The sequence below is a fragment of the Fundulus heteroclitus genome, chromosome 1 (assembly GCF_011125445.2).
Source record: "Fundulus heteroclitus isolate FHET01 chromosome 1, MU-UCD_Fhet_4.1, whole genome shotgun sequence".
NCBI lineage: Eukaryota > Metazoa > Chordata > Actinopteri > Cyprinodontiformes > Fundulidae > Fundulus > Fundulus heteroclitus.
Genome location: NC_046361.1, coordinates 37,108,490 through 37,389,624, shown reverse-complemented (window position 1 = coordinate 37,389,624; position 281,135 = coordinate 37,108,490). Strand labels below are relative to the sequence as shown.

The window sequence follows — 281,135 nt, the reverse complement described above, 5'->3', positions numbered from 1 at the left end:
GAGATTTGATAGCTGTGCCCATATATGAGGCTGAAAACTAAAGGTTCTCATCTGGAGTCTGGAACGATCTCCCCTTTAGTTTTAACAACTTATTATAATTGGTTTTAATTAAGTAGTTTGATGGACTGATGTTTAATGTTTAGTTTTCTTCTCCACAGCACTTTGTGATACACTTCTTTGAAGATGCAAAATAAATACAGCTTCATTTACTTCATGCTTTTAGTTTAGTTCCAGTTAAAGTTTTGTGATCTCTGTTGCTGAACTCCGATTGCACATTTTGTGCAAATATATCCTTCCTGCCAACCCTTTCGTACTACATCAAGTGTTCATGCATCAAAACGTCCAGATTTCTGTCTGCTTTCTCACATATTTGCTAATGCTGTAAGATGAACGGTGCAAAGAAGCCACATCATGCCTCTGCTTCGTATAATCAATCACAGCTACCACAAAAACACAAATAAAGTTCCCATTAGTGGCCATTAGCTGCTTCAGGTTTACGGCCCTGTAGCCTTAATGTCTGGTTATGAAATCCCTTGAGTGAGTTGAAGCATCTCAAGGACATCACAGGCTTCCTGCTGTAATCCCTGCAGCTTACTTGCTGGGCAAAAAGGTCGGCAGATGACACAGTCAGCCTGGATACACCTCATTTTGCACCAACTCGACCAGTCAGGAATGTACGTCCGGATCCTGTTTTTGCAAACTTTATGTCCGCCTTCAACACCATCACTTCTGGATCACTTCTGGTCCCTGGAACCACCTTTTCTCTGTGCTGGTGAAGATTCTCAGTCATCCAGGTCATGGTCATTCCAAAAAAAGGTAAAAAAACAAAGCAACTGGACTTGTTTTCTGTAGTTGAAGACGTTTTGCTTCTTCTCCAGGAAGCTTTCTCAATGACCTTTCTTTAACAACTGCCCATTACTAAGGAGGTGGACCTGTTTCTGTTGAATTTGCATGTTATCTAAGCCATTACAAGGCCTTTGCTTGCCAATTGTATAAAGCTTGTTACTCCACATTACTCCAGAATTTTTGAATTGAGAAAGCTTCCTGGAGAGGAAGCGAAACGTCTTCAACTACGGAAAACAAGTCCAGTTGCTTTGTTTTTTACCTTTTTTTGAAACACCTTTTCTCTGGATCTGAGTTGGTCCTCATGTAGAGAGACTGTTCTGAAGAAGAACCAGCAGAGAATGGACTTCCTGCTGCAACGCAAGAATCACAATCTTCCCCAGGAGCTGCTGGTCATCGTCTCCACCGTCATCATTCAGTCTCTCCTGTGTTTTTCCATCTCTGTGTGGTTTGGCTCATCCACAAAGCAGGACCGGTCCAAACTGCAACAAACAAACTGGTCTGTAGAGAGGATCCTCGGGGCTGAGCTTCCCTCCATCCAGGACCTGTACAGGTCTAGGCTCAGGAAAAGGGCAGCTAATATCTCTAGACACATCCTGGACACAAACTGTATATGCTTCCTATCACAGAGTGCTGTTTGCTAAAATTGGTTGCCACAGGCTGCCAATCTGATGAAACACAATGGACATCTTTCAGTCTAATTACTTCAGTACAATTACATTTTATTTATATAGCAACAATATACAACACGTCATCTCAAAGCTCTTTACAAAATCTAATTTAATCAGATTATACAGGTTGGTCAGAAAGTTTCCTCTCTAAGGAAACCTAGCAGGTTGCATCAAGTCTCTCCAAGCAGCATTCACTCCTCCTGAAAGAGCGTAGAGCCACAGTGGACAGTCGTCTGCATTGTTGATGGCTTTGCAGCAATCCCTCATACTGAGCATGCATGAAGCGACAGTGGAGAGGAAAACTCCCCTTTAACAGGGAGGAGAACCTCCAGCAGAACCAGAACCAGGCTCAATGTGAACGCTCATCTGCTCCCATTTTTATTTTCCATGCTTACTTAGGCCTGAAAATACATGCATAGGAACTGTGTCTGGATATCTGCTTTATGCTTTCAGTCTTACTGTAGTTGGACCTTTATTCAAAATGCTTTAACCCCGAGTCAGACATTACAGTAAAATAAACATTTTCTTCAGTTCTAATCCAAAAACCCTGGTGTTAGTTTTTACATTCAATCCCAAATTAAACAGGATTGTTAAACACTGCAACTAGTCCAAGCATTTGTTATTCCTAGACTCTCCAATCAGGAGCCCAAATAATATCAGGAAAAAGCTTTACCCAAAATTTTCCAGCGAGACTGATGCATGGACATTAAAAAATCTATTTTCAGCGGTGCCACTGCTGATTTTAACTAACAGCAATGAAATAATGAGTTGTCAAGCTTCTCATTTCCTGTCTGCTGTTCGCTGCTGTGGAAAGATAATAGAGTTAAACCATTTGAAGAGCCTATACTGAGACTCTTGAAAGCCTTTTACAGTTTGCACTATGATGAAGAGAAGAGAAAATCAATTTGGGACTTTCGAAATTTACGAACCAAAGAAATGAAAAAATTTCTAAACAAGTTTCTTCCTCTCTTTTCTGTCAGGTGGAGTTGGTTAAATGCATGGCAGCCTATGCAGAGGACATGAGTATATAAACTAAATCTAATTTAGTAACAGGAGTTATACAGAAATGGCCCATGCGACATCCGTCCTTTTGTTTTACATATCAGGACGTAGGAGTTTGATCTTCACCAGGTTTTACAGTCAGTTAAATCCCTAAAGGTACACAAACATATAGATTCCAGGGCCATTATTTATTACTCATAAATAAATAAAGAATGGAAACGCAGTAGGCATAAAAGTAAAATCTGCTACTTTTACAGCACCTCCTAGTACAGCTTTTCTGTATGAATTTACTCATCTCTCCAAAATCATTGTTGACAAATTTGAGCTCATCGGTTCATTGAAGTCTGCAGACATTTGTTTTTGTGCAGCTCAGTTTAAGTTCCACCGAGGCATTTCTGTCAGGTTGGATCTGGGCTTGGACTGGGCCATCGCAACAGTTTGGGTGCATTTTCACCTGCACCTGTAAACTGCTGCAAACAAATGAGGCAAAATTATGAATTGTCATTTATTTAGGATATTTGGGGGAGTTGCTGCAATGCATCATAAATCTGAGGAAACATCATGGGCTGGACAGAGTTTTTCCACACACAGCATATTCATTTTGACTTAATTTTTGTTTAGCAATGGCGGTATGGAATCGGATGTAATTTTTTTAGTGTGCTTGAGATCAAATTTATATCATTTTAGAACTCAGAAAACTGAAAAAGCATGCTTGCTGTTTTATCAAGCTTGGTATTAACCAGCATCTTTTTCATAAACAAAGCCCCATTCTGTATATTTTTAAAGGAAATGAACAAAAGTCGTTCAGATTTTAAAGATTTAGCAGAACAAAACCCGGGTTCTTCTGGGAAGAAAAACAGGAAGAGAAAAAAATATCAGGCCCTTATAAATGTTCTACAAGTAATACTGAAAGAATTAATTGGAGATATTCCGTTTGAAAAGATTCTGAAGCAAAACACGGACATCATTGCATCCTTCAGCTTTGGGAACAACAACACCAATATTGAACTTCTTGGCCTTGAACATACCCCCCCTAGTTTAACTTGGTGGTGGCAGCATTATGCTGTGGGGATGCTTAGGTTGAGCAGTGACAGGGAAGCTAGTCAGAGTTGATGGGGAGATGGTTACTAGATAAAGACTAAATGGAGGGCAATCAATCTGGATGATGTGGGTTCACATCCCAGAAGGACCTTAAACATGGAGTCAGAGCCATAATAGAATGATTTAGATCAAAGCATATCCATAATCCACTCATTCAAAGTCCAGATGGAAATCCAGGTAAGAATCTGGACTTGAAAACGGATCCTCTCCATCAATGACCTCCTGTTATTAATCCATAGCGTTCAACCCTTTGCAGATATAACAGCTTCAACTCTTCTGGGAAGGCCATCCACAGGGTTATGGAGGGTATTTTGGGAAATTTTTGACAATTCATTTGTGAGGTCTTATACTGATGCTGGACAAGAAGACTTGTTTCTAAGTCTGTGCTCTAATTCATCCTACAGCTGTTCATTCAGAAGAGGCCAGGACTCTGCAGGAAGAGAAAGGGGCCATCTCATAACTGTTCCCATTAAGTTGCGAGCATGGAGTTGTCCAAACATCTCTTGGTCTGCTGGAGCATTCAGAGTTATTTTCTCTGGAGCTCATGAAAATCAACTCCACAGCAGAATCCACCCAGTAAACTTCGCACTTGGCACAATACACTCAGACAAGCACCGTTCTCATGGCAACCCCCAAACCCAGACTTGCATCAGATTGTTGGACAGAGAACAACTAGGCAAGGCAAGGCAAATTTATTTATATAGCACAATTCAGTACAAAGACAATGCAAAGTGCTTTACATGATTAAAATATAGCAAAATAAAACAGAATAAAAGCAAGTTGGAATAAAATGTAGATAGAAAAAAGAACAAAAAAGTGGTGATTCAGTTAACTAGAACAGTTGAAGGCAATCCTAAACAAATGTGTTTTTAATCTTGATGTAAAGGAACTCAAGCTTTCCGCACCTTTACAATTTTCTGGAAGTTTGTTCCAGATAAGTGGAGCATAGGAACTAAATGCTGCTTCTCCTTGTTTAGTTCTGGTTCTAGGTATGCATAGTACTACTCCTCACGCCAAAGGACACACCTTTCTAGGGCTCCGTCCAAATACCTCTACCATATCTTTTGGACTATAAGTTGCTCCTGAGTATAAGTCGCATGAGTCAAAAAATGCATCATAAAATGGAAAAGAACATATATAAGTTGCACTGGACTATAAGTCGCATTTATTTAGAAATTTATTTCACACAATCCAAGACTAAAAACTGACATTTAATCTGGTAAGACTGAAAAATATTAAACATACCTGGGAGGTTGAGTGGAGTAAATTAGTATAATAAGCCAGTAACTCCAACCGGGAAGGGTTTTTGCCAGCGCAATGGGCCGTTACGCTGAAAGTTGTCAGGATTACTCCTAAATTAGACCAACAAAAAGCTCAGGTGAAGTTGTAAACCGCCCGGACAACAGACCTGTTAGCTAGCGCTAGCTGTTGTTAGCTTCACAGACAGCCCAATACGAGAGTTCTGTCACGGTCTGGTTCCTTAGAGCTGCAACGCGCAATCCTCTGCTGCGTGAATGCAGACTGAAACAGCGAAACAACAAACAAACATGTGTTCAGTCTTTATTGTCTATAAGTTAATGTTTCAATTCAATTTTAAGTGGTACAAGAGCAGCATATAGTTTGCATAAGCCTAGAGAACCCTTTTTGCGACTATAGATGGTAATGTTTACTTCTTGGTTCATGTTGGTCAGTATGATTTACCATTTAATTGATATATAAGATGCTGATTTCAGACAGCCTTTAACTCAGACGTCATTATGACGAAAACACACATGAACAATGGGAGTGGTCCGAGTGAGAGCCTTCTGAAGATGAACTACAAAGTGAGTGCTCTCTGAGTATTTTCTTTTTTTTTATTTCTGTGAGGGTGCTGTGCTTATACATCCCGTCACACAAAGGATTATGGGATACCTTAAGGCTTCTTAGCGCTGGTAAGGGACCTTGCAGGGTTCCTAGGCAAAACTAGTCGTGAAGGGCAGCATACAGACTCCTTTTCCTACCTCCTTCCTTACTGTCCGCACTATTCAGACAGAACTTATCATGGAAACCACTGACGCAATGATGAATTTTTTTACCCAAAAGAGGTATTCGGATGTAGCCTAGGCACATGAAGTTTGGAGGTCTGTAGCGATTGACTGCAGAAAATTGGTGACCTCTGAGGACTGAGCTGTATTATACACTGGAGTGCTAATCGCCCGCTGTTAGAATGAGTCGCTTTGAAGCCACCAGCCGCCATATTGGTACTCCCTATTTCCCCCCAGTAACTAGGGAATATGTGCGCTACAGCATCGAATAACGAGGATTTTCTTATGTTCAGGGGGGGCTTAAAACTTTTAAAATGTCAAATGCCATATACTTTTATGTTATGTTCTAAAACTATCAAGTACCGAGAAAGTCATGTGCTGAAATATTTTGCATTTTATTCATCTAAATATATATATATATATATATATATATATATAACATTTATAAATATATAAATAACAATATACAAAAACATATATATATATATATATATATATATATATATATATATATATATATATATATATATATATATATATATATATATACATATAACATTTATAAATATATAAATAACAATATACAAAAACATATATTTACATATATATATATATATATATATTTTTTTTTTTTTTTTATATGAATAACATGTAAAATATTTCAACACCTAATTTCCTAGTAGTTAGTGTTAGTACATCAACTGACTGTAAAATTACCTATGAAATGTTTTCACACAGCCAGAAAACTGGTTGTTGTTGCAATCAAATCCTATGGGATTCTGTGAGAGTAGGGAGTAGCAAGATGGCGGCCAGTGACTTCAGTTTTTCGGCAAAATTAGCACTCTAGCGTATTATATAGCTCAGTGCCTCTGAGCACTATGTATGCTATATTTGTACACTATATTTGCTCTCTCGTCTTCGTCAATTTACAGTCTACGTGGCTGAGCTGCTGTTGCTCCCAATCTCTTTCACTTTGTTACACTACCACTGACAGTTGACTGTAGATAGAGGAAATTAGGACTCATTGCACAGGGGGCATCCTATCATTATCACAGTATCATGCTGGAGTTCTGTGAACTTCTGAGAGTGAGCCTTTCTTTCTTAATTGTTTGTAGAAACAGCCTGCAGTTCAAGCTGCTTGAACATGTTTTTTTATCATTTGGATAGGTGAGTGAATACTTTTAGCAATATAGAGTGTATACCATCGGGGAGATCGAATACAAATGCATACAACGATTTTCAGATTTGGACTAAAAAAAAAAAAAAGTATCCACTTCCTTCCGTGTCAGTTAGGGACTACTTTTTGTTACCTTACATGAATCCATCTACAAAATACAGTTGGGTTTGTGGGTGAAACACGACAAAAATTGAAAAGGCTAAAAATTAGGTTATAAAAAATGTTTTAATTGTATCTTCTGAGACAGTCTTTGTAAAAATGTGCTTTTTTTTGTGGACTTCGCGTCGAGTTTACGCTAGACATCTATCACTCCATTCGCTGTTAGCTCGGTGCTAACCAAAAATGGCGTCTCGATGGGAAAAATCTAGAAAGACTCGCTCGTGTTTTACGCAGGTAGTGTTATTTCGAAAGGCGGACAATTATTTAAAACATAACTTTAATGGACAATTTTATCAGTTGTTAGACAATGAACGTTTGTAAGGTACTGTGCAGTAATTTAGTTAGCGGGAGAATCAGGCGGAAACCTTGCTGTGGGAGAGCGGCACGCTAACGGCAGCGGAAGGATACACTTTGGTGTTTTGGGGCTTGGGGGGGTCGGGCCGGCGTGAGGAGGCAGCGAGGAAGAACGGCTCGGCGTGGGTAAGTTTGTTGTGTTGTTTAAAACGTTGTGTTGTTCACCAAATATTCAATTACTGGATGTTTGATAACATCTGAACTCCTTGCCAAACAACCTAGCTTGGTAATTGAGGCTCATTAAGCCCGCTCCATCGAAAGCGATGATATTTTGGGGCACTTTTAGTTGCTGAACGTCCAGTCTTTACGTAACAAACGACGCAGAAGTTAGCGTCCGATTGGCACTAAAGGGGTTAATTCGTTGTTTTGGACGATTTTTTGATATACTCTTAAAAATAAATACTTGGAATGACCAAACTTGGACAACGCTATGCACCATTGAGTGCAGGCAGACCCTTCCACACCCACCTTGGAGTTTATTTATTTATTTTTACTTTTACTCAAGTTTTATAAATACAAGCAGGGATGTTTTGGTTGTTGGTTGGCATCTTAACGGGAAATACTGTATAACTGAGTCATCGGAGACTTTTTAAAACACAGTATGTGAGCTAACTGATTCATTTATTTGAAAGTGAACCAGTTAGATTGAGTCTAGTCTCCGTTTGTTTGTTTTTTTAAATCATCTTAAGCTGGTATTTATAAATTACCCAATCCACTTTTAAATTGTGGTTCTCAGCGTCCGTATCCTGCGCCTTCTCTTTACTCCTCGTGAGACGGCCATTTAAATGTTGGCAGTTCGTAACTTTACTGTTTGAATAAATGATTTAAACCAAGTAAACGCAGCATAGGGTTTGGCTGACTCTTCATTGTTCAGCTCGGTGGTGTCGAATCCCCCAACCCGGTGCCATGTTTGCTTCGCTTTTATCCACTTCTTGTAAAGTCGTTTCACTTCATCGTATTGGCTGAAAAGCCGTGCACTCCAATCTGATTGGTAGAACTGATGTGACGTCATCGAGTGTCTACCAATCGGAGACAGGTAGGCGTGGCCTCACTAATGGTTGAATCTGCCGTTGCAGTCCGAAGTCGGAAATCCCGGCTTCCGGTCGGGAAAAAAAAAACTTTAACGGCCGCTATAGTCGGAATTTCTCCCTCGGAAAGTCGGAGAAATGGTTTAAGGCCGATTGTTGTATCCAATATGGCTGCTCCTCGTTTCAACAACAGTAAGCTGTGATGAAACGTGTTTGTTTCACAAGACGTAGCTGTAAGAGTGCGTCTAAAATCAATGCTACATGTAGCATGTGGAAAATACAGCTTTAAAGGACGTTTAAAAGAACTACTATGAACAAAACAGCAGCTTTCCTTTCCATATTGGAATCCTAACCATTTGTTTTAATTTTGACAGTCAACTTCTCCGACTGTGTTAACTGAAACGCTTTTTACTCGGGTTTACCGCATTCCCAGCTCCCGTTTTTGTTTTTCCTGAGGCAAATGGAATGCATCATCACTTAAAAGGCATTTCCAAATGACTTGAATGAATGCTTATTGTGGGGAATATCAGTGTTATAGTAAGCGGTGTAGGATTTTTACTATCCGAATCTTATAAATTCTGATTAAAGCTAATTCCAAATGATCCAATTGATGATTCAAAATGGTCTCAAATATTACAGACAGCTGATTTCAGTGTTTATCATCTAACCAGAATAAGCTGTCCATCACGTTTAAAGATATGCATACCTGCGCAACGTAAAAATCTGCGACTTTAATTGCAGCTAGAGATCTTTTTGTGAACTGTGTTTCTTATTTGGAGATATGACATTTTGTCATTGTACTTTAAACACAAAATCACAGTAATTAAATGTGAGCACTTTGGGATGGGGGGAGGCAAATCTTTACAAGTTGCACACAGAGTTAGCAGAGTTTGTGTGGTGGCTGTTCTTCCAGCATACAAACTCTACATGATAACTGGGAATCAAACCCAGGTCCCCTATACCAAAGATGCAGACTTGGCCTGCTACACGACAGTAAGATAAGTTTCACTTTAACCGAGACGTCTGAACTTATCTAGCTTCTTCCTCTCAGCTGTACCTTTAACAAACTGCACTATAGATCAGGGCTGATGACCACAGAGTCACAGAAGGTCTTCAGTAGCGCTCCCTGCAGTCCCAAAGACCTCAGCCTCCTCAGCAGGTAGAGTCTGATCTGACCCGTCCTGTAAAGAGCATCGGTGTTGTGGGTTTTATCAACGCGTTTCAGCGTAACGTTATGTTGAATGTTGTCAAAATGACATCTAAATTAGACTGTGAGCATCGCGCTGCTACATGCTAAGCTAACAGTACGACATGGATGTTTCAGACCAACATAAAGCTGAAGTGCATCAGTGAAGGTGTAACCCACCTGGAAAACAGACCTGTTAGCTAGCGCTAGCTGTTAGCTTTACAGAAAGCCTAACAACAGATTGTGTCACGGTCTGTTTCCTTAGAGCTGCACCACACAACGCTCTGCTGCCTGAATGATGCTGAAACAGTGAAACAACAAACGTGTTCAGTTTGTTGTCTATAAGTTAATGTTTCAAGTCATTTTTAAGTGGTTCAGGAGCAGGATAGTTTTCACACACCTAGAGCGCCCTCCTGTGGATATAGACGGTAATGTTTACTCCTTGGTTCATGTTGGTCCGTATGATTTACCATTTAAAATTCATAAATAAGTCACAGGATCGGCCAAACTATGAAAAAAGTATGAATTATTTATAGTCCAAAAAATATGGTAATTCTGATCCTGAAAATGGACTCAGGTTGTTCTACAGGAAAAGTGTAGAATTGTAGAAACATTGGTTTCCCCACATGGTCCGTACACATTTCTGACTTATGGGTGTATGTGTTGCATTTGTAGTTCAGTGCTCTAATGCTGTTTGGGAATAAATGGGCATTACAAACTTTTACTTTGGAATTGAATGTAAAAAAGTAGTGATGCACGATATTAAAAATTTCAACCGATATCGATAACCGATAATTTTTCTGATTTTCATGGCCGTTGCCGATTCCGATAAGTTCATATTCAATATATTTTTTGCATAATCTGCAGCTTGGGCTATGAAAAACTAATTATTTAGTAGCTCTGGCTTATCTATAACAGCAAACAAAAGGTTTTGGCTCTTCAAATGTTTATTTTTATATATATATAAAAGTTGTAATTTGCTTTCAATAACAAAAGACACAAATCAATTTAGAATACAAAGAGCATCCCTTAAAAAATCCTGATAGTAAGGAACGCAAAATCCATAGGTCTTGTCCCACTTTGGGGCTACTCTGGCTGAATAAAATTCCACCACATATAATTAATTTATCGGCTATTTTTAATCGAAAGAATTTACTTATCGGGCCGATATAAAATTCCACCATATCGGCCGATATTTTATCGGTCCGATATATATCGTGCATCCCTATAAAAAAGAACTAAAACGTTTGCGAGTTTTCACTGTGGTTCCGGTTCTTTCACTTTTTAAAAGCAACTCTTTCCGTGTTTTCTCTTTATTCAGATCCAGGTCAGCGTTCGTCCCGCCTTCTTCTCACTATAAAAATGGAAGCACGGCGGAGTTCAGATGTGATCTTCCTGATCTCGGAAGACGAGGAGGACGTGTTTTACGTGTCGACGGAGCAGCGACCCAGACAGTGGAAGATTTTGGCACAGGAGCAGGACGTCCAGCGCGTGGTGCCGGCAGAGCCTCCTGTGGACAAGCAGAGTTCTGGGAACGATTTAGTCAACTTCATCAGGACGTACTTCTACGATGCTGTGTACTCAGCGGAGCCGAAGGACATCATCCAGGCGGTGACAGACCGGCCGTACTGCGTCTACCTGTACGTCGGGGTGGAGCTGGGCCCCGGACGCAGCGCCAGCGTCCTGCTGATCGGCTACTTTGACGAGCGCTCGTGTGAGCAGGCGGTGACGCTGCTGCACACGCTGCAGATGAGCACCGACAGCGCCGATCCGCACGGCGGCGCGGACACAGACAGCATGGCGCGCGTCGCCGACTCCGACGCGTGGCTCCTGGTGGAGGCCCTGAGGAAGTACGAGCTGCCGCTGTCCAACCTGGCCGCGTTCTACTGCAGCGCGCCGGAGCCGGGCCTCAGCCGCGTGTTCGTGTCCCGGCTCCAGGCTTTCCGGCCCAAGCTGCTGTCGCTCTGCAGCGTCCCCGGCATCGGGGAGCGGGCCTGCCAGGCCGGCTTCACGGCCTCCTTCAGCCACGCGGTCGACCTGGTCAGAGACGTCCATCGCCACTACTCCACCTGCCTGTCCGTCAACGACAGCCTGAAGGAGGTCTTTGCTGACGCCGGCCGCCGCGGCCCGCCTCCTCCGGTCTCGCCGCAGTGTTCCTTCATCGTCCGCAGCGTGCAGAAGATGGCCGCCCGCTGGCAGGACTTGCAGGAGTATTTTAAATCCCTGGAGGAGACGGACGCTGTGAATCGGATCAGGAAGCGGCTGACGGACGACGTGGTCAGGCTGCAGTTCGTCTTCCTGTCCTACGCGCTGGAGCCCCTCAGGGTCCTCCTGGAGCAGCAGGAGTCGGACTCGGCCGACCTGAGCACCGAGCTCCACCTGACCTCCGTTCTGCTGCAGCTGTACACCGACAGCGTCTACCAGCCGGCCGCCGTCCACCGCTTCCTCCTGAACCGGGAGGTGGACCTGCTGCACGGCGAGGACCTGCTCCCCGTGGACGAGGTCAACGTGGGCGCAGACGCCTCCAGCTTCATGTGGGCCCACGGCCCCAAGCTGGGGGAGCAGAACACAAGACGTCTGCGAAGGGACGCGCAGTCTTTCTACAGAGCGGCGCTTCAGAGTTTGGTGGAGAGCCTTCCAGGTCCGCTCGGAGACGTCACGCTGAGGAATATCGGGCGGAAGCTGAAAAGTCCAGAAAGTATCACCGTAAGAGCTTTTTGTTCTGATCCGTCGCTCCTTTCCTGCCCAGCTGATGAACGTCTTTGTTGAAAAAATGTGGAGAAAAAGTCAGGAAGCGTCTAAAACATTAACGTTCCGCAGCGTTTAGAAACACCCAGAACAAGATGTAAGTCTTAGGGATGTAACGCAGGACTCTCACCAGCGTGTTTCAGCGTAATGGATTGCTACCTGAAAGGTTGTCACAGTTACGCTGAAATTAGACATCAGTACGACACGGACGTTAGAGAGCAACGTAGAAAAGTCAGTACAGCTCTTGAACATGCATCAGCGCAGCTATTAACCTCCAAAAACCACATTAGCTAACGCTAGCTTTTATTAGCCTAACGAACAACCGCTTCAAGCTGCGTTACGCATCGCTCCGCTGTGGGAACCACCAGCCGTCCATCGTTACGCTGAAAAAAAAAATCCTGGTGAGGACACTGACGTACATCCGGTACAGTCCGGTTGGTTCTGTAAGCATAGAGTTGTTTCAATGAAATTTTATTTATATAGCACCAATTCAAGGAACTTTACAAAGTCAAATTCAATCAGATCCTCCAGGTTGGTGAGAAAGTTTCCTCTCTAAGGAAACCCAGCAGGTTGCATCAAGTCTCTCCAAGCAGCATTCACTCCTCCTGAAAGAGCGTAGAGCCACAGTGGACAGTCGTCTGCATTGTTGATGGCTTTGCAGCAATCCCTCATACTGAGCATGCATGAAGCGACAGGGGAGAGGAAAACTCCCCTTTAACAGGGAGGAGAACCTCCAGCAGAACCAGAACCAGGCTCAGTGTGAACGCTCATCTGCCTCGACCCACTGGGGCTTAGAGAAGACAGAGCAGAGACACAGAAAGCACAGAAGCTCACATTGACCCAGGAGTACTTTCTATGTTAGATGGTAATAGAGGATTATCTGTCTCCCCTGGATGATGTCACAGCTAACAGAACGCCAGACCAGGTGTACCTTCTATGATGAGAAAAATGATAGAGAACAGAAAGTTAAACGCTGAAATGACAACAAACAATGCAAAATTGGAGAGCAGTAGGAGAACTCAGCAGAGAGAGAGAAATAGACCCTGATGTCCTCCAGTAGCCTAAGCCTATAGCAGCATAACTATAGAGATAGCTCAGGGTAACATGAGCCACTCTAACTATAAGCTTTGTCAAAAAGGAAAGTTTTAAGATTAGTCTTAAAAGTAGACAGGGTGTCTGCCTCACGGACCAAAACTGGGAGTTGGTTCCACAGGAGAGGAGCCTGATAGCTAAAGGATCTGCCTACCATTCTACTTTTAGAGACTCTAGGAACCACCAGCAGACCTGCAGTCTGAGAGTGAAGTGCTCTGTTAGGAACATACGGGGTAATCAGAGCTCTGATATATGATGGAGTTTGATTATTAAGGGCTTTATACGTTAGAAGAAGAATTATAAATTCTATTCTTGATTTAACAGGAAGCCAATGAAGGGAAGCTAAAATTGGAGAAATATGATCCCATTTGTTGATTTTCATCAGAACTCTTGCTGCAGCATTTTGGATCAGCTGAAGACTTCGAACTGCATTTTGTGGACTTCCTGATAGTAAAGAATTACAATAGTCCAGCCTTGAAGTAACAAATGCATGGACTAGTTTTTCAGCATCACCCCTGGACAGAATATTTCGAATTTTGGTGATATTCCTGAGATGAAAAAAAGGAAACTCTGGAAACCTGTTTAATATGGGATTTAAATGACATGTCTTGGTCAAAAACAACACCAAGATTTTTTACTTCAGTACCAGAGGCCAAGTTAATGTCCAGATATCCACGAGGACCAAATCAGACCATTCCTTCTGGCTCATTTACTGTTTCTCTCTTAGGGCTGAAGCAGGTGAAGGTTCTGTGATAAATATTGACGCCACGCTCTCTGTCTCTCCTCCAGGCCCAAACCTTTCCCTGGAAAGTGTTGCCAGGGATCGCCGTCAAGCTGGGCCTCTGCACCGCTGGTTTTCCAGAGAATGATCTGGCGAGCAGCTGGTGCGCGTTCATGAATGTGCTGAAGGAGGAGAGCAGCGCCGACGAATGCAGTAGCTGGGCAGAGGTAAGCTGTCCCAGCTGGGATGTGGGTTTGTGGAAAAGAGGACCGAAGCGTCTTTCTCTGTAGTTGTGCTCCACGGTGAGCATCTGTGTGTCTGGGAGATTTTCAACAGATTTACCACCCGAGCTATAAGCTTTCTGCAGCTCCTCCAGAGCTGCCCTGGACCTCTCTGGTCCTGGCCTGTCAGTTTAGACGGTGGTCTGACTAAATGTATGCTTTAACTAAAACTTAACGGAGTTTCTTTACGTTATAAAGAAGTTTAAAAGCACAAACCTTCCATCAGAAACGGTGAAAGGAAACGTTGTGGACGTCTTGGTGGGTCTGCAGGTGGTCCGTCCTCTCTCCAGGTCCAGATCATTTTCAAGATGGCGCTGCAAAGACAGCTGCCAGTCACATCGGCCGCGTCGCTTATTTCTCTATTTTCTCTTCTTTATGATGATTTTTTACTTGACTCCTCCTTCCTGTGACTACTGATTACTGAGCCGATGTGAGATGTGAATTTCATCAATAAAGCCTATCTTATCTTAACTCAGCAGAGTGAGAGAAATAGACCCTGATGTCCTCCAGCAGCCTAAGCCTATAGCAGCATAACTATAGAGGTAGCTCAGGGTAACATGAGCCACTCTGACTAGAAGCTTTGTCAAAAAGGAAAGTTTTAATATTAGTCTTAAAAGTAGACGGGGTGTCTGCCTCACGGACCAAAACTGGGAGTTGGTTCCACAGGAGAGGAGCCTGATAGCTAAAGGATCTGCCTCCCATTCTACTTTTAGAGACTCTAGGAACCACCAGCAGACCTGCAGTCTGAGAGTGAAGTGCTCTGTTAGGAACATACGGGGTAATCAGAGCTCTGATATATGATGGAGCTTGATTATTAAGGGCTTTATACGTTAGAAGAAGAATTTTAAATTCTATTCTTGATTTAACAGGAAGCCAATGAAGGGAAGCTAAAATTGGAGAAATATGATCCCTCTTGTTGATTTTCATCAGAACTCTTGCCGCAGCATTTTGGATCAACTGAAGACTTCGAACTGCATTTTGTGGACTTCCTGATAGTAAAGAATTACAGTAGTCCAGTCTTGAAGTAACAAATGCATGGACTAGTTTTTCAGCATCACTCCTGTACAGAATGTTTCTAATTTTGGCGATATTCCTGAGGTGAAAAAAGGAAACTCTGGAAACCTGTTTAATATGGGATTTAAATGACATGTCTGGGTCAAAAATAACACCAAGATTTTTTACTTTATTACCACTTTAACTAGAAGCTTTGTCACAAAGGAAAGTTTTAAGATTAGTCTTAAAAATAAACACCTTTAAAGATGTTAGTAATGCAGTTAATTCAAGTCTGACGTAGGGCCGGACCATAATTCAACAACGCTATATGTCGATCGATAGATTCCATTAATTGGATTAGTTCACCAGAAACGCTCCTGGACCCGTTGGGCTCATCTTCAGGTAAAATGTGTCGGAGCTGCTGGTGAGGATCGAGCCAACAAGGTCTTTTCTGTTGTCTGCAGATTTTAAACCGAATGAGACCGTGGCCGACGTTGCACAAGCTGTTCCTGACCCTCCTGGCCCTGCCCAGCTCTCTGCAGAGGAATCAGGTGTTTGCTAAGGTGAGTTTTAAACAGCTGCTATGTAAACCACACCAGATCCACATGTGATCACAGAGTGGGTTGCAGGGTGAACACCGTGGCGTGATCCGACTAACCGTTGTCTGCAGTGGGAGATGCAGTGGGAGACAGTTTTCTGCTCAGTCTGCCTCTATTGTCCTTAAAAGCATACATCTCGTCCTCTGGCGGAGCGCTGGGTTTACTCTGTAGCCTGGAAACGATAGACCGCGTCGGATGAAAGGTGAATTTCTGTGCCCGGTGTCCGAAATTAACTCCCTGATTCACCGGCCAAGTTGTCCAAAATATTAATTCTGACTGACTCCTTCGGTCAAGTCGCACCAGTCAAAAAATGCGTCATAAGGAAGAAAAAAAACGTATATATACGTCGAACCGGACTTTACACATCAGTGAAGTTGTAACCCGCCCAGACAACAGACCTGTAAGCTAGCGCTAGCTGCTGTTAGCTTCACAGACAGCCCAGTAACAGCCGTCTGTCGTGGTCTGGGTCCTTTAAGCTGCACCACGCAACGCTCTGCTGTGTGAATTATACTGAAAGAGAGAAACAACAAACATGTGTTCTGTCTTTGTTGTCTATAAGTTAATGTTTTAATACATTCTTAAGTTAAGGTGACCAGATTTCTCTGATGAATACTGATGTCTCTGATTTTGTTGAGTCTCTGTTGGTTTGTTTTGCGTGATTGTAACACTGACAGGGCGGGGAAGGCGCGTTAAAACTCAGCAGGATAGGTAAATATCTCTCGTTACGCTAAGCTTTTTTCCTCCATCATGACACAATGAACAGATATACTATAGACGGTAATGTTTACTCCTTTATTCATGCGGGTCAAGATGAATTACCATTTAAATTTGATATAAAGTCACACCTGAATATAAGTCGCAGGATGGGCAAAACTATGAAAAAAAGTGTGGCTTATAGTTCGAAAAATACGGTAAATATCTCCACATAGTTACGCTACGTAGTTAGCTTGAGCTAAACGCTAGCTGTTAGCAAACGGACGTGATGCAGCTGCTTTCGCGTCACATGCGTGTTTGTTGTGATATGAGCTGACAGCAGAGGAACATAAAGAAACATCCACCCAGATGATGACTGAAAAACGAAATTTATGTGGTGCAAACATTTACTCGCCATGTGGCAGCTAGCCCTCTGACATTTAGTCGCCAAAAGGAAAACTTACTTTCATGTTTTTACGTCCAGTTAGTGTTAATTTCGGACCCTGTTTGTGTCCCGTGTTTCACTTTTTGAATGAATCAACCTTTTCTTTTTGACCCGTTGACAGCGATGAGCTCCAGGAAGTTTCACTTTGTTGGTTTTAACCAGATCACAGCTTGGTGACCTTTCAGGAAGCACCTCTGGCTGCACAACGATGACCTTTGTGGTTGTTTAGCAGCGCAGTCAAGAAGACCCGACTTGTGTCTTTTCTCCTCCTCAGGCGTACAAGAACATCATAATGTCCCCCAACAGGGAGAAAACTCCCACAGCCTCACCACAAGTGGGAAAGTGGGGGCGGGGGTCCCCCGTCGGCTGGAGGAAGCTCTCTTCGCTGGAAGGTTTCAGCCGGCTGAAAGTAAAAGCCATGAACAGAGATGATGAGAGCTCATCAGCGGATGACAACAGTCCTGCGGCGAAGCCTTTAACGCAGAAGAAGAAGGGGAAACGTCACCAGAGTGTGGCGGAAACCGACTACACTGACAACTCCTCAGGTACGCTTACCTGGAAACTCACTTCCAGAGCCGCTGACGGCGTGTTGTAGAGCCACGGCGCGTGGATCTGACTGTCCTGTCTCATCAGACGTGATCGACGTCACGGAAGAGTCCGCGATTTGTCAGACCTCCAAGATGCTGGCGAAGAACGGTGAGATAAGTCCTGCGTTTCACCCTCCTCAGGGGGCAGGGCTACAGCAACGCTCAGTCTCCACGACCCAGGAGACGCTCACTCATTCCTTGTTTTGCAGCTGACGGACTTCAACGGGGAGAGTTTATCTTCATCGTGGCGAGTGATGAAGAGGATCAGAGCCTGGATTCAACAACCAGAAATCGACCAGCTTCTGCCGAGTTTCCAGAAAACCTTATTGTAAGTCTATTTCTGAGGAACGTGGCACCTGCGCCGTGTTGCTTCACAGCTTAAGGTAACAGGCAGACCGGGTTGTCCACAAGGAACTCTGGAGGAGCTGCAGGGATGGGCAGCTCAGGTAGGAGAGTCTGTGGACAGGAAAACTCATAGTTGTCCTCTCACAAGCCAGACGGCGACCCTAAACACAGACGGAGCTGCGATGGGATGGAGACAGTCTGAGAACATCAGGGCCCGTATCCACAAAGATTCCTCAGAGTAAAAGTGGCCCGTAGTGACGTCATTTCAGGAAAAATGTTCCTGAATTCTAAGATTTTTCTTAGAATTTTACTTCTGTAAGATAAAAAATTATTCATAAAAGGAACTTCAGGCCTCCAGAGAGCTCCTGAAGAGGAAACATGTTAGGAGTAGCATGAGTAGGATGACTTTTAGTGAGCCTCAGTGTCTGAAGCAGGAAGATGGTGAAACAGAGAGAGCTGATTGGCTGATCCACCACCTGAACAGTGGAGGAAATTAACAAAAACTTTCATAACAATCATATAATTATTAATGTGTAGATAAGATTACCTTTATCATCCCCACTGGGGGATATTACCATATTTTTCGGACTACAAGGTTGTTAGGTTTAAACACCAAACATCTTATTCAGCAACCTGCACAAAGAAGACACAGAGAATCAGTTATGTTTGTCTTGCAAGGAGAGGGCTCGGAGACTGCTTAGTTACAATCCTCCAAACCACTCTGAAGCAGTCTCCGCTCGCCAGGCTTTTTATTGAAAATTGGAACGCCCTAGTTACACAGGATTCCAACTGCTGGGGGTAGGGAACAAACCAGTTGAAATCCGTTAGGCAGAAAAACAATACACAACAACATCATTCAGGGTCATGGAGTAACTTCTTCTTTATCTTCCACAGGCAGCTGTAAGATGCAATTGGGTGCAATTGCAACTGTTTGCATGCCTGTGATCTGAATCATCAGTATACAAGGAGAAATAACACTTCAGTAATAAGTATAATATAATGTTGTATAGGCAATGAGATATTATAAGTGAAACATAATAATACTAGAATGTAGATTAAAAGTAGAATAACTATAATAAATCCAACAAAGGTATGACTTTGGTTAGCAACAAAGCCGCTCCGCTCAATGGATATTAGGAGCATTACGGTACTCTGTGTCACTACCTGATAGGACCCCTGAGCTGTCTACAAGACTGCCTGACTGTAAGGTCTAAACTAGAAGTGTATTCATGTAAGGCAGCCTGGAGTACGCGCTAGCAACAATAAACCTAGTAAGTTAATTCAATATAAAAGTTCTGTTTATTTTGTCCTTATGTTAGAAACAGGGCAGCGTAGTCCAGCTACTCTGTCCTCCTGATAGAGACGGAGAGAGAGCTGTGGACGTGGAGGAGTGATATTACACACTAGGGAAGATTATTTAATGCACCTTATAATCTGGTGCACCTTATGGCCTGAAAAATTCAGTAATTACTGTAGTTTCAGCGTTACCTGACTCCGCCAGATAGATTTGCTCCGCATATCCATCTGGAAACCTTCCGTTGAAGTAATTTTGGGAAGGGGCGAAAATACTGGTTAGCTGATTGGCCTATGTTGGTGATAGACGGGCCAAATGAACCAATCGGATCAACGAAGCATATGACGTACTCGTCAACATGAAATCACAAGCCAAGCTACTCTTGCTGCTGCAGGTAAAGGCTCGTTAGCTCAGCAAAGAAATACTCGGTAATTCCGATAAAACTTGCTCGATAGCCACGCTAACGCTAGTTTCATCGGCTGAAGCCGCCATGTTGTTTAGACTGAACTGTCGCGCTTCTCGTTGCGTCACACCTCAACCCGCCTCAAAGCCAACGCTGATTGGACGTTCGTTTGGTGAACGGCTCCAAATTTTCTTTAACGGAGAGTAGCCAGACTGATCTGCGAGTGAAACCTTGAAAGCTCGCGAGATCAGGATGGTCTCACGAGGCTAATTTCAGCGGCCAGAGAGGTTAAAGGTGATTTATAGTCAGAAAATCCGGTAATCATATCTTCCAGCTCTGAGTCTTCTTTCTGTTCAGCCCGTGTTGGATGGTTTATGCCTATATGATGCGTCCGCAGGGGGAGCTGGTCTGGGGTCAGATAGAGGGCTTCTCCCCGTGGCCCGGCATCATTGTGTCCAACAAAGGACACGTCCAGCTTCCACAGAAGACGATGGTGGAGTGGTACGGACAGAGAATGTGCTCTCTGGTGAGTCCGCACAGGATCCCCGCTTCATTCCCTAACCTCTAAGCTTCCGCATTTTAATCCGCTCCATGGTTCCAGTTGGTTTTGCATTTTATAAAGATGCTCCCAGCGTAGCTCAGTTCCTGCACCGATCTCTGTCTCTGATTGCAGGTCGGAGTGGAGTCCCTGAAGCCGTTCACCGCGTTCAGCCAGTACTTCTGTGCCAACTCCTTTGCCACCCTCATCACCTACCGAGAGGCCGTCGTGTCATCCCTGCAGGTCGGTGTGTCAGCCCGTCTCCTGCAGCGTTCTAGGTGTCCCTAAAGACTACATGGGGCGCGGAGAGGAGTCAAAGACGAGCGGAGAGGGAAACCGCTGTAGTGAATACATGTTGTTTTTACTGCTCTGCTTTTCACCCCCATCAGACGGATCTGTTCTCAAAGGGAAATGTTGACCTCTTTTCCTTATGGAAGCATAAAAAGTCTGTCGTTTACAGTTTTTTCCATCATTGCTCCTTTTAAGTACAAGTCAGGTTCAAAGTTGTCAGGAAATATGAACCCTGAGTTGTGCTTTTTGTTGAAGCATTTCTGTTTCTGTCCTTCAGGAGGCAGCTCGGCGCGCCGAGAAGCAGTTTTCTCCTCTGCTTCAGGACAGCGAGGAGCTCCTGAAGCAGATGCTGGACTGGGCGTTCGGAGGCTTCCAGCCGTCTGGCCCAGATGGACTCAAACCCAAAAAAGGTGCAAACGTGTGACGAAAGCTGCTGCTTTCGTTAAAATCTCAAAACGGGCTGCTGGATCTTTGTGGATCTTGTGTCAGTCACACAGCTTCACTTTTACATCCTCCTTCATTATCCAAAGCACACCCTCCTCTGATCTGAGGGGTGTTTACCAGGTCCTAAAATCGGGAACCAGGACACTGATCTAGGGTAGTTTTACGTTTCGACTGCAGGAACCGGAGCCGACTCAGACAAAAGCGGGTTACCGTACATTTCGGACTATAAGGTGCACTAAAAATCCTTAGATTTTCTTAAAAATTGATGGTTTTTTGGATTTATGTGGTACAGTGCTCAGAAAAATCTGGCAAAATCTGTACGTATGACTTTGGTTAACAACGAACCCGCTCCGCTCAATGGATATTCAGAGCATTACGGTACACTGTCACTACCTGATAGGACCCCTAAGCTGTCTACCAGACTGCCTGACTGTAATGTAGAAACTATAAGTGCATTCATATAAAGGCCCCTGTAGGTACCAGATCGACTCGGGTCCTGCGCCTTCTGATGACGTCACTATGCATGGTTGGCTTAACGTTTGCACAATTGCGCAAAACATTGTGATTGGTCTGGACAACTTACTAAAGTAATTATAGCGGGGTGTACGTTTTATTTGAGAGCGGTATTGCGGTTTGTAAACGGATAATTTTACAAAGAAATTCTCCATGGTCCCTGCGCCTCCTGATGACGTCACCTTATGGCAACACCACTCAAACAAACTACATTGACCCCGCGGTCTGCATTTGTAACAAATCAATTTTATTAAGTTAATTTAGCGGTGTCTTTTTTTTCTCAAAAGCTTCAGGCTTAAAGATGAACATAGAAAAAAATGGGAAATCTTAGCAATTCAAAATAATCAAACCAACTTTTGATAAAAATGAGGTGAAATATTTAGCTATAATGATTAACAAGGACCGCACTGGAAATGATGTAACAAATATTCAAGCCATTTTACCAAAAAAAAAAAAAAATCAACAAATATTTGACAGTTGGCTAAATTTTTGGAAGAATATTGTTAACAAAAACGGGAGGGATAGCCAGATTAATTTATCCAGCATATATCTTAAATATACCAAATACTACAATGGAAAATTAATAAAATTCATCACAATTTCATCTGGAATAATAAAAAACATGTGATCAGAAAGAACGACATAGTAATATCAGTAGAAAAAGGAGGAATAAACGTAGGAATTTGCCACAAGAAATGTAGGCGACAGTACGCCCGACTCTGTACTATCAATTAGGGACAGACTGTGGATCTATCCATGTCTGTTCTTTACTGTCAAAAATGTATCAATTATGTGATTTTTCTCTGTCTCTGTGTCTCAGGGGTCGTTAAAGCCTACTCTAAGCCAAAGGTGAAGAAGAAACTTTTTGAAAAACCCACCCTGGCTTCTACCCCCGCCCACCCAGTCAAGAAGAACAGTGACATGAGCATCGAGATGAAAGACGTGACCGTCTCACTCAACAAACTGTCGTGCGCTCCCAGAGCCCGGTCCTCCAGCTCCAAATCCCGCAGGGGACCAGGACCGGAGAAAAGAAGGTCCAAACCTCTGAATCCAGCGATCGGCAAGCAGGGGAAGGGAGGCTTCCTGAAGGAGGAAGACAAGTCGGACGAAGAGTGGGCGAAGGTGACCAGCGGCTGGCACAGGAAAAGAGGAGGGGGGGGCTTTAAAGCGAGGAAGAGTCTGAAGAAGAGCTACAGCTTGTTGCATGGGTTGGACGACGACATGTCCCCGGACTTTGTGCCACACAAGAAGAAGGTCTACACCAAAGTTTACAATAAAGTCAACCAGCCGAGCAGCGTGTACAGACAGCCGGACCAGAAGCTCAGAGGTAAGACGCCTGGTCCACTCCGTCCTCTGTTACGCTATGAAAGAGCTCCTCAGTTTAGAACAAGACCCCAACACTCACTGGCAGATCATGGGGAACAACGGGAGTTATTTGGTACAACGTAGGAGGTCGAAGCCGCCTGTCCTAAAGCTTCCTAACACTGAAGCAATGAACCGTAAAGTTTGCAGGAACCATCAGGATCAACGTTCTGGCTGTGGCACAAATCCTGCAAACGGCAGAAGATAAACAGGCAACCAGTGAAGGGAGGCCAGGATGGGCTACACTGCAAAAATAGACCTAAAAATAAGACATTTTTTCTTGAAATTAAACTATTTGACCTTGATTTGAGCAGGTAAATAAGATGATTTGCCAATGGAATAAGATTTTTGCACTTAAAATAGGAACAATTCATCTCCCTCATCTTATTTCAAGTGCAGGATGTCTAATTATCTTATTTTAGGGGTAAAAATACTGACTCCATTGGCAGATCATCTTATTTACCTGCTCAAATCAAGGGCAAATGCATTCATTTCAAGAAAATTTTACTTATTTTTAGTTCTTTTTTTGCAGTGTAATGTGCGCTTTTTATGGTATTCCATTAAAAGGTGTGCAGCAGCGTTTAAACCAGCTGCAGATATTGAGTGAGGACAGACCGATTCATAGATAAAGAGAATTACACTAATCCAGCCATGATGAAATGAAGGCTTGGAGTGGGGTTTCCATATTTTTACCTTGAAAGAATGGGTTTTACCTTTGCTTTGTTCCTTAAATGATAAAAATGACTTCACTGAGGTCCTTTATTGACTCTCAAAAAGAGCATTAAAAGAGCATTAAGAAGCATTAAATTAGAGTTACTCATTCATGTAAACCCTGATACTGCTCCTCTCCCTTCTCTCAGACCCAGGTGCTTTTATCAACGATAACCATTCAAAACGTGAATCGCTACCTTTTAATTTCCTCACACCCGTTAAAGTCAATTAGTAGCTGTGTTTCATGCTCTCTTGTTTTTAATGACACAGAACCAGTGGTGCTTCGGTGGGCGTGCTGCCTTGTGCTTTATTTCAGTGGGTCAAAACGAGATATAATTTTACTATTTACAAACCATAAACCACACCTGAAGGAGACAAAAGAAAGGGAAGAAGGACACTTCAGCTATTTATTGAGGCATTTTCTCATTTTAATCACACTGAAAGCTACTAAGTTTTGTCTTTAAAGAGAGTGTGGTTAAAAAATTTGTTCTCAGCCCCTGATCTAACCCAAATATCCACTTTCCAGCTTTAAAAAAAGGATTTCACTTAGTCAAAAGTCCACAGTTTCACACTTTAAAGTCTTTATTGTTGTTCTCGCCATGGCTGAGGCAAAAACCTCCTCGTAAACCTTCTGCGAGGCAAACTTTGGAGCAGATCCGACCGCATCGTCTCCCCTCTCCGCTTCGTTCCTCCCCTTCTGTCAGTAGAGTAAAGCTGGGCGGGGCGATTAGAGTTATGCAGGGGCTGAAAATAACTTTGGGAATGGGGCAAAAGGAAAGCAGCCGTCCAAACGAGCTCCTTTTACTTCTTGTAGATTGATGCTAACAGAAAAGAGGACGAGTTGTTGCTGTCATTCATTTCTGACCAAATTGACTCTTTACAGAGAAGACAATCAACAGGATCATGGATTTACAACTCAACATTGAAGGTGAGTCTGCTAAATACACAAAGAAGTGTTATTGTTTAACTCGTTTTAACCTCCCACAATGCTTTCAGTTTAATGTCTGTTAAACATGTAGTTAATTGAAGTCTATCTTCCTTCAACCACCTATCTGGCTTCCCCCCCCCTGCAGACTTCTGTCTGTGTTGTGGCACCGAGGACATCATGATATCCCATCCCCTGTTCAAAGGCAGCCTCTGCTTCAAGTGTAAAGTAAGAAATGGTCCGGCACTCTTCATGTTGCAGCTGGAAATGGCTTAAACCAAAGCTACAAAAACAGATTTTACATGTAGTACAACTAGCAAGGCACTATGCAATGGAGAAATCAGTAGAACTGCAAACCCCAGAATGCATTGGGTGAACACTTTTACCCCTCATACCCGTCTTGCATTTTCTAGCCCTTTGGGATTTACCTTGTTGCTTCTGTGTCATACTGTGATGTCTTAAACATTGGTGTGTATTTTCAGGCTGTCGCATATAGCCATTTTTTTAGCAGATATATTTTTCAGATCTTATGACCTCACCTACAGAAACAAAACAAAACGGCAGCCAAAGTTCATAAAAAAACTGAGCTTGACCCGCAGAAAGCCTGGAGGTCTTAATCAACACAGATTACAACAGTAGTTCTATGTTTTCTGATCCCATTTCAACAAAATGGGTCTAAAATTTTTGTTGTTTTCTGATCACCCAGAATCCCTTTTAAATTGTATAACATATATATGGTTTCATTTATAACATTTAACAATGCTTTGTACCTGCTAGAACGTTTCAAAAGGTGCCACACTTTTTTAACTACCGTATTTTTCGAACTATAAGTCGCATTTCGAAATTTATTTCACACAATCCAAGACTAAAAACAGGCTGAATAATATTAAACATGCCTTGGAGGATGAATGGGGTAAATTCACATAACAAGGCAGCAACTTCAGCACTAGCGCCCCCTGCAGTCTGAGGGCTTTAAAACTGACACTAAACTTTCACAAAGGCTCTGAATGTAGACACACTCTTTACTTTTGGAAAGCTCTGATGATTTAGCTTGATTATAAATTAATGTGGTTTGCAGCAAAGAATCACCTGATGGTCAGTAGTTCCTTATTTAGTGTGTTTTTTTTTTTTTAAGAAATAGATATTTGTCAACAAGACAGTGCTCTTCAGTGTAAGTTTAACCTGTTGGTTTAAAATTCCTAACCGGTTAAATGGCCTCTGCTTGTGGTAACCTCTCCCTCTCTTTCTCTGAAGAATAACTTCACAGAGACCCTGTATCGCTATGACGACGACGGATACCAGTCCTACTGCACCATCTGTTGCTATGGGATGGAGGTCATACTGTGTGGACATGATGGCTGCCACAGGTCGGTTGGTTTCATCCCTTCTTTTCAGACCTGTAACCCAGCGGTCCCCAACCTTTTTCTTTTAACCTCAGACAATATTTTCACAGTCCAGCCTATGGACTATGGACTGACCGTCAGTTTAACACTGATGGTCAGTGTTTTGACTTTTAATCAAAGGAACACTGTTAGAAATTTAGGGGTAATTATATGATGAGGGTTTTACATTTAAAGATCAAATTGCCTCTGTGGTCCGGACAAGCTTTTTTCAGCTGCGTCTTTTTACCTTTATTAAATCGTCCTGACCTGCAACAGGCCATTTATATTTTTATTAGCTCCAGACTCGACTATTTCAAAGCGCTCTATGTCGTCGCCTCCTACTCGAGCCTAAACCGCCTCCGGCTTGTCCAGAAAGCCGCCGCCCGTCTTTTAATCAACACCTCCCAATGTGCACACATTTTTTTTCTGTTCTTCACACTGGCTTCCTGTCAGTTTTAAACTTTTACTCCTCATTTAAAATACTTTAGTGACCTCGCACCTCCTTATTTATCTGAACTTTTAAGTGTCTCTGTGCGTAGTTGAACTACAGGGGTGACCAGGCCTTCTGGGTGGTAGCACCAATGTTCTGAAATGCGCTTCCTTTGGACCTCCTTCATTCATTTACCAATTAAAGAAGCATTTGTTCAGAAATGCTGTTCATTTTCCTTGTTTTTTTTTAACTGAATGATATTGTTGCACGCTTTATTTAGATGTTTTAACGTGTATTTATAGATCAATAAATCAGTTTTTGTGACTGAGACGTGCGTTAAGAGTGAGTCAGAAACGGATGTAACAAACAGAACCGCGGCATCTTTCAAACTAAAACGTTCAGACTCCGATAATCAATGAAACTGAAAAAATTTTTGTTTTTATTTTTATTTTGTCTGTCTGGCCCAGTACCAAATTCAGAGCATCCTGTTCTCCTGCTGTATGATCTTAGGTCTTACTGTGAGGACTGCCTGAACATCCTGGCCGGCCCGGGGACGTTTAACGAGCTGAAGGTCCTGGACCCGTGGATCTGTTACCTCTGTCAGCCTCACCAGCTGCACGGTGCTCTGGTTCCCAGGGAGGACTGGAGATTTCGCGTTCAGGAGTTATTTGCCAACACCAGTGCCATGGAGTTTGTAAGTATTCAGTCCATCTTAAAACTATTCAAGTGCCCTCTGTATTTATTTCTTCCCCCTGGTAAAAATGTGAAAAAATGATCTGTCAGGCTTAGTTTTAAACATTTATTAGGTCTATTGGCTGTGCAAAACACGTTAATAACATTTTTAGCACAAAATCCTTCTGAGTTAATGAGACCTCGTTAAGCCTTGTTTGTTTTAACTGACTAATCCACACACCTCCGTCTTCCAGGATTCAGATGTTCTTTTGTTTTTTTCCCCTTTGAGGGGTTGCCTGAAGGAAAAGGGCCTTTGCCTCACAACATAATTGAACCCCAGGCAAACAAAGTGATGGATTATTAGTTAGAAGTTCCTGTTCAGTCTGATCATCGTGTAAAAAAGTACAAGTAAAAAAAAAAAAGCTTCTGTTTTATTAGAGTAGGTAGCTCTGCTGCTAAATACATTTTAGCAAACTATTTGGGGCTTTCTGCTCATATTTCCTTTATTTTTCACTTTGAGATCAAGCTGCTTGCTTAACTTTTTCTCTACTCATTGAGTAGTTAAAGTTTTACTAGGCTGTTATAATGTTAAACATCTAACAATGACAAATTACATTTTCTGTTCTTTAATTTTTAGTTTCTTTTGTCAGCCTGAGAGATAAAAGCTGGATCAAAGGCTCACAAACAGCGTTTTTACGTCCAGGCATCCGTGGGGGACGAGGAGGAGGAATTTCTTTTAGCTCAAACATTTCATCGTATGTCAGATTAAATGGTAAATTAAGCCGTTATTGCATGATTAACAGCATGTGTTGTTGCTGTAGGAGCCGCATCGTGTCTACCCATCTATCCCCACCAAACTGCGCAGACCTCTGCGGGTTCTGTCGCTGTTCGACGGCATCGGAACAGGTGAGAGTCCTCCTCGGCCTGACCAGTATATTACCTGTGCGTTAGGGCTGGTGGTGTGTTTCCTGGGAGGAATTAAGCTGAATTCTTTCTGATTTATGGAGTCACAGTTTAGTACGGCCTTATTTAACCGAGTCAGAGCCGAGGCGGTTCAGTCAGGAAGGTTTCAGGGAGCCTGGCAGAAATCAGAATAAAAAGCCAGACTTTACCGGCGTTCCTCTGCGCCTCTTCTCAGGCTACTTGGTGCTGAAGGATCTCGGCTTCAAGGTGGAGAAATACGTCGCCTCGGAGGTTTGTGAGGATTCGGTCGCGGTGGCAGCCATCAACCACGACGGGAAGATCGTTCACATCGGAGACGTCCGACTCATCTCTGACGAGCTGGTACGTCCGAGCTCTCCCTGCTTTCTCTTCCCTTTCTGAGGAACAAACGGAGATCAGAACGAAACCCGTTTCACCTGTTTGGTAAATTCAGATCGAGAAGTGGGGTCCGTTCGACTTGCTGATTGGTGGGAGCCCCTGTAATGACCTCTCCATTGTGAACCCCCTCAGGAAAGGCCTCTACGGTACGTACCTGTTGGCATCAGCTACACCTTTCTGCATCATTCCTCCTCTATCGCCGTTTCAAACGAAAAGGTTTAATAAATGAAACCGCAGCAGAAATAGACTTCTCTCTCTGGTCCAGCCCAGGTTGTTTCCTTTGGTTACAAAAATGTGGATGAGGCTGAAGTGTTTGTCTTTCTGTCGTCCTCCCGAGCAGAAGGCACCGGCAGACTCTTCTTTGAGTACTACCGCATCCTGCAGCTGCTGAAGCCCAAAGAGCACGACCCCCGGCCGTTCTTCTGGCTCTTCGAGAACGTCGTCTTCATGAACACCCACGACAAAGTCAACATCTGCCGTTTCCTCGAGGTACGAGCCTCTGAGATCATACAGGGCAGCCTACTTTTCCCCAATTATAGATCCCAAAAATCAGCTTAGCATCTGTCTCCACTGAGAGCAACATCAACGAGTGATTGGGTTCCTTGTTCCAACCGAGATGCTACTTTTCCGATCAAAACACAGACCGGTGTTATGCCGAAAAGTGCAATAAAACCGTGAGAGCCGACGTGAGTTTTGAAACTGCAAAGCTTTTTAAGCGGAAGATCAAACGTGCACAGCACCGCGTTCATAGACCAGTGTGATGCATTCATGAGCGTCAGAAAGCTATGGTGCATTCAGAAGCATGGGACATTTCAAACTTACAAGGAAAGAGGCATAAAACGGAATAGAACTTAACTCATACAGTAATGTATTTATCCAGAAACAGCGTGGGCTTTCTTACAATACTGAATGCTCTATAATTGTATTTCTGATATTTTTTGATTATGCACATCTGTTAGCTTTTTATTCTGAAAAATCTATAATATTACATATAATATAATCTTACAGCAGCAAATTATCAAAGTTTTTCAGGGGATGCATTTTGCGTTCGTCTCTAGAATCCTCGTAGATGATATGATATCATGTGTGTGTGATAAGTGCAAGTGAAATTAAACTGAGATAAGAAATATCGAAAGAGCAATATGACTGAAATAAATTCAACATGTAAATTCAATTTCAAATTCCAACCCTGTATTTTTATCATAAAAATTCGACTTGGTTCGTGAAGAAATGTTACGATCGTTTTTAGAACAGAACTGTGAATAATAATAATAAGATGAATAGACCTCACCTAATCTGATCTGTTTTATGTGGTGCTAGTAATTCAAATTAAACTAATTTTATGCAAATGGAGATTACCTTACCTTGTTAAAACATGATGATAACATCATGTGAAAAAATAATGTTTTAAGAATAATAAAAAAACAAAGGTTGTTTTTGAAGAATTGATCATTCACTTCTTTTTTTGCCTTTTATTGAATTTGAAACATGCACTCTGACTCTATTCCTTAAATAATCACCTGTCTTGAAAGCTTCCAAAATACATCAGGGAGAGTCTATTTTTCAAAATTCTCCCCTCCGGGGCTCGGGGACCGGTATAAGTGCACCCTGCTACCTGATAGTGTGCGGCCTGCTACTGTAAAACAGTTTGACTGCCCTGATCGTAGCGTTCTCGCTGCGGCCCGCAGACCGTCCACGCCGCTGATTGTGATTCTGTGTAACAGTGCAACCCCGTGCTGGTGGATGCCGTCAAAGTGAGTCCTGCAAACAGAGCCCGATACTTCTGGGGGAACATTCCTGGAATGAGCAGGTGAGACGTGGGTCCTGCACTCGTGCGTTTTTATTGGTTTGTATTTTTATGTTTTGCTGTTTGTCTTCATTGTTTTTTTTTTTCCGTACGTTTTGAGGCGCTAAACTACTACGACCCTGCGTGGATAAGCGGATATAGATGATGGAGAGATGAAATCGATGCAGAATTCTTCTCTTAACATTTGTCATTGCAATTTTATATTCTAAATATGCTGCACAACTACAGGTTCACTGTGTTTATATTATATACAATCGTGGTTTGAGTATGAAGATTTCACACTTAAGTATGAATCCCTCAGTGTTCAGCGTTGAAGGTGAAACTCCAAATTTTGACTCTAAAATATTCAGAATTTTTTATTTTTTTATTTAGCTGTTTTCATGTTCATAGTTTAAGCCCCTCCTCAAATATACGTCCTTCCAAGAATTTCCTTTTTTCTATAAATCCCATAAACAATTTTAAACTTCACTTTTCTTTAAGTCGTCTAAATGTTGGTTGAACTTATTTCAGTATTTTCATTATTAGCAAAAGAAACCCATAAAAGTTGATTAGATTCTGTAAATACATAGGAAGGTTGATGGGGCTTACTTTTTAGTTCTGGATATTTTACTGTAGTCCTTTATACTCCCTCTGCACGCCTCTGTGGCCCAAAAGCTCCTTTAAGCATAATTAATTAATTAATGTTAATTAATGTTAGTTCATTAATACCCCTTTCTTTTAATCTCTCTGCTACTGATGCTCACACGCCTGTTTTTTCACCGTGTCCTTAAAGAGTCATGATATGTAAAGCAGTGAAATTTACTTTTTACAGTTTTTCCACTCATAGTTTGATGCTTGAAATTATTTTATTACAGCATTCTTTGTAGACAGTTTTTTCTTATAACTTTGAGCCACTAGTGTCCTTTGGTTGGCAATAATGGTGTTGAGAGAGCCCCCATGGGATATTCAACTCAACTCAATCTTTATTTATAAAGCACATTTAAAACAACCGAGGTTGACCAAAGTGCTGTACAGAAATCACTGTTGCAGAGTATAAGATAAAAACTGAATGCTAAGATACATAAACACAATGCAAAAAGAAAAATTGAATGCAGATAAAATATAATAGGATAAATGTTTCAATTTAAATAAAATACATGTTAAAATTGTATTGATAAAGCGAACTTCATAACCTTAATTTTCTGTGTTTTCTGGGTGGTTTGCCGCCTCGTCAGGCCCATCATCGCCTCCCAGAAGGATAAGCTGGACCTGCAGGACTGTTTGGAGCTCGGCAGAGAAGCCAGGGTGGGTGAACGAACCTGCTGCTCATATTTTTTGTGTGGTTTCACCTGTGCTCGTGTTTTTATACAGAGCAAACTTCATTTGATTTCCAGGTGACCAAAGTGAGAACGATCACCACAAACCCAAACTCCCTGAAGCAGGGGAAGAATGTGTCTTTGCTGCCCGTCATGCAGAACGGGAAAGAGGACATCCTCTGGATCACCGAGCTGGAGAAGTACGTGTCCTCGTGGTTCTTCTGTAGCCGATTATCCTGCATTAGCTTCTCTTTCTTCCCTTTTCAGGGGTGTGAAAAGGGAAGAAAGATGTTTTTTTTTTCTTCTAAATCACAGTCATGCATGACGTTTGCGGGTTATCACGTTAAAGCTATAGCTGGTAATCCTGTTCAGGAAGACCTTTTGTTGTACTGGGACCATTATGTACTCAGAAAAAGGATCTCTGTGGGAGCTGCAGGCCTATAAATACTCTGACCAATCACTGTCATTCGGTCCGAATAGAAAGAACCAATCGGATGCCTTCATGTCTCATTTTGCTCTCATCCCCTCTGTCCTTCAAGTTCTGCGCTATCACCTTATCTACTGATTGTCCCACATGCCAATCATTGTGACGCGCTCACCTAACGCCAGTGTCCGTACTCGTTCCTTGTTAGTTTCTGCTTGCTGGCTGTCGACTTCTAGTGTTTATGTATCTAGTTAGCTTAGCGGTTAGCCGTTCATTGTAGCTCTGCTGCTCTCACTGTAGACTTTGAACATGGCTGAGAGTCACAAGAAGTGAACCTTGTTCATGTTTATAAGGAGAAGAGGAAGACCTCAGTAGAAAGAAATAAGACCAGAGAGGATTTGGGCAGCGGAAGAGAAGGGAAGACGGTTTTGCACGTGCGCAGTTATTCAAAAAGGGATGAAACGCCGACTCTTACCTTTTTTAAATCACTATAAAATTCACCAAAGTTGTTTTTTATGACAAAATCTGTAAAGACTTGAGGGTTGTGAAGACCTTTTTTCATCGTACTGTAAAAACAAAGCTCGTTTCTCATTAGTTTCCTATTTGACAAAGAAAGTGGCGGTGAAGATGTGAATAGGAGCTTTTCAGCTCCAGCATCCTCGTGGCTGAAAACCAAAAACAAAAGCTTTGTCATGTGGGTCAGAAAACAGCCAACAGGCTCGTAGGTTAATTAAAACAGTAAACAAACATAGACGGCCGATTTTCTGTCTTCTCTCCAGGATCTTCGGTTTCCCCAAACATTACACCGACGTGAGGAACATGAACCGACAGCAGAGGCAGAAGCTGCTGGGCAAGGCGTGGAGCGTGCCGGTCATTCGTCACCTCTTCGCCCCTCTGAAGGAGTACTTCGCCTGCGAGGAGCTGCCTCCCTCAGCCACGCCCGGCGGGTCCACCTCCAGCCCCTACGCCACCTCCTCTCCTAACTCCCCGGACCTGCAGCAGCTGAGATAAGGGAGGCGCCGGCGTTGAACCGGGGATCGCGCCGCGGTCCGCCTGGAACAGCATTTTGCTTAAACTGCCCAGTTTTATTATTGTTAGAATAAGTGTGCATGCCGTCTAAACTGCTGGTAGCTCGTTTGGGGGCTTTTTTTTAACTTTTAACAACCTCAACTGTTTACTTTGTGCAATTAATTGTCTAATTATGCAGCCTGAGATGTGCAGCTCTTCTTCCTCAGGAAATGTGTGCGAATGCATCTGCATACAGCAAAACCAGTGGGAACTTTCATTATATTTTAAATAGATGAAATAATTCTAGGATGGAAATAGAGTAGAAATGTCCTTTATTTTCCCACAGAGGGGAAATTCAGGAGAACCAGCAGCAAGGAGCAAAGAAGAAAGCGCTCCTTTACTGTGATATTTTTAAAATCTTTCTTTTTAATGTTTTTTTTATTAGTCTGTAGTTGTAGAAAATGCTGTCGCTGAACACTGCATTATTTTAAAAGGTTAATTTTAAGTGAATTGTTGTTGTTTTTTAGCTTTCCTGATCATGCTGTAATATCTAAAAATAATAATCAGGGACTGAAGGACGTCTGCTGCGTCATGTTTAACCTGCTGCTGAGTCGTCTAAACCTGCAGCGCCTTAAACTCTCTGCGTTCTGGTGTTTTATTACATTTCATCAACACTCGTTAAATCGTTGGCAGATTATTTCTAATCCAGCCACACATTTGGATGAACCTTTTTTATCTTTATTTTTTTTAACCTGATGCTTTTCCTGTGCAGATTCTCAGTCATCCGGATCCTGGCAGCTAAATCTAGAAACGAGAATAAAAAGACAGAATGCAGTTTGTGCCTAGCGATTAGCAGCCTTAGTGATCTCTGCTGAAACGCAGAAGAAAATGGTTTCAAATATTTGCCTCCTCACGTACAGGCCCGATGTTTAGGGTTCTGGTAGATGTATTAATTAGCCTTCCTTTTATTCTGTTTGAACCAACTAGGATAGAAAGGTTCTTTTTAGCATAAACTGGGCTTTTTTTAAACTCCATATTGGACCAAACATGCATTATAACCAATAATCACTCCTGTTTGATTCTTAAGCTAAAATGAATGATCCTATGTATTAAACCAAAGAGTCATTTCTGAAACTAGCCGTTTCAGTTCTAGTTGGAATCGTACCCACAACCTAATGTTTGCAAGGCGACAGCGCCACCCACAGAGCCCCTGATCAGATCATGTGATTGAAATTTCGGTACTGATGTTTACATTTTTCTGCTCATATCCACTTACGGTCCTTTCATGTTTCCTGTTAAACGTCTTAGTGGGGCTGCGAGCTTTCTGATTGGTCGAACACTTTTGCACATGACCTCAAAGGGATTAAATGCTTGTTGGTCCACAATTGTCTGTGAAGGTTTTAAATGGGCACGAACACAGAATAATGTCCTGTGTTCTGCTGTCATTATTTTATCAATAATGTCAAAAGTGGAATAAACGTGCAAAACAATTTTATAAAAACTAATTTGTCCTCGTTTCTTTTTTAACTCTTTTTTTAATTGGCAGATAAAGAGTTTGATTACACAATACCGACTTTGGTTTATGTTAGTGTCGACACCTGTGGCGTCTCTGCATTTAGGGCCAGGCCCCACCAGATGTCACTTTGAAACTCTTTGTTCACAATACTCAGTACAGGATCGTTATTTAAAGAGTAATATTGTTAAAAAAAAAAGACAGATTCTCTTACCAATAAAATTTTGTTAGAAACATTTGTGTCTAAATATCTAAGTCTACCAGAAAACTATCAAGCTCAGCCGCTAAATCCTCCTGAGACGTCTTGACATTGGGGCCGGCCCACCAGCGCTTTTTTAAATAATGAACATCTGAAATCACACTGAGCATGCTCAGTACGCTCTCAGTAGACAGCTGTGGGGCACAAATCCTACGGCCCCAAGCTCGGATCATCCAATCAGAATGCTGGAAATGCAGACGTTACGTTTACGTTCTGCTGGATGGAGTGGGACAATCTAGGCACAGCATATTTATTTGTATAGCACATTTTAGTACAAGGACAATGGAAAGTGCTTTACGTGATTAAATCATGGGAAAATAAAAACAGAATTAAAGCAAATACAAAAACAGTTGGAATAACATGTAGGAAAATTTTAAAATAAAACATCGGAAAATGGAAACTGAGAGCAAATCTTAATCTAGCATTGGTTGTCCTTGCTGGCTCATTGAAGGATTGATGTGAATCTTTTCTGTTCAATAAATTAACATTATTAGTGAGCCTTTATTTGTAATTTTATGTATAAAAATGGAATTACCGTAGTGGCCGGAGGGCCGTCCTAATAACGCCAAGGTCATGGGTTCAAGCCCCCTACTGGCCAATTTAATGTATATTGTTTCCAAGTTATCGACAAAAATAGAACTACATTTAGATTATATAAAATTAATTTTCTAGAGCATTAGTTTATGGTAATTTATCTGTTAAATTTACCATTCATCAAAATCAAGTTGTATGCATCACAAAAAAATGAGTTGCTGCTAACAGGTGTTGAGTTTTTGTGCCCCACTTTAACTCATCATGCCAGAGACGCCACTGGTGGTCACATCTCAGCAGGTGAAGCTGGAAATTAATCCATCTATAAAGTTTTTAGCAGACTGCTGTGGAAAGGAGGCAGATGTGCAGAGTTTACTGTCTCCTGCTAGCCATGGGTACTTTCCAGAGAAAACCGTACAGCCGTCATGGCTTACCTCCCCAGTCACTATGGTCCGGTCTCAATTCAAGAATAACAAGTTAGGTCATAACGAGCCGGTTTCGAAGGGGTAATGATGCGAATCAGTACATTTACTGTTTTGCGAGATAAGACTTTTACTTTAATGAGAGCATCAAGTCATTAGTGTTTACGCCTTTCTAATATAACTCAGGTCCAGTCTCATTAAATTTGTGACTCGAGTCAAGTCTCAAGTCAGAGTCCACGCCTCTGCTGGACGATGACCTTCAAGATGAGGGAATTATGTGCACCTTAAGGTCCACAATAGCCGTCCACCTGAAGAAGGTACCACCGGATCATGTGCCACCAGCGCAGAGCTTCCTTAACAAGGCAGCAAGTCAGTGTCTGCGCTGCATGCGTGCTGAGGTGAGGATTTCTGAACAAGCAAAGAGCAACACACGAAGGAATGACTGAAGCGGACCAGGAAATGGTGGTTCCCAGGAGACTGGTGCAAAGACACATACCTGGTTGGTATGGAGAGTCGGTCCTCCATAGATTGAGACATCTGAAGCAGAAAGGGAGAGCTTTACGTTACCATACATCCTGCTTGGTGCCAAAAATTAAGCTTGAAGGTTCTGGCAACTGAAAACATCACCGCTCCACTCATGATGCCAGCACTTGCACCATCTGGTTGGCCTTCAAGGCGTAGCCGAAGTTTGTAAACTGAAAGGCAAAAAAAGTACCTCCACAGTTCGCCGCTGTCCCCAAGATTATTACAAAACATAATGCTTCTAATGTTTGTTTTTCTTGCCATGATGTCTCAGATCAGTTACTTCCTCACCAACAGACCCCAGGTGGTGAGGATAGGAAACATCTGCTTCACTGACCCTCAACACAGGAACACCACATGGTCGTGTCCTCAGCTCTGCTCTCTTCACCTTCTTCACCCAGGACTGTTCTGCTGTCCACCCCACAGACACAGCGGTGAGACTTTTGATGGACAGGCTGAAGTGCGATTCAGAGCTGAATTTGGTTGGCTTGAAGGATGAAACAGTATAAATTATGTTTTGGAATCATTCCAGCAGAGAAAGTTTAGTGACAACCATGTTTTGATATAATGATGTATTTGAGACACGCTGCTATGGACAAATTATGATCATCTGTCACAGAGCCGAACGGTGTCATGTATAAAGAAAGAAGTGCAATGGAACCATTGAGGCACACCGGAAGTCAGGTCACTGAGACCAATTGATTCTTCAGTTGATACTTCCTGTACTCATTTTCCATTTTGTAATTTCCCCAATGAGTTGTATCAGAAATTATTCTACTTTAACAGGTTCGAACTGTGTGGGTTGAGTATATAAGGTCGGGGAAAATGTCTCAAATGCTTTAAGTATTCCATCTTATTTATATCTGAATGCCTCAGATTTTCCTCTAATTTTAGTCTGATTTATGTCCAATGCAATGTACCTTCTTCTGTAATGATTTATTTTCTTTGATCTGTTCATGCAACAGGATTTTGTTACTGAAATGTGCGATACAAATAAACTCGCCTTGCCTCTAATTCATCACATTTTCTTTAAGCCGTGGTGTTTTTAAGATAAAATTCAAAACTGTAATTCTGTCTTTTTTTATGTCTTTTTTACGGTAAAAAAAAAATACGTATTTTCCTTGCTTTCATACTGCTCCCTTGCGGTGCGTTTTATTGGAGCCGTAAAAAAAGTGACGTTTTCTTACGTCGTGACGTCATCGGCGGCGTGGTTCCGCTATGTTCTTCCGCTGCCGGTAGATTGAACGTGAAACGGGAGGAAAAGCAGAAGCGGCAACAGCGATCCAAGAAAGAGAGATTTTGCTTTTGTTGGGATTCAGAACCACAACAAAGGAAACCGAGAACCACATTGTCCACAGAAGTGCAGATTCTGACCCATTTATAGGTGAGTTTAAATGTTTTTTTTTTTTTTTATTCGGGATGACTTGCGGTAGCGGCCGCTGGGTTAGCCACCAGTTAGCTGAGATGCTAAGCGGCGGTTTGCCGTACCGGGGCATGGCTGGTGCTGGTAAATGCCAAGCTAATTGGTTAAACTGGATCAGGGTTGTAACTTTCATTTGTCACATTCTTTTTTTTTTTTAAATCTAAAAAAAGGAGTTTGGTTTCGGTCTCTTAATGGAGGCTCGGCGGTGGCTCCAGGATGACCGACGCTAACTAGGCGGTGCTCCGTCTGGGAGGCTCGGGTTCGGGGCGGGGAAACGGCTTTCACGCTGGGAGAACCGGGCTAAAGACAACGAACCGGTGCTGGAAACGCCTCAGAGACGCACCCAGAGTTTTTTCCAGCCGACCCAGGGAGAGTAGATGGCGATTTATTCCGAGTGTAACCCGTGCATGAAAATGTCTGTTTGGAAGCTAACTTATAACGGTCGCTAACGTTAGCTTCCAAGTTTCTGATGGCGTCTGGCTAAGAGTCCCCCCCCCCTCCCGAACCGAGGACGGTTCCTATCAGGACAACAATATGGACCCAAACTTCCACCGTTTAGCTAAACTAGCATTAATAAAACGCGCAGCAGCTGTTTATCCGGCTGTAAAACACAGGGCCTGTTCACAGCTGGGTTAGCATCCCGCTGACTCACATACCAGTGGGCAGTGTTTAGCGAAAAATAGGGAAAAACAGAGATTTTTAGAAATAATTTACAGGTACAAACAAGAGATTTGATTTAAATACGCGTTAAATGATGATGCCAAGATCTAGGGGTGGTCTGTGTGGACCTGAAATGTTTCATATTGATCTATTTATTGTAATATCAATAGAAGCGACGATTAAAAACTTATTTCACAGCAGTCAAAGCTCCACACACACAAATGCTGCTGTTAAAAAAACAACCCGTGTTTAAAAAGACAAATAAGAGGGATTTTTGTCATCAAACTTCAAATAGTAATTCAATTTAATCATATTTTCATATGTATTGATGCTCTGATGTTACCAACAGTGAAGATGATCATAGTAGAAAAAATCTGGCATTGCTGTCAGCTTTTTGGATTTTCAAACATCATTAACTGGATTTTTTTTTCCTAACATGTTCAGAAATATTTCACCACTGTGATCACTGCCCAGCCGTACCAAGAGGTTAGAAATGAAATTTTAAAGTCATTCTGTTTGAATTATTTTTAAAGGAGACGTGCTTAAATTCTGATTTTAACTGGAGAGGCTAGAAACCGCCTGTTTACTAATTAGTTAATTTTTGCTTTAAATGTATTTGTAAAAAAATAACTAACCAAATATTTGCTTTCTAACTAAAATTCTGATCCTCTCGAGCTTTTTGGCATCAAAGTGGAATATTCTCAACAAGGAAGAATAGAAAAATCCCAAACAAAACTAAGGATATTCTACGTTCTCCAAAAAAGAGTATTATAGAATAAAAAATATCCTGCATCACAGCGACGGGCAAATAGAAGCATCCAGATACACATAAAGATATTAAAAGTAGGTAAAACTGTGGACATTAAGGTCAGATTAACTAAATAAGTTCCATTTCTGAAACTTTAACCAGCAATAGCAAGCAGACATGTTTGAGGGCTAGCTCATCTGATTGTGTAATCACAAACCAAAGTGATTGGATCAGTAATGGCAGCTGCTCCTGCTCTGATACCATCATACGGACGGTTGTTCGCCCCGGTAGGAAAATCTGCCCTGAATGATCAGACCCGACGGTCGCTCTTCATGCAAATTCACACAATGGGCCACCAACTGGTCCACCGATGTTTTAGGGAAATCACGCGACTATACCTGGGTCACAGGTAATCTACCGACCAATCAACGGGACATTTTAATTTAATCAGTAGCCGTGTTTCCTTCCAATTCTCACGGGAACTTATAACATGTCACGAAAAAGAAAATGTGCATCTGACGTGTTTCCATCTGCTGGTTTATAGGGAATTAACGCAGAGCGTAGTGTCATATGTCGACGTAAACAGGAAGTAGTCGCTGCTAACCAGCACCACAGATCATAAATGGAGCAAAGCTTTAATAAATGTGCAGATTTTCTATATTTCATGGGTGAGGAATGCTCGCGTCTCTTCATCGCTCCACACGTACCTGTTGTTGCATCCAGACGTGTTTTTAAGCGTTACGGGAATATCTGAGAAGTAGGCGGCAGCAGAAACAGCTGATAAGTCATGTGACGTAAACGTTCGCGACATCAAAACTGAGTCGACAAACGTGTGTAATTCGAATTTTGCTGTTTCCATCAACCTTTTCTAACGCGATATTTCAAAAAACTCGACTAGTGATAAAATCATCAATGTGGTGTTCATTAAAGCACCCTCAGAAAATTGTTTATTTTACTTTACAACAATATTTTAGACTTAGACAAACTTTATTGTCATTTTGTATGTACAGAGTGTATACAAAATAAAATTTTGTTGCATACAGCTTATGACAATGTTATGACTACAATTGACACAACACGCTACAGGCTGGGGTTGGGGGCTTTAACTGATATTATTACAGATTTCACCTGTAAGGGCGTGGCTCATGTTGCTTCTCATCCTTGCGCCGACTTGAACGTTTAGCATTTTTATGTCTTTTGGCTCCCAGCGGTTTTGGAACAGAACCTTCTCCCTCGGGTCAGGCAGCAGTTTACACAGCTGATGTGCAGAACGTAAGTTAAAAACCGTCTCCCTGGATGGAAATAAGATTAAATCACTGCCAGTAGACGATGTCCATCAGCAGGAGACGTCCCTTATGGTTTAAACCGGGTTCCTCGGTTCTTAACAGCCGACTGGCTCTGATTACAGACACTCGTGTCGAGCTGAACGCCATGAATGTGTGAGGATCTAGCCCGTCTGACAGCTGCACTCACGCCACGCCTTCCTCTCCAGCGTTGCCGCAGTACGAAGCCGCTCTAAGCTGAAGCGTTGAGCGATCTGAGCGGGACTCCTTGTCAAACGTCTCCTTCTGTCTGCAGGTGAGCCACCATGGCGGTGAATGTGTACGCGACGTCGGTGACCAGCGACAACCTGAGTCGGCATGACATGCTGGTGTGGATCAACGAATCTCTCCAGATGAACCTCACCAAGATAGAAATGCTATGTACAGGTAAGGAGGCGGAGCCTGGGCCGGTGGGCCGGCTGCATCGTCCATCCACAGGGTCCTCGGTCTGGCCCTCTGCTTAGTTAAAGATGAGTTTTAATCAAATCAGCTGCTTTACGTAGTCCATACACCTCTAATTCTTCAGTAAAGTCTAGAAAAGTAAAACCGCAGACAAAGCGGACCCACCTGTAAAAATCCAGGTTTTCTGGTGTCGCTGGAGTTCCCTGAACAGGTCGTCTCACCTTATGAGCGAAGGGAAACCGCCGCGCGTCCAGATGCCTGAGCATCGTAACGGCTGCTTAGGAGAGACTTCATGTTAATGATTTCTAAAAGAAACCATGAGGACCATGTGGAAAAAAGGTGTTTTTAACAGGATGAAATGAAATTGATCTTATAGTAATGAAATAATCTGTTGGGATAGACATGGTAATAACTGCGGAGCTTTTTCCTAATTAAAAATGTTATTGTAGCGTTTCACCATGGAGGACATCCTCCGCCTAATGTTCTTCATGGAGCTCTCACTGCATTTTTATTTCCTTTCGTCTTAGAATCCATTTATTACCAAGGTCCACTTCAGCCTTTATGTCCATTCATGTCTCACCAGGATGTGGAAATAGGTCCTGCTGTTAATGTTGCAGCACTCATCACAGCTCATTTAGAAAACTTTGCATAGAACCCGCACTTAAAGTTACGTTTGCCAATAAATATTCAGATTTATTAAACCCTGAGCACCAGCACTCAGTTTTCCTTGATAGGTCACAGTCGTACCTGAACGGTTGGTACCAGGTTCTGGCCTCTGCACGCCCGGATTCAACCATAAATGGTTGATGAAAAGCAGCTCATGAATGTTACTGAGAGTTAAAATGGGTCAGCTGGTCGTTTTTGTCATCATGGCGCCACGGAGAAAAAGCTAAGAAACTTTGTTAAAATGTCTCTTTGTTGTCCTCCCAGTAGATAACTATGTGACACTAGACAGGCAGCCAACAATAGGAAGAAAGTTCTCCACACAAGACTCGCTTTCCTTGACTTCTCTGAAGAACCTTTATTCATAAATATACAGAAGAAAATAACTAATTACTGACATATATTCCCATGTCTGAATATAACCAGTGCATTCCACGCTCAGCTAGCTTAGCTTCAACACAAAGATATCAGTGACACCTTTTTCTATTCTTTACCCAAAATAGTTTTAAAACATATTAAATGCTTTCTGAATAAAGTAATAAGCACATGATTATTAGCGTTTCAGTCCGATTTTCTAGCTTACGGACTGAAACGCTGCTTTTCCTGGAGAAACTACATCAAAGATAGGTTAAGGTGAGAGCACTAAGTACCTTACGTAATTCACGTATAAATCTGACAAACATGGGATGTCTCATTTTGATTAAATAACCGTTTTTAGCCTGGATTTACTTGGCCTCATTTTAAACTATAACCTTGTTTATTATCTTATTTATGTAATTTATTCACGTCATGAATTTATTCAGTCTTTTAACAAAAGGCAGGACAGTCACAGAGAGGCGTTTATTAAACGTATAAATCTGAGGTAAAAGCAGAGACATCCACATTAAAGGAACCCGTTAAGAATGAAACCTGATTGGCGTTTTAAACCTCTGATGACAGCCGTGCTGTTTTTTAAATTTAAATTCCTCTGAGGCGGTGCGGAGGAATCAGACGTTTCCTGGAGAGCCGCCTCTCTGCGCCGCGCTGCCCTGCAGGCTACAGCACAACGCCACGAGTCCCGCCATCTTGGCCAGGAAACATTTGGTCCCTGAAACCGCGGTTCCTCCTCATTCATCCAGCAGCGCAGCTTTAAGCACGAGTGTTAAAGTGATTTCCTCTCACCGTGTGACAATAATCTGCTGATCTGAGGAACCCGTCACCCGGGCTGGGTTTCATCTAAGATGATCCGATAAGATCCGATTCTCGATATATAGTTCAGCTTGATTTGATTTGACTCCAGTGTTGTTATTTATTACTTTAAAATTAATGCTCAAAGTCATTCAATCAACAAAACCAGTCAAATATTTATGTTGAATTTATTGAACACTGATTTATAATAAAGTGCATTTGGTTCAATGTATTTAACGTTTCACAGAAACCAAAAATTTGCGCAAACGTCTGGTTTGGACAGACGTTTCTAAAATCCTGTCGGCCGTTCCGCAAATTCCTCTCCCTTGCTCTTCCTCGCTGTGAACAGTAACGGCGCGCTGTGATATCGCCCCCTAGTGGCTGGGGGGTATATCGATATTGAAAGCCAGAATATCAATATTAAATAGTTTTTGAAAAACATCGATATTAATTTTTGTATCAATTTTTATGCACAGCCCTACCCGTCCCCCTGGTGATCATCAGGAGAGGAACATGATGGTAGAAAACCCCGACAAAATGTTGTGTTTTTTATTTATTCATGATTGAAGATGGCTTATGGGATTTTTATTTTATTTTATTGAAAGGTCCTTATTTATACTTATGTGTCACCAAGCATGAATGACACAGCGGTTTTGGACGCTTTTGATGAAGTTTATCTATGATTAAAGTCTTATGGACTGAAATTGGACGTCTGGGAGGAATCATGATGCAGTCTGGGTGTAATTCTCCAGTTTTCCTTTTGAGCGTTTATGTGATCAACACTTCATTTCCAACCCAGGGACTCTGTCACTTTCTCTGCCAGCTTCACTTTTATCGGTGGTGAAATTATCTGACAAATCAGAATAAAGGATCAGAGGATGAGAGGTTAAGATGTTTGCGTTGACAGCAAGTCTGCCCTGATGGCCGTTTTCTTCGCGGTTGGCGCTCGGTTGCTAGAGATGAGGTCGGGAAATGAAACCAGAACCTTTTCAGAACTAAAGCCCAGCAGCTGTCCAGCAACTGTTGGCGGTCAGGAGATGCTGAGCGGTCACGTGTCGCAGCGCGGGCGTTTAAGGCCACAGGAGGCGGCTTTATTCTTCCACAGAAACTAAATGCTGGAGCCTTTGCTTCGTTCTGCTTGTGGGAACATTGAGTGACCCGGGTTCTGGTGACTTCTGGGTTCTGGATGGTTCGTACCAGATGAATCTGTGGCGTCCAAACTTTTTACCACGAGGGCCAAAAGTCAGAAGTGACCGCAGGGAGGAGAGGCTTCAGCTCGACAGCTGACAATCTGGGCAGTAATTTAGTGAAGCACGGTCGATATGGAGACAAAGGATCTGCACAAAATGTTTTATCTTCGCCTCGTTTAACGAAACGTAGAGTTTGTCTAGTTTTTAACAAAAAAAATAAATTCTTGATAAGAGCAGATTTGCGTGTTTAGCCAGGTTTAATTAATCCGTGGAGGGAAACCCAATCACTTCATCAAAAGATGTGTTCTAACATTTCCTGTTAAGTGGTCCAGTTCTCCCTAGTATAACTGGCTTTGTCTGGTTAAAGATTTCTCAGTTTCATGTGTTGTGATCTTTAGTGGTAAATCTGTTTATTTTAATCCCCCTTAGTTTAAATAAAAGCGGCATACTTTATTTTATTTTTTAGGCAGGCTTTTGATACCTAAAACCGTGGCGGCTCTTCAGGCTGCGTTGCCAAGTCTGCTGATTATAAGCGACTTTTTAAATTTTTTTTGGAAAACCATTTTAAGACCAGGATTTTATCTTTGGTGTTTACGTGAATGTTTTTTTGTGTTTGTTAATTTTACATCTGATGCTTTCTGAACACGTTGGCACTTAAAACTAGAAACCTCTAGATCCTTTAGGCCTGGAATAATCTCATCTGCACCGTAACCTGATAAAGCTGTTGAAGTTTTTATTGGTTTTGTGTTTTTTAGTTTTTCTTGTTATTCTATGTGGTTCCTTTTTTCTGTGCATTGTTAATATTTTTTATAGTTGAGTAAAGGCTGTAAAACATCAGGATAGGTGTCCTGGTGACTAAATGTGCTGATCATAGAGTATTGGTGTGCTGTGTTGTAGAAAAAGGTCTTTCAAAACCAAAGTGTTGCTAAATGTGGAAGTTGAGAAACAATTAGTTCGTCTACTTTAAAGCTGAGTTGTCCAAAGTTTTGCTCTGGGGCCATTTTCGGCTCCTGGCACGATTTTTATGGGGCCCCCAACTGCGATTCAGGCATAATTTGGCCCCCCCAGCACTGGTGATTGTTGCAGATGCAGACTTTTTTTTATTTTTAATTGGGACAAAATTATTATTAGACGAGTTAAAATCTTCTTCCACTTAAAATGCTTGGTACAACACAAAGAATTCGTCTTTTAATAACCACACTTTTCACGTTCTCTTTAATTTCATAGTTTTATCGGACCACATTTATGCAATTTTTGAGACACTAAAATAGTCTTTGACGTTGATTTATTAAATACAGCAGCAAACCTTTTTAAAGAGACAGGGACCCCGATACCTGTTCTTATTGCTGAGAATTAAATAGAATATTCTATTTGTTTAATACGGTAAACTTGAAACACTGATCAAGTTTTAGATCTACAATGATTGATGCCTCTCTTTCCTACAGGAAATCAGACTAATTTGCTGAATTAGAATATTGCTCGTTCATAAACTGTCTGGCCAAAATAAATAAAGTCACTCTAATGTTTCATTGGACCACCTTTAGCTTTGATCACAGCACATATTCTCTGTGGCGTTGTGTCGATAAGTTTCTGCAACGTCACGTGATCGCCGGTCACCATCCTTCAGTTTTTAATAATAATTTAATAATAATTCTTCACCCAATTCTGGTCGTTTTTGCCACCTCCTAAGATGTTTCCTCTGTTTGATGCGTGCCAATGATGTGACCCTTCTGAAACAGACATACATGGTTGTTTCAGAAATGACAAGCAGCTCATTGCACCAGTTGGGCTTAAATAACTTGTTGCTGAAACATAATTGCAGTAATTATCCAATAGGAGGCTCGTATCAATTTACTTCTCCAGGTGGAAAGTTTTTATTTTTTGGCCAGGCAGTTTATTTATGGAGCAGATAAAAAAAATAGGTTAACAATATGATTTTTGTGTCTTTTATAGATGTTTAAGCTTTCTGTGTTGTTTCCTGGACAGGTGCCGTCTACTGCCAGTTCATGGACATGCTGTTCCCCGGCTGCATTCCTCTGAAGAAAGTCAAATTTGGTGCCAAGCTGGAGCACGAATACATCCATAACTTCAAGCTTCTGCAAGTTGGTTTCAAAAAGATGGGTGTTGACAAAGTAAGTTTCTACTTAGGGGGGCGTGGCGTAGCGTGTTCTCTCTGAGCCGCCGTGGCTAACCGTGCGTCGCGTGTGTCCACGGCTGTATTTACCGTCTGTCAGCAGTCGGCCTGACTGGGATGTCTGTCTTGGTTCAGATCATTCCAGTTGACAAACTGGTTAAGGGGAAGTTTCAGGACAACTTTGAGTTCATCCAGTGGTTCAAGAAGTTCTTTGACGCCAACTACGACGGGAAGGAGTACGACCCGGTGGCAATGAGGCAGGGGCAGGATGCCATGCCCAGTCCGGCCCCCTCAGCTCTCAACAAACTCCCCAAGAAGACCCTCAATCAAGGTGCGGGGGCCTCGTTAGGCTTAGAGCTCTGAGTTTGGATCGAGCAATTAATTCATGCGTAGATTCAAACACAGTCAGTCATTTTCCTGATTCGTCTCTCAACAGCTCCCCAGAAACCTCCAGTTGCAAAAGTGGCTCCAAAGTTGGCTCCTGCCGGCACCAAGAAACCCGGGATGGGAGGAACAGACGAGGAGAGGGCAGAGCTCATCAATGAGGTCAGAGAATACCTCAGCTTTTCATTTTACTTTGGTTCCTATAGTTTTATATTTACATCTAAATATTTAAGTGTATTGTTCGGACTATTAGTCGCTGCGGGATATAAGTCGCATCAGTCAAAACATGCATCATAAAGAGGAAAAACGCATATATACATCGCACCGAACTATCAGCATCAGCGAACTAGTAGCCCACCCGGGCAGCAGACCTGTAAGCTAGCGCTAGCTGCTATTAGCTTCACTGACAGACCCTTCACGGACGCAACGCTTCGCTGCATGAATGCAGCCTGAAACCGTGAAACAACAAACAAACGTGTGTTCAGTCTTTGTTTATAAGTTAATGTTGTAATTAATATTTCAGTTGTACAAGAGCAGCTTATAGTTTTCACAGGTCTAGAGAACCCTCTAGCGGCTATAAACGGTAATGTTTACTACTTGGTTCATGTTGGTCAATATGATTTATCATTTAAATTGGATATATAAGTCACACCTGAATATAGGATCGGCCAAACTATAAAAAAAAGTGTGACCTATAGTGACAAAAATACGGTACCTTATGCTGCAGCCAGCTAATGTTTCTTCAGTGAGCCCATAAAATGCTCTAATTTTAAAATGGCCATCAAAGTAACCAAATCTTTTCCCCAACAGATAGAGATTCTGAAATCTACCATTCAGGACATGGAGAAGGAAAGAGACTTTTATTTTGGTAAGTTGAGGAACATCGAGCTGATCTGCCAGGAGAAGGAAGGAGAGGGCGACCCAACGCTGCAGAGGATCGTGGACATCCTCTATGCCACAGACGTGAGTTTTATTTTAAACTTAACTTTTACCTTTTTTTTTAAATGGATTAAAGTCTGTTTTACCTTAAAGCTTCTTATTCTCACAAATGAATCCCGGTTGTTGTGCCCTTAATCCAGAGAGGCAGGTTGGGGGCAGAGTAAGCAGGTAGTTGTACCGTAGAGCTAAGGCTGTGAAACTGGCTGAGAGCGTCAGTGTTTGTCAGAACTCACAGATTGGACTATTTCTACTCTGATGTTCAGAATCTGGAAAACTAAGTGATTAAAATCACGTAGAAACCCTCGATTATTCTGTATAAAGTCAGAACAGCATTCAAAGTATAATTTAAAGCTTCCTGCCGTTTGTATCAGGAGAGACTTTACACAGGAGATGCTGGTTAACGGTTCTGCTGTTCTAGATGAGGTCCAAATGATCACAGTTTTATGTTTTTGAGCCATCTTAAACAATTCTCCTTTAGCCTTTAGCATGATTAGCTTCACACTGCAAACAATCTTCTCCTGTTGAGGATGTAGATCGACTCTGAGGTGTTTTGTGACTGAGGCCAAAACACTTGGTTCAGCTCTCCTGGTACCTTCTGAAGTCCGCGCTCCATCAGAAACCAGGTTCTGTTTTACTTTTTCCTCCGGCTTCACCCGTACGACGTGTGTGCTGCGTTCACTGACTGGAATAAGATTGGATTCCTGATTTCAAGCTTCTGGTCGTCAGCTGGTTTCCTGGTGCATCTCTGCTTCTAGTGAAGGAACTAGGGTTTTAAAACGAATTGCGTTATTTAATCATTTAAAGATGCTAAATCAACACATTTTCCCATATTGTGCCGTTCTTCTGACGGCGGCGCTGCAGCAGCAGAGACTCTAACATGTCGAGTTCAGCCAGAAAAAACATCTGAGGCCGCCTTTATCGACAAGACAAACGCTGAACTGTTGTTCTGAGCATCTTGTCCTGTCATAAGATGAGAAGACAACAGAAAATATATGCTAATGCTACAAGCTAACGTCACGACACTGACGTTTGAGAGCAACACAGAAAGGCAGCAAACCTCCTGATTCAGCAACAGCGGAGCAGTAAAGCTCCAGGATGACATCAGTGTTTAAATATCAGACCCAATGAGCGGGTTCTGTCGGTCCGGGCGCCTCCATTCAGATTCCGCTCTGTTCGCTGGACGGATCCATGCAGGAAAATGTTAATCTGCTGACGGCTCAAAGGGTGAAGCAGCAGAACAAACCGGAGCCAGGAGCGGGTAGAAGAGACGACCACAGAGAAGGTGTGTGGATGTAGCGCTGGAGGCTCTGCAGACGGCAGGGCTGGAACAGACGATCTCCTCCTGAATGGAGAGGAAGTAAAGTTCCTCCTCCAGACCGGAGCACATGTGACCCGTTAGCTGCTTCGTATCCAGGCTGGAGGGCGCGGCGTTGTGTACGTTGATATCAGCTGCTGGCGTCTCCGTATCTAACCGATCCTCTTTCTCTCTCTGTCTCTGCAGGAGGGCTTCGTAATTCCAGACGCCGAAGAGCAGGAGGAGTTTTAATTCAAGACTGCGAGCAGATTCTCACGCCGATGTCCTGGTATACAACCCACCTCAGAGTCCTTTATCAAGCCAAGGCGGGTCGGTTTCACCTCCGACGCCAAGCCCTCTCTCTGTAATCAACAAAGCCTCTGTCCCCGTCTCCAGAACCCAACCCAGCTCTGCCCTGTAGTCCAGTCCTTCCCAAAAACCACAGCAGCGTGGCTCACATCCCGCTCTTGTTGTGGACTCCAGTGTAAAAAAGCCTAAGCAATGTTGTGGCTGTCCTTATGTGTGTATGTGTGTGTGTGTGTGTGTGTGTTTAAAAACCTGTTTGATGCAAATGAAGAAACTGACCCGGCCGGCCCGCCGCTGCTCTGTCCCAAACTAACCCTGAACGCGCCGCAGCGCTGCAGCCTGTGCTGGCAGAACCAGTCCGGACCGGAGGCGTCTGCAGCAGAACCGGGTGTTAAGGCCAGCAGACACGGACGAGTTGATGGAGTCTGAAACGGGTCCGATCCGACCGCGGGTCCAACGCCACCGGTTCAGACTCTTTCAGCTGCATCCTGCGTCTGCTGAGCTTTACGCTGCCTCTAAAACCATCCCTCCAACCTTTCTGGCTCATTTCCGGACGTCAATGTCCAAATGCGAGTACCGCCCCTGGTTTCCTAACAGAACCGGCGGACTGGACCGGAACATCTTCAGCTTTAGTCTGGGACAGGGCGGCCGTCTGGACCTTTGGGCCTTTTGTCACCCGTCACCCTCGGTTCAGCTATTACTGTCCCATTTTTTTTTTTTTTACCTTTTATTCTCCGCCTCTCGGTTCTGTTCAGATTTCCTCGTATTCCTGTGTGTTCTTTTGTTTTCACGACCCGCCGACTCTCACAAAACCGTCGGGTTTCAAGCTTTTTAAAACGTGCAATTCCCAAAAACCCAGGAAAAAAAGCGTCTTCACGCTGAGCTCGGTGCTGGGAGGGGCGGCCGCTCCCGCCAGCTTCATGAATGAATGGTAGGAAGTGCTGATGAGCAGCACAGCCCGTAGCCTTTAAGCTGGACCCGACCTTTACGTGCAGAACATCCCGGACAAACGGAGCAGCTGCACGACGAACACTGTGAGCCGGGGGACGCCGTCTCCTCACGTCCTCCTCAGTCGGCTTAGGGTTCAGAAAAAATCCTCCGCTTGTCCCGTCGTCTGGGATCATTCAGCGGGAGCAGAACCCATTTTAATCAGATTTATTGGGCTTTCTGGGTTCGGTCGGAGACCCGGTTTTTTTTCAGACTAAATGTAATTTTTTGTCACATTTTTGTTTCTAGTTGAACTAAAACACTGGTGTTTAGTCCTGTTAGTGGAAGCTTTTTTCAAAGGCCTTATTCATAAAAAATGTTTGTCAAAAAACTGTTTTGGTTTTATTTCCTCATTAGTGGCACGTCTCTTTATTTTTTTTTATCTCCATGTACCCGACGAGCTGAATAATGACGCTTGGCCTGTTTTAGTCAGCGCTGTGCAAAACGGTTTAGGCAGGTCTAAAGAAATGCTGTAAGAGATTCGGACCCCGTTTTCCTCCAGGTTCTGAGGCCCCTGGCCCGTAGGTTGTTCCAGACGTCTTGGGGAACCAAGCCTCAGATCGTCCTCTGTTCATGTGATCTCAGACTCCATGATGAGATCAGGGCTCTGCGGGCGCCGTACTCTCACCTCCACCGTTTAAATCGTGTGTTTGGGGGTCTCAGTCCTGCTGCAGAATAACTTTGGGCCAATCGGACGCCTCCCTGATGATCCTGCATGGTGGGATTTGTCTTTAGTAAATGAATCTTTTTAAAACATTCTTAGTTTACAGCATTTTCTTAAACCTGCCTAAAAGTTTCACAAAGTACTGCTTCAGTGTAGATGCACAAAACCTTCAACCAAACCGAATGATGAGTTTTTAGGAATGTTTCTCTGAATAATTTGTGCCGAAGAAGCTCCAAACACTGCCAGGAGAACCAGTGGTTGCTGCCAGGGGCCTTGTGTGTGTTTTTGTTTGTATTTATTGGTACTTTACTAAGATCAAAGCTCGGTTTTCACCTTTCACAACATTTCGGGGGACTGAGGATGTGTAATTGTTTTTTATTCTGGCTAAAGTGGGATTTTTAAGCCCAGTCAGTCTTCTCGTCTTATAATTTGAGTTTTGCTTGTTTATCTGCTGACGTTATTCAAGCTGTAGTTTACGAGCGTTCATCTCCCTGGAAAATAAAAATAAAAAAATCTTTTTAACGATTTAAGTTTTTGAAGGACCAAACACGCAGCCTGAAGGGAGATAATTTAAAAACAAGGTGTGAAACAGCGAAAGCTGCAGTTAAAACCTACCACAAAATGACTTCATTTAGTTAGATTCACCCAATAAAAGGTTCAGAAACCGATTTCATGTAGACGTTTCCACACTGTGAGGCTGCCGTGTCCAGAACGGACAGTAGGGGGCGTCACACGGGGAAACGCATGAGGAGCAAAATGCTATTTGCTTCATGCAAATACTGGCCACCATAACCCGTTTCCACAATGTGACGTCTGTTAGCCTCCATGTGCTTCTAATCGCTGCCTAAGAGGCTCTTTCTCACGTTGTTGACTGACAACGGGACGGTCCTGCAGGAAAACAAGCGATCCGCCCGCCTCTCTGTGGCCCTCGCCTCTTGAGACCCAGAACCGTCTCCATCTCCGTCACCAGGTCTGCATGTGCACCAAATTCCCTTCAGGTTGTTCTTAGCAGCGGCTGCCCACTTCAGGTCTGATCTTCCGTAGTTCGGGAAGGAAAGCACAAACTGTAATAATCCTAAATGTGCAGCATTTTTTTTTAAATTCTTCCCCGTTGTTGGGATTTGCGTGACAGTTTCTATCGTTCTGCTGCTTTTATATCCTCCTCTTGTCCTCTTTAGGGATGTGCATGACTGCAGGTTAACCAACTTCTTCAGCAACAGCCACGACATTAAAACGTTTTTAACTGAAACCGCGACGATCGCTGGTCTTTTTAGGCCGCTCCTAAACAGTTTTTTAGTTATTACGGTAATTTTTTATTTTTTTTGTAATGCACAAATGTGGACGTAACGCCAGAGGCGGCAGGACTTTCTGGTCTCCGTGACTTTCCAAAGTCCCTGAAAACCTGAAAGCGGAGACTTTGCCCATCAGAAGTGCTCTTTGTGATGCAACGTTTTCCACTGTGGCCTTTGAACCAAACCGACCAAGTGCTAATGTGACCTCCTCTCTCTGCTGGAGACATCTGACTGTTCTCTGCTTCACGCCGTTAAGTTTCTCTACCGAGCAGCGTGCCGAGGCGGGTTCTCCTTCAGACAAACCTGAAAGCGCTCCTGCTTGTCCAGACTTCCTCTGCTGATGCTCCTGCCGGCGAGGACAGGTCCGCAGTTCTTCCAGATGCCTGCTGTAGCGTGCCGGGTGCTTTTTTTTTTTTGCTTTCAATGAAATACTCCTGAGCAGAATGAAGAAGGGGGCTTTAAAGGTTCTGTTTGGTTCTGAACAATCAGTGCTGATTAGTGTGTTACACTGTGACCCCCCCTCCATCCCTCCTCTGTCAGGCCTCTCTCTCTCATGTGTGTGCTGTACTCCGCTGAAGTTGATCTTTTTAAAAATCACGTTTTGTACAAACAATAAAACAGTATTTCATTGTCAAAAGGTTGCCTTTTGGTTCTGTTCTGTTCAAAGGAAGAGATGGAAATGTGGCTTTTCTCTGCTGGGAAACACCGAACACTTTCTCTCTAATCTCCTGAAGGACCCTCGTTGTGATAAAGAGGCCGTTTCCTCATGTTAACACCTGGAAAGTTTGTTCAATCATTAATCGGTCTGGAGGCAATACGTTAGCGTTCATGTTCAGATGACAAAACATCCACAGTAGGTAAAAGGTTCACACAGTTGCATTTTATTTCATATTGTCCTCAGTTTTCAGTTTTGTCCTGTAGGAGGCGCCATATAGTCAAAGGGCTTTTTGGACATGAGCTGGTCCAAGAAAGACTGGAATTTGTTCTTATTATTAATTATTCACTAAGACTGGATGGAGAGGCACAGATCCCGTGTTCATGTAGTCCGGCTCTGATCGGAGTTTTAGCAGCTTTCCACATCCTGCACAGCTTTTTTTACTGCACCGATTAAACGCTTTAGATCTACAAACAATTTTTTAATTTCAGACATAAATTACTTTTAAAGCCTTTTAAACCAACCTGGTCCTATGAGGGAAAAGTAGCTGTTGCCTAACTGGGTTCACCCTTGGAGCAACAGTTGCTCGATAGCTGTTTTTAAATCATCTATTTAAACTAGTTTTCTTGTTCTGGTGTTTTATTAGTTTCTCATAGTTTTGTTGTTTTCCTGCTTGCCAGAGCTGGCAACAGTATTTCTGCATTTTGTAAGTTTTTATTGGTGTACAGCCCTTTGGTTAACGGCGTTGTTTTCAAAGTGCTTTATCAATAAAGTTTTATGTTTTTCATAACTGGATAAACTTCTTTCCACATAGTTTTTAGCCCCGTTTAAGGTCTTTTGCTTGTGAGACGACGTCCTGCTGAAGAAACCAAGAGCGTTTAAACTTTTTCATGATTCCATCAATCAGACCAAAAGCCTGAAGCAGGATAGCAGGCCCACACCATCAAACTACCACCACCGTGTTTGAGGGTCAGACTTATTTACTTACATGTAACGAGACATGCACAGTGCCTTGCAAAAGTAATCACCCTCCCCTTGACTTTACCCAGGTTGTTACATTCCTGTTATTTAAATGTTTTACATTCTTGTTTCATGTGAAGAATTTGAACAAAAATAGGATTGAGTTGATGGAGTGAAATGAGAAAAATATATATAAAAAAGGATAAAAAATAATTGGTATGTGCATGTGTCTTAACCCCCTTTGCCATTAAGCCCCTAAAAAGTTCTGGTACAACCAATTACCTTGAAAAGTCCCATAATTGGTGAAAATAAAGACCGCCTGTGTGCAACCTAAGGGTCGTATTATCTGTCAGGATCAACACGCCTTTCCTGAAAGGCCCCAGAAGTTTCAGCACCACTAGCCTGGAGGCAGAAACACCACGAAACCCGAGGAACTCTCCAGAAAAGTTGCTGAGAAGAATAGCTGAAACCTGGATGTTTCCCCAGCGCACATCAATCAACTTACAATAGAACAAGAGCTGGGTTTTATGGAAGAGTGGCCAGAAAAAAAGAAGCAATTACTTGGTGTGTAAGAATTAGGAAGGCATGTTATGAGTTTGGCACGTGGGTGACTCTACAAATGTCTGGAGGAAGGTGCTCTGGTCAGATGAGACTAAAACTGAACTTTTCTGCCACCAAGGAAAACGCTGTCGGGCCCCAACACAAAGCCCCCAGAATGCCTCCCCACAGTGAAACATGGTGTCGGCAGCATCATGCTGCAGGGATTTTTTATTTCCTCTGCAGGGGGAAGGCCGGTCAGTGGTAATGGCTTCTACAGAAGTACTGAAAAATGATCAACACTGAAAATATTCCATGTGTTTTGATGTATTTCCTGGTGAAAGACTTGGAAACGTATAACATGTTTTAATGTTTTAAAACTACTGATGCAGAACTTTTAAATAAAGTTTTTAGTTTATTTTTTTCTTATTCCATTGTGGTTAACCAGACTGCACTGGTTTACCACACTGGTTTTGCGACTCGAAACTGGGTGTGACGCCAAAACCTGATATGCTTCCACTTTTGTGTTGACCTTAACGCATCGTTAGCCCCTTTCACAGATATGACGCCGTTAGGAATATTAACATCGATATTATTATTATTTTTACAAAACGACACACGGTAATGAGGATTAAATGCTACCGAAAACTTTGGAATGTGTATAATTAAGCCTCGCGTTAACTGGTTTCGAATTTAACGAGTTAAAATGTTAAGCTTTGTAAATTCCGAGCTTTCAGATGGGGCACGTGAACGCGTCCTGCGCTCTGATTGGCTCTGACCCGTGGGCCAAACCGACCAGCCCAACACGCTCCTGCAACAAACAGCGAAGAAGAGACAACACAAAGAGTTAGCGCTGCGGCTAAAACGTTGTTTTTCCGTCGCACAACACCGTGCTGAGTGAAAGCATGCTTTTAATCCGCTAACCAAACATAACCAGGCTCGTTTAACTCAGAGAAGGCTTTTTGGTGGATGAACTGAACCTTGACGTTTTTCTCCTTAGCTTAGCTTGTTAGCTTAGCTGGTGTCAAACGTTTTTTTACGTCCGGGAGCGAGAAGACGCCACCGCTGACCGGGACTTTATTTTACAGACATAACAGCACGTTTTGGGTCGGTGTCCGTGGATTCTGCGCATCAGGTTTGAATAAACAAACAAACAAGCAAAAAAAAAAAAAAAAGTCACCCTGCGAAATAAGGAAGTCTGAATGAAATCTGCAGACAGCTTGTTCGAATAGCCGCGAATTCGCGCGAGATTTGACAGTTCGTCGGAGGGCGAGTTGAGAGACGGCAGGGACGCGAGTTTAGTTGGCTTCTATGAAAGTGCAGCAGAGCAGGCTGCTTGGATCCGGGTCCGCACCTGCCGTGGAGGTTTTTCCCCCCGTGGAAGTATCAGGCCGAACGGTCCACACTTTGACCTGTGCTGGCCTGGAGTAACCCTGGAGCGGACATGATTCCCGACAAAGCCCCCAAGGAGGACGTCTTCCACTGCCCAGAGAACCTGAAGAAGGAGTCCCACATCCCCAGCTTTGAGAAATACAAGGAGGAATACATCAGATCTATAGAGAACCCAGATGGTGAGGTTTTTTTTTTTTTTTTATAAAAAAAAAAAAAAAGCAGAACATGGCGATAAATCTCTTCCTGCCTGAGGAGGTGTTAAAGATAACACGTTGACAGGAGTGTCGCAACTCCACACCCAGCGCTACATCCGCATTGCTCTGTTGCTGCACAGGATCTCTCTCTGTGTTGGGAAAGGTTGGAGTTTCTGCAGGAATTTCCCAATTTTCTGGAGCCTGAGACATCCAAGGCGGAGCTAGAAGTGACAACATGAGCAAAATAATGATTAAATTCAGCTTCCATTTCAATGCAAACAGCTTTTGCTCTGATTCACAGACTGTTGGGTTATGATCCATTCCCAGCTGTAAACTTTTTTTATTGAGCTGCAACTACTGAATTTTGTTTTTCAATCTCCTGAAACCTAAAGCATGCTGCAGTTTTTTTTTCTGCTTTGTTTCACCTGGAATACCTTTATTTATTGCATTTATAGACACAATACTCCAGAGGAGCTATAGACCACCATTCATAGCTCCTCTGGAGTCTGGGGAAAGGAATTGGATCCAAATATTTATCCAAGTATTGTTAAGCACGGAAAACTAAACAATTCATTGGAAAATGGTCGTATATACAGACTTTACTCCCTGTGCTATTTTATGTCCCTACATCTGTCCAACATTTAGTCTTTTCGTCCTGTTCCATGTAGTCTGTAGCTGCTGTGGGGTCCACTGTAGAAGCACGGTAGAAATATTTGCCATAAAGTTACAGGGAAGCTTAGTATTTATCTTTAAATGAACAAAAAAAAAGGAAATAGAACATCATTTTTTTTTGTTTTTGGCCAGTAATAGTGACTCGTATCTTATTGGCAATAAACTGAAGGGAACTTAGATGATGTGTTTTTTGGAGAACCACCGGATTCTTCATTTTGCTGTTACAGTTTTTCCACCGTTCTTCTTGCAAACCCGTAATGTTACCCTGTAGTCCAGGGGTTTCAGATTAATTTCAACATTAGGCCACTTTGGCATCATGAAGTCCTTAAAAGGCCGGTTGCTCGTGTATAGATGACACTTTTGATCTCATAATTTCATTTCAGCTCACATAGAAATATAAAAACTTAAGTACAATAAAAGTAGCACCCTTAGGCCCAGTTTATCTGCAAAAAAGTTGATATTGGGGTCAGTTACACTTTACACTCATCTTTCTGCATCACTTCTCTCTTTTTGGACATTTCTGGGTTGTTTTAAGGTGTTCTAGTGGCAGGATGCTGTTACTACACAGTTTAAAAATATCAACATTTGCTGTAGGAAGCACTGTTTTAGCTACTTTATACAATTTAAAAGTATATATGCTTCTACTTTAAGGAATTATATGCACTTTTTTGGCTCCTGAGGGCCAAATAAATTGAGTTTGTTGGGATCCATCTGAAGCATCTGTGAGGCTGCATCTGTCTGCTGACCGTCACTTTTCATTTCCTACTTGCTTTTACATTTTCTCATGATGAAATACTTTTTTTTTCTAAATTCAAAAACATCTAATGACGAAGTTTGTTTCTACCCACTGTCTTAGCTTAATTGTCTTGTTTGAAAGTCTCCCATCAGGTCTGAAGTGTTGCTCGTAAGCAGTTTGTCTCATGTGAGTTTTATTTCATTTCCTGGTCAGCTGGAGCTTCAAGGTTCAGCGTGTCGTTATTATCTCCACAGAAGGCAGTTTGGTTTACAGTCGGCAGTAACGCATAAACATAAGTTACGATATGGCGTGTAGACTTTTACGAAGCAGATAACTGCAGGAGATTAAATTCTGACCCAGTTTATTGTCCAGTTGGCTGTTGGCCACAAACTTCCTTCTTCAGTGGATCATTCCAGCAGACCAGACACATTTTCTTTACTTCCACGCTCTGTTCTTATGCAGCTCAGTCATTACAAACCTTTCAGCTATGTTTGTTGATTGGTGCCATATCCAAAAAAACGTTCATGTATATTTAAGGAATACTAGCATTAAACTTTAGTAATATAATAAAAGGTGAAAAGACTTTCTAAAGAACTCTGCCCTGCTTCCTTTGTTTTTATCTTTTCTATCGACCTTATGCCCACAGTGTTGTTTTTAAGTGGCATCTAGTTGCTTCCAAATGGTATAAAACGCTTGTTTGCACTAATGATGGTGAATGTCAGCTGTATCGTTGCTCGGCAAGGTGTGCTGCACGTCTTACTCTTCTCTCCTCTTCCTCTTCCCTGTGAAATTACTGTTCAGTAAACGTCACAAGTACAGAAAAAATATCTATGGAAGAAGATGTTCTCACACGATGCATGAAACTGACCCCTGAAGCATTAGAGGAGTCTGGTAAAATATTTTTTTACCTCTAAATATGTATATGTTATGTATCTTAGTCCCATCACTGGGCAAAAAGAAAGCCATATATACAAATATTTTTATTTTTAGTACTTGACATGTTAAAATGACCTTTAAAAAAACAGTATTAGCACATTTGCATGATAATTAAATGAAAGGAGATAAATAAATCTGCTTCCAATACTCAGGAAACATGGGATCTCCTTTCATTTCTATCCTGACGACAGTCAGATTTACGTGCCACTAATAAAAGGAGCCTCTTCGATCAACCCCCTAATATTGTGTCTTGAAGACATTAAAGCGTGGATGGCTTTAAATGTTCTAACCTTAAATGACAAGAAAACTGGTGATGTTTTGTCTCAGCAGCTCTTATGAACCATCTTCTGTTGATTTGGGCGCCTCACTTAAGGCAGAACCGATTTAAAATAGATAATGATCTGGTCAAGTCCAGTTTTTATCACCTTAGGCAGCTGGCAAAGATGAAGCCGATTCTCTTGAATCAACAATCACGTTTTTCTAACGTGCTTAATAAATAAAGTAATAGTGGTAGTATTAGGTCCTCGTATCAAATGTCCAGACGTGGCCCGCTAAATCACTGAGGTACTTTTTTGAAATATAAATTTAAAAACGACCTTTAACGACATCGTGTTTCAGTTATCCAGGAAACTGACCTGTTTCACCTCTTGTGTCACCATGAAAGTTCAGGTTGAGCATCTTTGCAAAAGATAAAAACACAATTATTGATGTCTTTACGAGCAATATTGGACTTTTCAAACAGGTTGTTTAGCTAACATGTTAAAAATGGAAACCAGAGCAGTAAGTCCATCTGTCCTGTGGTTCTGTACCGAGTAATTATCATGTTTTCTTGCTTTAATGTCGATTTATGCAGAATCACAGACGAGCCTTTCTCTAATCACCCTGTTTCCGTCCGCCAGAGTTCTGGGGCGCCATCGCTAAAGACTTCTTCTGGAAGACCAAACACACCGGCCGCTTCCTGGAGTACAACTTCGATGTCACCAAAGGAGAAATCTTCATCAAGTGCATGGAAGGAGCCACAACAAACATCTGCTACAACCTGCTCGACCGCAACGTCCACGACAAGAAACTTGGTGATAGAATCGCCTTCTTCTGGTTAGTGGAAAGCTCTGAGTCTGCGCTTTAATTGGCTCCTGTCGAAGCTTTAAAGCTATACGACACGGTGGTTTCCTTTTATTTAGGATCTCAACGTTGAAACCTCTGATGTTGTTTTTTTAATCGGAGTACAAAAAAAATAGATTTAATAATCATCTAGGAAGTCATTTTATTTCTAAAAATCATTTTCAGATCAGAGAGTCTCACCAGTTTATGGCCGAGGCTCATTTTATCTCCTTGGATCTGGTTCTTTTGGGACCTCAGCTGAGGATGAGAATGCAGTAAAACCAGTAAATAAAGAGTTTTTGCCTTTGACCTACCGTACTTTTCAGACTATAAGGCGCACTTAAAATCTATAAATCTTTTCAAAAACTGATGGTGCATCTTATCTATGATCACCGTTGAGCTCACTGACTGATTTTATGTGGTACAATGCGCTCAAAAATCTGTTAAAAAGTACGACTTCGGTTAGCAACGAAGCCGCCCCGCTTAATGGATATTAGGAGCATTACGGTACACTGTGTCAATACCTGATAGGACCCCTGAGCTGTCTACAAGACTGCCTGACTGTAATGTCTAAACTAGAAGTGCATTCATGTAAGGCACCCTGGAGTACACGCTAGCAACAATAAACCTAGTAAGTTAATTCAATATAAAAGTTACGTTTATTTTAACCTTATGTTAGAAACAGGGCAGTGTAGTCCAGCTATTCTGTCCTCCTGACAGAGACGGATAGAGAGCTGAGGACGTGGAGGGAAGGAGTACAGAAAGGGAACTAAAAGTAAGTAAAATTTTCTTGAAATCAGTATAGTTTTCCTTGATTTGAGCAACTAAATACTTTGCCAGTGGAATTAGTATTTTTACCTTGAAAAAAGACAAAGATGAATTGTTCTTATTTTAAGTGCAAAAATCTTATTCCATTGGCAAATGGTCTTATTTAGCTGCTCGAATCAAGGAAAAATACACTAATTTCAACAAGATTTTATTTACTTTTAGTTCCCTTCTTTGCAGTGTGGATAGATACTGCATACTTCGGATAAATACTTAATGTGCCTTTTTATAATAAACCGCTCCCTCGGTGCTGCAGACCAAGCTACGGTCTGTCTAGCCAACCTGGATTTATCCCACCGTCCCTCCAGAACCAGCCACCGAGACACTGGAACTGCTTTTTACCGTACAGAGATCACCTCAGCATCTGTTGCCACGGTGACGGACCAGTCCGGTGTTCTGGAGGGAACCTGTAGTCTGATCCTGTTTGTTCCCCATTTAATATTTGCTGTTTGTAAAGTTCCCCCTTTTTTAAGTCTAATCTGCTGTATGGACCAACATAGAGCTGTATTAAATGGAAAAGGTGATTTTTTTTTTTTTTTTGATTTTTTTTTTTTGTTTGTTTTTGTTTCGATCAAGCACAAAATGTTACGTGTTTCTAATTTTCAAGTTTGTTGCTTTTTCTAAACTAAATAGCAGAAAATCAAACATCAAGACCAGGTTTTAGTTTGTTGATGTTTTTGTTGTTAGACCAAATATGCCTAAACCTCGCTTTAAATAGCTGGAGATGAGAATTAATTTAAAAGTAAGGGACGGTAAGGCTGGGCAATATATCGAGATTTTAAGAATATGGAGATGTTTTTAAAAGAGATATGAGGAGAATATATTGTTCATATCAACATGGTCTATCTTTCGTTAGGATTATACTTTTATGTGTTTCAGTAGGTAATTTTTCAGCCTTTTCTCATATTTAACTACATCTACTTGTTAAAAAAAAAAACGTACATTTGGGTGAAGCTTTGATTCGGAAATATCTTTACGAAAAGAAAAAGATATGGAGATAATTAACGCTTATCGGCATTCGGCCTAAAAACATTGAGATATTATATGTGGTCCATATCGCCCAGGCCTGACGGACACTACATTTGTTGGTTTTGTAGGTTGCTTGTAAAGAAAACTGACAGCAATTTCCCTTTAGGAAAAAGCTACATCAAGACTAATATTCTCAGTGATTCTAATTTTCATGATTCTTTGTTGATCCTTTATTTTTGTAAGAAACAGGAAAAGTAACCAGTCGGATATTTGACGACAGATTGTGCCTTATTCCAGGGAAGGCAACGAACCGGGTGATGAGTTGACAGTGACCTACGGAGAGCTGCTGCAGAGGGTCTGCCAGTTCGCTAATGTCCTAAAATCCCTGGGTAAGTCCCGTTTACTCTGTAATCCATGAAGATTCATCCAGGGTTTATTTTTTTAAACCGTGGTGGTGTTTTTGTTCAAGCATATTTGTCATACATTTATGACCCAGGCTGTGCCAAAAAGACAGATATGAAGTGAACGAGATTAATAAGTGAAGCTGTGTGTGAATGTAATTCAGGGAATTGTTTCAGAGACAAAAAAAGATGCATTAAAAACTACATTTACGTGACGAGGTGACTGTGGTGTGCCTGTGAGACAGCGCTGAGGGAAGTAGGAACACTCATTGCAGCTCTGGCTGCTGCCTCAATACAGCGACTCCAGAACGACTGGTGCTTTCGCTAAAGTTGCCATTAAAACAAAAAAAAGTTGCTTCCTGCTTGTCGGGTTTAAAAGAAAATTGCTATAAGAGATTAAAAAAAAGTCACTAAATATAGAAACAAAGACACTAAAAGGGCAACGCCGGACTGCGGTAGCCACTAGCTGCTTCACGGGAAAGAGCAGGCGGTGTTTGTTTTTCAAAATAAAGTACATTTTAATGTTTCAGGATATTTAAATTTAAACTGGGATTGTGGTTAGTATAAGTGTGTTAATATACACTATACATAATATAAGGTAAATATATATCATGCTTTACATTGTTTTACCATATGTTTTAAAAAGAAACATAATTCTGAAGGTGCGGTGGCTTTTATTTTGGCGGGGCGGTGCACCACGATCAGTTACATGTGGCAGCAACTCTGTCATCTATTTGGCAAAATCAAACTCCAGACAGTTAATCCAGAAGATCTAATAAAACATTAAACATTCCTGAGAGTACTTTAACGAGAAGACTAAACATAAACCCTGTAACTCTGTATTACATGGATTATTAAATCGTTTGCATTTCAGATATGCAGCATAGTCCGATCCATACTCGCTCCCAGCTTCCTGGTAAAACATATAAAATTTTGCCTTGTGGGGTTTAATTCAACGCTGATTTCTAACATATTTGCAATAAAAATCAATGGCTTTTATATTTTCTGCACTGAGCTGCAGACGATGCTGGTCCTCACCGGCTTTATCGACACTCACTAAGTGACTTTGTGTCATCAGCATACATGAGGTAAGAGACGTAATCCTCTTTTATCTGAGCTACATGATGTCTGTAGATGTTGAATAAAAGCGTCCCGAGACGTTAGCCCTGAGGAACCCCTGTTTTAATTTATTTTGTTTTGTTTTTTTTTGCTCCATTCTAGTCTCCAAACGACACAAAGTAGCTATTTGTGTTGATCTGTTTGCAGTAGTTAACTTTTTTGGCCTCCATTATAAACATTTGTTGAGTTTTTTTTTTCCCCCCTTTCCAATAAATTTCCAATAAATTATTTATAAACACGTGATCATAGTGTTGGCAGAAACTTACTTCTTCAAACCGACTCTCTTATAATTTCTGCTCCTTTTTTAACGGCTGTTGCTCATGCGGTGGAGTTGCCACATTAGTTTAGACATCCGCACAGAGCCTCATATACACCCACAGGTGATGAAATGTACTAAAACCATTTGCATGCTCACAGATTATGAAAGTGCCTCGTTTCATCAGCGTAACTGTTTCTTTAGCCTCTGTACACTGCAAAAAGGGAACTAAAAATTAGTAAAAGTTTCTTGAAATTAGTGGATTATTTGCCAATGGAATGAATATTTTGATGCCTAAAATAAGATAATTAGATATCCGGCACTTGAAATAAGATGGTGGAGATCAATTGTTCCTATTTTAAGTGCAAATATCTTATTCCATTGGCAAATAGTATTATTTACATGCCCAAATCAAGGAAAAATACACTAATTTCAAGAAAATTTTACAAACTTTTAGTTTCCTCTTTGCAGTGTAACAAATGTTCAAAGTGGTTCCTCAACAAAAACAGACCATTTTTGTATGAACTGGCATCTTGAATTACCAAAATCCTGCAGTAAACTCTAAAATCTTTGAGTTTCCCTAAGCGGTAGAGACCGGTGCGCCCCTTATAATGAAAAGTCTGATTCTGCTCTGTTTATATAGGAAGCTGCAACTGGAAAGACTTTTCAGGTCTGGGTTTATTGCAAAGAATATGGATAATATTTGTATTTCCACACTTTTCTCTGTCCGTCCGTCCAACTTGTGTTTTAAATCCTCGGTGAACGTTGATGTTTGTACTTTTAAAATAAGCTAAAATAGCTGAATGCTCCAAGTTTTTCCTCTGGGGGAAAGTCTAGAGTTGTGTCAGAATAAGCGAATAATCACCACTCCTGGCCTGCGTGTCTGTTCTTGTGTGCAGGCGTGAAAAAGGGCGACCGCGTGTCCATCTACATGCCCATGGTGGTGGAGCTGGTGGTCGCCATGTTGGCCTGTGTCCGTATCGGAGCCGTTCACTCCATAGTGGTGAGTTGGAGAACGTAACGTGTGAAGTTCTGCCTCGTGTGTTGCCGTAGTAGAACGTGCTCGTAAACGCGCCATCTTCCAGTTTGCAGGTTTCTCTTCTGAGTCTCTGTGTGAGAGGATCATCGACTCTCAGTGCTCGCTGCTCGTCACTGCAGGTCAGTTTCACCTTTTTAAAGAGAACGGTTCAAAGCTTCCTCGGTTTGGGCCAGAACATGCAGAGGTTCTGGTCGGCTGCCGCAGAGCGCTGAGACCTGGAGGAGCTGAGCAGCAGCCGGCTGAAGTGCTGATTCTGAGCCAGTAGTCAAAGTCTTATTAGTCAGATTAGTGAAGCCTAATCCAGCAGGTTACTGGGCTGACTTTGAATCATACGTACTGTATTTTTCAGACTATAAGTCACACTTTTTTAATAGTTTGGCCAATCCTGCGACTTATAGTCAGGTGTGACATATAAAATGTTTTTTTTTTTTAACAATATGTTTATTAAGCGTTTTCCAAGTGGTTTAGTACAATGGAACATAAATTAGGAGTAACACATGTCTATATAATAAGAAAAGAAAAGGGGAGAAAAACAAATAGATAAACAGACACAAAACAACAAAGAAGTACAGGGCGTATTACTCAAGATAATGACATGTACTGTTGCATCACTGGTACTTTAAATCAAAACAGAATTTATCAAGGAAGAGGTGAATGGCTCATTATGAGTCTCAAAATTGTTCAAGATCCCAATAAAATTGAGCAAGATGGTCCAAGAATGGCTGCCGAATCTTGTAAATTTTTTTTAAGACTGTCTGTCCTGGCAGTATAAAACGTTTTTAATGGTAATTCATACGGACCACCATGAATACAAGGAGTAAACATTACCGTCTATAACCACAAGAGGGCGCTCTAGGCTTGTGAAAACTATATGCTGCTCCTGTACCGCTTGAAAATTTATTGAAACAACAAAGATGTGGTACAGCTTGAAAGGGGAACCCACACCGCGTCAGAACCCTGCATTGGGCTGGTCTGACGCTAATAAGAGCTAGCGTTAGCTTATTTTGTCCGTTAGGTTTACAGCTTTGCTGACGCACGTTCAATAGCTATAACGCCCTTTCTATGTTACTGTCAAAAACGTGTCACACTGTTAGCTTAGCATGTAGCAACGCTATGCTAACGGTCTGATTTCAGCGTAAGTTTAACAATTTTCAGCGTAACCTTCCCGATTGCAGTTGCTGGCTTGTTATGCTGATTTACTCCATTTTATCTCCCAGGTATGTTTCATGTTATTCAGCCTGTTGAATAAATTGCCTTAACATATTAAACATTGGTTTTTAGCCTTGGATTTAAAAAAAAAAAATCTAAATAAATCCGATTTATAGTGCAAAAAATAGGGTTCTCATATCTTCGTGCATAAGCTGGTCTGTGAGGACTCAACAGAGCCGCTCGGGCTTCTTTCTATGGCATAGAAAGCTGAGTTGGTGCCTGGCTGAGTTTAGCCGGGCACCGTAGGGGAGGAAAAAAACAACATTGAGTGTATCCAAAAATCTATTTACCAGGATACAGAAAAGTTAAACCTTTTAAACGGGCATCACATGAGATCAAAGCATCATTCAGGCTATTTATAACAACCCAGTTAACCCCACCAGTACCTGGCATTACACACAATATGGCATGTTTGCCTTTCTGCTTACAAGCTGGTTAGAAACGCTTCGTTGTGGCAGAACTCAGCCTGGTTCTGGTTCTGCTGGAGGTTCTCCTCCCTGTTTAAGGGGAGTTTTCCTCTCCACTGTCGCCTCATGCATGCTCAGTATGAGGGATTGCTGCAAAGCGAATGACTCAATGCAACTTGCTGGGTTTCCTTAGAGTGGAACATTTTTATCTAATCGCTCTGGGTAATTCGACAGAACTGACTGTAAAAGTGCCTTGAAATGACGGGAAATTTGCAGCTGGAGTTTAAAGTTTCTCGTCTTCTGGTCTGAACAATAATCCAACCTTTGTGTCTCCTCTCCTCAGACGGTTTCTATCGAGGCGATAAGCTGATCAACCTGAAGCTCTTAGCTGATGAAGCTCTGCAGAAATGTAGAGACAAGTAAGCTGTTAATACCCTTCATTACCACCCCCCCCCCCCCCCCAACACACACACACACACAGGCACAAAGAGCTGAAATGCATTAACCCATCACAACATTTCTAAGCTTATTTTTGTCAGTACCATTAAAAACATGATCATCACATTACGTGGAAAAATAACCTTGTTGCATAAACTTTCATACTCCTTAAGCCAATCGTCTGCAGCCTGAGGCTTTTTGTACCTTCCACAGTGGCTCTTAATAACTTTGGCTACAAATTATATTTTTATTATGGTATTTAAATTTGATAATAATAATAATAAATGCAGGTTTTAGCAGTTTTTTTGTTGGACTAATTGCTTTTAATTTTCACAACAGAATGTTGCTGAAAGTACCAGTAATTTTTTATTTTAAATCAAAAAAATTTCATTATGTTGGAAACTATGATATTTTTTTTTTTACATCAACAAATCTCAACATCGCATCCATCCTCTTTTTTTAAACCTCAAAATAGACAAAAAGGGGCATTTCTTTAACGATGACAACATATTTCCTGCACTAGATCTTTATTAAAAATGATAACTTGTCTTTTTTAAAGAGGCCAGGCAACATTTGCGGCTCTGAACAAGTTTAATTCAAGTGGACTCTTTAGACTGTAAAGGTTGCAGGCCCCTGGCTTAAGGATTTCATATTTTCCAAAACCTGCATTGTGCTTGTTTGGGATTTTTATGTAAAAGACAAAAACAACGTTGTGCAAAAATGTAAAGTGGAAGGAAAATGATGCAGAATCAATTTGCATGCAACCCTTTTTTTTAACTCTGATGCTGTTAAATAATCTCCAGTGCAGCTACCGATCTAAATAGTAAATGAATTGCCTGTCTGCAGGCGAGGTTGGACCGCCTGCAGACAGATGATAAGATAAGGTCTAACTCTGGAGCAGCTGCACAGAGTCATAGCTCAGGTGGGAAACGGTAGTGGCAGGAAAGGAAGTGTTTCAAGCTCCACACAGATTTGCTCTTTAGACTAAAAGAACAAGTTAGAGGTGTTCATGTTTTTCTTATTAGCTGTGTTGGGCTCTTCAGTGAGACGAGACCAACTGGCCGAAATGTAAAATGTTTGATGATGCTAGACCACTAAGCATGAGATTAAAAACTGTTTAAAACAGGAAGGTTAATAACAATATTAACAACATTATTTGTTAATATGGTGGATTAAAGCACAAAGCTTGTTTCCATCTGCTTGTCCCTCGGCAGGTTGGTACTGGTGAGCTAGTTTTTTTTGTAATGAACATAATATAAAGTCCCCCTAAAATGATGTAAAACACAAGAGAAACTCAGCTGCCCGGCCTTCAAGCACAGAGCGACTGTAAAAGAAACCGTATAGTTCATGATTAACGAATAAACGTCAGCACTTATTGCCCGTTTTATGCACGATTGACGGACTTTTGACCAAAGAGCTCCAGGTCAAAATAGTTAATTCTAGTAGTTAACTAGTATTTTATGACTTTTATTTTTTTTATACAAGAACTTCTATGTTCGTATGATTTGTGATTGCTGTGTTTAGCCTCTCCTCTTACTGTTTATTGCACTTTTCTAACGATCTGAGCTGATTTTTGTGTGGTTAATCAGTAGCTAAGCTGAGATAAGCTCACAGGAAGTTAAAACACCGTCATGTGTCGGGTTATATTAAATTGGAGTCAAGTTGAAACTCCCAGATATTTAAACTAACTAATTATTCACTCCTCAGAAGGACATTAGTGTACTTAAATAATGATCTAAAGGTTTTTTAGTTTATTTTTTTATTTTGGGAGGAAAAACATTAAATTATATCTACGATCTTTTACAAATTTAACACAAGAACATTGTTCGCCTGCAGGGAAACATGGCAGCAGCCACACGATGCTGTGGGATCGCTTTTATCCAGCAGCTGGTCAAAAAATTATTCATTTCCACAGAAGTGAGATATTAATTCTTAATGTTTTATTGCGACTGGAAAAAGCACTTTTTAGTGTCTTTATTCTGTAAATACGTAGTGGCTAGAATCTGGCCAGGGGGGCATGTTCAGGCACTTTGGTTTAGTGTTTCATGACTGGAGTTTTTCTTTTCGGTTTTATTACAAATTATAAAATAGGGCTTAGCAACATATCGAGATTTTAAAAATATCAAGATTTTTTTAAAAGAGATATAAGATGAGATATAAGATGTATCAAGATGCTCTATGTTGCGTTAGGATTATACTTCTATGTATTCCAGTAGGTTATTTTTCAGTTGTTTCTCTTATTTATCTGCAGCCATTTGTTAAAAATGAGACACATGTGGGGATAAGGCTTTGATTCCCTAATGAAATTATCAAGATAAATATCATATATCGGCATTTAGCCTAAAAACATCGGGATATTATTTTTGGTCCATGACGCCCCTCCCTCTGTGATGGAAATCAGATTTCACAGTCAGCAGGACCACATCTGTAAAATGACGTTTACTCAAATGCTAAATTTGGTTGCACCACAATTTTAGTTTTGCTTTAAAATCTATATATTTTTTGGCCCTCGACAGTTTTAGTTAAATGACGAAAAGTTTAGACACCCCGGGGTTAGAAGGTTCAGCTTCCAGCAGGACGACAACCTCAAATATGCGGTCAGATAGCTGGTTTATTACATGAAAGCTGATTCGTGCGTTAGAATGGCCTAGTCAAAGTCCAGACCTAAATCTAATTGAGAAACTTTGACAAGGCTTTAAGGCTTGAATTTTAATGCAGACCACAGATCCAAAACATTTTTTTTGCTTATTGAGAATGAAGGTAAAATAGAATTTGATCTGATTTACTACAGAAAAGAAGAAATACAAGAAATTGTTTAAGTTTTAAAGGATTTGGCACTTTAATCTTTGTTTGTTGTTACCATAATTACAATCCGATGCTGCGGGTTTAATCTCATCTTTTGTGTTTCAGTTTAGCAAATAATAACCAAGCATCCCTCATTGATTATAAGCTCAGCCAATTAAATCTGTGTCGAATCACAATTGGTGATCTGGGTTGAATATGTGATTTTTTTTTTTTTTAATTTTTTAGATTCTTACTTTATAAAAATGTAACTTTTGTTCCACTTCAAAGTTCTGCACCATTTTGTTTTGTTCTATCAAATAAAATCCCAATAAAACTCACTGTTTGTGGTTATACGCTGCAAAAAGGGAACTAAAAGTAAGTTACATTTTCTTGAAATGAGTTTATTTGTCCTCTATTTGAGCAGGCAAGTTTAAATAGTCTGACAATGGGATGAGATGTTTGCACTTAAATAAGATGATGGAGATGAGTTGCTGCTATTTCAAGTGCAGTATATCTAATTATCTTATTTTAGGGGTCAAAATACTCATTCCATTGGCAGATAATCTTATTTACCTGCTCAGATCAGGGACAAATACACAAATTTCACTTATTTTTAGTTCTCCTTTTTCAGTGTGTAACATGAAAACGTGTGTAAAATATCAATGCTGGTGCTGGAGCCTGTCTTTCTGTTTTTGCAGAGGTTTCCCAGTCAAGAAGTCGATCGTTCTGAAGCACTTATCAAAAGAGCCGGAGGAGGTTGTGGGCTCCCAGTCTCCTCCTGCCAAGCGATCGTGTCCAGATCTGGAGGTAAAGTCTGGCTTAAGGCTGAGCGCGACACGACGGCGCCGCCGCTGCCGGTTCAGTTTAGAACCGGAGCGTTTCTCTGGTACCTGAGAGAGAAACGGCAGGAAAGTAGCTTTTCAGGCCAAATGTGGGGATTATGTCTGTGGACATCTAATAAAAATGTAGCTGGACTTTAGTTTTCAGAACATTTTATCAATCTTTAGGCGGCCAAGCCGAGGCCTTTGCTTTGTCCTTCTGCGTATTTTTTTTATTCTACGTCCTGCAAGCTTCTCAGTCTTCATCTATCATGATTTGATTTCACGTTGGTGTCCCCGGTTTTTGATTTTTTTTTTCATGTTGATTTTTCTTTTCCAACAACTTCCTTCCCTCATTAATCTGTCCTTCCTCCTGTTTTGCCTTCCCCTCCCTCCCTCGCTCCCATCCAGCAGGAGAAAAGGACAGGGAAAGTAAAGAAAACGCGTCCCGTTCCAAAGGTATTTCCATAACCAGCCTTCCTCTATTAAAACCGTCATGTCATCTTTGCTTTTGCTTTTAAACAGCGCAGCCCTGACATACTAACAGGTATATTATTTAATGTTTCTCTGGTTTTGATCATGGAGGTGTTGCTTCAGTGTTTTTTCTCTGTTTTTAGCTCCATTTTTAGAGCTAGTGATGGATTTTAAAGGCGTTTAGCTGCCTCTCAGTAAATTAAAATATCCAAGTTCATTTATTTGCAGAGATTTGTGTCCTTTAATTTTTTAGTATAGGGGCGTACAGCTAATAAAACGCAGAAAATATGTTTCTCCTTAATTGATTTTGGTACTATGGACTGTTTTTGGTTATTTTATTTTTTATTTTAAGTACCTCCCACCAGAGGGTAGCTGCTCCTAATCACTAAGATAATAAATTATCTAAACTAAACCTTGCTCCAGTCACCATTTTCCTCAGTTTTATTTACTTATTTTTTATTGTGCCTCCATTATGGCACCAAACCAGCGTGTAATACGAGGTAAAACGCTCTGAACAAAATCCCTTTTTACAGTTAACGTCAAATAAAAGCAGCTTTTTCAGGAAGGAAAGCCTTTGCTGTCACTTTTTCTGGATGATTTCTCTGTGTTTGTCCCCTTCAGTCTGTTGTCTTGAAAATATTTGGACTCGTTAATAATCTGCATTTGTCGTCCTCTGATGTCAGACTGGAGGTTGGGACAATCTGATTATATCTAAAAATCAATCATCATCTCTTTTTGTTTTTCTGGTGGAGGAGGAAACCCATATCTGGTCAAATTAGTCCTTCTGGTTCTTTTCTTTTAATCTTTTATTTACATTTTCCTAATGATATTTAAATGGGAAAAAAAAAACAGCGTACCCAAGGGATGTCGGGACATTACCCAGTTTGCACTGCAAAAACAGAACTAAAATAAGTAATATTCTCTTAAAATAAGTGTATCTGTCCTTGATCTGAGCAGGTAAATAAGATTATCTGCCATTGGAATAAGATTTTTGCACTTAAAATAGGAACAACTCATCTCCATCATTTTATTTCAAGTGCAGGATGTCTAATTATCTTATTTTAGGGGTCAAAATACTCATTCCATTGGCAGATAATCTTATTTACCTGCTCAAATGAAGGATAAAAACACACATTTTAAGAACATTCTACCTATTTTTAGATCAGTTTTTGCAGTGTACTTGTACTTTATTTATTTCCTATAAATGATTCCAGCCGCTATGGTACAGAAAAAAGCCAAATTATGGAAAACAAGAAAAGCGAGTTAATCATAAATAATAAGAATAAATGACTTGACACATACAACGCAGAAATGCTTTTAAAGTCCTCGGTCTGAGCTGTGCTGCTGACCTTTTATTCAGAAATAATTACCCGGTCTGTTCAGTCCTCCTGTTTCCTCTGCAGAGCAGCTCTACAGTCTGAGACAGAAAAGCTTTTCTTGAGTTATTAGGTTAAAGGAAATGGAATGGGGCCCCGGAGCCAGTAATTTAATTTCTTCGCCAGCATTCGACCTTTTAGCGTGATTGGAATAAAACGCGTCGCCCCGTCTGGGAGGAGCGACGCGGCCGAACCATCAGCAGATTGAGGAGGAAGCTGACGTTCCCATGGAGGGCGGGGGGGGCAGCAGGACGGCGCGTCCTGGCATCAGCGTCACTGAACGCGCTGATTTACTCCCAGAAGGAAACGGGCTTTCTGCTCCTGATTGATCGAGTTTGGCTCATTATGCTAAACGAGGCGACGCCATAAACCCTGAAGCCATCGACGGTTCCTTCGTCTGAAGGCAAAACGGAGCACTTAGAGTAATTGGAGGCACAGCCTAAATCATCGGTGTCACGTTTGTTTTATTCCCGGCTTTCTGTCTTGTTGTAAATCCCAGCGGCCAGGCTCTGATGTTCCCCTACAGAACACTAACCAGGTGTTTTTTAACCTGTAGACTCCTGCTTGCCCAGTTTAAGCGGATGTTTAGTATCTTGTGACCGATTGATGCAGAATTTCTCTGTTTTTTTATCACCATCTGTGAATGTTTTAATGTGTTTCTTTCTCCTGCACCAGTTGTCTTGGAACCTAGACGTGGACCTGTGTTGGGACGCTCTGATGAAAGGAGCTTCAGACCAGTGTGAACCCGAGTGGTGCGAGTCTGAAGATCCTCTCTTCATCCTCTACACCAGCGGCTCCACCGGCAAACCCAAAGTAACGCCAGCTCCCCCCGACAGACGCCTTGCTCACGTTATCACAGACAGAGATGCACCGATCCGAAAAATCAGCCCGATATTATTATTATTATTATTATTATTATTATTATTATTATTATTATTATTATTATTATTGTTATTTACTGACATTACAAATAGTAAATGGCTTATTCCTATATAGGGCTTTAACTAGTCCGCTGATCCCAAAGCAATACGAATAAACTGCCTGGCCAAAAAAAATAAACGAAAACTCTCCACCTGGATTTAATTAAGTAAATTGGTACGAGCCTCCCATTGGATAATTATGTTTCAGCAACAAGTTATTTAAGCCCAACCGGTGCAATGAGCTGCTTCTCATTTCTGAAACAACAGCTCCCGCCGACAGACGCTTCGCTCACGTTATCACAGACAGAGACGCACCGATCCGAAAAATCAGCCCGATATTATTATTATTATTGCAGTTATGGCCGATTTTTTTATTTATTTATTTATTTTTACTGATGTTACAAATAGTAAATGGCTTATTCCTATATAGGGCTTTAACTAGTCCGCTGATCCCAAAGCAATATGAATAAACTGCCTGGCCAAAAAAAAAAAACGAAAACTCTCCACCTGGATTTAATTAAGTAAATTGGTACGAGCCTCCCATTGGATAATTATGTTTCAGCAACAAGTTATTTAAGCCCAACTGGTGCAATGAGCTGCTTCTCATTTCTGAAACAACAGCTCCTGCCGACAGACGCTTCGCTCACGTTATCACAGACAGAGACGCACCGATCCGAAAAATCAGCCTGATATTATTATTATTATTATTATTATTATTATTATTATTGCAGTTATGGCCGATTTTTTTACTGATGTTACAAATAGTAAATGGCTTATTCCTATATAGGGCTTTAACTAGTCCGCTGATCCCAAAGCAATATAAATAAACTGCCTGGCCAAAAAAAAAAAGAAAACTCTCCACCTGTATTAAATTAAGTAAATTGGTACGAGCCTCCTATTGGATAATTCCTGCAGGGCGATTATGTTTCAGCAGCAATTTATTTAAGCCCAACTGGTGCAATGAGCTGCTTCTCATTTCTGAAACAACCATGTGGAACGACACGTCCTGTGGTCGTGGAGGAGATGTCTCTCTGTTTCAGAAGGATCACATCATTACACGCATCAAGCAGAGGAAACATCTAAGGAGGAGGCAGAAACGACCAGAACTGAGTGAAGAAGTGTTCAACGTATTGTTAAAAACTGAAGGATAGTGGGGAACCATCGTCTACGAGGCAAAAATGTGGAAAAAAAACCTGAATGATCGTTATCGGCGATCAAGAAAAACAACAGCAGAACTCCTGGTTGTGTTTAATAGTGAAATTAAAAGCATTTCCACGCTCAATGTGAAGGAACTCAAGGGATGGAGACTGAACAGCTGTGTAGCCTGAAGAAAACCACTAATCAGTGAAGCTAACCAGATAAAAAAGCTTCAGTTTGCTGGGGAGCATAAAGATTGGACTCTGGAGTAATGGAAGAAGGTCATCTGGTCTGATGAGTCCAGATTTACCTGTTCCAGAGTGATGGAGCATCAGGGTGAGAAGAGAGGCAGGTGAAGTGATTTACCCATCATGCCTAGCGCCTGCAGTACCAGCCTGTGGGGGCAGCGCTATGATCCGGGGTTGCTGCAGCTGGTCAGGTCTGGTTCAGCAACAGTTATGAGCTCAGAGAACATCAGCTGACTACCTGAATGTACTGAATGACCAGGTCGTTCCATCCATGGATGTTTTCTTTCCCTGACGCTACGGGAATATTCCAAGATGGCAATGCCAGGATTAATCGGGCTGGAATGGTGAAAGCGAGGTTCAGGGAGCAGGAGACGTCATTTTCACACATGGATCAGCACCACAGAGTCCAGACCTTAACCCACTGAGGATCTGTGGGATGTGCTGGAGAAGCTCTGTGTAGCAGACAGACTCTACCATCATCAGTGCAGGATTCTGGTGAAAAATTAATGCAACACTGGGTGGAGATAAATCACGTGACGTAGCAGAAGCTTATCGACACAACACATAGAATATATGCGCCGTAATAAAAGCTAAAGGTGGTCCATTGAGATATATGAGTGACTTTTTTTTATTTTGGCCTGGCAGTTTATGGACGAGCAATATTCTAATTAAGCAAATTAGTCTGAATTCCTGTAGGAAAGAGAGGCATCAATCATTGTTGATCTAAAACTTGATCAGTATTTCAAGTTTACCGTATTAAACAAATAGAATATTTTATTTTATTCTCAGCAATAATCCAACGAAGTATTGGAGCACCTCTGGTGTTGCTTCTCTGCTCCAGTTAAACTCCCACAATCCTGCACAGCAGTATGGCAAGCCTAATGGGCCAATTATCATCGCATGAAATACGTGCGGTGGCGTTAATAACATTTGGTGGAGTTTTTTGCATATTATATTATCAGGAGGTTGTCTTTTATGTGCTCAGCCACTAGATTTAAAGGTGTTTTACCCAATAAGAACACTGCAGCACCAGACACAACCAGGAGGTCCCTGATCGTTGGGGAAAGGCAGAAAGAAGATGCACCTTCCTTTCTGATCCTGTCTAAAACTCCTGCTTAGTTCAATAATAAAGTCTGATATTACACAAAACTTATGACCTTGGTGCAGAAGATAAATTCAATTCAATTCAATTTTATTTATATAGCGCCAAATCATGAAACATGTCATCTCAAGGCACTTTACAAAGTCAAGTTCAATCATATTATACAGATTGGGTCAGATTATACAGATTGGTCAAAAATGTCCTATATAAGGAAACCAGTTGATTGCATCAAAGTCCCGACAAGCAGCATTCACTCATGGGGAACCGTAGAGCCACAGGGAGAGTCGTCTGCATTGTACATGGCTTTGCTGCAATCCCTCATACTGAGCAAGCATGAAGCGACAGTGGGAAGAAAAACCACCCATTAACGGGAAGGAAAAACCTCCGGCAGAACCGGGCTCAGTATGAACGGTCATCTGCCTCGACCGACTGGGGTTACAGAAGACAGAACAGAGACACAACAAGAGAAACAAAAAAGCACAGAAGCACACATTGATCCAGTAATCTGTTCTACATTAGATGGTAGTAGCGGGTGAGCCGTCTTCCCTGGATGATGTCACAGTTAACAGAACGCCAGACCAGGTGTACCTACTATGAAGAGAAAATGAAATCTTTAACAGAAATGTTATTAATTCTGAAAATATTATCACATGAATATAAATACCAAGCATACAGAAAATGCAGCTTTATTAAGTGACCTGGTTTATTTTATTTAGCTTTTAATTTCTTTTCAACATTTAGTTCTACTGCTTGGCTTGTGCTTTGGTAGTTTCATGTTTAAAAACGACAAAAGAAAAAAGCTTATGGTCGTCAAGTTGTAGTTACTCTCGTATGACAGCAGATGGCAGTGAAAGCCCAAATTCATGAGATTAAATGTTTGAAGTAAATAATTGGCCCCTTCGGCTTGCCATACAGCAGCACCACCATCACATGAAACATAAACGAGATGAAAATAGACGTTGGTTATTAAGGTCGGCCTAGTTTTACTCGTGATGCCGATGATGTTCGGTGCATTCAGGGCTTTCTGATCGGTTTCTCCTCCCTGCAGGGCGTTCTTCACACCGTCAGCGGATACCTGCTCTTCGTTGCCACCACCTTCAAGCTGGTGTTCGACCATCAGCCCGATGACGTCTACTGGTGCACGGCCGACATCGGCTGGATCACCGGCCACTCCTACATCACCTACGGGCCCCTGGCCAACGGGGCCAGCAGTGTCCTGGTGAGCGCCGATCACCGCAGCTGATTTACGCCGACGGTCTGCAGTAAACATCTAAAAAAAAAGGCGGAAAGTTGAGCTTTTCTGTTCTTTTGGATCCAGACTCATGAATCTTCCTCTCTGGTTTCTGTGTCCCAGTTCGAGGGTCTGCCCACGTACCCCGACATGAGCCGCATGTGGGCGATCGTGGACAAATACCGGGTCACCAAGTTCTACACGGCTCCGACGGCCATCAGGATGCTGATGAAGTACGGCAGCGAGCCGGTGCAGAGGTAACGCCGACCGCCCGATCTGTTTCCACGCCGCGTTTCTCCGCTCAGATCTGAGCCGCGCCGCTTCTCCGTTCCAAGGTACACGCGCAAATCCCTGAAGGTCCTGGGCACCGTGGGGGAGCCCATCAACCCCGAGGCGTGGCAGTGGTACTACAGCGTGGTGGGAGAGGGCCGCTGTCCGGTCGTCGACACCTTCTGGCAGACGGAAACGGTTAGTTCCTAATAAATAACTCGCAAAAGGCGATTGAGACGGTTCTCCCTGCTGCCCTCTCAGCTGCTGCAGGTCCATCAGGCTCTGCTGCAGCTTCTTCCCCCGCTGCCATCAGACTGTTGCACCGCCAACGTTGCTGAACTTTTGTAATCTGTTTAAATTTAAAAGTACACAACTGGAAAAGGGGGAAAAAAAAGAGTAAAAAAAGAGAAAAAAAAGGAAAAAAAGAAGAAAAAAAAAGAAGTAAAAAGAAGTAAAAAAAGAGTGAAAAAAGAGAAAAAAAGAAGAAAGAAAAAAAAGAAGTAAAAAGAAAAAAAGAGAAAAAAGGAAAAAAGAGGGAAAAAAGAAAAAAAAGAAGGAAAAAAGAGTGAAAAAAGAGGAAAAAAAAGAAAAAAAAGAAGAAAAAAAAGAAGTAAAAAGAAAAAAAGAAGGAAAAAAAAGAGTGAAAAAAGAGGGGAAAAAAGAAAAAAGAAAAAAAAAGAAGTAAAAAGAAAAAAGAGGAAAAAAAGAGAAAAAAAAGAGGAACAAAAAAGAAAAAAAAGAAGTAAAAAGAGAAAAAAAGAAAAGAAAAAAGAAAAAGTACACAACTGAATGTTTACGGCATTTTTTGCACCATTGTCTTTGCACTATAAACATGGTTTCTGCACACTTTTTAAAAAAAAAAAAAAAAAACGTTTTTCTCCTGCACTGTTATATTCTTATCACCGCTGCACTTTATATTGTAATGTTATTTTATCTCAATTGCAATCTCATTAGGCAAGGCAAGGAAAATTTATTTGTATAGCACATTTCAGTACAGAGACAATGCAAAGTGCTTTACATGATTAAAATACAGGAAAAAACGCAGAATAAAAGCAAGTAGGAATAAAATGTAGAAAGAAAATAGGAAAGCAAACATTAAAAATAGTTGGACTACAAAGTTAAACTAGTGATGTTTCAGTAAAACAGTTTAACTAGAACATTCAAAGGTAATCCTAAACAAATGTGTTTTTAATCTCGATTTAAAGGAATTCAGGCTTTCCGCACTTTTCCAGTTTTCTGGGAGTTTGTTCCAAATAAGCGGAGCATAGGAACTAAATGCTGATTCTCCATGTCTGGTTCTGGTTCTGGTTCTGGTTCTGCAGAGCAGGCTGGAGCCAGAAGACCTGAGTGGTCTGGAGGGTTGATGCCCTGATAACAAGTCTGTGATGTATTTAGGTGCTAATTCAGGGATTTATAGACTAACAGAAGGATTTTAAAGTCTATTCTCTGAGTTACAGGGAGCCATGGAAGGACTTCAGAACCGGGTCCATGTTCTCTACGTTCTTAGTCTTAGTGAGGACTTCAGAACCGGGTCCATGTTCTCTACGTTCTTAGTCTTAGTGGAAGGACTTCAGAACCGGGTCCATGTTCTCTACGTTCTTAGTCTTAGTGAGGACTTCAGAACCGGGTCCATGTTCTCTACGTTCTTAGTCTTAGTGGAAGGACTTCAGAACCGGGTCCATGTTCTCTACGTTCTTAGTCTTAGTGGAAGGACTTCAGAACCGGGTCCATGTTCTCTACGTTCTTAGTCTTAGTGAGGACTTCAGAACCGGGTCCATGTTCTCTACGTTCTTAGTCTTAGTGGAAGGACTTCAGAACCGGGTCCATGTTCTCTACGTTCTTAGTCTTAGTGAGGACTTCAGAACCGGGTCCATGTTCTCTACTTTCTTAGTCTTAGTGGAAGGGCTTTAGAACCGGGTCCATGTTCTCTATGTTCTTAGTCATAGTGAAGACTTCAGAACCGGGTCCATGTTCTCTACGTTCTTAGTCATAGTGAGGACTTCAGAACCGGGTCCATGTTCTCTACGTTTAGCTGAACCCAACTCCTCCTCCTCTCCTTGCTTTCAGGGAGGACACGTGTTGACGCCTCTACCAGCAGCCACGCCCATGAAGCCTGGATCTGCTGTGAGTAAACGATGAAACGGCTAAAAAAAAAAATAAAGCTGATCCTAGCATAAAACCAGAGAACGATGGTTTCTCGTCTCTGCAGACGTTCCCGTTCTTCGGCGTGGTGCCGGCCATCCTGAACGACTCTGGGGAAGAGCTGGAGGGGCCGAGCGAAGGATACCTGGTCAGGATGAGATGCCTGTTGCTTTCTGTCGTCCTCGGTCTCCTCTCGTGTTAAAACCCACCGCTCACTCCCCCCCCCCCCCCCCCCCCCCCCCCCCCTCCAGGTGTTCAAGCAGCCGTGGCCGGGCGTGATGAGAACCGTCTACGGGAACCACGAGAGATTTGAAACCACCTACTTCAGGAAGTTCCCGGGATACTACGTGACGGGGGACGGTGAGAGCCGATCTTTAGTCAGAGATCGCTGCAGACCAGAGGCAGAGACGCTCTTATCAGCCGATTGCTCCTCTAGGTTGCCGTAGAGACGAGGACGGATACTACTGGATAACCGGAAGGATAGACGACATGTTGAACGTCTCCGGTAAGCTTCGTCAGCTAGGGATGGTTAAGGGTTTATCACACTACTACTCTTAGCGATGCTCCTAATCGATGCCTTTTTTGGGGTTTTTAGTCAAGCAAAAGGGTGAAAAAAAAATAATGACAGACAAGACTTTGAAAATTAACTTAAATATAAAGTATGTTGTATAATTGTATGTATATTACTAAGGTTCAGAATAGAAGATGTTGCTCTTTTGGACCGTCTAGGTCAGTCAGGGTTCAGCAACCTTTAAAACCCGCAGAGCCATTTCTGTCCTTGGTCCAGATAAATAAATTTAGTTTAGAGCCACAAAAGTTACATCTCTTTGAAACAAGAGCTTGTTTTTATAGTATACTATAGGAAATTTGTTGATTTTTTTTTTTATATTTTATTTATTTATTTTTTTTATTAAAGATTAACAGTTATTATTTAACCAACAGTAATTTTGTGTTTAGGTTTAATACATTTTCTTCAATTGGACATTTAATTTTATAGCATATGGCATCAAAGTGATGAAAAGCAAGTCGTTTTCAACCCATTGACAAATAGTTACTTCATTTATTTATAGTAAAATGTTCTATACACCATTAGTTTCTTCCTTTCTGGAAATATTATGCGTATGTTGCAGAACTAAATGCATCCTAAAGCCTTTACATTTAGAAACCTTGACCAATTTACCCCACCCACACACACACACACATTTTTGGTCTAAGTTTTTAAGAACCAAAGCTGAAGGTGTAAAGAGCCACAGGCTGCAGACCCCTGGTCTAGAACATGTGTCAAAGTTAAGGCCCGTGGGCCGAATCCGGCCCGTCAAGGCAATTTATTCAACCCTCAAGAGCAAAAAAGGCACATAATGTCATAAAGTAGAGACATATATCCTTTGCGCCTGCGCCTTTTGTAGCTGATGTTTTTTTTTTTTTTTTTTTACTATGCAGTAACAGCATCCTGCCACTAGATGTCAGCGTTCCCACAACACATTTAAACAACCCAGAAATGTCCAAAAAGAGAAAAAGTGATGCAGAATGAGGAGTTTAAAGTGTAACTCACCCCAATATTATTTAGCAGATAAACTGAGCCTAAGGGGCTAATTTTAACTTGCTGTGAATTTTTTTACATTTGTTGTAAACTGAAATAAAATTCTAAAATCAAGAGTCATCTATACAGGTGCAACCGGCCCTTTAAATGACTTCAAGATGCCAAAGTGGAACAATATAGAAATGAGTTTGACAGCCCTGCTCTAGAAGCCCCGTGTTAAACGTGAAAATAATTTATAGCCCACACACACATTTCTTGTTTGTTTCAAACAATCATATTAACAGCAGGAATATTAACTAGTAACGGGTTGCAAGCAGTGTCCGAAATTAACTTTGTTATTCACCGGCCAAGTTGGCCGGTAGATGTAAAAATCAACCGGCCAGGCATATTTTTTACCGGCCAAAATATTAATTTTGACCAGACCTCAACTTTTATAAAAATTAAGAGTGAAATTATGTTAATTATGGGGGGCGTGGTTGGGGGCGTGGCTGACTGGAACCTGGAAGAGAAATCTTTGTTTCCTGAATTAAAAAAATATATATTGTAGTTGATTATAAAAGACACAATATGAATTATGAGATTCACATCCAGGCGATAAAAAACACTACAGATTATCATTATTCTATCCATGTTGGCCTTATTTGTGAATGAGGCAGAGTTTCATCAAGCCAGTACGGTCAGTGGGGGTTCTAGACCAAATGTAGCAGGGGGGGTCAGTGTGGGGCCAGTGTTTTTTCACAGGGGCACAGAACAAAAGATTGGGGGGGGGGGGGGGGGGGAACTTAACAGGTCAACATTTCATCGTTTAAAATATTAAGTAAGCCAAAGAGCCAATTGTGGCTCTGGAACTGCAGGTTGCAGACCATGATCTTTTCTCAATACAGCGGGAGCTTAACGTGAAACAGCTTGATTTTAATTATTGTTATTTTTTTTATATATATTTTTTTAATTATTTTGTTATTTTATTATTGGGTAAAACCATAAACGAAAAAAATGCAACTGATCCAAATGACCAGTCAGTCACGTTATCTTTGTCAGCATTTATCATCCTAAGAAATTTAACATCATGTTTTTAGTACAGGGGCCATAACAGGGGCCAGGAAAAGTTCTACATGGGCATAGGCCCCTGTTGGCCCCTGTCCAGAACCGCCCCTGTGTATGGTTCAAAATTTTCCCCTCAGCTGCAACACTTAAAGCACTCAGGGTTCACGCTGCGTCTTTACGCTGATCTCGCTGCTGGATTTTACCCTCGTGCGCTGCGCCCCCGATGTTACAGGTTACATGTAACGTAATTTTGCGCACCTGAATTCAAGCGCAACGCACCACGCCCACTGAAGCACCGCTGGTTCTGTGTCGTTAAAAACAAAAGAGCATGAAAAACAGTTACCGACTCTCCTACTGACTTTAATTGGGACATTTTGTTACGAGTGGAAGGACATTAAACGTAGCGATTCACGTTTTGAAGGCTGGCCGCTGATAAAAGCACCTTGCTCCGAGAGGGGGGGGCGGGGGAGGCGCAGTAAGAGCGGTGAAGCACAGAGCCGCAGCGCAGGTAGTTAAAAAAAATCCGAATAAATAAGAACGAAACTTATAAACAGACTAATTGGCGTTTTAGACTGTATCTGGTTAGCAGATCTGTTTTCTGATCCAGCGTGCAGCCATGACTGGTTCTGAATGTGAAAGAAGCTGAACCAGCACCGCAGAAGGCGGGTCTAGACTGAGCTCTGGATGGACAGAGCTGTGAACGGATCATATGGGTTTTGTTATTTTTATGTTACTTTTATTTTATTTGGTAGAAACATTTACTCGCCATGTGGCAGCTAGCCCTCTGAAATTCACTCGCCAAACGGGAAATTTACTCGCATTTGGCGACTGGCGAGTGTTAATTTCGGACCCTGGTCGCAAGGCTTTCTCTGCGGCTTCATGTTGGCTGCCGTCTCCCCTCCAGGTCACCTGCTGAGCACCGCGGAGGTGGAGTCGGCTCTGGTGGAGCACAAAGCCGTCGCCGAAGCCGCCGTGGTGAGCAGACCGCATCCCGTCAAAGGAGAGAGCCTCTACTGCTTCGTCACGCTCACCGACGGTGCGACGTATAACGCCACCCTGGAGGCGGAGCTCAGGAAGCAAGGTGAGTCGGGCCCCAAAGGCTCCAAGCCCTCCAGATAGCCGAACCGAGCCGTAACCCCCACCCTCCGTTCTTTGTTCTCTGCAGTGAGGGAGAAGATCGGCGCCATCGCTACGCCAGACTACATCCAGAACGCTCCAGGACTTCCCAAAACCAGATCTGGTAAACGAGCTGAAGCGATTCTGCCTGAGCTGATGTTCACGGAGGGACGAAAGCTGCACAGTGGAGGGAAAACGCTCATTTAGCAAAAAGAAATGGACGGATGGTTCAGATAAGAGCGCAGAAACGGCGTTAAATACACCAAAATAATATCAGGAATTATAGAAGTTTGTTAATTTATAAAATTACCAAATGAATCTCTAAAAGCAGGACGGCCACCTGGTCTGGATTAGATGAATAAACAGTTGTTTTAATGGTTTAATGGGACATTAATCCATTTATAACGTCATTACTGGATGTATTCTATGGTAAATTAATGATGAAACGATAAATAGATTTAACAGTTTCTCATGAGAGAAGCGACTGAGACTCTCAGAGATTTCTGGGTCTCGCTCCGGTCTGAAACATCCCACACCGCTGGACATGGGGGACAAAAACACATCTAGATCATTTATTCAGGTTTAGAGAAGATGATATTCAGGTTTATTCAAGTTTAAAGCTTCTGTGTTTTAGAAAACATTTCAATTATACATTTATTACATTACTAGTAAAAATTATTTACAATTTCTAAATAATATACCATTTAACAGAGAGGATATTTCCTTTTTTACCTGAATCGGCTGTTCCTCAGCTATTTATCTGCATACTTCATGTTTTCCTTGCTCCACCGTCTCCGCAGGAAAAATCATGCGGCGGGTCCTGCGTAAAATCGCCTGCGGCGAGAAAGACATGGGCGACATCTCCACGCTGGCCGACAGCGGCGTCGTCGATGAGCTCTACAGGAACAGGTGCTGCACCACGGCGTGACCGCGTTTCCCAGGAGGCTCGGCGAGGCGCGCCGCCAGCCAGACGTGGACGGCGGAGTCAGCGCGGGAGCAGCGGGCGTTTCCACCTGAGAGCCGCCGACGGGGAGTTGCTCTGCCCTCCGACGCGGCTGCAGAACGCTGCCGGCTTCCCAGGCGCGGACGCAAGCCTCGGCCTTCAGGGTTAAAAACGTTTGATTCTCCAGAGACGGACGGAGGAGGCGCTGCTTTGGTGAAGCTGGTAGAAAAACAGTTCAATCCAAGCCATAAAATACCCCGATCATCTAAGACTGATTGACCGTTTTACCAGGTTTTATCCGTTGTCCTGTTTTTATTTTATTTTTTAAAAACAAAACATCTGTAATCCTTTTTTTTTTTTTTTTTCTCCGTGTGTTTTTATTTGGACTAAATGTAATCGTAGTTTGTCGGGTCTCTGTGTGAGCATGCTTTGTCTGATTCGTTGTTGTCTGGCAGAAACCAGGGAAGGAGTTAAGCATAAAAAAAAAAAAAGCTTCTGTGTCGTTTATTCATCCTGAAACAAACGTTAACGATTGAAAATAAACCTTCAGAAAGTTTAATCTCTCACCCTGAAATCTAACTGATTGTTGTTCTTTAATCTACGGTAGAAAAATCGGCAGCTGTAGTCGGGAATATTTGCCTGAATCTTGTGGAGGGAAATAAAACCAGATTTTGACCGTTGAATGAGAAAGTGTTTGTTATAAACCGTCATAAAGTACAAAAATTATACCTCACACAAGGAATCACAGGTTTTAGAGGATTTATTTTATCTTTGTATTCATTTATTTATTTATTTATTTTTAAACTTTATTTTTAATTTTTTAACAGGGCCAAACCAGTGAGAGCTAATGTGTACATATAATATACAGAGCAAACGTGATTTACACTGGATTACTGGTCTGAATCAGAAGAATAAAAATAAATAACACATAAAACCAACACCAGGAGCAGGGTGCACACCACACTGACAGAGGAGGCAGATATATTTAAAATTCACAATGAGAGATTGTTGTAAGTCTTTGAGTAACTTTCCATTTTTCTCAGAGTCTCTCTTCTCCTTCTGGAGACACAATGGAAAAAGTCAATGTCTGCTTTTTGTGGATCAAGTTTATTATGTTAATGAAGAGCCTCCAGGTGGAGCCAATCAAAAAAAGTCTTCAGAAAGTATTTGTCACTTGATCTGAGTCCTTCAAGGAGTTTTCTGAGGTACAAGGACGTGAAAGAAAAGTCCAGGATTTCAGATTATTTGCTTAACATGATGCCAAAACATCTTCAATTTAGGACAGGAACAGAAGATATGAAGGTAATCTGCCTGATTGGGTTCTTCCAGCCAAAGTCTCGCCTTACTAAAGAGTTAGTGGTAGAAAACGTGTTGATCCAGAGCTGTGACCAAACTTCCTCTGAGATGTTGGCTTCTTTCTCCCACCGCTGTCTGATATAACCTTATTCATAGATGTGAAACTTCTGTAAAGCTAAATGATGGCTTTTTATTACTGGCTGCCTATGCATCCATAAAAACCTGCATTATCCCCGGATTTAAAAAAAGGAAAAAAAAAAAGAAACTGCAACTGCAGATAACAATAAAATTCTCCTCTTCCAATCTCACAAATCTGGAACAAATCTTTGAAATGTATTAAATGCCTGTTTTTTTTTTTTTTTTTTTGTTATTTTACAGAAAAAGTGATTCCTAGTTTGGTCTACAGCCTGTATTTATGGTCTAGAAATGAGACTCAACACTCTGTTTTTGAAGATATTTTCAACCACCTTAGCCTACTTTTTCACGTTTTGTGCTTATATACTTGAAGCCCGTCGAAGCAACCAAGCAACAGACAGCTTGTATTCATTTAATTCAATTCAGCTTTATTTATATAGCACCAATTAACAAAACACGTCATCTCAAGGCTCTTTCCAAAGTCAGACTCCATCAGATCTTCCAGGTTGGTCAGAAAGTTTCCTCTCTAAGGAAACCCAGCAGGTTGCATCAAGTCTCTCCAAGCGGCATTCACTCCTCCTGAAAGAGCGTAGAGCCACAGTGGACAGTCGTCTGCATTGTTGATGGCTTTGCAGCAATCCCTCATACTGAGCATGCATGAAGCGACAGTGGAGAGGAAAACTCCCCTTTAACAGGGAGGAGAACCTCCAGCAGAACCAGGCTCAGTGTGAACGCTCATCTGCCTCCACCCACTGGGGCTTAGAGAAGACAGAGCAGAGACACAGAAAGCACAGAAGCTCACATTGACCCAGGAGTACTTTCTATGTTAGATGGTAATAGCGGATGATCTGCCTCCCCTGATGATGTCACAGCTAACAGAACGCTAGACCAGGTGTTAGGGGGTAATAGGATAGAGGCTGGTTCTTTTCAGGTTTTAACAGCCAACAAGATGGTGTATCGGTCAGGATACAGGTAATAGGGTAATGAGGCTCGCACTCCTTTAACTGTTGCCGTCAGCAGGTTTATTCCACTTCAAATACTCAGTGTTGCCAACAGTCTGCAATAACATATGAATTGCCATTAGGCCAGATATGTATTGCAACAGTAGAAGTTTAAACCAAATAAACTTAAACATATCCAAAAAAGGCAAACTTAAACATCAATCTGTGGAAATACATTTCCCCAGCATATTAGATATAATTCTAATTATGTAAATATAGCATCACTTGGCTTAAATACTGCAGGAACTCAAAGTGAGCACAGTTTCAATGAAACATAATAAAAAAAGACGTTTTCTAGCTCAAATTATAATGAGTAGCTTTTGGCGCCATCATGTGGTCAAATAAATAAACTACGCCATGGCGTCAGCCGGCAGCACGCCCGATCACAACATGCACACATGACGCACAACCCCGACGCAGCGCACACGCAGCGAAAATCCAAACCGTAAGTAAACAGTTTTAACATAAACTTATGAAGACCAACGAAACTGTTAGGTGTAAAATACTTCTGTGTGCAATCAACAAACCAAGCACCGAATGTGATAACTTACGTTCATTCATTAACTTAACACTCGGAGCATCGATAGTTCTAACTGCAAACAGCCGACATGCTATGGAGTTAACCGGAAGTAGCAGATAGCGCCCTGAACTTACACCTACGTCACTTCCTGATAGCAGCCGAACCAACATCATAAACAAAGAATGTCTGAGCCTTTTATACAGCCGCCCCCAAATGTGATGCCACATTTGCTTAACAATAAAAGGCTTCTCAATTAGTTTCAGGGGATGACCGGCTGTTGGTGTCAGCGTCCTGTTCTTCAGATGGTACAGCTGGTAACACAACCAACCGAGCAACCGGTCTAGTGTAGACATGTCCCTTAATGTTCACATCAGCAGATCTGATAAATCCATCATCACTGCGATGAATCTCAGTCACTTGACCTATAGGCCATAGAGCTCGGGGCAGCTGTGGATCTACAACCATAACCACGGCCTTCTGCAGAAGGTCAGGAGGGGTTGAGTGCCATTTCTGTCTTGCCTGTAGGCTAGGAAGGTATTCTCTGATGAACCTTGCCCAGAACTGATCAGCAAGAACCTGTGAGTGCCGCCAGCGCCTTCGACTGAGGACATCCACCTTTGGGTAGACCACTTGGGGCAGCGATCCATCAGGCCGCCCCATGAGAAGGCTATTAGGAGTCACAGGGTCCAAATCTGCCACATCAGTTGAAACATAGCCCAAGGGCTTTGAGTTGAGGATTGACTCCACCTCCATCAGAACCGTAAGAAGTACTTCCTCTTGAAGGGGTTGGGATCCTACACAAGTGTGGAGAGCTGACTTGACAGAACGGATCTCCCTCTCCCACACTCCACCAAAATGTGGGGCTGCTGGCGGGTTAAACCGAAATGTGATCCTTTTCTGGGCAAGCTGTCCCTGCAACGTCTCTGACATGTTGGCAAAGGCTTCTCTGAGTTCTCGATCTCCTCCCTTAAAATTGGTTCCACAGTCTGACCATAGCTCTGCGGGTGTTCCTCTTCTGGCGATAAATCGTCTAAGGGCCATGAGGAATGCATCTGTATCCAGACTACTTAGAAGATCCAGGTGTACTGCCCTGGTTGTCAGACACTTGAAAATTATCCCCCAGCGTTTCTCATGCCGTCTTCCCATCTTCACAATCATAGGCCCAAAACAGTCAACGCCAGTTGAGTAAAATGCTGGCTTATACAATCTAAGCCTAGCAGCAGGAAGATCAGCCATCTTGGGAATAGAGGGTTGGGCCCTCCAACGCTGGCACTCAGGACAAGTTCTCTGGAATTTACGTATTGCCTCCCTTCCTCGCAATATCCAGTAAGATCTCCGCAGCTCTGCGAACACCCGTTCAGGGCCTGGATGATGAAGTTCGATGTCATATTTCTGAATGAGAAGGCGTGTGAAAGGATGTGAAGGATCCAGAACAATGGGATGCAATGTAGAGCCATCGAGACCTTCTAGATGTCGTAAACGACCTCCTACTCTAATGAGGCCTGTTGTAGTATCCAGTTCAGGTGCCAGGGTGAGTAATCGACTTCGGGATGTAACAGGTTTTGCTTCTGCAAGCAATCTACATTCCTCTGGAAATGACTCCTGTTGAGCACGCCGAAGAATGGCCAGTTCAGCTGCCTGATACTCTTCAGTGCTAGGTGATGATGTTGAGAACGCCTGCCCTCGAAGTTCTTTAATAGTAGCATCCAAGAGCTCCTGCCAATTCTTGTGCACTGTTCCATCCTGAAAGGTCGGCATGGAGGTGGTAGCTGTTCCACAGAAGACAGTCTTTCTGAGCTCAGCTTCATCAACACAGGGCCCAGAACTCGGCTCCTCTGGCCATTTGTCAGGACTGTCGTGCAGAAAGCTAGGCCCGTTAGACCACCGATTTGGTACCTTCAGTTCGGTCAGGGTCTTTCCCCTGGTCAAGTCATCTGCTGGATTACTCTCAGAGTTTACATAGCGCCAAGTACAGTTTTCTGTTAACTCCTGTATCTCAGCTATCCTAGCTCCTACAAAAACTTTATAGCGGCAGGACTGTGAGCTCAACCAGGTGAGGACAGTTGTCGAGTCAGACCATAAAACTATCCTTCTGATAGATGATGTAAGTTCTTTCTTCAGGATGCTGGCCAGCTGGGCTGCCACCAAAGCTCCACACAGCTCTAGGCGGGGAATAGAGAGGGTACGTTTTGGGGCTACACGGGAGCGAGCTAGGATGAACGTGAGGTGAACCTGACCGGTGCAGTCTTCAGTCCTCAGATATGCAACGGCTCCATAAGCTTTCTCCGAGGCATCTGCGAAGATGTGTACTTCGCGAGTAGCCTCCTTTAAGCTGGCATCAGCAGGTACATAAGCGCGTGGAAGAGTAAGGTGAGGTAGAAACTGGAGCTCCGCCTCCCAATCCAACCAAGCTTGAAGGAGTGTAGATGGGAGGTTTGAGTCATCCCAACCGTGCTTCTTATCCCACAGCTGTCTGAGTAGGAGCTTCGCTCGAGTGGTAAAGGGTAACAGATAGCCTAAAGGGTCATACTGTGAGGCTAGAACCCTATAGATATTTCGAAGAGTTGGCATCTCATAAGACACAGGCCTGTGCTTATAGCCTAGGGAGTCTGTATTCCAATTCCAGCTGAGTCCAAGTGTTGTCTCTAAAGGGTTGGATTTGTCTTCTGCCAACCACAGATCCAGGCTTTGTGATCTAGCTTCAGGAGGCAAATGACTCAGAACGCTTGGGTCATTGGAAGCCCACTGTCGTAACTCAAAGCCGGCAGATTTTAGTAAGTCTCTCAGGCGATCCACCAGGGCTTTGGCTTCCTCTGGTGAGGCAACACTCTGTAGGCAGTTATCCACGTAGAAACACTTCTCAATGGAAAATCTAAGGCTGTCATCAGGCTGGGTATTTTCCATCACGTGGCGCTGCAAAGCGAATGTTGCACAGCAGGGACTTGAGGTGGTCCCAAACGGCAGGACCTGCCACTCATAGGTTTTGGGAGGCTCGTCCACCTTGAGATCCCTCCATAGGAACCTCAGTATGGGGCGATCTTCTGGGAGGAGAAGAACTTGATGGAACATCCCCTTTATGTCTCCACTCACAGCGATGGGATACTCACGAAATCTGACTAGCACTCCTAGTAGGGGGGCCCCAAGGGTAGGGCCAGGCAGAAGAAACTGATTCAGGGACTGTCCAAGGTATTTGTGGGAGCAGTTAAAGACTAAACGATTCTTCCCATTATGACTAACAAGATGATGAGGGATGTACCAGCTCTCCTTTGACAAAGGGTCGTTTTCAACCTCCTTTACAGCTCCTGATTGAATCAGCTTCTGCATTTCAGCTCTGTAGGCATCAGCCTGATTGGGATCCTTCAAAAGGCGTCTCTCTATGCTTCGAAGCATAGGCATAACAGATTCCCTGGGTGCTTTCAATGGTGACATATGTGTATGGCGGAGGAGAGGTGTAGCATACCTTAGGACTCCATCTACCATTATGCGATCTGTTTTAGCCTCAAGCAAAGCCACAGCCTGCTGATCCTGCTTTGATCGTGTCACTTCCTTTTCAGATCTGTAAGGTATGGCATCCACCTGCCAGAGCCGCTCTACGTGCTTAAATAACTCATCTGCTTGAGAGGATGTATACAGGCATAAGGCAGGCTGAGTTGGCCGCCCCATGAACAGACTTGGCCCCTGAAGGGTCCACCCCATCCGAGTGTGGACAGCTGCTGGGCTACCAGGCGGGCCCAGCCGAACTGGTTCTATAGGAGTTATCAGATGTGGCTGGTCTGATCCGATAAGGAGCAGTGGCTTTGCTTGCTTTAAGGCAGGCACTGGTATCCCTTGCAGGTGCTTATACTTCCTTTGTAGCTGATCAACAGGATATGTATGGTGAGCTAGGTTAAGAGGATCAGCTGTGAATGCTCCATCGATCTTGTAGAGGGACCCAGGATTGGTAGCGGCAGCGACACTGAAGGATACTGTATGGCCGTGAAGCATCTGAATGTCTTGGCGGACGGTACGTAGGGGAAGGTCTTCAGGGATGCCTGTCAGACCAAGGGTTTTAGCAGCAGCCGGGAGCAACATGGTTCTCTCCGAACCATCGTCAAGTATCGCAAAGGTGTCTAGAGTTCGTTTCCCATGCCTCAGAAGCACGGGTACTATCTTTAGCAGAACACGATTGCTGGCCCCATGGCGATCCAGGTAAAGGGAACCTGACGCTGAATTGGTAAGGCAACTTTCTTCCCTTCCAGCCACGACAGTATTGCTTCCCTCAGTTCGTGCATTTATCTCGTGAAGGGCCAGTAGGTGTTTTCCCTGGCAGAGACTGCAGGGTTTTTTCAGTGTACACTGAGCTGCTAGATGCTTTCGGGCGCAACGCCAGCATCGTTTGTTGACTTGGATCCAGTCCTTTATTTCTTCCTTGGAGAGCTTAGCTACATCATTACACTGACTGAAATAATGTTCTGTGCTCTCACAGTAGGCACAATAAGCTTTGCCTTTCACCTGCCCTCCAGCTTGACTCTCCTTTGGTGGCAGGAAAGTGTGTTTTGAGGGTCCCTTTGCATTATGTAGGACAGTTACAGCCTGTTTGGTGGAACGGGCATCAGCTCTCACACTGGTTCTTTCTCTAATACCCTTTCCACCAACTTGGCTATCAAACCCCTGACACCATGACTCATGACGAAGCCATTCAGATAAGTCATACAGGGTGTAGATCCCCCCAGGCTGCTTGAACTGGTGTCGACGAAAGTCAGCTCTTTGTTCTGGAGGGAGCTTGCTTATTAGCCGGGCAACATGGGAGCCGCAGTTCAGTTCCACTTCTCCTTCAATCCCCAATGTCTGTAGCAGCCCAACGAGTGATTGCACCTGGAGAGAGAACCTTTGGAAGGCTCCTGTATCACCTCGTCTTATTTCTGGACCATCTAGGACACTTGCAATTTTCTTTAGAGCAAGCTGATGAGGTTGTCCAAATTTATCATGGAGGGCTGCCATAGTCTCAGTATACGGTCGGGGTGAGTTCAGGTACGCATCAGCAATAAGCCTAGCCTCATCAAGCTTAAGATGGTCGACAAGTATCTGATACTTGAAGAGCTCAGTTGTATTAGGAGGGAGCAGGTTCTCCAGAGCCATTCGGAGCCTGGCAAATTCAGAAGGATCTGAATGAATGAACTTTGGAATTGTTGGTTTGGGCCCCCTATATATTAACTCAGGGGAAAAGGGCATGTTTGGGTTATTTTGGTCTGACATCTCACCCACCGTCCCTTTAACTGGAGAGGAGGGGTTGGCTGGAACTGGTTTCCTTTGTAACAACCCTCTATCGTTTGGTTCCCAACCCGTGTTTCGCCCAGGATGTTGTGGTGGGGAACGAAACATGTCTGCTTTAGGATCCTGATACTGCGGAAGGCATGAAGGATTAGAAAGCTTACCAGGGAGAGTTTCTGCATTAAAGGGAGGGCGGTATTGTAAGCCTTCATCGGAATATTGTTCTTCAAGCTTTAAGTTGGAGAATCCTGCTGGCAGGTCTTCTTCTGGTTCAGGCCACGGTGGTGGGTCAGGCCACCCTTCCTCATCTTCCTTTAACGGCTCTGTATCAGTTGTGGGTCTGTATGCCCCTTCCGAACTGCTTGTAGGGGGCTGATGAGTATTATGTTGTGAGGCAGTAAGCTGAGCCATATCCTTCCTCAGTGAGTAGGCAGCCTCAATCAATGCTTTAATATCACTCCGTGCTTCACTTAGTTCTCTAAGACCCTCCTGTAATCCTTGCTGTGCTTGCTGAAGCTTCTCTCTTTCTGCCTGCAGAGCCCTAAAGTCTGTATGAAGTGGTGGGATGGAGGGTCCCAGATGATTGGAGAAGGGGGTGTACTCATGTGATAAATCGCTGAAGTTCCAATCCTGCCGACTTCTCTCCAGCAGAGGACTGTTATAGTAGGCCACATTTCTATCACTATAAAAGGGAAATGTGCTGCTGTACTGAGGCTGAACTCCCATACTTCTCGGGAGAGGCTGTGGGCTGTCCCGGTGATACGTTTCCATAAAGGGATGACCTGTATAGTCAACTTCATAGTCATCAAACCGGCTCGGTCGGCGCGTTTGCCGTTTAGGTCTGACATCAGGAGGCGTCATTCCATCTGGTTCCATCTTGAGAACTGTATCCGGCTCGAAGGACCAAATGTTAGGGGGTAATAGGATAGAGGCTGGTTCTTTTCAGGTTTTAACAGCCAACAAGATGGTGTATCGGTCAGGATACAGGTAATAGGGTAATGAGGCTCGCACTCCTTTAACTGTTGCCGTCAGCAGGTTTATTCCACTTCAAATACTCAGTGTTGCCAACAGTCTGCAATAACATATGAATTGCCATTAGGCCAGATATGTATTGCAACAGTAGAAGTTTAAACCAAATAAACTTAAACATATCCAAAAAAGGCAAACTTAAACATCAATCTGTGGAAATACATTTCCCCAGCATATTAGATATAATTCTAATTATGTAAATATAGCATCACTTGGCTTAAATACTGCAGGAACTCAAAGTGAGCACAGTTTCAATGAAACATAATAAAAAAAGACGTTTTCTAGCTCAAATTATAATGAGTAGCTTTTGGCGCCATCATGTGGTCAAATAAATAAACTACGCCATGGCGTCAGCCGGCAGCACGCCCGATCACAACATGCACACATGACGCACAACCCCGACGCAGCGCACACGCAGCGAAAATCCAAACCGTAAGTAAACAGTTTTAACATAAACTTATGAAGACCAACGAAACTGTTAGGTGTAAAATACTTCTGTGTGCAATCAACAAACCAAGCACCGAATGTGATAACTTACGTTCATTCATTAACTTAACACTCGGAGCATCGATAGTTCTAACTGCAAACAGCCGACATGCTATGGAGTTAACCGGAAGTAGCAGATAGCGCCCTGAACTTACACCTACGTCACTTCCTGATAGCAGCCGAACCAACATCATAAACAAAGAATGTCTGAGCCTTTTATACACCAGGTGTACCTTCTATGAAGAGAGAAACAACAGAGAACAAAAAATAACAAGCAATGCAGACTGGAGAGCAGTAGGAGAACTCAGCAGAGTGAGAGAAATAGACCCTGATGTCCTCCAGCAGCCTAAGCCTATAGCAGCATAACTATAGAGATAGCTCAGGGTAACATGAGCCACTGTAACTAGAAGCTTTGTCACAAAGGAAAGTTTTAAGATTAGTCTTAAAAGTAGACGGGGTGTCTGTCTCACGGACCAAAACTGGGAGTTGGTTCCACAGGAGAGGAGCCTGATAGCTGAAGGATCTGCCTCCCAGATCTCAGACAGCGAATATGAGGTAAACGAAACCTGAACACAAACAAGACCGTTATCTTAATAATAACAGTCTTAATAATAATAATAATAATAATAATAATCTTGAATTCGTTTTTAGTGCTGTGACTGTTCTAAATCCTCACTGAAACTCCTTAGTTGGTTATTGACCATATAATACCTAAATTGATTGTAAATTGCTTCTCCATCAAGCCACAGAGTTCAGTTTGTATTCAATAAGCCCAACGATTAAATTAATTTAAATGCAGGTACTCTTGCTGCAGCATTTTGGATCAGCTGAAGACTTTGGTCTGCATTTTGTGGACTTCCTGATAGTAAAAAAAAAAAAATTAATAATGAAGAACAGAAATAAATTTGCTTCAATGGCAGCAGAGTGAAGTTCCAAAGTGATTTTCAAAACCATAGTCCTGTCATTATTTCCACCTTCTGTCCATCAGGTGCACAGAGAGCCCTGCAGAGCTGCAGCCATGTTGTTTTTACTAATCCCATGTACTCCACACCTGTAACAGGTAATGAAAGCACATGTACGGCTGTGATAATGGTACACAAAGCGACACCAAACTAAACACGAATTCTGCTATAACTCAAATCAGCCAAGAAGTTTGTTTTAGTGCAAAAAGTGACAAAGGATTATGGGATGGACTCACCCCTTCAGCCCGGGCCATTTTCCCACAGATCCCAGGTTGGGAATGTGGACAAACAATTAAAAAAGCAAACACATAAATATCAGCCGCCAGTTTCTTCCTGCATCTGTTCTGCTCCTCATCATGCTCGGCTCCACGCTCTGTGAGTACTCTGCCTTTTCAGACTCTGTGATCCTCTTTCATGCCTTAAAGTATTTTTTAAGTTCTTACCTTGTGAGAATATAATACTTTAAACAATTCAAGGTGCATGCAAGAGGGAGAATAAGCTAGATTCGCTGGTAAAATATAAAACACCCGACAAAAAATAAGGAGGTAAAAAGTAAACCTTTTAAAATACTTGGACATAATTATTTTAAAACTGCAGTTCATTCCTGATGCGCTGCCGGTGGTCTGGAGCTCCACCACAGCTGTAGGATGCTCAGGTATCTGGACACCTGTAGGAGAGTCACTGGTGGCTGGGATGGATGGATCTTCATTTAGAACGTAGTAAATAAAAAAAATAAAAAAAAATGCTTTAAAGCATATTTGGACCCGCCTCTCAGCTTGTAAAACTAGCATAGATTAACTTATTTTAAAAAAAGAAACTTGAGAAAAATACACTACAAACTTAAAACATCTATTATTTATACACTAACCTTGATTAAAAAGTTAAATAAGAAATCTGGATTTTCTGCATTTATTTGACAGCCTTTGTTCATGAATCAGAAGCAGTTAAAACTGACCGAGGTTTGAGCATCAATGCTTTCCAGGTGATTTCCCAAAGAAAGGCAAGCAAAAAATTTGCAAAACAAATGTTCTGACTAAAAATTAAAGCTGTGATGGGGCGTCGAGCGGCTCGGTTGGTAGAAGCGTAGATGGTGTCCAGAGGCTGTGGTTGTCCTGGGTTTGATTCCTAGTCTCAGGTCATCTGTCTTCCCCTTCTCTCTTCACCCTTTTTTCTGTTGAATTACAGTCCAATAAATGCCAATAATGCCAAATAAATGATCTAAAATAAAAGCTTTGATTAAAGATAGTGCTGAGGTTTGTCGCTGTTGCTGTAGAGTCCAAGGTAATTTTGTCAAGAATAACAACAAAACCTTAATCTCCGAGGATTGTAGGGTCAAATTCTGTATAAGTACATATAATGATGATGGTTCAGATCTTAGTGTCTTCTAAACAAGCTTTAAAATCTAGCATCTAATTAGCTTTCTTCATCTTCATAGAGAATTAGAGCAAGGCGTCATCGGCATATGGGTTTATTTAGAAGAAAATGTAGCTATATATTATGTCAATCTCTAAATTGGAAAATATTATTTTGGTAATCTAATCATGTTTACTCTGATTTGATGTTATGCTTAAAAAGGAAATGTGCAGTCGTACCAACCCTGTGAAGCGCCACACATTATTACTGACTAAAGTTATTAAATACCTTTATAGTAAACGTTTTTACCCATTCTGGACTATGGTGACCTAATCTATATTAATGCCCCAGATCAAGTTTTAAAAATGTTAGACTCAATTTACCATGCCTCTCTACGATTTATCACAAATTGTAAGCCTCGCACACACCACTGTGAACTTTATATACGTGTGGGCTGGCCAGCATTAGAGACACGTAGACTCACTCACTGGTATATGATCATTTATAAGGGTATTCTGCGTCTGCTCCCCTCATACCTCTGTGAGTTCATTCAACCAAGAGCGGCTGGACTGTATTCTCTACGTTCTCAAGAGTCTCTGCTTCTGTCTGTGCCTAGTATCTGCACTGAAGCTGGAAAGACAGCTTTTCAGTACTCTGCCCCCACAGCATGGAACAATCTTCAGAAAGACTGGAAGTTGAAGGATTTGATTCCGATTGGACATTTTAAACGATTGCTCAAAGGTTTGGAAATGAGATCTATGGTTTGTAACTGTTTTATGAAATTCTAATTTAGATAGATGTTATTGTAAACTGTAATGTAATTTGTAATGTAATCTTTTGCCGCTATCTTGGCCAGGACTCCCTTGAAAAAGAGATTGTTAATCTCAATGGGACTTTTCCTGGTTAAATAAAGGAATAATAATAATAGTAGGAGTTAGTCCTCAGTGTGGACAGCGAATGTGAGCCGTTATCTTAATAATAACAGTCTTGATAATAATAATAATAATAATAATAATAATAATAATAATAATAATAATAATAATCTTGAATTAGTCTTAGATTTAGTCCTGTGAGTGTGTTCTAAATCCTGACTGAAACTCTTTGGTTTGTTATTGAACATATAATACCTAAATTGTATCTCCATCAAGCCACAGAGTTTACTTTGTAATCAATAAACCTAACGATAAAATTAATTTAAATGCAGGTTTTCTGTGCTGGGTGTAATTGAGAGCAATGCTTCACAACAAACAATTCTTACTATTAGTTTCAAATGTACATGAAAAAGACATAAAAAATGTATTTTAAAAATCTTCATTAAGTATATCTTCCCTGGAACAAAATGACAGCCTAAATGCAGATTAAAGAGGGTCAATCATTTAACAAATAACTTCCCCTAAATGCCTCCCATTCTACTTTTAGAGACTCTAGGAACCACCAGCAGACCTGCAGTCTGAGAGCGAAGTGCTCTGTTAGGAACATACGGGGTAATCAGAGCTCTGATATATGATGGAGCTTGATTATTAAGGGCTTTATACGTTAGAAGGAGAATTTTAAATTCTATTCTTGATTTAACAGGAAGCCAATAGAGTTTAGCTAAAATTGGAGAGATATGATCCCTCTTGTTGATTTTTATCAGAACTCTTGCTGCAGCATTTTGGATCAGCTGAAGGCTTTGAACTGCGTTTTGTGGACTTCCTGATAGTAAAGAGATTAGATAATGGATGTTCTGGGCCTCGCTGGTGATGTTCTGGGCCTCGCTGGTGGAACGTTTAATATTTTTCTGGTCCTGTCGTTATTTCCACCTCCCGTCCATCAGGTGCACAGAGAGCCCTGCAGAGCTGCAGCCATGTTTGTTTTTTCTAATTCCATGTACTCCACACCTGTAACAGGTGATGAAAGCAGATGTATAGCTGCTATAATGGTACACAAGGTGACACCAAACTAAACACGGATTTTACTACATCTTTTATCAGCCAATAAGTTTGTTTTGGTGGAGAAAGTGGCAAAGGATTATGGGATGGACTCACCCCTTCAGCCCCAGCCATTTTCCCATAGATCCCAGGTTGGGAATGTGGACAAACAGTTAAAAAAGCATATAGAAATGCTAAAAAGTTTTTTGTCTTTCAGTGCTGGCAGTGACCTGTTTGCTGATAACTTCAGGTAAAAAGACGCCTAAAACCATCGCTTAATATAACAGGGAAATTCCTGCATGACCTGTCATCGCTGTGATCTGATTGGAACAAACATAAGACGTTACCAGCCAGGTTGCTCACTAGTAATTGGGCTTTATTTGCAGCTGGCTCCCAGAAGATTCGCACTGTGGCATGTGAGGGATCGGAAACTCAGCTAAAATGTGGTAAGAACTCCATGTTTGTTGTCTCTGCCTATTTGAAGCATTATACCATAGATTTGTTTATACTTTCATATTAAGCTCCTGTGTTTTCTCTCCTCTCTGTCAGACAAAGGCCAGCTTATATCTGTGAGCAGAGCTACGTACGGACGCAGCGACCAGAAGACGTGCTCCTCTGGGAGACCTGCCAACCAGTTAACGAATGTCCAATGCCCAAGGACACGAATCAACACTCCACTAAGACATGTTATTTGGCGCATGCCAAAAGTCCGTAAACATTACTTCTATGGACACTTGGCACGCAGAACAGAGATTATCCCTCTGTCTGCAGGCAGTAGGTCAAAGAAAATAGTAGCTAAAAGGTACAAATGGCTCTTTGATTGGCAGTCTGATCTCTGATGACATAATTTTAAGTAAACTCTCTAATCCTCCACATGAACATCCCTCCATAGCTGTAACGGGAAGCAGAGCTGCTCCATCCAGGCAGCAAACTCTGTGTTTGGAGATCCCTGCGTTGGAACCTACAAGTACCTGGAGGTGGAGTACACCTGTAAAGGTGAGTAGAGGTGGAATGAAAACTCTTCACTCTCCAATCACCTCCATGTTAGTACTAAATGGGTTCCCACAAGTGCTGAGCATTTTCAGGTGTTCTCCAGCTCCTCCTAAACCATTTCTGAGGTTTAGCTCAGTGACAGTGGAGATCATTGGATGCAACTCTGGTCTCTGATCTGACATTCTGCCTTAGAACAAAAACAGGGATCCTCCCAATAGCATCACCAGGAAGGTCTTCTTCTTCTTCTTCTTCTTCTTCTTCTTCTTCTTCTTCTTCTTCTTCTTCTTCTTCTTTCAGCTTTTCCCTTTCAAGAGTCGCCACAGAGACTCATCTATCTCCATCTAACCCTGTCGTCTGCATCGTCTTCTCTCACACCAACTATCTTCATGTCCTCTTCAACTCCATCCATAAATCTCCTCTCTTGTCTTCCTCCAGGCCTTCTGCCTGGCAGCTCCAGCCTCAGCGTCCTTCTAACAATGTCCTCACCATCCCTCCTCTGGACATGTCCAAACTATCTCAGTCTGGTCTTTCTGGCTTCATCTCCAAAACATCTACCATGATCTGTCCCTCTGATGAACTAATTCCTGATCTTCTCCATCCTGGTAACTCCCACCTCAACATCTTCATCTCTGCTACCTCCAGCGGTGCCTCCCGTCTCTTCCTCAGAGCTGTTGTCTCTAAACCCTGTTGAGCCTCAGGACTTAAAATCCTCCACCTTTTTTTTAAATATGTGCTTTAGATAAAACCTCAGGTCTCCACTTGAGTCCCTCTCATTCAAACACATGTATTCTGTCTTGCTACAGTCAACCTCCATTCCTCTAGATTTTCCTCCACCTGTTCCCTGTTCTCATCACAGATCACAAGGTCATCTGCATATTACATAATCATTCACTCAAATCCTCAGTGGCACAGGCCTACTTCACCATCAGGCTAAGACACACAGCTGTGAGGGGGAAACCAGGGGCCAGATGAAGAGGAGGAAAGGGAAAATTTGTTGTCACTGGCATCAAAATAAAGGAGCAAAAAAGATGCTTCCTGCTGGACCACCTCCATCAGCACTGCTAATGAAGTTTCTGAATCACTTTTTGTTATCCTGGGTGAAATTGTCCTTCCATCCTGACAGTAGTTAATAAGGGTTAAAAAAATGTGATCTCTGTTCAAGCTGCAGGCCTATAAAAACTCTTAGCAATCATATAATTTGGTCAGAATGGAACGAACCAATCAGATGCTTTCATGTCTCGTCCTTCTTTCATTCCCTCTGTCCCTCAAGTTCTGGGTTTATCACCTTATCTATTGATTGTCCCACATGCCATCATTCTGACGTGTTCTTGTAATGCCAGTGTGCGTACTCGTCACTCTGTAGTTTCCACTTGCTGGCTGCGCATGCGCACTGCTAGTGTTTATGTATCCCACTAGCTTAGCGGTTAGCTTAGCAGTTAGCTTCAGCGTTAGCCGTTTATTGTAGCTCCGTTGCTCTCACTGTAAACTTTGAACATGGCTGAGAGTCGCAAGAAGCAAACCATGTTAAAGTTTATGAACAGAAGAAGTAGAAAGAAATAAGACCAGAGTGGATTTAGAAGGTTTTTTCATGCAATCCCCCTTAAGAGCGGAAGAGGAAGTGAGACTGTCTTCAAAAAGGGTCCTGGGGAAACTTTGGGAGAAATTGCAGACTCTACTTTTAGATAAAGACATGTTGTAACGGATGACAATATAAACTAATAGAAAATAGCCCATATTTTATTAGGCCATGTAGGTGATTGTTGATCATTTTCCAAAATTAAACATGAAATAAATGGCTTTGAACAAATAAGTCATCAGATGCGTGAGTGGGAACGCGTGAGCAGAGCACACAGAGATGTGAACAAACCATGTTTTCTTTGCTGTGGTAAAGAACACATGTTGGCCATGTTTCCCATCAGCAGTTGGACTAAGAGGAGTCGCCTTCAATCAACAAACCAACTCAAACACGACAATCATACCAGAGTTGGGAGATCCGAAAGTGCTGCTGAACCTGCTCCACTTTAACTCTCTGTGTTTTTAATGCTAATAAACCAATGGAGGGCGCTGCCTTCTCTCCCATTTCCATCTCCAACCTTCTCTGAGCCCTTCATGGTCCTAAAGTGTCATTAATGTGGTCTGTATCTCTGATATAACAGCTCCTGAAAGCAGCTCCCAGGAGGAAGGCCCCACCGTGGCATGTGAGGGATCCATGGCTCGGCTCCAGTGTGGTAAGATCCCTGGTTTCATCAGTGGACAGGTTCAGATTTCATCCGCCTCACTGACGTTTCCTGTCCTCTCTGTCAGACAAAGGCCAGCTTATATCTGTGAGCAGAGCTACGTACGGACGCAGCGACCAGAAGACGTGCTCCTCTGGGAGACCTGCCAACCAGTTAACGAATGTCCAATGCCCAAGGACACGAATCAACACTCCACCAAGACATGTTATTTGGCGCATGTCAAAAGTCCGTAAACATTACTTCTATGGACACTTGGCACGCAGAACAGAGATTACCCCTCTGTCTGCAGGCAGTAGGTCAAAGAAAATAGTAGCTAAAAGGTACAAATGGCTCTTTGATTGGCAGTCTGATCTCTGATGACATAATTTTGAGTAAACTCTCTAATCCTCCACATGAACATCCCTCCACAGCTGTAACGGGAAGCAGAGCTGCTCCATCCAGGCAGCAAACTCTGTGTTTGGAGATCCCTGTGTTGGAACCTACAAGTACCTGGAGGTGGAGTACACCTGTAAAGGTGAGTAGAGGTGGAATGAAAACTCTTCACTCTCCAATCACCTCCATGTTAGTACTAAATGGGTTCCCACAAGTGCTGAGCATTTTCAGGTGTTCTCCAGCTCCTCCTAAACCATTTCTGAGGTTTAGCTCAGTGACAGTGGAGATCATTGGATGCAACTCTGGTCTCTGATCTGACATTCTGCCTTAGAACAAAAACAGGGATCCTCCCAATAGCATCACCAGGAAGGTCTTCTTCTTCTTCTTCTTCTTTCAGCTTTTCCCTTTCAAGAGTCGCCACAGAGACTCATCTATCTCCATCTAACCCTGTCGTCTGCATCGTCTTCTCTCACACCAACTACTTTCATGTTCTCTTCAACTCCATCCATAAATCTCCTCTCTTGTCTTCCTCCAGGCCTTCTGCCTGACAGCTCCAGCCTCAGCGTCCTTCTAACAATGTCCTCACCATCCCTCCTCTGGACATGTCCAAACTATCTCAGTCTGGTCTTTCTGGCTTCATCTCCAAAACATCTACCATGATCTGTCCCTCTGATGAACTAATTCCTGATCTTCTCCATCCTGGTAACTCCCACCTCAACATCTTCATCTCTGCTAACTCCAGCGGTGCCTCCCGTCTCTTCCTCAGAGCTGTTGTCTCTAAACCCTGTTGAGCCTCAGGACTTAAAATCCTCCACCTTTTTTTTTTTTAAATCTCTGCTTTAGATAAAACCTCAGGGCTCCACTTGAGTCCCTCTCATTCAAACACATGTATTCTGTCTTGCTACAGTCAACCTCCATTCCTCTAAATTTTCCTCCACCTGTTCCCTGTTCTCATCACAGATCACAAGGTCATCTGCATATTACATAGTCGTTTACTCAAATCTTCAGTGGCACAGGCCAGGGGCCAGATGAAGAGGAGGAAAGGAAGAATTTGTTGTCACTGGCATCAAAATAAAGGAGCAAAAAAGATGCTTCCTGCTGGACCACCTCCATCAGCACTGCTAATGAAGTTTCTGAATCACTTTTTGTTATCCTGGGTGAAATTGTCCTTCCATCCTGACAGTAGTTAATAAGGGTTAAAAAAATGTGATCTCTGTTCAAGCTGCAGGCCTATAAAAACTCTTAGCAATCATATAATTTGGTCAGAATGGAACAAACCAATCAGATGCTTTCATGTCTCGTCCTTCTTTCATTCCCTCTGTCCCTCAAGTTCTGGGTTTATCACCTTATCTATTGATTGTTCCACATGCCATCATTCTGACGTGTTCTTGTAATGCCAGTGTGCGTACTCGTCACTCTGTAGTTTCCACTTGCTGGCTGCGCATGCGCACTGCTAGTGTTTATGTGTCCCACTAGCTTAGCGGTTAGCTTAGCAGTTAGCTTCAGCGTTAGCCGTTTATTGTAGCTCCGCTGCTCTCACTGTAAACTTTGAACATGGCTGAGAGTCGCAATAAGCAAACCATGTTAAAGTTTATGAACAGAAGAAGTAGAAAGAAATAAGACCAGAGTGGATTTAGAAGGTTTTTTCATGCAATCCCCCTTAAGAGCGGAAGAGGAAGTGAGACTGTCTTCAAAAAGGGTCCTGGGGAAACTTTGGGAGAAATTGCAGACTCTACTTTTAGATAAAGACATGTTGTAACGGATGACAATATAAACTAATAGAAAATAGCCCATATTTTATTAGGCCATGTAGGTGATTGTTGATCATTTTCCAAAATTAAACATGAAATAAATGGCTTTGAACAAATAAGTCATCAGATGCGTGAGTGGGAACGCGTGAGCAGAGCACACAGAGATGTTAACAAACCATGTTTTCTTTGCTGTGGTAAAGAACACATGTGGGCCATGTTTCCCATCAGCAGTTGGACTAAGAGGAGTCGCCTTCAATCAACAAACCAACTCAAACACGACAATCATACCAGAGTTGGGAGATCTGAAAGTGCTGCTGAACCTGCTCCACTTTAACTCTCTGTGTTTTTAATGCTAATAAACCAATGGAGGGCGCTGCCTTCTCTCCCATTTCCATCTCCAACCTTCTCTGAGCCCTTCATGGTCCTAAAGGGTCATTAATGTGGTCTGAATCTCTGATATAACAGCTCCTGAAAGCAGCTCCCAGGAGGATGGCCCCACCGTGGCATGTGAGGGATCCGTGGCTCGGCTCCAGTGTGGTAAGATCCCTGGTTTCATCAGTGGACAGGTTCAGATTTCCTCTGCCGCTCTGACGTTTCCTCTCCTCTCTGTCAGACAAAGGCCAGCTTATATCTGTGAGCAGAGCTACGTACGGACGCAGCGACCAGAAGACGTGCTCCTCTGGGAGACCTGCCAACCAGTTAACGAATGTCCAATGCCCAAGGACACGAATCAACACTCCACCAAGACATGTTATTTGGCGCATTCCAAAAGTCCGTAAACATTACTTCTATGGACACTTGGTACGCAGAACAGAGATTACCCCTCTGTCTGCAGGCAGTAGGTCAAAGAAAATAGTAGCTAAAAGGTACAAATGGCTCTTTGATTGGCAGTCTGATCTCTGATGACATAATTTTGAGTAAACTCTCTAATCCTCCACATGAACATCCCTCCACAGCTGTAACGGGAAGCAGAGCTGCTCCATCCAGGCAGCAAACTCTGTGTTTGGAGATCCCTGCTTTGGAACCTACAAGTACCTGGAGGTGGAGTACACCTGTAAAGGTGAGTAGAGGTGGAATGAAAACTCTTCACTCTCCAATCACCTCCATGTTAGTACTAAATGGGTTCCCACAAGTGCTGAGCATTTTCAGGTGTTCTCCAGCTCCTCCTAAACCATTTTTGAGGTTTAGCTCAGTGACAGTGGAGATCATTGGATGCAACTCTGGTCTCTGATCTGACATTCTGCCTTAGAACAAAAACAGGGATCCTCACAATAGCATCACCAGGAAGGTCTTCTTCTTCTTCTTTCAGCTTTTCCCTTTCAAGAGTCGCCACAGAGACTCATCTATCTCCATCTAACCCTGTCGTCTGCATCATCTTCTCTCACACCAACTATCTTCATGTTCTCTTCAACTCCATCCATAAATCTCCTCTCTTGTCTTCCTCCAGGCCTTCTGCCTGACAGCTCCAGCCTCAGCGTCCTTCTAACAATGTCCTCACCATCCCTCCTCTGGACATGTCCAAACTATCTCAGTCTGGTCTTTCTGGCTTCATCTCCAAAACATCTACCATGATCTGTCCCTCTGATGAACTAATTCCTGATCTTCTCCATCCTGGTAACTCCCACCTCAACATCTTCATCTCTGCTAACTCCAGCGGTGCCTCCCGTCTCTTCCTCAGAGCTGTTGTCTCTAAACCCTGTTGAGCCTCAGGACTTAAAATCCTCCACCTTTTTTTTTAAATATGTGCTTTAGATAAAACCTCAGGTCTCCACTTGAGTCCCTCTCATTCAAACACATGTATTCTGTCTTGCTACAGTCAGCCTCCATTCCTCTAGATTTTCCTCCACCTGTTCCCTGTTCTCATCACAGATCACAAGGTCATCTGCATATTACATAATAATTCACTCAAATCTTCAGTGGCACAGGCCTACTTCACCATCAGGCTAAGGCACACAGCTGTGAGGGGGAAATCAGGGGCCAGATGAAGAGGAGGAAAGGGAGAATTTGTTGTCACTGGCATCAAAATAAAGGAGCAAAAAAGATGCTTCCTGCTGGACCACCTCCATCAGCACTGCTAATGAAGTTTCTGAATCACTTTCTGTTATCCTGGGTGAAATTGCCCTTCCATCCTGACAGTAGTTAATAAGGGTTAAAAAAATGTGATCTCTGTTGTGATTTATTTATTATTGGCCTAATCCTGCTTTGCTACTAAAGGCCCATTTTTACCCCGGTTTAAGATTTGACAATAAAATAAGGAATCATTGATCAGAGGTAGAACGATTTAAATACATATTTAATTCATAGAAATTAAATATGGAGACAGAGTACATACCATTTACAAGATGTTGTTCTCACCGCGGTGGATAAGTCTGTCTGTCTGAAGTAAGTTTTACCAAGACATTCCTTTTATCAACTTTAAACTCCTCCTACATGGCTCAGTGGGAGGATGACTGACCCCCTCTCCTGCTGACCACCCCCTTAGGACAATAAAACTCCATATTTATCTTACGCTGAAGCAGGAAGCGACAAACCCCACTCTGCTTTCCTCAGTAACCCCAACTAAGATATATTTTTAATTCTCAACAACCCCTCTGTTTTGATCCCTCAAAGATCAAACCAATAACTAGGCTAAACTAAGTCTATGTCTTGAAACCCTTAAACAAAATGTAAATGATAAGATGTAATATTGTAACCCACTGACCCCTCTGTTGGCGACTTATGAAATCAAATGAAGTTCAAATGTTCCCCTTAAATGTAAACTATCCCAAGTATAAGCTAAAAAGCTACTAAACCTATCTGAATCTCTACCCTACTAGAATTAAGAAAAGTAAGCACCTTTATCCGAGAGGTGCAAAGCTAAGATAAATGTGCAACTACCAGAAACTATTATATGATCTAAATATGACTTTAAGAGACCTAACCTAGATTAACAAAATGTCTTCTTAGAAATAAAGATAACCCATGAAAGCTCTACACTCAGATCAAACCACAGAATAAAAAACAGATTTTCATGCAATGCAAAACCAAGATTCTAACGATACTAATATTGAACACCGTATGAATATGGAACTTATAAGACATATGCAGTGGTTACAAAACTCTCATTTTCATTTTTCTTTTTTACACAATGCATTCAATTGTGGTCATGATGTCTTGCGTCTCGAAGATGTCTCCTTCTCGCCTTTAAAGAAGATGGTTTAAAGAGTCAGTGTTCCAACCGCGGTCTCCACAGAACTGTATGTTAATCTTTATTAAAAATAAAAACGAAAACAAAATAAAATTCCAGCTGCCCCTCCGTGGGTGGCTATCGGCGCCTCGAGCTGCCCCGTTGCCGGATGGCACGGGTGGGTGGCAGTTGAAAACCCTTCCAGTCAGCCAGTCTGACCCGAAATCTGGTCCGGTGTTGTTCCCTTAAACCCTCTGTTTGGCTGGTACACACGGCTCTGGAATCAGATGGGCCCTTGACCTCTGGCCCACCACATCTGTCTGTTGATGACTTTAGCGCGCACTCCTGTAATTCCGGAGGTTGACTTCGGTCCCGAAAAGCTCCTTTCAGTCATATGGAAACATATCCTGTAATGAAATTAACTGAACACTCCCACAAGAAACACACTTCACATCTTCCATTGTTCCATCTCCATCCTATTTTAGAAATGTAATAGTTAATGAGACATTTTATCGCAATTTCATTTTCCCTGTCCTTACGCTGTCCTGTAAGAAAATGCAACGACCAGACGAATGCGTTAATCTCTGGTGAAGATTCCCCCGTCTGTAAAATCAAAAATTAGTTAATGCAGTTGTGAAATCAAAGTATAGTAACGAGACGCATGTAGGGCCCGTTTGTGTTGGACCAACCTTTTGTCTAAGTTTCCTTGAGACAGTGAGTCTGCTGCCTAACCTTTGACCGTTAAATGTAATCTCTTCTCTTAGCTCGGTTCCTGGTGTTAACTGGAACAATGTAAAACCTTGTGACATGCACTTATCTGCTCACAAGACTGTCATATGACCTCGGTGCATCCTTATCCTGACACATGCCAACTGAAGTGTGAAACCAACCTTTGTTCTACATACATCCTCATCTGTTTAGGTTACTGGGTTAAAGTTAACATCTATATTACTTTAAACTACATTATTATATATAAGTGATTATATTTCCATAACACTGTTATCCTGTAAGAATGTCAGAATGTTTTCTGGATTAAAGATTAAAGATTACCATTCACCACACCTCACTTCTGTACCATTTCCTCCATACTCAGATGTGTATGCTGCGAAAAAGTTCCTATTTTTTTTTTCCTATCATTTTATCCAGTTTACTGCAACAGATATACGTGGCTTTGAATCCTTAACAAACCTACCTGACACACCAATGATTTTAAAGTAAACTAAATATGCATTAAGTTACCCTCTGTTTATCTCTGTTTTATCCAGTTTTTTGTAGTTTATGTAGTTTTTCTGTTTACTTGTGCCAAGGGTTGATATAAAGTTTAAGGTCTATATAACTTTACGATACAGTGTTATCATATAAATGTTTATGTCATATCCCTCTGCTTGGAACAAAATTAATTTTGTTACAAAACATTAACAAAGAATAGTATTAGTCACCACAGGGAATCAATCAACTGCAAATAATTATCTGAATTGAAGTATGAAAAACACTGCCTTATATCCTGGATTCAGATCAAAACTCAATGCAATTTCATAATCCCACAGATCTACAAGAAGTCCATCAAAAGTTGTATAAGATCAGTGTACCCATTGAAATAATAATTGTTCTAATGTGCTCACAGCAATTTGATGGTATGAAAATGCTGAACGTTCCAAGGTACTTACATACTGATAAAATATTGGGTTTTACCTGAATAAAACACCTGGTAACGGCAAAGTCTGGTGAAAATCTGATAAGTTTTAGCATGCAACAGTTATATTGTACAATAGAAAAATCTCAATACTTATGAGTTATCAAGAGATAGCCTAACAGATCCGTTTAACCTAAAAAGTGTATCTCTGCAATGAATAGGAAACAAGACGTCTCACCCAGATCACCCCTTTGCCTGCTAGTGAGAGGCCCCCTGCGTCATAGAAGCTGATAAGAACTTCCAGTCTGTAAATTTATGACATGCAGCTGTGAGCTTGCAGCATCACAGAACCCTAAATGTGAAAAATATCCCCACCCCAGTGGATTTTCTGCTAATAATTGTGATGGTAAAATACACCTTCTGCTGTCAATTATGAGCAATATGGTCCTGGACATAATAGAATTAAAACTCATGTTTAAAAGGAACATATCAGTTATATAATAAAAAAATTTAAGAGACAGTAGTATATTTTTCAAAACCGCAAACCTGTAGTGTTCGTATCTGCCCAATCGGCTGCCTTAAGAAGTTATTACCTGCACCAATCCATTTGCCTCGAAGCTCAACAAAAAGTTGGAGACACAGAAAAAATATTAGAAATCACTTTCCATTAAATTTGGTCAGAAGTATAGTGGTAGAAATAGAAGTCTGAATTACCTTAACAAAAAGTCTGTTATCAGTCTGTGGTCCTTGAGATGGACTGGACTGACATGTACAGCAGATCAGGCAGAAAAGAGATTGGAGCTTAGACGTCACACTCACAGCTTCCATTTATGGAACTCCACATTTCGTCCCCCACGTGTTGCAGTGATTCGCTGTCGATGCACCTCAGTGACAAAGTTCTGGTCCACGACTCAGAAACTGGATGAGACATTCAACTCCAGTGTATGCAGACAGTCATTTTCCCTTGATAGCTTAGGATCTGTGCTGTTCATAGGCGTTGGCCATTGTTCCAAGGTGAGGAAACATTGTTCATGGGAGCGTTATCCCCTTGCTGGGGCACTGACCTTCTTGAAGGTGAGGTGGTATTGGGACTTCTTGCCAGGATTTAGTGATGTGAAACAGTCCTTGGCCCAGTGTCCAGCGTAAGCAACTGTCCCAGATGTGATGGGTGCCCCACGACACACATATCGGCTGTAAATGCTCAGTTTCATTCTTCCAACCCCAAATCGGCACCGATCTGCGTCTCATGTCAGACGTGTCCATACTCCAGAACGAACAGACCTATAACAAAATTAAGATAGAAAAAGGAAAAACAGGGGGGAGGAAGCTCCCCCACCTTAAATTAAAATAGAGACAGTTCTCAATGGAATAAGCTGCTTACTGTTACTCCTTCCTATATTGTTTTCCAATAACTGTAATTTTACCAACTTTTAGTAATTAACAAACTCAAGCGTTGTGTATCACCCTTCCTTTGAGTCACAGGCAAATGGTGTATCAAATATTGTCTCAGCGAGCGTATCAAGATTTAAAATCATCAGCTGAGATATTGAAGAGGGCACGTTGTTTTTGTTGTTGTAACACTATTACTCTAAATAATTCCCCTAAATTGGACTGATTTATTTAGGATCCACACCTGTGTGTTAGATCCATCCTAATTATTTTTTTCAGAAGATATCAAGAGTCCCAGTCAAACTCAGGAACCTTCTGCTAAAGTGTATAAAGAAAATGCTGTGTAACTCCATCTATCAAGGAAAAAAATATAAAAAACACCAAAGGTACATTTTAAAACAGCTCTAAAATCAGTTAAGCGCCTGTGTTTAGTAAATTTTGAAGTCAAATTCTGCCGGCCACAAACAATCACCAGCAACTGATGTTGAAAAGTTCATTCACCAGAATTTGCACATTACCAAATGAACAAAGAAAAAAGATTCCTCGGGCTCTAAATTACTGTGTAACAAGGGCATCTGCATTTTGTGGGACCATGAAAATGTGATTACATATAATGAATAACTTGGGGACCGTCCTGTGATGATCCCGTAATATTGTCTATTTCTACTAGGTTCTGGCGCTCTGCAATATCAGTATTTATACTAAAACAATGCAAACCAATAACATTGGTCATAGAGTCCTCAATTTTAGCTGCTTCTTTTGAGGATAACTTCAAAACTGACTCATGACTAAATGCAGTGTCAACAAAATCTGTCAAATTACCGCAATATTTGTTTGCACACACTATTAAGGTACAGTTTAACCCAACTTTTAACTCTGTTTAGTTCTGCTTAATGTGGTTTTCCCAGGCCTGCAAATGAGCAAAAGCTGATAGGGTTTACTACTCTCTATTAATCAGCTAGATTGAAGTCTGACGGATTATATCTATTTATTTATTTATTATAACTAGGACTATCAAACAATGAAAACCTTTTAATCACTTTTTAATCGCATATTATATTTAATGTCTGAAAGTATATACATTCATTAGGCATTTTGAAATGCTATTTTGCAATAGATAACGCTAGTTAAAATTACACTCTAACAGAAGGTGTTAGAAAAATATAAATGTCATCATTTCATTTTATCAAGCTACAGGCACTTGGTTTGTTCTAAGAGCTTGCCTTCAGGAAGGTACCATTGTTTTTAACCTAAGATAAAATGATTTCCCCAGATAAGGAATGTCTCCTTTATCTAACTTCACATGAAGCTGGTGATTTGATCATCACCCACAATGAAACTTGCTCCCTTCTGTGTTTACCCCCATGTTGTAAACTCAAGACCGTGATTAAATCCTCCTGACCTCATGTGATGTGTGACAAGAAAGACAAGGGGACAGAGGCAGCCCCGTGTCCGTGTTGGTTTTCCCTCCAGGACAAAGAGGCCATTCATCACAACCCTAACATAAGGCATCTTCCCTTTTTTGTTTTTTCCCAATTTATAATGCCTCAAACAGATGTTTAATGTTCTCCAAAATGTTCAACAACTTTACCAAACGTCTAACCTCTTTCTAACTTTTAGGCTACAGTTCAAAATAAAAAGTTTTCTCCAAAACTCACCAAAATGCAGGCCGTGGTCTCTCTCCAATGCAACTCACCCAATCAGCTTGCAGCCAATACCTCAAACGTTTTACTGCATTGAAATTCTCCTGCACTTCAACAAACATTATTAATGCATCAACCTTTTTTCTAATGATTTCCAAATTCCCCTTAGTTTTTCACCCATATTTTTACTTATCACTTTTACTTAACAAAATTAAACTGCGCCCCAGTCACCGCTCTTATCTTTAGGCCCATGCACGCGGATAAATTCACACACACATACACAAGAGACTTCGAAGCCGCGCACACACAGAGACAGACTCAGACCGAAGCTTCTAATCATTCAAACCATGGATCCCATTTAAACCAAAATAAAATTGTTAAACCGACCAGGACAGACAACGTTTAAGACAGACAGCCTTGCGCGCGCAGAGGGTCTTCTTTTAATACCCTTCCACTCGACGAAACCAACTATTCATTTAAATACCACCTCGGTCTAATCGTCGTGCAATCAGAATCCCCGTTCTGATGCTAGAGAACAATATAAATGTTCCCTTGGGGCCCCTTTTTTTAATCTTTTATCTTCTTTTACAGCTCACTTTAAAGGTCTTGCTGTCTTAGCCTCAACTTTTAGATGGTTTTGTATTCTTGGCCGTTCCTATCGCTACGTTTCTTTGGAGAGTCCCCTTTCTCCGAGGTAACGTTCCACCTCAGTGTTAAAATTTCCCCAGACTCGTCAGTCATGGAGAGGGAGCGACCAACTTCCGAGACTATTTTTTATCTTTGTAATTTTATCTTTTTTATTGTCTTTTATTTTATTTTTCAACAGCCTCACAACTTAACGGCTTCTTGGCTTTTATCTCTTTTATCATTTCTATCTTATTTTACGGTTTTCCGACGTGGACATACAGATAACTCTCATTCTCTCATTTCTCGGTTTCAACATAAATTCTATTTAAACCTATTTGTACTGTTCAGCCTCTGATATTTTGAGAAGAAAGCGTCTCACTTACAGCAACACTTGATTTAGCCTACATCTAATCTTTAGCCAATAGGAGAATCAAAATCTCCTTACTTTTTTTCGGGTCGACCCTGTTTTGCTGTAAGTGATTACTTCTTCGTGCCCAATTTCAAAAGGTTCCTCCACTTTAATGTCACATCCGGGTCACGGCTAACCAAATTGTGATTTATTTATTATTGGCCTAATCCTGCTTCGCTACTAAAGGCCCATTTTTACCCCGGTTTAAGATTTGACAATAAAATAAGGAATCATTGATCAGAGGTAGAACGATTTAAATACATATTTAATTCATAGAAATTAAATATGGAGACAGAGTACATACCATTTACAAGATGTTGTTCTCACCGCGGTGGATAAGTCTGTCTGTCTGAAGTAAGTTTTACCAAGACATTCCTTTTATCAACTTTAAACTCCTCCTACATGGCTCAGTGGGAGGATGACTGACCCCCTCTCCTGCTGACCACCCCCTCAGGACAATAAAACTCCATGTTTATCTTACGCTGAAGCAGGAAGCGACAAACCCCACTCTGCTTTCCTCAGTAACCCCAACTAAGATATATTTTTAATTCTCAACACTGTTCAAGCTGCAGGCCTATAAAAACTCTTAGCAACCATATAATTTGGTCAGAATGGAACAAACCAATCAGATGCTTTCATGTCTCGTCCTTCTTTCATTCCCTCTGTCCCTCAAGTTCTGGGTTTATCACCTTATCTATTGATTGTCCCACATGACATCATTCTGACGTGTTCTTGTAATGCCAGTGTGCGTACTCGTCACTCTGTAGTTTCCACTTGCTGGCTGCGCATGAGCACTGCTAGTGTTTATGTATCCCACTAGCTTAGCGGTTAGCTTAGCAGTTAGCTTCAGCGTTAGCTGTTTATTGTAGCTCCGCTGCTCTCACTGTAAACTTTGAACATGGCTGAGAGTCGCAAGAAGCAAACCATGTTAAGGTTTATGAACAGAAGAAGTAGAAAGAAATAAGACCAGAGTGGATTTAGAAGGTTTTTTCATGCAATCCCCCTTAAGAGCGGAAGAGGAAGTGAGACCGTCTTCAAAAAGGGTCCTGGGGAAACTTTGGGAGAAATTGCAGACTCTACTTTTAGATAAAGACATGTTGTAACGGATGACAATATAAACTAATATAAAATAGCCCATATTTTATTAGGCCATGTAGGTGATTGGTGATCATTTTCCAAAATTAAACATGAAATAAATGGCTTTGAACAAATAAGTCATCAGATGTGTGAGTGGGAACGCGTGAGCAGAGCACACAGAGATGTGAACAAACCATTTTTTTTTCTATTGCTGTGGTAAAGAACACATGTGGGCCATGTTTCCCATCAGCAGTTGGACTAAGAGGAGCCGCCTTCAATCAACAAACCAACTCAAACACGACAATCATACCAGAGTTGGGAGATCCGAAAGTGCTCCTGAACCTGCTCCACTTTAACTCTCTGTGTTTTTAATGCTAATAAACCAATGGAGGGCGCTGCCTTCTCTCTCATTTCCATCTCCAGCCTTCTCTGAGCCCTTCAGGGTCCTAAAGTGTCATTAATGTGGTCTGTATCTCTGATATAACAGCTCCTGAAAGCAGCTCCCAGGAGGATGGCCCCACCGTGGCATGTGAGGGATCCGTGGCTCGGCTCCAGTGTGGTAAGATCCCTGGTTTCATCAGTGGACAGGTTCAGATTTCATCCGCCTCTCTGACGTTTCCTATCCTCTCTGTCAGACAAAGGCCAGCTTATATCTGTGAGCAGAGCTACGTACGGACGCAGCGACCAGAAGACGTGCTCCTCTGGGAGACCTGCCAACCAGTTAACAAATGTCCAATGCTCGGGGAACGCAGACAAAGTTGCTCAGAGGTACAGATGCTGGGTCTTTTCTGGAGGCCAGTCATGTTTGGCCTTTCTTCAGTTTACCAAACCAGATGTGGGGAAATGAAATTTAAAATTCTCCTTCTAACATATAAAGCCCTTAATAATCAAGCTCCATCATTCATCAGAGCTCTGATTACCCCTTATGTTCCTAACAGAGCACTTCGCTCTCAGACTGCAGGTCTGCTGGTGGTTCCTAGAGTCTCTAAAAGTAGAATGGGAGGCAGATCCTTTAGCTATCAGGCTCCTCTCCTGTGGAATCAACTCCCAGTTTTGGTCCGTGAGGCAGACACCCCGTCTACTTTTAAGACTAATCTTAAAACTTTCCTTTTTGACAAAGCTTCTAGTTAGAGTGGCTCATGTTACCCTGAGCTACTTCTATAGTTATGCTGCTATAGGCTTAGGCTGCTGGAGGACATCAGGGTCTATTTCTCTCTGTGTCTCTGCTCTGTCTTCTCTAAGCCCCAGTGGGTCGAGGCAGATGAGCGTTCACACTGAGCCTGGTTCTGGTTCTGCTGGAGGTTCTCCTCCCTGTTAAAGGGGAGTTTTCCTCTCCACTGTCGCTTCATGCATGCTCAGTATGAGGGATTGCTGCAAAGCCATCAACAATGCAGACGACTGTCCACTGTGGCTTTACGCTCTTTAAGGAGGAGTGAATGCTGCTTGGAGAGACTTGATGCAACCTGCTGGGTTTCCTTGGAGGAAGCTTTTTCACCAATCTGTATAATCTGATTGCATGTTGTAAATTGGTGCTATATACAAATAAATAAACTTTGTAAATAAACTTTGTAAACAAACTTGAATTGAAATGAGGCCTGAAAGAGGCCTGATCACACTTTCTAGGAAGCTGCCATTGATCTGAATCCACAGATGCAACGGCAGACGGAGGTGTGCTGTTAGAGCGCAAAACTCTTTTATAAGAAAACTCTAATATTCCACATGAACATCCCTCCACAGCTGTAACGGGAAGCAGAGCTGCTCCATCCAGGCAGCAAACTCTGTGTTTGGAGATCCCTGCGTTGGAACCTACAAGTACCTGGAGGTGGATTATTTGTGTTATGGTGAGTTGTTTTTTGGCTCTAACTTCAAGTAAACATCCATAACAAGGGTTCTGTGACCTGTGGCTCTTTGGACCGTCCTCAGTGTTTCTTAAATTGATTAAGAGCCAATCAATGTTCTTTTTTTTTTAAATTAAACAACTTTATGGCAGAAAATGAGTAGGGGGACGGTCTAGGTAGAGTGCAGGTTTACTTGGAGACGGCTTTGGAAAGGTTACATCTCTCAGAGTTCTGGGAAAAGCTTTTTTCCCGGAGAAACCAGCTGCTGAAGCTGAGTGAAAAGCTGCTTTAAAAAAAGGTTTAGTTTCAGGGCAACCAGGTTGCTGCAACCTTTTCTTCCCTTCCAACACATTTATCTGCTTTCCAATTATGTTCTGGTAAAAGGGTGAAATTTTGCTTTGGGTCGCATTGTGGGTAAGGCCTTTGTAAAGTCAGCAGGGAGGTCCAGACCTGAAGGCCAAAAATGTGAAGTTCAAGGTATCTGGGGCCCTTGGAGCTCATGGTGAACTCTGCAGGCTGTTTTGAGTGAACTGACACAGCATGGATCAGCGTAGCAGACTGTAAGGGACCAGACTTAAAACAAGGATAAAAGGTGTTCCAAATATTGGAAAAACTGCCATTTAGTAAAGTCAAGAATGGTTAACAAAAGGGTCAAACTCCAATACAAAATAGCTCAAAAAAAAAAATAACATGGATTTGGGCCCAACTCAACTGAGGTCAACTAAACGGTAACAAAACGCAAACAAAACTGACTTCCAGACAAAGAACTACGGAGCCCCTAAAGGGACATGGAGGGGAAAAAAACTATTGCAAGATCTCGCAATAACTATTGCGAGATCTTGCAATAGTTTTGCCCAGTTTTTCAACATGGTGCTGCCTTAGTTTATAGAAGGCAGATACAAGTAGTTGAATCAGCCTGAAAACATTTCCATGCAGCACAGGAATGAGGCATCTTCTCTGATCCACGTTCACTACAACAGAACTTAACTTTTTTCTGCCACATACAATATGTGCGAACCCGTGCCCAACGACGCGTCTACGTATATGATGTCTGTGCCTAAAGGGACATGGAGAAAAAAAAAACTTTTGCGAGATCTCGCATAAGTTTTTTTTTTCTCCATGTCCCTTTAGGGGCTCCGTACATTTTTAATAAAGCAAAGAAGCAAAACCTGTTTTTTGAACTTTGCATTTACAGTTATTTACACACCCCATTACTTCAGAATAACTGACTAATTTGTTTTTATAAAAATTAATATGTATTGTAGAGCAGGTTAAAAAAAAATACATTTTTTTTCTTTTCTTTTTTTCCTGTATTTTCAGTTTTTTTTGGCCCTCAAGCACTTTTCACTTGACAATTTTGTCCCACCTGCCGAAAAGTTTGGACACCCCTGACCTAAACTTTCCACATGAGGGAGGGACAACATAACAGAGGAACAACAAACCAAAAATATAAACACAAAAACTATCAAACAAAGCAAAAATATCTTTAATTTAGCACTAATAAGTGAATATTAAAATAAAATTCCTCCCCCCTCAGTCTTTTGGAGTGGTATGTTCCTGATTTCTCCCTCCAGCTTTTTCGTATTTGCTAAACCTCTAAAAAAAGAAAACAAAAAACAAGTGTGAGTAAACCATTCAGACAGATATTAACTAAAGTTTGCACCAATTAGAAAATATGTCTAAATAAAATAACCTGAGCTTAATTTCTGTGTAGTGTAATCTGGATAAATGTAAATCATGAAAAACAATACTAACACTAACGTCTGCTGCCTGAAATTTTCCTTTTATTAATAATTTCTCCTGTTTTCTGTTTTGCAGCTTCTGTGACTGGATGAAAGCCGCAGATTTCCAGCGCTCTGCATGAAACGCACCGTAATCAGTAACGTCTACAGAGTTTAAATTATGATTGGAAGCTTTGTCTCTTTAATGCAGATTTTTCTACTGTATTTTTTTTGCATGTTATTCCCTCATACATTTTTCTTTTATTTCAATCATCAGCAACTCTTTAGGTTTTCATTGTGGGGTCTCAATAAAGTTGATTTGCATTAAAATTTCGCCTCAACCTGAAAGCACCTGGTTTTGAGGCCTGCTGGGGTTAAACAGCCCGTCAATCTGTTTATTATTACGATTCTTTCAATTTAAAAACTGAGCGGGAGCTCAGGAAGGAACCGCTGCAGTAGTTTGGTGTCTGCACAGGAATCCTGCTGTTTTCTTGGAGCGTTAATAGTTCTCCTGAAAGGAAATAAGCGCAGGCGACACCTTTAAGACATTTTATTGGAGTCACAGCAACATTACAGCACAACTATGGAAGGTCATCAACATAACTCACAATCCAAAGGGTTTTACTTCCATTAATCGTCCCACATATCTATAACAAAACAAATGTAAACTCAAACTTCACAATAATCACAGCAGTATCAACAATAAATAACATCTCATGATCCATTTAATAAATAAGCAGAACGTATCTCCCTTCGTATGGGTGTCAGCGGACCCAGATTGTGCGGCTGTTTAAGCACCTAAACATCATTCTTCACATTTAAGGTTAACACTCATACATTTGTTCAAAGATGGACGACAGAGCTGCTGTTTTCTGCGTGGAATGTGATGATGGGGGGGGATCAGTGCGGAGGAAGGAGGATGCAGGTAGTCAGGAGTTACTCCGTCTGGGGCACGGAGATGCCGGGGCCTTTGGGGTCGTCGAAGCGGTCCATGGTGAGGAGCTGCATGATCATGTGCAGGCCGTAGGTCAGAACCAGCACCATGAGCAGGCTGGTCAGCAGACCCATCCAGATGCCAGGGGAGAAGAACCCGGCGCAGTCGCTGGCGTACGAGAACTCGTTGCCGCTCAGGTTGAATCCCTGGATCTGTCCGGAAAATAAAATAAGAAACAAGAAAAACGGTCATCGGCACAAGCGACTCGTGGCGGTACAGATATGATAAATATTTTACAGTCATAAAAGGCGGTAAGAACAAAACATAAAACTGGTAACAAACTCAAAGAAATGTTTCACAGGTTCATTATAAAAAAACAGCTCAAAATAATCAAGGAACGCTTTTTAATCAGAGTCTAAAATCAGTAAAGCTCCTGTGATGTTACCACCATGAGAATAAAGACAGGAACGGTTCTGCAGGTCACAGAGAGTTTATTCCCTCACTTTGTTTTACAGCTTTTCAGCAGTTTAGCATTTTTTGAAAGTCAGTTTCTTTAAACTTGCCTTATGGTTACGCCCTTTTGACACTTTAATTTTATTTTATTAATTTTTCCCCAACTTATTATCATATCTTATTTTTTTTTTTCCTTTTGAATTTTTTTTTTTTAGTTTTATTTTATTTTAGTAATAATATTTTTTTTTCTTTTCTTTCCTCCCTCTTCCCCCTTCTGCTCATCATAAGTGGTCAAAATTGAGCTGTGATTTTGAAACTAAGGTTGCAATTTAGCGGTTTTCAACTGTCATTCTTTGCCACCTCTGAAGCTCCAAAACACTTTGCTATTTTTCCACACATGTGTAGAGCACCTGTTCTGAAATAACTTACATCACAAACAAAGCCACAGCTTTATCATTTAATCACTGGCCGAAAGGTTAGTGGTCCATGTCACTCAAAGTTACAGTTTTTATTGGTTGCTTTGACACAGCAGTCAACTCAAAACCCACATTTTTCAAAACAGTTAACGCAGAGGTCTAAACAGTGGCACCAATGGTCAAAATTAAACATTTTGTTTGCAAAAGGTTACAACTCTGCCAAAACATTTAAAATATGGACCAAAAGCAAATTTTGCCCTCAAACAACACAACTTGCACACAAATGTTTGAGCTCTTCTAATCGTTCGTTACACAAGGGGCAACAAAATACAAAATACCACACTCACTGTGAATCAGTGCAGCATTGCTGGTTCATTGTAGCCAAAGACTGTACGCAGCTTACATGGTAGTGTTATTTATAATCAAATTTGCCTTTTTGCAAAAAAAAAAAAATGAATCCAGAAGCAAATATGTTGTGATGCAAATTTTATTCATTCTTCATTCTTTTTTTTCAAGATAAACAAAAATGTAAGATTCCAACAGAAAATACCAGGGCTGTTTGTTTCTTCTAGTCCATTCTGTCCTGACGAATAGGCCACATGGCCTCATCTACGTCACATTCAATATTTTACCTTGCAATGCACCTAGGGAAAAATCTTCTTGCATGCCTGATCCATTCTTGACATGCCTCTGCATCTACATCTTGTGCAGCAGCAGGCATTGAGCAAGGGCATCTGCTCATAGGGGCGGTGATCATATACTTTCCATCTCCATGCACTGAAGAATTCCTCTATAGGAATAGATAGAGATGTATCTGAATATACTGTATAGCAGCAATACCTGTTCTCCCGTCGAAAAACTCTTACAATGGATGCAACCGTGTTTCTATTGAGAAAAGTTTGGACTCTTTGTCCCGCCCCTCTAAGTGAAAAGCCATGATTTACCACATGATCTGTCATAGTTGCCTAATTTTCATCTGTAACTTCAGCCCTTCCAGCTACACCGCCACCCCACACATGGATTCCTCTTCCTCATAATCTTCTTCCCCTGACCCATCTACCTCTTACTCTGACTCTCATCTGCCTTACGTTGACCATTCATGCTTGCAAAGAACAATACACAACATGGCACCTTTTACGTAAAGCCTGCAAACTGATTGCAAATTGAAAAATTGTGTAAAGAAGTGTCAATCAGGTGCTTCAGTGATTTCATTCCGATCAAGAAGTTTCTAAGAACTTGGAACATATAGTTTCTGTTTTGCTACCACAGCTAAAGCAGTGGAGTTTGGACTGCTTGAATGACATCTGCGTTAACTGTTTTGCAAAAGGGCGGGGTAAATGAGTCAAACCAATGAGAATGGGTTACTCATTAGCAAGAAGTGTCTTTTGCTCTGCTGAGATGGTGATGCTGAAAACTGAGAGGTTGCCAGTTTCTTCAAACAGGTCTAAGCAACCAATAAAAACTGTAACAGGAAGGAAAACCTCCGGCAGAACCGGGCTCAGTCTCTTAAGGTCATCGACGGCGCTTCCAGGAGGCCACAGAGGAAGCGAGGGCGTCTACAGCCCTGCAGGCCTCACTGCCTCTGTTAAGGTCAGAAGTCAATGCTAAGGAGGAGAACCTCCAGCAGAACCAGAACCAGGCTCAGTGTGAACGCTCATCTGCCTCGACCCACTGGGGCTTAGAGAAGACAGAGCAGAGACACAGAAAGCACAGAAGCTCACATTGACCCAGGAGTACTTTCTATGTTAGATGGTAATAGTGGATGATGTCACAGCTAACAGAACGCCAGACCAGGTGTACCTTCTATGAAGAGAAAAAAGACAGACTACATAAAGTTAAAAGCTGAAATACAGTAGGAGAACTCAGCAGAGTGAGAGAAATAGACCCTGATGTCCTCCAGCAGCCTAAGCCTATAGCAGCATAACTATAGAGATAGCTCAGGGTAACATAAGCCACTCTAACTAGAAGCTTTGTCAAAAAGGAAAGTTTTAAGATTAGTCTTAAAAGTAGACGGGGTGTCTGCCTCACAGACCAAAACTGGGAGTTGGTTCTACAGGAGAGGAGCCTGATAGCTAAAGGTTCTGCCTCCCATTCTACTTTTAGAGACTCTAGGAACCACCAGCAGACCTGCAGTCTGAGAGCGAAGTGCTCTGTTAGGAACATACGGGGTAATCAGAGCTCTGATATATGATGGAGCTTTATACGTTAGAAGGAGAATTTTAAATTCTATTCTTGATTTAACAGGAAGCCAATGAATTTAGCTAAAATCAGAGAAATATGATCCCTCCTGTTGATTTTCATCAGAACTCTTGCTGCAGCATTTTGGATCAGCTGAAGGCTTTGAACTGCATTTTGTGGACTTCCTGATAGTAAAGAAATTAGATAATGAAGAACAGAAATAAATTTGCTTCAATGGCAGCAAAGTGAAGTTCCAAAGTGGTTTTCAAAAACGATGATGGAACAAGTTTGATGTTAATGTTTTCAGAGATGTTCTGGGCTTCGCTGGTGGAACGTTTAATATTTTTCTGGTCCTGTCGTTATTTCCATCAGGTGCACAGAGAGCCCTGCAGAGCTGCAGACATGTTGTTTTTACTAATCCCATTTACTCCACAGCTGTAACAGGTGATGAAAGCAGATGTACGGCTGCTATAATGTACACAGAGCGACACCAAACTAAACACGGATTTTACTACATCTCAAATTAGCCAAGAAGTTTGTTTTGGTGGAGAAAGTGACAAAGGATTATGGGATGGACTCACCCCTTTCAGCCCGGGCCATTTTCCCACAGATCCCAGGTTGGGAATGTGGACAAACAATTAAAAAAGCAAACACATAAATATCAGCCGCCAGTTTCTTCCTGCATCTGTTCTGCTCCTCATCATGCTCGGCTCCACGCTCTGTGAGTACTCTGCCTTTTCAGACTCTGTGATCCTCTTTCATGCATTAAAGTATTTTAAATTCTTATTTTATGAGAATATAATCCATCCATTTTCTGACCCGCTTAATCCCTCATGGGGTCGTGGTGAGAATTTAATACTTCAATTTAATACTACAATTTAAGTTGCATGCAAGAGGAATAATAAACTAGATTTGCTGGTAAAATGTAAAACACCAAACAAAAATTAAGGAGGTAAACCTTTTTAAATACTTGGACAAAATGATTTTAAAACTGCAGTTCATTCCTGAGGCGCTGCCGGCGGTCTGGAGCTCCACCACAGCTGTAGGATGCTCAGGTATCTGGACACCTGTAGGAGAGTCACAAGTGGCTGGGATGGATGGATCTTAAATGTATTTAGAACGCAGTAAATAAAAAAAAATGCTTTAAAGCAAATTTGGACCCATCTCTCAGCTTGTAAAACTAGCATAGATAAACTTATTTTAAAAAAGAAACTTGAGCAAAATACACTACAAACTTAAAACATCTATTATTTATACACTAACCTTGATTAAAAAGTTAAATAAGAAATCCAGATTATCTGCATTTATTTAACAGCCTTTGTTCATGAATCAGAGGCAGACTGAGGTTTGAGCATCAATGCTTTCCAGGTGATTTCCCAAAGAAAGGCAAGCAAAAAATTTGCAAAACAAATGTTCTGACTAAAAATTAAAGCTGTGATGGGGCGTCGAGCGGCTCGGTTGGTAGAAGCGTGGATGGTGTCCAGAGGCTGTGGTTGTCCTGGGTTTGATTCCTGGTCTCAGGTTATCTGTCTTCCCCTTCTCTCTTCACCCTTTTTTCTGTTGAATTACAGTCCAATAAATGCCAATAATGCCAAATAAATGATCTAAAATAAAAGCTTTTATTAAAGATAATGCTGAGGCTTGTCACTGTTGCTGTAGGGTCCAAGGTCATTTTGTCAAGAATAACAACAAAACCTTAATCTCTGAGGATTGTAGGGTCAAATTCTGTATAAGTACATATAATGATGCTGGTTCAGATCTTAGTGTCTTCTAAACAAGCTTTAAAATCTAGCATCTAATTAATGATTTCTTCATCTTTATAGAGAATTAGATCAAGGTGTCATCAGCATTTGGGTTTATTTTGAAGAAAATGTATATATTATGTCAATCTCTAAATTAGAAAATATTATTTTAGTAATCTAATCATGTTTACTCTGATTTGATGTTATGCTTGAAAAGGAAATGTGCAGTCGTACCAGTTCACAACCCTGTGAAGCGCCACACATTATTACTGACTAAAGTTATTAAATACCTTTATAGTAGGAGTTAGTCCTCAGTGTGGACAGCGAATGTGAGGTCCAACGAAACCAGAACACAAACAAGACGGTTATGTTAATAATAACTGTCTTGATAATAATAATAATAATGATAATAATAATAATAATCTTGAATTTGTTTGTAGTCCTGTGACTGTTCTAAATCCTGACTGAAACTCTTTGGTTGGTTATTGAACATATAATACCTAAATTGAATGTAAATTGCTTCTCCATCAAGCCACAGAGTTTACTTTTTAATCAATAAACCCAATGATAAAATTAATTTAAATGTAGGTTTTCTGTGCTGGGTGTAATTGAGAGCAATGCTTCACAACAAACAATTCTTACTACTAGTTTCAAATGTACATGAAAAAGACATAAAAAATTAATTTTAAAAAATCTTCATTAAGTATAAGTAGGTTTCAGTATATCTTCCCTGGAACAAAATGACAGCCTGAATGCAGATTAAAGAGGGTCAATCATTTAACAAATAACTTCCCCTAAATGCCTCCCATTCTACTTTTAGAGACTCTAGGAACCACCAGCAGACCTGCAGTCTGAGAGCGAAGTGCTCTGTTAGGAACATACGGGGTAATCAGAGCTCTGATATATGATGGAGCTTGATTATTAAGGGCTTTATACGTTAGAAGGAGAATTTTAAATTCTATTCTTGATTTAACAGGAAGCCAATGAATGGAAGCTAAAATTGGAGAAATATGATCCCTCTTGTTGATTTTCATCAGAACTCTTGCTGCAGCATTTTGGATCAGCTGAAGACTTTGAACTGCATTTTGTGGACTTCCTGATAGTAAAGAAATTAGATAATGGATTTCTTTATTCATTATTATGAATAAACAGAAATAAAATTGCTTCAATGGCAGCAAAGTGAAGTTCCAAAGTGCTTCACAAAAAAGACAATGTTTGTTTTTTTTATGTTCAAGTTTGATGTTCCCTCCACTTATAAATATCAGTGCAGAGATAATGTTTTCAGAGATGTTCTGGGCCTCGCTGGTGGAACGTTTAATATTTTTCTGGTCCTGTCGTTATTTCCACCTCCCGTCCATCAGGTGCACAGAGAGCCCTGCAGAGCTGCAGACATGTTGTTTTTTATTAATCCCATGTACTCCACACCTGTAGCAGGTGATGAAAGCAGATGTATAGCTGCTGTAATGGTACACAAGGCGACACCAAACTAAACACGGATTCTGCTATATCTTGTATCAGCCAATAAGTTTGTTTTGGTGGAGAAAGTGGCTAAGGATTATGGGATGGACTCACCCCTTCAGCCCCGGCCATTTTCCCACAGATCCCAGGTTGGGAATGTGGACAAACAGTTGAAAAAGTATATAGAAATGCTAAAAAGTTAATCTGAGTTTTTTTTTTTTTCTTTCAGTGCTGGCAGTGACATGTTTGCTGATAAATTCAGGTAAAAAGACGCCCAAAATCATCGCTTAATATAACACCGTTATCGCTGTGATCTGATTGGAACAAACATAACACATTGCCAGCCAGGTTGCTCACTAGTAATTGGGCTTTATTTGCAGCTGGCTCCCAGAAGATTCGCACTGTGGCATGTGAGGGATCAGAAACTCAGCTGAAATGTGGTAAGAACTCCATGTTTGTTGTCTCTGCCTATTTGAAGCATTATACCATAGATTTGTTTATATTTTCATATTAAGCTCCTGTGTTTTCTCTCCTCTCTGTCAGACAAAGGCCAGCTTATATCTGTGAGCAGAGCTACGTACGGACGCAGCGACCAGAAGACGTGCTCCTCTGGGAGACCTGCCAACCAGTTAACGAATGTCCAATGCTCGGGGAACGCAGACAAAGTTGCTCAGAGGTACAGATGCTGGGTCTTTTCTGGAGGCCAGCCATGTTTGGCCTTTCTTCAGTTTACCAAACCAGATGTGGGGAAATGAGGTCTGAGACAGGCCTGATCACACTTTCTATGAAGCTGCCATTGATCTGAATGCACAGATGCAACGGCAGACGGAGGTGTGCTGTTAGAGCACAAAAGTCTTTTTATAAGAAAACTCTAATCCTCCACATGAACATCCCTCCACAGCTGTAACGGGAAGCAGAGCTGCTCCATCCAGGCAGCAAACTCTGTGTTTGGAGATCCCTGCGTTGGAACCTACAAGTACCTGGAGGTGGAGTACACCTGTAAAGGTGAGTAGAGGTGGAAAAACTTTAGGTTCTCAAAAGTGCAATGAAAACGCTTCCCTCGCCAACCACCTGTCCTGCATGAAGGTATTAAATGGGTTTCCACAAGTGCTGAGCATTTTCAGGTGTTCTCCAGCTACTGATAAACCATCTCTGGGGTTTATCAGTACCCAGAGGGCTCCACTTGAGTCCCTCTCATTCAAACACATGTATTCTGTCTTGCTACCGTCAACCTCTATTCCTCTAGATTTTCCTCCACCTGTTCCCTGTTCTCATCACAGATCACAAGGTCATCTGCATATTACATAATCATTCACTCAAATCTTCAGTGGCACAGGCCTACTTCACCATCAGGCTAAGACACACAGCTGTGAGGGGGAAATCAGGGGCCAGATGAAGAGGAGGAAAGGGAAAATTTGTTGTAACTGGCAACAAAATAAAGGAGCTAAAAAGATGCTTCCTGCAGGACCACCTCCGTCAGCACTGCTAATGAAGTTTCTGAATCACTTTTTGTTATCCTGAGTGAAATTGTCCTTCTATCCTGACAACAATCAATACATTATGTATTCAGAAAAAGGAGGTTTCAGGAAATGCACTGCTACTGTTTATGTATCCCACTAGCTTAGCTGTTAGCTTAGCGGTTAGCTTAGCAGTTAGCTTCAGCGTTAGCCGTTTATTGTAGCTCCGCTGCTCTCACTATTAACTTTGAACATGGCTGAGAGTCGCAAGAAGCAAATCATGTTAAAGTTTATGAGAAGAAATAGAAAGAAATAAGACCAGAGTGGATTTGGGAGTTTTTTTCATGTGATTCCCCTGAAGAGCAGAAGAGGATGTGAGACGGTCTTGTGTGGTTATTTAAAAAGGGTCCTGGGGAAACTTTGGGAAAAATCGCAGACTCTACCTTTAAATACAGACATGTTCTAAAATATGACAATATAAACTAATACAAAATAGCACAGATTTTATTAGGCCATGTGGGTGATTTTTGATCATTTTCCAAAATTAAACATGAAATAAATGGCTTTGAACAAATAAGTCATCAGATGCGTGAGTGGGAACACGTGAGCAGAGCACACAGAGATGTTAACAAACCATAATGTTTTCTTTGCTGTGGTAAAGAACATGTCGGCCCAGTTTCCCATCAGCAGCTAGACTAAGAGGAGTCGCCTTCAACCAACAAACCAACTCAAACACGACAATCATACCAGAGTTGGGAGATCTGAAAGTGCTGCTGAACCTGCTCCACTTTAACTCTCTGTGTTTTTAATGCTAATAAACCCATGGAGGGCGCTGCCTTCTCTCTCATTTCCATCTCCAGCCTTCTCTGAGCCCTTCATGGTCCTAAAGTGTCATTAATGTGGTCTGAATCTCTGATATAACAGCTCCTGAAAGCAGGTCCCAGGAGGAAGGCCCCACCGTGGCATGTGAGGGATCCGTGGCTCGGCTCCAGTGTGGTAAGATCCCTGGTTTCATCAGTGGACAGGTTCAGATTTCATCCGCCTCACTGACGTTTCCTCTCCTCTCTGTCAGACAAAGGCCAGCTTATATCTGTGAGCAGAGCTACGTACGGACGCAGCGACCAGAAGACGTGCTCCTCTGGGAGACCTGCCAACCAGTTAACGAACGTCCAATGCTCGGGGAAAGCAGACAAAGTTGCTCAGAGGTACAGATGCTGGGTCTTTTCTGGAGGCCAGCCATGTTTGGCCTTTCGTCAGTTTACCAAACCAGATGTGGGGAAATAAGGAGGTCTGAGAGAGGCCTGATCACACTTTCTAGGAAGCTGACATTGATCTGAATGCACAGATGCAACGGCAGACGGAGGTGTGCTGTTAGAGCACAAAAGTCTTTTTATAAGAAAACTCTAATCCTCCACATGAACATCCCTCCATAGCTGTAACGAGAAGCAGAGCTGCTCCATCCAGGCAGCAAACTCTGTGTTTGGAGATCCCTGCGTTGGAACCTACAAGTACCTGGAGGTGGAGTACACCTGTAAAGGTGAGTAGAGGTGGAAAAACTTTGGGTTGTCAAAAGTGCAATGAAAACTCTTTTCTCGCCAACCACCTCCATGATGGTATTAAATGGGTTTCCACAAGTGCTGAGCATTTTCAGGTGTTCTCCAGCTCCTGATAAACCATTTCTGAGGTTTAGCTCAGTGACAGTGGAGATCATTGGATGCAACTCTGGTCTGATCTGACATTCTTCCTTGGAACAAAAAACAAAGATCCTCCCAATAGCATCACCAGGAAGGTCTTCTTCTTCTTCTTCTTTCAGCTTTTCCCTTTCAAGAGTCGCCACAGAGACTCATCTATCTCCATCTAACCCTGTCGTCTGCATCGTCTTCTCTCACACCAACTATCTTCATGTTCTCTTCAACTCCATCCATAAATCTCCTCTCTTGTCTTCCTCCAGGCCTTCTGCCTGGCAGCTCCAGCCTCAGCGTCCTTCTAACAATGTCCTCGCCATCCCTCCTCTGGACATGTCCAAACTATCTCAGTCTGGTCTTTCTGGCTTCATCTCCAAAACATCTATCATGATCTGTCCCTCTAATGAACTAATTCCTGATCTTCTCCATCCTGGTAACTCCCATAGAGAACCTCAACATCTTCCTCTCTGCTACCTCCAGCTCTGCCTCCCGTCTCTTCCTCAGAGCTGTTGTCTCTAAACCCTGTTGAGCCTCAGGACTTAAAATCCTCCACCTTTTTTTAATCTCTGCTTTAGATAAAACCTCAGGGCTCCACTTGAGTCCCTCTCATTCAAACACATGTATTCTGTCTTGCTACAGTCAACCTCCATTCCTCTAGATTTTCCTCCACCTGTTCCCTGTTCTCATCACAGATCACAAGGTCGTCTGCATATTACATAATAATTCACTCAAATCTTCAGTGGCACAGGCCTACTTCATAATCAGGCTAAGGCACACAGCTGTGAGGGGGAAACCAGGGGCCAGATGAAGAGGAGGAAAGGGGAAAATTTGTTGTCACTGGCAACAAAATAAAGGAGCTAAAAAGATGCTTCCTTCAGGACCACCTCCGTCAGCACTGCTAATGAAGTTTCTGAATCACTTTTTGTTATCCTGGGTGAAATTGTCCTTCCATCCTGACAGCAATCAATACATTATGTATTCAGAAAAAGGAGGTTTCGGGAAACGCACTGCTACTGTTTATGTATCCCACTAGCTTAGCTGTTAGCTTAGCTGTTAGCTTAGCTGTTAGCTTAGCAGTTAGCTTCAGCGTTAGCCGTTTATTGTAGCTCCGCTGCTCTCACTGTTAACTTTGAACATGGCTGAGAGTCGCAAGAAGCAAACCCTGTTAAAGTTTATGTGAAGAAATAGAAAGAAATAAGACCAGAGTGGATTAAGGAGGTTTTTTCATGCAATTCCCCTGAAGAGCGGAAGAGGAAGTGAGACCGTCTTCAAAAAGGGTCCTGGGGAAACTTTGGGAGAAATCCCAGACTCTACCTTTAAATACAGACATGTTCTAAAATATGACAATATAAACTAATACAAAATAGCACAGATTTTATTAGGCCGTGTGGGCTATTGTTGATAATTTTCCAAAATTAAACATGAAATAAGTGGCTTTGAACAAATAAGTCATCAGATGCGTGAATGGGAACGCGTGAGCAGAGCACACAGAGATGTTAACAAACCATAATGTTTTCTTTGCTGTGGTAAAGAACATGTCGGCCCAGTTTCCTATCAGCAGCTAGACTAAGAGGAGTCGCCTTCAACCAACAAACCAACTCAAACACGACAATCATACCAGAGTTGGGAGATCCGAAAGTGCTGCTGAACCTGCTCCACTTTAACTCTCTGTGTTTTTAATGCTAATAAACCCATGGAGGGCGCTGCCTTCTCTCCCATTTCCATCTCCAGCCTTCTCTGAGGCCTTCATGATCCTAAAGCGTCATTAATGTGGTCTGAATCTCTGATATAACAGCTCCTGAAAGCAGCTCCCAGGAGGATGGCCCCACCGTGGCATGTGAGGGATCCATGGCTCGGCTCCAGTGTGGTAAGATCCCTGGTTTCATCAGTGGACAGGTTCAGATTTCCTCTGCCGCTCTGACGTTTCCTCTCCTCTCTGTCAGACAAAGGCCAGCTTATATCTGTGAGCAGAGCTACGTATGGACGCAGCGACCAGAAGACGTGCTCCTCTGGGAGACCTGCCAACCAGTTAACGAATGTCCAATGCTCGGGGAACACAGACAAAGTTGCTCAGAGGTACAGATGCTGGGTCTTTTCTAGAGGCCAGCCATGTTTGGCCTTTCTTCAGTTTACCAAACCAGATGTGGGGAAATGAGGTCTGAGAGAGGCCTGATCACACTTTCTAGGAAGCTGACATTGATCTGAATCCACAGATGCAACGGCAGACGGAGGTGTGCTGTTAGAGCACAAAAGTCTTTTATAAGAAAACTCTAATCCTCCACATGAACATCCCTCCACAGCTGTAACGGGAAGCAGAGCTGCTCCATCCAGGCAGCAAACTCTGTGTTTGGAGATCCCTGCGTTGGAACCTACAAGTACCTGGAGGTGGAGTACACCTGTAAAGGTGAGTAGACCTTGTGATCTGAAGTGATTCAGTTTCTGAATCACTTTTTGTTATCCTGGGTGAAATTGTCCTTCCATCCTGACAGTAGTTAATACATTATGTATTCATAAAAAGGGGGTTAAAAAATGTGATCTCTGTGCAAGCTGCAGGCCTATAAAAACTCTTAGCAATCATATAATTTGGTCAGAATAGAACGAACCAATCAGATGCTTTCATGTCTCGTCCTTCTTTCATTCCCTCTGTCCCTCAAGTTCTGGGTTTATCACCTTATCTATTGATCATTCCACATGCCATCATTCTGACGTGTTCTTGTAACGACAGTGTGCATACTTGTTACTCTGTAGTTTCCACTTGCTGGCTGCGCATGCGCACTTCTAGTGTTTATGTGTCCCACTAGCTTAGCGGTTAGCTTAGCAGTTAGCTTCAGTGTTAGCCGTTTATTGTAGCTCCGCTGCTCTCACTGTAAACTTTGAACATGGCTGAGAGTCGCAAGAAGCAAACCCTGTTAAAGTTTATGAGAAGAAATAGAAAGAAACTAGAAAAAGCTGTTCCTGCGTAACAGCAAGTGAGAATGCTAATCTGCAGAATGATTGAGCAGAAGATGCAGAAAACATTGAAATCAGAATGGATTTGAAGAAATTTGAAGAATTTGAAGAAATAGAAGAATTTGAAAAATTTGAAGGAATTTGAAAAATTTAAAGAAATTTGAAGAATTTGAAATATTTGAAGAAATTTAAGAATTTTTAAAAAATTGGAGAATTTGAAAAATTTAAAGGAATTTGAAAACTAAAGAAATTTGAAGAATTTGAAATATTTGAAGAAATTTGAAGAATTTAAAAAAATTGGAGAATTTGAAAAATTTGAAGGAATTTGAAAAATTTGAAGAAATTTGAAGAAATTTGAAGAAATTGAAAATTTTGAAGAAATTTGGAGAATTTGGAAAAATTTGAAGGAATTTGAAAATTTTGAAGAAATTTGGAGAATTAGAAAAAAATTTGAAGGAATTTGAAAAATGTGAAAAATGTAAAAAATTTGAAGAATTTGAAGATTAAGAACAATTAGAAGAATTGGAAGTATAGGAAGAATGTGAAGAATTTGAAGAATGTGAAGAATTTGGAGGAATGTGAAGAATTTGGAGGAATGTGAAGAATTTGAAGGAATGTGAAGCAATTTGAAGCAATTTGCATTGATTTCAATGGGAACAGCCAAAAAAAAAAAAAAAAATCGCACAAAAAGTGAAATATTTTAAAAAGTGTAAAAGTTAGCATAACCATGAGTCATAGCAGGCATGCCGGGAATGAGCCGAACGTTTTGACACCAAAATTGCTGAAATCGGTTAAAGTATGCGGGAGTAGATAGACGCCGACGGAATAATTCTAAGCAAATGCAGTCTGTCCCTGACCTGTAGTAACCTCTGGCCAGCAGAGTTCTGTTGTCATGGAAACTCACTCACGCTTGCAGGTGTCCGTCTACTGCGGGCAGAGACTTATGGTCAAAAGAGCTCTAATTGGAATAAAATAGCATCACTTTACCTCGAACAACTCTGGATTTTTTGTCAACCGTTAGGGCTAGAGACGTAATTTTTTCTCCGTTTATTTCGGAACAGATAGGGGAACAAGACAAACTATCGTTTCTTTCTTGAAATATTTTAATGTAGGCGCAAAAAATCATGAAATAAAGGGGAATATTGACGAAAATTCAAAAATCCTCTAAAATCGGTCCCGAACAAATCGCTCTAGCTAAAAAAGTATGGGAGATATCAAAATAATTCTTTCAGCGTGAGTATCAGCAGGCTTTTGAGGACTGTGGTGCTAATTTTTATGTTTGTACAGATATCAGCGTAGGCATGGCAACGATGTAAAAAAGTGCATCATTTAGAAGGATGCAGTTCCAAAGCGTTTTTAGGATTTTGCACATTCGCTACTCCCGAACAAATTGTTCCTGCGGCAAAACCGTAACAGTTATTGACAAAATTCCTTTTTAGTGAGCGCCAGAAGGGTCTGGACATGAATGTGTGAAAGTCTCATGCTTGTACATCAAACGGTTTAGGAGAAGCGACGATGTGAAAACATGTGTTGCTTGGGAATGTCACGTGTGATTTTTCACCACACCTCCATAGAAAATCAATAGAGAGCTTTCCGGCTTCATGGTGCTCTGGGGTGATTTGCGAAAAATCTATAAATGCTACATCAATGAGGATTACATTTCCAGAATCCAGACAAAAATTCTTACGTTTTGATGTATAATTTATGTGAATAGACTGAAAATTGAGCGAGTGAGAAGAAGTTGTTCAGTGAAGGAAAATCTATAGGAACGGTAGAGTGGCCACTCTAAATGAACTCCCTAGCAACCATAGCAACACATTCATTTTTCTGAATTTTATGAAAATGAAAAATTATTTGAAGGAGGTACTGTATGAAAATGGTAGAAGATATGAAAAAGCTGAAGTAGCTGAAGATAGCTGAAGGTTATTTGAACATTTTAAAATTTGAATGGCGTTTCTAGCTGAAAGTAGGCTGAAGCAGTAAGCTGTCAAAATCCTGAAAATTTTAAGGAATTTGAAGGATTCTCCATTTAATTTCAATGAGAGAAAAAAACTCACAAAAAGTTAAATATTTTAAATATTATAAAAGTTATAATTACCAAAAGACATAGCAGTAATGTCATGAACGAGCTGAACGTTTTGATACAAAAATTGTTTAAATCGGTTGAAGTTTGCAAGAGTAGTTAGATGCCGAAAAATGTACGGAATAATAATCAAGACCTGAAGGAACTTAATAAGTGAGAATGCTGTATAGCATTCTCACTTGATAAGAGCAGAGTGGATTTGGGAGTTTTTTCATGCAATCCCCCTTAAGAGCGGAAGAGGAAGTGAGACGGTCTTAAAAAAGGGTCCTGGGGAAACTTTGGGAAAAATTGCAGACTCTACCTTTAAATACAGATATGTTCTAAAAGATGGCAATATAAAGTAATAGAAAATAGCACAGATTTTATTAGGTCATGTGGGTTATTGTTGATCCAACAAATATTGTCCATCCATCCATTTTCTAACCCGCTTAATCCTTAAGCATGAAATAAATTACTTTGAACAAATAAGTCATCAGATGCGTGAGTGGGAACACGTGAGCAGAGCATACAGAGATGTGAACAAACCATAATGTTTTCTTTGCTGTGGTAAAGAACCTGTGGGCCATGTTTCCTATCAGCAGTTGGACTAAGAGGAGTCGCCTTCAACCAACAAACCAACTCAAACACGACAATCACACCAGAGTTGGGAGATCCGAAAGTGCTGCTGAACCTGCTCCACTTTAACTCTCTGTGTTTTTAATGCTAATAAACCCATGGAGGGCGCTGCCTTCTCTCCCATTTCCATCTCCAACCTTCTCTGAGCCCTTCAGGGTCCTAAAGGGTCATTAATGTGGTCTGAATCTCTGATATAACAGCTCATGAAAGCAGCTCCCAGGAGGAAGGTCCCACTGTGGCATGTGAGGGATCCGTGGCTCGGCTCCAGTGTGGTAAGATCCCTGGTTTCATCAGTGGACAGGTTCAGATTTCATCCGCCTCTCTGACGTTTCCTGTCCTCTCTGTCAGACAAAGGCCAGCTTATATCTGTGAGCAGAGCTACGTACGGACGCAGCGACCAGAAGACGTGCTCCTTTGGGAGACCTGCCAACCAGTTAACGAATGTCCAATGCTCGGGGAACGCAGACAAAGTTGCTCAGAGGTACAGATGCTGGGTCTTTTCTAGAGGCCAGCCATGTTTGGCCTTTCTTCAGTTTACCAAACCAGATGTGGGGAAATGAGGCCTGAGAGAGGCCTGATCACACTTTCTAGGAAGCTGCCATTGATCTGAATCCACAGATTCAATGGCAGACGGAGGTGTGCTGTTAGAGCACAAAAGTCTTTTATAAGAAAACTCTAATCCTCCACATGAACATCCCTCCACAGCTGTAACGGGAAGCAGAGCTGCTCCATCCAGGCAGCAAACTCTGTGTTTGGAGATCCCTGCTTTGGAACCTACAAGTACCTGGAGGTGGAGTACACCTGTAAAGGTGAGTAGACCTTGTGATCTGAAGTGATTCGGTTTCTGAATCACTTTTTGTTATCCTGGGGGAAATTGTCCTTCCATCCTGACAGTAGTTAATACATTATGTATTCATAAAAAGGGGGTTAAAAAATGTGATCTCTGTGCAAGCTGCAGGCCTATAAAAACTCTTAGCAATCATATAATTTGGTCAGATTGGAACGAACCAATCAGATGTTTTCATGTCTCGTCCTGGTTTCATTCCCTCTGTCCCTCAAGTTCTGGGTTTATCACCTTATCTATTGATCATTCCACATGCCATCATCCTGACGTGTTCTTGTAACGACAGTGTGCATACTTGTTACTCTGTAGTTTCCACTTGCTGGCTGCGCATGCACGCTTCTAGTGTTTATGTGTCCCACTAGCTTAGCGGTTAGCTTAGCAGTTAGCTTCAGCGTTAGCCGTTTATTGTAGCTCCGCTGCTCTCACTGTTAACTTTGAACATGGCCGAGAGTCGCAAGAAGCAAACCCTGTTAAAGTTTATGAGAAGAAATAGAGAGCTGTTCCTGCGTAACAGCAAGTGAGAATGCTAATCTGCAGAATGATTGAGCAGAAGATGCAGAAAACATTGAAATCAGAATGGATTTGAAGAAATTTGAAGAATTTGAAGAAATAGAAGAATTTGAAAAATTTGAAGGAATTTGAAAAATTTAAAGAAATTTGAAGAATTTGAAATATTTGAAGAAATTTGAAGAATTTTAAAAAAATTGGAGAATTTGAAAAATTTAAAGGAATTTGAAAAATTTAAAGAAATTTGAAGAATTTGAAATATTTGAAGAAATTTGAAGAATTTAAAAAAATTGGACAATTTGAAAAATTTGAAGGAATTTGAAAAATTTGAAGATATTTGAAAAATTTGAAGAAATTGAAAATTTAGAAGAAATTTGGAGAATTTGAAAAAATTTGAAGGAATTTGAAAATTTTGAAGAAATTTGGAGAATTAGAAAAAAAATTGAAGGAATTTGAAAAATGTGAAAAATTAAAAAAAATTTAAGAATTTGAAGATTAAGAACAATTAGAAGAATTGGAAGTATAGGAAGAATGTGAAGAATTTGAAGAATGTGAAGAATTTGGAGGAATGTGAAGAATTTGGAGGAATGTGAAGAATTTGAAGGAATGTGAAGGAATTTGAAGCAATTTGCATTGATTTCAATGGGAACAGCCAAAAAAAAAAATCGCACAAAAAGTGAAATATTTTAAAAAAGTGTAAAAGTTAGCATAACCATGAGTCATAGCAGGCATGCCGGGAACGAGCGGAACGTTTTGACACCAAAATTGCTGAAATCGGTTAAAGTATGCGGGAGTAGATAGACGCCGACGGAATAATTCTAAGCAAAGGCAGCCTGTCCCTGACCTGTAGTAACCTCTGGCCAGCAGAGTTCTGTTGTCATGGAAACTCACTCACGCCTGCAGGTGTCCGTCTACTGCAGGCAGAGACTTATGGTCAGAAGAGCTCTAATTGGAATAAAATAGCATCACTTTACCTCGAACAACTCTGTATTTTTTGTCAACCGTTAGGGCTAGAGACGTAATTTTTTCTGCGTTTATTTCGGAACGGATAGGGGAACAAGACAAACTATCGTTTCTTTCTTGAAATATTTTAATGTAGGCGCAAAAAATCATGAAATAAAGGGGAATATTGACGAAAATTCAAAAATCCTCTAAAATCGGTCCCGAACAAATCGCTCTAGCTAAAAAAGTATGGGAGATATCAAAATAATTCTTTCAGCGTGAGTATCAGCAGGCTTTTGAGGACTGTGGTGCTAATTTTTATGTTTGTACAGATATCAGTGTAGGCATGGCAACGATGTAAAAAAGTGCATCATTTAGAAGGATGCAGTTCCAAAGCGTTTTTAGGATTTTGCACATTCGCTACTCCCGAACAAATTGTTCCTGCGGCAAAACCGTAACAGTTATTGACAAAATTCCTTTTTAGTGAGCGCCAGAAGGGTCTGGACATGAATGTGTGAAAGTCTCATGCTTGTACATCAAACGGTTTAGGAGAAGCGACGATGTGAAAACATGTGTTGCTTGGGAATGTCAGGTGTGATTTTTCACCACACCTCCATAGAAAATCAATGGAGAGCTTTCTGGCTTCGTGGTGCTCTGGGGTGATTTGCGAAAAATCTATAAATGCTACATCAATGAGGATTACATTTCCAGAATCCAGACAAAAATTCCTACGTTTTGATGTATAATTTATGTGAATAGACTGAAAATTGAGCGAGTGAGAAGAAGTTGTTCAGTGAAGGAAAATCTATAGGAACGGTAGAGTGGCCACTCTAAATGAACTCCCTAGCAACCATAGTAACGCATTCATTTTTCTGAATTTTATGAAAATGAAAAATTATTTGAAGGAGGTACTGTATGAAAATGGTAGAAGATATGAAAAAGCTGAAGTAGCTGAAGATAGCTGAAGGTTATTTGAACATTTTAAAATTTGAATGGCGTTTCTAGCTGAAAGTAGGCTGAAGCAGTAAGCTGTCAAAATCCTGAAAATTTTAAGGAATTTGAAGGATTCTCCATTTAATTTCAATGAGAGCAAAAAACTCACAAAAAGTTAAATATTTTAAATATTATAAAAGTTATAATTACCAAAAGACATAGCAGTAATGTCGTGAACGAGCTGAACGTTTTGATACAAAAATTGTTTAAATCGGTTGAAGTTTGCAGGAGTAGTTAGATGCCGAAAAATGTACGGAATAATAATCAAGACCTGAAGGAACTTAATAAGTGAGAATGCTGAGAATGCTGTATAGCATTCTCACTTGATAAGAGCAGAGTGGATTTGGGAGTTTTTTCATGCAATCCCCCTTAAGAGCGGAAGAGGAAGTGAGACGGTCTTCAAAAAGGGTCCTGGGGAAACTTTGGGAAAAATTACAGACTCTACCTTTAAATACAGATATGTTCTAAAAGATGGCAATATAAAGTAATAGAAAATAGCACAGATTTTATTAGGTCATGTGGGTTATTGTTGATCCAACAAATATTGTCCATCCATCCATTTTCTAACCCGCTTAATCCTTAAGCATGAAATAAATTACTTTGAACAAATAAGTCATCAGATGCGTGAGTGGGAACACGTGAGCAGAGCACACAGAGATGTGAACAAACCATAATGTTTTCTTTGCTGTGGTAAAGAACCTGTGGGCCATGTTTCCCATCAGCAGTTGGACTAAGAGGAGTCGCCTTCAACCAACAAACCAACTCAAACACGACAATCAGACCAGAGTTGGGAGATCTGAAAGTGCTGCTGAACCTGCTCCACTTTAACTCTCTGTGTTTTTAATGCTAATAAACTCATGGAGGGCGCTGCCTTCTCTCTCATTTCCATCTCCAGCCTTCTCTGAGCCCTTCATGGTCCTAAAGTGTCATTAATGTGGTCTGAATCTCTGATATAACAGCTCCTGAAAGCAGCTCCCAGGAGGAAGGTCCCACCGTGGCATGTGAGGGATCCGTGGCTCGGCTCCAGTGTGGTAAGATCCCTGGTTTCATCAGTGGACAGGTTCAGATTTCATCCGCCTCACTGACGTTTCCTCTCCTCTCTGTCAGACAAAGGCCAGCTTATATCTGTGAGCAGAGCTACGTACGGACGCAGCGACCAGAAGACGTGCTCCTCTGGGAGACCTGCCAACCAGTTAAGGAACATCCAATGCTCGGGGAACGCAGACAAAGTTGCTCAGAGGTACAGATGCTGGGTCTTTTCTAGAGGCCAGCCATGTTTGGCCTTTCTTCAGTTTACCAAACCAGATGTGGGGAAATGAGGTCTGAGAGAGGCCTGATCACACTTTCTAGGAAGCTGACATTGATCTGAATGCACAGATGCAACGGCAGACGGAGGTGTGCTGTTAGAGCACAAAAGTCTTTTATAAGAAAACTCTAATCCTCCACATGAACATCCCTCCACAGCTGTAACGGGAAGCAGAGCTGCTCCATCCAGGCAGCAAACTCTGTGTTTGGAGATCCCTGCGTTGGAACCTACAAGTACCTGGAGGTGGAGTACACCTGTAAAGGTGAGTAGACCTTGTGATCTAAAGTGATTCAGTTTCTGAATCACTTTTTGTTATCCTGGGTGGAAGTATCCTTTCATCCTGACAGTAGTTAATACATTATGTATTCATAAAAAGGGGGTTAAAAATGTGATCTCTGTTCAAGCTGCAGGCCTATAAAAACTCTTAGCAATCATATAATTTGGTCAGAATAGAACGAACCAATCAGATGTTTTCATGTCTCGTCCTTCTTTCATTCCCTCTGTCCTCCAAGTTCTGGGTTTATCACCTTATCTATTGATTGTTCCACATGCCATCATTCTGACGTGTTCTTGTAACGACAGTGTGCATACTTGTTACTCTGTAGTTTCCACTTGCTGGCTGCGCATGCGCACTTCTAGTGTTTATGTGTCCCACTAGCTTAGCGGTTAGCTTAGCAGTTAGCTTCAGCGTTAGCCGTTTATTGCAGCTCCGCTGCTCTCACTGTAAACTTTGAACATGGCTGAGAGTCGCAAGAAGCAAACCCTGTTAAAGTTTATGAGAAGAAATACAAAGAAATAAGAGCAGAGTGGATTTGGGAGTTTTTTCATGCAATCCCCCTTAAGAGCGGAAGAGGAAGTGAGACGGTCTTCAAAAAGGGTCCTGGGGAAACTTTGGGAAAAATTGCAGACTCTACCTTTAAATACAGATATGTTCTAAAAGATGACAATATAAAGTAATAGAAAATAGCACAGATTTTATTAGGTCATGTGGGTTATTGTTGATCCAACAAATATTGTCCATCCATCCATTTTCTGACCCGCTTAATCCTTAAGCATGAAATAAATGGCTTTGAACAAATAAGTCATCAGATGCGTGAGTGGGAACACGTGAGCAGAGCACACAGAGATGTTAACAAACCATAATGTTTTCTTTGCTGTGGTAAAGAACCTGTGGGCCATGTTTCCCATCAGCAGTTGGACTAAGAGGAGTCGCCTTCAACCAACAAACCAACTCAAACATGACAATCATACCAGAGTTGGGAGATCTGAAAGTGCTGCTGAACCTGCTCCACTTTAACTCTCTGTGTTTTTAATGCTAATAAACCCATGGAGGGCGCTGCCTTCTCTCCCATTTCCATCTCCAACCTTCTCTGAGCCCTTCATGGTCCTAAAGTGTCATTAATGTGGTCTGAATCTCTGATATAACAGCTCCTGAAAGCAGCTCCCAGGAGGATGGCCCCACCGTGGCATGTGAGGGATCCGTGGCTCGGCTCCAGTGTGGTAAGATCCCTGGTTTCATCAGTGGACAGGTTCAGATTTCATCCGCCTCTCTGACGTTTCCTGTCCTCTCTGTCAGACAAAGGCCAGCTTATATCTGTGAGCAGAGCTACGTACGGACGCAGCGACCAGAAGACGTGCTCCTCTGGGCGACCTGCCAACCAGTTAACGAACATCCAATGCTCGGGGAACGCAGACAAAGTTGCTCAGAGGTACAGATGCTGGGTCTTTTCTAGAGGCCAGCCATGTTTGGCCTTTCTTCAGTTTACCAAACCAGATATGTGGAAATTAAATTTAAAATTCTTCTTCTAACGTATAAAGCCCTTAATAATCAAGCTCAATCATATATCAGAGCTCTGATTACCCCGTATGTTCCTAACAGAGCACTTCACTCTCAGACTGCAGGTCTGCTGGTGGTTCCTAGAGTCTCTAAAAGTAGAATGGGAGGCAGATCCTTTAGCTATCAGGCTCCTCTCCTGTGGAATCAACTCCCAGTTTTGGTCCGTGAGGCAGACACCCCGTCTACTTTTAAGACTAATCTTAAAACTTTCCTTTTTGACAAAGCTTCTAGTTAGAGTGGCTCATGTTACCCTGAGCTATCTCTATAGTTATGCTGCTATAGGCTTAGGCTGCTGGAGGACATCAGGGCCCATTTTTCTCACTCTGCTGAGTTCTCCTACTGCTCTCCATTTTGCATTGTTTGTTGTTATTTTAGCTTTTAACTTTTTGTTCTCGATCATTTTTTCATCATAGAAGGTACACCTGGTCTGGCGTTCTGTTAGCTGTCACATCATCAGGGGAGGCAGATCATCCTCTATTACCATCTAACATAGAAAGCACTCCTGGGTCAATGTGAGCTTCTGTGCTTTCTGTGTCTCTGCTCTGTCTTCTCTAAGCCCCAGCGGGTGGAGGCAGATGAGCGTTCACACTGAGCCTGGTTCTGGTTCTGCTGGAGGTTCTCCTCCCTGGTAAAGGGGAGTTTTCCTTTCCACTGTCGCTTCATGCATGCTCAGTATGAGGGATTGCTGCAAAGCCATCAACAATGCAGACGACTGTCCACTGTGGCTCTACGCTCTTTCAGGAGGAGTGAATGCTGCTTGGAGAGACTTGATGCAACCTGCTGGTTTTCCTTAGAGAGGAAACTTTATGACCAACCTGGAGGATCTGATGGAAGCTGACTTTGGAAAGAGCCTTGAGATGACGTGTTGTGAAATGGCACCATATAAATAAACTGGAATTGAAATGAGGTCAGAGAGGCCTGATCACACTTTCTAGGAAGCTGACATTGATCTGAATCCACAGATGCAACGGCAGACGGAAGTGTCGTGTTAGAGCAGCAAACTCCATGTTTGGAGATCCCTGCGTTGGAACCTACAAGTACCTGGAGGTGGATTATTTATGTTATGGTGAGTTGTTTTTGGCTCTAACTTCAAGTAAACATCCACAACCAGGGATCTGCGACCTGCGTCCTCAGTGGTTCTATAATTGATTAATAACCAATTAATGTTCTTTTTCAAATATAGATGTCAGGGTTTTCAAAATAAATATCTTGATTTAATTGATACAAAACAGATTATTTTGTTTGGTCTTTGATGATATAAAAATAATTAATGTGCCATAGTTTCCCTTTTTTTTTTTGCTAAATAAAAAAGTCCCAGCACACTTGATAAAGAAATACAAATTTTATGGTTGGAAATGTGTGTGTGTGTGGGGGGGGGGGGGGGGGGGGGGGGGGTCCAGGTAGAGTGCATGTTTACTTGGAGATGGCTGTGGAAAGGTGGCACCTCTTCCACAGCAGCTGGATTTCCCAGCTTTAATTTGAGCTGTTGCTGCTGTTTCACCTTCTGGTTCCTGAGTTCCTTTTATTAATAATTTCTCCTGTTTTCTGTTTTGCAGCTTCTGTGACTGGATGAAAGCCGCAGATTTCCAGCGCTCTGCATGAAACGCACCGTAATCAGTAACGTCTACAGAGTTTAAACTATGATTGGAAGTTTCGTCTCTTCAGTGTCTTTAATGCACATTTTTCTACTGTAGCTTTTTTTTTTGCATGTTATGTCTTCATACATTTTGCTTTTATTTCAATCAATGCCAACTCTTTAGGTTTTTATTGTGGGGTCTCAATAAAGTTAATTTGCATTAAAATTTTGCCTCAAACTGAAAGCACCTGGTTTTGAGGCCTGTTGGGGATAAACAGCCCGTCAATCTGTTCATTATTACGATTCTTTGAATTTAAAAACTGAGCGGGAGCTCAGGAAGGACCCGCTGCAGTAGTTTGGTGTCTGCACAGTAATCCTGCTGTTTTCTGGGAGCGTTAATAGTTCTCCTGAAAGGAAATAAGCGCAGGCGACACCTTTAAGACGTTTTATTGGAGTCACAGCAACATTACAGCACAACTATGGAAGGTCATCAACAAAACTCACAATCCAAAGGGTTTTACTTCCATTAATCGTCCCACATATCTACAACAAAACAAATGTAAACCCAAACTTCACAATAATCACAGCAGTATCAACAATAAATAACATCTCATGATCCATTTAATAAATAAGCAGAACGTATCTCCCTTCGTATGGGTCCCATTTCAGCGGACCCAGATTGTGCGGCTGTTTAACCACATAAACATCATTCTTCACATTTAAGGTTAACACTCATACATTTGTTCAAAGATGGACGACAGAGCTGCTGTTTTCTGCGTGGAATGTGATGATGATGGGGATCAGTGCGGAGGAAGGAGGATGCAGGTAGTCAGGAGTTACTCCGTCTGGGGCACGGAGATGCCGGGGCCTTTGGGGTCGTCGAAGCGGTCCATGGTGAGGAGCTGCATGATCATGTGCAGGCCGTAGGTCAGAACCAGCACCATGAGCAGGCTGGTCAGCAGACCCATCCAGATGCCAGGGGAGAAGAACCCGGCGCAGTCGCTGGCGTACGAGAACTCGTTGCCGCTCAGGTTGAATCCCTGGATCTGTCCGGAAAATAAAAGAAGAAACAAGAAAAACGTTCATCGGCACAAGCGACTCGTGACGGTCCAGATATGATAAATATTTTACAGTCATAAAAGGCGGTAAGAACAAAACATAAAACTGGTAACAAACTCAAAGAAATGTTTCACAGGTTCATTATAAAAAAACAGCTCAAAATAATCAAGGAACGCTTTTTAATCAGAGTCTAACATCAGTAAAGCTCCTGTGATGTTACCACCATGAGAATAAAGACAGGAACGGTTCTGCAGGTCACAGAGAGTTTATTCCCTCACTTTGTTTTACAGCTTTTCTGTAATTTAGCATTTTATCAGAGTCCCTACAGGTGGTCCACCTCCACCAGGACGGCTCATCAGTACATCAGTACATAGTTAGAAGGTCTCATGTGTCTCCCAGCACCGTCTCTATAGCATGGAGGAGATTCCTGGAGACAGGCTGTTATTCTAGGAGAGCTGGACAGAACCGTCAGAGGTCCTAAACCCATCAGCAGGACCGGTATCTGCCCCTTAGTGCAGGCAGGAGACGAGTCCTGCCAGAGCTCTACAACATCTAACCCAGTCCACATCAGGATGCAGCTACAGCAGGATTAATTTTCCCTGTTAAGGTCTGATGTGATTTATATATAAATTAGTTTTAGAGCATAAATAATATCGGTAGATTCTGGTTAACATGCATGTTTACCTTCTTTCATCATGAGACGTTCCTGGGGTCAGGAAACGGCCTCTGATTGGTCAGATTCAACAGGAAGTAAATAATCAGCCCACAGAGACGGTGAAGGTTAAATAAAACGATTCTTTTCTGCTCCTCATTTCACCTTTCACATGTTTTTCCATGTTCTGGAAGAACCTCAACAACTTATTCCACATTTCGGAATAATCTCAAAGCTGTTATCTGAGGATCATCTCCCACAGTTTCCTTCCAGAGCAGAAATCAACGTGAGCCCACCTGGAAGTCGTCGAAGGAGACCCTCCACTGGTTGGCCGGGTCTTTGGCGGAGCGCGGGACGAGCAGCGGCCAGCGGAAGCTGGTGACGGAGTGGCAGCGGTACGAGTACTCGGCGGGGGCGTAGATGCTGCGGCTGCCGTTAAACGTGGCTTTGGTGCCGTCGTACTCCAGCTCCACGGCGTCCAGAGTGAACCAGCGGCGTGCCGACACCTTGTAGTGGCGCTGGCTCATTACGAAGCTGCAATGGAACCGGCAAACACTGGTTTGGACCCGCTCTTGGGTTCTAAGCGTGCATTAGCAGCTCTCTGAAGTACAGACTTACACCAGCTTGAAGCTGCGGTGGCCGAGGACGTTTTCATAGTTTAGAACCAACCTGCAAAGAGACCAAGCAGCACAAACATGGGTGGAATGAGCCGGAGATGAAATGTGGGGAAGTTCTGGACACGACGACATAAATGAATACGTTTCTGCTAAATTCATCAGATGCAGACAAATTCATGATAAAAAAAAATTGTAAATACTGTATTTTTCAGACCATAAGGCACATTAAATATTATTCCCAAGTGTGTAACATCACTCCGCATTGCAGAAAGGGAACAAAAGAAGTAAATTTTTCTTGAAATTGGTGCATTTTTCCCTGATTTGAGCAGCTAAATAACACTATTTTGCAATGGAATAAAATTTTTGCACTTAAAATAAGAAAAATTAATCTCCATCGTCATATTTCAAGAATAGTAGAATAACTAATGTTATTTTAGGGGTAGAAATACTGATCCCATCGGCAAATAGTCTTATCTAGCTGCTCAAATCAGGAAAAAATACAACAATTTTATGAAAATTTTACTTTTAGTTCTCTTTTTGCAGTGCGTCCCTCTGTGTCCACAGCTCTCTATCCGTCTCTATCAGTCCTGTTTCTAACATAAGGCCAAAATAAAGGTAACTTTGAAGCTGTCTTTGGAGGACATTTCAGGACATTGTGTCCTTGGGTTTAAATAACGGTGGCCGACGTCTCCTGATGTAAAATCCTGATAAAAAGTCACATAAACGTGACGAGGTACAGACACCTTTCTGCAGGACGCAGAAGGACTGCCGGCAGACAGGCTCGGGTTCGTTTGCTCTAATGAAGGATTGTTGGGCTACAATGAGCCCCGGGTGGAGGAGGCATCCTGGTCCAGCCCCCGCCCATCAGCCCTGAACAGAGTCCGCTCTAAATGTCCTCCAGCAGTGACGTTCTCCAGGCTGATGGAGGACAGCATCTAGCAGTCAGGAACCGGCCGGTACCCACCTGGCTTTGCTCTTGTCACAGTCGGATCCGTGCAGTCTGGGACTGACGCCTTCGCCAAAGGTGGCGGGGGTCAGGTCGTGCTCCTCCCAGCGGTTGTTCCGCAGGATGCCCACCGTCAGGCCTTTGGCCCACAGCAGCATGCAGGTCCGGTCGTCCTCCTGAAACAAAAGCGCTTTATTGCTGTGCGTCGCTAAAAGGTGAGAAGATGAACTCTACGGCGCGGCATCAGCAGCAGCTCCCCCGCTGACCCCCCCCCCCAGGAGGACACCTTGAACTCCACCGGAGCGTAGACTTCACGCTTCTCCTTGGCCCACTGCTGGCGCTCGCGGTTCCTCCAGCGGTCCTTGTACCCGCCTCTGGCCTGCAGCAGGGAGCGACCCCCCCCCAGCCCGCCTTCCACGGACAGCGCCGCCGCCTCCTTCTGCGGACACGGAGAGGAGAAGACGATTGGAGGAAAGCCGGCGGCGCCGACGGAGATCAGCGGCGCGGGGGACTCACCCTGGACGGCTGCAGGCCCGTGTAGACGGCCGTGTACGGCACAGCCTGGGACCTCATGATGCTGATCACCTGACCGATGACCTCATCTGAGCAGGAGACAGAACAAAAGCAGGAGGGTTAGGAAACACAGGATCCTCTGAAGCGTCACTTCACGGCGGAGGAACGGTCCAGAAGTCTCACCGTTTCCACTGAGGGTCTCCTTGGCGGACAGCAGATCGGACCTGCAGCACAGACGGGGAGAAGATCAGTCAGGTTCTGCAGGAACAGGAGGATGGACCCCCCCACCACCACCTAACCAAATGTCGGCTCGGCTCGACCCGGTTATTAGGGTTCGATGGTACCAGTCCCTTGTTTAGTGACTCGGCCTCAAACCGGCACTGTGGACCGGCCACTGAGCTATATTATACACTGGAGTGCTAATCACACGCTGTTAGAACGAGTCGCTTTGAAGCCACCAGCCGCCATATTGGTACTCCCTATTTTCCCCCAGTAACTAGGGAATATGTGCGCTACAGCATCGAATAACGAGGATTTTCTCATGTTCAGGGGGGGGCTTAAGACTTTTAAAATGTCAAATGCCATATACTTTTATGTTATGTTCTAAAACTATCAAGTACTGAGAAAGTCATGTACTGAAATATTTTGCATTTTATTAATTTAAATATATAAATATAACGTTTATAAATAACAATATACAAAAACCTATATTTACATACCGGTATATGTATACATATATACACATATGTATATATAAATATGTATACATATATATACATATTTATATATACATATGTGTATATTTATTATGAATAACATGTAAAATATTTCAGCACCTAATTTCCTAGTAGTTGATAGTGTTAGTACATCCACTGACTGTAGAATTACCTGTGAAATATTTTCACACAGCCAGAAAACTGCTTGTTGTTGCAAGCAAATCCTGTGGGATTCTGTGAGAGTAGGGAGTAGCAAGATGGCGGCCAGTGACTTCAGTTTTTCGGCAAAATCAGCACTCCAGTGTATTATATAGCTCAGTGGGACCGGCGCCGTCGTCGTCTACAAATGGCCCCGCCCACATCCAGGTGGTACCCGGCACTAAAGGAGAACGACCCGAGCCACGCAGCGCCGTGGCAACGAGTCGAGCCGAGCAGACGGCAACAGAACGGCGCCGGTTTCCGGGTCGGTTCTGAGCGTACTGACCCGGTCCCGTAAGGCAGTCTGAAGACCAGCAGGGCCGGCGACGAGGCGTTCAGTCTCAGCTGGCTCAGGGTGTCGGGGTCCATGTAGAGAGGCGACGTGTCCAGCTGGTCCTGCAGCTGACCAATCACGGCGTTGGAGGCGGGCCAGGAGACAGCCGGCAGAACCAGAGGCGAGGAGGAGGACCGGAGAGCTCCCTGCAGCGCACCGGAGAAACCGGACCGGATCAGAACCACCACAGACAGGCAGAAACCTGGACCCTGGTTTCTAAAGATCTCACCCGCTCACCTCAAGGTTGGGGAAAACGCCATCCTGCTTGTTGCCGAAGGCTCCTCCGTACAAGGTGAAGTCCTCAATGCTCATCTAGAGAGAGAAGCAGGACCACTAAGCACCACCAGGTCCAGTCGAAACGCATAAATAAAGCTACTTTCTGGTTAATATAAAAAAAAAATACATCCTCCTGTGAGTCAGACGGAGAAGATATTTAGATTTTACGGGTTTTAGACGTTTAGGCGGCGTGTGAAGAGAACCTCTAAGCCTGCTGGGTAAATGTCTGCTGGGTACCTTGTCCTGGAGGAACAGGACGACGTTTCGGGGACCGACGTCCAAAGCCTTCTCCAGGTAGGAGGCGAGCTGCTGGTGGCCGACGATGTGACCCGCTGTGGGCGGAGCCTGGCGGGGGAGGGAGATCCTAGGAGGGAGAGGGAGACCGTCAGCGTCCTCCGGAGAATTAGAAGGTTTTATCACGTGATCAGGAGGAAATGAGTTACTTTGCAGACGTAGCTCTGATATTTTCCAGAAGCTGAAATATTTACGCCTCAGACTGAAACACTTTATGTCTGAATTAGTCCTCTGTGACGCTGTCATGGCACACTCTTCAAAATGGGAAAGGCAGACGAACATGTCACTGCAGGTTTTTTGCAGAAATGGTATTTTCTTTTTTGAGGTGAGGATCATACGACCATTAAACCACATGTGCAGATAACAGGTGCTCTGTGACATCACAGAGCAGCGATCTGTCTGCGGAAACAAAGGTGAATGTAATGGTTTCTAGAAGTGTTCAATAAAGTTTTGTTAAAAACAAACTCTTAATAAAAACAGATCCCAGCCGCCGTCTCTCCTTGTTATTAGAAAGCTGCAGAGCAACGGGAGCAGACGGTATTAAGACCAGATCATAGCAAAAAGCAGCACAGCTGTTAGCCGGTGCTGCTGTGTATTTTTTTGGATCGCTTCAGGAAAGGCGGAGAAACAAAAGCAGCGTTTTGTACATGAAGTTCAAGTTATAAAAAGGTAGAAAATAAGTTTCACTGCTCAGCGCTTCATTAAAGTCTCTTTATTTGTCTCTGATGGGGGAAACAGACCTGGACAGAGGGGTTGTCTTTACAGCCGCTTTACAGCAGAAAGATAATATATGCATAAACTAATTATAATCTTTATTAATTATTATTATTATTAAAGGACTAAACTACTGAGAAACTAGTTCTCAGTAGTTTAGTCTTTTAATTCCAGAATCGCTCCGTTTGTTTTGAGTAGGGATGCCCGATATATCGGCATTAACATCGGTATCGACTGATTGTAATTTTTTAAAACATACCGATAACTAAAACTGAGCCGATGTTAACAACTGATGTTTATTTCCATCCAGTTGGCCTTTGTGTCTGTGTTGTTTTTGTTTTGTTCGGTCACGTGACAATGATACCGTGTGGTCGTTTTTCACAGTGTCAAAAGAAGAAATATGAAAAGCCGTGTTTAAGCTTAAACTATAACCCACGTCGGTACTAAACTGTAAAAAAACAAAAAACAAAAAAAAAACAACCATCACAGAAACGTAAATGTGTGCCCATTCACATCAGTAAATATCAGATATAACAGCAATATTTTGTTCTCTGTCTTTTTTCTCATCATAGAAGGTACACCTGGTCTGGCGTTCTGTTAGCTGTGACATCATCCAGGGGAGGCAGATCATCCTCTATTACCATCTAACATAGAAAGTACTCCTGGGTCAATGTGAGCTTCTGTGCTTTCTGTGTCTCTGCTCTGTCTTCTCTAAGCCCCAGTGGGTCGAGGCAGATGAGCGTTTTCCTCTCCACTGTTGCCTCATGCATGCTTAGTATGAGGGATTGCTGCAAAGCTACTGACTGGATGCAACCTGCTGGGATTCCTCAGAAAACATTTAACCAACCTGTCCGGAGGATTTAATAGAGTTTGTAAAGAACCTTGAGATGACGTGTTGTGAACGGCTGCTTTGTAATAAAAAAAACTGCACCGAGTTCATATCAGCAGCAGAAACACGGCTACAGAGTTTATGTTAAACTGAGACTTCCTGTTTGTGCTCAAGATTCAACGATTTAACTTGTTCCTCGGTTTGCTTGTTTGGTCCGGACCAAAAGGGGAACTTTTTCTACCTTTTCTCGTGGTGTGGTTTGCTTTCACTCTTTTATTGCAAGTGAACTAAAACTTTTTAACAAAGTGAGGATTGTTGTGTCGGGACTTTATATTTCTAATTCTGGGAGTCCTTTGAACTCATTTAGGTTTTTAAAACACTCAAACTATTATTTGCAATTTTACCAATTAAACATGCCAATCTCTTCTTAATCTCAAACAATTTGAAACCTTCCATGTCTATGCTGAAACTGTCAACTTAATTAAATCTAAAATGTTCACATCTAAGGTCGGTGTTCAAATTTACGTAATTTTGGAAGGCCCCTGGTGGTTTGGGGGCCCCTGAGCGGCAGCAGCTTGGTTCGCTTCTGCCTTGGGCCGGCTCTGCTGTGGCAACTAGCGGCATCAAGTCTCCATGACCTAAATGTACGTTTAGAGTCATCGATCTTAAAAGCTTATTTAATTGGAAACCAACCGAGAGGCACTAAAATAGAACACCGAATCTCGAATGATGGCGACCAAAGCGGAGTAATCTAAAATACATTCAGAACTAACGGCTCTCCTCCTCGGTGCTAACGGTTACCGGGCGGTCCAAAGCCCGTTAGAACCCCCGGGACCGCTCACCCTTCACTGGTCCACATGATGACCGGGACCTGCTCGTCGCTCCGCACCGTGACGAGAAGAGCCAAGAGGCCCAGAGAGGCGGCCATGGCCCCGGAGATCCGCTGCGGGAAGGTCCGTATCCTTGACGACGCCATCTTTCCTCCCGTCCGACAGTCAGCAGGTGCCGATGATGACGTAGATGGCACCACGTGACCACTGGTTCTCTGGACCAATCAGGCTTAATCAACCCTGGAGGGTTTTTTTTTACAGTTTGTACAGATATTTAAAATACTTACTGCTTTTATTCATTTATGTACACATAAATAAAAAAAATACACAAATAAAAAAAATGTTTTTGTGATTTTACAATTTCTTTAAAAAAAAAAAACAAGTATACTGTGGTTCTGTAGGAAAACTGCTAGGAGGCTACTGGGGCTCTATGATTAAATTGTCTTTAAAAAACTACAAGAAAACTGAATCTTTTTGCATGAGTCATAAAGTCAAGAAGACAAAACAAAGACTTTATAGATTAAATAGTCAGATGCTTTATTGAAGGCATACAGAAAGGATAGAGCAGCAATGATAGAGAGGGGATCCACTTAAAATAACAACAAATATAGAATTTTGCTTAGAAAAGCTAGTAATCAGGGGAATAAAAAAATCCCTATTCATACAAAATATGCATTGAAGTTGGGGCAGATTTCAAAAAGTTTGTAGAGCTACAGAAAATCCAGCATTTTCCAAACAGGTGTATTTACCCAAAAAAATGGTACATAAAGGTGATTGAAAACTATGGCAAATCAGTGTTTGGCGTTTCATTGCGAGGCTGTGAACGTGATCGGTGCTGCAACAATGAGTTAAACAGCAAAGTTAACAGGAATCTGCATTCAGGAGACAGATAACAGGGTAAAGAACTCATCCTGAGCTGTCTGAAACAAGCGGTCAGTGTGTAAAAGCTAGAAATCGAGTATAGATCTCTCCTGTGCCCATGTGTGGCACAACCTTGCAGTAAATGTGGTTCATGTGAAGTTTGGTGTGTCTGCTGTGCTTTATGTGGAGATATGACGGGTTAAAGACGGTTAGTTTCTAGCCGTCATGGGAAAATTCAGGGCTGAAAAATAAAAATGGAGTGAATTACAGTTTTGGGTGTGCAGACTGACTTTGTGATCTGGCAGAAAACTGCGAGTCGTACCTCAGTGGGAGAAACACGGGATGGAAGGAGCCTAAAACACCAAGGGGTCGATGTACTCATTGTACATCTGGAGATTAAATTATAAACATGAAACTAGTTGGGGGAAAAAAAAAAGTATTCTAACATTTACACATAACATGTCACATAATCGCACTCTAAACAAATCCTGCTGTGGTAAAATCCTAAAAAAAAAGGTAATATAACATGATTTAGGACGTGTAGAAACTGTTAGAACCATTTAAAAGTAAATACAGAGAACTGAGGCATGGCTTTTCTCACTCAGTCACTGCACTTTATTCCCGGTTAAGTTGCTCGTGTTGCAATGTTTTAATCTTTTTAGGGGCTTTCCAAAGCTGCAGGAGGAGAACTGAAGAGAAAACCTTAATGGGAACGAGGAAAAATCTAAAGAACAAACCACGTTCGACAGGAATAAGTGTTTGGGTTCTAATGCTTTGGCACGGCGGGGAACCGGGACGCTCCCACCTCACTTTATAAAGGTTTGAAATCCACCAGCTCTTTACCTGCATTATACGTTTCCTTACAATAAACATCAACACATAAAGCACCCAGCATTAAGTAAGATAGATGTAATTTATAATCTACTGTAATAATTCTTCTGACATCATCATGTTTGATTCCTTAAAGTTTTAAAACCTGCAGTTAAACAACACCTTCTCATCACTTCCTAATACTGACATAGCTAAATCAAGACAGAAATCATTTAAAATTAAATGTGCGAAAGGAAAAAAAATAATCCAGACAAATTCAAAACGAGGTCCAACAGAGGCACGGATTAGATTTAAAACGGGAAGCACTGGTTCATAAAGGTTTGCTGTTCCTCCACAAATCTCAGCAGTTAGAGCTGAAAACAGGCAAATGATTCACAACTGTCTTCATCCAACGCACATTCGCAATGATCAGTCTTCAATCTGCATCATAGCAACGTTTTGCTAAATCACTTTAAAACATGCTTTTTTTTTATACAACAGCTGGAGATTCTGTTTGATCAAAAGAGCAGAAAACGCTCATTCAGCACCGTCGTTCCATTCGAATTTAACTCAAAGTCCAGCGGGTGAAGAAGCTGGTCCAGAGCAAAAAGTTTAGGTATCCAAACCAGAGTCCAAACCCCGTCTGTGTCGAAGGTTTCGCCATTCCGTTTTCACGGGTTCTGGTGGCTGTGGGTTAACCCGAGTCTCAGGATCTGGTCTCTATCTGCCTGTGAAGAACCTCGGCCTGAGCTTTCAGGTTCCTGAACTCCACCTGGATGAAATCGGTCAACATCTTCCTCATTTCAGTCTGAAGAGAAAAAAATTCAGGGAATTTAAAAGTTAGATCACAGAAAAACACGTCTGCGGCTCATTCAGGCTGCAAGAGAGCGAGAGAGAGCAAAACATCTAGCGTGTAACAGGAAGGCTGAATGGAGCACAGCAACAGCGAGGGTTGGGAGTCACACTGCAAAAACGGATCTAAAAATAAGTAAAATGTTCTTAAAATTAGTGTAATTATCCTTGATTTGAGCAGGTTAATAAGATTATCTGCCAATGGAATGAGTATTTTGACCCCTAAAATAAGATAATTAGACATACTGCACTTGAAATAAGATGATTGAGATGAATTGTTCCTATTTTAAGTGCAAAATTCTTATTCCATTGGCAAATCATCTTATTTACGGATAAGGACAAATACATAGATTTTAAGAACATTTTACTTATTTCTAGTTCCGTTTTTGCAGTGCAAGGATCCATGTTCTCTAGTGCAGATTATGTTCATTGCATTTATCATATATATTTACTCTTTACTACTAAGAAGTTTTAAGGTTTTAGATATTAAAGTGTATTTCATGTGGCTGATCTTTCTTTCATCTTTGCAGAAGGCCTGCAGAAAGCAGAGAAATATGTTGTGACTATAATAAGTGTTTTTATGAACTCTATTCAGCCATCTGGAGTGCTTACGGATAACTGAGCTGTGTGAACTGCTTGGTATTATCTCGAAGGTCACGGTTGTTTTGCTTAACCCTACCCCTTAGCTTGACAACGGAACCAGGGATTCCTTTTCCTAATAAATAGAGAGGAGGGAACGGATTTGCTTCAGATCGAATTTGGAGATCTGTATTAAGCATCTCCAATTTTGTTAATGAATGTTTTAGGTGTTTGAACCTAACACATACGGAGGCTGCGGTTCTAGTAATGCTAGCCATGCTAATTGATAATTTAAGTAGCTAAAGAACATTTTAAACACGACTAAATAATCCTTTCGCCTTCGTTTGAAAATATTGGCGAATCCCTGTCTGACAGCAACTGCTTTCTCACACCATGTCGTGAAGACGCTTCTGTTTTCCCAATATTTAAAATATTTTGTGTTGTTCACAGCTATTCTGATATTATAATTTCTAAAGATCTCTGTTCAAACAAGGGATGCACGATGTATCGGCAAAAACATCAGTATTGGCAGATGTTAGTCATTTTTCCCAAAGCGGGGGTCGGCGGATGACCCGAGATTTCTGACTTTACAATGTCAGACATATACTTGTTTTATTGTTGTAAATGTATGCTTTTAATCAAAAGATATTTTATGAATATTTATGACTTTTCAACAAGTGTTTTCTCGCAAATATGAGAAATTAATCTCAAAAGTTTTTGTGGAAACATTCTCCTCTGGGGCCAATCATTTTTTTATTTAATCTGCAATGGCCACAGGGGGAGGGGGGGGGGGATTACGAGAATAAAGTCACAGTCGTTTGCAAAATCATTTCAAATTCCTCACACTAATAATAATTTAAAGCCGATTCGCTAAAAAGATGAATAATTTCCTTGTTGGTGAAACCGAAACCAAAGTATAAATTTACAAGATGCTCAAGATCCCATAATTTATCACAGGGGGAAGAAGGCAGCACTTCCATAAAATGACTACCATATTCTCACAGTTTTATGAATTTATTCTCGTAAAATGTTCATTTCCACCTCTTTGGTTTTGCGTCAGTGTTTCTGAGGTGGGGGGGTTGGTCATGTGACAGTGATGCAGCCCAGGACTGACGAGATGTTTAACTGAAGCAGAGAGGAAACATCAACTGTGTGCCCGGCTCAAACTTCCATATTGGTCCATTACTTGGTTCAAACAACATATGGTAGATTGCTGCTAGAGCAATTCCCCTTCAAAAGCAAAAACTGTTCCTTGTGTCCGCGTGGGTTTCATCTCGTCCTCACCTGGCTCTTGTTTTCAGCTCGGAGGACATCCACCAGCTCTTTGACGCTGAAAGGTTTACCCACCAGGACGGTGATTCTCTGGAGGCAGAAAAAGGGGATAACATCACTGGTGGTCAACAGAAACCAGAGCTGAGCGTCTGCATGTGGAGACAAATCGAGGACAAAGCCGTCTGCGGTCTTACGTTCCCGGTCCGAGGAATGTAGGGCGTCATATTTGGCAGGACGTCAGTCAAGCCTGAGAACAAGGAGGACCATATATGAGCGGATCCATCAGATTACTATGGGAACATTATCCAATTATGTGGAAATTAACCTGTATGACTTATTGATTCTTTAGTTCTAAAATAAAATTACACGATTTTTATTGGAATCTGTTGCCGGGTAAGTTGATTAAATTGATTCGTTTAGCTGATCATCATCTCCAGCTCGGATTGTACGGGCCTCACTTAGCATCCTAAAGGTCAAAGCCCTCGACAAGACAATTGGAGAAAGACCCCAAAACAAGAGTTTGGAGGAAAATCTGCACAAATGTTGATTTGTGGCTAATATGGAGCAGAATATTAAAAAGGTAAAATTCTCAACCACATGTTACAAAAGCAATTTTATGGATGCCAGACAATCTGAATTCCAGTAAAAAAAGAAACAAGGTGTGGGTGTTGAATGCTGTCCATCAGGACTACTCACCTACATGCCAAAGCGGTAAGATGATTGGATTGAGAGAGCACTCCGCTATTAGCCGACCTACACCTGAAACACGTTAATTTTAGATGTACCAATGTAACTTTAGGCACTATGTGGCTAAAAACATTTGTTTTTCAAGGTTATTTGAACATATCGTGAGATATATATATATATATATATATATATATATATATATATATATATATATATATATATATATATATAGTGATATAGCCCAAAGATATCGTGATATTAGATTTTCTTCATATCACCCACCCCTAATTTAAGGGGCTTTTGCATGATATGTCCCCTTTAAAACGAGTTTTTTTATTTGGCAGAGAATACTCACCCCATTTAAGGCGGATAAATTCCTCAGTCATATTGATTTTGCCTGGTAAATAAAAAATAAAACACTATCTGTAAAAGCAGGAACAATCCCTGGTCCTACATTAAAAGAAGAGACAAACAGCACGACTGACACACCTTCAGGGAAAATGTGAACCCACTCTCCTCTGTTGAGTTTCTCCAGAATAAAGTCCATGCCCTTCTGATAAACACCATCGCCTGAGGGAAAAAAGCCTGATGTGAGTCTTTAGTTAAGAACCCCAAACTGTGGGCCAGCAGAGCCTCACCTCTGCAGACTGGGACACACTTTCCTCGGCTGAAGAACCTGGAGTGCAGCTCTCTGGTGAAGCAGATGTCAGACGCAGCCGGCGTCCTGGTAAAGACGCCTGCATTGTTAGTCGCTGCCGTTTACCATCGACTGCTGAGAAGATGCCGCTGGGGGTAAAACTCACCACCGCATCTTGTTGTAGTTCCACAGCTGCCTCAGCTTCAGGATGCCTGCTCCAAAACAAGAGCTGTCACTTTAAGACCCACAGCGAAGGATTTTTAGCTCACTTCAAACATGTAAAAGTACAAGAATAAAATAAACGATCACCCAGTGATAATAAACACCCATAAAACACGGTTGAAAATGAGAGGAAAATGAATTAATATGGTTGTAATTTACATGTTAGAGTGGAACGGGGAGAACTACAAGCTTATTTAATCCCACCAATGATAAGTTCTTCTGTTTCTTCATTCTAATTATATCATTAGACCACAGAACCTTTTTATTTATAAAGCCCTTTACACAATCCAAGGGCCACAGTGTGCTGTACGTATGCAAATGACAAATTAGCCAGGTTAAAAACAGGTTAAATTATTTAATTTCTCAGGATGTGCAAAAGGCTTCAGCAGATAAATATGTTTTAAAACTATTTTTTTTTTCAGAGCAGAAAGAGAAAAGGCGGGTGTTTTACAACCAAATAAAATAACTTTTAAAATGATCCTGAAAGCTACTGGTAGCCAATGAGGTGAAGTCAAAACGGGGGCAACGTGCTCAGATATTTCTTGGTCCAGTTAAAAGTGGCGCTGCAGCGTTTTGCACATCCTCCAGGCGCCTAACGGTCGCATCGTCACCCCCAGAATACAGCGTGTTACAATAATCCAGGGCGTTGCAAATTCAAGGATTGCTGTTTTCATACACTGCCTTGTTGGAATATTTTGGCTAACTTCCTAAAAACAAAAAACAAAAAAAACAAACTAGATCTCGTCAAGCTTATTATACAATAATAAGGTCAGTACGTCTTAAACAAAAATCTATTTTCTTACTTAGTTATTTTATATAACTTAGTTATTTTATATAACTAAGTAAGACGTATATCGACGATACAAAAAAGGGTAAATAAAAAGTTCAATATAACAACAGTTTTCCTTCCTTTTGCATTCTAGCCTATCATGGGTTAATATTACATTACATCCTCCCAACCAATCACAACGCAGAACCAGGAACCAAGCTCCGCCCCCTTCAAACTTGTAGTTTTGGTAAAAAAGTTGGTTGAACAAAGGGTTGAGTTTGAAATCAGTGTTTGTGTGTCTGCATCTAAAAGTAGGTTGCTAAGCAACAACATTAAATGGCCAGAGCTGCACTTAAAATATATAAATAAATAAAAAAAAAGAAAGAAAATGAAAATATGTTTTGAATTTGTTGATAATTATTGATATCGATCAATATGATTTCTATTTTATCGATATGCTTTTTATTTTCTATTTCGTCCAGCCTTATTCTTTTATATAAACTGTATAACAATTAAAAAAATAAATTTACCATTGATATATCAGTATTATAACTTATTTTTGTTTTGGTCAAATTACACATTCAGACCCTTTAACATGCACACACAGACCTATACTGTTATTATGACGTAAACACAAGCTTGCATCCGTAGCTGTAATCTTGGTCTCACCCCAGATGTGTGGATCATCCATACAGGACTCGTGATTGGCCAAGGTGATGAGGGGCGTGTCCGACGGCCTGTGGTCAATCAGGTCCAGCAGAACCTCCTGATTGTGGACCGTTAGGTAATTCATGTACTCTGAGAGGAGAAACCCAAAAACAAGACGAGTCAAAGGAAAAAAAACCTGAACTGGTGCCGCGGGTGGATCTTTCTCTGTGAACACACCCATATATATTTTATGGAATTATTTGCTTTGTTTGTTTGATTTCAAATACATTAACTTTGTTTGAAAAGAAGGCAGGCAGAAGTAAATGCTTATGTGACTCTACCACCTTCCTTTGATAGATATCTTACTTTACAAATAATTCCTAGAAAACAACAAAAAGGCCAACGAAAGAAACAGGACCCACCGTTTCTTTTGCAGAAGATATCCGAACACAATTTCTTTCTAGCAAAGAATCCATAAATTATGTTTACCCAAAAAAATACAACTTATCTAAGCAAAAGAAATCAAAGGACTCATTTATATATACATACACATATATCATACATATATTTCCTTTAACATCTCAGTTTAAACTGCTCCTCTTCATCCTTATGTGCATTTAGAATTTGCATTTTACATTTTCTTTTGAAAATATGTTTTTCTTTGTTTTAGTCCTTCTGTTAGACACGTGTCACAGTTGAACCCCATCTACTGAAACACACACGTTTAAAAGTTGATCTTCTATGATGAATTTTTAAATTCAGTTCCCCTCTTAGATCATGCCCTCCGCCCCTTTCTCCTAACAGTTCCATTAAGTTATTAGGAGGTAAATTATTTCTTGCTTTAAATATTGTTTGTGCTGTTTCAAATTTAACCAATCTGGGAAGTTTCATAGCTCCTGTTTATATAAAAAGTTTGTTCGTGTGGTCTTTGTAACCTGCTTGATTAATAATTAAATAGCCTGTTTTTTTAATGTAGTTATTGTTTGGAGATTACTTTTGTAGGTGCTTCCACCCCACACGGTAATTCAGACATGGCAAAACTAATGTAAAATATAATGTGTAAAGCAATTTCTGGTTGAGGATATGCTTTATTTTCCACAGGATGCCAAGAATCCGAGCCAACTTAATTACCCTTTCAATATTTACATTATCACTGCATAAATTTACTTGTGTATTTTTGTTGTGCTTTCCAAATACCATACATTTAGTTGTATCTAAATGTAGTGATCATTTATTCTAATGGAACCCCTTTTTTATTTTATGCATTTCTTTACTGATCATCTCCAAAACCTGTTGCAAATCCATCCTGAAACAAATAACACTTGTGCCATCTGCAAACAGAACAAACTTCAGTGCATTTGATACTTTAAAAAATGTCACCAATGTACATTATGAACACTTTAGGACCTAAAACCGAAGCTTGGGGTACCACACAGAACTTACTGGTCCAGATGTAAGAATATGTGCCCACCATGCCCATGACAAAGGAGCTGGAGACCCTCCATGCCAGAGCAGGGCATTGTGGGAACGGCCATTTGACCTCCAGGGGCATCCTGGCTCTCCAGAGGCTCTACATACACTCAGAGTCACCTGGAAACACAACAAGCAACGAAACATCACAAATCAAACACCCGAACCAGTTTACGCTGACGCTCCTTCCATGGGTGCGTCTGAGAAACATAACGACCCCAAGGCGTGCAAAAAAAAGCTCCGTTGGAACTTCTTACATCTGCAGTTTTTGTCTTATTCGCCTCAGGCGGTGTCCACCCTGGACAGTTTGCCAGTCCATCACAGGACAACATAGAGACAGGACAGACAACCCCTGCCAACTGCACTGTAGGGAGGAAGCCGGAGTACCCGGAGAGAACCCACGAATGCACGTGGAGACATACAATCAGCTACAAACTCCTTCCCTGAGATAAAATCCTCAGAAAAATAAAGTAAAAATTAACATTTTAAAAATCTTTTTCAGGATTTCTAACCTAAGACCTTAGCGCCAGCTGCCTGGCATGGTGGTGGCAGCAGTGAGGTGGCGTGAAGCTGCCAGTTGTCCCGGTGCTGCAGGAACTTCCTCCATTTCCTTCAACTTCCCCCTAAAAGCCTCCGCGTCTGAGACCAGAACCGGATCGGTTGTACCGAGAGGAAAATGGTTCCAGTCTCATCTAACCTTCCGGTTAACGTTTCGTTATGTATATAAAACGGAGATCGGGATCAGTTTGCAGCTTTAAACTATTTTTTTAGACTAAATAAATGTAAATTTTACTTGTTAGTGAGTGAGACTGTGGACGTGTCATTTCTACGGTCTTATGTTGCTATAGGAATCCTCAAATCCACAAATCTCCTTTTGTTTTTTATACTTACTTTGTAATAGTCTCTGAATGTTAACCCCTTCTTCTTCTTCCTCGTCTTCTTCCTCTTCTGTTTCTTCTTCTTCTTAGCTTAACTGCGCTTTGTGCTCATCTAGCACCGCCACCGCCTCCTGCTGGACAACATGGTCACTGCCGCTTTCCTTCCTCCGACAGTGGCGTCTAAACTTTCTACCAGACGAGCTAAAATCGGCAAGTTGAAACTACCCTGGAGCCCAACATGTTATCAATTAAAAATGCTAAATAATTTAATATTGAATTATTCTATCAGGACATAACTTATTATTGTAGGTCTGATAAAGTGTGTCAGATGTTTGGCTTAATAATAAAGCTGCAAAATTATTCCAAGGACCACAAATGGTAAGGTAAGTTTTATTTATAAAGAGCTTTTCAGTAACAAGACGATTCAAAGTGCTGTACTTGAACAGAAAAACATTACAGACATAGGAAAAACAAAGGACTAAGTCAAATAAATGCTTGACTAGACTTCTTTCATACATTAACAAAGATACAGAAAGACTTAATTGTTTCAGTTGATAATAAGAAATAAGCTAAGTATATTCTTGGGGATTTCTGATCTACAACTTTCCAAAGCTACAAATAGAATAACTTATTTTGTTTCATTGTTTCACTGGAACAAGCTTTATCACTAAAATTCAAAGCTTAGTTGTTTATGTTCATAAAGCTAAAGCTTGAGGTCTGACCTTTCTGACACTACAGCTAAAACAGAAAGCAGCAAAGTAGAGGAAAAGCCCCTGGGCCACACCTGGGGACACCGTGCTCCAAAATCATTCGTCAGGTTGCATTTAATTAATATAAATACTATAATATAATACTACTATTAATATAAATACTATATTAATATATATATATATATATATATATATATATATATATATATATATATATATATATATATATATATATATATATCCGTTCATTTCATTTTTTGTTTCTTTTTCTTTTTTGTTCCTGACCAGCGCCAACCCTTCCAATATGGCGATCGTGTCAACGTATTGAAGGCGCGTAAACCTTTAAGACGCAGAGATTTTGCGTCATCAACGGAAGCAGTAGCGGGAATTCGACAGTTGGTTGAAACGACCATTCCTAAAAGTGGTTCTTGTTCGCCTTAACGGTTAATGTGGTGAGTGAGTGAAATGTTTAATCGTCTTTCTACAGATTACCGTTTCTGCACTAAAGTTTAGACGTTGCCATGTGGGTAAAAACGCTGCTTATTTACTGTCTGTCCGTCGTTTGCTAAGCTAACGCGCTGCCCAGCTAACGTCAACCTCCATCCTTCCTGCTGTGTTGTTTGGGTTCTTGTTTGAAGCCGTGCTACATGTTATGACTAAATTACTCTTCCAGACGCCGAGCTGCCATGACGGAAAGAAAACGGCTGTCTAACTCACAAATCTCCTCACAAAGTAAAGTAAGTGTATAAACAAACCGGGTGTCTTCCGCCGCCATGTTTCTCAGGTCACACACCAGTAGGGTTGCCAGCTCTTTGAAAAAAAAAGAAAAAGAAACACTTCTTGGACAGCCGTTGTATTCCATCCTACATTACCTTTTTTGCCTTTTCTTTTGTGTATGAAATTATTTAGTAAACATTTCACTCAAACCTTAATTTAATTAGATATATTTTTGTTTCTAAAAATAGGTCAGTTCCTTTTCCCTAGGGACCGCTGGGAGCCCTACACGCCAGGTTGCTGTATTTCTCACATCAAACTTAAAATACTATATTTCGGTGCAGAATATCTTAAGGAAGGAAGAATAGAACACCTTATATTTTAGATTAAATAATTATCTTTGCCGGATCACAGGTTAAGTGTCCAACTCATTGTCTGTTTTGCTTTTTAGGTTACGGTTATAACCCCTACCAAAATGGAACAGAATAGAATAAACCTTTGTCCTAAAATTGTTAAATTCAGTTGCATCAGCGGTAAATAAAGGGAAGTGTACAACAGAAGAAAAAACATACTGTACAGATATCAAAAGAAAATTGGCATACTCAGATTAAATGAAAGTGCAACTGAGTAGAATGACCTGAAAGTGTACAAAATGTGCATTTAATAAAAAATGCTTAATGGTTCAGCTGAACGCTTATACGCTTATAAGGAACTTATAAGAGTTGTTTAGCCATTCAAAACTTAAAAACTGCACGTTATTTTTAGACAAAGTCAGATTTAGCAAAGCGTTGTCCACCTGCCGCCATGCCAGACCACAATCTGTGCTCGGAAAAATAAAATCCATATTTATGTTGTGGGCTACAACTGATCTAAGTTGGTCCAAAAGCTGAAATGTTTGTCACACTGTTGACTGAAAAATAATTAATCCCAAATTAGAAAACGTTTTATACTCGTATGTTCAGGATGCTATAAAAAAACAAAAACAAACTCGAGCTGGGAAACGCCTGAGTTAATGTCTAGGAACCTAAGAGAAGAGGGAACGTATGTAATAGCTGATTTATAACCTGGAAGTGTCCGTCTTTTATAAAGAGATCTAAACTTACTAAATTGTGATGTTCTTTGTCTAATTTTTTAATAGAAATAGTTGCGCAACTGTTTAGTTTTATCTCCGCTGAATGGAAGCAGGAGAAAATAATCTCTGCATTTTGGTGCATCGTTGCTTCTCCAGCAAGAAAGCCTGCATTAAAAAAGTTTTATTGCAGGAATGCCTTAAAATCCATTTTACATTGTGGTTTACAACTGACTGTGCAAGATGTTCAATATCTTTTAAAAAAGTACCATTTTAATATTTTTTTTGTATATATAGCTGAGTGCTGATGGATCTTGAACTGAATTTAAATTTACCCAGTCCTTTGTGTTTTATTGTATTTTTATTTAGCGGCCGTCCAGCAGCTTTGTGGCGCAGGAGGAGGATGAAGACGCAATGCTCACTCAGCCAAGCACATCACAGGTCCAGAAAGGGCTGGAGAAACTCTCACCTGCACAGGTTGATCAAAAGGTAACCTAACTATGACCCAGACATGTACTATTTGATTGTGTAGTGTCGTTTTTAACAGTTGTTGGTAAGAACAACTGGTTTAATTTGTAAGAATATACTTCATATAATACCCAGAGCAGAGCTGCACAACATATCAAATTGACGTGGAAGTGTACCCTGGATGGCTTTAACTCCTGACAAACAAAGACGTTGTAATGGCAGTGAAAGTGAAGCTCACAGCGTTAAGAGGCATTTTTACCTAATCTTTTACCATTTAGGCAAAAAGATGGGGAATAAAAATCTAAACGACCGGTGAACCTTGTCAGTGAAGCTATTTCAAGTTAAAATAGCAAACCTATACCCAACTTAAAATATATAACTTAGAATTGTCTACTACGTTCAATGCAATATTCATACTCACACTCTGCACATTGATTATACATTTGGCTGGACTTTAACTGGTTTAATCGTTTTCATTATAAAGTTTATTGTTAAATTCGACAATACAATAATTTAACAGTTAATGTCAAATACACTGCTGGTTAATTGCGGTTAAAGCTAGAAACTGGGATAGAAATCTCCTTTGTTGTCCCGCGGTGGGGAAGTTCAGGTGTAGCAGCAGCAAAGTGGAGCATGCCGATACACACAAAGGTAAAAACTGTCCCAGAACAAACAAAAAGGAACGAGAGACCGCACAGTAAAGGCACATTTACAGTTATTAAACATAGCATGCTTAGATTTAAAGAAACAACAAAACTCACAGATGGGAACACGCCCAACGTTGGTTAATAAAGCAAACTTTTTAAAGTAATAAAGTTCCATCTGTCATTCAGACTGCTGAAGTGGTGCAGTACATCCTGGTGAAGGACCAGAAGAAGGTTCCCATTCGCAGAGCAGGTAAGCTGGCGTGTGAACCTCGTTTGGAGCAACCATGATGGACGTACCCTGACTTTCTTCCTCCTCTTGATCTTAATTGTCTTCTGCATGTTGATGAAGCTGCTCCTGGTGTAAACACGTCTACGGTTCTGATCTCTGTTATTCCCCTGGACGATGTTTAAAATAATTAAGAACTTTGAAGCGGATTTTGTTCATGGGAATTTTTTTCTCTGACGATTCCTCTGAACTTTCTATTCATCTCATTTTAAGACTCATTTTGATACTTTCTATTCTACGTTATTGAATAAAAACGAGTTTCACTGAATTTTGCTGAGCATTTAAAATGTTCTGTACTGTTGAGATAATATCAGGTGCTGCAGTTTTGGGAGCCGTCATACAGGCTCAGCGGTGTGATTATTTAATTGCTGCTCGTTTCTCCTGCCAGACCTGGTTAAAAACATCGTGAAGGATTACAGAACCGTCTACCCCGAGATCATAAAGAGGGCGTCACGGATATTTGAGCAGGTTTGTCAGATCTGCTCTCAGACGGTTTTCACATTAAATGGGGAAAACTGTCATTCACGTTTGCTCTTCCAATCAGGTGTTCGGCTTAAAACTGGTGGAAATCGACCCTAAAAATCACTTGTATATTCTGGTCAATAATCTGGATACACCCCCGTCCAACCCGTCACCGGTTGAGTGAGTATCAGCGGCCATCTTTTATAGCTTTTAACGCATAACTTTCTGCTTTGTGCTAAAAAAAAGTTCCTTTTTGTTTGCAGGCACCCAAGCAACCCTAAAACGGGTCTGCTGTTCGTGATCCTGGGTGTTATCTTTATGAAAGGAGGCGTCGTCAGAGATAGTGAGTTCCATGATGCACGGTTTCTCTAGCTGGAGTTTCTAAAACTCAACCGGTAACCAACAGATCATCAGCTTAACCAGCTGCAAGTTTAATGCTGTGTGAGTTACAACTGCGCAACAATGGTGGCGACCTCTAGTGTTGGTATAGACCACCTGTAGTCCAGGTAATATTTGCTGACCCTACAACTACCGTATTTTTCAGACTATAAGGCGCACTTAAAAGCTTTAAATCTTATTAAAAATTGATAATGCCTATATATATATATATATATATATATATATATATATATATATATATATATATATATATATATATATATATATATATATATATATATATATATATATATTATTACTGTTGTGATTACTGACTGATTTTATGTGGTACAACACGCTCATAAATCTGTTAAAATGTGTAAGTATGACTTTGGATAGCAACGAAGCCGCTCCTCTCATTGGATATTAGGAACATTACGGTACACTGTGTCAATACCTGATAGGACCCCTGAGCTGTCTATCAGACTGCCTGACTGTAATGTCTAAACTAGAAGTGCATTCATGTAAGGCAGCCTGGAGTACGCACTAGCAACAATAAACCTAGTAAGTTAATTCAATATAAAAGTTATTTTTTATAACCTTATGTTAGAAACAGGGCAGTGTAGTCCAGCTACTCTGTCCTCCCGACAGAGACGGATAGAGAGCTGTGGACTGGGAGGAGTGATATTACACACTTGGGAAGAATATTCAGTGCGCCTTATGGTCCAAAAAATACGGTAATCCACTCCAACATCACTACCATAGCTACATTTTAACATGGAGCTGTTTTATAGCTTCAGAAAGTACTAATTGTGCTCTAATCCAGCCGAAACGTCTGATTCTGCCTTAATCGGCTCAGAGCAGTGATCAGAGGAGCTGCAGAGGAAGAACCGGAGAAGGAATGTTTGTTATCTAGAGCTGCACAGAGAAATCAGCTGTGACTGCAGTTATCCCTACAGACTGTAGGAAAGACACGCAGCAGTTAGTTGGTACAGCTAATTATGCTAAAGGATAACACAGGATGCTAAAGAAAGTTAAAAATGTCAAATCTGGAGTCATCATAAGTGCAACTCTTGTTTCATTCAGTTGATGCAGAACGTCTTAAAAGTTATTTTAACCCAAATTCACATTATTGGTCGTGTCTGTTCAACAAAATGAAATAAAAAATATTTTCGTCTTCTTAGAGCTTGTTTGGAATATTCTGAAGAAACTGCGTGTTGATTCTGGGTAAGGCAACGTTTTTATTCACAGTAGATCTGTAAATCAGCTTTTGGCCTTTTTAGCTTGTTTGATTTGTTTATTTTTTTGGTTCATACTTGTTTTGAGTGAATTATGAGAAATTATTATAATACTTTTATTTATTTATTTACTTTTTTTCATAGAAATTGTAATGATTTCTATGTCACTGTGTACGAATAATTTCCATATTGTGCCAAAAATCTCTGCAGGCTGAAACACGATGAGTTTGGTGACGTGAGGAAGTTGGTCACAGATGAATTTGTGCGTCAGAGGTAATGATTGACAGACCATCAACGGCACTAAAGGTGGAACTATAAGCTGCAGCTTTAAGTTTTCTTTACAAAGATCACATGCCTGGTAGGGATACGTACAGAAACCCAAACATTGTTTTGCTGATCTTCTCCACCTTAAACACGGCGAGGGGCCTAATGGGAGGAGCCAACGTTCACATGTTGACTTTTGCCAACTATTCAGCAACTTTTCAGACCCCTTTAGCAGCTTTTGTATTCAAATGTCACAAATCAAGTGAATTTTTCTGTGTTTGAGACTTTGGCGACGAGTAAAAGCAGCGATCGCTCTGAGTTTTCGTCTCTTCAGTAAACCATCAGCTGGGAGCTCCTCCTGCTTTGAAAGCTCTGACAGGCAGTCAGAAAGCGGGATTAAATATGTTATAAACATATTATTTAACAGGTAAAGGTATTATTTTTCTCTAAAACTGCTACACTTAAATAGATCCTCCCTGGAACTGATTCACACACAGCCTCTCATTTATTCACCTCATCCATCGTGGCTGTCCCTGCTATCTTTTGCTTAAAATTAATTAGATAATTATTATTTTTTTTTTTATAAATGTAGTCTGGATTCAGGTAAATTATTACTTAAAATTATTTTATAGAGGTTTTTTTTTTTTTTTGGAGGATATTTAGTGTTTTAAATAATTTTGCATTGTCAGTGTTGCTATTTCTCTCTACTACAACATGGTTTTTATTTATATTTATTGTATTACAGAGTTATTTATAAGATGTTTTTATTGTATTTCTATAAAAATATTAATATTTTATAAAATTCTATATGCTTTTGTTTCCAAAAGTATTAAAAATAAACATTTTTAAAAAAAAATTTTAAACGCCTTATTCTTTGATTAAAACAAAAAGTATGTAACATCCTGGATCAATAACGAGTATCGTTTAGAGTCGTAGTATCGGTGAATCCCTGATGTCATAACCCATCCAGATCGGCTCAGGGTGGTAAACTGCCTTCAGTCCCTTGGGCATCCAGCCGGAGGTTGCAGGTTCAATTCCAGCTCGTGCCACCGTGTCGTGATGTACTGGTGTGATCAGAGCCAGTGTCTGTCAGACCGTAGACTCTGGTTTATACCACACCACAGATTAACAGAGGAGTGGAGGCAGCCAGCCCACAGCAGTAGAGGGGCTGGCCAGCCAACACGCTCCAGACATTATAGCTACCAGAACCAACCGGACTTCCTGTCAGTACCTCAGAGAACAGACAGGTGGCGCTGTGCAGCTGCAGATCAACAGGTTTCAGTCCATCAGCTGGAACTAAAGGGACTGATTTATGGTGTTTTACTCCCGTCTCTGATGTGACTTGAAGCGGTTGTCCTGCTGTCTGCAGGTACCTGGAGTACAACCGGGTCGCCCACACAGAACCGGTTGAGTATGAATTTCGCTGGGGGCAACGTGCCGACATGGAGGTGTCCAAAGCTAAAATCCTGGAGTTCATGGCTGAGGTGAACGTTCTGTTTTCAGTGAGCAAACTAAACTCTTGTTAAAACGTCATTTAACGGATGATTCTCTGGCGTTTTTTTTTTATCTCAGCTTCACGACCAGGATCCTCGCAGCTGGACTCAGCAGTACAAAGAAGCTAACCCCACCCACACCTCCAGCCAGGCCAGCAGCAGCCACAGATGAACATCTTCACCTTTTTCAGGGTTCTCCTGATTTATTTATTTTTTTCTTTTTATAAGGAGAAATGTTAACATTACAGGTTCATTTTGCTCTCCAACGAGACAGAAATGCACCTTAAACCAGTCAATGCGTTGCTTTTAAAAGTGCCTTCAGAGTCTTTTTTTATGTTCTGGTTTCTGTTGAAGCCAGAGATGATCTCAACATTTTAAACAAGCTGTTTTGTCCGAGACGGTTGGCAAATGAGGTCGAACATTAATTCACGTGATTTTATAAGTTTGCATTTCTTTGTTTGAAATAAACATATCTGGACTGTTAAAAAAAACCCACAACCTAATGATTTGTAATGAGCTTTTATTTCCTTCTAAACTGAGGATACTTTTTCTAAACATGGCCACAGAAACTGTTTTATTCATGATCTAAGATGTCATTCACCAGGGAGACCTCTTCTGATGAAACTAAGTTATAAAGACCACAACGACACAAATAATTCAAACATTCGACGTAAACAACGTAATAAAATGTGACGTAAATCATTGTTTTGTTTGCAACGGTTACATCAGTGACAGAGAAGGTTTCAGGAAGTCCAAGAGGGGAAACTACAGAGAGACGCAGCCACCGGTGCAGAGCTTGCTTACTATCGGCAGCGAGTGAGTGCCAGGAAAGCAAAGCAGGTAGTTCAAGCTTAGAAAACCGTCGGATTGTAATGGATGTTCTGGACATGGAGGGATGGGCAGCAGCAGACTGGTGTAAATTATTTTTTTTTGTTTGGGGACAGTTAGAAAAACTAAAGGCGAGAGCTTAGCACGCAGCTTGTTTGGTGCCTTGAAGTGTGGCGCCATGGGCTTCCTCTTGATTTTGCCCAATGACACCGCCATGACTAACGTAGGATCAAAACAGCCTCCATGATAATTTTATTTTTCAACAATCCAAGAATAATTTGGTAAAGCATAGAAACATAGAAAGTACTCCTGGGTCAATGTGAGCTTCTTACTGTCTGTGTCTCTGCTCTGTCTTCTCTAAGCCCCAGTGCGTCGAGGCAGATGAGCGTTCACACTGAGCCTGGTTCTGGTTCTGCTGGAGGTTCTCCTCCCTGTTAAAGGGGAGTTTTCCTCTCCACTGTCGCTTCATGCATGCTCAGTATGAGGGATTGCTGCAAAGCCATCAACAATGCAGACGACTGTCCACTGTGGCTCTACGCTCTTTCAGGAGGAGTGAATGCTGCTTGGAGAGACTTGATGCAACCTGCTGGGTTTCCTTAGAGAGGAAACTTTCTCACCATGGAGGATTTGATGGTATTTAACTAGCTTTGGGTCAAAACCAACAGGTTGGTTTAACAGTTAACCTGCGATAACTGCTGCGAAGCTCCAGAAAAATAACCACAACACAGAGATGATGATTCAGGCACCTGATTTTTTTTTTAACCACACAACATGGTTACAGCAACTCGTACACAACAAATACAGTGTTTCACAATTAGGCAGCCATTTTTTTAAAGACCAGGATTAAAAATAACAGTGATTTAGTCTAGTACAGAAGTAAAATGTCAAGATTGTACCTCCTTTCTCCAAATGGTCACAATACACATGATGATGGCGAGCATAGGGGGTACATAGAGGAATCCCCCCCCCCCCCCCCCAACCACACACACACACGCCGTGTTGTGAAAGATGCGGCAGCTTTGCCGGTGTCTAAAACGGTTTTTAAAAGTGCACACGTGCAACAAAACCCACCAGGTAGAAAAAAAAAACTGATTTCTGGTAAATTAGGAGAATACAGGAGCCAGTTTCCACATGTTGAAAGATAAAAAACCTCACAAGACATAACGACGTTTCAAACTCAGATACAAAGTCATAATTTTCATCATGGCTGAGTTTCAAACTTGGGCGGCTTATTAGGAAAACATGTGACCTGCATTATTATGGCAGAATGTCGCTATGATGACATGACAGTAAATTAATAAACCTCTTTACCTTCTCAAACCATTATGTTACATTGGACATGTCACCAAATGGAGAACCTTTATGCATGATTAAAAATGTCAGATTTTCAATTAGTCAATTGCAGTCCAGGCATTTTGCGTACATAAATATTATGAAATAAATATGTCAAAGTGGTTATTTTATGCTATGCATTGGAAAGGCAACGTTATCACATTTCAACTCATGGTTTTAACTCACCATATTTAATTTATTTGCATTTAAGTGTCGGAAATGGGCGTCCAATACAAGAAAAGTTTCATTTTCGACGTTTCCCCAATGATTAAAAAAAGGAACACTGCAAAAAATCTTTGAAGAAGACTCTTTAATTGATTAACGAGTCTTAATTACCTAAATGAGTTCAGGCTAAAGCTGCAACCTGCCTAACTCATTTATCTCTGATGAAATAAAAAAATAAAACCATGACCTTTTCACTCATTCAGGAAAGGATTCAGGAGCTTGGAAAGTTGTTAAAAAAAGTAACACGGCTCATCTTGTTCCTGTAACGTTCAGCTGAGAAGCACAAAGAAGCATCTTGTCAACGATTAGACGGTTGTTACAGGAAAAGCAGCTCCTCATCACTGGAAGCACGGACTGCTGCGGGGTTTCCTGCAGCGCTATAACAGCTAAACCTCCTCAGAACGTGGAGACATGAAGCTGTTTGAAAGATTAGAACCTGATCAGAATACTTGTTTGCATTTTTGACGCCTTTTGAATTACAATAAAAAGTGTTGAGCACCTTCAGAGGGCGGACGTCTTACTACCAAACTCAGTTTTTTTTTTTTTTTTTAACCCAGCTTATAAAACTAGTCAGAAAAATGTGAGAGAAAATTAACACTTTTTAAAGGCACAGTGTAAACGAACACAAAGGGCCCTCTTGTGGCTGGTTTGTCCCGTCCAGGCTACTGTAGGCTTGACCTCAGTGTCCTTGAATGTCAACCCTAAGATAAAACTAATCTAGCTGTAACGAATGTTCATCTGGATACTCGGTGTGTAGCTAAATGTGGAGGCCTGGCAGCACATTTGCTCAGCATGCACTGCAAAAACGGAACTTAAAAATAAGAAATATTTTCTTAAAATGAGTGTATCTGTCCTTGATTTGAGCAGGTAAGTAAGATCATCTGCCAATGGAATAAGAGTTTTGCGCTTAAAATTGGAACAACTCATCTCCATTGTAGGGCTGAACAATTAATCGCATTTTCAATATAATCGCGATTTAAAAAAACGCAATTTCCAAATTGCAGAGTCTGAAACTCTTGGCTATGTAACAATTAGGGAATCAGACACGTCCATTAGGTGTTGGTAAAATGTTTAAAGTGGGTTTGCCTCCACACGGAAGGGAAGACAGCTGCAGCAGTGAGATAATCTAATTGTATTACTTGTTTTAGAGTTTATATAATCATACATAGCATTAAGTACAGGTCAATCAGTTTAATACATAGACTTGTTTGTTGGTTGCACTGTATGTTCAACAAGGATTGATGTCCAAATCAACTAAAAGCTGTTCTCTTGAACAATATTCTGATTTATAAAAACATTAAAAGTTCTTGTTTAAAATAGTCCTTGTTTACAAACATCTTTATTTAGAGGCCATTTTTGTTGCTTGTGGTTAATGCAGAGAAAAGTCAAAATTGCAATTTTGGTTGAAATATATTGTAGGCAGAACGCAATCATTTCTGCTCTGAGTTTAGATGCTGCAGGTCTTTTAGCAACTAATCTGCACAGCGAGGAAACAAATTGATTTGTTGTTTGTATACGTTTAAAAAGACATGATAAATTAAACTGGGGGAAAAAAATCGCATTAAATCGCAATATTAAGAAAAAAAATCGCAATTAGATTATTTTCCAAAAATCGTTCAGCCCTACTCCATTGTCTCATTTCATTTATCTTATTTTAGGGGTCAAAATATTCATTCCATTGGCAGACAAGATTATTCACCTGCTCAAATCTTGGACAAAAACACACATTTTAAGAACATTTTACTTAGTTTTAGATCCGTTTTTGCAGCGTACCAACACAGAGGCAAACATGCAGGTTTTAGGATTTGAAGCCCTGACGACCCAGCTGCGAGACGACAGACCCCCGCCATGCCAGACAGATGGATGAATCCCCGATTCGTCATCTTCCCTATCCTCCTCGTGTCACAGCCAGGTCCTCGTGGGCCATCGTCCCTCATGTTTTACACGCGCCTCTGCTCCGGCCAGCGGGTCCAAGCGATTGCATTTTACCTCAGGGGCGCCAAAGTCCGGTCCTGGAGGAATATACGGCCTCTGCAGAGCTGAACGCTGTGCTGGCGACGGAAACAAAGCCTTTTGATTCAGACGTGTTGGAGGACGGATGCAGCTGTCGCAGCTCTTCAGGACTGGACACGAGCGCCCCGGCAGCACCTCTGCATGTTCCTTAAGGTGCTGCGGAAGCGACCCGTTCCTTAAGGTCAGGCGCGTGGCAGCGGGGCAACACCTACAAGCTGCTCGAACCGAAGCGAAAACCTCAGGCTTCGTTGGACAGTTTGATCTCGGAACAGTTTCAGAACATCCCTTCCTCCATCTAAATCTAGGACTGACACAGCTACACTGTGAAAATGGATCTAAAAATAAGCAAAATGTTCTTAAACATAGTGTTTTTGTCCTTGATCTGAGCAGGAAAATATGGTCATTTGGTATTTTGATCCCTGAATCAAGATAATTAGACATCCTGCACTTGAAATAAGATGATGGTGATGAATTGTTACTATTTTAAGTGCAAAAATCTTATTCTATTGGCAGATCATCTTATTTACCTGCTCAAATCAATCAAGGACAGATACACTAATTTTAAGAAAATTTTACTTATTTTTAGTTCCGTTTTTGCAGTGTAGACGCGACGCAGGGGCCCGGCTCGACTCTTATTGCTGTCTAAACGAAATCACAACAGTCGATACAACAAGTGGAAAACAGAGATTAATGGCTGTTGAACAGCCAATGCAGGTCATTCAGTCCGTTTTTCACATTTAAAACAGTTTGGGTCACAGACCGGCCCAACCCGCTACATATAAAGTGCACTAACAATGGAATCAAGATGGCTGCCATTAAGGAAACCATTCATTGTCATTAAGCTTTCAGATTTCCATAAAAAATATGAATTACTTAAATTAAAAACAAGATATGTTGTCTGGAAAGAACGGAGGCTGAGGCGCGTTCTCCTCTAGATGTGCTCAGGAACCGTCTCCAGCGCCTCCTCCGGGTCTCTGTCCACGTCCACGTTCTGAGAAAAGACAAACGCAGGTCTGATTGGCATAAAAGACGCAATAAAAAAAAAAAAAAAACGCTCCTCAGCTGATCTGTTCGGTTCAGTTTGAGAAAAAGTATCTGTCCCTTTACAGATTTCTTCTTGTTTTTGCCTTTTTGTTTTAGTTTTAATGCGTCAGATGATCAAACACATTTAATATCCGACAAAGAAAACCTAAAGAAACACGAAAAATCTTGTTTTCAAATGAGGATTTCAGCAATTTCAGGGGATTAAAACGTTATATGAACCAACCTGGCCCTTTGTGAAAATAAATACATTCACTGTGATCTCAACCAAACCCAGAGCCTGTAGAGTCAGAAACACACTGAAACCGAACCCAGCCGAGCTCAACAAGCAACACATCGTTTCCAGATCTGGAGAGATTCAGATGGAGCACTGCAAAAACAGACCTTAAAATAAGTAAAATGTTCTTAAAATTTGGGTTTTTGTTCTTGATTTGAGCAGGTAAATGATTATCTGCCAATGGAATGAGTATTTTGATCCCTAAAATAAGATAATTAGACATCCTGCACTTGAAATAAGACGATGGAGATGAGTTGTTCCTATTTTAAGTGCAAAAATCTTATTCCATTGGCAGATCATCTTATTTACCTGCTCAAATCAAGGACAGATACACTAATTTTGAGAAAATTTAACTAAATTTATTTTTAGTTCAGTTTTTGCAGTGAGGCCACAAAGGAACCCAGGAGAACGTCTAAAGCTCTGCAGGCCTCATTGCCTCAGTAAATGACCCGAGAATAAGTGAATCAGACTGGGCAAAGATGGCCTCCATGGGGGAGTTCTGACCCAAAATACCTCAAAGGGCCCGTCTCACATTTACCAGAAAACATCCTGATGATCCTCCAGACTCCTGGGTAAATATTCTACACTGCAAAGTAAGTCATTTTTTCTTGAAATGCATGTATTTGTCCTTGATTTGAGCAGGTAGATAAGATTATCTGTCAGTGGAATGAGTATTTTGACTCCTAAAATAAGAAAACTAGTTATACTGCACTTGAAATAAGATGATGAGTTGTTCCTTATTTAAGAGCAAAAATCTTTTTCCATTGGCAGATCATCTTATTTACCTGCTAGAATCAAGGGCAAATACACTCATTACAAGAAAAATGTACGTACTTTGTTTCCTTTTTGCAGTGTCTGAGGTGAGCTGATGAGACGAAAGCGGAGCTTGTTGAACACTGCAAAAAAAAAGGAACTAAAAGTAAGTAAATTTTTCTTGAAATTTGTGTATTTGTCCTTGATTTGACTTGAGTAAGTAAATAAGATTATCTGACTGTTTCTACCCCTAAGATAAGATACTTAGTTAGAGGTTTTCCTTCCCGTTAATGGGTGATTTTTCTTTCCACTGTCGCTTCATGCTTGCTCAGTATGAGGGATTGCAGCAAAGCCATGGACAATGCAGACGACTCTTTCGACGCTTCTCCAGGAGTGAATGCTGCTTGTTGGGACTTTGAAGCAATCAACTGGTTTCCTTATTTAGGAAATTTTTGACCAATCTGTATAATCTGACTGATTTTGACTTTGTAAAGTGCCTCGAGATGACATGTTTCATGAATTGGCGCTATATAAATAAAATTGAATTCAATTGAATATATGTCGCTTGATACAGATGATTTGTTCCTATTTTAAGTGGAAAAATCTTATTCTATTGGCAGATCATTTACACTTTCCTGTTTAAATCAAGGATAAATAAACAGTGAAGCGTGGTGGTGGCGGTGTCATGGTGTGGGACAAGCCTGCACCGCCTGCTGCTCTCCACCACAAAGTCTGACAGTTATCACAAACTTTTCTTCCCCTGAGTAAATGAAATAATCATTTGAAAACTGCTTCAGGTTGTTTCTGTCTGATTGTAATTCGTTTTGACGATCTGAAACATTTTATTGTGACAAATCGAGGAGTGAGAAGAAATTTGTAAGGAGGGGGAAACACTGTTTCTAAACCAGACTTCTCCCTCCGGGTGTTTTAGCCGCCGCGAGAGGAGTAACAATTAAACGTCACCCCTTAGGGCAGGCATGTCCAAACTGTGGCCCTGGGGCCATTTGTGGCCCCTGGACTCATTCTGGGTGGGCCCCAACAGCATTTCAAGAAAGATTTGGTCCAGGTGGCTGATGCAGATGGAAGTTTTTTAGTTTTTAATTAGGGCAAAATTATGACAGAAAAGTAAAATCCTACAATTGAAAATGTTAAGTTCAACACAAAGTATTCATCTTTAAATAAACACACTTTTGACATTCTCTTTAATTTCATAGTAACATCTATTCAGTGACATTTAATTACTCAAATGCAAACTTTGGTGCCTTAAATCTGCTTTGAATTCAATTATTAAAATTGACTAATTACAACAAGTGTTTTCAAAGAACAACTGAGCCAAATATTGTTCTTATATGGCTAAACCAATAAGAGTCAAATTAAATTATTCAAAATAATTTGCAAGCTGTACGAAAATCTTTTAAAATGACAAATGAGCAAAAACCCTTTTTTACCTTTTAAAATTATCATATTTTGTAGAGCAGGCAAACAAATGTTCAACATTATTTTGGGTTTTAAAAAAATAATAATTGTGGGAGGTTTTTGGCCCTCGAGTTCCTTTAACTGGAAAATTTTGGCCCCTGTACTGAAGAGTTTGGACACCCCTGCCTTAGGGCTTCTGTAACCGACTTTACCTCCGGACGGTCTCTGTGCGTGTTCACAGCTTCGATGTTGAGAAAGACCGACTCAACTTTACACCCTGAGGGGGGGAGAGAGAGAAACAAAAAACCCAGAGGTGGTGAAATCTGTCCCAGACAAACACGACCAGATTCAGAACAGCATGTTTGTTCCGAGGCTGATAAAAAGCCTGACTTATCACAAACAGTGACTGACCGTAGGCGACCGGGGTGAGCTTCAGGACGGTGTGGAGGGGACACTTCAGGTAGGGCAGCTCGCCTGGCACGCAGGGAAGCAGAAAGATCCCGTTTACTCCATCAGATCAACGGATTAACACGACATTTCTGGCTGATTTTAATCAAGCAAGTCGACTTGGCTTCGGTTCTGCTTTGCTCTTAGACTTAGACAAACTTTATTTTACAGCTTACGACAATGTAATGAGAATGCAGTTGAAATAAAATGACATTACAATATAAAGTGCAGCAGTGATAAGAATGTACACTGCAAAAAGGGAACTCAAAGTAAGTCAAATTTTCTTGAAATGGGTATATTTTCCTTGATTTGAGGAGCTAAGTAAGACTATTGGCCAATGGAATGAGATTTTTGCACTTGAAATACAAACAATTAATCTCCATGTTATTTGAAGTACAGGATGTCTAATTATCTTATTTTAGGGCTCAAAATACTCATCCCATTGGCAAATAGTCTTACTTAGCTGCTCAAATCAAGGAAAATATACCAATTTCAAGAAAATTTTACTTACTTTTAGTTCCCTTTTTGCAGTGTAACATTGCAGGAGAAAAGCAGTTTTAAAAAAAAACTGTGCAGAAGAATGATCCACCATGTTTGTAGTGCAAAGATAATGGTCACTTAATGACATTTTGAATATGAGGTAAATAGAAATATGTTTCATGTGAGTATTAATACACTATTTCAACAAAAGAAAAAGGAAGCTGGTTGGATTGGTGCAGAGTAGCCTGGTCCGGATCTGGGTCCTCATCAGAGAGCCTGAGGAGGCTGGTTATAGCGAGCAGCGCTCTGTAGCGCCACCTAGAGGTAAACATCCAAACAGTTTGTGTGCAGGATGTGTCTGGAGCTAAAACAGTGACAGCATGCAGCGACATTGAAAAAGAGATTTGCACTGCAAAAAGGAAACAAAAAATAAGGAAAACTTTCTTGAAATTAGTGTATTTTCCTTGATTTGAGCCGCTAAGTAAGACTATCTGGCAATGGAATGAGTATTTTTACTCCTAAAATAACATAATTAGACATCCTGCACTTGAAATAAGACGATGGAGATGAATTGTTCTTATTTTAAAGTGCAAAAATCTTATTCCATTGGCAAATAGTCTTATTTACCTGCTCAAATCAAGGAAAATATACTAATTTCAAGAAAATGTTCCTTACTTTTTGTTCCTTTTTTGCGGTGTGGCTTTGAAAGATGAAACAATGAAAAGTTCAAACTTTGTTAGAAAGTAATAACTTATGATTCTCTGCAGCTTTTATTCACTGAGATGTTTTCATTGTCGCCGCAGAGCTCCTTCAGCCACCACGTCACAACAAGCTGGCACTGATTTGCCGTCGGGGGCGGAGCTAAATTGAAGGCCCCTTCAATTTTCCGGTACTCCTTATCAAAACGAAAACAAATGTGTTGTCGTCACCTGCGCTCTTGTCCAGGAAGTAAGCCAGCAGACATCTCATGACGGCCTGGTGACAGATGACCAAAACGTTCTCCTGCCTCTCCAGCTCCATGATGACCGGCTCCAGGCGCTGGACCAGGTCCTCGTACGACTGGGGAGCAGGACAACAGCGGGACGAAGGGGCACACGGGTCAAACAGCGAACCCGATCCAGATCAAACCGCGTCTTTTCGCTACTGTCACATCGAGCGACGGCAACAAAGTGGCATGTTATTAGGAGACTCACCTCTCCCTTCGGGTAGCGGTATCGGTACTTGTCCTGGTCCCTCAGTGCGAACTCCTCAGGGTAATGGTCCTGGATTTCTTCATATGTCATCTCCTCACAAACTCCCTGCATGGAGAAGATTTAGGTATTTATTTCAGACACACAATTATATAATAAATGACAGTATGTGTCCATGTAACATAAGTTAAAACAGTCTGAAAAAGGGTGTAATTGGCAGAATCAATAAGCTTATGAAACCAATTTACAGTGGACTAGAAAGAAGACGATAAAAGAAAAAAAGATGGCTACCCTTTATAATACATACCAAAATATGATTTTAGGAAAAAAATTATTCTACAATAATAACATTTTGAAAAAAAAAAAAAGGTATTGCATTCACATGATTCATAATGTTTAATCACATTATTCTTAAATATGTTTTAAACCTTATTAATGTTGCACAATCTTTTAACCCCTGATTTAATTTGTTCCATACATCAACCCCAACAAAAGAAATACAATGTTGTTTCACATTTGTTTTAGCTTTTGGTTTTCTGAACATTTTATACCCTCTCAGATCAAAAACAGACCTTTAATGTGTACTGGCAACAAATTATTCTTTACTTTGTACATGAATTGAGCAGTTTTAAAGTCAACCGAATCTTTAAATTTTATTGTTTTTAAACTAACAAAAAGTTGGTTTGTATGCTCTCTCTAATCTGCTTTATTTACAGTTCGAATAGCTCCCTTTTGAATTGTGAACAAAGGGTTTAAAGAGTTTAAATCATGTTAAAAAGCGTCCTAAGCTGCGGCGTCTTCCCAAACACGTGTTCTGCTTTGTCTGCGTCAGGTTTCTGCAGTTAGACTGTTGTTTTTATTTTTACCACCGATCTGGAAGTTTTAAAATCCTAGATACTTGCTGTGCAAAGATGCAACTCTGGTTTTCCTAAGTATGCTGAATTTTGCTGTGTAGATTGTAGTTTTATGAGGTTAGAGGAGAAAACAAAGTGTTAAAATCACATGAAATTTGAAAGCTCAGGTCATGTTAGATACATGAGGTTTATGTGTTTTTTTCCTCACAGCATCTATCTCATTGAGGGCTTTCCACTGCTCGTACTGGACTCCCAGGGCCTCTGCAGTCTGGATGGTCCTCTTCATGTGGCTCGTCCACACCTTCAGGTCGCTGATGCACTGCCCACGCATGTACGCACCCAAAGCACTGGCAAACTGTCAGAGGTACAACGCAAAACATTTAGAACAGGACAAACAATAAAACATTGGCAAAGAAATTGGTTTTGTTTATGTCTTTTATTGCACGTTTGCAAAGAAACTGAAACTAAACTACTGCGATGCATTTTTAGACTCTTGTTTTTACCTTTTTTACAGAGTTCATGTTTGCCCAGGTTATCCTATCTGTCTTTTGCACTCGTTCGCCTTTTTGGTTCTCGATTGATTTATTAATTTTGTGATAAATATCCTACTACTATCTGAATGTTGGTTTCACCACTGTTGCTGTTGCTGTTGTTGTTGTTATCTGTATTGAACTGAAGACTTTTGTTATCAGTGTACTTACTTTTGTCACAGTGAAACACGGAGTACTAATCCAGCTTGGTGCTTCAAGGAATCAAACAAAAACAACACATGTAGCTCGTATTGAGCATCCAGCGCACACTGTATCCAACAAGGCTATTTCCTGTTTCCTCCCACACAGAATCTTTTTTAATTCTGTGTACATTTACCGTGCAGCACCACTGTGCCGCATTGATAAACAATGGCAAATAATCTTATTTACCTCTTCAAATGCAGGACAAATACACTCATTTCAATAGAATTTTATCTGTTTTAGTTCCCTTTTTGCGTGTATATTTACTCAAAAAGAATTGTGCAGAACTGTGCCACATTTTTCACTCCTGTCCAGGTGTCCCAATAATTGAAACAATGTCTCGCTTTTCCTCGGTCAAGTTCTCAAAAAAGTAAAAAAAAAAAAAAAAAGTTTGACAGCCGCTTTTCTGAAATGCAAAGAACCCAGAGCTGCAGTCATCGTTAACGAGAGCTGCGTATGCAACAGCGTCCCACCTCATGAGCAGCCAGGACGCTCGTAAAATAAAACGAAAAGGATTTTGGTGCATGCAGAATATTCAGGAAAGTACGACAAAGTAAAGAAAATGCTGCTGCAAAGACTGGAGAACAGTTTCTAACTGGGGGAGTCAAGAGAAAGGGGATTTTCTGAGAGCTTTTTGTGAAGTTTGCCAAAGTCACATGGAGGGGAGCACAACTGTAGAAGTAAGTCGCACAAAAAAATCTGAGCTGAGAAAGCCTTATTTTTACTCCAGCCCAAAGATACCTGCCAGGCAAACAGGGAACAACAGCCAAGACTAACTTAAACAATATTTAACTTTACGCAAGACTTTACTAATAATAAGTTTTATTAACCTACCTTTAAAGCAGTTAAATAACGCTTTTTATAAATTTTTATAAAGCAGAGATTGATTATTGTAATGTGCGATGATGATCCGTGTTAAACTCAAATGTATGACGCCATCATGGTGTTGATTTGTCCTGCATGTCCCTCACCAGCATCCTGTTGTTCCACATTTGGCTATTTGTGATCTGGTCACCCTAAACAGCCCTAATCCTGAACACAGGTGCACCCCAGGGCTGTGTTCTTAGCCCCGCACTCTTCACGCATTTTCTCACATGACTGGTCACTGGTCTGAAGATGTCACCAAAGCAATAGAAATAGATCATTAACACCTACTACATGGTATAGAAAAAAAGATATAGAGATTTTTTTTCACCACAGGAAACTTAGAAAAGACAAACTTCCATCCCTGATTTCCCCAAGATTAAAATAGGGAAGCATCCAAACCCACTGGATCCTGGCGGGGTTCCACCAGCTGCACGGCTAAGAAACTGGAGAGACCTATCCAGGATCATCAACATTGCTCAAGGGTCTGTGGCAGCTTTGACTCTCGGATGTGAACACGGTTTATTTTAGCTTTTTCACAAGAAGACCGACCCAACTCCCAAGATACAAGCCGTGTGCTTCTATCAGCAAAGAAAGATTCAGGACCCAACCATCTGTCCACACATGCATGCATTGATACATCAGAATAAAATCTATTATTTCAGGTTTTAACTTGCAGTTTTAACACGCCGTTGTTAAATGCATCACAGCTCAAAGGTGCAACACGCACTAAATGAAGGTTGACTGATTTTAAAACACTTTTCAAAGCTCCGTTTTCCATTTTGCAAACATTTCAAATACACGAGCGAAGACCTAGCAAAGCCATAACACGCATACTGATGGTGGAGAAGCGTGAGATCAGTATTTATTTATGATGTACTGTGTGTATATTAAGGTTAAACATCCTGGGATGATGTTTCCAGAACTGCAAGGTGTTGAGAAAGGGGCGCCTCCTCACCTTGGCCCCCCGATGGGAAAGCCCGGAGTCTCCCCCGATGCGACCCACCAGGTTGAGTTCGCTCTCCCCGTGGCGAGACAAGTAGATGGACCTCGGTGTGACGTGGATGTTCATGAGGTAGTAGACTATCCTGCTCTGGATGTGGTCCTGGACCCGGTTCACCAGGTATCTGCTGCCCACGTTAAAGATTTTAATGTAAGATAAACTCCTGTGCAAAGAAAAACAAGAAGAGGTTTAATAATTAAACCACTTGTCAATTTATTTGCTTAATAATCTATTTATTTGACCTTATAGACAAACCATTGGTAAATAATTTTCTGCATGTGAAAAATATTACGACTCTCTGCACCATGAACATCGCTTTCGTTTTATTTGACTGGAATAAGTGCAGATTATCAACAGTAGAACAGACAATAGGACACATTATAGACTAGTTTCACATATTCAAATGTGTTGCATTACCAATTTACCAATTACCAATCCATGCATTACCAATTTCCAAACTATGATCTACATAGTGCATAGATTGAGTACTAGCATACTAAATCATACATGCAATAAATATTTAGAAATGTTTTACTCTTATAAATCTTGGGAGTGATCTTAACATTTAAATAGATCAAATACTGAAATGTATAATAACTACAGGGGGCCTGGACCGAGGCTGCCCTGCTCTCTTACCTGTCCTTGGTGTCATCCAGGGGGACGTAGGTCATTTTGTAACACTCAATCCTCTTGAGGAAGTCCGCAACAGCTTCTTCTTTGTCACAGTCCACGTAGTCTGGGCTCGTCAGCTTCACTTGCTGTTTAAAGATGGATAAAATGTGCTTAATACGGCCCTGAATACCCCCCCCCCCCCCACACACACACACACCTCTATTGGGGGCAGAATGTGCTGTTTAGTAGGTTCTGTGAAAAAGAACGACGTTGTGCCTTGATATAAAAAACTTACTTTGATATTCTCAGCAATGATTTGAGGATCGTCACATATTGACTCAACAAAGAACACCTGAACAGGTCGGGAAAGGAGATAAAAACTGTAGCTTCATGTTCTTCCACACTGATCTTAACATTTTATGGGGGAAAAACAGACAAAATATTATGTGAAAAACCTACTTTGTAACCATTTTCTTTGCCAAAGCTGAGGATGACCTCTCTGCGCTCTGACGTGGTGTTGGTGGCATCAAAAACCTTCAGGAAGAAAACCAAGAATTATAAATAATAAAAAAAAAACATCTGACCTTAACAGAGTGAATGATGGATGGGTGGATGCATGGATGATGGAAGGATGGATGGATGGATGGATGGATGGATGGATGGATGGATGGATGGGTGGGCCGATGGATGGGTGGGCCGATAGATGGATGGACGGATGGATGCATGGATAGGTGGATAAATGAATGACAGATGGATGGATGGATGGATGAATAATGAACAGATGGATGGATGAATGATGGATGGATGGATGGGTGGATGGATGGGTGGGCCGATGGATGGGTGGGCCGATGGATGGATGGACGGATGGATGCATGGATAGGTGGATAAATGAATGACAGATGGATGGATGGATGGATGAATAATGAACAGATGGATGGATGAATGATGGATGGATGGATGATGAATGAATGAATGGAGAGGTGGATGAATGAATGAATGGATGGATGGATGAATAATGGATGGATGCATGGGTGGATGGATGGATGGATGGATGGATGGATGAATGGAGAGGTGGATGAATGAATGACAGATGGATGGATCGATGGATGAATAATGGACGGATGGATGAATGAATGATGGATGATGAATGAATGAATGAATGGAGAGGTGGAGAGTTCGATGGATGGATGGATGGATGATGGATGAATGAATGGAGAGGTGGATGGATCGATGAATGAATGGAGAGGTGGAGAGTTGGATGGATGGATGAATGGATGATGGATGCATGGGTGGATTGATAGATGGATGGATGAATGGATGAATGGAGAGGTGGATGAATGAATGAATGAATGGATGGATGGACGGATGGGTGGATGGATGAATGAATGAATGGAGAGGTGGATGAATGAATGAATGAATGAATGGATGGATGGATGGAAGGATGGATGGATGGAAGGATGGATGAAGAATGAATGAATGAATGAATGGATAGATGTATGTATGTATGGGTGGATTGATGAATGGATGAATGAATGGATGGATGAATGAATGATGGATGAAGCCAAGCTGGACTCACAGCGACCTGGCCCTGGTCTCTGGTCAGGTAGTCACACACGTCCTTCAGGGCCGTGTTCACACAGGCGCTGCCGCGTTAACATGGAAGTGAGCAGAGAGACGTTGAACCTCGGCTGCTTTCTTTGTGCAGCACACAGTTTACGGCACTAAGGCTCATACTTGCGTATCTTCATGGCCTCTGCGTTGTCGGGTTTAAAGAATTCGTAGCTGTTGTAGGAGCGAGTGGCCTCTCTTCTGTACTGCCCCACATTAAACACTAAAAACAGAATAAAAAAATTACGTCAAACAATGTTTTCACAGTTTAACTGAATTGTTGCACTTTATTGTTTTATCATTAAAAACAAGCGCTTATACGTTTAGTCATTCACCATATTTGCAATTTTGCTGTTATTTTACCTCCTGATTTACACTTTTGTTGGTATTTTGGTGCAAGTGGCTCATACAAGCATCACAATTACAGTGAAACCTAAAAACTAAGAGTAAGAATCCTTTATTGTCCCGCAATGGGGAAATTTGCGTGTGACTGTGGCAAACGCGCAGTTATTAGTGATTCAGAAGAGAGAAAAAAAAAAAAAACAATACAAGAAAAGTAAACGATCTAATCTAAAGTTAGCTCTACAGAAAATACACCAAGAGTAAATATCAGACTAAATATTGACCAGAGGAAAAACAAGGTTATTGGGCAGTGGAAGAAAAATAACTCCAGACTATTTACCTAACCCACAAACAATAGAATATGCAACATTTTCAAATGTACAATTCTACAGCGTACCAGGTTTATACAGTATGCACTACGTATCAGCAGGTCACCTTAGCGTCTGGGTACGGTGCAAACAGTTAATGGCCGAGTCAGAGCTTGTGCAACGATATGCATGATGTAGACCAGGGGTCACCAACATGGGGCCCGCGGGCACCAGGTAGCCCACAAGGACCCCATGTGGGGCCCACAAGCCTGTTTAAAAAAAAATAGCACCACCCTTATGTGGGCTGCATTTAGTAAAATGCTATTTTATTCAGTTGGTCTTCCTTTTTAATCCCACTTGTATATAACCTGACAACAGCCAGCTGCATGTATCGCTCCGCCTAGCTCCACTCACATACATCTGGGACACGGCTGATTGAAAGTGATTTCCCCAACCAAATTTTTGGTCTGGCCAATCAGGACGCAGGGCGGGTGTTTCATGGATGTGACGTAGTGGAGAAGCCACCGTGAGATTCCAACAACAATGGCGGCTCGCATCGAGGAAGCAAGCGTAACATTGATGCTCCTATTTCTTCCGTGTTGTCCAATCTACCTAATATTGTTTCATTAAAAGAACATCAGAGAACGGCTCTGAAGGCTTTTGTTGGTGGAAACCATGTTTTCGCCCTTCTCCCGACCGGATTTGGCAAGTTTTGTTTTCCGGGGCGCGGACGCGTCCCCGGAGCGGTTAGCGGTTAGCGCGAACCATATAAGGAGGCCTTTAGTCCTCAACGCGGTCGGCCCGGGATCGACTCTGACCCGCGGCGCTTTGCCGCCTGTCTCCCCCCTCTTCCTGTCAGCTCACTGTCAATAAAAGGTGTGCCACTACAGTGTTTCCCGCAGGAATTTGCTTATGCGAGGCGGACCGACTCGCGGAGCGGGGGGGTGGACGACACGTTTTCCGCGGACCGGCTCGCGGAGCGGGGGGGGGGGGGGGAGAGGGACGACACGTTTTCCGCGGCCGCCTCGCCAAGATAGCGCTGCGGGAAACACTGCACTAGAGCCGCAAACACATAAAAAAAAAAAAAAAAAAAAAAAAGGGGGGGTTTTCCTGCGTCGGTCTCATCAGCGTCAAAACCACTCATCTACCCAGCCGATCAGTACTTGACCGCGAGCGCCTGTTGGAGTTGCGATCAAGTTGTGTTTTTGGACTTTTAAATACCACGCTCGACTGCTTACGTGACTGTGGCGTCCTACGGAGACCAGCCCCGGAGGCCTGTGAAGCGGCGGCCTCGACGAGCAGCTCACGCCGGAGGAGAGCGACGCGGAAGCGGTGTAGCCGGCCGAAGAAGCGCGGGTGCCGAGGAGGTTTAGCAGCGAGGCTAAAGGCTAACCCATTCAGACCGCCGCTACCATCCATCTGGCTTTCCAACGTTCGCTCACTGGACAACAAAATGGACCATTTACAACTCGAGCTCTCTACAAAGAGAGAGTTCAGGGACTGCTGCGCTCTCATTCTGACCGAGACATGGCTTTCATCATCAATCCCAGACAACGCCGTTAGCCTGGAGGGGCTAGCTACTTTCCGCGCCGACAGACAGACAGAACTCTGCGGTAAGACCCGAGGGGGCGGACTCTGCGTTTACATCAATAACACCTGGTGTAAAAATGCTAGATTAGTCACAAGTTTCTGCTCTCCGGACATTGAGCTTATGATTATTAGCTGCAGACCTTTTTATCTGCCTAGAGAGTTCACTGTTGTTATCATCGCAGCGGTTTACGTCCCTCCCAGCGCTGATACTAAAGAGGCTATGGGTGTACTCTATCGGACTATCTCTGAGCTGCAATCTGCACACACAGAGGGTGTTTTCATCATTGCTGGGGATTTTAACCAGGCAAATATGAAAAATGTTCTCCCTCATTTTTACCAACACGTGGATTTTGCAACTCGGGGAGAGAACACTCTAGACCTAGTTTACACAAACATAAAAGGAGCATTCAGAGCAGCCCCCCGCCCCCCACCTGGGCTCTTCAGACCACCTTTCTGTGATGCTAATTCCTGCATACAGGCCCCTGCTGATCAGAGCAAAACCTACAGCGAGGCAGGTGAGGGTGTGGACTGAGGGAGCAATGGAGGCGCTCCAGGACTGTTTTGAGTGCTCTGACTGGAACATGTTCAAAGCTGCAGCAACTTATGAGGACAAGATCAACATTGATGAGTACGCCATGACCGTGTCAGCCTACATCAACAAATGCATTGAGGACGTCAGCACCACCAAGACCATCATCACCCGAGCCAACCAACGACCCTGGATTACTGCGGAGGTCCGTCAAGCGCTAAAAGCACGGAACTCAGCCTTCAAGTCTGGTGACAAGGAGGCTCTGAGGACAGCGAGAGCCAACCTGAACCGTGCCATCAGGCTTGCAAAGCGGAACCACAGCCAGAAAATCCAGGAGCTTTTCCACGATGCCAGCAACACCAGGAGCATGTGGAAAGGCATCCGGGCGATCACTGAATACAACACGCCCTCCCCCCCGGTGGGTGAAGTTGATGCTGACTTCCTCAATGGACTAAATAACTTCTTTGGGAGGTTTGAGGCACTAAACAGCACTCCAGCAGTGAAAGCTGTTCCCCATCAGGAAGAGGAGGTCCTCTGCCTTGACACTGCCGACGTGTTGAAGACTCTGAGGAGAGTCAACCCGCGAAAGGCCCCAGGCCCCGACAACATACCTGGGCGGGTGCTCAAGGAGTGTGCAGGTCAGCTGGCTGGTGTCCTCACAGACATTTTTAACAACTCGCTGGACCAAGCCACAGTGCCAGCATGCTTCAAGTCTGCCTCCATCATTCCGGTGCCAAAGAAACCTCAAGTCACCTGCTTCAACGACTACCGGCCTGTTGCACTGACTCCCATCATGATGAAGTGCTTTGAAAGGCTGGTAAAGGAACACATCGTCTCCAGTCTCCCATCTACACTCGACCCGTTCCAGTTTGCCTACCGACGGAACCGCTCCACTGAGGACGCCATCTCCTCTGCTCTTCACCTGAGCCTGGCACACCTGGAGGAGAAGAACACGCACGTGCGGATGCTGTTCCTGGACTTCGGTTCAGCGTTCAACACCATCATCCCACAGCATCTGGTGGGAAAACTGGAGCATCTGGGCTTCAGCACACCCCTTCGCAACTGGCTGCTGGACTTCCTAACCAACAGACCTCAATCAGTCCGGGTCGGACAGAACACCTCCAATGTCATCACCCTCAGCACGGGCTCCCCTCAGGGCTGCGTCCTGAGCCCCCTGCTGTCCACCCTGATGACACACGACTGCGTCCCAAGGTTCACCACCAATCAAATCGTGAAGTTTGCGGACGACACAACGGTGGTGGGCCTGATCAGAGACGACAACGACCAGAACTACAGAGAGGAGGTGGAGCAGCTGGTGGGCTGGTGCAGAGACAACAGCCTGATCCTGAACGTGGAGAAGACGAAGGAGATCATCGTCGACTTCAGGAAGAACCGGCCTCACCATGCTCCACTGCTCATCAACAGCTCAGCTGTGGAGGTGGTCAGCAGCACCAAGTTCCTGGGGGTGCACATCACGGACAACCTCAGCTGGTCTATGAACACCATGTCACTGGTGAAGAGGGCACAGAAGCGACTGTACTTTCTGCGGAGGATGAGGAGAGCCCGCCTGCCCCCGCCCATTCTCACGACCTTTTACAGAAGCACCATAGAGAGTATTCTGACCAGCTGTCTCTCTGTGTGGTGTGGAGGCTGCAGTGCCTCCGACTGGAAGAACGTGAGGAGAGTGGTGAGGACAGCAGAAGGGATCATCGGGGCTCCTCTTCCCTCCATAAAAGACATTTCATCGCAGCGCTGTGTGTCTCGAGCCCGTAACATCATCAGGGACCCCTCACACCCCCACCATAGACTATTCTCCCTGCTGCCCTCTGGAAAGAGGTTCCGCAGCATCCGTTGCAGGTCCACCAGGTTCTGCAAAAGCTTTTTCCCTGCTGCCATCAGACTGTTGAACTGCTGAAGTATAAAAACGGACTGTGTACCACACTCGACCCGCTAATTTGCACATTTGTATGTATCCTTCAATATCGCTGCTGCACTTTTTCCGGAAACGTACTGCAAAAACTGTTTACAATGCAACTGTCTATTGTTAAATCACTGCTGCACCTTACTGCATATTTGTTTACATTGCTTACATTGTCTTTACATTTCAATCTGCCTACTGCTCACTGCTGCACTTTATCCGAAAGTTAATTGAAAGTTATCCTGTATTTGACTGTGATTTACCACTGCATTTTTCTTATCCTGTACTGTAAATTCACTGCAAGGTATCCTGTAGAGTTACTGCAATCTTTCTGAGCTGTATGAAAAAACGAAATTTCGTTCTGTATGCACTCTGTGCTACAAAATGACAATAAAGAAAGTCTAAGTCTAAGTCTAAGTCTAAGTCTAAGTCACGGGTTAGCTTCGGTGTGAGTGGTTGAAATAGCACGTCGATAAAGATGACAGACAAGTGGCTTATCCAATCATATGCAAGGAGTTTTGATAAGGCCCAGCCTTCAGTAAAGGCAATGCCTATGGCGGTGTCCCAGATGTATGTGAGTGGAGCTAGGCGGAGCGATACATGCAGCTGGCTGTTGTCAGGTTAACTTGTATATGCATAGATTCAAAAATGACAAAAGCATTAAAAACATATTTATATGACGTAAGGCTAAGGTGAGCTTGACAGTACCAATGAAATAGCTCTCAGTTTCAAAAAGGCTGGCAGATCCCTGATGTAGACATTTGTAATAGGATTTGGGAATTTAGCACAACAAGTAAGAAAATTTGTGTTTGGTCGGTTATTTTTTCTTGTGAACATGCCTCTCGACAATAAAAGGTGCTGCAAAGTGTCTTTAGCTTCCCTTAAATGTTGCCACAATTACAACAAGGATCTGGAGAAACTAATCCATGCGTTTATCTTCAGTAGAACTGATCACTGCAACGGTGTTTTCACAGGTCTGTCTAAAATGTGGATCAGACAGCTGGAGCTGATCCAGAACGCTGCTGCCCGCGTCCTCACTAAGACTAAGAACGTAGAGAACATGGACCCAGTTCTGAAGTCCTCACTAAGACTAAGAACGTAGAGAACATGGACCCGGTTCTGAAGTCCTCACTAAGACTAAGAACGTAGAGAACATGGACCCGGTTCTGAAGTCCTCACCAAGACTAAGAACGTAGAGAACATGGACCCGGTTCTGAAGTCCTCACTAAGATTAAGAACGTAGATAGCATGGACCCGGTTCTGAAGTCCTCACTAAGACTAAGAACGTAGAGAACATGGACCCGGTTCTGAAGTCCTCACTAAGACTAAGAACGTAGAGAACATGGACCCGGTTCTGAAGTCCTCACTAAGATTAAGAACGTAGATAGCATGGACCCGGTTCTGAAGTCCTCACTAAGACTAAGAACGTAGAGAACATGGACCCGGTTCTGAAGTCCTCACTAAGACTAAGAACGTAGAGAACATGGACCCGGTTCTGAAGTCCTCACCAAGACTAAGAACGTAGAGAACATGGACCCGGTTCTGAAGTCCTCACTAAGATTAAGAACGTAGATAGCATGGACCCGGTTCTGAAGTCCTCACTAAGACTAAGAACGTAGAGAACATGGACCCGGTTCTGAAGTCCTCACTAAGACTAAGAACGTAGAGAACATGGACCCGGTTCTGAAGTCCTCACTAAGATTAAGAACGTAGATAGCATGGACCCGGTTCTGAAGTCCTCACTAAGACTAAGAACGTAAAGAACATGGACCCGGTTCTGAAGTCCTTCCACTAAGACTAAGAACGTAGAGAACATGGACCCGGTTCTAAAGTCCTTCCACTAAGACTAAGAACGTAGAGAACATGGACCCGGTTCTGAAGTCCTCACTAAGACTAAGAACGTAGAGAACATGGACCCGGTTCTGAAGTCCTCACTAAGACTAAGAACGTAGAGAACATGGACCCGGTTCTGAAGTCCTCACTAAGACTAAAAAAGTAGAGAACATGGACCCGGTTCTGAAGTCCTCACTAAGACTAAGAACGTAGAGAACATGGACCCGGTTCTGAAGTCCTCACTAAGACTAAAAAAGTAGAGAACATGGACCCGGTTCTGAAGTCCTCACTAAGACTAAGAACGTAGAGAACATGGACCCGGTTCTGAAGTCCTCACTAAGACTAAGAACATAGAGAACATGGACCCGGTTCTGAAGTCCTCACTAAGACTAAGAACATAGAGAACATGGACCCGGTTCTAAAGTCCTTCCATGGCTCCCTGGATCTCAGAGAATAGACTTTAAAATCCTTCTGTTAGTCTATCAATCCCTGAATTAGCACCTAAATACATCACAGACTTGTTATCAGGGCATCAACCCTCCAGACCACTCAGGTCTTCTGGCTCTAGCCTGCTCTGCAGAACCAGAACCAGAACCAGACATGGAGAAGCAGCATTTAGTTCCTATGCTCCACTGATCTGGAACAAACTCCCAGAAAACTGTAAAACTGCTGAAAGCCTAAGTTCCTTTAAATCAAGATTAAAAACACATTTGTTTAGGATTGCCTTCGACTGTTATAGTTAAACTGTTTTACTGAAACATCATTAGTTTAACTTTGTAGTCCAGCTGTTTTTAAAATAATTAATATTTGCTTTTAGTTTCTATTTTCCCACATTTCATTTTGTTTCTACATTTTATTCCTACTTTCTTTTATTCTGTTTTTATTTTCCTACGTTTTAATCATGTAAAGCACTTGCCTGCCTTGCCTAACAAAAAGCTTGTGCGGGTTTAGCGTGATTGGTTCCAAGGATGCTCGGTGATCGACCGGCACCCTCCTCCAACCCCCCCGTGGCGGCTGGAGATCGGCACCCCATCCCCCAGCAGCCCTGCACCAGTGGCGCCTCCAGAAATGTTTCATAGGGGTCCAGGTGGGGCCACTTAAACTTTTAGGGTGGCACACTGAAACTAAAAGCCATAATTTCAGGATTTTATTCTACTGTTATAGTAATGCTGCCTGTAGAAAACTATCAGAAAGACTTAAGTAAAGGCCTATAACATCGTTTGGTTTATTGTTTGATTTTTAATGTTACCAATGATCTAATGTGCATAGACCAATAACAGTACAGTTAACATTTTGAGTTAAACAACAATTCCTTTTTATTGTGTAATTATATGAGAAATAAGGTGTACATTTATTAATTTATTGAAAAACAAAACAATTACCAGGGTAAAGTAGATACTGGCAGATACAAATAAAAGCTTGTTAGAAGGTCAGGAAGAGCAGCCGCCTTGCTCGCTGTGCATGATGGGATGAAATGCTAAACTGATGCTACAATTTACACTGGCCAGTGGGGTGGACAGGACATGGGGGTGGGGGGGCATAGCCACCCCCACTGCCCTTCACTGAACAGCGAGTATAGATGGATGGACGAATTTGACAGACAATGTTAGGGCAACGCTGAAGGTGCTAGACCTTACCTTTAGTCGAGACCCCGATCCAGTTGAGGTACCTGGTGAGCTTCTTAGATATGTAGGTTTTGCCCCGAGCCGGCAGCCCAACCATCACTATGAGGGTCGGGGAATTGGTGAACTGGGGAACCGAAGCTGAAACACACAACAGACTAAAGCGTTAAAAACAGCTGCTGGGAGTCACAGTTAGGGCCTCAGTCAGAAACCTTTATGCTATTTGTCGCAGTTATTTAGCGCTTAAACAGAAATATGTGACAGAAATGAACCATCTTGGATTCCTTCTCAGTGGGGATGAATGTGTAAGATAAAGTTAAGCCACTAAAACAGTGACAATCCCTTTAAACTGCGAGTCATCAGCCTTTAAATGCACCTGATGTCCCAGAAAGTGGGTTTGGGGGGGGGGGGGGGGTATCATTTGTCTGGATTATTACGGATAATTTTTTTTAATTTTTATTTTCCTTTTTTCTTCTTCTTTTTTTCTTTTTTTCTCTTTTTTTCCTTTTCTTTTTTTCTTTTCTTTTTTCCCCTTTTTTTTCTCTTTTTTTCATCTTTTTTTCTTTTTTCCCCTTTTTTTCCCTCTTTTTTCCCTCTTTTTCCTTTTTTTTCTCTTTCCTTTTTTCCCCTCATTATTACGGATTATTAGAACGGAGCGACAACACGAGGACCCACAGTGACCCTTCGGGGTGAACGGCCTTCAGGTCTCCTCCAAAAATAAGAAACCCTCTAAACTCAGACGGGCCGCTTGTTAAGCAGAGCTGACCCTGAAATAATGTCTCACGCTCCTTTTAATGCACGAATAGCCCCGACACATCAGCCGACAGCGAGCCAGAACCTCCACGGGTTGGTCAGAACCAGGGCTGTGGACCCGGCGCCTGGCCAGGCCGGGTCCCTGCCTACTCACAGCCTCTGCGTCTGCTCAGTCGGTCTCTCATCCAGGGAACCCAGGTCTTCTCCAGGGGGGTCCGTGTGAGCGCCGCTTGGCTCTGTGACATGACTGCGGCGGGCGGCTGGGTGCGTTCGTCTCAGAGTCAAGTGTGCGTCTAACAGGAGGCGGCTTCCCACTACAACATGCAGAGTTTGAACTTTCTCACATTGTGTCAGGGGGTGTGGGAGGAGACTGGGTGGACGGCGACCTGCTTGGTTCCCTGGAGCAGGATTGGTCGGCTGCTCTGTTTGTCTTGTTAACCGGCCAAATAAAGTGCAGTCAGCACAACTCTACACTTTGCCCTGACATATAGGAAGTGGAATAGAAATCCTGAATGACAGACGGGGGAGCTGCTCTGTTACGAGGCCTCATAAAGCTGCTCCTAAGGCTTTTTTTTTTTTTTTGTGTCATGCCAGTCGCAGATTCAAGACGAAGTTTTCAATAAAGTTGAGTGCTGCTCTAAAATACCAGAACCTACAGTGGCTTGTATAAATATCCACACCCCACAGACTTTTCACATTGTGTTACGTGCAGATATGTGTGTGTATTATTGGGATTTTATAAGACAAAACACAAATGTGTGCATAATTGTGAAGTAGAAAGAAAATCAATGGTTTTCAAAGTTTTTTTTTTTTTTACAGATTATAATAAATTGTCGTTAAATGTGGGGGAAAACTAAATTCATGGTATTCTCTGGTAATCGGATCTATAATAATGTAAAGTTATGCATAAATGGAGTTGAAATCAAAAGAGTTCACGAGACAAGATTTTTAGGGATTATTATAGACAACAAACTTAGTTGGAAGCCTCACATAGAATATATTAGAAATAAAGTTGCAAAAACTATTGGAATATTGATTAAAATAAAAAGATTTAATAAATGTTAAGGGCTTGCATTTTATATATATTCCTCTTTGGTTATGCCTTATTTGTCTTATTGCTCAGAAATTTGTGGAAATGCAAGTAAAACAACCATTGATATATTAGTTAAGTTGCAAAAAAAAGCTATAAGGCTTATCAATAAGGTGGGATACCATGAACCAACTGATAAACTTTTTATTCAAAGTAATACATTAAAATTTAAATATATTGTTTATATAAAAATACTGGAAGTAATGTATGAAGTATTGAACAAAAGTCTTCCTTCTGGTATTCAGAAATGATTTAAGCTAAGAGAGAACAAATATAATTTGTTTATATTTGAATGTGCAAAAAAGAAGAGCCAGATAAAGTCTAGATGTGTTTCAGTTATTGGTGTGAAACTGTAATAAAATCATTGAATGATGATTTTAACTTATGTCCTTTCTTGGTGAACTTTAAAACAGCTTTAAAATGTAAAAAGATAAAATCTTACGCTGTTATGTAGATTTATATATGTATTGTGAAGATATCCTGGTAGGTTGTAAGGCATAGAAACAGGGTAGGCTTTGCTTCAGCCTATTCCTTTTTTGGTAAATTGTGGGTTTGTTTATTGTTGTTCTTTTGTTGTTTCCTGTGATTAATGTGGACAATTTACCAAAATAAAGTGATTGATTGATTGATTGAGTTTAGGACTCTTCTTAAAACCTGTTTGTGGAAGCATTTTGCACATCCTGAGAGGTTGACTCTATTTTTCAATTACTTTTAATTACTTTTAATTAATTTAAGTCTTTTTCTTATTTTTTCTTAGCGTTTTACTTGTCTATTTTAATTTGACTGTTATTTCCAGTTGTATGTACAGAACATTTGTTAAAGTGCTTTATAAATAAAGGGGATGTGGTGTGATGTGTCTCCTTCATGGCTTGAGAAAAACCACAAACAGCAACGGCTTTTTTCTTCCTGACATGACTACTAGTTGTTCTGTCAACAGATTCTCCACCTGAGCTGTGGATCTCTGCAGCTCCTCCAACGCTGCCATGGTCCTCTTGCCTGTTTCTGACTAAAGCTCTCCTGGTGGACGTCCTGGTAGGTCTGCAGGTGGTCCATGGATTGATCAGAGCTGCACCTTTGCTGCACAAACAGGGCGTTGCTGTGATCAGCCGGGCTTGTTAAAACAGGAAACTCATTACCAGGCGTCATCATTAACTGCCTTTCTGCTTTGCCTGCCAAAATATTACACCCAATGGTTAGAACTGGACTGTCTGGGGAGGACACCCTGCAAAAACTGAACTTAGTGCATTTGTCCTAGATTTGAGCAGGTAAATAAGATAATCTGCCGATGGAATGAGTATTTTGATCCCTAAAATACGATAATTAGATATCCTGAACTTGAAATAAGATGCTGGAGATGAGTTGTTCCTATTTTAAGTGCAACAATCTTATTCCATTGGCAAATAATCAAGGACAAATACACTCAGTTTAAGAAAATTCAACTTATTTTTAGTTTTGTTTTTGCAGTGCAGCCAGCTCCTCCGTTATCACTGCCTCCGTACGTCCCCCAGTCGATGGAGGGACTTAGCAGTTTCTTCCTCAACATGCTTTGCATTACTTTATCATCACATGATGGCCGTTTCTTCACTGACGAACATCTTGATTGTGGCTCTGACGCACACTGCTCCTCTAACTCCCTTTGGGGTGATTCGTTAAACTATGTTTTTAATCTTCGGCTGACTTTCCCTCTATGGAACAAAGGTTTCATTCCAGGAATAGGAAGAGGAGCCGTGGACATGGTTCCAACTTAAGTTTTCAATGGCAGCCCAGGATCCAGCGGCGTTGGTTGTAATACGAGCCTGTCCATGGTGCCTGCATTTTAAAAAGCTGTGCTATCTAGACAGCTGTTATAACATTTTATCTATTTTTGCAATGATGGGAAACTTGATTCAGTCTGATGAAATAACTGGGGTAGAGTTGTCCAAAAGGGAGGCAGAGATCTCACATTTCTCATGTTTTTAATCCTCGAAGATAACACTCAGCATGAGTCAGCCACGCCACGCGTCAGTGCTCTAGAACAAAAGCAGCACTGCAAGAAAGGGAACCAAAAGTAAGTAACATTTTCTTGAAATTAAGGTGTTTTTCCTTGACCAGAGCAGTTAGATAAGATTATTTGCCATTGGAATTAGTATATTTACCCCTAAAATAAGATAATTAGATACCTTGCATCTGAAATAAGATGATGGAGATTACTTGTTCCTATTTTTAGTGCAAAAAATCTTATTCCATTGGCAAAAGGTTTTATTACCTGCTTAAATCAAGGAAAAATACACTAATTTCAAGAAAATGTTACTTACTTTTGGTTCCCTTTTTGTAGAGTCCTTCTGAAAATGCCAGAAAGACGGCAACGTTTGGTAAAACCGGGACCAACACAGATTCACAGATTTGGTCTAAATGAAGACATTTCAAGTACAATATAAAAAAAATGTTAAACAGAAATACTTTTTCTATAGATATGAATATATAATTTTTCAAAAAAATAGGAAGACGTGGTTTGATTGGTGCAAATAAGCATGGTATCGATCTGGACCCTCGGCCTGGGGGGTGAAACTGTCTCCTTGGCGGCTGTTTTTTTTAGCAAATAGCGCTCTGTAGCGCCACCTGAAGGTAAAAGTCTAAACAGAGTGTGTGCAGGATGTGGGGGGTCTACAAAGTTGTTAGGTGCCGTTTTCCTGACTCTGGAACATATGGGAGGTCAGGCCATACTTTATCCTGACATTTGCTCACTTTATTATCTCAAAACGATACAAGGACAAAGGGATGCACAATATATCTGCTTTACCATCGGTATCGGTCGATGTTAGTCAATGTTTACCTATCAGTAAAACATGGGGCAATATTAACGAGCTCTTTGGTATTTGTGTGTGTTTGTGGAGGGATGGGGTTGGCTATGATGGGGGTTAAATGAAGCAGAGAGGCAATGTTAGCGGCATGGGTGTTTTTATCACGGTGTTGAAAGGGTAGATAAATAAATATATATATGTATGTTGGTTAATATTGGTTATTGGCCGTAACACTAATACTCAAATCAGATATCAATATCGGCCCAAATGTCATTCCTTCATGCATAACAAGAGCGTTTATTTTTCATACATGTTTGGTTTTTGTGCTCAAAAATAAAAGATATTTAAAATTCTGGCACAGCTGCGGAATCAGAGCATCAAACCGCTCTGGGGGACTTTCAGCAATTTAGAAGCAGCACAGCCTGCTGTTTTGGTCCATGTCCTCCTCCATGTGGGGGTAGGGCGCCTAAGAGGAGGGCGTTTAAGGGGGGGGGGGGGGGCTGCCAGACTCCTTGTTCCTCAGTTCACGTGACGCTGAAGCCACGCGATAGCTCTTGGCCACGACCTTACAACGACCCCTTCCCTTCACGATGGTATCAGACGCTCCCGCCAAGCAGGCACCTCCGCGCCGCGCGCACGCGCCACTGTGGGTCACGTGCGGCGGTGTGTTGTGATCAAACAGATTGATGAGGCGTCCAGCCGCGAAACGACCACAGCAGTGAAGTGAACAGAGCAGCAGAGCCCAGGTGACCCGAACGTCTCAGCTCAGACAATGAATCAACCGGCAGCAGTTTGCGTCACAGAGTCGCGCGTTTTTGCACATGGTCGGACCGACGCGTGAAATAAGAGAAGCTGAGGGGTAATTCACGCGTAATGTCTGCAGACCTCTACGAACCGCCGCTCGTCTTTTACGTACCGTGCGTGCGCTGGAATCGGAGCATCCTTCCCGGTCTGGGCTCCGTCCTGCAGACCCTGTGCTCTGCTGGCCTCCTGCCTGAAGCCTGGACGTGTGCGCGCCGTCTGTTATGGTACCATGTGTGCACCAAGCATGTACACTGACGCTGCGTCCGCCCCCTCCTCTGCCACGGAAGCAGTGCTGTAACAACTACCACAATCTGTCCTCCCCTTTCGTCCCGCTGCTGTCCATCCAGCGTCACTGCTCCTTGGAAACCTGTCCTCCAGATTTAACCCCGTCCCTCCTCCTCTCCCTCCCTCCTTCCCTCGCAGCGCACACAGTCGGTGAACATTATGTCCCGAGCTTCTGTCCTGCCGTGCGCTCGTTGGGAGTTTCTGCTCGATCAGTCTGGATCATCTCCGGACACCTTTGGGCGATCAGGGGAGAGCACGCTTCGACGGTCAGGGTTGTTTTTGGCGCGTAAATTACGCACCAAATGACAGCAAATAAGGGTGGTTATGACTTTAGATCTCATCTCTGAGGCTGAAACTCGCCACCATTCCCTGGTAGAGAAGATGCGAAAAATATACAAAATATTAATCATCTAATTGCATCATGTGGAGTCAGTTAGGGTTTCCTCACAAGAACAAAATGTATGGATTGATTTGTTTATGTTTTTTTTTGCATCCATCCATATAACATCATGTTTCTCTGAATTTTATGCATTCAAGTTGAGCAGGAACACCACAGGTTTGACGATGATATAATTTGAAAATTGAGTAATGAGAAAGATACTGCCTGAAATTCAAATGAACCGTTTGTTTCTGGGGTTAGCACCTTTTGTGGAGCACCAGTGTTGGAATGTGAGGAGCGTGGAAAGGTCCAGCTTTCAATAGATGCTTCAGTGGATTTTTCACTTCTGAAAACAAACAGGAGGCGCCGTGTCCCTCATTTCCAGATCTGAGTTTGTAGGTAGATGGCCTGAAGCATTCATCATCGTTAATACAAGAAATCTACCGATGTTGTGTTTTTAGCACAAAGCACTTCCAGCTGTTACATCTCGCATGAGTCAGAGTATAGGCTGGATTTTGTAAAAGTTGGAGAAATTTATGGGACCTGAAATCTAATCTAGAACTGATGACGGTCCCTAAATCGAGGCTGAAGCTCAGAGGGGAACAGAGCATTTGCTGCTGCTGCTCCTAAGTTATGGAATAAATTACCACTGAGAATCAGACAGGCCTCCTCTTTTCCTTGTTTTAAATCTCTTTTAAACTCATTTTTATTTCCTGGCTTTTAAAACACTGTGATCTTGTCGTGCATGGCATTTTAAAAATAGTGCTATGAACCCGGTTTTTAGCTTTTGATGTTGTGTGTGTGTGTGTTTTGTATGTTTTTAACTAGTTTTTTTTTTACCTTTTCTTGTTTTAATGTACAGCACTTTGATCACCCATGTGGTTAGAAATGAAGCTGATTGACTGATTGATTGATTGATTGATTGATTGATCAAAGGGTGTCCCACAAACCACTGCCAAAAAATCCATTATGGCTACCTTATGTATAAAATCTATCTGCACTGATATACTGTTGATTGGCTCTTCTGTCGACTTGTTTCTCTCTAAAACTGACTCACGCCATTACCACTCGTTTGGACCTTGTTTCACACTTTGGTTACATTTTGCCCACCAGAAAACCAGCGGCTTTTGCTAATTTCTTCAGCAAAACAAGCAGCTAGTCCATATTTTCTGCGGTGAAGCACTGTAGCAGCGTAGTCCGTATCAAAGGTTCTACATGACAATGATCGGTGGTTGATTTAACAACCCTAAGAAGTGCAATAAAATAGTTATTACCTAAACTTGACAGCCATGTTGGATTTAGAGGTCAGAGCTTGTCGGGAACCGGACTCTCCAAGTAATAGTTCTTAACTTTGTTGTACCTGGGAACTTCTAGGTATACATCAGCACATCCTGTCGATTGCAACTGGAGCGCTTTAAGTTGGGGTGTGACCCCAACCTGAGACCAGAGTTAAGTCCATTTGGCTATTCAGTGGGTATTTTCTAAACCCACCTACTCTGACAAGCGTGATATTTTTTGCATTCTTCCCAGAATACCCAGAGAGAGCCCACATATACACAGGGACAGTATGAGACACAGAACCATGGGCATTCTTGGTGTGAGGCATCACATTTTATGACTGCTTTAAGCAGCTCTTCAGAGATCAAATGTCCCTTAATGTCTTAATGTCTGTATTCGACAGCCACTCAGAGGAAAGAGGCAATGCTCAGTACAGTTGTCCATGTTTATTTATTAGTCGACAGTCTGAGGTTAGTTTGCCAGCTTACAGTACAGCGCACAATGCAACAAGCAAGTTAATTAGCACATCTCAGTATTGCAGCGCATTCTCCCTCCGCCGTCACATATTCTCTCAGACTGAGTTGGTCTGGCACAGTCGGAGACCCGCTAAACAGCTCCTGCAGTGCAGGACCCCTGGTCCAGAACAAAACCACCAGAAGGAGCCTTCTGCGCTGGTTGGTCAGGGAACCTTTCATCCAAGTCCATTTAGAAACTCTCTGCTCTGGCGTCTGCGTGAATGTTTGCCATTTGTCACATGGTGGTTTATTAATCTGTATTTCTGCTGCATGTCTAAGCACTAGAAGGAAACAGGAAGAGGGTCCGACTCGCTATGATTCTACTCTTCTCTAAAAGGAGCTTTTGAGCTACTAAGTGACACGAGAGGAACAGTCAACAGCAGACGACGTGGGGTGGGAGGTCTGTACGTTACAAACGCTCAAAATCAAACACGTCAATAGATAATAACAACAATTTGGTTATTTTATAAAAGAAGCTGTATAAAGTAAAAAAAGGACAATCTTAAGGTTTTATTTACATTCAGAGAAGAAAAACATAAGATTCTCTTTCTGCCTGCATAATTTCTTCCAACCGCGCTTTCTTCCCCCGTGGACCTGCCTCCGCTTTGTGAGCTGTATGTGCGTGCATAGGAGCGCATCGCTGTCTGCGTTTCCCCTGAATCATCCCAACCAAGTCTTCTGATGAGCCACACTGCAGGTCAAGCAGGTGAGTGGAAATTAGACCATAGCTTAAAATCATTTCTATCAGCTTGCCTGTGCGTATTCTCAATCGTCCGAGCCATGGTAAACTACATCAGGCTTAAATCGAAGGGCACCCGGACCTCCGCTCAGTTTCTGTGAGTATGTTTCAACACCTATCGTCTGGACGGTGCTGTGCACGTTGAGATTCTTGAACATAAACCGTCTGTTGTGAATAGTCTGAGTTGTCAGAGGGACAAAATTGCCTATTCTCTTAAATGTCAATTTCCCTGTTTTGACGATTTGGGTTTTGTGTTAGTTCAGTATTGCACTTTTCTTTATTTTACCTGGTTATCAGTCAGGGTTATGCAAGCTTTTCGTTCAGTTCTGTTTACCTGCCAGCTCACTTCTCTTTCTTCACCCAATCAGTTTGTGTTACTCCCCTGTCAGTAGTCACCAGCCAGTCAGACTTAGTCAGTCTGACTGGCTGACTTCTGTTGAGTAGTTCCACCTGTTTTCTGTAGTTTCTACTCCGTTCACCTGCTCACTCCATTATTTATTCCTGCTTCACTCCTTTATTCATGGCCAGATTATTTTGAGCCTTTTGGTGAGTCTACTCCTGCATTTATTGTTGATCCAGTTTTGCCTACGGATGTTCTGAGCCAGCCTGTTCCTAGTTTTCTGGTTCTTCCTGCCTTCAGGTAAACAGAACTGAACTAAAAGCTTGCAGAACCCTGACTGATAACCAAGTAAAATAAAGAAAAGTGCAAAACTGAACACAAAACCTAAATTGTGACAGTACCAGCCTTTGTATCATTTAAAATGTATTTCAATTTTGTTTCTGACATTGTGTTTTTATCAATTTTTTTTGTACAGTGACCTGGAATGTCCAGAAAAGCACCTTTTTAAATAAAATGTGTTATTAAAATCTCCACCAAGGCAGAAGAGAAACACAAAAACTTCAGCGTGTCAGCAAGTCACTTCGAGCATGTGGCTATCCGGACTGGGCCAACTTGCAAAGTCGGCCAGAAAACGGAGAACTTGCAGAGAGAAGAGCACAGCTTCCAACACGAGAACAACTGAACACGTAAACACCATCATTCCACACGAGGCAAGAGTTTCTAAAAACCCAGGAGAACCTCCCCAAAGTACAACACAGAGATTGTCTTGTCCCAAGGACAGGAGGCCCAGACCTGAGCTGAGCAACCTTGTGCATGCTGTCCATTGCAGAGAGGACTGCTACGCTGGAGACACCGAGCAGCTACATAAACACACGGTGCAGCACAGCAGCTCGGGCCAATATTCAGCAGCACACTGGCACCTCAAGAGCAAACGACACACTTTTCATGACCATGTCCCGATTTTTGACAGAGGAGACAGATGGTTGGAACGTGGGGTGAAGGAAGCCCCCCTCCTTGTAAAAAGAGAAACCGACACTGAACCGAGGGGGAGGGCTGTGGTTTCAGCTAACATCTATAACCCTGCATTAACAAGTGGTGTCATCAGGATTCAGGTAACAAGTAAACATCCAACACCAAAGAGTCCCCAGTGACCCAGGGAAGGGATGGCCAGGCCGTTTATTTGCATCTGACTTCTTGGAAGCTCCTATAGGAGGATGAGCCTCCATGCACTTAAAAAACAGCAGCTCCCAAACTGCAGGTTCCTCAACTGTGAGCTTCCAGAAGCAAAAAGAGTCCCGGATAGTTGTTGAAACATATTCACACAAAAAAAACGAGCAAAAAGCTGGTCGCCTGTGATTTAAACTGATAGATTCAATGAGTTTAAACTGGTGCCACCTGCTGGTCAGAGGGATTAATTACCTTTGCTCATATATACTTTTCACTTGGAAAAACTAGGAGGCACGTTGGAAAAATGCAGCGCCATTACACTAAAATTAAGATTAAACATCATTTTCTGCAGGATTTATATTTACTTTGATTATATGGTTTAGTTGCGCCTGAAGCTGCACAGAGAAGCAGTGGCTAGTACAGTTTCAACACCTTCATAAGAAGCTCAGCATTTTCTCGTTATCCGTCCACTGTTTGTTCATGAATACAGATAAATGTCTTGTAAAAAAAGTGGTGATGCTTAAGTAAAAAAAAAAAATCTGATAAAAGGAACAAGAGTAAATGTGCAGAAACACACAAAAAAAGCTGAAATATTTATCAGATACGGGAGAAATAAAACCACCTGCTTCAGCTAAATGCATCATGTCGGTCCTCTAATAGTCTCAGCTGCACTGGTTTTTCAAATCCTTCACCAAATACCTGTCAAGGACTCTTTTAAGCAATTGGATACTGACATTGCAGTAATGCGATACGTTCAGGAAGTGGCCTCAACAGTACAAATCTGCTAACTCCAAGTTTAAAAATACGGCAGTGATGCTTCAAGGTAAACCTGTCCGGTAAAGTTTTACTCGCTGCAATCTGCCAAGAAATTACCCCTTAGAACAATGTAACAAAAGACACATTTCACCTACTAAATAAGTCAAAAACCAAACGAGCCTGGGTTCGTGGAGCCCCAGGCCGTCTTCATCTTGTAGTTAGCAGTTTTGCTGTTACATCCAGAGGAAAAAAAGCTGTAAACATGGGGTGGAAAAAAGGGAAGGCTTCCTGTGGACAGCCTCTTTGCTGAATGTGTTTTGAAACAGGCAGTGGAATCAGGAGCGCTCCGTCCCTTCCCTGTTTTGTTGAAGGCATGCATGTATAGGTGTGTTTCCCGTTTCTGTGTACGGATCTAGCTCGGCCGGCGGAGGACGCTCGACATGGACGGAGCCAAGGGAGGCGGGGGCACCGGGTTGACCGGGGAGGCCGGCCCCGAGCTCTCATTGCCGTGGGGAACGGCGGCGCGGCCGCTGTACTGGCCGATGAAGGAGCCGTCCTCGTTGAACTGGATGTCCACGCTGTCTCCGTATTCGGCCAGGGAGTCCTCGCTCCCCAGCTTGCTGTCGTCGCACAGAGACCGCTGGCTGTCGGAGCGCTTCTCGTCTCCGTCGCTGAGGGAACACAAAGGGGAACACTGTTAGTGGCAGCCTTTAATCAGCTTTGCTCCTTTAACTTTTTCACATTTTGTCACCGTCGCAAACTTCAGAGAACTCTTTTATTTATTTATTTTTTTTTAATGGGACAGACCAACACAAATTAGGACAGATAATAAATAGTTTGTAATCTTCTCCGTGTGCCTTTAGCCCTCCAGAGACGATATTTTGCAGAACCACCTTCTACCACAGTCCCAGCTACAATTCTAAGCCCATTTCCTTTTGCAAATTTGGCTTAAAGGCATACTATGCAACATTTTTCAGTTAATTAATGTGATCCATACCGTTTTGGATGATTAAATGAGTAATTTCAGGTTGAACTAAGGTTTTCTCGGCCGCCCTGGTGGTCTGTGGGGGAAATACCGCACTTGCAATGCGGTACCGCGCGCGAGCTATTTTTAGAAACACAACGTCACGATGACGTCACATCACGTGGTACGCAGTGGGGCAAACTCCGGAAAGCAGCCGTTGTTTCGCTGTAAGAGACGTGCGTTAGCCTAGGTTTTACTCGGTAAACGACTGCTTTTTCCAAATCTAAGACCATGGTTTTTAAACATTGTTGCTATGGAACGTGCAACAGCGACTCGAGGTACGCTGATCGGCCGCATATGAAGGATGTTTTCTTCAAGACTGCCAAGGAGAAATGTGTACGCTTGGACCGGGGCGGTCGGCCTACACAACAGTTCAACCCGGAAAAAGTTACCAAATTCACGTACATATGTAGCAAGCATTTTGTCGGAGGAAAGGGCACAACCGAAGAACATCCTGACCCAATTCCAGCGACATCAAGTCAAGGTAAGAGTATTTTGGTGGCCGACATGTTAATAAAGTAGCGCCTGCTACCATGATCGCATATAGGCTATCCTGGTAGCAGGCGCTAACATGACACCCTGCTACCAGGATAGCTTACTCAAAAACATTTCAAATGAGACAAACATTAAACATATACCCATTCCTGGACGGTGATTGCAAACAACAACAAAAAAAAAAAACGGCCGACGCTGCCATGATCGCCGCGCAGGAAAAAAAAACTAAGCTTACCGTTCATCAACTCGGCCAGTTTTCCAGTCTTTTTAAGCCCTCGAACCTCAAGCTATCGTTTGAGCTGAAGGTTGGTGTGTTCTTCGACAGTTCGACCAGTAATCCGTGTGCCTGGGACACCGTCTTGGGAAAGTTTAACGGCTGTAAAGTCGGTCATATCTGTTATCCGTGCGTTCTCTCCTGTATGCGTTCTCTCCTGTATGCCCTACCTAAGCGGCAAAAGGGGCGTTGCTCTTGAGACGGTGACGTCACGTGCGCGGTACCGCATTGCAGGAGCACTCGGCCCGCACCCACAGGCTCAGTAGTCTCGTGTGCATCGCGAGAGTCGGTCTTGCTTTACGGCGAGAACTGCTATACGCCCCCAGTGAAAGGCATGCTCGTTGCTAGATTTGTGCAGTTATTATGGCGGAACCAGCGACAAAACAGCGAAAGCCCATGTCTGAGCAGGCAAGAAAGAGGAAAAGGGCTCTGGACAGAGAGAGGAGTCGTACACAGGTGAACATCGGGCAAGCTTTTTCAGAATGGCGAGAGCTAAAAGAAAAAGAAGGCTGCAAGGCTGCCGCGGACCTCGCATTTCTGCTGATGCGATTGTAAGTAACATTGTAGGGTTTCCCTCACGCTACGGCCTCGCCACATTCCAAAAATAAATAAATAAAAAAAAATTACTCCATATGCGCGCAAAGCTTGTCTCCCCCCCGCTCCGCTCATCCGGTAAGCAAATTCCTAGGAGAAACACTGCATTGGAATGGTTTCTCTCTCTCTGTGCATGTTCATACCTTCACTGTGTTAGTCATTGTTTGTACTGCCGTTTTTTCCACTTTTCGTTGCGTTCGCCTGTCTGCTAAGCTCAAAACAACCGCGCCTGGCTTGAAGGAGAAACCAGAACAGCTGAGCATCTTTACGACAGTGCACTTTTACTTTCGCCCTCTGGGGGGAGCCTCGCTGGAAAATCAACCCCGGTTGCATAGTATACCTTTAAACTCAGTCCGACTGGATAAAGAGAGCTTATGAATATTACATTTTGAGCCTTTGTATCTTTTAAAATGGTTTTTATTCTGTGTTTCGATTTTATTTCTGACATTGTGTTTTTATCTATTTTTGTAAGGTGACCTTGAGTGTTCAGAAAATAAAATGTATTATTATTATTATGATCATTATTATCATGATCATTATTATTATTATTTTTATTATTAGTAGTAGTAATAAAATCTCCACCAAGGCAGAAGAGAAACAGAAAAACTTCAGCGTGTCAGCAAATCACTTTGAGCATGTGGCTATCCGGACTGGGCTGACTTGCAAAGTCTGCCAGAAAACGGAGAATTTTTTTTATTTTTATGGAACAGAACAACACAAATTAGGACAAATAATAAATGGTTTGGAATCTTCTTGGTGTGGCTTTAGCTCTCCAGAGACAAAACTTTGCAGAACCACCTTCTACCTCAGTCCCATCTACAATTCTTTGAGGGTTATATTACATGAATATTACATTTTGAGTCTTGCAACAGTTTTGTGTACCAGATTTAGGTCTGGAGTATGACTGGGCAATTCTAACACCTGTATGTTTTTATCTTGGATTCCAAATGAGCTCGATATAGGTATATGTTTTATAAATAAACCTGCTTTAAACTTGAGCTGCCTGCTGTGTTCCTTCGTCTTCATAATGTCAAACAAACCTCTGATCCCTCCACAGGGCAGATGCATTTCTGCAGAGACTAAGCTGTAAACACATGGAACGTATTTATTAATGAGTTTATGTCAAAAGACGAGCCGTTTTTAAGGGGTATTGGAGTTGAGGAGGTTTGTCTACAAACACACATTTCTCTTTCAGATTTTCTTTGCATGAAAACCATGTAAGGTTAATCTCTACTTCACATTTAGGCTCTACTTTATGTTGCTCTATTGTATAAAATCACAAAACACAACGAAGTTTGCGGTTGTAATGCGACAAAATGTTAGAAAAGTCAAGTGGTGTGAATAATTTTTTGCAATGCAGTGTAACAGCTTTAAAACTCAGGGACACGAAGCGATGTAGAGCTGATGGTAAGGCTTTAAATGGAAAAAAATAATATGAAAAAGCTTTAATGGTGAAAAAGCCTAAAAGCTTTAGCAGCTCAGCAGGTTCTAGTTCTGTTCAGGGTCCAGTGTCCTGCAGGCTTTAGATGTCTCTCTGCTCCAGCACACCAGGTTCAGATGATGGCGTCGCCTCAGACTGCAGGAGTTTGTTAATCCGGCGTTCGTTTCAGTGAGATGTGTGGCATGAAACAACAACAGGAACACATGCAGGAAGGATGCTGCAGCTGGCGATAATTTAGCAGCAAGATGCGAACGTCAAGAACTGTGCTGCCGCCAGCACTGCAAAAACAGTAAGTTTTCTTGAAATGAGCGTATTTTGCCTTGATTTCAGCAGATAAATTAAATTTCTGCCAATGGAATGAGTATTTTGACCCCTAAAATAAGATAATTAGACATACTACACTTGAAAAATAAGGATGAAGATGAGTTGTTCTTATTTTAAGGGCAAAAATCTTGCCACTTAAATCATCTTACCTGCTTAAATCAAGGACAAATACACTGATTTCAAGAAAATGTTACTTATTTTTAGTTCCATTTTTGCAGTGAGGGCAAATATCTAAATCAGGGATATCCAAACATTTTATGTATTTAAGTGAAAAGTACTGGAGGGCCAAAAATGCACTTTAAAAACCAACTAAAATGACCCAAAACAGTATATTGGCACACCTTTGCACTTTGGACCAGAAGTTCTACAATGCAAAAAGGGAACTCAAAGGAAGTAAAATCTTCTTGAAATTATTGTAATTTTCCTTGCTTTGAGCAGGTAAATAAGACTATTTGCCAATGGAATAAGGTTTTTGCACTTGAAATAACAACAATTCTTCTCCATCATCTTATTTCAAATGCTAAATAGCTAACAATCTTATTTTAGGGCGAAAAATACTCATTGCATTGGCAAAAAGTATTTTTTAGCCGCTCAAATCAAGGAAAAATACGGATTTCAAGAAAATGTTACTTACTTTTAGTTTCCTTTTTTCAGTGTATCCAGCACGTCTAGACCAATTAAAGAAGCCATGAAGAAGAATTGACACTATAAACACAGGTCTGGTTTGTCTTTAAAGCTAATTATCCTGGGTACCTCAAAAAAAGAGATTTGTGTCACTGCTAAACGCTTTGGCAGGATTTCCAGAGAGAAAACGGATTCAGTGTGCTTCAACTCTAAATAAGTTTAATAATGTGAAACTGATGCGAACAGCCGGAACAGGAATAATAAAACGTGCTTTCAGGAAAGGCCTTTGTTGTTGAGAGGAAGCATCCAAGTGAGGTTGCAGGAGAGGTGAAAGCATGACTCTGAGCAGTATGGAGCGAATGGTTCTTAATTTTTTGCCAACACAACAAACGGTTCTGCTCGGTTTAAAACCCATCCTGCAGTCAGTACAGGTTTCTACCGCAGAGTCAGTACTGACGTTTGGATGGGAGGTCGGTGTAAAAACTGGTCTGAGGGCGACGCAGAGAAGCCATCCAAAAAGCAGCCTGATAATGAGGCGGACATGACGAGCAAGCATCGACGGCGGGTCCGTTATGGATTTGGGACCCGCTGGAAAATAAATTGTTCAGATATTGATCAGCTTGGGGATTTTCTTTCTTTTCTTTTTTTTTTGCCGCAAAGACAAAACAACGTGCCAGTGACAACAAAGAAGCACATGACAACAGGCAGGTCGACTCCCTCACCTCTCCAGGGATCTGCAGGAAAAGCGGTAGAGGAGGAAAGAAAGACAGGAGAGCTAAAACAGCACGAAACAGCTGAAAGAATCCCTGAGATCAAACAAAACCTGAATAATTTTTAGAAGTCATGCAGCGTCTGTGTTTCCTATTTACTCCCAGCTCCCCCAGAGGAAAGCCAAATTCACAGCCAGTGTGGATCACGGACTGCATTCTTGTTTGTGACGACTGAGAACGCCACTTGTTCACACACACTCAGACTGCTAAAACGGATCTAAAAATAAGTAAAATGTTCTTAAAATTTGTGTTTTTGTCCTAGATTTGAGCAGGTAAACACTATTATCTGCCAATGGAATGAGTATTCTGACCCCTAAAATAAGATAATTAGATATACTGCACTTGAAATAAGATGCTCGAGATGAGTTGTTCCTGTTTTAAGTGCAAAAATCTCATTCCATCGGCAGATAATCTTATTTACCTGCTCAAACCAAGGACAAATACCCTCATTTTAAGAAAATGTTACTTATGTTTTGTTGCGATTTTGCAGTGCAGGCTTTAAAACGGACTCTTACTTCTGGCCGACAGAAGGTGCTGGTCATATAATTAGAATATCACAAAGTGAAACTTGCATAATATATTCTTTCATCACACACAGACTGATATAGTTAACCAGTAAGTATAGTAACCACTGCGCCACCGAAGCACGCCCCCTGCATCCACTTTTTAATGATATTCTAATTATATGACCAGCACCTGTACATTTGCTCTCTTGTCATTTTAGCTTCAGGTCTAATTTAGAAATCATTTGCACGAAGCCTTAAAGGATCTGCAGCAACTGTTAGCTGTGACATCACCCAGGGAAGATAGATCATCCACTATTACCATCTAACATAGAAAGTACTCCTGGGTCAATGTGAGCTTCTGTGCTTTCTGTGTCTCTGCTCTGTCTTCTCTAACATAGAAAGTACTCCTGGATCAATGTGAGCTTCTGTGCTTTCTGTGTCTCTGCTCTGTCTTCTCTAAGCCCCAGTGGGTGGAGGCAGATGAGCGTTCACACTGAGCCTGGTTCTGGTTCTGCTGGAGGTTCTCCTCCCTGTTAAAGGGGAGTTTTCCTCTCCACTGTCGCTTCATGCATGCTCAGTATGAGGGATTGCTGCAAAGCCATCAACAATGCAGACGACTGTCCACTGTGGCTCTACGCTCTTTCAGGAGGAGTGAATGCTGCTTGGAGAGACTTGATGCAACCTGCTGGGTTTCCTTAGAGAGGAAACTTTCTCACCAACCTGGAGGATCTGATGGAGTCTGACTTTGGAAAGAGCCTTGAGATGACATATTTTATGAATATAAATACAATAAAATTTAATTGAACTCTAGGATGTTTTCATGTCAACATAAACACAAATCTTTGAGCAACTGTTTCTGAAACCTTGTTGAATTAATGCCACAAAGAATTAAGGCAGTTCTGATGGGAAAACCGATCCAACAACCTAGATATACTCGACAGTAACTAATAAAGTGGCTGGTGAGAGTCTGCGGCTCTGTGGATTTTCCAGATATTACAGCTTTTTGTTCCGACCAGCGATGACCCACCTGTACTCTCCGAAGGTCTCATCTTTGTTCTGAAGGTCAAAGTCAATCTCTTTCTTTTCTTTGTCCTTCACTGTGAAGAGACAAAATATTCATCCATGTCAGCAACCCAACACCTCACATTTCCCGTCACATTTCATGCAGACGACGTGCGCAGGCGTACCTGCGTATTTCCCACCCCTTCTGCGTTTAATTAGGCAGAGGATGAGGAGGATCAAGATCAGGAGCAAGATGGCGCTGAGGAGGCCTATCAACCAGCCCTGGGTGGCGAACCTGCCCGGCATCTCTGACGGCACTGCGAGACACAAAGATTTCATCTGCACGTCTAGAAAACCTTCGCGCTCACTGCTTTAACTCATTTATACGTATTTGCTGCATCCTCCTCTTATTTGCTCTTCACAACTTTGTCATAAACATGTTAACTTTTCACACCTGGTCCGACGGTCCGGAACGCCTCCTGCCAGTGAGTGCTGTTATCATGCAGGATCCTTAGGTGGTACTCTGTTCCTGGTTGGAGACCCGTCAGCGAATAGAAACCCTGCGTGGAGTCGATCAGCTCCGACTCCTCCCACTGACCGCCGGCTGTGCACATAAAGGAAAATCTTAAGTTACCTGTAGACATGTGCTCTAACCGGGAAGAGCTCCTGAAAAGCAGCATTTTCATGCCAAATAAGCTGATTAATTTATCCTTGTTGGATCTAAACACGGGCTCTCTGTTTGCTTGATCCTGCATTGGCCTAAAATGTCTATTTCAAGAGGATTTGGCGTCTAGAGTTAAGATTTTTCAGCTTTTTGGTGATGTCATCAGTCTGTCATGTCGTCAAGTGGAGCGTAGATGTTCGTCCAGGCTTTGATTAATAGATGCTCGAATGTTAGCACAGATGAGCCGTGATGATATCTACCAGAGCCTCACAAGGGAAAGAAAAGGTCTCTGCAAGCTCCTTGTTGGTCTCCCAGCAACCAGGAGGGCTGAAACTGGGTGCAATTTGGAGGTGTGCGTCCTTCTCCCCTGCTCAGTCCCGTTTCCTCGGTGAGAGACTTTCTGTGTGCACCGTGCTTTCCTCCAGTTTCAGTTTTATTTATCAATTTATTTTCTTTTAATGGCTGCACAGACTCTTAAATGGCCCCCTATGTTAGACTGAAACTGCTGTTGTCTGCGTATCGTTTAACTCATGCTGTAATTACCGTAATAAAAGCTGCACTCTGGCCCTGTCTCTGAATTGCCGGTGCAAGACAATTTCTGCAGCTCTGAACAGGATCTGTTCAGAGACAGACCCTTTTCCTTCATGCCTTGTTTGCAAGGCATAAAAATTCCCTCAGTGCTTGAAGTAGCATTGGAGACGTGACATACGGGCTCTCCAGGATTAGCTGGAAGTTAATTTGAGTCTCTGACAACATGGGCTGCATTGGCGGTTTCACTGCAGTTTCCTCAGGAGTAGAATAATGTTTTAGCTGAAGTGTTTCTCTCCAGTGTTTCTTCTGCGTTCAGCGTTAGTTTTTCTCAAACCTGTGCTTCTTGACGCCGTTTTCAGTTCCTTACCGCTGCCGCTTTTCCTGAGGTAGTGGATGTGGAAGCCGTGGTTCCTGCGGCGGACTTCGGGCACCCAGCTCAGGTTGAACGAGGTGTTACTGGAAACCACGGTGATGTTTGATGGAGGAACTGCAGGAGGCGGAGACAGACAGAGGCAGCAGGTTTGAGTTCAGACTTAATGAACAATCCACCCAGAAAGATTTGTGCTTTAGCTGGAGGACATATACCAGATGTAATCAAACCATGTGATTGTTAGAAAACTGTAATTTCTGGACTGCAGGCAGCTTTCCCAGGCTTTTGTTGCACCTGTCCCAGAATTTTTTGGAACGTAATGCACACACCAAATTCAAAATGAGCGACAATTTGCCAAAAAACAATAAAGTTTATTAACTGGAACATTAAAAACGTGTCTTTGTACCGTATTCTGTTTTTAGTTTATGTTTTATACAAGATCCCAACTTTATTTGAATTGTACTGCAAAAAGGGAAAAGGGGTATTTTTACCCCTAAAATAAGATAATTAGATATACTGCACTTAAAATAAGATGATAGAGAGGAGTTTTTCCTGTTTTAAGTGCAAAAGTCTTATTCCATTGGCAGAAAATCTTATGCACATGCAAAATTCTGCAAATAAAAACGTTGTAAAATAGATATTTTACAGTTCCAAGTGACCTTAAGGCAGACCAAAGCATTTGCATGCAAAACTCTGGGACCTCAAGCCAAACACTGAAACGATCAAGTCAAAATAATTCACAAATCTGCAAGCTGCCTCCTGAAACATCGGATTCTCTCTATCCACGGCGAGTTTCAGAGAATAAATAGTGTCGATGTTTTTATTTCCCAGCCAATAAGACTCTGAGGCAAGGGCAAATACACTAATTTCAAGAAAACCTTACTGGCTTTCTGTTCCCCTTCTGCAGTGTGGGCTGATAAACAGATAAAACGCTGACGCAGCGGCCTGACCTCCTTCCAGCAGGGTGGCGGCCCTCAGTATCTTGGGAGGACCCATTCCTGCAGCCGTCCGGGCTATAACCTCGAAGGTGTAATAGCTGCTGGGGTCCAGGTCATTCAGTTCGACGTGGTTGACTTTGGGATCGCGTATTATCTCCAACTTCACCAGGCTGCCATGACTCACTCCCTCTAAAATGAGACACAATCCAATCACGTGTCATCAGCGGCAACATGTGAAATACAGTCTTTAATTTCATCAATAGCTCAAAAAATTTAAAATATATGAAGTGCACTGCAAAAAGGGAACTAAAAGCAGGTAAAATCTACTTGAAATTAGTATATTTTCCTTGATTTGAGCAGCTAAATAAGACTATTTGCCAATGGTACGAGTATTTTTACCCCTAAAATAAGATAATTAGATATCCTGCATTTGAAATAAGATGGTGGAGATGAATTGTTCTTATTTTAAGTGCAGAAATTTTATTCCATTGGCAAATAGTCTTATTTACCTGCTCAAATCAAGGAAACTATACTCATTTAAGAACATTTTACTTACTTTTATTTCCCTTTTTGCAGTGTAGGCCTTTTGCAAAAGTAAACAAGCAGCTTAAATTAAAGCAGTTTCTGCTCTTTTGAACCAGTGAGACAGTTACCTTGCTGGTACTGCACCACATATCCCTGGAGCTTGCCATTGATTTCATGTGGAGGATCCCAGTGAAGAATCAAGGAGGTCTTTGTGGGGCTTTCAAACCTCAAAGATGCAGGAGGACCAGGAGCTATAGGAGGACAAACACACACTTAAAGACGGGATGCAGAAAGATCGTTGGTCAAACTGTGGCTAGAAGCGGAAAACTGAATGAGGAAATCAGAATTTGTGTGATACGGTTCGTCTCTCTTCACTTGGATGTCATGTGATGCATCCCACTGAAGTGCAGGAAGGATCAGCGGCGTGATAGTTCTGGTTTTTATACGGGGGAACCCTAAGAATGCGTCATCTGTTCCTACTGAGCACAGATCTGCTGGAGGTCTCTACATGTTAGAAACAAGTGCTGAGCTTCCTTAGGTTTTATGTAAAGACGCATAAATGATCAACACAAGTCCACCGAGATGTACAGCGACGCAGCAATAAACAGAATGTTCTTTGTTTGGCACACTGCAAAAAGAGAACTAAAATAAGTAAAATATTCTTGAAATTAATGTACTTGCCCTTGATTTGAGCAGGTAAATAAGATTTTTTACCAATGGGATGAGTATTTTTACCCCTAAAACAAGATAATTAGATATACTGCACTTGAAATAAGATGACAGAGATGAATTGTTCCTATTTTAAGTGCAAAAATCTTATTCCATTGGCAAATAGTCCTATTTACTTACTCAAATCAAGGAAAAATAGTTTCATTTAAAAAAAAAAAAATCTTATTTTTAGGTCTATTTTTGCAGTGCAAAAATTAGACAAATGTTGGGGGCAAATCTTATAATTCAGAGTCAAACCAGACCTGGCTCCCTGCAGATCAGATGTCCGCACCTTCGCAACCCTAAGGACCATTTTGGCTGAGCTAGATCTGTTTAGAGCCAAAAAATGCCATTCAAAAAAAAAAAAAAAAGGCTTGTTTTTACAGTATCTGCTATAGGACATTTGTTTAGATTTATAAATTTAAGAGAGAACATTTTTATAAAGTTTTTAAATAAAGAAAATCATCAATCGTAAAAAGAATAAATACATTTTCCTTCATTTAACGTTCGCTTTTTTATTGAAAGAAAAAAAAGACAAGAAAAAAGCACATTGTTTAGAAAATACTCTGCTAAAAATATTCGATAACACTTTATTTGAAGGGGTGTACATAAGACTGACATTACACTGTCATAACACCTGTTATGAACATAAATGACTCTTTATGAATGTTTAGGACTGTTGTCATTAATTGTCATTCGGTAAATTATGACACTATTAAAGCAAAGTTGACATTGTTTAAAATGTCTTTGTTATGACAAACCCTTAATTTAACCTAATCCCAAATCAAGTTCTTAATTTAACCTAATCCATAACCAAGCCCTTTATTTAACCTAATCCCAAATCAAGCCCTTAATTTAACCTAATCCCAAATCAAGACCTTAATTTAACCTAATCCCAAATCAAGATCTTAATTTAACCTAATCCCAAATCAAGCCCTTAATTTAACCTAATCCCAAATCAAACCCTTAATTTAACCTAATCCCAAACCAAGCCCTTAATTTAACCTAATCCCAAATCAAACCCTTAATTTAACCTAATCCCAAATCAAACCCTTAATTTAACCTAATCCCAAACCAAGCCCTTAATTTAACCTTATCCCAAATCAAGATCTTAATTTAACCTAATCCCAAATCAAACCCTTAATTTAACCTAATCCCAAACCAAGCCCTTAATTTTACCTAATCCCAAACCAAGCCCTTAATTTAACCTAATCCCAAATCAAGATCTTAATTTAACCTAATCCCAAATCAAGCCCTAAACTTAACCTTGTCTCTGTTAATGTCAAGTTGTCATAACAAAGACATTTTAAACAATGTCAACTTTGCTTTAATAGTGTCATAATTTACCGAATGACAATTAATGACAACAGTCCTAAACATTCATAAAGAGTCATTTATGTTCATAACAGGTGTTATGTCATGTTTATGACAGTGTAATGTCAGTTTTATGTACACCCCTTCAAATAAAGTGTAACCAAATATTCTTAACACTTTTAGTGTAAAAAGCTACGAAGACGAGCAGGTTTTACATTTAGAAACATTGATCTATTTCTCATCAGTTTTGGTCTAAGTCATTAAGTGATGAGTCTTGGGGCTCTGGGGCCATCTGGTTTAGATGAAACACTCTTTAAAACACAGTTTGGGATTCAAGAAACATTTTTATGTTTGTTTAAAACACAAAAAGAGGCTCTTTGATCCCTTCCTGGCATCGGGACATTCTCGGTTATCCCTACAAACACCCCCAGAACGAAGGCCAGTTGCTACGTTTCCTCGTACTGGACCGTCTTTCACCAAACGGATGATGTAAATGTGGACCCACCTCCCTCAGGGGTGTGGAAATGTGCCGGAGGGGACTTGGGGCTCTCCCCCTTGCTGTTGACGGCTGTGAGCCTCAGCTCATACTGGGAGAACAGACGCAGACCGGTGACCTCGGCCGAAGTCTTCGGACCGTGGACGTCCACCACCAACAAGTCCCCGTTTCTCAGCTTGTGTTGCTCAAGCGTGTCCCTTCCCTCCGCGTGGTGACGTTTGCCAAGAGACCTCCTGTCTCGTCCGCTGTAGGGACCCAAATGCTTGACGTATATCTGACCAAGGGGAGGGAAAAAGAAAAAGCCAACGCTGATGGGTTATTTACGTAGAGATTGTAAATGCTGGAGGCCCTACACCAACCTCCAGGGACATTATCTTAGAATAATTTAGATGTATTGGTTAAAACGTCCGCTTAAGGAAGCTGACATGCCATTAGTTGAGCATGCTAACAGAACCAGTGCCGGTAAACCCATATTTCCCATATGCATATTATGCTCTGTACTCGTGTTTAGGCGGCGCCGTTGTAAAGAAACAGTACCAGTGTTGTACAGTAAAGAAGTAAAAATACTTCACTACTGTACTTAAGTATATTTTGGAGTACTTTATACTTTTCTCGAGTATAACATTTTTTGATAACTTTTACTTCACTATATTTCTGAACTTAATTGCATACATTTACTCCAATATATTTTCAATGTTTAGTTAAGTTACTCGTTACAAAACGAGAGAGAGAGACTCACGCACGCAAGTGTTTTGACCCCACCTACTGATTTACTGCGACAAAGTCGGGACTTGCCTGGTCTTGTTCATCACCACTAACAGGATAAGAAGCTGGTTCAGTGGTAAAGCAGGTTAAATTAACCTTGTGGTATAGGTAAAGCATCTAATAGCAGAGAGTCCTAATTTTCTTAACTAAATGATAACCTGCAGGTGTATCTATTAGCAGGTTTCCTGTAGGTTAACTAGACCTGGTTTATCACTTAACCATGTTCTTAGTATACACCCCCTTGTCTAAATTTTGCCTGCACTTGGTTGTGTACAAATTTAAAGTGCATAGCACTGACCTTACTTGAAGAAGAAAACTGAATGCTTACAAAAAAGTTGTATTTTCTGTCTAAACTTGGTCTAAATTTCTCCTGCACGTGGCTGTTTAAATTATTTTAAGTAAATTTGACTTTCAAAGTTTACCAAAATCTAAACAATGTCATTCAAACTGCATTTGCCATGTTTTACTTTTTACTTATACTTTTCGTTATATTGCTTGAGTACATCTATTTTTACATTAACTTTCATACTCAAGTACAAGACATTTCAGATACTTTAAGACTTTAACTCAAGTAATATTTTAGTGAGTGACTTGGACTTTTACCAAAGTCATATTTTGGAGCGGTACCTATACTTTTACTTGACTCCGAGATTTCAGTACTTTACACAACACTGAACAGTACCTTGTACCCCAGCAGGTGGCCACGGACGTTCTTCGCTTCGTTCCACGTCACTCTGACCGTGTTGTTCGTCACCGTGGAGGAAACTCCGGTGGGAGCCTCCTCTGGCACTGAGACGAGAAAATAACAGAGAGAAGTCACGGGTGGAGAGAGGCGTGAGATTTATTGGCAGTGATTACTAATCCTGAGGTGAATTCAGAATTAGCCCAACCTAGCAGGCCTTTTATAGCTCATTTTATTGTTTTCATTGTGCTGGTATTGTTTCCTACTTTGATTATCATGGTTCTGTATTATATTTCTATGTACCTGTGCACAAATAACACAACAAAAACATCCTGCTTGGAGTTTTTCTGTTTTGTAAATTCACGTTATCGAGTATTACGTTGCAATGTTTTTAAAGTCACTGATTATTGTTGCCTTGGATACAAAAATCATTGCAACGTTCCACAGTTTTGACCCAAATAACTGTCACTATGAAGGACAAAAACAGAAAGCAAAATATAAGCAATAAATGATGTGTGGCTCTTGTTGAACCTGGTCCTTTCATCTCTTAAATTAATGCAGAATTTACAACAGCACAAAAGCTGTTCTGGTGCTTTTTGGATGCTTTTAACAGCCAAACATCAAGAAGACCACCATCATAAACACAGATTTTAACTTTTGATTTTTAAAAGTAGTGGTATTCTAGAAAAATAACAGTTAAAATGAATTTCAAAAGAGTGCCAAAAATCTAAGTTTGTCACAGGACTCATAGAGGAAGGGGATTTGATTGGATGAGACCAAAACACAACATCCCCATTGTGAAACCTGGCGGTGTGAATATCACACTGTGGGGATCTGCAGGGTAAAGGATGCTGGTCAGAAGCTGCAAAAGAGTTGGGACTGGGGCAGAGGTGCATCCTCACCATACATACAGCCAGAGTTGGCCTAGTCAAAGTCCCGAATGGGTTTGAGCTGCTTAGCAAGTAAATTTGGCAAATATTGGGGTCTCTTTGAAGTGTAAAGCTTTAAAGTATTGACTCAGCCTGCTGAATGTCATCCTCATCATCATCATTTATTGAAGACACAAATAGGTCCATACTGACAGCTATACAAACAAATAAACAATACTATAGAATAGAAATAGAATAGAGACGCAATCTTTTTAGATTTTTTATCAGTCTTGTGTACTTTGCAAACATTTCTTAATCATGTGATGATTTGTGTCTCTGGATCACATTAAATCTAGATAAAAGGTGCTGAAGTTTGTGGTTGACAAAAAAATGCCAGCGTTGCTTTTCCTGCTTGGTATGTGTTCGGCCGCCACTAGGGGGCAGTAATAAACCCTGCCAAGATAACAGCCGCTACCCTTGTGTTGTTGATTGATGATATAATATTAAAATCCGCTGAAACCATCACCATGTTATGGCCTCACATGGATAAAGGATATTAGCTAGAAAATACATCTCAATATTTCTTTTTATTAAAAAATTACCAAAATTAATTGAATTGAATTAAAATCCAACCACAATGTCCCAAATGCATTCATCTACATGTTAAATGCTTATTTGTTTTAACTATCAGTGAATTTTCTGGCCAAAATGAAAAAAAGTAAAAGTTTATAACACCGCAGTGCTATAAACTGCATAACTTACTGTCCTCCCCGGAATGTCCAATCTTCGGCTGCGGTGCTGGTCCTGATCCGAGAGCATTGACAGCCTGGACCTTGATCTCAAATGGTGTGAAGGTTCCTGTGTTATTTACTATAAACGGCGGAGACTTCACATGGGCTCTATTCCAGTCTGTGTTTTCCTTGTCAGCCTCCCGCCAGTACACCTCGTACTTGAAGTCCTGGCCGTTATGGAAGCGCTTCTCTATCTCCTGCAGCGGAGCATAAAACAGACGGGCTTTAGGCCCACCTTGTAACAGGAAATACGTCCAAACAGATGTGCTGCGGCACTTACGTCCCATGTGATGACCAGAATCCCCGGGTCTGTTGAATTAGTGCGCACATTAGTGGGGTTCAAATCCGGAACTGTGGGAATGTGGAGAGAAGAGGACATGAACGATGGTAAGAGCTAAATCAACATGGCAACAAATTAAAGTCACATTGCAACTCCTTAGTATGAAAATCAGCATCCGGAAAACTAAACCCACTTTTACACAAGCACTGTTATCCTGAAACCTTCTGCAATGACTCAAATCTGGATCTCAGAAGACGAACGTCATAGCAGCAGAAACGGCTCTGGTGAAGGTCACTAATGATATTCTCATGGCCTCAGATAATGGACTTGTGTCTATACTTGTCCTGTTAGATCTCAGTGCTGCATTTGATACAGTTGATCACAATATTCTCCTAGAAAGACTTGAGCATACTGTAGGGATTAAGGGAAAAGCATTGGGTTGGTTTAAATCTTATCTGTCTGAGAGATTCCAGTTTGTTCATGTAAATAATAAATCTTCTTCAAACTGTAGGGTTACTTGTACCACAGGGCTCAGTCCTTGGGCCAGTTCTCTATGCTTCTGATTGGTAAAATAATCAGACAGCATGGGATTAATTTCCACTGTTAAGCAGGTCAGAAAATGGATGGATGGATGGATGGATGATGATCAGCTATATTTATCCATAAGTTCTTAATCCAGTCAATTACTTTAACTACAGGCATGTCTTAATGAATACAAAACCTGGCTGACTTTAAATTTATTGCTTTTTAATTCTGGCATGGTGAAAGTTGTCATCTTTGGACCAGAGTCCTCAAAAAATAAACTTCTTAATCAATGACTGGATGGCATTAAATTTTGCGTCTGGTAATAAAGTTAAAAACCTTGGTGTTATTTTTGACCAAGACATGTCATTAAGTCAGACCTGATTAATCTCCAATTTTAGCTTCCCTTCACTGGCTTCCTATTAAATCAAGAATAGAACTTAAAAATCTTCTTCTAACGTATAAAGCCCTTAATAATCAAGCTCCATCATATATCAGAGCTCTGATTACCCTGTATGTTCCTAACAGAGCACTTCGCTCTCAGACTGCAGGTCTGCTGGTGGTTCCTAGAGTCTCTAAAAGTAGAATGGGAGGCAGATCCTTTAGCTATCAGGCTCCTCTCCTGTGGAACCAACTCCCAGTTTTGGTCCGTGAGGCAGACACCCCGTCTACTTTTAAGGCTAATCTTAAAACTTTCCTTTTTGACAAAGCTTCTAGTTAGAGTGGCTCATGTTACCCTGAGCTACCTCTATAGTTATGCTGCTATAGGCTTAGGCTGCTGGAGGACATCAGGGTCTAATTTTCTCACTCTGCTGAGTTCTCCTACTGCTCTCCAATCTGCATTGTTTGTTATTTCAGCTTTTAACTTTTTGTTCTCTGTCATTTTTCTCTTCATAGAAGGTACACCTGGTCTGGCGTTCTCTCATCCTCTATTACCATCTAACATAGAAAGTACTCCTGAGTCAATGTGAGCTTCTGTGCTTTCTGTGTCTCTGCTCTGTCTTCTCTAACCTCCAGTGGGTGGAGGCAGATGAGCGTTCACACTGAGCCTGGTTCTGGTTCTGCTGGAGGTTCTCCTCCCTGTTAAAGGGGAGTTTTCCTCTCCACTGTCGCTTCATGCATGCTCAGTATGAGGGATTGCTGCAAAGCCATCAACAATGCAGACGACTGTCCACTGTGGCTCTACGCTCTTTCAGGAGGAGTGAATGCTGCTTGGAGAGACTTGATGCAACCTGCTGGGTTTCCTTAGAGAGGAAACTTTCTCACCAACCTGTCAGTATGATTTGATGGAATTTGACTTTGTAAAGAGCCTAAAGATGACACGTGTTGTGAATTGGTGCTATATAAATAAAATGAAATAGAAAAGATAAATAAATAGATAAATAGCAGCATCTCAGCACTGCGTGTCACCACATGTGGGGGAGTTTTACCTGCCGGTGGTGTGATGTGCTCCTGGGTGGGTTCGCTGGGGGAGCTCTTGCCAATCTCGTTAATAGCAGTAACTCTGAAGCGGTAGGTGCAGAAGGGCTGCAGGTTGAGCTGGGCATGACTGAAGTCCCCGGGTCTCACCCCAAACCTTTGCCATCCCCGGCTCCTGCTGTCTGCCTTGGGATGCTCCAGGGCTTCCACGATGAACTCTAGAAGGAAAAATGATGTACAGCGATGTTAGAATTAACAGAAATGTGTTTGAAAAAGGGGACTAATCCCTAAATGTGTTCAATAGCTTTTATTTCCACCATTGCAATCTGTAAGATTTGTCCTTTACAAAACTTAACAGCCCCTGTACCTGTTATGGGGCTGTTGTGTGCGGATCCTGGGATCCAGCTGAGGGTGACGCTGTGGTCCTCAAGGACGGACACCGACAGAGAACTGGGAGGTTCTGGTGGAGCTGTGGGCACGACACACATCTTCAGTTAGACGTTTTATGTGCAACTCACCATCACCACGGATGCCATCTTAGCGCTGAGCTTTTAACCAATCTTTATCGACGTGGATCAAAAATACAACGGGGAATTCTCTGCTGATTTAGAAGAATCCAATTATACAGTACATATGAAAGTTATACACATATATTAGGCTTAATATAAGCACACAACGATGTTAAACTAAACATCCCTCAGAAAGTCGTACCTTGATCGCACACTTTATGTCATCAACAAGCTTTGGCTGGATACTGAACTCCAGCTCCTTTAATTGCTTGGTCTCCTAGCGCACCTTTTTAAATTATTGCTCCAGGTTTCTGCCATACGCCACCATCACTGGCAGCAAGAAGCCCCTCAGCATGATACTACCACCACCGTGTTCTCAGGTAGAAAAGCCTCATCCTGACTCCTCCAGTTAAACTTTTTGGTCTCGTCTTGGTTTGCTCCTGCGAGTAGCTGCAAATTTCAGTTCGTCTTAACGGAGCCATACCGTCCTAACTTTATTTATAAAGCAATTTAAAACGACCACAGATGAAACAAAGTGCTGTCAACACTTAAAAGACGTTTTGAACCAGCTGCAGATGAGAGAGGCAGCGTTGAAACCGTCCAGAACCGAGGCCTCTGGCCCCCAGGGCCCATGGCCGGGACCACTTCAGCGCGGCCGGCTGCCGGCGGAGCCCACGGGCTCGTCCCCGCAGCTCTTGGGGGCGTCGGCATTGCGGTGGCTGGGGGATTTCCTCGGGGTCGTCTCTCCTCTTTCCTTTGGGGGGGGTTGTACATTTCCTGTGAAGGCCCCTCTCGGGGGCACTGCTTTGGGGGCCCCTTTGGGAGTCCGGGGTTACGGGTCCCCTGACTCCTGCCTCTGTGCTCGGGGAAGGTGGGTCTTCGGTTCTCCACAATCACTATCAAGCTATTTCTATTTCCTTCTGGATAATTTTCACCTAAACTAGAGCACTCTCACAAACTCCCACAGGTGCTGGGTCCCAGGTATTAAATGTTCACTTATATACAGAAAGCCTGTAATTTATTTATTTATTTTCTTTCACTTTCTTTTTTAAGGTATCACATTACACATGTCAGCTTAAATAATAATACATATGATTTAGCAATGGTATCAAGGTGTTACTCGATTGTATCTGTTGCTTTATGTCTGTTGGTTGTGCTGTTCTTTTTGTGTCTCTTTCCAGGTGATGTAGCAGACAGAGGACGTTTTATCATTCTCTTCCTTTTATCTCTTCTTTCTTTCACCTCTTCTCTTTCTTTTTTTTCTCTTCTTGTTCTTCCTTTACTCTCCTACTTTCCCATTGTAGTGTCCATATAATTTGAAATTCTCCCTGCAGGAATCACAATAAAGCTATTTACACGCACAAATTAAGCGGAGCATTATGGCGAAAGCTGTTTGCTCCACTTGTGAAAGCAAAATCTGTCGAGCTCTATTTGGCACTAAGACATCAATTCTTATTGCCACATTGCTAGACAGGACACTGGGGAAAAAAAAAAAAAAAAAAAAGAAACCGTCCAGAACAAAGTCCATCGCAGTTATCTGACTGAGAGGAAGCAACAAGGTGGTTCCAGTCCTCGCTGATGGTGAACAGTCTCAGCAGCTAATGAGACGATGCTGGTCTTCCACCATTTTCCAGTTTCTGATGGACTCAGTTTTGTCAAACAGGACACACTCAGACTGGTTTCAGAGGGATTCCTGAACGGCTTTCTCAAGGACTCCAGCTCCACCCAGTTAAATACATGCTACCAATTTCAAGAGATTGTTAAAATATCGCCGGTGATTGTATGTAAACTTCTGAACATAGCTATAAATATATCAAGGAATCAGGCGCTATATCCATACCTGCTACAGTGATGGAGCCGGTGGCTTTCGCATGGCTCAGCGGCTCAGTCTGGACCACGCAAGAGTAAGTAGCTGTGTCGTTTATTTGGACTTTCTTCACTTTTAATGTGTTATTCTTGAAAACAGTGTACCTGTAAAAAAAAAGCAGAAAAGTGCTATAAATATTAAACAATTAAAGTCCTCAAACTTTGACCGCTTCACTCTGGATGGAAACCGGCGTCAGAATAAACCAGACTGTGGGCTGATCGTTTTTGTAGCTCTTAGAAAACTGCCTTAGATCAGAAACCCCCACGGATTTACTTAGTTTATTTATCATTATGAATAGAAACAATTAAGCACTGTGATTTTATGCGAGGGATGGGTTAAATGCAGAAGACAAAATTCACTATAATGTGTGCTGCAGTGATTAATAAAGATGTTTAAAATTAAATTAAATATGGGTGGGTTCACAGCAATAAGTCTGGGGGCCAGAGCTCGATTGAAGGGAGAAACGCTGAATAATTTCTTTTATCTGAGTTGGTTCACTTTCAAACTGCATTTTTAAAATCAGACCAAACCACCAGAACTTCATGTCTTAACAATGGCAGCTCGTTCAGTGCAGCTCGTTCTGAAGAAGCTGACCAGTATGAGCAGCAAGAAGCAGCGGCAAGCCGTTTTACCATTTAATAAATAAAATAAACCTTTCTTTAATTTCCATTTGAATGATAGATATCTGAAATGAGGGTTTCTCTAAATAGGTGTAAGCATCTGTAGCATCTGTCTACGATGTTTACAAAGGAAGATCGTATCTGTGTAGAGCTGCAGCCACAAACCCAAAACGATTGAATGGAAGGTGTGATGAAATTTGGAAGAATGACGTTTCAAATGACTTAAATATTTGTTGTCGATATGAAAGATGCCAGTCTGGATATCTGAAATGTACAGGTTCACCACAAGCAAAGGATTTATGGATAACACACTGCAAAAACAGAACTAAAAATGAGTAAAAACTTCTTGAAATTAGTGTGTTTGTCCTTGATTTGAGCAGGTAAATGAGATAATCTGCCAATAGAATGAGTATTTTGACCCCTAAAATAAGATAATTAGACATCCTGCACTTGAAATAAAATGACGGAGATGAGTTGTTCTTATTTTAAGTGCAACAATCTTATTCCATTGGCAAATTATCTTATTTGCCTGCTAAAATCAAGGATACATGCACTCATTTCATATAAATGTTTCTTATTTGTCATTCAGTTTTTGCAGTGCATTTGCTATAACTATGCATATCACTGTGAGTTCCTGCATGCTGGGTATCATTCGGCTTTTTGTGTGATATTACTTGTCATTCATCAACAGGTTTAGGTTGTGTCCGTCTTTCCTCCAGTGGACCTTGAAGCTGTGCAGCCGGGGATCTCTGTAGAACTGGCAGTCCAGGAAAGCTGTTTCCCCCCTGAGGACGCGGACGTCCCCGGGACCTTTCAGTATCACGGTTCGGTCTGAGAGCGAGGGAGCAACCACAGATTTTATTCTGCGCATCCGTTCACTCATCATCAATCACTGAAGAGATCCCTTAATATTCACTTTACAGCAAGGAAATCAAAGTTAAGTAAGTGACACAAACACAAAATGTGAAGAAGAATGTGACTCACTGAAGACCTCCAGGTTAGCGGCGATGGAGACGTTGGTGTTGTCAACGGAGCAGGTGTACACGCCCTGGTCTTCATGGGTGACGTTGATCAGACCGATGGTTCCGTTGGTGAAGAGGGAAACCCGTTCATCTGACAGCAGGGGAAGCGCGTCCTCACGCAGCCTACACACAGACGCGGGGAGAGATCAGACCTGCGAATCATTGCCAACGATGCCCAGCGGCCGCAGCTTGTTGCCTTGCCAGTTGTTTCCTGGGTTTCTGCTTCCAATCTCCGCTTATAAAGGCAGCGACAGGAACAAGGAAGCAGCACAGTCAGGTAGGGATGTTTGTCATGAGTGTGTATGGAGATCCTTTGCATAATATATAAGGCAGGTAAAAAAATAAGTCATGAAAATGCACAATATACTTTATTTCAAGCTTATTCTGGGGGATCCCAAGGAGTTCCCAGGCCAAATGGGATAAATAGTCCCTCCAGTGAGTTCTTGGTCTACCATGGGATCAGAAACCCAAACTTCAACTGGCTCCTTTCGAAGTGGAGAAGCAACAGCTCTACTTTGATCTCCTCCTGGAGAACAGGGCTCCTGACCCGACGTCTAAGGCTGGATCTCCAGGATCTTCTTCTTCTGGATCCAGACACCATCACCATATGTGAGGGGTGGAATCAGCAAATCGAGAGCTTTGCCTTGTGGTTCTGCTCGTTTCTGGACCGCAGAGCCAGTCTCCTTCCTGGACATCCCCATGCTGTTTATACTTTCAGGTTATTATTTAACAGATAAACATGGTCTCTCCAGTGCATCTAGAAATGACACTCAAGGATGAACCAGACTTTCTATGTGCACGATTCTCCTCCTCATCTTTCCTGATTTCATTAGATTTTTCTATGATGTTACTCAAGGAAACGTGTTTGAGGCGTTGCCTTAAATACATCAAAGAGTGTCCCTCCATTTAACTTAAATGTTGTAAATTAATCAACATCTTCAAACACCGTGACATCGATATTTAAAATCCTTAAACGTAACGGCTGTTCTGCAGCTGCAGAGCTAAATTACAGCCAAATCAGACCCTTCTTTTTGGGTTCTCCATTTTCACCTTATTTTTTTTTTTTGCCAGGGATATTTGCCATTTAATTTTGTTTCATATTTCCTTTTTGCAAAATCTGAATGGAGACCGCTTGCATTCAGTAACGGCAAGATCAGATAAGACCATTTAGTGACATTTACCCGGTATTGCATTTTATTTGTGTTAAATTTGCTTTCTTTAACCTACAGACGACACTCCAGTAACCTTTAGGCTATGATCTTGGGTCTGTTTCTCAGAACTTACAGGATGCTTTCTTTCATACTTCCCAGAAACACGAATTTATAAGATTCTTTTCTGAGAACTTACAGGCAACTTTCCAGGAGCTTCTGCAACATTTTCAGGTTACAATTACAGGTTCTGTGAATGCAGAACTGCACCATGGATTGCTACCAAATTTAGAACCTACTGCCCACAAATACAAACCGCTTTTTCCTTCTTACTTTGCTTCATTTTTCTGGTTAAAGTTATCAAATTTGTTCATTTTATTTGATTACGAACACATCAGTCTGTGTACCCAATTTGTTGCACTCTTACTCAAGTCACATCTTGATTTTAAACTGTTTATGGTCTTTTTACAATAGATGAAAATAATTGTGCCTCTCACCATGAGATATGTGGTCGGGGAACACCAAAGAATTCACAGTCCATGCTGATGTCTTCACCTTCAAAGACCTTGTACACCATCCCATCAGAAGACAGGATCTGAGGAGGAAGCTCTGCGGGACAAGACCAGACTCATGTGCATACAGACACAAACGACATGGAGGAATCATTCTGTGTTTGCAACAGGCCTGTGAGAGCCGAAGGTGTCCGTACCGACAACAAACAGGTTGATGTTCTGGAGGATGGAGCCATATGTGTTTGTGGCTTCGCACTGATAGACGGCCGTGTCCGAACGTGTCACATCCCTCAGGATCAGAGCACTGCTCGTTACGGTGCGGCGAGAATCCTTATCCACCGCTGAAGAGACATTCACACGGTAAAGAAAGAGGAGGGGAGCGGAAAACATCGACGGAGCAGCAGCTAGGAGACATTTTTTTACAGGGAGGTAACTCTACCAGGCTCTCCTCTTCCTCCTCCTGCTCTCTTCTTCCTCATTACATCGCCTTATTTTACTTTTTTTGCATTTTTACTCTTTTTCTCTTTTCTTCTTTCTTTCTTTGTCTTTTTTTCTAACCTTTTCCTCCTGCTTCTTTCTGCCTTCTTTCCTTCTTTCCAGTTCGGTTATTTTACATATTTTTTTTTTTTTTTATTAACCTGCCTTCATCTCTTGGACTTCTTTGCTGATGTCATATGTTGTATATTTTTTATCCCCCACCTTTCTTCATGCATTTTTTTCTATTTTTGACTCAGATCATATTTTTCTACCTTTATTCCTAACTTTGTTTCCTGACATATTTATTTAAAATTACTCCAGCTGCTTCTTTTTTTGTATTTCTGATACCAAATTCTTACGGGCTAAATCTCTCTGTTTCTCCCATATTCTTCTTCTTTTTCCTATTCTTTCATTCTCTCTTCTACTTCCGGCCTTCTACCTTTTGTTGGTTCTCAGTTCTCTGTCCAACACTTTCTCTCTTTCTTCTTTTACTGTTGCCTCCATTTCCTTCAGTTAGTATTAGTATTTTCCAGACCATTTTCTTTATTTTTTTCCCTCACTGGAAAAAGTCTGTTCTCTGGACATTAATCTTTAATGTTTCTGTCTCAGTAAAGGTGACGTTACTTTGTTCCTTGTGACAGAAGACAGGCGTTGCCAGAAATCTCTCTAAAGTCCGTCTAAACCTTTGAATCACAGAATAATGCAATTAAAGAGTAACTGAATGAAAGGAAATGTTCAACGGGAAAAGTTCAGATCTTGAAGGTTCCTTCAAAAATACCTTTTATGTTTTACTTTTCAACATAAGTACAAAATAACAGAATTTTAGCAAATTCCGAAAATTTCATCTATATTTGTAATTTTTTTAGTCAATTGGTTTGAAAATATACGTAAAAAGGGAATGTGCCAATTATGTCCCACCTGTGAGAGGTTCGCCGTTGATCCTCCAGGTGATGGTGGGCTCGGGATCCCCCTTGGCCAGACAGTCCAGTCTTACAGTCTCCCCTGGTGCATACTTCAAGTCTGGGGCTTCTTTCGTCCAGTAGGGAGCCGCTAGAAGAAAGAAGGAAAGCAAAAATCCCCGAAATGATCAGTCATAGCATCTATACGTACAGGCTGCAAAGATAAACACTCTGTAATAATGGTTAGATATGATTTTTTAGCTTGTAATTTAGTGTTTAACAGCCTGACTCATTGTTTTATGCCTTTTTAATGTCTTTACCACAAGTCTTTGTTGATAAGTGTATCTTCTGACAAAAAAAGACTATAGCCCAATGTACACACACCGGCCTCTTCATTAGGTACACCTTGTTAAGGGTTGGACTTAGCAAGGACTTCTTTCTAGCATTCTTTGTAGCATTGACCCCACAAGGTGGGAGAAATTTTACTCTTTTGGTACATATTGTCATGAAAACACCCTGATTCATCAGCACCACATCAATGACGAGGATGTCGTCTTCCAGCACATTTGAAATGGGCTCTATTGAATGGCAATCTGGTAAATGTGGAAGCAATCGGAGTCAATTTTCTAGAATAAGAAAACTGTTTTTTTTTTTCTAAAGAACTGCCATTTAATTTCTATATATTGGGTTTAAAAGGAAGAAAAACATTAAACAAAGAAGAGGATGTGTACATTTTCAACAATGGGATGTTAATTGTGGAGAATGATGTAAAAAAAAAAAAGTCACATTGTTTTTAACCTGATGATAAAAAACGTATCTAAATAAATATTGTTGGTACTTTCATCCTCTTTGTGGAAGGGCCAAAAGGCCACCTGTGGCTCTGGAGCTGCAGGTTGTACACCCTTGTTGCAACCTCAACCAGTTATCCCAGTAGATCTGCAGTTCCTGAAATACCAGTCCTTTTGGCAACAATAGTTGCATCATGTTCAAAGTCACTTTTTAAATCCTCTTTATTCTTCCTCATTCTGAGTTTGTTCATCAGTACCAAAGACATCTGCTTTGCTGACACCGATCCAGGGATCTTGTGCTTCATTTAGATAGCAACCTAGCCAAGCTATGTTGCCACACCCTTTTTAAAGTGAAAAAGATTTTCTCCTTCTACTCCTCTATAGTGTTGTTCTAACTGATAGAAGTGTGAGCACTAAACTGGCTTGTACTGTATTGTTTGTTTTAACTTCTCTTGTTTTTTATGCATTTGTGTGTCGTTATTAACCTCCCTCCCTCTTAATGCTTACACCTTTTAAAAGCCTAACCAGGGACGAAGGCTGCAAATTAGCCCATGGCTACAAGCCTTATGTACTTGGACATCGGCCACCTGTTTGGTTGCAATGTTTAATTGTACTGTCCCTGTCAAATAAATAAAAAAAAACAACAACAAAAAAAAACTGTGATGCCATCAACGTCCGCACTTACCGATGTGACTGAGGTCTGCAGAATCTGAAACTACGAGGTGTTTCTGCTTTGGCAGTGCATTAAGAGACAACATGTTTTGCTTTTTAAGAAGTTTTTGGCTGCCTACCTTTCACAGTAACATTGAAGAAATGTGTGGCATTCCCATGAATGTTGTGCGCTCTACATTTGTACATCCCATCATCATCCTCTGTGATGCTTGTGAAGTGAAGTCGGCGGTCAGTGTCTTTTAGCTTGGCACTAGTGGTCTTCAGATCACCATCCATCTTCTTCCACTCTACTCTGGGAGTGGGTCTAAAGAGACATGGGTAAGGATGAGAGGAGAGTGGAAGATTAGATTAATGTACAATGACCTTATCAGTTGAACTCACAAGAAGGAAATGAGTTAATCACAGAAATGAAAGAGACTGTTAATTCATGTGAGCTTATTCCAATAAAAAACTACTACTACTAGAGCAAATGTGGAATGGGAATTTATAAGAGGAAGGATATGATTGTCATAGGAAGAAATTAATGTAAAGCGTGTCAAAAATCCCAGCAGATGGCAGCAATGTTGTTTCCTCCCATTCACAAATTGCCGCCTTTGTTGGCCGTGTCACTTCCTCTTTGCGTTTTACATTAGACAGTGTAGCCCCCTTGATAAAGAAGGTGATTATTCACAGGAAGCTGGCTTCCTGGTTTAATTTAGAGCTATGCTCTTTAAAGTGCAACATTAGGTATTTGGAGAGAAAATGGCACCCTACACATCTAGAGGAATCCAACCTAATCTGGAAAAACAGTCTACTGTTGTATAAACTAAATTTACCCAGAGCCACAGCTCTGTTGATCCATCCATTCCCTTAGCTCTTAGCAGTAATGATTTTATGGGATTCTTCATAAATAAAATTGATGCCATTAATAATAAAATAATTAGCATCCTCCCAAACATAATTACCTCGTCCTCTTTAAGTGAGGCAGCATTGGAGGAATCTTTAGAACCTGCGCAGTGTCTGAACTGTTTAGAAGCAATAGAGCTTTCTGAGCTATCAAAAATTTTAGCTTCATCTAAACCTTCTACCTGTATGTTAGACCCAATCCCAACCAAGTTATTTAAGGAGATATTCCCTTTGATCAGTGGCACTATTTTGGACATGATTAATCTATCCTTAGTAAATGGATATGTACCGCAGGCTTTTAAAGTAGCTGTTATTAAACCTTTACTTAAGAAATCTTCTCTTGATCAAGATGAGTTAGTAAATTACAGACCTATATCTAATCTTCTTTTCTTTTCTATAATTCTTGAGAAAGTATTGCTAATCAACTTTGTGAACATTTACAAAGTAATGACCTACTTGAGGAGTTTCAGTCAGGCTTCAGAGCTCATCATAGCACTGAAACAGCTCTGGTGAAGGTCACTAATGATATTCTCATGGCCTCAGATAATGGACTTGTGTCTGTACTTGTCCTGTTAGATCTCAGTGCTGCATTTGATACAGTTGATCACAATATTCTCCTACAAAGACTTGAACATACTGTAGGGATTAGGGGAAAGCATTAGGCTGGTTTAAATCTTATCGGTCGGACAGATTCCAATTTGTTCATGTTAATAATAAATCTTCTTCAAACTCTAGGGTCACTTGTGGAGTACCACAGGGTTCAGTTCTTGGACCAATTCTCTTTACTATATATATGCTTCCGATTGGCAAAATTATCAGACAGCATAGGATTAATTTCCACTGTTATGCTGATGACACTCAACTATATTTATCCATAAATCCTGATGAATCCAATCAGTTACTTTGACTGCAGTCATGTCTTGATGACATCAAAAGCTGGATGACTTTAAAATTTCTCCATTTAAATTCTGACAAGACAGAAGTTGTAATCTCTGGGCCAGAGTCCTCAAAAATAAACTTTTTAACCAGTCAATTTATCTGGGTGGCATTAACTTGGCCTCTGGTAATAAAGTAAAAAATCTTGGTGTTATTTTTGACCAAGATATGCCATTTAAATCCCATATTAAACAGGTCTCCAGAGTTTCCTTTTTCACCTCCGGAATATCGCCAAAATTAGAAACATTCTGTCCAGGAGCGATGCTGAAAAACTAGTCCACGTATTTGTTACTTCAAGGCTGGACTATTGTAATTCTTTACTGTCACTAAGTCCACAAAATGCAGTTCAAAGTCTTCAGCTGATCCAAAATGCTGCAGCAAGAGTTCTGATGAAAATCAAAAAGAGGGATCATATTTCTCCAATTTTAGCTTCCATTCATTGCCTTCCTGTTAAATCAAGAATAGAATTTAAAATTCTCCTTCTAACGTATAAGGCCTTAATAATCAAGCTCCATCATATATCAGAGCTCTGATTACCCCGTATGTTCCTAACAGAGCACTTCGCTCTCAGACTGCAGGTCTGCTGGTGGTTCCTAGAGTCTCTAAAAGTAGAATGGGAGGCAGATCCTTTAGCTATCAGGCTCCTCTCCTGTGGAACCAACTCCCAGTTTTGGTCCATGTGAGGCAGACACCCCGTCTACTTTTAAGACTAATCTTAAGACTTTCCTTTTTAACAAAGCTTATAACTAGAGTGGCTTATATTGCCCTGAGCTGCCTATGGGGTTGTGCTGCTATAGGCTTAGGCTACTGGAGGACATCAGGATCTATTTTTCTCAATCTATAGAGTTCTACTGTTCTTCAATTATGCATTGCGTGTTGTCATTTCTGCTTGTAACTTTCTGTTCTCTCTCTTTTTTCTTCATAGTAGGTACACCTGGTCTGGCGTTCTGTTAACTGTGACATCATCCAGAGAAGACGGCTCACCCGCTATTACCATCTAATATAGAACAGATTACTGGAACAATGTGTGCTTCTGTGCTTTTTTGTCTCTCTTGTTGTGTCTCTGCTCTGTCTTCTGTAACCCCCAGTCGGTCGAGGCAGATGACCGTTCATGCTGAGCCCGGTTCTGCCGGAGGTTTTCCTTCCTGTTAATGGGGAGTTTTTCTTCCCACTGTCGCTTCAGGCTTGCTCAGTATGAGGGATTGCTGCAAAGCCATGGACAATGCAGACGACTCTCCCTGTGGCTCTACACTTCTCCAGGAGAGAATGCTGCTTGTCGGGACTTTGATGCAATCAACTGGTTCCCTTATATAGTATTTCTTTTTGACCAATCTGTATAATATGATTGAACTTGACTTTGTAAAGTGCCTCGAGATGACATGTTTCATGAATTGGCGCTATATAAATAAAATTGAATTGAATAAAAAGAACCTTTGCAGAATTAGAGCAGCATATTTTTCATCATTAATAGAGGAAAATAAAAATAATCCTAGGTTTCTCTTATCATAGCTCCATTGATCCATCCGTTCCCTTAGCTCTTAGCAGTAACGACTTTATGGGATTCTTCATAAATAAAATTGATTCCATTAAAAATAAAATAATTGGCATCCTTCCAAACATGATTACCTCGTCCTCAGTAAGTGAGGCAGCGTTGGAGGAATCTTTAGAACCTGCGCAGTGTTTGAACTGTTTAGAAGAAGTAGAGCTTTCTGAGCTATCTAAAATTTTTGCTTTATCTAAACCTTCTACCTGGCCAGGGTTCCTGTGTTTTGTGATGCTAGAGCAGAGTTACTGATGAACCCCTCAAGGAATTTGTGAGTTACTTTTCGAAAAAAAAGTATCCATACAAGTATAGATTGTACTCTATCAAGGCTGCTCCTTATTATCTTCTTGTTGGTTTTAAATGGAAAGGACCTGATATTGTATCTTTTGGAGGTTTTTTAGGCACGCCCTGCAGGAGGCAGACCCAGGAACAGGTCTGAGCCTCCAGGATCCACCAGGATAAGCTACACAGTTTGGGTGAGTGTCTCCTTCCTGTACCCCTTACCATTGCAACCACATCTGAGATTATTAAAAGAATGAAAAATCTGGGAGAAAATCTTCAGGAAACGTCGTCTTCAACAACACTGGACACACACTTTAACAAAGCCATGCTGAGATTCTTACAGGCCTTTGGGGATACATTCGAGGATGAGCTCTTTGCCCCTGAAGGCCAGCATTGTGGTGTGGGGGCCTTCAGGGTAGAGGATATGTGGTCTTCTTCCACGAACGACATCATTACCTGGCAACCAAAAGAGGGTTAGGTTTTATGCTGTTCAACACCTTGTAATAAGAAATGAATGAACACAATGAAACCAGTCATGACATACATTCTGGGTGTCAGCATTCGGCTCAACTGGCAGTCTCTACCTGGCCACTCTTTTTTTGTTTCCCAAAGCACCACATGCACTATGTTTAACTACCTTAAAATACTGGAGATGTGCACAAGCTACCAGAGGGAGTGAGTCATACTGAGCGATAAATCCCATTTAGAGAAGTGTTTCCCAGACTTATTCCCCTGAGAGCTTTAACCCTTCTGGCACTAACCAGAAAAGCTGCACTGCCATCCTTGCTGTCAAGCTAATTGCATGCCGTGCACACAGGTACGTCTGTGAAATTAGGCTTGTGCTGTTCTTACCAAGAGGAAAAGTGTTCTGTGTGTGTCTGTGTGTGTTTACTTACTCGGCAGGACGGTGAGTTTTGCAGTAGCCCGATGGATAATAGTCCTGGCTTGTTCGTACTGAATATAGCAGTTGTAGTCATTTCTGGTGTCGGAATCCACAAGATTTGCGAAGTACAATTTTCCATTCTGGCCCATCATCACTCTCTCATTTTGCGGAATGTGAATAATCCCTGTGGAAAAGAAACTACTCATAAAGTTTTGAACATTATTTTGCAATATGTAGATAAATTACTCCTCTTCATGCCAAACTATGCTGACTTTCATCTGAGATTTTGACTGAAACACAGTTTCAGCAAGGATAACATAAACTGAGCTTCTGAGAAAGAAATTTTTATAAATCAGAACCATTACAGCAAACTGGAAGAAATACTGACCGGTGCCCAGCCAGTAGAACCGAGGAGAAGTGGACCTGTTTGGATGGTTGCAGGGCAGGATGAAGCTCTCTCCTACAAACGCTGTCTTTTCTAGTTTTTCAATTTCTTTTCCTACAATCGGATAGGCTGAAACAAAAAGCAGCAAAGCACAACATTGGACAATGTCTCCTAAATAACAGAAAATTATTGATTTGTACTTTTCACTGTAGAAGTCTGTAGATTTTGTTCATGTAGAGGCTTTGCATTGGTATTTTGTGCTGATGTGTGTTTTTTCCTCACCTATTGGGGGCAACATTAGGAAGTGGCTTATGGGTCAGTGCCAGAAGACATGGACTTACTCTGCTATCTTTTTTGTGTGTTTTCACATTACCAGAGAAAGAGTGTGATTATGTAACAGCTGGTCGGTGGCCAGTGAGACTACATCACATATGGAGCTACATGTTTGCTGAGTCAGCACAGTGCAAACGACACAGAGGTTCTGGAGAGAGGTTGTCTATTTTTGGAGCATATTCTTAAAGATGGAGTACTATAAGGGTAAAACAGCACAAACATATATGTATATATATATATATATATATATATATATATATATATATAAATATATATATGTGTGTGTGTATGTGTGTGTGTGTGTGTGTGTGTGTGTGTGTAGATAGAATACATTATTCTCCTGAGGCAGAGAGGGAAGGACATCAACAACACCTTAAAGAGTAAGAAGCTCTTTCCTTGGCTGAAGGATATACTGACCTATGTTTCTCGCTTGACTCGTTTCTCCTACTACTCCCTGTTGATGCTCCCCCCGCCCCCCCTAATGAGTGCCATATTTCTGAGTCATTTGTTTACACTGCAGGTCTACTGGGGGTTCCTAGAGTCTCTAAAAGTAGAATGGGAGGCAGATCCTTTAGCTATCAGGCTCCTCTCCTGTGGAACCAACTCCCAGTTTTGGTCCGTGAGGCAGACACCCCGTCTACTTTTAAGACCAGGCTTAAAACTTTCCTTTTTGACAAAGCTTCTAGTCAGAGTGGCTCATGTTACCCTGAGCTATCTCTGTAGTTATGCTGCAGACGACCTTAGTGGTTTGGAGGGTTGATGCACTGATAACAAGTCTGTGATGCATTTAGGTGCTAAGCCATTCAGGGATTTATAGACTAACAGAAGTATTTTAAAGTCTAATCTCTGAGATCCAGGGAGCCAGTGGAAGGACTTTAGAACCGGGTCCATGTTCTCTACATTCTTAGTCTTAGTGAGGACGCAGGCAGCAACTTTCTGGAACAGCTGCAGCTGTCTGATCCACTTTTTAGGCAGACTTGTGAAAACACCGTTGCAGTAATCAATTCTACTAAAAATAAACGCATAGATTAATTTTTCCAGATCCTGCTGAGACATCAGTCCTTTAATCCTGGAAATGTTCTTAAGGTGATAGAAAACCCACCTTATTATTGTCTTTAGATGCTTTTGGAGGTTCAGGTCTGAGTCCATCACTACTCCCAGATTTTGGACCTGATCAGTGGTTAATAGCTGAAGTGACTGAAGCTGTGTGCTAACTTTTGATCTTTCCTCTATTGGTCCAAAAATTATTACTTCAGTTTTGTTTTCATTCAACTGAAGAAAATTTTGGCACATCCATTCATTGGTTTCTTCTAAGCACTTACTCAGTGCTTGAACTGGTTCATAGTCACCTGGTGATGGTGATGTAAAGCTGTGTGTCGTCTGCATAGTTATGGTAACTGATGTTATTTTTCATGATCTGAGCTAGAGGGAGCATGTAGATGTTGAACAGGAGGGGACCCAGGATGGACCCTTGTGGAACCCCACAGGTGTTTTTCGTCATGTTTTAACTGGAGAGATTTAAACTAAGGTTGAACAAAATTCTAAAATGTAACACTGAAGTTCTATTTCTTTGCTTATCAAACGCTCAGTTTAGCCTCCTTGTGTAGACTTTAGATGAATGCAAGTTAAACTTCTAGAGAACCAGAAACAATTATTTGCTCTTTAAAACTAGAACGGGTGATAAATGAGCAATTGGCATCCTCTCTCAATTAAGAGATGATTGTGAATGGACAAATATCACTGTAACATCAGGATCCAAGACAAACACATCTGCAGATCTCTCAGATTATTTAAAGAGTACCATATCAAGGTCTAGATGAATAAATCCAACTTTCCTGCTCTGATTTTACTGCTCCAGGAGACACAGAGGGTTAAAACGTGGACCTCCCTCCACCAATATCGCAAACTCATGACTGAGTGACGAACCTGTTCCTAGGAAACGGTTGCCAGAGCAACAAGGGATGAGAGAGCAGAACCGGGTGTATGACAGCGTAGACAGATGTGGTGGGTCTCGTGACACGAACCAGAACCTGTTAAAAATTCGACCTTCCTAAGCTTTAGTCTGTGTCTAAAGTCACGGTGTGTGTTTCTGCGTGTGACTCACGCTCAACTATAACTTTTACAGCCGATGTCATGGCGGTCCCCAGGTCATTGGAGGCGAAGCATTGGTAGATGCCAGCAAAGGATTCCAGGGTCACCGTTTCTCCGTACTCCGAGGGGTTCACTTTTCCGATCCCTTTCCGTTCCGTGCCGAACTGGGCCCCGTCCTTCACCCAGCGGATCCTGAAGGCGGAAGGAGGAGATTGCTGTCAGAGCTCTAACGCAGGAGTGCAACACTAACATGAAACACAGACATCATTCCAACAAAAGCTGGGATGTTCTCCATCATTTTTCCTCTGTGTAACTCAGTGGTTCTCAATTGTTTTCTGTTGCACCATCCCTTTTGCAGCCCCCCCCCCTCCCAACTAAATGGGTCATAAATCTAACTTGTATCGTCTTCTGTTTTAATGCACTAAAGCTGTCGTTTTGCAGATTACCCACAATCCCTTTTAAAATGCATAATTTATAACATGAAATCGGTTTCTAACAACTAGCATGTTTCAACATTGCCACACTTTTTAACCATGTAATATTAACAACAATAAAAATGTTTTTTAGCCTGACTTATCACTTTTAACTGTGAACCTCACATTGCCAAAAATAATATTAATCATTAATATCATCATTGTTAAAGATAAACTTTAGCTACATTGAGATTTGTGCGTTTCTAGGAGTTAATTAATAGTATTCATCATACTGAACAAAGGTACAGAACAAACAGCAGGGGGTGCTGTTGTCACATTTAGGAGGCTTGAATTGACTGGACAAAAAGCCCCCCCACTGCAGTAACCCCACCCCCTCCAGTGTTAAAACACTGTTATTGATGACTCCAGTGTGGATGCTAAATTTCTGACTTGCAAAGTTGAATGTTCCTCGTCGATCCTGAATCACTAAATGCTATAATTGCTGTAACATGAGGCTGAACTGAGTTTGACCTCTGAACTGCAGGCAAGGATAAAAACATGCACATGTTTTATGTGCACGTGTTGGGAAGGCTTATGCCACTGACATTAAAAGAGCAGAACATTTACATTATCGGTTCAAAATTCAAAAAAAGTCTTTGAAATGTGAGACAGGATCTAACTAGAAGTAATGGGACTTTTGCTGCACACACATACTGCCTTTTGGAGATTAGTTTTATTCTGCTATAAATTTTGAGTTGCTGTGACGACCCTCTGAAAGGAAAAAGCCCAAAGAAGACGAAGAAGAGACGCTGCTTTGACATCTTTTTTTCTGTTTTGATGTCTGAGATTTTCCCTTCAAGTCTTCTAACACCTATTTTTGATCAAGCTAAGACATTTTTTTGAATGCGGACAAAGCCAACTGGCTTTTCTGCCGTGCAACACATTTGAAACGTGGAAAGCAGCTTAATGATCTGCTGACTTCCTTTGCAGAAGAGAATAGCTGCATCAAACATCAGTTTCCCTGTATTTTTCTGGGCTTGCCCGTCTTCGTGTCCCAGCAAAGCAATGGTTGGGGCGGGGCAGGAGTCATTTTTCAGAGAGAAGTATTTTTCTGATCAATGTTCGGTGAAATGTCAGTAAAATAAGCAAGAAGCTCTTCCTGGTACATCGACCCGGCCCTTAATTAAAGGCACGCTAACAGCTGAGTCAGCTGTAAATCTTCATCTGATTGGGGGATTTATGTTTGCCGTTTTTATTATGAAATTACGTCCTAAAGCAAATGAAATAAGAGGAAGTGATCAGACATGACAGAGTGAGATGGAAAATGTTCGAGTCTGATTTTATTAAAAACATATTTATTTCCATGCCAACGTAAATGTCAGAGGGAGGAAACGAGCGACAAACAAGACGGCAACATTTGTCCCGTCTGTGGTGCACGCTCCCACACAAACCCACGGTACTCACTGGGGTGTCGGGTTGCCGGTGGCCTCACAGACCAAATTGATGTCCTCCAGAGAAAAGGCCGTCATCGGTTGGGGCACCACCGTCAGCCTGGGAGGCGTTTTCACTGGAAACACAAGCAAGCAGAACTTAACCCCCAATCAATGCATCTGCAATAACAGTGATGGTAAAATAAATTTTATTTATATACATCAGCACCCCAATAAAACTAAACGAGTGATTTTTCACATGCATTCGAAATAAAATGCAAATGATTCTTTCTCCTCGCCCTTTCAGCTTCAGAGGTCCCCCGTCATACCAACCGTCACGTTGCTGAGTCACTTTGTCTCCAACACTGATCCGTCTCTGTTATTTAAATCGGATTAATTCTGCCATTTTCTGTCATACCTTGTAGAAATCTGGACATGTGAGACCCAAGTTTCCAAACCATACATTATTGAAGGTCTCTTTTACGTCTCATAAACCTTTCATCCTTCCAGCGACTCTTCTGTCACAAATTATTCTCCTCTTTTGTGCACAATCTGTTGATTTGTACCATTGACTCCAAGTCATCCCCCCTCAGTGCCTCGCTGATCCACTGGTCTCCTTCTCATTCATCGGTTCATTCGTTTATATCTTTATTTTAACTAATATTATATTTTAATTTTGTTTTTATTACTTTATGAACAGCCATAGCAACTGTCTTCTACAAACATTAACACCCATCAAAATAAAAGGAAATCTATGTTCAATTAAACCAATTATAACCTAACCAGTTATTCTTCCACCTGATAACTCTGCCTGGAATCACCAACAGAATCAGATTTATTGTGTGTTTTGCATAAAAAGGAGATTGTTATGGACCCTAACCCACTATGGTCACCATTATAAACTAACTTGTACTGAATGTAAACAACAGGTTTAATGAGATCTGGAGTTTAAAACTGGAAATATGCAGACTAGTTGAACCCAAACCGGATAATCCTGAACGCTAGACAGAGATTTAAAAACAAAGTTTGCGATCTGTCAAAGCTTTCTCGGCTGTTGTTGGTTTCACCACCATATGAAAGGGGATCCTGACTAAAATGTGGCCCACTTAAAAAAGTCAAACCTGCACTGAATGATTTTAAACTGGAAGATAATCTGTATAAGAAACAGTTTGTATTTTACAAATCCTTTACTCTGTGAAAACAGAAGTAAAACGTCATTTTTTTTTAACGCTCTCCTTTTATTCTTCTATCAGATATCATCCTGTCTCTCGAGCTAAGCGCATTATTTTTGCAGGTGAGCACAGGTATAGCATTGCGTTCCTCAGATCGCTACAATATTTAAAAGATCAAAGCTTTTTTAATGTGGAAAAAGGCTGTTTTGCTTCCCTGACTGGGCCTCTGCTGGAAAACTAATCTTTGTTTCATCATTTTTGCATGAGAAGACTCATGAATGGAACATTGTGCAGACATTTCTGCGTCACAGAAACTGCAGTTTTAGCTGCCTGCTTGTGGGAAGGAGTTTCAGACAGAAGCTAAGCTTGCAGAGAGACTGTATGCATGGATGACTGTCAGTACAAAGAAAACTGAACGCATAAATTATGAAAATGGTGCCAATGCCTGTTTAAATGCAGGTTATATTTATCTATATTCGTGTTATTTGACAATAGCACATGTTTTCGTCCCTGTCAGCAGTAAAGAGCCATCACAGACATTTAATAGAAGAATGAAAATCACTTACAGGTGGGTATGCTATCTGTTTGTCCACAGGAAAGCGTTAAAGAAGGAAGAGAGAGGAAACAGACATGTTTAACATGGTTCAGACTCCGTGGCCCTCGTGGCCCACGGTGCACCTTTCACAGTGAAGCTGTAGCTTGTAGCCAGGTGAGCAAAGAGGTAAACAGCTGGACCCTGGCCCCATTCAGAACAGGCTTTCATGCCACTAAATCCACACAAATAAAGGTGTCCAACATTATTCCTGAAGGTTCAGCAACCTTTACAACCCGCAGAGCCATTTCTGCCCTCGGTCCAGCTAAACAAATTTTGTTTAGAGCCACAAAAGTTACATCTCTTTGAAACAAGAGCTTGTTTTTATAGTATACTATAGGAAATTTGTTTAAATTTTTTTTAAATTAAAGATTAACAGTTATTATTTAACCAACAGTATTTTTGTGTTTAGGTTTAATACATTTTGTTCAATTAGAGATTAGATTTTTTTATACCAAATGGCATCAAAATGATGAAAAAGCAAGTTGTTTTCAACCTACTGACAAAAAGATACTTCATTTATCTATAGTAAAATGTTCTATACACCATTAGTTTCTTTCTTTCTGGAAATGTTGTGCATATATTGCAGAACTAAATGCATCCTAAAGCTTGCAATTTTAAATTACCTTTACATTTAGAAACATTGATCGATTCCCGAACACACACATTTTTGGTTTTAATTTTGTAAGAGCCAAAGCTGAAGGTGTGAAAAGACACATGCGGCTCTGGAGCCACAGGTTAGGGTTAGCCCCTGAGTTAGGCCAACCAGAACCAATGAGAATGCCAATTCTGAACAGGGCCTGTATCCACAAATTAGACTAAAATGTGCTGCTCTGTGTGGGTGTCAGTGTGCTTGCGTTGTCAGTTTATCGCAAACAAACTGCAAAACTTAGTAAGAAGCTTAGTAAAGTTACGAGTGCTGCTGTAGTGAGAACAAAAAGAGGTTAAACTGCAGCTTTAACCTGCAGAGCCTGGAAAAGGTCGACTTCTTCTGAATTTTTTTTCTCTCGTTACAACTGCAAACCTTATTTTCTGACACAAAAAAGCATGAAACTGTGAAGTGGAAGAAAAAAGATGTAGAATCTGTAAAAGCTGTCTATGCATGTGCACTGAGTGTACTCTAGTACCCCTGAATAAAGCCCAGTGCAAATCCATTTTGTGGATTATGATTAAACTCCTATTTAAAAGTCAATCTCAGCGTAAATGGAACTTCTCTGTCAAGGCAGCTGATGTTCTTTAGAGAACAAGCACCATCACAGAGACCAGGACGGGAAAGCAGAGAAGCAGCCAAGATGACCAGGGTAACTCTGGAGGAGCTGCAGAGATCCAGAGCTCAGGTGAGACAATCTGCTGACAGGACAACTAGTAATTGTTCCTGCTAGAGGACCCGGGTGGTAAAAAGATTGTCACTGTTGATAGAAAATCATAGGAGGTCCCTCAGAAGCCACATAGGGGACACAGCAAACACGGATGGAGCTAAATCCATGAAGTTCTTGAAGAAAACCTGACGGAGGCTGCAGAAGTCATGAGACAAGGGCGGAGGGTGACCTTCCAGCAGGACAGCCACCCTGAATAAACAGCCAGAGATATTATGGGATGTTTTAGACCGAGGCTTATTCATGTGTTTTAAATGGCCTAGTCAAAGTCCAGAGCACATACAACTACGCAACACTCTTTTTAAATGTATCGTTTTTAATGAATGCGCGTTTTTCTTTCCACTTCACAATTATGCACTATTCTATAAAACAAAACCCAATAAATTACGTGAGAGTTTTTGGTTGAATTGAGACATAAACATGAGGGGCGGGAATACTTTCTCTAGGCTCTGAATGTGTCTTTTTTGTGTTTCTGTGTGTCAATGGATGGGCGGGACGGGGGGTGTGGCATGCCGCTGGGGGGAGGGAAAGAAGTGGAGGTGGGTTTTTTTTTATTTTGGGGTAAAGAAAAAAAACAAACTGTGAGAGTCACGCTTCGCCACTGGATTTCATAAAACCGCGTAAAGGAAACACCGTTCTGGGAAAAAACGACTTTTTGTCCTCCCGACGGTGTTTCCGGACGACGTTTGCCGCGGAGCAGTACTCACAGTGTTCCGGGATGCTGATAGCTCCCTGGGCAAGCAGGAAGGACAAAGGGAGGAGGATCAGGGGGAGAAGAGGGGAGTATGGCCCCCTACAGCCCATCCACGGACGCGGTGACACGCACATCTCTTAATGTCCCATCAAAAGTGACAGAAAACACCCACACACTCATCAACATGGGACAACACAGACCCTCCCAGTTTATGCACCGGGCCAGACACACTCTCCAGGGAGACCCGCTGGAGGGCGGCGGTGGGTCAACAGCAGCGCGCCTTAATTTGGTCTGCGCAGCGTTCGCCTCTTTGGTGTGAGGCGAGTCCCGGACTGAGGATCCTGAAGCTGCTCGCTTCCACAATCCCTCCTTCTGCAGCCGACTGGAGAAAGAAAAAAAAAATAAGAGGAAAGGAGGAGGGAGAGAGGAGCATTGGGGGGGGGATGACCGAGAGAACAAAGGAGGGATAAGTGGGGAAGAGGGGCCAGGACACATGGGACAGGAGAAGACAGACATAAAGGAGAGATCATTAATTTCATCTTAACAAGACAAACAATATATTCAAATGAACAATTACAGCTCATAGAAAATGCGCAACTGCTTCTGCATGTAAAACAATGAACATGAATATGTAAAGAAGTCCTGTATCGTCAAATCTTTGGTTGAGGCCATTAATACTGAAGAGACCCTGTGTGTTGTGGTAAAAAAAAAAAAAAAAAGATAAAAGAATTAAGTCATCAAGATAAAGTCAAGCTCAGTTCAGAGCGGCAGAAAACATCTTCCCCACAAATTAGATTACAATGAGGGATGGAGAGCTTGAGTGTTTCTGTCTCACTGAATGTCCGTTCACCTAAACGTCTCCTTTGTTCTGGGACGCTGACTGGGCGCTGACCCGTGACAGTAGGCGTGTCAGGGGGCGATAAGAAACACTCATTTCTTCCGCGCTTCCTTACAAGAACTGCCTCTCACACCCATATATTTCTAATTGTTGTGAAATTTCTTGTTTCTTTGGTCGGGAATTACTCTTTACTCTGTATAAATAATTTTAAAGGTGCATAGACACGTTATCTAATGTTTTTTTTTATTTATACGTCAGTAGCTCCCTCTGGCTGCATACAAAGTTTTTATGAGAGATTATCATTCCCTGCTGGTGTATTTTGGTGTTTTATGCTTTGTTTTTGCTCAGTTTGTTAGGAAATAAAGCCTTTTGTGTTTTTTTTTAACCATTTTAACAGAAGTACGTACTGCACATGCGCAGCAAGGGTTAAAAACAAGGAAGCGGCTAACGGCAGTTAGCATCTCCCAGCGAAACAATGAAGAAAGGTCCAAGATTTAGTGAAAAAAACACAACAAATATGATTCCAAGAGTGAAAAGACTGGAATGTCTCTGGGAATACAGCCTGAACGTTGGTGCTCACTGAAACGGATGCTAAACCTGCCGAGGCTCAGATGTGACGCAGAGTTGACTGACATGAGTAAATGTTCTGATATGAGGCTCTTAAAGTTGCTGTAGATCGTTTTATTTAATTAATAATGGCTGGTCTTCCATCACGCAGAGCTGCTGCTTTACTATGAGGCATTGCAGAGAGTCAGGCTCAGTCCGGTATTATTTAATTTTGATTTATTAATTAAGCAAACTTGCATTATGATAGTTCTGTGATACTGGCACTAGATGGCGTCACGTCTGTTTATATCTGGTAATCGCGCCCGGCTCTGGGGCTATTTTTATCCCCAAAGAGGACCATCAAAACATTATTAGGAAGGAGGCTTGGTGTATATAACCTTATTTTATCATAATCAAGCGGTTTTTGGTCTTTTTTTTTTAAATAATCATATAACATGGATATATACGTTTAAATTTTACTTAACATGCCACTGACGTTGATCATATGGTTATTTTTACCCTCAGCTCGGGCTGAGTGCCGACCTCTAACCTTGTTAACATTTTTGAGACCATGAACAATGACTTCTGTCTTTTCTGCAATAAACTGGAGGAAATGCCAACCCATCCACTCATGTATATTCTTTTCAGACTCACTCGGTGACTGGAAGGGACTGAGCTCATGTAGTGACTCAGAAATATGAAGCTGTTTGTCATCAGCATTGCCACAGTAGGAAATGTTGGTAACCGCTTTACAATAAGGCTCCCCTAATAGAAGCTTATAAATGGTTTGTAGATATGATTAATCGGTAAACACTTTATAAAATGTTACTATTATGCTTAATAAAGGGGGAGAAAGAGACAAACAAAAAACAGACAAAAGACAGTTTTTTTTTCCAAATAGTGAGTCAAATATACATTTGGCTAAAATATCTATATATTTGATCTAGAGTTGCTATGCTGAATATTTCAGTATAAAGTACGACCCTGTAAGATCAATAAACATTCATAAACATAATTCTGCACCATGTCATATTCCACTATATCACTGCATTATAAACATCCACAACAGTAAGGGAGCCTTATTGTAAAGTGTACACCAAGAATTAAAGTATATATAGAATTTGAAACGTTTGAGCCGAATATAGATTTGGCAAGAAACTGGTCAGTTAATTAATGCCTAATAGAAAGTTATTAATGATTTATAAAGTGTTTACTGATTAAATTATAACATATACAAACCATTTATAAGCCTCTATACAGGGAGCCTTATAGTAAAGCAACACTGAGATGATTTAGAAAAACATGAAGTGAAAATGGTCTGAGAAGGGAGCCCTGAGTAACCCCATGAGTGATCTCTGCTGGCTCACATTTGTATTTTTCAGCTAAAACAAATTTATTTGGATTATTTTGATGACAAAACAAACAAATTCGAGGTTTGTGATTAATACGTGCAAAGTATTTATTTTTTTCTTGCAAACAACATCCAACAAAATATTTTTTTTTTCTCAAAACTTCTCATTGACTTTGTTGAATTAGATTCACCTGTAAAACATTTGTTATAATAGATATGGGAGAGAATATCTCCTTATACAAATGAAGTCTTGTGTAATTTTCTCCAAACTTTTTCCAACCTACAGGTTAATTTTCCAGAGTGCTTTTCTAGAATTCACAGGTTATCTTTGGTGACTAGAGGACATCATACAGTAACTCGTGGCTTTTTATCTACACAGAGGCTACAGATTACTTTCTTCAAACTTAAAGGTTACTTTTCAACATTTTCCGAGTACTTTTGTAGCACTTACATGTTATTTGAGGTAGTCACTACATACTTTTAGGGACCAGGAAGTTTTACAGTATATAACCATCTAGTTTACCTGGACCAAACTTACAAGTTACTTTTGGTAAGTACAAGGTGCTTTTCAAACACCCGATACTTTTAAGTTCTTACATTGTTTTGTAGGTTCACTCGTGAACATCTGCTTCATAGGGTATATTACAGGAAGACATGTTAGCATTTAATTTATACCAGAACGTTCAGGTTTCTCTCATCAAACATTATGTCAAGAAACTACAAGGTACTTTTCTGGACCTTACAGGTTACTTCCCTAAAATAAAAGGATGTGTTTAAGGACTGGGTTGCCTTTTAGGAGGACTTGTAACAATTTAGCTTTGCAATTCCTGCAGGTAACTTTCCACAAACATACACGTTACTATCCAGAAATTACAATGTACTTTCCTCAAACTTACATGTATTTGTGTGAAACTTTTCTTGTAGGAAGCTTTTAGGGCCCAGGCTATGATATAATCATATATATTATAGTCATTTACATTTACTGGACATTTACTTGTGCAAAACCGAGAAATTGCAGGTCACTTTTTGGAAGATAAGTGTTACTTTCTGGAACTTACAGGGTATTTTATCTAAAGGTGATCTTCCATAACGTACATATTCTCCCCAGAACATACAGGGAAAACTCACTTTCAGGGAAAACTGGAGTTATAACACAGTCCAGTCCCTGGAAATATCCTGTAGCTACTATAAAGCTACCTTAATGTTCAAACAAGTCCCTCTAAATAACAGTACCAGGTTAAAAATCACCTACTAATACAGCCTGACGCCCAAAGGTTACCTGTAAACCCCAGGAAAATGAGAGCTGTATTGTTTACTGCCAACAAAGAAGGGAGAGATTAAAAAAGAAAAAAAGTTTTAAATCTTTTCATGAAGGGCATCTTGCTATAAATTAGGATATTTAGTAAAAAATTGGTCGTCTTTATCTGCCAGTTTTATTTAGATCTCATGAATGATAACAGAAAGCAGCATATCTACTAGAAGAATGCACCTTAGCTTTAGGGTGTTTATGCTTTAATTGCATTAAGATATAAGGTCAGTAGGGACATTATTGGACATGTCATATTGTATCAGTCTAAGTGCTTTTTTGGCTAAAGCCTTTTGCCAAAGCTTGTCTTTAAAACACACTGGGTAGGAGAGAGTGACAGCTGGCTTATACAGACCCCTGTGGGGCCTTATTATTATGCAACCTGTACCCAGCACACATCGCTCTCTCTGTAACACACATTTGTCTTCATGAGGACTGTAATTTATGCCAAACCCTGCCATTAAAAAGATCCTTCATGTGTTCTGAAGTGGGGTTGCATTAGGAGGTTATGAGCTACTGCTAACTGTGATTGATTTCAATTAGAAGATTCCAAAAAAAAGCTTTAAACTAGTTTTACAGCCTATAAATGAACAGAACCGGGCCAAAAAAAATGGCAGATAACTGCGATGCTTAAACAACTCCGCTTTCTAAACAACCGAACCTGTCTGAACCCTTCCGGTGGACCCGAGAGGCTTTAGACAGCAGAGCAGATGGACCAAATCAGCCGCTAGTCCCAGCGGAGGCCCGGAAGAAGAGGGCAGGAAGGGAGGGGAGTGGGTGGGGCAATCTAATCAGGGCTGGGATCAGGGAGCAAAAGAGGTGCAGGTGCAATCCCAGAACACAACGGAGCAAGAAATTAACTCACTGCTAGATGCCCGTCTGCAGGAATAAAAATCGGTGAAGGTGGATGGAGAGATCAAACGAGGGTGAGAAGGAGCGGGAGAGGAAGAAAGATGAGGGCAATTATCTTCCGGTGAGTGAACCAGACGAAGCAGATGAAAAAATAAAGAGGTTCTCCTGCCTTCCCCCTCCTAAAGACCATGTGGCCTTAATTCAGCTGATTTCATTATTCATGAGTCACACGACACACACACACACACACACACACACACACACACACACACACACACACACACACACACACGGGTGGTTATTTCCTTGTCGGTCCTGTTGACCGCAGAACCAAGGTTGACTGAAGGAAAAGCCAGAACGTCCTCACTAGTGTCTGAAGTTGACACAAAAAATCAGTGATTTAATTTCGTTTAACTTCATCAGATCATTACATTTGATTGATTTAAAGAATAGACTGAGCTGGGCTGACCATTAGTTGCTGCTGAAATCAACCCGTTAAATCCTAGAAGGTGAAGAGAGGAAGTAAATCAGGCGGCTGCGGACCTGGTAACAGTTAAACGTTTAAGGAGCTCAGAGTTTGTTCCTGGCGGGGAAATCCCCGGGGGCCACACGTCCAAACGAATCACAAAAATTTTCCCAGCAGCCGAGAGGAGCTCTGACCAGAAAGAGAAGAGCCGCCGCTCACAAGCGTGTCTGATGGTTGCATTGGACTCACAGGGATGGAGAGCAGAGGAAGCAGCTCGTTAGAAGTCAGACTTCCTCACAAACTAGTCTTTAGATATATGTGCTAGGCTCTTCTCCTTCAAGGGCAAAGATCCTCTAAACTTAATAGATTGTCTGGACCTGGAGTACAGAGGGACCTGCAACAGACTCTCCCTGACCAAACCGTGTCTATATATCCAACAGAGCAGTTCTCTGGGCTTTTCTGCTCGCAGTCGGTACACCGACCTAGTTGTTCCTCCCTGACTACAGGGTGGGCCCAGGTAGAAACTGGTTGCTGGGCCTGGCACTCACCTTTAAGCTCCACCCCCTTCCAAGATGGTGCCTACGTCACTTTAATCTGTGCAAAGTTTGCACCAGCTGTGAAGATTCTCAGTCATTCAGGTCATAATCGTTCCAAAAAAAGTTAAAAAACAAAACAAATGGACTGTTTTTTCCCGAAATTTTAAGTCGTTTCGCTTCCCATCCAGACTGCAGGTGATCACAACATCTCCCCTGTAAACCAGGCCAACAATGACCCTAACAACTCCCTATTGCTAAGGGGTGGACCAGTTTCGGTTTAATTTGCATGTTATCTAAGCCATAATAAGGCTTTTTTGGGCAATAATTTAAAGCTTGGTAATGTGAGTAACTCCACATTACTCCAGACATTTGAATTGAGACAAGTTTCTGGATGGGAAGCGAAACGTTTTCAAATTTCGGAAAAAAAAAAGTCCAGTTGTTTTGTTTTTTGACTTTTTTTGGAAAGTTCGCCACCTTTTACTGATCAGTAATGTCAAGGTTTTAGTCTTTTGTAGCGCAGAAATGACTGAACAAAAAGGTGAAGCTCTTGACTGAGCGGCCCTTCTACCTAAAAACTCTCACCTGTGTTCGTGACACACGTGAGAAATCAGAAAGAACAAGTACAGGGGGCATTAATGAGCTTCCACCATTTGGCAGCAGGACTTGGACTTGAGCAATGAGGTGAGGAACTCGGTCATCTGGAGGGATCCTAACACAGAGTTCCTGCTCATCGACGCCATAAAAGATTAATTTGAGGCATTTCAGGAATCTGATCAGGGTATCTGTGTCCCCCTGGAAGGAGACCCAGAACCTACTGGAACCTACCCCGTGTTTTATTTTGTTTCTACATTTTATTCCAACTTGCTTTTATTCTGTTTTATTTTCCTACATTTTAATCATGTAAAGCACTTTGCGTTGTCTTTGTACTGAAATGTGCTATACAAATAAATTTGCCTTGCCTTGGAGGAACGGCTGAATTCTCTCAGATGCTGAGACCTGAGCTCAGATAAGCAGAAGGCATCAGATGGATGGGTTTTAACGAAATATAATAAATGTTGACTTCCCAGTTACTTTTTATTGAAGACTTTTAACAATGTATGAATATAAAGTAAAAAAAATAATAATAATGAAAACACCAAGTTGCCACAAACATCTGCTTTGCAGTTCTGTTTTTTTATTTTATTTTATTTCTCATTTGTCGCATAAAAAACATCCATCCCTTGGTTTTGGTATTCCTGCTTAATCCAGTGTCAGTGGGAGGTGTGGGGGGCTGGTGCCTATCTCCAGCACACAGTCACACCTTGGGGCAATTTAGATGCATTTTGAAGGCTGAATACCGGAGAGAACCCACGCATGCATGAAGGGAACCCACGAACCCCGCCCTAAAGCCCTGGCTTGCATTTGAACCCCGCATCTTCTGGCTGTGCGGCACCGTCCCCTAACGTGCAGCCGACTGTGGCTAACAGCAATTATCACCACACGGTTTATGTTGCTCGCCCCCAGACCGTCACAGATCATGATCTTTGTCTGTTATGACAGTGGAATTACCGATGCCATTCTTCATTTCTTTACCAGAGGCAGCAATGTTTTTTTTTTCTTTCCGCTGTTTTGGTGCGTGACAGAAACACGGGATCCTGGATTCAGCGTAAAACTGAATAAAAGGTTGGGTTTGCACTGGAACACCAGATCCCACAAAAGTAAGGTTTCTGCCCTCTTTAGGCTGTGAGCTTCACTGCCCACTAACCAGCAAAAATGAAAAATGGAAACATATTTTTCTCATGAATTAACCTGTTTTTTGTTGTTGTTGTTAGACTGCTTCATTGGGTGTCTGGTATGCAGACAGAGGGTAAAAACATTGGTTGCTTCCTGAGAGGAAGGAGATATTTGCAGAACGTGTCTACTGGCCTTGTTGAGGCCCGTAACGTACCCAATGATGGACATCTTCTCCAATCTCCAAAGGTGGCACCAGAAACAGAGACAATACGTCATAAAATGTTCGATGGATCTGTTTGAAAGTTATCTTGCGGCTGACCCATAAATACTGTAAATATGACACCATGCTTGTCTTCAGGATTTGCCACATCTGGACACAGAAACCAAGCAGAACCTTGACTTGTATAATTAAACACTAACTTCCACCACCAATCAGCCAGCAAAATCTCTTGTTTTAAGACAAGTTATGCAGCATTATGTCTTGGTTCTGGCATTAAGTGTTCCTTTCTTGAATTTTGCAGTCCAATAAAGATTTCTCCCTGTTCATAGATGATGTTTCTAATGAGCATGTTCCTTCAGTCAACGTTTTCTCTAATTACATTTACCAATAATTGCATTTCCTGGAAAATACGAAAACAGATTAAGATGTTTTAAACGGGACTTTAGTAAAAGATAATTACTTCAATGGTAAAGCTGGTTTGTGGGGATCCGTCAGGGTGTTTTTTTTATGTTTTCTTGGCCGTGTATAGGGTTGAATTTCACATAATTGATCTCCAACCTGCCAGACGTCAAAGTGTCCTTGGGTAAGACATGGAACACCCACATTACCCTCAATATGCTAATTGGTGTGTAACAGCGTGTGCATTAAGTGAGTGTGAGTTAATGGGTTAACGAGGGAGCGCCTGATAACGTCTGCCTCTAAAACCAGGAACAAACAAGGTCATTCAATGACAAGAACACGTCTAAGAGATAAACCCTTCTGCCTCTGAATTAGAAAAAAAAAATATTATTTTGACCAGAAGCACCAGAAAACACGCCCGCCTCTTTTACTAAACAGTTTCACAAAGTCTTCTTTCTACCATGGGCTCTTCATGAATCATCAGAAATGCTACAAAGTTATTTTTCCAAACCCTGGTAAAACTGGCTTAGGCTTCCATGAATCACCTTTGTGGGGCTAAAACTGCTTTACTTGGTGGCTCAGCGTTGGGTTGACTTTAACTTCCCCTAATGCTGCCTTGATGCTTTAAGAAAATAAAACCAAAATGACCAAAATGGCCAAAAGTGTTTTGTGAAAAGAGTTGGTGAAGATTCTCAGTCATCCAGGTCTGATCAATCCATTTTAAGCTTTTCTTTAGTTTGTGACAAGAGCTACTTTGTCTCCAGCATTGCTGTTAAGAGTCTGTTTCCTGTTACTCTTGAATTTGTCTTTTGAAAAATTGCTTCAATGGAGTAACTGATTTCTAAAAAAGACAAATAAGAAAGAAATAAACAAGCCCAAATTATATATATATATATATATATATATATGTATATATATATATATATATATATATAATCACACAAGAGAAAACAAAAGCGTAGCGCACATATTCCCTAGTTACTGGGGGGAAATAGGGAGTACCAATATGGCTACAAAGAAAGACGTTGATGCAAAAAGTTTGTGAAAACATGAATAAAAGTGAATATTACGACTGTATCCCCGTTTGTTTCTGAGCCTTACATCGTGTAAATGTGAAATTTACAAACGGGACTTCCAGTCTCAGAGCTCGGTTCTTTTCATATTCAAATGAGGCGTTAATGCTGCACAATGATCCGGCCCCTTCTGGACCACAACCCCCCATTACACACCTCTGCAGACACAAAGGCACGTCCTCATCATGTGTGTCTGCAATTTGCTTCTCTGGACACGACAAGCAAAGCAATTGCACAGGAATGCATAAATATGTCATCAGTGGTGGCATGCTCCTGGATAAACAGCGAGCCACTCTGGGTGGCTTCCCACTCCAGATGGGGTCTATTAGATTTAGCCGAGAGCGGAGAAGTTCCCGCTGAGAAAGGGGACTAGCTCTCAGGGTGCCAACAGCAACACATTTATCAAAGCCGTCCCTCTGATTGTTTCCTTGTCATTTTTTTTTTTTTTTGATCGTGTTGAAGAGTCAAAAATAATGTTAGAGGTACAAGGGACAGTGTGAAGAGAGCATGTCTAGAAAACAGCACTAGAGGCAGTAGGTGATGGCAGAATAAGTGGAATAATAGGATGCTTATAGGCAGTATTTTGGTTTTAATATGGTAATATGCCACCCAGTTGCACAATGCACTCAGTCAGTCTCGTCATGCATACCCAGCATACAACGAATGCAACTATTGTGCGTAACTTTGTGTGTATTTTTGGGCAACGTGTGCAGCGCATCTTTAAAACCAACATTTTCCTTCATCAGTTTGGTAAATTTCCTTCTTTCAAACACGTAGAGAACCTCAAATGGCCTCCATCTTGCCTGACAAACAACCGCGCGTTGCTTTCAGTTTAGTTTTATGAAACACCCGTTGTTCTAATCTCCCTAAAATCTGCACCAATCGTCTTTGACTTGTTTCCGTTTGCGGTGGTTTGGCCGTTGTCAAATCATCCTACAGCAAGCCAAGAGTTAATTTGTCCGCCACGGACACAACCTTCGACTGTGGGACTGAAATCTGCGACAAACACACCAAAGAGGAACGGTGATCGTCCGTCTGTCAGGCAGAGGAACATCTCAGCATTTGGTGAGGAATGCGCCCCTCTTTTTTGAATCTTCTCAATCAATCAATCAATCAATCAATCAATCAATCAATCAATCAATCAATCAATCAATCAATCAATCAATCAATCAATCAACCAACCAACCAACCAATCAATCAATCAATCAATCAATCAATCAATCAATCAATCAATCAATCTTTATTGTCAACTACAATTTCCATTGTAATTGAAATTACAAAAATTACAGTTCCAGTACAACCGTACATCCTTGTTGGGGGAACGACTGACTGAGGCCTTGCGTTGCCAAAGAACGCAGCCATTAGGCGCATTCTTCCAAACTGCCAAGGACCCCGCCTGATGCGGTTTCCATAGTGCGCTGCCTTTTTAACTCTGTAGAAAAGAACAGAAGATGCAGGACTGTGGGTACCGAACGCCACCTGGCCAGGGGATGTGTGTTGCTGCAGGCCGCGTGGAGGACGCTCACTGTCTTCTCAGACTAACGCCGTAGGAAAACATGTTCGGCTAATTGACTTTGTCCAGGCTCCACTTTGTCTGATCAATTTTTCATTCCTGACGGCTCATGTCCTACACAGTTTCTCTGATGCTTTCCTTCCGGTGTTTTTTTTTTTTTTTCTGAATTATTTCTTGCTTTCTCTTATTTTGATTTCCTGCTTTCTCAGCACACACCTAAATAACTCCAACCCAGAAGACTTTCTTCTTTCTGTTCACCACCAAACTGATGCCTTTATGTCCTTAAACACAGAGTCTGGACCATCTGAGCACCCCTGTGGAGCTTCTCCAGCTTCCTGCGGTGACCTCCTGCCAGCTCTGTGGGCCGCAGTCGGCCCCTGACCCATGCACACATAGGGGGAAGAGAGATCGTCCACATTAGGATGTGCTTGTGGTTGTGAATGAAGGGCAAAGCTGGAAATAGCACAGGCAGGAGGACGTGACCATAAAGTCCTTATTAGGGATGAATAGGTTTTCTGAAATAATAGAGCAATAATGCGTCGTTGGCAACGTCAGCTCATTGGTTTGTAAGGCTAGAAACGTAGCGCACCAGTCCTTTCTGACATGATGGACTAAACCTCATTTATTTTTTATGGCTAACTTGCTTTTAGCGGAAAAGGTTTGATCGACTGATCAGAGCGAGAGAGAGAGAGAGAAAGAGAGAGAGAGAGAGAGAGACAGAGAGAGAGAGAGAGAGAGAGAGATTGATCCACATGGAACCCAATCCACTGTAATTCAGTCCATCCATCCATCTATCCATCTGTCCATCATCCATCCATCTGTCCATCATCCATCCATCCATCCATCCGTGCATCCATCCATCCATCCATCCATCCGTCCATCCCTGCGTCCATCCATCCATCCATCCATCCATCCATCCATCCATCCATCCATCCATCCATCCATCCATCCATCCATCCATCCATCCGTGCATCCATCCATCCATCCATCCATCCATCCATCCGTCCATCCCTGCGTCCATCCATCCATCCGTCCATCCGTGCATCCATCCATCCATCCGTCCATCCATCCATCCATCCATCCATCCGTGCGTCCATCCGTGCGTCCATCCATCCATCTGTCCATCCATCCATCCATCGATCCGTCCATCCATCCATCCATCCATCCATCCATCCATCCGTCCATCCGTCCATCCATCCATCCATCCGTCTATCCATCCATCCATCCAGCATATAACACACAGCATCAGATTCTGTTCACGTTTGGTTAAATTAGCAGAGATCAGTTAGTTTGTTAATTGCAGGAATAAATTTAAGGAAACTGCAAATGCTACTTTTCCAGAGGAACTTATTCACATCCAAAAATAGTCTCTCTCTCTCTCTCTCTCTCTCTCTCTCTCTCTCTCTCTCTCTCTCTCTCTCTCTCTCTCTCTCTCTCTCTCTCTCTCAACAACCACACACTGTATCTAGTTACACCAGTCCCTGACGGGAGATGGTGTTTCTTCATCCCTCATTTAGAAAACCCCCTTTTCTTCATATCCTTCTCTCCTTTTTTTTATTCTTCCGCAGTATTCCTCTCACTGTCCTCTTCCGTCCTTCCCTGGGCGAAGGTATCAATGAATCAAAAGGGCAAAGATGTCAGTTTGCACCATAAAATATAGTCCCTCCATGCATATGTGAGTCCCTCCCATCACTTTCTGTCGTCCCCCCATCTCCATGGGAACCACCGACTCCAGCATCACACAGCCGTATATCTGTCCCCCATCCCCCGTGCCGTCCCTCCCTCTGCTCTCCCCTCCCCCGCTCCATCTCAGCACACCTCATCCTCCTGCTCTCTCCAGTGCCACTCCCAGCATCCACTCACCTCTCCTTCTTCCCGCACACGCTCATCCACACAAACACGCACTGTTGTTATTGACATATTTCCCTTCAGCCTTCGTGTTCTCAGTCTTTCTGCAGCGGCGTAAAGCCGTAGTGATGGGTTAAAAACAAAAACACACATCTTTTTCAGTCATGGAAAGAAAATCAACACGTCTTGGATGTGCGAAAACGAATAAGCAAATGTGTTAATTATGAGATGCCAAGCCTGAAACTGTACGGAAAGAGAAAAACCCCAACAGTCCTTAGGAAAATGCTAAATCTCCTCCCAGCATCCAAACTGGGAGGCTGGAGCTCGTCCCTGTGCTAAATGTGTGAGAGGGAAGGACCACCCAACACTAGATGACAAATGAACAAACACACTTTTGTTATCTGGTTTGGAATCACGAGTTATTCTAGTTAAGTGACCTCTTAAAGTAATAATTCAATGTATTTGTGATTTTCTAACCTCACCATGCTCTCTGCAGCCTACATTATCAATCTAAACATGCTTGGATTAAAAAAGTTGCAAAATCTCCTGAAAGGGATTATTCAGGACATTCAAAGTGAAGTTCTTTGTTATGCAGATGATAATCAAGTTTATGTGTCCCTTGAAGGCGGGTGACTACTGTACGCAAGGTTTAAATGGATGGCTTTTAACTTCTAAAAAGTTAATGATAATAAGACTGAGGTGATGATTTTTAGTCTGAATGTCACTGGAGGGTCTTCTTCTCGTAAAGACGTGTCTGGCAGATTACAGGAAGCCTGTCGTCACAAACCCTGGTTTTAAAAGAGATGGTGATTTTAGAGCGGATGTGTAGATCGTCTAGTAGTGAAATCCACCTTCTTTCACCTGAGGCATCTGGCTAAAATAAAAAGCATCTTCACAGTAACCCATGTTCTTGTTTCATACCGGTAATCCTTTACACCTCGGGGTGAGTAAATCATCATTATCGCACCTTCAGTCGGTGCAAAACGCTGCTGCTCGGCTTTTAACTTGAACGTGGAGGAGAACGCGTATTACTCCCATTTTATCCTCTGCACTGGTTTCCTGTCTATTTCAGAGCTCATATTAAAATGTATCTGTTTTAAAGTCTTTAAATAGTCTTCCCCCTCCCTGCTTCTATGAGCTACTGCCCCCCCTACCCCTCTCGGTCCCTCAGATCAGCCGACCAGCGGTTGCTAGAGGCACCCAGGACCCGGCTGAAGCTCAGGGGACATCGGGCTTTTGCTGTTGCAGCTTCCAAATTATGTGCCGTTTTTAATTAGAAAAAGCACTCCAGAAAATCCTCTTCAATAGGCAGTTTTAAATCTGCTCTTAAGACCCACCGCTTTTCATTGGCTTTTTAATATTGGTCATAATTGTTTATTTATTTTTATCTTCATCTTGCAGTCTATCTTGTATTTTTGTGCTATTACTTTTATTTCTACTCTTATTAATTGCATTTATTTTAAATTTTTATATAATTTTGATGTAAACATTGTTTATAAACTAATTTATCCTCACAAACTGCAAACACATTCAACACCTGAGTGAAAACAATCTTGTATTCCCCGGTATTTAAATTAAATTACATTTATCACATTTGATCGACTTTGTCTCATTGCATTTGCTTAACCTGGACACCTGCATATGGGGGACGGTGGTGACCTTCTGTTGATTGTGAACACACTTAACATTGGCTCAATTCTTCTCTTTAATCCACATTCCTAGGAAATAGTAATGTGAACAAGTATTTCACACGTCACAGATTTCCTTTCTTGCATACGTAAATGTTTTAGATAAGTTTAAAATTCACACAAAAGATATTCTCAGAAAGACAAAATGCAGCTTTCAAGTAATGTTCTGATTCATTAAGAACATGGTGCGGATCTTCTGTGTTTGAGAAAGAAATTAAATTTTCATTAAAGATTCAAAGTTTCATGTTAACATGCTGACGATCTGTCAAAAACAATAACAAAAAAGCTATTCACAATCGATTGAAAATATCGTACAGTCTATACCTGACTTTAAATTGCATTATAATTGTGGGTAATTGATGGTGTGCTCTAATTGTTTTCTGATCTGACCGTTTTTGAGCAAAGACACAAAGCTGATCCACCCCTGAGCTCTTGAGATCATCACGGCCTCATCAGTGAAAAACAGATCGTATTACACACCCAAAACCTCAGAAAAATGTACGTTTATTGTCATGACCCCTTTAAATATGGAATTTAAATACCAAACAGGCAATAATATTTTAATTTATCTCTGCTGAAACTGTCAGCTCACATTTAATAGCGCTCTCAACCTCGACAAAACAAATATGCACATTTAAGATCTGTGGTAAGTGTTCAAATCCAAGCGTTTATGGGAGGCCCCTGCCGGTTTGGGGGCCCTAAGCAGCAACTTGGTTTGGTTGTGCATTGGGCCGGCTCTGTCTGACACTGTTTTAGCACTGCAGCTGACATGCCGACATGCCATTATTCACCAACCTCACCTCTGCGATGATTGGAGAGAAAAGTTACGAATGCATTTACCTTCAGGCTCGTTCCTCGTCCCCAGAATCAACTTGGCGTAATCTGAACGTTTGGATGGTTTGGAGCGCGAGCCTTCACGTTATATGAGCTTTAAAGCATTAGGAGAAATCTCAGTAGTAAGTCTCCATCAGGTTGGATATGTTTGCATCGCATCACAACCTTCCCAGACACACAGATGTCCTCCGGCTTCTGGTTTTGAGAGGATATGTCGCAACTGAAGAATGAAGCAAGAATCTCTCTACGTGACATTCAGCCCAGAATGTGCAGTTCGCTGTGTATAAAACAGCATCATTAAGCACGTAGTTTTCCCCAAAACTTAACGCCGCTCATGAACATTTAAACATGTTCGTGCGCAACACAGGAAATAATTGTGCACCATTTGGCCGGCTGTCAGATGAGAGATGAAACTGTTGAGCAGAGCAGTGACCAACACAGCGTCTTCTGTTTTTGTCGTCACATGACAATAATAAAAAAAAATCAGAGGTCACATATTTGTTTCACACAAGATGAGTGTTTCTCTCTGTTCTTTGTGCTCTATGCTGCATTCTCTCCACTGAAGCCACTGAAGTTAGATTAGTTGTTTCTGACCAGATTAAGGTCTCAAACACAGATAAGCTGCTTAAAACCGTCTCTAATGTGAGCTAATGTGCACTCCAACAAACCAAACAGCACACATGCGTTCACTCCCAGAGGAAGTGAGTGATTGAAGGCAGAAAAACTAAGCAGGGCATGCCTTAATTTCTTTAATACAACAACCTCTCCTTAATGGGCACAAATGGAAAGAACAGAGTAAGGAAGAAACCAGAACAATAGATGAGAGAAAGGGAGTGGGGCTGTTCGGGGATGGAGGAAGATGGATAAGCAGTCCAGAGGATTAATTTAACTAATCCCAATTTGTCAAAGGAGACCTCCATCTCACCCACATTTTCCTCAGAAACCTTCAAGTCTGGCTCTAAAATGCAAATCATTCTCCTGAGACTTCAGCCCATTCCCTCTGCAGACCTAAAAGCACCAGTGACAAGTCTTTATTTTATTTTAATACAGCACATAGGAGCAGAAACTGGACCAACGTCAGGTAGTCAGAACATTTATCAGAAAGATTGTTCTGTTTCCTGGTAAAAGTTTATGCTTCCAATGGAGTTTTTCAAGTATTTAAACATATTTATACAGCAGTAATAAAAAAAAAAAATCAACAATACTAAAAAGCGTTAGCGTCTAAAATGATGCAGCAGATTTCTGTATAGTATAATCTCTATAATTATGAGCAGGAGTTTTCCATGTACACCTTACTTCCTGTTTTATTTATTGATCACAGCAAGGCTCTCATTTTTTATTTAGGTTTTTATTTTTCTAGAACCCGTCCCTTTGTGGCTTTTGCTCCTGAATCTTTTAGCTTTTGATCATCTCAGCCTTCCTCTGTGATCCTGGTATTCCCCTGACTTCCTGTTTCTCTGACTTATGCTTCATTTAAATCCTCTGTCTTCACTGCACAGTCTGATCGACTTTTTTTAACAGTGTGTTTCAAACTATATCAGCTGTAACTGAATTCTGGCATTTAGTTTCCTTTTTTCTCATTATATATTTTCAAAGTAGTGAGCTGAATTATTACTGCACTCAGCTGCGTACGTTCATGATTTTCTCCACATTTAATAGACACACACACTCCCACCATGACTCTGCAAGGGACTTAAATGGCTGGATGGATTTCCTTTATAGAAATTATGGTTTTATTACAACACAGTGAGACAGAAATGCATTTGTTTGCCACTTTTCTCGGGGCTAAACAGTACTGAGGACCAGTCAGAGGTAGACTCGCCTCTCGGTCAATGGCTGAGTTGTTGCTGATGGTCGAAAAGAAAGAAACAAAAACGTTGCTTGGAGGACAGTGTTATCTGGTTTACTGTTTTGACAAACAAGCAAGATTCTCAGTCATCCAGGTCATGGTCATTCCAAAAGTTAAAAAACAAAACAACTGAACTTTTTTCCAAAGTTTGAAGACGTTTCTCTTCCCATCCAGAAAGCTTTCTCAATTCAAATGTCTGGAGTAATGTGGAGTTCCAAGCTTTATATTATTGCCCAAAAAGGCGTTGCTATAGCTTAGATAACATTCAAATTACACCAAAGAAATCAAACAAGCAAGTGATTCTCAAATTATATATTTCTCTTAATGAGGGCTGAATCTTCCTCTACTTGTTGGTTTGTCCCTGATTAATTAAGTTTAATTTGTCACATTGTAATAAATCATATTTTTTACTCTAAACCAGAAACAACCTAACCTGGCCAGCCAATCTGGGTTTGCTCCATTTGAATCCATTCAGAGAAAGGAGGGAATTTCAGCTGAACTCTCTGAGCTGATTGGGCGATGCGACACTTAGTGCCCGCCTACCAAAGGTCGGTTTCAGCCAATCACGGTATCAAATGAAAACGTAAGCAGCAGACGTCATGAGAAACCACAACAAGTTAAGCTGAAATTAAATTGTGGATTCTTACACAACAGATGTGATAGCTGCAGCTACGCGTGCGTCCTCCTCTGCTGCCATGTTTGTGTTTGTTCAGCTGTGCGCTCAACCGCTCTTGCTTTCATCGCAGCGGTATGCCCCGCCTTAAACCACAATACTGTAACGTGATTGGCCCAAACCGTTTTTTTTGGTTCAGACCCAAACGGCTGAAGCAAGAGTGGTACAAGATTGAGGCTCAATCTGAATACCCTTAATAATAGCTACCAGCTCCTGCTCCTTCACCTTTAATGGGGTCAAAAGTCTGAGCTCTATTGTGGAGGAAAGGAGCTTCGGACTGCTGTACCGAATCCAGACAGCCTTTAACTCTGACGTCATTACATGACGGAATCGCTCATGGATGATCCGAATCAAATCCGGGCCTACAGCCTTCTGGAAATGAACTACAAAGTTCCCGATCTCTTCTCTCCGGACATTTCTGTTGATTTCCGTTAGGAGGGCTGCGCAAAGGATTGTGGGATACCCATAAGGGAAGTCAGGGTTCCTTGGCTAAACCAGCTGCGGGAGGGACCATTCAGGCTCCTTTTCCTCCCTCCATCCTTACTGACTGGTCTAGTCGGACGGCACTGATCATGGCGACCACTGAAGCACTTCCGCTTTTAGCTAAAGAGTCCTGGCTCTATCAGGGCATTCTTGTGTGTAAACACACGAATACCGCGAGAATTCATCTTGCAGGCAAGGTTAGCAATAATCCTGTTTCCTTAAGAAATGTTGCCACGATATCGAAAATGGTGTTGAATATTTTTCTTTGCGCTGATATTGAGTTAGTACGATGTTGGTATCATGACAACCCGAGTTGCATCGTTATCAACAACTTTCTCAAAGAACAAGAAGGTGCTGTTACGGTCCGTCTGTTTGTCAAACACATGTCAACAGTTTCTGGTACTTTGTGCTCGATGCAAGGGATTATATAGAAGTAATGTAGACGGATTTGACCTGATTTCTGTAAAACTGGATCTGAAATGAACCTGTTTGTATTATAAATTTCCTCGAGGTCACATTTGTTGTAATTCGATGCTCTGTAAATATGCCGTGGTCAGTAATTTATTGCTGTTGTGAAACGCACACCATCTAGTCATTAATGTAGCTGAGATGGTTCTGGACCCTGGGGTGAAGAGTGAAGAGATCCGTTTGGTTTGCGTAATGCAAACTCATTCACAACAAAGCCTGAATTTTAACTATTTCATTTGAGAACACGAGACAACTGTTTAACCAGGTTGTGCTGGAGAGCATCATCAGATTCGGGTTGTTGGGTCAGAACCAGCTGCTGTGTCTGGATCGGTCTGCCTTGGCAGTGGACGGAAAACCACGAGTCGTTTCTGAGCCTTCGGTTATTAAACAGACACAGAAAGTTAGATACGATCTCTGTCAGAAATCCTCCAGTTGGGGAACAGACCCAAAGCTAAATCATTTCAGAATTCAATTTGTTCTTTCTTCATTTGAAGCTCTAAATTATGTCTTCTGGGCCTGAATATATGGTGCAATACTTTCATTTTCTTCTTGTTTTATCTCTTATCTTCCTGATTGAAGCCATGCCATGCGTCTCACTGAGTGATTGTTTTATTGTGTAAGACTTTATCAGTCCTATAATGGATCATCGGCTACATTGAGTCCAGGAAATAAATCCTCTGGAAGACAATAAAGAATATTTTACAACCACAGTATTTCAATATATGGATTACATTTTTTTTTTTTTGCATTTCTCTATTGAGAAGATTTAAATGGACGCAAAATTTAAAAAGGAGGAAAAGATAATTGAATCAGATGAGTGAGACACAGTGACTCAGGTAGAGATAGATGGTTTTCATGTCTGAAAGTAAACCATCTTCAGACAACACATAATCTCATTATGGTCACATGATGACAATAAAGACTCTTATACAGCCATATTCAATAAAGGAGAACACGTGTGCAAACGAGGCCCACATTTCTGGGTAAGAAATGTTGGTTTTAATTCATCTGATGTAATATTTGAGTCTTAAATGCCATCCTTTTGAAACCCTTTACTTATATTTGCAATCTATCTCTCAATAATGAAAATAACCATGATTATTCCGTTATTCAAACCGAGCTTTAACAATTGCCACCTTGTATCCCTCCACAGTTTTCCACTATATTAGAAAAATGATTTGTTGCAAGATTTCGGGATTTTATCGAAAAACAACATTTATTATCTGATCGTCAATATGGAATCAGACTTAATAGGTCAACATCTCTTGCTTTAATTGATTTAATGGAGGATATCTTCAAATTGCATGGAGAAAAAAATCGTAAAAAGCTTTTGATACCATCAATCCTTATATTTTAATCAGCAAATAGGAAAACTATGACATCAGAGGAATAAATAAACAATGGTTGTAGCTCTATTTGACGGAGAGACTACAATTCTTGCAAACTGAACAAAAAACAAATCGGACTATATGAATATTAAATGTGGCGTACCTCAAGGACCAATACTGGGGCCTGCCCGGTTCATTATATACATATACATATTTATGTAAAAATATATATGTATAGTAAAAAAAAATTTAATTAGAGCTCAGAAGACAATTTGGAGCAACTTTTGGAACAAATAACTAACAAAATAAATAAGCTAAAAAGTAGGTTCAGGGTAAATAAATGAATATAAAATGTAAAATTTGGTATTTGGTAAACAGAAAATCGATACTATAGTACAAATAACTATGGAAAATATAAGAATTGAAAGAGTTCAACAACATGTATCTTTAGGAGTAGTGATAGATGAGAAGTTACCTCATAGCGCGCTAGTTATGCTGTGTTAATCAAATTTATTGCCTCTAATTACGCTCCAAAAAGGGGCAAAATCACACAAACTTATTTCTTGTAAAAACTTCATTATAAAAATGACATGATTTGGTAAAGTATATCTGCTCAAATGATGTTTAGAGCACCAGATAACTCTCAGTCTGCGACTATACAGAAATTATTCTGTTAAAGAGATGTGCATCGCACACACAACTTAGGAGGGAGTAATACATTTTATCAACCAAAGATAAGAACTACTTTAAAATTGTTTTGCATGTCAGTGTGGGGAATCGTCTGGGATGGTTTGGCACAGGAGGAAAAAGCTTGTTCTCATATTATCTAAATTAAAAGAGCGTTCAAACAATATATTTGGAGGAGAGAGATTGATGCCCTCAGCTGAGAGGGTGTGAATAAAAGGAGAAGGGTGTGGAGTCAGAGAGTTATCTGGCCTGTCTTTGTCTAGATAAGTGTTACATTGTGTAGCGTTGTATTGGGGCGTTGGAAATGTAATAAGCCTCTGCTTCAAACCATGAAGTTAGGTTTGTTGTAATTCTGCTCTTTGTGTGTGATGTGTGCATGTTTGAAATAAATGCACAGAGATGAAATGAAATGTTTCCTTTGCTGTAAGCAGAAAATACTAATAATTAACAGAAATAAAATCTTGACAGCACCAACCTGTGTGTAATTAATCTGCATAATTTGTTGCTCTGAAATGAGCAGACACTTCAACGATTTTCTAATTTATTGAAAGTAAACACATATTATAAAAAAGATATTTTAAACCTGTGCATGTAGTTTAACTGAAGTTTTTCTGCTTTTTAACTTATTTAGTCAACAATCTAATCTAATGCTATATCTATCGTTGTTGTTGTTGCTAGAAACTTTGTCAGTGTCTGTAACCGCAGGAGGCCAATTAACTGGTTTTTCATCATGATGGGGTGCAGCTGCTGGTTTCTGTCTGCAGCATCAAATAGGCTTCAGCAGCTCTCACCGTGGCGTTGGGCTGTTTGCCTGCCAGTGGTTAAGGAGCATCCCACACAGTGGGTGGAACAATGAAGGGCAATTTTTCAAAATCAGCTCAATTAAAAAGCAGTGGCAGCTGAGGATAAAACAATTATTTACACAACAATTTACAACAAAATCAGTAAAATCTACTTGAACATAAACCCGTCTACGGCCTTTGCTGCCAAGACTCCCTTGATAAAGAAGTTCTTGGGTTGAATAAATGAATAGATAATTTTTTTAGAGTGGTCCAACTTCCTTTATCCGTTTTTTTTCTCCTGTGAAATTATTATTTTGTCAGTGAATGCGCCGTTCTCTCCTGTCTTGTCGTTGTTTTCTGACTTCCGTTTGCATCATGTTTCAGTGATATTCGTGACTTTGACAGGTGTGATGAATTAATCCGACTGAATGAAGAAAGCCACAAAAGCGCTGATTGGCCCACGTGTGCAGAGAGCGAATCTTTAAGTAACCAATTACAGACAAGCATGAAGTCACATGGAAGCCAAAAGTTTAAAAGCATACACACTCATCTGTTCGGCCGCCCCTTATAATGAATATAGATTTATACTTACATAAAAGAATAAACTCGAATAGAATTGAAATAAATAAGTCAAGTCCAATTTTCATGAGTGAACATATGCAATAATTACTTTTTATTTTGTAATTTATGCTTTGCTGGAATTTTTATTGGAGAAGCACTCCAGCGCCCCCTATTGACCAGACGCCCCTGCTCTGCAGCTCGATGGTTAAAAGTTGGATCCAGCTGGTTCTCCAACAGGACGATGATCCCAAACACGCAGTCAGCTGGTTTGGGAATGGATGCATCGGGCTAATGTCGAGCTTGTGGAGTGGCCCTCCTAAAGCTCTGACCCCAGCCCTTTTAAAAAACTAATGCACTATGCTTAAAACCAGGGTCTGTTGCAGGAAGCGAAGCAATTTCATCTATGAACTCCACCCACTCAGCCAAGGAAAATAGTCTAGAATCAGAGCAGAAGCTTGTTGATGGCGACCAAATGTGTGCGGTTGAGGTTCAGCTCACAGTTGTTTAGTATTAGTGGGGGTGTTTGTGTGTGATTGAGCCTGTATGTACATCAAATCCACAATAAATTCAAAGTTGGGTGTCAGGTTGTTGCTTTTTTGAAATCCAATCAGGAGAAAGAAGGATCAAAATAAATAAATAGTTTATGAATGCTCGTCCCACTCGAAAGTAAAATCAAATGAATGAGAAAAAAGATTAGTGTTGATAGACGATAATCTGAAAGAGTTATCATGAAAGGAAGGAAGCTACACGAGTGTGAATAATTGATCACAGGATTTGGCTTTTGTGCATCATTTCATTCAATATTAATAAAAACAAGCGCCTGCGGAGGATTTACGACATCAGGCACTGGAAAAGCTGAATCGAGGAAGTCAGGCACTCCCAAAAGACTGATTCCGTCACCAAAGGGCCTTTTTTTCTGAGGCGCCCTACAAACCGCAGGTGACGGCAAAGCAGAAAGGTGTACGAAATGTAGAAAAGTGGGAGTGGATGTGGTTCAGACTCTCTTATTTTCTTCCTTTTTCAGGCTGCCGATGGACGGGCCAGACTGCCACTCCTACCTCGCTCCACATGGATATTTTCATGCATCAGAAAGGTGCCAAACACACATTTCGTAGTGAAATTTAAATCCTACGGGTCTTTTTTTTTTCTTTTCTACCTGCAAGGCTTGGTGGTCTAAACTAACGCAGCCTGGACTCTTTTTTTACAGAGTGTTTTACAGACTAGCAGACATTTCAGCCTTCCCTACCTGCCGCTGTATTATGTAACAGATCATTACATCCTCCAGCTGAGATCTCCTCCTCAGCCCTCTGACACACACACACACACATTCACCGACACCCAGACACACGCGCCGGCCTGCTAAGCCTTTGTTTTACCTCTGCAGGTGTTCCTCCTCTTCCTCTACCTCCTCCCGTCTCGTATGCAGTTGTTTTATCCCTTTTGTTTTTTTTTCCTCGTCTAAATCCCCGTCTCCATCTCTGCTTCTCTTAACCTCTGCATGTTTTTCGGCTCTGTCCTCTGGCTCCTTCCCTTTCTCAAGTGTTTTATTGCCTTGGATCTGCAGTGGTACATAAAACACACCCTTCAGAGCTCTGTCTCCAAACCCTCCCTTCTTCCCCTCCCTGCTCCCTGATTGGTTCGTCCGCAGAGATGACATCAGCCTCCTTCATCACAGCCTCGCTCTCTCCTCTCCATCTATTCCCTGGGTACCTCGCGCCCCTCCCTTCTTCTTAACATCCATCTCTCTCGGACCCGCATCCTTCTTTTCATTTTTTACTGACGGTGAACTGGTTAGATCGTTAGAATGCTCCTGGGGAAAGCACGACGCTCTGTAGTGTCTTTAAAACGATGCTCACTGTGTGTATGCAATAACTAGCTCCGTGTTGACAATTAAACTGTAGATTCAGCTTCGTTTATTCCTTAAGTCACATAATTTAATTTATGACTAAATGGGAACAGTTTTAATTCAAGCGTTAGCTTTTTGCTATTAGTAAAATTATCTCCAATCCCATTACTTAGGTGGCTTCTCGGTCATTTCCTTTGATTAAATCTAATAATTAGTATTTTTAAACAGAAAATTAAGGAATAAATCTTTGCAATTCAAATATGATTTTATGCGCAGCACCTAAACTTTCACCAAATCAAGTATCTGAGGACGAAGATTTAAAAGCACCGACGTTCATCAATAGATTCAGCTTCGTTTATTCTTTAAGTCACATAATTTAATTTATGACTAAATGGGAACAGTTTTAATTCAAGCGTTAGCTTTTTTTCTATTAGTAAAATTATCTCCAGTCCCCATTACTTAAGTTGGTTCTCGGTCATTTCCTTTGATTAAATCTAATAATTAGTATTTTTAAACAGAAAATTAAGGAATACATCTTTGCATCACAAATATAATTTTATGTGCAGCAACTAAACTTTCACCAAATCAACTATATGAGGACAAAGATTTAAAAGCATCAAAGTTAATCTATCTTTTTTTAGTGTGTTTGTTTTAGTCGTTCTGTTTCCACCGTTCTGTTTGCCTTTAAAGCAAAAAAATAAATAAAATTTCAAATGTGTTTAAACTGATCTTAGATAGCGGGGCTTTTCCTTGGCCCAATAGGTATTTTGACATCTGTTTAAGTTCTTTATGTAATAGCTGTTTAGGTTTTATGATCTTTTTTTTATCGACAGGGGATTTTATTATTTCACCACAAAATATTCAGCTAAGACTGTGATGTTTTCACACAATTTCAAGTCTAATCCTGCAAAAGTTTTAATTAAAACTACTTAGTCCTAAGCTTTGTAGCTAGATGTTTATACTTCACTAATAATAAAAATTATATAATTTTTTTGTCTTCTGCTATGAAGTTTGTTTCCCACCGCTGCAGCACTTACACTTTCCTGTTAATTAACTCAAGGTTGGAAAGAGATATCCTCCAAACTCTGATCCACTCCTACTATTATTTCAGTTTTTATTAAAAGCCTGAACTGAAGCTTCTCAGACTTCATGTTTCCTACATAAAAAAAAAATCTCCTGTAGAAAAATTAAAAAGCACCAGAAGGTTCTACCACTTAAAGTTTTAACATAATGATTTGTCGTTTCTCTCTTTCTTTTAGTGATGCTGTGGGCTCTCCTCACCCTCTGTGCTCTAGGAAAGGTGAGAACCTCCATAGCAAACAGTGAGTCAGCACTTTCTGTGTCTTATTGCACATTAATTATTGACGCCCATCATCCAGTTAGTTCCTAATCCTCATCAGAGGTAACAGAGATTTATTCTGGATTATCTTGCATCTTGCGACTGCATTGGCGCCTTTAAAGAAAATCAGCAATTTTCTCAGGAATCAGATTTGTGATGTATTTTTCTGTTGGAAAAGTGATTATTGCCCATCAAATAAACCCCCAGCATTAGTCTCACAACAATTTATGGTCTAAAATTTTAAATGCATTCATTGTGTAATTCACCCACGTTGGTACCGCTGGATTATAGGCCACAATCCAACTGAATATAGGAATATACAGTATATCTAATTTTATTACATACGTTTCTGAATAATTATGTCGTAAATATTTAAATTTTCTGCCTGCCGTGTAAGTCCATCAGGGTTCTTTGTTACGCTGCCTGCTTTAATTGCCCCTCTGGTTTTCAGTGATTTTGGCAGCTGTTTTAATTCTGGCAGCTTTTTGAAGCTGGGTGCAATATGGCGTCCCTTTTGTGCTCTTTTTGTCAGAACCGTTCGGAGCCTTATGATAATCGTTGTGAACGCCCCCCCGCGGTTGGATGCGGCTCGTTTGATAAAGGATGTGGCAACCCCATGCGGTGCAGCTGATCTCTCCCTGCGAGAGCATATGTTGGTGTGGCAATGGCGTGTTTGCTAAACAACCATTAAGAAACGCTTCTCCAGCATGGCGGATAGAAGGCATCAACCAGTCTAGAGAAGACGAGCAGCAGAGACGGGAGAGCTCGCCTGATGAAGATGGCCCAACATGTTGGGAGGGAAACTTCTGTGAGGTTTGCCCGTCTGTGATTGGACACAAGCGAACACAGCAGGGAGACTCTGAACATGGTCCGGGTTTATCCTTAGCAGCACGTTTGGTAAGCGATGCTAATTGTTTGGCAAAATTTAAATTTAGGATAAGATGAGAAATTCCTTTATTGTCCCACAATGGGGAATTTCGGGAATTTGCACTAATAGTATGGAAATGTGCTTGCTTGTTTGCAAGAACGCTTATTCAATTCAAAAGCCTGTTTGTTTTTCCTTAAACGGGTTTGCATGTGTGCGATAGAGACGAGTAAACTTGTTTATTCCTCTCTGCCAGTATCAAACAGGTTTTGCAGGGTGCGGGTATATATCTATCTATCTATCTATCTATCTATCTATCTATGTATCTATCTATCTATCTATCTATCTATCTATCTATCTATCTATCTATCTATCTATCTATCTATCTATCTATCTATCTATCTATCTATATATATATATATATATATATATATATATATATATATATATATATATATATATATATCTCGAGATAAGATTCTGCAACCAGCAACCAGAGGCGATCTCTTATCTCCACGCTTCAGGAACAATCTCCAGCTTCCAGAATGCCGCCCCCTGAAGCATCGTGGGACCAGACAGGGCACCAGCCTGAGGAGCAGGCTTGAAACAGCTTTCTTGTCCATCTAGGTAAACCCACAGGAGATACTATAACAAGAACCACAAAGAGGAGGAGATGGTCGGTAGACTGACACAACGGCACGGGTAAAATGCTGTATCAGTATTTCAGAAAGAGGTTTTCCAACCAAGAGTGTGTGAAACGTCTACAAAAGACTTTCCTGGGCACACTGTATACCTGGACCAAAGGGGAGTTATAACTAAACGCTGTTATAGAAGTTGGTGTATGGGGAAATGCTCTGAGTAAACTGGCAAAAGGGAGTCAGCTGCCATTTCTGCAAGGACTTTAATTAAAAACTAGAACTGCAAGCAGTCATTATCGGGTTCCAAGCTCAGCGCTGCAAGTCCAGCCCTCCCATCTTAAAAAGAGTTAATTTCTGTTAGTTTACAGCTCACTTGCAGAAGCACACAGGCCCCTAAAGGCTTATTCCTTACCAGTGTTTCCCCTTACCAGGGCTGCATCCTTCCACTTAACTTTCCACTGATATCCCAGATTAAAGCCCCACATAAGCAGCCCTGCTTCTGTTTCTCTGTTAATGTTTCTCTCTCTATCGTGTATCGTTATACAGTCTAGCCTTAAAAGTAGACAGGCTGTCTGCCTCAGACTACTGCAAGAGATTTAGTTGCAGAACTGTGCAGTTTGCATGGTTATCTAACCAGACATCTATCCAGAGAGAGAAAGAGTAATAAGTGATTGTCATCAGATCAGGAACCTTGTACCCAGTAGTGTGTTTGTAACAGGTAACAGTCTGAGAACTGGGCTGGTTGTTTATTCTCAGCAGTTTATTCATGGCAGCTTTAGAAAATAAGCTGTTTTTATGTCTGTTGACAAGTGTTGAAAAATTAAACATTGAGAAACAAAAAAAAAAAATAATTGGTGAATTTATGAAAGGCTCCAGTTCAGGTATTGCTGCTCGACCACAAGAAAGATCATTATTTTCTTCATTATTATCTTTATTATCTGTATAAGTTAAGGAAGGTAACATAAATGAAGGATACAGTCATCAAATTAATACATAAATCAAATTAACTTTAGCTTAAATGGTTTACAACCATTACCAAAAAACAAATATTATATGAACGTTATACTTCACAACCATTTAACTTCTTAATTCAATAAATTCAATTGACATCAATAAATGTACATTTCAAAAGGTTTTAATTTAGGTTAGTACAAAACTTCATTGCTGTCATAGCAGTTTATTAAAAAGTAACAAAACTACTTAAAAGTAGTTATTTTTTAAAAAAAAACTTTCAACAAAAAAAGAGTTGGTTGAATGAAGGGTTGAGTTTGAATTCAATGTTCTCTATCTAAAAATAGGCCGTCAAGCAACAGCATAAAATAACCAGGGCTGCACTTAAAATATATGTTTTGAAATTGCTGTCAATTATCAGCATCGATCAATATGATTTCTATTTTATCAATATGCTTTTTTATCTATATCATCCAGCCCCAGTGTGTAGTCTAGTGGTTCCTAACTCCAAACCTGGAGAGCTACTATCCTGCAGCTTTAGACGCATCCTTACTTCAACACGTCTGAATCAATTTAAATTTCTGCTTAGCAGACCTCTGCAGAGCTGAATGACTGATGCAGATGAGGACATTCAGCCTGATTCAGGTTTGTTGGAGCAGAGATTAATCTAAACATTGCAGGATAGTAGCTTTGAAGGACTGGTCTTGGTGTAGTCCAGTTTTGAGATTTGGGGATGTGGCACGGTCCATTTTGGATAAATGTCCCATCGTGGGGCAACCCCACCTTTCCTCCAGAAACTGCTGATCTCTTTTATTCCCCCGTTGGTCATTCCAGGCCTTGTTTGTTTCCATGCCTTCTTCTTCTTTCCTCCAGCCCTAATTCATTAATTCATCCATAAATAATTTCCTGTTTGGGTTGCAGTTTATCGGAGTCAAAGACACAATCTATGAAGCCATCAGTGCCTATACGCCAACTGCTTCACGCGGGATGTTCCAGCTCGTGGCTTTTAAGACGGGGGAAAACGATTTATTGGACTCGTGAGCCCATCTCCCCCTATTTCTCACTATGGGGTTTCTTCACTATCTGGTTGAATGTGGGAAAAGTTGAGGAGAGATGAGGACTGAGGGAAAACGATGTTTTACTTCGCCGTCACAAAGAGGACGACTGACGTTAGACATAGACTTAGACAACTTTATTTGTCATTTTGTATGCACAGAGTGCGTACAGAACGAAATTTCGTTGCATACAGCTTGTAAATTGCAGTAAAAATTAATTTACGGCATAAGGTGCAGCAGTGATTTAAAAGTAAACAGTTTAAATGTAGACAATGCAGGAGAAGTCACAGTGTACAGGTGAGTATTTTTAAAACCATTCGTATGTGCAGAATTGAATTGTGCAAAGGGCATTTGTGCAAGAATACAGCTTGTAAATTACAGTAGATTTAAAATACAGTTGTGTCGTCGTGTCTAGTGTTTGTTTTCACCGGTTGGATGAGTGTTAAACAGTGACGATGAAGGTGCTTGTCGTCTGGTTGTGTAAAGATAGATGACGTCCAGACTACAGACAAACTGCTCAACAGAAATGAGTCTGGGCCACCTGCTCTCATTTAAACTGAAATAGTTCCTCTCCACTGAGATAATTCCCATATCCTGATCCATCCTCTCTGTTATTTTCCTTTTCTGATCTCTTGCTCAGCAAATCGAGTTTCTTTGGAAGCAGCTATCTGGTCCATTATCTCCTCCACATCAAGTGGGCTGTTTTCCTCCTCCTCTAGCTGCATAGGGTTCCTCCATCCTTCTCCACTAAAGGTTTAACTCACTTAACCTCGGCGTGTGGGTGGGTGGGTTTCATTGTGTGTGTGTGCACTGCAGGAGAGGATGGTTTAAGAAAGTAACGGTCAATAAAATAGATGATGATCAGGGCTCGTGTCCTTGTCTAATGTCTGCCGTTGTCTAGGACATGTCATCAATACACCGAGACGTCTGGGGGGGGAGGGGGGGGGGCTGTTTACTATAACTGTGACTCAGGCTTCTTGACTTGGGATCAGTGACAACCTGCCTTCTCTGCTCGTGTTTGCTGTCAGGTTTTACAGACAGGGAGGATAAATACTCTAAAAGGAACAATTCCTTACAAGATATTGATATGTTAAGATATTAATGTCCTCTTTTGGACATTCCTATAAAAAATGTTTGTTTTTTTTCACGCAGTGGCTCTAATTCCTTTCTGAAGTGATCAGAGATCAATCTAAATGACGGTGTCAACAAAAAACTAACAGCTCCACTCAAAGTAAACCAAAGTCAAACTATCCTCAAGTAAAATATTTAATCCCATGAGTTGAGATAAGCTTACAGAAAAGGATCTGAAACATTCCCTTTTAGTTATTCCACCAAATTTAGATCAATTAGAGACCTACAATCTCCAAGACTTCTTTTTGGTCGCAGCAAATTTAGAAAACCTAAACCTCTGCGTGACCCTCCTGCCTTTTTAGTACCCAGCATTTAGATTTTTCCCTCCTGCTTTCTCATCATGATGCGAACATCACGACTATCACGTGTGCATTATTACCTCCCTTCCTGTTCGCTGCACGGATGAGCAGGATGGAGGTAAAACATCCTGAAACAAGTCATTTCTTGCACTGTTGTTGCCTTCATGTCTCTGCAGAGGAGTCCTGCATGCAGTCCTAGTAACACTGATCAGAAACAAAACTGTGTCCCACTCAGCCCATTCTCAGAATAACTCGTTTATTAACATAATTTCTAAATATCTGCATTGAACTGATGTGTATTCTTTTTTTTTTCCATCGGCAAGAAAAGATTTTAAATTAGAGGAAATGAGAGTTTGTGTTTGTCTAAAGTCACGTATTGTGGAGAGGATTTGAGCAATCAGCATTTTTGAAACACAAGACATAAATCTGAATAACGTCAGATTGGAAAAAATTATGTTCAATCAGCAAAAACTCCTCTAAGTCATGTTGTCTTGGAACCAGCCATAAATCCTTAATGACCTTTTTTTTTAACAAAAAGTTGCTCAAAAGTGCAACTGCAGATGGTGGTGTATAATTTTTCTTTCTTTTCTGAGATTATCAACAAAAATATGAATTAATCTTGTACCTTATCTGCCACAGTTGACAAGTTAACAAACTGTCTGGTGTCTGTGGCAGCTGAACAAGGCCTGCAATGAATTTAAAATCATTAATATTTGGTTTTAGTCTTTGTTTTTCCATGTTTTATTTTGTTTAAATTTTCCTACATTTTAGTCCAACTGATTTTTTTTTTGCTTGCTTCTATTCTGTTTTTATTTTCATATATTTTAATCAAATAAAGCACTTTGCAATGTCCTTGTACTGAAATATACAGATAAACTTACCTTGCCTTGCTTCTTTTGGCTCTTTGCAGGTCTGCTAACCAGGACCAGTTCTTCCAGGAATGTGGAACCAGCTGACCGAAGCACATCTGAATCTCCTCATCCTTTTGGGCTGTTTTTGCCAGCAGACATTTGTTCACACGGTATATTCGTACATGTAGTGGGGCTGCAGGATTGTTCTTATTTAATAAAGACATTTCTCACAGTTTCTGTATTTTTCTCTAGCTAACAGAACATCCCAGCATCTTCTTCCAACAGCGGTCTCCCTGCAGCCTTGTGCAGCTCCTCCATGGCCCCAGCCGTCTTACTGCTGTTGGAAACAAGAAGCGGGTAAACTGGTATATCTTGATGGTTTCTTTATCAGAAAAATACATACTTTCATGCTCTCTTTCTGCTGCATAAAATTATTTAAAACGTTTTATAATTTCAAAGCGTTCGAAGATCCATGGAGGAACCTAAGGTGCTATTTCTGTGTTTTCCACTAGAGGGTGCTCTGATCCAGATAATACAGTGGTGCATTTTCATGGTCTGTGGAATAATTTAACTTTCTGCATGGAGTCTAGAAACCTGAGATTTGTAATAATAATAATAATAATAATAATAATAATAATAATAATAATAATAATAATAATAATAATAATAATAATACTTTTTTTCATTCGTATTGTACTCCAAGTGCTACAGTTATTAGATTTGGGTCTGTTTCTGTTTTATTATTGTGTTTTTTTGTTACTCTTAAGAGACAAAACAAGAAATTTAGCCAAATGTGGAAAAATGCTTCTTCTTTATATGACCAGAAACAATGGGGATCAGAGAAAATCATCTTTGACGATCAGATACATCAACATCCTGCACAAACAATTTACTCATATAACGGGGGTGGCATGATGGAGCAGTTGTCAGCGATGTTGCCTTGCAGCAAAAAGATCCAGAGATTGAATCCCAGCCTGGGGTCTTTCTGCATGGAGTTTGCATGTTGTCCCCCATGCATGCACGAGTTCTCAGGTTTCCTCCCACAGTTGACTGTTAGGTTAATTGGTTGCCCTAAATTGCCTTTAGGTAAGAGAGTGTGCGTGCATGGCTGGAGTAATGCACCAGCTGAGCCATGGTGCTACAAGGACAGGCAGGTTTAGACAACGGATGGATGACAAAGGCAAGCAGGCCGGTGGCCAGGTTGGATAAATGACAATAACAGACAAATGTAAAAGAAATAAGAACAACACAGATCAGTTTTTGACTCAGATTCACCTCAAACCAAAATCTTTTTTTTTCCTTTCTATTTCTGACGATCATGAACAAGCTTGGTATGCTGGGAAATGGGACAGTAAAATAGTAACGGGATTGACGAAGGAGGTGCCAAACATTTGTTTGATTGAGCTTCACATGCTGGGAACTTCCCCAAATGATCTTCAAAATCATCAGACCTGCTAATTAGTTCTGATCTCCTGCTAACAATCAGAGGATGATCAGCGCCTTGGAAACTGATCAGTCATAAAAGAAAGTTTGGTAAATTTATTTTGGATCTGGCAGAAGTTTCTAAAAGTAGATTTAAGTTGAAGGTGATGAGGGATTGCACTGATGGGCACAGCAATACATAACGTTCTCAACCTCTTAATAAGCGTAAAAGAGCTTGATGTGTCAGTATCTGCGGCAGATAAGAAAACGCCATTCTCTCAGTCAAATAGACTGAAAGAGGCAAGACCTCGCTGTTCTCTGCAAGACCTTTTCCAAACCAGTGAATGATTCAACATTCAAACAACCAAAAATATGTTAGAAGCCTTTGCAATTGTTATGAAAATATATAATCATTTATATGATAATAGTGTATTTTAAAGTTATACAGACTTAACCTTAAAAACAGTAACTTAGGATGGGGAGTTTTTGCAGAACAATGACTGCATTCAGGCTTCAGTAAATTGCTATAGGTGCATAACATCCCGGGAGATATATATGGGGGTTTGCAGAATAGTCAAAACTTTCTCATGGGTTTTTAATGTTATCTAAGTTAACTCCCAGGAACAGACTAGAGCCACTACTTACAACTAACTGCTGAACTGTCAGAAAGCACACAATGTATAGACTAACCAGCCATTACATTATAACCACGATGTGAAACCCTGGTTCAAGGAGCAATAAGTAAGATATTTACTGTGAAATTAGCCTAAATCATTCTCATTTGTCACCTGGGATGGAAGTAACATTCCCTATAAACTATTGGTCCTCTCCATCAACAATTTCTTAGTCAAGTTTTTCTCCTTTCAAATCTAGAAGTATGGTCTGGAACTACCTCGATCCAGATTGTAGCCCGTGTTTACTTCCTGGTTCCTCAGCCAATCATATGAGAGTTCCCAGGGTTCCCAAAAAAAGAGTGCAGGATTTGGTATTTTATGTTGGCAAAAGAACAGCAGCCTGCAAACATGGAAGCCAGTAAGTTACACAACAGCAGCAGGACCGTTTAGAAACGGCATATTAGATCGTCAGGGGCAGGCTGTTGTACTAATTTCAGCCACTAGGTGTCAGTATTACTTTTTTCCCCTTTAAATTACCTGTCCAGAATGCGGTACCGCGCACGTGACGTCACCGTCTCAAGAGCAACGCCCCTTTTGCCGCTTAGGTAGGGCATACAGGAGAGAAAGCACGGATAACCCAGCTATTACAAGCGCAACAGAACCAGCGATCTGACCGACTTTACAGCCGTTAAACTTTCCCAAGACGATGTCCCAGGCACACGGATTACTGGCCGAACTGTCGAAGAACACACCAACCTTCAGCTCAAACGATGGCTTGAGGTTCGAGGGCTTAAAAAAACTGGAAAACTGGCCGAGTTGATCGAACAGTAAGCTTTGTTTTTTTTTCCTGCGCGGGATCATGGCAGCGTCGGCCGTTTTTTTTTTTTTTTTGTTGTTTGCAATCACCGTCCAGGAATGGGTATATGTTTAATGTTTGTGTCATTTGAAATGTTTTTGAGTAAGCTATCCTGGTAGCAGGCTATCATGTTAGCGCCTGCTACCATGATAGCCTATATGCTGTCATGGCAGCAGGCGCTACTTTATTAACATAGCTCTCAACTCTCACGCATTGACCGTGTGACACACGCATTTCATCAATTGCACACGCTCACACGCATTACTTTGAAAATCTCAATCTTACAATGAAAATCTCACTCTTGAAATGCACGCGTACGGACGCTTCATGTCATGGCGGAACCAATTTGCGGTACAATGGTTTCCGCACGTCCAGTAGTAGCGGTAACACAGCTGCAAGGACCGGCGCCGCGCAAACAAGGTTCCCTCATCCAAAGTGAAACACTTCTACGGTCCGTGTTGTGTGCGAATTAAATGGTAAGTCTGCATGTGTTATTAAAGTCCGTGTAAAATAGTGACCGTCTTCAATCGAACAACAGCACCCCCCCCCACCCCCCCCCGTTGGACCGTCTTCAATCGACCAACAGCCCCCCCCCCCCCCCCCCCCGTCAACAATCTCACTCTCAACAATCGTCAAAAGTTGAGAGGTATGTTTATTAACATGTCGGCCACCAAAATACTCTTACCTGTTCACTACTTGATGTCGCTGGAATTGGGTCAGGATGTTCTTCGGTTGGGCCCTTTCCTCCAACAAAATGCTTGCTACATATGTACTTGAATTTGGTAACTTTTTCCGGGTTGAACTGTTGTGTAGGCCGACCGCCCCGGTCCCAGCGCACACATTTCTCCTTGGCAGTCTTGAAGAAAACATCCTTCATATGCGGCCGATCAGCGTAACTCGAGTCGCTGTTGCACGTTCCATAGCAACAATGTTTAAAAACCATGGTCTTAGATTTGGAAAAAGCTGTCGTTTACCGAGTAAAACCTAGGCTAACGCACGTCTCTTTTAAAGCAAAGCAGCGGCGGGTTTCAAAAGTTTGCCCCACTGCGTACCACGTGATGTGACGTCATTGTGACGTTGTGTTTCTAAAAATATTATTTTGAAGTGGCAACCTCTGAGTCGCTTCTGAGCTCCTTTGCTTCCTTGAATCGGCACAAACGCACAAAAACTTGACCGATGTTCACCCTCATTTTGCTTCTCGTCTGGTCCGCTTGAATCTGAGAAATTTTGCGCCAATTTCTCAGTTCTATCACAGATATGCTACCATCTGGCAACGCCTGAGCTCTATCTCACGTGACTTCAACCTATTATTCCTGTTATCGGTGCAGAATCCTTCTATGCTGACGTTGGCATCATAAACAGAAGCAAACATTTATATATTGTGGACCTGTCGAAGATTTCTAAAACAATTATTTATTGTATATACTGCATATACATTTTTCAGGAAAATGTATACATTTATTTGCACCAATCTAGATGTTTTGTGGATGCATTATTTTTAAAAAATGTATATCTTTGATGAAAAAGTTGTAGCTGCGACCTTTAATTGTCCCTCTAAATTGCCCTGAGGTGTGAGTGTGCATGGTTGTTGGTCCTAAGTGTCTCTGTGTTTTCCTGCGACGATCTGGTGAGCTGTTCAGGGTGAACTCCGCCGCTCGCCCAATGACTGCTGGAGTTAGGCAGCAGCTGCTCTGCGACCCTGCACGAATAACTGAGCGGGTAAAGACAATTGATGGATGGAAGGATATTGCACAATGCAGAAGTGTCTTAGTGCAAGCAAATAATAAGGTCACTGCATCTTCAGTTATACATTGTAATAAATCCTGACTTTCACAGCTGGAAAGATTTGCACACAGTGCTTGTACACAATACATTTTTGTTGTGTTTTCAATGTCATTAAAACCTCTTTAGGAGTCTGCCTCTCCCACTGGTGGGCTCCCACTGGTTCCTGACACTTATTAATGTCGTTGCCTTAAGCGGCATCGACACCCACAGTCACTACTGCAGTCACAGTCTTGGAAAACAATATAGCCTAGTATCAGCATAAGCAAGGCGCTCACAAACATCTCAGAAGTATCCTAATCCACTGTTTCACCTCATGAGATAGCTGCCTTTGTTGCTGTGGATGATTTAATCTGCATCAAGGCATTATTGCATCTTGGTCGACTTTCTGACGCTCATTAAAAGATGATTCAACATGCAGAATAAAAAATATACCTTTTCCTTTTAAAGTTCCACATTTGAAGTGAATTAGGCCTGGTGCATAGTATTTTATGTATGGATCTAACGTGGTACTTTACCAGGAAGGGAGAGTGCTGTGTATCGGAGCTGCACGATAATTAGAAAATCTCATGATGGTGATCATTTTGGTTTTCCTCTCTTTTTCTCATCTGTGCTTCTATCACTCTGTGACCTTTAGCATGTTACGGTTTTAGTGTGTACCGCCGTGAGCCTCTGTCCAACTGGCTACATTAACTTGAACAATGCAGGTTCATGGCACTTCCAATAGATTAGCCCAAAATGACAGTGCTTTAATTTAAGCAATCCTTTGCAGCTTGAGTATGCCACATACTGATATTGCAATGATTTATTTTCAATATAAATCTTATCTGTCTGACAGATTTCAGTTTGTTGATATTAATAATACATTTTCTTCAAACTCTAGGGTCACTTGTGGAGTACCACAGGGTTCAGTCCTTGGACCAATTCTCTTTACTATATATATGCTTCTGATTGGTAAAATTATAAAACAGCATGGGATTAATTTCCATTGTTATGCTGATGACACTCAGCTATATTTATCCATAAATCCTGATGAATCCAATCAATTACTTTCGACTACAGGCATGTGACATGTCTTGATGACATCAAAAGCTGGATGATTTTAAATTTCCTGCTTTTAAACAATTAGCTCAATATTTATCTTCATTATTTTGATATAGAATCAGAACTTCTTACAAACTTTTGTTTGTTTATTTATTCTTTTTACTGAAAATCCAGCCAGAGACACATGTCCAGGGTATATTTCCTACCTACATCATTTTAAGATGCCAGAGTTGATGATGCATTCAGTTGTTTCTCATGTTTTTTTTATATTTGTTTCACAGTTTATCTTAAAGGCCTTAAAAAAATTACCTTTAAGCCGATGTTGAACATACTTTTTATTAGGCCCCCTCCCCCTTTCTGCATGAAAAATGTTGCTTTTTTATCGGTCTGATGCAATATTCTAATGTTACATTGTGTGTTTTTGTTTGGTGGTGAAAAAATCATAATCAAATTAAATAAATGCTTTAAAACATAATTAGTGCGTGTTAACCTATATAATGTGTTTCCCTTAGTGAATTTAGATACTGAAACAAATTATATTTTTAATAATATTCGAATTTGCTGAATATGATATTATCAACAGATCTTCATTTGGAAAACATGTTCAAAAACAGGCTCAACTTTGTGTTGGGTCATCACATAACATCACAATAAAGGAAAAGTTGACGTTTGTGGTTGTAATGTAAATGAAAATACAAGAGATATGAATTTTACACAAGGCACTGATTACGGTTGAGCCTGACTCTCCAGATCAGGGACTGAAAACCTTTTACACAATCCACCCCCCCCCCCCAACCCCCCCTAAAGCTGCCTGTCACTTGATGGAAATAAAATAAAAAACAGAAAATCGGTCATGAGGTCATTTAAAAATATAGTTTTACCTGGGATCTGGTTTTTCACCGACACAAAAAAGATTCCTGGAATAAATGAAATGATTTATTGTTCTGCCATCAGCAGGTCTTTGTCCTTGATCCTCACCTTCTTCTGCTTACAAATTAACCAGGCTATGCCTGCTGTAACACAGTTAAGCAAACATATAAAAATTGAATTATATTTCAGATTGTCAGAAAAAAAAGTTTATAATAAAAGAAAAATTATTTGACAAAGAGGAAGGTTGAAAATGAAGGAAAAATGAGTAATTCAGTCTAATCACTGCTGCAGCCGTCATGGCGTCCTCCCTTGTGACAGTTTTATTATCAGAGCTGGAATGCAACACAAGAGTCATTTCCCCTAATGATGTCCCCCGCCTTCAACACCTCGGGACAAGTGAGTGTGGCTGACATGAGTGTGGAGAGGCAGGGACAGAAGAGAGGGAGGACAGAGAAGACAGATAATCCAGTGGTTTGGTGGGGCAGCCAATCACACGAGAGCGCGCTAGCCCTGCCCCAGCAGCTTGAACCTGAAAGAAACTTCACTTTGTAAAATCTTTTTCTGGTTTATTCACTGTTGCTTTGCTCCTTAAATCTCTAACTCTGCTCCGGTAAGCTTCTCCATAGTAACTCCATCAACGATACAGAATTGTACAAAGCAACCACTAAAATCTGTAAAGACATAAAAGTGGATAGGTTTGATGGAGCAGGAGATGGACTGATGCACTGCGTCTGCCGAGGGATAATGTGATTCCTTTTCTGGCTTTGGAACAGCTTAGTATGGAGGGTTAGAGGGGACAAAATTAATTAAACGAATATGCCATGAAATAAATAAATGCACCATGAAATAAATCAATGCACCATTAAATGTTTCACTGAATAATTAAATTAACCATTTATTTATTTAGTACACCATTAAACAATTAAAAGTATAATTAAATATCAAATGTAAAATTAAATAATTAAATGAACCAAAAACACAATTAATATGCCTTTTACAATGCGACATTAGATAATTAAATGTCATTTTTGTTAAATAAATTAATTTAAATGTATATGTCATTATTTCACTTTGTATTTATTTATCTCATGGCGTTGCGTGGCCTCATAAAATGATTTAAACTGTCAGCTTCACCCATCAAACTCAGTGGGCGGGATTAGGGAGACCCTACTGCCTGATTGGCTGGTTCACACTGAGCAAGTAAAGGGAACTTCTTTCTGGTTGAATATTGACTCTGTGGTCAGTACTTTTGCTGGAAAGTGCAGAATTGACTCAATTAACGTGATGCAATTTGTTTATCACACACTTGGTGAGCAACTCCAGCCCCTATATCCCTCGTTTTGTCTGAAATATCTCTAATAAATTCACAAGAGAGACTTTATAATCTCTGCTGCTTCCAACAAACTCAAGAAGTGTTTACCATCATGTTACATGTTGCACGGGTTCTTGTCTCTCAGATATTAATGTCTATTTCCACACTTTTTAGATTGTCAGGGAGTTTTATTTGTTACATTCATGCAAATTTTGATTTATTTATTTATTTTTCGGCGGCGCCCATCTGAGGCAGCTGGCTCCGACCAACTCTCGACATATGCCATCAGACCCTTGAACTGCTGAAGCGAAAAAATGGACTCTGAACTGCTGAATCCACAAAATGGACACTGTAATTTACTGAAATTTACTGCATTTTACCGTGATTTTCCAAGCTGTATGCAAACGAAATTTCGTTCTGTACGGACTTTGTGCATGCAGGATGACAAATAAAGTTGTCTAAGTCTAAGCCTAAATTTAGTTTTTTTTTACACCATTCTATAATTGACTATTGTTTTTCTCCTTTTGTAATTGGAAAAATTCATATTTATCTGAATATGCCTTACTATCTATTAATAATTTTTAATTTTGATTAAAATTTTTTGCCTGTCGGCTGTGAGGCAGGCGAACAGGTCCGGCGGTGGAGGTCCGTCCGCGGACTGGGCTGGCGGGGCTAAAGCCCTTGAGCGGCCGACAGGCAGGCAGTCCCTTCGGGGGCTTTCCAAGGCATTATCCAGAGGAGGTCTGAGTTCGGTATCAGGTGGCAGAGATCCAGCGGCAGTACAGACAGGGAGATCTGAGAGACAGGTCGAGGTCCAGTCCAAGTCCAATAACTGGCAGGCTCAGAGATTCACAGGGGCTAGAACGGGTTCCGGTACTCACAGGAAGAATAGGGCCGGGTACACAGGCAGACAGTCCAGGTCATCCAGGGGCAGATCGGGTCAGGTTTCCAGGCGGTCAGGCAGAATCAAAACAGGATCAGGCAGGCTCGGTAACAGAAGGCAGAAACAGGTCGAGAAACAGACAGGCTGACAGACGGGTTGATAACAAAGAACGCTGGATTGGTCTTACCGGGATGGCACAAGACAATCTGGCACTGCTGGCTGTTCTGACGGCAGGTTTTATACTGGTGAGAACGGGTGGAACCGGTGAAGGATGATTGCAGGCAGGGTGGAGCAGGGCAGGTGTGCTGAGTTATGGATCAGACCAGCACCAGTGCCAAGATCATCACACTCTGGGACTTCTTCAAGATGGTTGGGATACCATTTCAGGTGACTAATCTGATGAAGCTCATCCGGTAGTGAATATATTTATAATATACAAATTATTAAAGAGAACTGGCCCAAACACTGACCCCGTGGTACTCCACAAGCAACCCCAGAGCGTGAAGGAGATGGGATCATTTCCATGGAGTACCCCATGAGCTCCTGGAGTAAACTTGGTGGGCTAACCATACCTAGGAGCGTTCCCCAGTGTGTTCTTCATCTAGGGGTCATGGCTCAGTATGTGATTTACGGGAGAGCCAAAGCCTTAGAATGTTAGGGACAGGGGGAAATGGAGAAAGATAGTTTCCTGTAGTGACCCATAAAAGGAGCAGTTGAGAGGAAGGACTTAGTTTACTGTAATGGGTCACTGACCTAAAGCTGAGTCATTGTGACACTCTGCTGCTCTAAGATAATACGTCACATATTCACCTCACTAGCTGACAAAACCAAAAACTGGTGACGGCCCCCGTCATGCATGCGACGCAGCGCTGAACACAGCGTCAGACTGGACTCCAGGAGGTCAGGGTGTAAGCCTGGGAGAAAACAGGAAAGAAGGAAACAGTGGTCCGAGTCAGTCTACCAACAACATTCCAGCTCTTCCTCTTTTCAGGAGATTATCTCCTCATAACAAGGCGAGAATCCTGAGCTGGCCCTGCTCAGGCTGCTGAAACATTTTGAGCTCTAACGTAAAACAAACGCGGCTTTGAGGTTTTTTTGTGCATCAAGTGCTTCCCGCTGTCCCCACCAACCCCCCACCCCCCCCCCCCCCCCGTTCCCTTTTGTTTTTACCACAAATGACAATACAACATCTGACTGCAGTTGAGACAGTTGGGATCATTCCATCGTTGTTTTCATTCACCCGTATTAACTGCTTTCCACAGTTTAACAATGACTCCTCACACTGTGCTTTGAGGAGAAACGATAATGGTTCTAAAAATGGGAATTTGGAACATTTAAAGCAATTTTCTACACAGTAATTTCTCAAGAAGAGTTGCTTGTAGTATTTCTAAATAGTCTTTAGCAATGATTCTTCACACTTTCTGAAGGTAGTAGTAGAAGTATTAGTACAGCTAATGTATTCCAGTGCAGCCCCCCCCAGCCACTTCTATTTACAATTTTCCTGCCAGCATCTTTGCACTCTGGGCTGTATGATAGTTCCTGTTGTGTCCTCTTGAGGATCATCTGCTAACTCTGGCCCTGCTAGATGTTCTCCAGGATCTTTGTTGTTTTAGTGTGTATCATAGACACGATGCCCACTATTTTGTGGTACATGATCTTGACCCTTCTTCATGTACAGCAGGGGTGTCCAAACTTTTCGGCAGGTAGGCTGAAATTGTCAAGTCAAAAGTACCTGAGGGCAAAACCTGCTCTACAAAATATAATAATTTTAATTAAAAAAATAGATATTCTGAAGTAATAGGATGTGTAAATAACTGTAGGTGCAAAGTTCAAAAGCAGGTTTTGCTTATTTGCTTTATTAAAAGGTGGCCACCCATTGTGCCAATTATTTTAGCAACATAAAGAATAAGTTTTATCCCAGTACTTCTTTGAAAACACTTGCTATATTTAGCTAATTTTAATAAATGAATTCAAAACAGGTTTTAATGCACAAATGTTTGCGTTTGAGTAAAGTCCTCAAATATATAGAATCCTATTTACTATGAGATAAAATAGAATACAAAAACTGTGGTTATTAAAAGATGAATACCTTGTGTTGTATCTTACATTTATATGACCTAAACCTGTGATTCCAAAAAAAGTAAAAAACAAAGCAACTGGACTTGCTTTTCATAGTTGAAAAACAACTCCAGTTGTTAGGGCAAAATGATCAACCTGTGATCATTTTGCCCTAATAAAAAATTAAAAAGTTTCCATCTGCATCAGCTATCTGGGCTGGTGGACCAAAACTTTGTTGGAATTCAGTTGGGGGCCACACAAAGTCAGTCCAGGGGCCGCAAACGGCCCCCGGGCCGGACT

General features: G+C 41.5%; 9 protein-coding genes across 14 annotated transcripts; 5 read left to right on the top strand and 4 right to left on the bottom strand.

The window, feature by feature from the left end:
• The first annotated feature begins 6,906 nt into the window (after window positions 1-6,906).
• Window positions 6,907-34,363, top strand: LOC105915830. The gene is made up of 23 exons (XM_036142357.1): window positions 6,907-7,457; window positions 10,867-12,251; window positions 14,175-14,333; window positions 15,845-15,943; window positions 17,392-17,662; window positions 17,751-17,813; window positions 17,914-18,032; window positions 20,144-20,272; window positions 20,420-20,527; window positions 20,853-20,985; window positions 22,353-22,859; window positions 24,489-24,533; window positions 24,679-24,758; window positions 25,785-25,897; window positions 26,853-27,036; window positions 27,836-27,920; window positions 28,153-28,298; window positions 28,390-28,480; window positions 28,675-28,823; window positions 30,059-30,144; window positions 31,356-31,425; window positions 31,515-31,636; window positions 32,640-34,363. Exons 2-23 carry the CDS (start codon window positions 10,908-10,910, stop codon window positions 32,869-32,871), a joined length of 4,335 nt encoding a protein of 1,444 aa, XP_035998250.1. The 5' UTR covers window positions 6,907-7,457; window positions 10,867-10,907; the 3' UTR covers window positions 32,872-34,363.
• A 2,959-nt stretch (window positions 34,364-37,322) lies between these two features.
• On the top strand, window positions 37,323-51,794 carry LOC105915840 (microtubule-associated protein RP/EB family member 1). Its single transcript, XM_012850082.3, has 7 exons — window positions 37,323-37,499; window positions 40,525-40,655; window positions 45,677-45,822; window positions 45,960-46,155; window positions 46,261-46,370; window positions 47,019-47,171; window positions 48,649-51,794. The coding sequence occupies exons 2-7, from the start codon at window positions 40,535-40,537 to the stop codon at window positions 48,691-48,693; spliced, it is 771 nt and encodes a 256-aa protein (XP_012705536.1). The 5' UTR covers window positions 37,323-37,499; window positions 40,525-40,534; the 3' UTR covers window positions 48,694-51,794.
• A 2,828-nt stretch (window positions 51,795-54,622) lies between these two features.
• On the top strand, window positions 54,623-83,414 carry acss2 (acyl-CoA synthetase short chain family member 2). Of its 3 annotated transcripts, none has more exons than XM_021309290.2 (19): window positions 54,623-55,413; window positions 58,672-58,867; window positions 60,965-61,056; window positions 63,343-63,446; window positions 63,529-63,601; window positions 65,442-65,517; window positions 69,019-69,127; window positions 69,553-69,597; window positions 71,664-71,801; window positions 75,444-75,614; window positions 75,750-75,883; window positions 75,962-76,094; window positions 77,964-78,020; window positions 78,106-78,186; window positions 78,290-78,398; window positions 78,475-78,543; window positions 81,527-81,703; window positions 81,788-81,862; window positions 82,539-83,414. In XM_021309290.2, exons 1-19 carry the CDS (start codon window positions 55,287-55,289, stop codon window positions 82,664-82,666), a joined length of 2,094 nt encoding a protein of 697 aa, XP_021164965.2. In that variant the 5' UTR covers window positions 54,623-55,286; the 3' UTR covers window positions 82,667-83,414. The 3 variants fall into 3 exon arrangements, with proteins under 3 accessions (XP_021164965.2, XP_012705531.2, XP_021164966.2); XM_012850077.3 differs by having other exon boundaries at window positions 69,550-69,597; XM_021309291.2 differs by lacking the exon at window positions 69,553-69,597.
• A 10,278-nt stretch (window positions 83,415-93,692) lies between these two features.
• Window positions 93,693-139,680, top strand: LOC105915839. Its single transcript, XM_036149903.1, has 34 exons — window positions 93,693-93,735; window positions 96,841-96,873; window positions 97,010-97,069; window positions 97,173-97,425; window positions 97,516-97,619; window positions 99,773-99,844; window positions 99,921-100,173; window positions 100,264-100,367; window positions 102,442-102,513; window positions 102,590-102,842; window positions 102,933-103,036; window positions 112,408-112,479; window positions 112,556-112,688; window positions 113,658-113,750; window positions 115,829-115,834; window positions 116,839-116,853; window positions 120,108-120,181; window positions 122,890-122,922; window positions 123,041-123,100; window positions 123,204-123,336; window positions 123,562-123,665; window positions 125,042-125,113; window positions 125,190-125,322; window positions 125,551-125,654; window positions 127,598-127,669; window positions 131,798-131,930; window positions 132,155-132,258; window positions 135,695-135,766; window positions 135,843-135,975; window positions 136,200-136,303; window positions 137,470-137,541; window positions 137,618-137,750; window positions 138,841-138,944; window positions 139,435-139,680. The coding sequence occupies exons 1-34, from the start codon at window positions 93,717-93,719 to the stop codon at window positions 139,449-139,451; spliced, it is 3,303 nt and encodes a 1,100-aa protein (XP_036005796.1). The 5' UTR covers window positions 93,693-93,716; the 3' UTR covers window positions 139,452-139,680.
• Window positions 139,681-139,885: 205 nt separating this feature from the next.
• Window positions 139,886-147,619, bottom strand: atp6ap1a (ATPase H+ transporting accessory protein 1a). The gene is made up of 11 exons (XM_012850080.3): window positions 147,445-147,619; window positions 145,003-145,129; window positions 144,727-144,801; window positions 144,442-144,635; window positions 143,425-143,465; window positions 143,245-143,330; window positions 143,015-143,167; window positions 142,747-142,904; window positions 141,784-141,834; window positions 141,462-141,699; window positions 139,886-140,500 (listed from the first exon to the last, which is right to left on the bottom strand). The coding sequence occupies exons 1-11, from the start codon at window positions 147,576-147,578 to the stop codon at window positions 140,291-140,293; spliced, it is 1,467 nt and encodes a 488-aa protein (XP_012705534.2). The 5' UTR covers window positions 147,579-147,619; the 3' UTR covers window positions 139,886-140,290.
• Window positions 147,620-148,801: 1,182 nt separating this feature from the next.
• Window positions 148,802-157,238, bottom strand: taz (tafazzin). The gene is made up of 11 exons (XM_012850076.3): window positions 157,131-157,238; window positions 156,213-156,359; window positions 154,791-154,919; window positions 153,297-153,342; window positions 153,132-153,217; window positions 152,983-153,063; window positions 152,849-152,890; window positions 152,503-152,565; window positions 152,001-152,053; window positions 151,819-151,896; window positions 148,802-149,911 (listed from the first exon to the last, which is right to left on the bottom strand). Exons 2-11 carry the CDS (start codon window positions 156,319-156,321, stop codon window positions 149,810-149,812), a joined length of 789 nt encoding a protein of 262 aa, XP_012705530.1. The 5' UTR covers window positions 156,322-156,359; window positions 157,131-157,238; the 3' UTR covers window positions 148,802-149,809.
• Window positions 157,239-158,138: 900 nt separating this feature from the next.
• Window positions 158,139-165,337, top strand: ndnl2 (necdin-like 2). 2 transcript variants are annotated; one of them, XM_012850073.3, is made up of 11 exons: window positions 158,139-158,279; window positions 158,501-158,564; window positions 159,980-160,099; window positions 160,912-160,975; window positions 161,400-161,479; window positions 161,556-161,653; window positions 161,737-161,816; window positions 163,036-163,078; window positions 163,300-163,362; window positions 164,723-164,837; window positions 164,926-165,337. In XM_012850073.3, exons 2-11 carry the CDS (start codon window positions 158,514-158,516, stop codon window positions 165,016-165,018), a joined length of 807 nt encoding a protein of 268 aa, XP_012705527.2. In that variant the 5' UTR covers window positions 158,139-158,279; window positions 158,501-158,513; the 3' UTR covers window positions 165,019-165,337. The 2 variants fall into 2 exon arrangements, with proteins under 2 accessions (XP_012705527.2, XP_035998188.1); XM_036142295.1 differs by having other exon boundaries at window positions 158,185-158,283.
• A 3,560-nt stretch (window positions 165,338-168,897) lies between these two features.
• On the bottom strand, window positions 168,898-194,736 carry LOC105915829 (6-phosphofructo-2-kinase/fructose-2,6-bisphosphatase). Of its 3 annotated transcripts, none has more exons than XM_036142268.1 (15): window positions 189,570-189,996; window positions 188,678-188,803; window positions 180,647-180,743; window positions 180,489-180,555; window positions 179,372-179,446; window positions 179,208-179,264; window positions 178,937-179,058; window positions 178,256-178,463; window positions 175,911-176,057; window positions 174,852-174,956; window positions 174,588-174,717; window positions 173,143-173,205; window positions 172,944-173,008; window positions 171,397-171,458; window positions 170,275-170,655 (listed from the first exon to the last, which is right to left on the bottom strand). In XM_036142268.1, the coding sequence occupies exons 1-15, from the start codon at window positions 189,658-189,660 to the stop codon at window positions 170,607-170,609; spliced, it is 1,464 nt and encodes a 487-aa protein (XP_035998161.1). In that variant the 5' UTR covers window positions 189,661-189,996; the 3' UTR covers window positions 170,275-170,606. The 3 variants fall into 3 exon arrangements, with proteins under 3 accessions (XP_035998169.1, XP_035998161.1, XP_035998174.1); XM_036142281.1 differs by lacking the exon at window positions 189,570-189,996 and adding an exon at window positions 194,202-194,736 and having other exon boundaries at window positions 170,276-170,655; XM_036142276.1 differs by lacking the exons at window positions 170,275-170,655; window positions 171,397-171,458 and adding an exon at window positions 168,898-170,235 and having other exon boundaries at window positions 189,570-189,991.
• A 5,224-nt stretch (window positions 194,737-199,960) lies between these two features.
• Window positions 199,961-262,629, bottom strand: LOC105922312 (neural cell adhesion molecule L1.1). The gene is made up of 29 exons (XM_036142254.1): window positions 262,396-262,629; window positions 239,019-239,387; window positions 236,910-236,924; window positions 235,206-235,308; window positions 233,342-233,520; window positions 230,908-231,033; window positions 230,533-230,703; window positions 229,978-230,092; window positions 226,110-226,294; window positions 224,550-224,681; window positions 223,352-223,495; window positions 223,140-223,251; window positions 221,457-221,617; window positions 221,147-221,303; window positions 219,826-219,956; window positions 217,844-217,945; window positions 217,488-217,694; window positions 215,536-215,606; window positions 215,227-215,452; window positions 213,596-213,702; window positions 212,158-212,422; window positions 209,759-209,881; window positions 209,118-209,294; window positions 208,165-208,284; window positions 207,057-207,206; window positions 206,788-206,919; window positions 206,628-206,697; window positions 205,047-205,058; window positions 199,961-200,219 (listed from the first exon to the last, which is right to left on the bottom strand). The coding sequence occupies exons 2-29, from the start codon at window positions 239,137-239,139 to the stop codon at window positions 199,961-199,963; spliced, it is 3,873 nt and encodes a 1,290-aa protein (XP_035998147.1). The 5' UTR covers window positions 239,140-239,387; window positions 262,396-262,629.
• Between the last annotated feature and the right edge of the window lie 18,506 nt (window positions 262,630-281,135).

Excerpts from the sequence above, each read along its gene's own strand:
- LOC105915830 (XM_036142357.1), top strand. The coding sequence starts at position 10,908 with ATGGAAGCACGGCGGAGTTCAGATGTGATCTTCCTGATCTCGGAAGAC. Across the intron at positions 18,033-20,143 it reads AGTTTCCAGAAAACCTTATT|GGGGAGCTGGTCTGGGGTCA; the intron begins GTAAGTCTATTT and ends ATGCGTCCGCAG. Across the intron at positions 27,921-28,152 it reads GTTCGACGGCATCGGAACAG|GCTACTTGGTGCTGAAGGAT; the intron begins GTGAGAGTCCTC and ends GCCTCTTCTCAG.
- LOC105915840 (XM_012850082.3), top strand. The coding sequence starts at position 40,535 with ATGGCGGTGAATGTGTACGCGACGTCGGTGACCAGCGACAACCTGAGT. Across the intron at positions 46,156-46,260 it reads CAAGAAGACCCTCAATCAAG|CTCCCCAGAAACCTCCAGTT; the intron begins GTGCGGGGGCCT and ends GTCTCTCAACAG. Across the intron at positions 46,371-47,018 it reads GGGCAGAGCTCATCAATGAG|ATAGAGATTCTGAAATCTAC; the intron begins GTCAGAGAATAC and ends TTTCCCCAACAG.
- acss2 (XM_012850077.3), top strand. The coding sequence starts at position 55,287 with ATGATTCCCGACAAAGCCCCCAAGGAGGACGTCTTCCACTGCCCAGAG. Across the intron at positions 65,518-69,018 it reads CTGCAGAAATGTAGAGACAA|AGGTTTCCCAGTCAAGAAGT; the intron begins GTAAGCTGTTAA and ends CTGTTTTTGCAG. Across the intron at positions 75,884-75,961 it reads GGCAGCGAGCCGGTGCAGAG|GTACACGCGCAAATCCCTGA; the intron begins GTAACGCCGACC and ends CTCCGTTCCAAG.
- LOC105915839 (XM_036149903.1), top strand. Across the intron at positions 103,037-112,407 it reads GGTGGAGTACACCTGTAAAG|CTCCTGAAAGCAGCTCCCAG; the intron begins GTGAGTAGAGGT and ends CTGATATAACAG. Across the intron at positions 112,689-113,657 it reads GCAGACAAAGTTGCTCAGAG|CTGTAACGGGAAGCAGAGCT; the intron begins GTACAGATGCTG and ends ATCCCTCCACAG.
- atp6ap1a (XM_012850080.3), bottom strand. The coding sequence starts at position 147,578 with ATGGCGTCGTCAAGGATACGGACCTTCCCGCAGCGGATCTCCGGGGCC. Across the intron at positions 143,168-143,244 it reads CGGGCCTGCAGCCGTCCAGG|AAGGAGGCGGCGGCGCTGTC; the intron begins GTGAGTCCCCCG and ends CCGTGTCCGCAG. Across the intron at positions 142,905-143,014 it reads ACGCTCCGGTGGAGTTCAAG|GAGGACGACCGGACCTGCAT; the intron begins GTGTCCTCCTGG and ends CTTTTGTTTCAG.
- taz (XM_012850076.3), bottom strand. The coding sequence starts at position 156,321 with ATGCCCCTGGAGGTCAAATGGCCGTTCCCACAATGCCCTGCTCTGGCA. Across the intron at positions 153,218-153,296 it reads AACTACAACAAGATGCGGTG|GACGCCGGCTGCGTCTGACA; the intron begins GTGAGTTTTACC and ends CGTCTTTACCAG. Across the intron at positions 151,897-152,000 it reads ACATTCCTCGGACCGGGAAC|AGAATCACCGTCCTGGTGGG; the intron begins GTAAGACCGCAG and ends TTCTGCCTCCAG.
- ndnl2 (XM_012850073.3), top strand. The coding sequence starts at position 158,514 with ATGACGGAAAGAAAACGGCTGTCTAACTCACAAATCTCCTCACAAAGT. Across the intron at positions 161,817-163,035 it reads AGGAGGCGTCGTCAGAGATA|AGCTTGTTTGGAATATTCTG; the intron begins GTGAGTTCCATG and ends TCGTCTTCTTAG. Across the intron at positions 163,079-163,299 it reads AAACTGCGTGTTGATTCTGG|GCTGAAACACGATGAGTTTG; the intron begins GTAAGGCAACGT and ends AAATCTCTGCAG.
- LOC105915829 (XM_036142268.1), bottom strand. The coding sequence starts at position 189,660 with ATGTCACAGAGCCAAGCGGCGCTCACACGGACCCCCCTGGAGAAGACC. Across the intron at positions 179,265-179,371 it reads GCAAAGAAAATGGTTACAAA|GTGTTCTTTGTTGAGTCAAT; the intron begins GTAGGTTTTTCA and ends CGACCTGTTCAG. Across the intron at positions 176,058-178,255 it reads TTTCCCATCGGGGGGCCAAG|TTTGCCAGTGCTTTGGGTGC; the intron begins GTGAGGAGGCGC and ends TACCTCTGACAG.
- LOC105922312 (XM_036142254.1), bottom strand. The coding sequence starts at position 239,139 with ATGTGCGTGTCACCGCGTCCGTGGATGGGCTGTAGGGGGCCATACTCC. Across the intron at positions 231,034-233,341 it reads TGTAAAAGTTATAGTTGAGC|CCTATCCGATTGTAGGAAAA; the intron begins GTGAGTCACACG and ends TTTTTGTTTCAG. Across the intron at positions 226,295-229,977 it reads GAATGTATCCCCAAAGGCCT|ACCCACTCCCAGAGTAGAGT; the intron begins GTAAGAATCTCA and ends ATGTCTCTTTAG.